This window comes from Tamandua tetradactyla, chromosome 16 (assembly GCF_023851605.1).
Source record: "Tamandua tetradactyla isolate mTamTet1 chromosome 16, mTamTet1.pri, whole genome shotgun sequence".
Taxonomy (NCBI): domain Eukaryota; kingdom Metazoa; phylum Chordata; class Mammalia; order Pilosa; family Myrmecophagidae; genus Tamandua; species Tamandua tetradactyla.
Genome location: NC_135342.1, coordinates 27812155 through 28099195, shown reverse-complemented (window position 1 = coordinate 28099195; position 287041 = coordinate 27812155). Strand labels below are relative to the sequence as shown.

Below are 287041 nucleotides of genomic sequence, written 5' to 3'. Positions count from 1 at the left end.
ATATGTCTCAGGTCACAACCCAGGCACCATTTTTACAATTCAAAGGTTCTGTCTCCATAAAGCAGACAATTCCATAGGACCTAATCGAGCTCTCAACCCTGGCATAAAACTGGCACAGCCCCCCAGACTCATAAATTCCTCTCCCTCCCCTAAGAAACCCCTGCTTGACATGTTAAATTCAGTTTTCCAGTTTATGAATCAAACCAATCCACTTATCACTAAAGACTGTTGGCTTTGCTTAAACCCTGAACCCCCTTATTACATCAGAATAGGAGCTAATATCTCCCTAGGCCCCACAGATACCTCTATCAGAAACTTCTCAGTCCAAGAAGCACAAAGCCAACACCTATGCAAGTGGGGACAGGAACCGAAACTCACCCTAGGAGATCTCCAAGGGCAGGGAACCTGTATTTATTCTGAAAATTTTAATATAGCTAAATCCCCCTATAGTGACTCCTGTGGTCTCATCATATCTCTAAAGGGCATTTTAACTTCAACCCCAGGTGGATAGGACCACCTCCTAGAAGGATGGTACTTGGTTTGCCTGCACATCCGGCATTACCCCCTGTATAACTCATCCACTAAAGACAGTCGAGGAGGAGTTTTGTATTTTGGTTCATATTATCCCCCAAGTATATTATTATTCTGGAAAAGGCGGTAGGGAACATTTAGAACCCACTTACTGGGTCAAGTGAGCCCCAATCTTAGTGCCCCTCCTTGTTGGACTGGGTATTGCAGGATCAACTGCAGTCGGGACTTCAGCCCTTATCACCGGGGACCAAAAATTTAAAACTCTTAGTAAACAAGTTGATCTGGATTTTAGTGAATTAGAAAGCTCCGTCAGCCTTTTGGGAAACTCCCTAAATTCACAGCTGAGGTCGTCCTCCAAAACCGCAGAGGCTTAGACCTCCTATTTCTGAAACAAGGGGGGTTATGCATAGTCCTCAGAGAAACCTGCTGCTTCTATGCCGATCATTCTGGAATAATTAGAAATAGTCTATCCCTAGTCCGTAGCAGGTTACGAGAGCGGGAAGAATGCCGACAAACTGAAACCAACTGATATGAAAACTTATTTTCCTGGTCTCCATGGCTAACCACGCTCTTGTCTGCTGCAGCAGGACCCCTAATTCTCATATCATTAGGCTTAATGTTTGGACCCTGTGTAATCAACTGTCTAACTTCATACGTGCAAAGCAAAATACAAGCTGTTAAACTGTTAGTTCTTGGAACTCAATATCAACAGATTTATAATCAAAATGAAGAAACAATGATTTGATTCTCTCATAAAACCAGTGGGGAATGTGGAGGGCCAGGAACAATTAATCAGGCCCAAGCAGGAGCAATCAATCAGGCCCAAGCAGGGAGAGCCCCCATACCAGTGGGGCAGAATGTCCCTGAGAGTTAAACAATAACCAATGCTAAGAAACTGCGGGAATGGGATAGGTTTTGGCACTGGCTAATGGCATTCTTCTGCTTCTATGAACCACTTGCTTGCTAGCAACTGCAAAAAAAAAAAAACCACAGCATGATTTTAGCCTTTATAAGCACACCTTGAAAACCTCTAGGGGCTGCTCTCTGAATCCTCTTTCTTAGAGGTTTCTGAGGCAGTCACCGGCTGGCTAATAAAGACTCCAAATTGGCTTGCAGTTTTGAATTGTGTGGTCTCTCTTTCAGTGCACCCCACAACAGTTACCTTCACTCAAGAAAGACCAATGAAATTCAGGGTTTCTTACTCAACTGGAAATGCATGTGGTGGATGTTGCAACGTCTACTAGCTCCCTCTCTAGGCCTCTTGCTCCATTACGCTCCCTCAGGGGTGTTTTCCTTCTTCCTCTCCATAGGTCACTGGCTGGTGGACTCTGTGGTTCTCTTGTGTCATGGTCAGCTTCAAGTGTCAACTTGGCTAAGTGGTGGTACCTGTTTGGTTGGGCAAGTGCTGACCTGTCTTTTGCTATGAGGACATTTTATAGAATTAATTTGCTATAAGGACATTTCATAGAGGACATTTCATGATTGTGTCAGCTGCATCCACAGCTGATTCCATTTGTAATCAGCCAAGGGGAGTGTCTTCTTCAATGAATGATGCTCAATCTTATCACAGGAGGCCTTTTAAGGAGGATTAAGAGGAGACAGGCTGTCTTCCTGTTTCGGCCAGCAAGCCTCTCCTGTGGAGTTCGTCCAGACACTCCATCGGAATCGTTGGCTTCACAGCCTGCCCTGCAGATTTTCAACTCTGCGTTCCTGCGGTCATGTGAGACACTTTTATAAATTTTATATTTGTGAGTGTTCCCTGTTGATTCTGTTTCTCTAGAGAACCCTAAATAATACATCTTGTCATTCTGAAGCTTTATCCAAAATGTTTCCTCTTTTAAGGATCCCAGTAAACTAATCAAGACCCACGTGGAATGGATGGAGTCACATCTCCCTTTATTCAAAAGTTAATACCCACAATTGGGTGAGCCACATCTCCATGGAGATAATTTAATCAAGTTTCCAATATACAGTGCTAAATAGGGTTTAAGAGAAATGGTTGCTCTCACAAGATCGGATTAGGATTAAAACATGCTTTTCTAGGGTGCACAAATCCTTTCAAACCAGCACACAAGGTATACATTAATGAAGTCTAATATATATCGAATTGGATTCCTACAAGGAAAGGAGAGAGAGAGGTTTTAGAGGTGCTATTCATAATTCCCAAACTGACATATTGAGCCACACTGTGTGGAAGTAAGTAGAACCCCAAGAAAGTAAAGGAAGACAAAAGCCAAAGGCAGGACCATAAGAGAAAATCTATGGAATGCCAAAAACAAAATCTTTAGATATCAAGAAAAGATAACTTTCAAAGGTTAACAACTGCACTGAGGCCTGTCTTCTCATCCAAATGGTGGAAGCTAGAAGGGCTGTGATAGGGAAACAACAATAACATGAAGAAAAGCAACAAACAGCTCACCTAGAATTGGATATTATTCAAGAATGAAAAATATATTGATGTTTTGGAGATGACAACACTATGGAACCATATTTAAAGAGGTCAAGAATTGCAACAATGGTTGCATCTCATTTTACGTATATGGCAGAGCAGTAGTATTTGGCATGGAAACAAAAAATTTTGTACACAGAAAACATGCAAACACAGAAGTTCATTATAGTAATACTATGTGTCCAATAAGAAACAAATATATTGATAAGTAGAAAATAATTTAAATGATAATACAGAAGTCTGTGACAGTTTAATTTAAGCTTCTCCTTTCTAACATTACAAAACATACACATCTATCAAGGTCATGAAAGAAAAGAAAAGACTGAGCAAATGTTAAGGCTGGAGAGGACTAAAGAATCAAAATAACTCCATGTAAAGTGGATCCTGTATGAGAAAACACATTTGTGGAAAAATTACTCAGTTTCCAAAAATGTGTATGGTTAATAATTTCACCTCAGGTTAATTTCTGCATTTTGGTAGATGACCTACTGTGCTTAGGTCATCTTTTAACATTTGGGGAAGGGGTGGGTAGGCATGAGGAGTGCTGAAAGCACACTGCTGGACCTATTCTTCTTGCGCCTTACCTGTAGGTATAAAGTGAATATACCAAAAGGTTTTTAGGATTTTAAAAAACTTTTTAATTTTATAGTGTAATGTACATACAAAGCAAAAAAAGAAAAATGCAATGGTTTTCAAAGCACTCTTAACAAGTAGTTATAGGACAGATCCCAGAGTTTGTCATGGGCTACCATGCGATCCTCTCAAATTTTTCCTTTTAGCTGCTCCAGAATATAGGAGGCTAGAAAGCTTAAATTTTTTTTATCATCACAGTCAACTTTTTTGCATGTGAAAAATAACAAATATTTAAAAAGCAACAAATTTCAAAGCACAACACCACAATTAGTCATAGAATATATTTTAGAGTTTGACGTAGGTAACAATTCCACAATTTTAGGTTTTTACGTCTAGTTGCTCTAAGATACTGGAGACTAAAAGTTATCTATTTAATGATTCATAATTCATATTCATTTGTTAATCCTATCTTCTCTGTATAACTCCACCGTCACCTTTGATCTTTCTATCAGTCTCTCTAGGCGTGTTTGGGCTATGGCCATTCTAACTTTTTCATGTTGAAAGGGTCTGTCACTAATATAAGATAGGGAGATGGAACTATCTGATGTTCTGGGGAGGCTGGGCCCTCTAGCTTTCAGGACTTATCTGGAGACCCATCTGGAGGTGGTAGCTTTCTGGAAAGTTGCTCTAGTGCATGGAACCCTTGTGGAATCTTATATATTGCCCTAGGTGCTCTTTATGATTGGCTGGAATGGTCCTAGTTGGGGGTTGGCAGGTTATGACACATAGCAATGTCTAACTGAAGCTTTGTTTAAGAGCAACCTCCAGAAGTAGCCTCTTGACTCTATTTGAACTTTCTCTGCCACTGATACTTTATTAGTTACACTTTTGTGTAACTTTTGGTCAGGATGGAATTGTTGATCGCATGGTGCCAGGGCCAGATTCATCCCTGGGGCTCATCTCCCATGTTATCAGGGAGATTTTCACCCCTGGATGCCATGCCCCACGTAGGGGTGAGGGCAATGGCTTCACTTGCAGAGTTGGGCTTAGTGGGAGTGAGACCACATCTGAGCAACAAAAAAGGTTCTCTGGAAATAACTCTTAGTTATACCTATAGTAGTCTAAACTTCTCCGCTACCTATATAAGCTTCAAAAGAGTAAGCCTCAGAATGGATGGCATGGCCTATTGACTTGGGTGTCCCTAAAGTTTGTCACAATATCAGGAGACTCCTGATTGTAAGGTTTAACAGTTCCATATTTTTTCTCCCATTCATCAAGGGACTTTGCCAATACTTTTTGATTATCTGCTTAATATACTCTAGGATGTATCCAGGCATTACATTAACGGGATTAAAGGACATCCTTCTTACCCTGGGCTCCGTGTGTTTCAGTTGTTCAAATGAGCTATACAGATAGGTTGAGTTAGATTATGGGCTACAGAAAATTTCAGTTCCAGACCAAATAAACCTTTATTCCTATGGTTTCAGAGTATGTGTGGTTCTAAAATATAGATGTTGTCTTCCTTACCCCTGTGCTCTGAATTACTTTAACCCCAACCTGATCAGCATCATTCTTATCTCTAAATATCAGGTTATATATATATATATAACAGCCTCTCTAAATCCAGAAATAATAATTAGCACTCCAAACTAAATGTGTCTGCTATAAAAGCTTACAATCTAGGCCCCTCTTTTCTTATAAGCATTTTCTAAAGGCAAGCATACCATTGTTCTTTTTTTTTCTGGCATATTTTGCCTCACCAAATGTCCCACATGTTATTCACATCATTGCATACCTCAGAACTTTGTTCCTTTTTGTAGCAGCACAACTTTCATTCATAAGTATACATGATTGTTTGCCAATTTACTTCTCAGTCAGTGCATCCTTCAGCCATCTGCATTCATTATGCATCATGTAGAGTGCCCAAAGTCCACAGTCCTTCAAAATTCTCAATTAACAGTAATTTCACTGTTTCCAAGAGAAAGAAGACTAATAAACACACCCTCGCTAAATAGGAAATCTAAACCACCTCTTAACTTTTGTCCCTCCCCCCATTATTTACCTCTGCTGTTGCTGTGGCAGTGCTGATGCTTTCTTTTTTAACATAGCCCATAGCATGCAATAGCAGTTTTCCCCCTGTACCCTGGACTTAAAGACTCTTTAAGTCTTATAAAATATATAAATATATTTTACATTTCTAGTTTTAATCAGTTGGACATGTAGGCCTATACAACCCCTTTCGATCTTGTTCATCTTCAATATGGTAATATTACTTATAGACCCCCTACAAAACCTCCTTCACTTCTCTCTATTACCTTACACTGGAGTTTAACTTCATTAGCTAACCATTCAGCCATCTCTAGCTTCTATGTATCTCTAAGTCTCCTGTATCCTGTATTAAAAACCTCTGATTATACCTTTATGATGGTCATAAAAGTGGAATAATAACTTACCTACCATTTTGTATCTGGTTTATTTCACTCAGCATATGTCCTCAAGTCTCATCCATCTTGTCATGTGCTTCAAGATGTCATTTCATCTTACTGCTGCATATTATTCTATCATATGTATATACACAACTTGTTGATCCACTTGTCTGTTGTTGGGCATTTGGTTTGTTTCCATCTTTTGGTGATTGTGAATAATGCTGCTGTGAATATCAGTGTGAAAAATATACCAAGTAGTGCTATTGTTGGGTCATAGGGCAACTCGATATTTAGTTTTCTAAGAAACTGCCAAACTGGCTTCCATAGTGGTTGGACCATTATACATTCCCATCAGCAGTGCATAAGTGCCCCAATTTCTCCACATTCTCTCCAACACTTAGAGATTGCTGGTTGTTTAATATGCCGTTCTTATGGGTGTGAGTTGGTATTTCATTGTATTCTTGATCTGCATTTCCTTTATAGCCAATGAAAATGAACATCTCTTCATGTGCTTTTGAGCTATCTGTATTTGCTTTTCAGAAAAAGCCTATTCATATCTTTAGCCCATTTTGTATTTGGGTTGTTTGTTCTTTTGTTTTTGAGTTGTATGATTTCTTTATGTGTTCAGGATATCAAACCTTTGTCCGATAATGTTATTTCCAAATATTTTCTCCCATTGTGTTGGCTGCCTCTTCAGCTTTTTGACAGTGCAGAAGAATTTGATTTTGAGGAATTCCATTTATTATTTATTCTTTTGTTGCTTGTGCTTTGAGAGTAAAGTTTAGGAAGTTACCTCCTATTACTAGGTCTTGAAAATGTTTCCTTACCTTTTCTTCTAGAAGCTTTATGGTGCTAGGTCTTATATTTAGGTGTTTGATCCACTTTGAGTTAATTTTTGTGTAGTGTGTTATGTAGGGATCCTCTTTCATTCTTTTGGTATTAATATCCATATCTTCCATGCCCAAATATTGGAAAGATTATTTTGTCTCAGTTCAGAGGGTTTGGGGGCCTTGTCAAAAATCAGTTGACCATAGATATGGTGGTCTATCTCTGCACTCTCAATTCAATTCCATTAGTCAATGGTTCTATCTTTGTGCCAGTACCATGCTCTTTTGACCACTGTGACTTTATAATAGGTTTCAAAGTCAGGGATTGTTAATCCTCCCACTTTGTTCTTCCTTTTTAGCATGCTTTAACCTATTTGGGGCCTCCTTCCCTTCCAGATGAATTTGGTAACTAGCTTTTCTAAGTCTTCAAAGTAGTTTTTGGAATTTTGATTGGTACTGTGTTGAATCTGTAGATCAATTTGGGTAAAATTGACATCTTAGCTATATTTAACCTTCCCATCCATGAGCAGGGAATGTCTTTACACCTATTTAGATCTTCTTTTAGTAATGTTATATAGTTTTCTCATGCTCAAGTCCCTTATGTCCCTAGTTAATTCCTAAGTACTTGATTCTTTTAGTTGCTATTTTGAATGGATTGTTTTCCTTAACTGACTCCTCAGTTGGGTTAGTGCTTGTGTATAGCAATGTTACTAATTTTTGCACATTAATTTTTTATCCTGCCCCCTTACTGAATTTGTTTATTAGCTCAAGTAACTTTGCTATAGATTTCTCAGAATCTTCCAAGCATAGTATCATGTCATCTGCAAATAATGAAAGTTTTACTTCTTCCTTTCCAATTTGGATGCCTTTTATTTCTTTGTCCTGTCTGATTGCTCTAGCTAGAACTTCTAGCACAATGTTGAATAATAGTGGTGACAGTGGCCATCCTTGTCTCATTCCTGATCTTAGGGGGAAAGCTTTCATTCTCTCTCCATTTAGTATGATGCAGGCTATCGATTTTTCATATATTCCCTTTATCATATTGAGGTAGTTACCTTTGATTCCTATCTTTGGGGTGTTTTTATCAGAAAAGGATGTTGAATTTTGTCGAATGCTTTTTCAGCATCAATTGAAATGATCAATGTGATTTTTCCCTTTCAATTTGTTAATGTGCTCTATTACATTAATTGATTTTGTTGTATTGAACCATCCTTGCATTCCTGGTATAAACTTCACTTGGTAATGATGTATAATTCTTTTGATGTGTTGTCGGATTTGATTTGCTAATATATTGTTGAGAATTTTTGCATCTATATTCATTATGGAGATTAGCCTGTAGTTTTCCTTTCTTATACCATTTCTACCCGGTTTTGATATTAAAATGATATTAACTCCATAAAATGAGTTAGGTAGGCTTCCTTTTTCCTCGGTTTTTTTTTGAAAAATTTCAGCAGGATTGGTGTTAGTTCTTTTTGGAATGTTTGATAAAATTCCTCTGTGAAACTACCTGGCCCTGTGCTTTTCTTTGTAGGAAGATTTTTGATGACTTATGAATCTCTTTACTTGTGATTGGTTTGTTGAGATCTTCTATTTCTTCCTGAGTTGGTGTAGCTTATTTGTGTGTTTCCAGGAATTTGTCCATTTCATCTAAGTTGTCCAGTTTGTTGGCATATGGTTGTTCATAGTATCCTCTTATGATTTCTTTTATTTCTTCAGGGTCTGTGGTTACACACTCCTTCTCATTTCTGATTTTATTTGCATCCTCTATTTTTTTCTTTTCCAGTCTTGCTAGTGGCCCATCAATTTTATTGATTTTCTTAAACAACCAAGTTTTGGTTTTATTGATTCTTTCTATTGTTCTTTCATTCTCCCATTCATTTAACTCTGCTTTAATCTTTGTTATTTTTCTTCTTCTATTTGCTTTGGGGTTAGTTTGCTTTTCTTCCTCAAATTTCTCCAGATGTGCAGTTAAGTTCTCAATTTTTGCTCTTCCTTGTTTTGTTTTGTTTTTGCATGGGCAGGCACTGGGAATCAAACCCATGTCTTTGGCATGGCCGGTGAGAACTCTGCCTGCTGAGCCACCATGGCCTGCCCTCTTCCTTGTTTTTTAATATAGGCATTTAGGGCAATGAATTTTCTTCTCAGCCTCTGCTGCATCCCATAAGTTCTGATACATTGTATCCTCATTTTCATTCATCTCCAGATAGCTACTGATTTCTTTAGGAATTTATTCTTTGACCCACTGCTTAAGTGTATGTCATTTAATCTTCATATATTTGCAAATGTTCTCATTCTTTGGTGGTTATTGGATCCAGCTTCAATACATTATGATCAGAGAAATTGCTTTGAATGATTTCAGTGTTTTCAGATTCATAAAGATCTGTTTTGTGCCCCAGCATATGATCTATCCTGGAGAATATTCCACGAGCACTAGATAAGAATGCATGTCCTTGTGTTTTGGGGTGCAGTGACCTATATATGTCTGTTAGGTCTTATTCATTTATCAAGTTATTTAACTTCTCTGTTGTCTTGTTGATCTTCTGTCTCATTGTTCTATCTATCGAGGAGAGTGGTGTACTAGGTCTCCTACTATTTTCATTGAAACATCTCTACCTCCCTTCAGTTTTACCAATGTCTGTCTCATGTACTTTGGAGCTCCTTTATTGGAAGCATGAACATTTATGATTGTTATTTCTTCTTGGTGAATTGACCCTTTAATTAGTATATAGTGTCCTTTGTCTCTTATGATGCCTTTACATTTAAAGTCTATTTTTTCCAATATTAATATAGCTACTCCTGCTTTCTTTTAGTTACGACTTGTGTGGAGCATCTTTTTCCATCCTTTCACTTTCAATCTATTTGTATCCTTGCATCTAAGATGAGTCTCTTGTAAGCAGCATATAGCTGGATTATATTTTTAAATCCATTCTGCCAGTCTGTATCGTTTAATTGGTAAGTTTAGTCCGTTAACATTCAAAGTTATTACTGAAAAAGCATTTCTTGAATCCACCATCTTATCTTTTTTATTTTATTTGTCAGATCTATATATTCTTTTCCCTTTTTCTCTTTTTATTCTTTAAGTTACCCTTATTGGTACTTGTGGTAGGTAGATTCAGTTGTCAACTTGGCCAGGTGATGTACCTAGTTATATTGCTGTGGACAAGAGCAGATGGCATGTGAACCTCATCTGTTGCTGATTACATCTGCAGTCAGCTAAGAGGGTTGCCTGCTGCAATGAATGATGTTTGGCTTAATTGGCTGGTGCTTAAATGAGACTCAACATAGCACAGCCAAAGCAGCTCAGCATACTTCATCTCAGCACTCACAGCTCAGCCCAGGCCTTTGGAGATGCAGAAAGAAATCATCCCAGGGAAAGTTGTTGGAACCCAGAAGCCTGGAGAGAAGGCCAGCAGAGATTACCCTGTGCCTTCCCACATAAGAAAGAACCTCAGTTGAAAGTTAGCTACCTTTCCTCTGAAGAACTAATGAAATAAATCCCCTTTTATTAAAAGCCAATCCATCTCTGGTGTGTTGCATTCTGGCAGCTAGCAAACTAGAACAGTACTCTTCATTTCTGTGCCCTCCTCCAGACCTCCCTTTCCTGTCTTTTTTATTTCAGCTGGCATAATTCCCTTTACTATTTCTTATAGGGCCAGTCTCTTGTTGACAAATTCTCTCAGGACTTTTTCTGTGAAAACTTTAATCTCTCCCTCAGTTTTGAAGGATAGTATGGCTGGGTACAGAATTCTTGGCTGTAAGTCTTTCTCTTTCAGGATCTTAAATAATCATATTACTTCCTTTTCACCTCCTTGGTGCTAGTTGAGTAGTCTGAACTCAGTCTTATGTGGTTTTCTTTGTATGTAGTAGATTGTTTTTCTCTTGCTGCTGTCAGAATTTTCTGCTTCTCTTCAACATTTGACAGACTGATTCATACATGTCTTGGGGAAGATCTATTTGGATTTATCCTGTTTAGAGTTCACTGGGCTTCTTTGACTTGTATATTTATGACCTTTATAAGGGTTGGGAAGTTTTCCCCCATTATATCCTCAACTAATCTTCCTAGCCCTTCACACCTCTTTCTCTTTCTGGGATACCAATGTTTCTTATATTTGCATACTTTGTTTTGTCTATCATTTCCCTGGGATCCCATTCAAATTTTTTTTCCATCTTTTTTTGCCATTTGGTATTTTGTGCAATTGAAGTCAGTCATTCTGTATTCTATATTGCTTATTCTTTCTTTTGTCTCTTCAAATCTGCTGTTGTGTGCCTCTAGTATGTCTTTTATTTGGTCAACAGAGTCTGTAATCTCTGTGATGTCTGCTATTTTTCTATTTATTCTTTCAAATTCCTCTTTATCCTCTTCTACTCTCTTCTTGATCTCCTTTATGTCATTTGCCATCCCACGTATTTTATTAAGTAGAGTTATATGAACATGTTTGATTAGTTGTTCCAACCTTTGCATCTCCTCTGGTGTTTTAATTTGGTCATTAGACAGGGCTATATCTGCCTGTGTTATAATATGCTTAGTGATCTTCTGTTGTTTTTGTCACATGTAAATATCTTGATTGATTTACTTTGGAAGTTGATTTCCTTCAGTAGTCTAAAGCCTTGTGTTTGTGGGATGGATGTGCAGCAGGGTGCAGAGTCCAGTGCAGGGCACAACAGCATGGTGATTCACTGCAGGGCAGTTATAGGCACAGGTTGGGGATGTTACACTGGGCATCCAGTGTGAACATGGGCATCCAGTTCCAGGGAGGATGTAGCTGTGTGGATGCACAGGTTTGGGGGGCATAGTCCTGGTGTATGCTGTTCTAGGGCATGGAACCCTTTTTATGCATGCACAGAGCTGTGGCAGCAGGTCAGCATTATACTTTCATGGGTTGGGGGCAAATGTGACCTGGCTACGCAGGTCAGTGCTTTCTCAGAGCTGAGAATCATGACTGAGGTATGTATGCATGCACAGGTCTAGGAGCATCGTAAACTGATGCGCAGAGCTCTGGGGGTTGCGGGGTAAGGCTGTGCGATACTATGGACAGGTGTAGCCTGAGTATAAAGATATGTGCTGGCAGCTTTTATGCGTTGGCAGTAACTTGCAGGGAACAGGGAGGGGGAGTAGTACTCAGGATGGGTGCAGGAGGGGTGGATTGGGCTACACTTGGGGTCGGGGTATGGGGCAGGTATGCACATTGGGGGTTGGTGGGGCGGGGGCACTTGTAGTGCAGGGAGAGGGGGCGGGTGATGCGGTTTGTGTGTGTGGGGGTGTGGGGTGAGTCGTGGGTCACAGGGCTGCACTGGTGAGGATAACGCGTTCAAGGAACATGGCCTGGCTTACTTCCTAGTCCCCGTCTCCCCATCTGTGTACCCCTGCAGGCTCCGCACCTCTGCACCAGGCCCCAGCTTTCTGATTCTCAGTTCCTTGGCCTCTGCAACAGGGCCACCCTATGTGGTGCAGAAGGCTCTTTTAGATCAGTTATACTCTTGAATTGCCATCTCAGTCACCTTCCCATCCCTTCTCTAATTTTTCTGTGGAGCAGGGCTGAACTCGATTTACCCTATTTGGCCCTCTTCCTAGAACGCCTGGTTTTTAGGATTTTATGAGGGTTTGCATCTAAGGATGGGAGGTGGCTTGGATCAGATGATGCTAGCTGTTGCCTCAGAAACTCACAGCCTTTCTTAGAATTCCCCTCTAGTTAGTCCATCAAGTGCAAGCTATGTCAAGGAACAACTAAACACTGAACACATTTGAAAGAAACCACAAAAATCCACATAAGGAAAAAAAAGCAAAGACAGACACACAGACAGGCACAGAATCAGAAATCAAGAGTTCTTCTTCAATGAGAAGTTCATGCATGTCCATTGGCTTGTGTGGTAGCAGAGGAGTTTGGCTCAAAGGGCAGGAGTTTCTGTAGAGAAAGGTCAAGTCAGATATGGGAGACCAAACCAAGGTGAGAGAGCTGGCTGCAGGAGTGGATTTCAAGTGACATGCCTAACTAAGTTGCTTAAGGGAGACAGCCCAAGTTGCTACATGAGAGCTGAAACTGTGATCATGCTACCTGGACCTGTATCTTAACACAGGTATTGACACCTAGGGGTGCTCAGGCCATGGAATTAAATTCTTGTACCATGCTTTTGACATCTTTCCTAGAGTAACAATGATGGTATCATTGTAGTTATTATATGGTACACAGGAAGGGTAAGAAACAGTTTCTTACTCTTTCCTAGAGTAATGATGATGCTATCATTATAGTTATTATATAAGTACACAGGAAGAGTAAGAAACAGTTTTTTCCAAGGCTCTTCTGATTTCTCTCACATTTTCTTTCAAGTCTGTCCAGTTTTTGCCTGATTCCATGTGTGAAATTATGTTATGGCAGTAGCCAGTTTCTGGGTACTTCTGTCAAGTTCCTGTTAGCTCATGCTATCAGTTGGAACATTTCTTTTTATATGTCATGTCACAAAGTAAATCTGACTGGGAAGGTACTCCAGAGGTCCAAAATTAACTATAATTGTGAAAGACCCAAAAGAGAAGATTTCCATCTTGGTAAATAACAGGCCTTCCTGTGAAAGGAAAACAATCCCAAAGAGGTCTTTCATTAGTTTCAAATCCCAGTGAGAAACAAAAGATGTTTGAAGAACAAAGAGATTAGGCCCAGTGGGGGAATATAGGACAGAAATTCCAGAATTGACTCAATTCTGGAAAAGGGGAAAAGATACAAAATCTGAAGAGCAAGTGTAAGCAAAAAGTCTACAGACAACCAGCCAAACCTAGGTGGGACAGAGATTCCAGAGGGAAAGTAGAGAGTGGAAGTATAAGGGGCAACATATGGATATTCCAAAGTGACTGATGACATGAAGGTATGCTGGGAACCATAACTCCAAGGATACTATCAGAAAAGGAAACCATGACTTGGACCAGAAGAGGAGATCTGTAGAAGGCCCAAGACAAAATCACAGACACTTGTAGAAAAATAGAAGTGACTTTCACAGGAGCAACAGTGACAGTGAGGATTGTCTTCTCTATGATGAATAGGGCAAGCCAGAGGAGAAAGAGCAAATGGCAAAACTGAAGTCAGATGTCCTTCAAGATGAAAAGAAAAATTGCCATTTTGCTGATGAAATCACCACACAAGGTGAATGCATCTGCCAATGGTAGCCTAGACTGGATGCATTTTATTGTCAGGACATCCTATTGCAATTCAACATAACATGATGCTGTATTGTATGTAACAAAAAGGATAATAACAGTATGTGTCCAGTGAGAAACAAAGAGTACATGTTGATAAGCAAGAAATAACTTGAATGGTCATAGAGAATTGTATCATAGTAAATTTGAATTGGGGAAAATGTTTTCTTTTTACAAGTTCCAAAAGGTAAATGTGCATATAGGACTTGAAAAGAGGAAATGTTAAAAGTCTGGAAGGGACTTGGGAGAAGTCCCAAGTAAATGCCAAGTGGTTCTTGAATCAGGGTGAGCATTTCTGGGGAAAAATGCCAACCTTCCAAGGTCTGCATTTGAGTTCAAGTGATTCTATGGATGGTTGGCCTCTTCGATCTGATGGAGTATAGGTTTGAAACTGTTGTGTACCCCAGAAAAGCCAGGTTCTTTAATTCTTATTCAATATTTCTGGGTGGGGTCTTTTTGATTAAGTTGTTTCCATGGAGCTGTGATCCACCCACTTGTGGGTGGGATCTTTGATTAGGTAGTTTTGATGGAGTTATGTGTCTGCTATTTCAAGGTGGGTCACATACTAGAATCCTCTGTGAGGAAACCATTTCCAAAAAAGCTTCAAGCCCACACAGACTAGAGACCTTTGGAGATGCAGAAATAAAACACCTCTGGGGAAACCATTTGAAATGAGAAGAGAAGCCAGGAGAGAAAGCTAGCAGACATCACCATGTGCCTTCCCCAAGGACAGAGAAACTTCATTACCCTTTTCTTGAGTCAGGTACCTTTCCATGAATCACTCAGTTTGGACATTTTTATAGCCTTAGAACTGTAAATTTGTAAGGTAATAAACTCCCTTGTTTAAAAGTTGTTACAGGTCAGCGCCGTGAGGGACCCACCATGACACTTCATTGTGGCCATGCAGCCAGTTGTGCACCTGTGTGGCTGAGCCCGCTTCTGTGTCCTCTGGTTGATCTGGGAGGGTCCAGGCACCACCTAGACAGCACCCCACCAGATGTGCAGACTTGGCTGGACCCTGCACCGCAAACGGTTGGCATCATGAAGCACCTACCCTACTTCTGCCACAACCAGATGGTACCAGGCTTTGGTCATGGCTCCAAGCAGCTGGGCATCCCTACTACTAACTTTTCTGAACAAGTAGTCAATAGTCTTCAAACTGATCTTACCACTTGTATTTATTATAGTTGGACCAGTTGGAAGTGAAGTGTCCATAAGATAGTGGTGAGCATAGGATGGAACCCATACTACAAGGATATGAAAAAGTCCATGGAAACTCACATCATACATATCTTCAAAGAGGACTTCTATGGGGAAATGCTCAATGTGGCCATCCTTGGTTACCTCAGACTAGAAAAGAACTTTGATTCTTTAGAATCACTTATTTCAGCAATTCAAGGTGATATTGAAGAAGCTAAGAAATGACTAGAAGTAAAAGAAGACAATTTCTTCCAGGTTCCTAATAGCAAAATAATGAATGGCCACTGCGGAGAAAGCATCTTATTTATTCATTCACTGTTTTCTTGTATTTCACTGCTCATAACTACACAGTCTCATGTTAGTGATATTTTAAAAATCAATCATTTTCCTGTAGCTGTGAATTAATTTAAACAGTACAATGTACAATGTTTCAGCTGTTAAATTAAACCCATCATGTCACACTAATAAAAAGATTTATTTTAAAAATCAAGATTGTTTTTATGTAGTATGTTAATTAAAAACTCTTTCAGAGCATTCTAAAATGTACCACTTAGAAAGGTCTTAAGTTTCTTATGATGGAAATAAAACATACATATAATGGGTAAAAAGTTTGAGATGAGGCATGGTTCTTTTTTTGCCTTTTGCCTTTTTTTTATTGTATAGTAAAACATATATACAAAGCAAAGGAAAAAAACAATAGTTTTCAAAGCACTCTTCAAATAGCAGTTACAGGACAGATCCCAGAGTTTGTCATGGGCTACCATACGATCCTCTCACATTTTTCTTTTTAGCTGCTCCAGAATATAGGAGGCTAGAGGGCTTAAATACTTTTTTATCATCACAATCAACTTTTTTCCTGAACTTTATATGTATATATGCTATAAATTTCAAAGCACAGCACCACAATTAGTTGTAGAACATATTTCAGACTTTGAAATGGGCTACAATTTCACAATTTTAGGTTTTTACTTCTAGCTGCTCTAAAATACTGGAGACTAAAAGAGATCAATTTAATTATTCAGCATTCATATTCATTTGTTAAGTCCTATTTTCTATGTATAATTCCACCATCACCTTTGATATTTCCATACCTCTCTTTGGGGAGGTTTGGGCTATGGCAATTCTAAATTTTTCTTATTGGAAGGGTCTGTCACTAATATGAGATAGGGAGATGGAACTATCTGATGTTCTGAAGAGGCTGGGCTAGGTTTCGGGACTTATCTGGACCAGGGACCCATCTGGAGGTGGTAGGTTTCTGGAAAGTTATTCAAGTGCCTGGAACCCATGTGGAATCTTATATATTGCCCTAGGTATTCTTCAGGATTGGCTGGAATGGTCCAGGTTGGGGGTTGACAGGTTATGATAGGTAGCAAGGTCTACCTGAAGCTTGTGAAAGAGTAACCTCCAAAGTAGCCCCCCGACTCTATTTGAACTCTCTCTGCCACTGATACTTTATTAATTACACTTCTTTTCCCCCTTTTGGTCAGGATATAATTGTTGATCCCATGGTGTCCGGTCTGGGACTCATTCCTGGGAGTCATCTCCCACGTTGCAGGGAGATTTTCACCCCTGGATGTCATGTCCCACATAGGGGGGAGGGCAATAATTTCACTTGGCAGAGTTGGGCTTAAAGAGACTGAGGATGCATGATTCTTAAAATACCAATATGTATATAGGTACTTGTATAGCATGTGCTGCTAAACAGAGAGGCTTGTAGAAGTAAATGCATTAAACACAGCTTTGGTAGTCTATTATAAACCTAAGCGGGAAAAATCCAGATTTTGTATTTTTGATAATTGTGCATTGACTTTTTTACATTAATATAGTTTATTATCGACATGAAGACTTGCAAAATTTCATTTCAGTCAGTTCCTTCATGAGGTGAAATCACTGTAGTCTCAGTTTCATTTTTATATAAACCTGCCTCAATTCTAAATGGTCTTGACATCTTCCTTCCACTATTTTTTTTTTTTTTGTATTTTAAGTCGAAGAAAAATGTGTAGTTCTCATTTGTGTGTTGGGTAACATTTTTCTCCTTAAGAGGAGAAACATTTGATCTTCAGCATTTTTTTTTTGGTGTGTTCTATTTTCTAGTATTTCATTTTGTTTTTTTCCATTTAGATTAGCTTACAACTGTACACTCACAGGAGACTGAATCTACCTTTACCATTCCATCCTTTCACTATATGAACAGCGACGGCCATGCATATCTGCATTGTACTCTTAGAAAAAAAAATTCTGTAAGTTTCTTTAAGATTTAGTTAAACATATAGCAGTTCATTTATATATACCAGTTTCTTAAAGAACACAAAATTCTTGGGACACCTCTCCCCTGAAAATATTTAAGAGCCAGTTCAACTACGAAAGAGCTTGAAAGTTATTTTTCATGTAATTACGTGCCTGAAAAAATCTAAACTCTGTAGTTGTGTATGTTCAATGCCAGACTAAAGAGTGTCTGTAGCTTGGGGGAAAAGCATAAATAATAAATTTCTAGTTAAATAATCTTTATCTCATACATTTTCCTTTCTGCTAACCATGTGATTTTTGGCTGAGTCTTTATTTATGTAGAAAGAAATTTGAAATTTATATTTGAGAAATTAAGGGTACAGATTGCTCTGGTCCTCTGAAATACTATATTGCATCATTTTTCACTTTAACACTGGATTTGCTGGAAAGGAGAAGCAGTATGTAGAAGGTAATTTTAAAGATGAAAACATCTTATAAATCACTTTCTCTAATGTGCATAAATGAATTAGAATAAAGTATATAGAAAACCATCTAAAGTCCGATTGGATTATCAGAAAACATGGATAAGTGTTTTTATGATGCATGACTTTGTGGCAAACAGCAGTATGTGCATTTTAAAATTCTTTATAAAAAATATTTGGAAAATGTAATTTAATGTTAGAAATAAAATACTTGAACAAAAGATGCCTGAATTATTTTATGAAGCAGAGTTAAACAAACATCCAAAGTATAAAGACAGATTTGTGTTTATTTTGTTTGACTAGTTTGCTAATTATGTCCTCATTTAAGTATAAAAAAGTTCTTTGACATTTTATTGTTGCCTTGTGTGTTTTAAATAGCCATTGTTTTGAAAATCTGAGTGTCAACATTTTCAGTTTTTTTATGAAAAGTTTATATTTATGTATTTTTAAAAATCACAGTAGTACCATTTTAATTAGTCTGAATGTTTCCAGGCATTGAAATAAATCTTGACTAAGAGTTTAGAAAAAAAAATTGCTCCATTTCTGGTATATTGCTTACCCGCAGCATTTAAAAAATCAAAACAGATGGTGTGAGGTGTTGCCCAGACACACAATCCCACTCCCAACCTCCTCCTAGGGGCCTCAAGCAATACGTCGTTCGTACACACTTTCACCAAACCAAACAGAAATCACACACTCGCAGCAATCTGGCAAACACACACGTAAAGTCACCAGGAGAAATGTGGCTTTAAAGCCCTGGTCTGGTGCACTGGGTCCCTCCCTAAACCCACAGGCGGGCACCCACCCACCCACTCACTCGGGTTCACACGCACAAGCATCTTTCCTTCTCTGCCACACAGAGGCAGCTCCTCAAGCTAAGGGTTGTCTACCAGGCTCTGAAACCCCCCAGAATGAGCTGCAACCTAAATCGCGCTCATAGCCCCACTATTAGGGTCACTGCGTGCATTCTTCCAAGGACAATCATATACATACCTGACAGCAGGCTTGACCTGGGACACCGCGACCCGCTCTGCCTCTGGGCCCCTCTGAGTGCGCCTGTTGTAGTAGCCTCCTCCAGGCTTCAGGTACCCGCCCCAGCCACCGAAGGTCACAGGCCGGAGCCACAGTTCCCTAGTTGCTCCAGGATACCGCCTTTAGCAATCCTGGTGGCCTCTGCGACGCCAGCCCCAGGCGTGGTTTGCGCATGCGCAGTCTGGGGACCCATAGAAACAGCCACCTGCTTTTGCGGACCTTGGGCGTACTCCCTACCGGACTTCTGGGCAATGCTTCCCTCTTTGTCCTGCCTGTGGAACTTCGTGCCATGTGGCGGGAGAGAAAATGAAGACACTGCAATCCAAGACTGTTGGTGTCAACTGAAAATTCATGGTCGCAAGAACTGCATCCCTTAGATTGGGCCAAGTAGGCCCAACTTCTCAGTGACTGACTGGTGAGTTTGGTTTGTAGATGGATGTCGGGTAGTTCCTGCCGCTTAGAGTTCCTTACTGGAATGGGCTATAAGGCCCCCTCCTGTGTGTGTGTGTGTGTGTAGAAGTGGGAGGGGGACTGTGTGGTCAGTATGCACCTTACTTTAGTGATGGGCTCACGCAACTTCCTAGAAATGTGGGTGAGTCAGGGCCCTATCCCAACTGGGTGAGACCTGAGAGAGTCTAACCCCAGCTGGCAGCGACCCTGACATTTCCTGTGAAAAGCAGAAAAGTTAGGTGGTGTTACTTTCCCTCTGCAGCACCCTTGCTTTCAGGGACAGGGCCACGGAATGACTTGGTCTGAACTGGTTGCAAGCCAGGCCTCTGAGTACTCTCAGTTGTGCAATTTCTCAGAGAAAAAGGGCTTTGATCAGCGAAGACTGGCTTCTGCCTACCTGAAAGTCCAGGGAAAGTGGACTTTCCTCCTGAAGGAAAGAGGAAACTCCTGGTATGCCCTTGCTTTCCAAAGTCTTTCCTTCGTTTGGAGTTGTCATGTGCTTTCCTTGCCTACATGGGTACTTTTTTTTTTTAATTTTTTTTTTATAATCATACCAAAACAACATTCAAACACGAACATTCTTAACATACTAATGTTCCATGCATGGTGTACAATCATTGGCTCACAATATCATCACATGTTAGTATATTCATCACCAGCATCATTTTTTAGAACATTTGCATCACAACGGGTACTTCTTAAGTGGCAGGTCGCAGCCAGTGTTGGACTGGATTGGGTGGGCTAGAGGATGAGGAGGGAGGACCTTGCCTGGTGCCTCCCTCCCTCCTACCTAGTGCTTCCATGTTCATTTTTGCAAATATTTGAACTTCAGCTGAGATGTAGTTAATCCTTTGTCTTGTACTCTACTCAGTTGAGGAACAATGATTCCCAGGTGATATCCAGTATAACAGAGTGGTACAGTTTAATACATGAAAAAGAGTAACACATGTCTAAAAGTTATATACAGTAATGGAGACTTGATGTCCAGACCTAGTTTGAACAGCTCCTTTCCTCTCTACCTACCTACCTACACAAACACTCACACACACCCACACCCACACACCTATGTACACTATTTCCTTATGGTGAAGGCTGTACTCTAAGAACTAAAGCCCTGAGGATACATCAAAGTACAGTCACATGCATACCTTCATGCAAGCTTGAGGTTAGTATTTGTGATCAAACAAGTCTCCTAATCCCACTTCCTTAACTGGTTTTGACCAAATGTCCCTCTTAGAGCCCCAACCTCCCACATTATATACCAGAAGTTCTGGTATCGAGGTACGCAGGTTGGGCTTGTGCAATAGCAGTCAATTTCCAAGGTCTTCAATGCTTCAAGGATCTGGTGCTTAGCAACCCCTGAAGTCATGGTGATGTCATGGCCTGGTCTCATATTTTTCTTGCCTTAAATTAAATAGAGATTTTTGAAGAGAGTAATGTTTTTAAATGCATAAAATTAAAAAATAGGGTTCTACAAAAAAGTAGTTATATTGAGATAGTAGGCAAAATATTAAGTTAACAATAGAGAAATATGTACTTCTTTATTAATACTCTTAAGTTACCAGAGCAGCTGGTCTTACAACATGTAATTTGAAAATAGAGGTATATTTAAAACTGTAACGTAATGTCAAATTGTCATTTCTTTTAGCTATAAAGTCACATACGCTGCTGATACTACTGTTGTTGATGCAGAAAATTTCTGTTAAGAGATTAGTAAAACAAACAATATAATTGCCTCATCCTTTGAATTTTAAACATGGGCCGCCAGTTAAGAACCTCTCCCTGCCTTGCTCCCAGGCAGTGGCATCCAGACCGCTGGTCTCACCATCATGGATACTTTAGCAGAAGCAAATGGCACTTGTGCCTTAAACCTCTTGAAAAAGCTGGGTGAAATCAACTCACACAATGTATTTTTTTTTTTTTTTTTTTGCCCATGAGCATCTCAATAGTCCTGGCCCTGTTCTTCATGGAGGCAAAGGGAAACACCGTGGGTCAAATGGCCCTGGCACTTTCTTTCAGCAGAAGCGGAGTGGAGATGTTCACCAAGGTTTCCAGACCCTTCTCACTGAAGTTAACAAAGCAGGAACTCAATACTTGCTTAGGATAGGCTCTTTGGAGGAAAGTGTTGAGATTTCCTCTCCTCTTTTAAAGATTCCTGCCCCAAATTCTACCAAGCCGTGATGAAAACACTTGACTTTCATGTATTCTACATTGAATCCTGATACTAATTCACATTCTCCTTCGGTGAGGTCAAATGGGGCTCCATTGGTTTCTAATGCTTCAGAGGTGTCAAAAAACACATAAACACCTACGTAGCTTACAAGACAGAAAGTAAAATCAGAGACTTGCTGTCTTCCGATTCCATCAATTCCAACCTTATCCTTGTGAATGCCACCCACTTCAAAGGAAGCTGGGATAAGCGTTCAACAAAGAGCAGACCAAGGAAAGACTGTTTAAAATCAGTAAGGATGAGGAGAAACCTGTGCAAATGATGTTTAAGAAATCTAAGTTTCAAATTACCTATATAGGAGAAATATTCACCCAAATTCTGGAGCTTTTCTATGTCAGAAAGGAGCTGAATGTGATCATCATGCTTCCACATGAAAACACTGATTTGAAAATGGTGGAAAAAGAGCTCATGTACGAGAAGTTCATAGAATAGACAAGGACAGACATGATGGATGAAGAAGAGATGAAGGTTTTCCTTTCCAAGTTTAAACTGGAGGAAAACTATGATATGTAGGATGTCCTTTGCTGCCTGGACATGAGTGACATCTTTGACCAGACCAGGGCAGACTTTTCCAGAATGTCATCCAAGAAAAGCTTATATCTGTCCGAAGTCATGCAGAGATCTTTTGTGAGGTCAGCAAGGAAGGCACCGAGGCAGTGGCAGCCACAGCAGCCAGCATGATGATGCACTGCAGAAGAATCACCCCTAGGTTCTGTGTGGACTGCACCTTCCTTTTCTTCATCCAGTGCAGCAAGACTAATGGCATTCTCTTCTGTGGCTGGGTCTGCTCTCCACAGGGACTCATGGTCTTTGAAGGGAGCCTCCTTTCTCCTCCTAGCCAACTTTGCCTCTGACGTTTAACCAAGTGTCTGCACACAAATGACCTTATTAACGTACTGGTGACAATTCAGAAATAAAGGCCTGGTTTGGCAACTGAATGTTCAGGAAAAAAAAGAACCTATGTTCTACTGGAATGTAGTGCATAATGTGAAATTAAAATGATAGAAAATAAAACTATTAAAGCAGTGTTAGTGAATGAAATCTGTTAATGAAGACAAGAGACAAAGAATGTTTACAGTTAAGTAACAGCAATCAGACTTTGTACTTGTCTTTATGATTTATTAGTATTGCAATAAAAAGAATGCTCATATATTGATATCAAGTACTGTCTCTGACATATTAACTCATTTAATCCTTACAACAACTTGATGAAGGATTGTACTAATTTTCCTCCAAGACAATAAAATAGAGAGGTTCAGTAATTTCCTGAAGGTCACACAGCTCATAAGTGGCAGTGCTAGAATTGAAATCCAGGCAGTGTGATTTCCAAGCATGTTTCTCAACCTCTTTGCTATGCTGCCTCTCTTAAATTTTTAAATAAATTATGTTACTACTTTAAAAAAAAATAAAAGCAGTGACATTAAAAAGAAGAAAAGAGTTGTAAGCCGATTCCATTAGACAAGTCAAGAGGGATAATTCAAGGAACAAACTTCTTGGTTCTTCAAAAATTGAGTTGTATTTGGACAGGATGATTTTCTCATTCTTTGGTATTTAGATGTCCTCAAATTCTGTTAAAGTGAATGTTGTAGGTTCTTGGTGAAACTACTGATGGCTTGTGTAGTAGAAGGAGAGCTCTAACAGAAGTGGTGAGCAGGCCCTCAAGTGCGTGATGCAAGCTGGGATTTTTGTAACCTCAATTTAGTGCACATGGGTACTGTGTTTCTCAAGGCTATCCATAAAATTTAATTTTAAAAACCTCACAAAGTGTTTCTTTATTTGTAGATGACATGATTCTCTATATAGGAAATCCAAAGGACTCCACAAGAAAGCTACTAAAGCTAATAAACAATTCATCAAAGTTGCAGGGTAAAAGGTCAACACACAAATATCTGTTGTTTCTATAAAGTAACAATGAATAATCCAAAAAGAAAATTGAGAAAATTCCATTTATAATGGTGTCTTAAATAACAAAATATCTATCAAGGAATAAATTTAACCAAGGATGTCACACTTGTGCACTGAAAACTACAAAACAGTGTGGAAAAAAATTAAAGATGACCTAGGTAAATCTCAGGACATTACATGTTCATGGATTGGAAGACTTCATATTGTTAAGATGCCAGGTATATCCAAAGTGATCTACAAATTCAGCACAATCCCTATCAAAATTCCAGCAACCTTTTTTGTAGAAATGGAAAAGCTGATGCTCAAATTCATATGGAATGATAAGTGGCTCCAGGCAGCTAAACTGATTTTGAAAAAGAACAAAGTTGGAAGGTTATGAAGGTGTAGTAGTTAGGTTCAGATGTCAATTTGGCCAGATGATGGTACCCATTTAAAAATATGTATTTAAAAAAAAAAAAAAATATATATATATATATATGTTTTTATTGAGTAATCTTCACATACATATAGTTCATCCATAGTAAACAATCAGTGGCTCACAATGTCAGTAGTTTTGTACTCATCACCGTGATCCTTTTTAGTACATTTGCATCACTCCAGAAAAAGAAATAAAATGAAAAAGGGAAAACCTCATATAAATATACCCCATCCCCCTCCCCCTCATTGACCACTAGTATTTCCAACTACCCAATTTTTTTACCCCTTATCCCCGCTATTATTTATTTCACTTTTCCTTATTGTTTTTACTCATCTGTCCATACCCTGGATAAACAGAGCATCAGACACAAGGTTTCACAATCATGCTGTAAAAGCTGTATCATCATACAATCATTTTCAAGAATCAAGGTGCCCAGTTTTTGTTCTGTTGCTGTGGGCTTCAATTATCAGCATGTGGAATTCATCTATGACTGATTCCATCTGTGGTAGGCTAAGGGGCGTGCCTTCTTCAATGAGTGATGTTTAATTTAATTAGCTGGAGCCTTAAAAGGAAGAGTCAGAAGAATGCTCAGCAGTTCAGCACACCTCAGTTCAGTGCTCAGAGCCATCACAGACCCAGACATTTGGAGATGCAGAGAGGAAATGCCCCAGGGAGAGCCAGTTGAACCAAGGAGCTGGGAGAGAGGGCCAGCAGATGTCACCATGTGCCTTCCCATGTGATAGAGAAACCCAGATGAAAGCTAGCTGCCTTTCCTCTGAGGAGCCATAAATTTGTAACTAAATAAATCCGCTTTATAAAAGCTGGTCCACCTCTGTTGTATTGCATTCTGGCAGCCTTAGCAAACTAAAACAAGGGGCTCAGCAAGATGTTTAAAATTTAAAGAGGCATGAAGAAGATGCACAGAGGAAGTAAAGACCTTATTTTCTTTGGGTTTTCCAGTAGGTGTTGAGTATTCTTTTATTATAGCTATGTAAACTGGTGTTAGCCCTCATACTCATATCAGAATCATCTGGATAGCTCGTTAAAACATAGTTTGCTGGGCCCTACCAGCAGTTTCTGATTCAGCAGGTCTGGTGTGGGAACCAAAGAATCTGCATTTCTCACAAGTTCTTAGGTGATGCTGATGGATTTCATGCTCATACAACACTGAGCAACACTGGGCTAAAGAGATCAGTTGTTCATCCAAAGCCACTGTGCTTAATAAAGGTGGAGATGGGAATTGAAGCCAGGAGATGTGAAACTAGAACTTCTTCAAAATTAAAAATCTTTTGTGAGACAGAGCACACTATTTAACACAGTACAAAAAGGCAGCTCACAGAATGAGAGAAAATAGTTGAGTTGCAAACTGCATATCTTAAAAAGGTCTGATAACCAGAACATATAAGGAAAATTTTACAACACAATGACAAAAAGACAAAAACCCAATTAAAAAATGGCAAAGGACTTGAACAGAGATTTTAAATATACACATGACCAATACACAAATGAAAAGATGCTAAACATATTAGCCTCTAAGGTGTTTAGAGTGACTGGTGGGAAGTGTCAAAACTGTTGAGCTGTCTTCCAGTAGTCTTGATTCTTGAAGACGATTGTATAAAATATAACTTTTACAACGTGACTGTGATTGTGAAAACCTTGGGTCTGGTGCTTCTTTTATCCAGGGTATGGACAGATGGGTAAAAAAATATGGAAAGTGCTGCTGGCAGGCCCCCTCACAGCAGTGACCCTGGGAACTGTTGGAGCTTGGATGCCGCCAAAGAAATTCAGTTGTGGCTCTCTAGTCTACGTGTCAATATCCTTTATTGTTTTGATGATTATTTCTTCAGCCTGACTCATATTCTGCTTCATTCAGAAGATCAGGTACACCAATGCCCATGACAAGAACCAGCATCATCTCAGAAATCTAGCCAAGGAAGCCATTAGCAAATTGACAATCAGGACTATAGAAAAGGGTGATAAGGAAACAGACCCAGACTCTGATCACTGTGTGGTCTGCATAGAGAGCTATAAGCAGGATGATGTTGTCCAAATCCTGCCCTGCAAGCATATTTTCCACAAATCTTGCATGGACTCTTGACTTACTGAACACTGTACCTGTCTTGTGTGCGAACTTAATATTTTGAAGCCTCTGGGAATTGTGCCAAACTTGCCATGTACAGGCAGCAAGGCATTTGACATGGAAAGTCTCACCAGAACCCAAGCCAAGAGCCAAAGGTCACCCCCTGATGACCTTGCCAGCAGCCACCGCCTCGGCCTCGAGCTACTTTGAACTTCAGGGATATTGCCTCTTCCTCAGGAAGGGTAGCTGACTCCCAGGATGGGGAAATCAACATGGCAGTGATGAAAGAATGGTTTATTATTTCCAGTTTTGACCTCTTCAATGCTCCCACCCTCTGCTACATGATTATCAGAGCCACAGCTAGCATGAATGCTAATGAGGTTGAATGGTTTTGAAGAAGAAAACAAAATCTCCTTTCTGACTGATTGCCTTGAGGGAAAAAGAATTGTTTTTGTGCATTATTTACCAATAATGCCACATAAGCATTTATTTTTAGTACATTTTATTTTTTCATAAAATTGCTAATGCCAAAGCTTTGTATTAAAATAAATAAATAATGAAATAAAAATATGGATAAAAATAAATAATAGGGGGGAAAAGGGGTAAAATAAGTCGGGTAGATGGAAATACTAGTGGTCAATGAGAGGGAGTGGTAAGGAGTATGGTATATATGAAATTTTTCTTTTTATTTCTTTTTCCAGAGTGATGCAGATATTCTAAAAAAATGGTCATGGTGATAAATACGTAATTATGTGGTGATATTGTGAGCCATTGATTGTATAACATGTATGGGCATATGTGTGTGAAAATTTATTAATACAGATTTTTTTTTTAAAGATGAAGCCTGTGCTCTCAAGTTCTTTCTATATTATTTTTGGGATGATGTATAAGCACAGGAGTATTTCCCAGGAATAATTCAATATTTCTTACAAACAAAAACAGAAGTTGTCATGAAGCAAAAAAGATACGATAAATTTCCTCCAAAAGATAGTAATACTTATCAAATAGGTGTTTTAAAAAAAGTTTTATTGAGATAAATTCACATACCAATAATCCATCTAAAGTGTGTAATTACTGTCTTCTAGCATATTCATATTTTGTCTTCATGCACAAAATTGTGCATGTATCATTACAATCAGTTCTAGAACATTTTCACTGTGAAAAGCATTCACTGTATTACACAGTTCCAAGTTTCATTCTCTGGCTTTACTTCAAGTGACATACATGACCCTAAACCTTGCCTTTCAATCACAGTTGCACCCCTATATCATTGCTGTTACTTAGACTCACTATAATGAGCTCTCACCATTTCCATCCATTTCCAAACATTTCCAATCACCCTTATTACATTTTCTGCACAAATGAAATATCAACTCTCAATTCTCTATCTTCTTTCTATCTTCTGGTGACCTGTGTTCTAGATCTTTTTTTTTTTTTAACGTTCTTAATATGTAATCATTCCATTCTACATATATAATCAGTAATTCACAATATCATCACATAGTTGCATATTCATCATCATGATCATTTCTTAGAACATTTACATCAATTCAGAAAAATAAAAGATAACATAAAAAGAAATAAAATGAAAACAGAAAAAAATTATACATACCATACCCCTTACCCCTCCCTTTCATTGATCACTAGCATTTCAAACTAAATATATTTTAACATTTGTTCCCCTTATTATTTAATTTTATTCCATATGTTCTACTCATCTGTTGACAAGGTAGATAAAAGGAGCATCAGACACAAGGTTTTCACAATCACACAGTCAAATTGTGAAAGCTGTATCATTATACAATCATCATCAAGAAACATGGCTAATGGAACACAGCTCTACATTTTCAGGCAGTTCCTTCCAGCCTCTCCATTACATCTTTTTTTTTTTTTTTTTTTTTTGTCTACATTTGCGTTTTTTTTTTGTTTTTTTTTATTAATTAAAAAAATTAACTAACACAACAATAGAAATCAATCCATTCTACATATGCAATCAGTAATTCTTAATATCATCACATAGGTGTATGGTCATCATTTCTCAGTACATATGCATCGATTTAGAGAAAGAAATAGCACTACAACAGAAAAAGAAATAAAGTGATAACACAGAGAGAAAACACAAATAAAAATAAAAAGTACAAAAATATATAAGAGAAAAAAAAAACAAAACAAACAAACAAAAAAACTATAGATCAGATGCAGCTTCATTCAGCGTTCCAAGATAATTACATTACAATTAGGCAGTATTGTGCTGACCATTTTTTTTTTTTTAGACGTCATACCATTCTACATATGCAATCAGTAATTCTTAACATCATCACATAGATGCATGATCATCGTTTCTTAGTACATTTGCATCGGTTTAGAAGAACTAGCATTATAACAGAAAAAGATATAGAATGTTAATATAGAGAAAAAAATAAAAGTAATAATAATAAGAACAAAACAAACAAAACAAAAAACAAAAACCTATAGCTCGGATGCAGCTTCGTTCAGTATTTTAACATGATTACTTTACAATTGGGTATTATTGTACTGTCCATTTTTGAGTTTTTGTATCTAGTCCTATTGCACCGTCTGTATTCCATCAGCTCCGATTACCCATTATCTTACCCTGTTTCTAACTCCTGCTGAACTCTGTTACCAATGACATATTCCAAGTTTATTCTCGAGTGTCGATTCACATCATTGGGACCATACAGTATTTGTCTTTTAGCTTTTGGCTAGACTCACTCAGCATAATGTTTTCTAGGTCCATTCATGTTATTACATGCTTCATAAGTTTATCCTGTCTTAACGCTGCATAATATTCCATCGTACGTATATACCACAGTTTGTTTAGCCACTCGTCTGTTGATGGACATTTTGGCTGTTTCCATCTCTTTGCAATTGTAAATAACGCTGCTATAAACATTGGTGTGCAAATGTCCGTTTGAGTTTTTGCCCTTAATTCCTTTGAGTAGATTCCCAGCAATGGTATTGCTGGATCGTATGGCAATTCTATATTCAGCTTTTTGAGGAACCGCCAAACTGCTTTCCACAGTGGTTGCACCATTTGACATTCCCACCAACAGTGGATAAGTGTGCCTCTTTCTCCGCATCCTCTCCAGCACTTGTCATTTTCTGTTTTGTTGATAATGGCCATTCTGGTGGGTGTGAGATGATATCTCATTGTGGTTTTGATTTGCATTTCTCTAATGGCCAGGGACATTGAGCATCTCTTCATGTGTCTTTTGGCCATTTGTATTTCCTCCTCTGAGAGGTGTCTATTCAAGTCTTTTTCCCATTTTGTAATTGGGTTGGCTATCTTTTTGTTGTTGAGTTGAACAATCTCATTATAAATTCTGGATACTAGACCTTTATCTGATATGTCGTTTCCAAATATTGATTCCCATTGTGTAGGCTGTCTTTCTACTTTCTTGATGAAGTTCTTTGATGCACAAAAGTGTTTAATTTTGAGGAGTTCCCATTTATTTATTTCCTTCTTCAGTGCTCTTGCTTTAGGTGTAAGGTCCATAAAACCGCCTCCAATTGTAAGATTCATAAGATATCTCCCTACATTTTCCTCTAACTGTTCTATGGTCTTAGACCTAATGTTTAGATCTTTGATCCATTTTGAGTTAACTTTTGTATAGGGTGTGAGATATGGGTCTTCTTTCATTCTTTTGCATATGGATATCCAGTTCTCTAGGCACCATTTATTGAAGAGACTGTTCTGTCCCAGGTGAGTTGGCTTGACTCCCTTATCAAAGATCAAATGACCATAGATGAGAGGGTCTATATCTGAGCACTCTATTCGATTCCATTGGTCGATATATCTATCTTTATGCCAATACCATGCTGTTTTGACCACTGTGGCTTCATAATATGCCTTAAAGTCTGGCAGCGCAAGACCTCCAGCTTCGTTTTTTTTCCTCAAGATGTTTTTAGCAATTCGGGGCACCCTGCCCTTCCAGATAAATTTGCTTATTGGTTTTTCTATTTCTGAAAAATAAGTTGTTGGGATTTTGATTGGTATTGCATTGAATCTGTAAATCAATTTAGGTAGGATTGACATCTTAACTATATTTAGTCTTCCAATCCATGAACACGGTATGCCCTTCCATCTGTTTAGGTCTTCTGTGATTTCTTTTAGCAGTTTTTTGTAGTTTTCTTTGTATAGGTCTTTTGTCTCTTTAGTTAAATTTATTCCTAGGTATTTTATTCTTTTAGTTGCAATTGTAAATGGGATTCGTTTCTTGATTTCCCCCTCTGCTTGTTCATTGCTAGTGTATAGAAATGCTACAGATTTTTGAATGTTGATCTTGTAACCTGCTACTTTGCTGTACTCATTTATTAGCTCTAGTAGTTTTGTTGTGGATTTTTCTGGGTTTTCGACGTATAGTATCATATCGTCTGCAAACAGTGATAGTTTTACTTCTTCCTTTCCAATTTTGATGCCTTGTATTTCTTTTTCTTGTCTAATTGCTCTGGCTAGAACCTCCAACACAATGTTGAATAATAGTGGTGATAGTGGACATCCTTGTCTTGTTCCTGATCTTAGGGGGAACGTTTTCAATTTTTCCCCATTAAGGATGATATTAGCTGTGGGTTTTTCATATATTCCCTCTATCATTTTAAGGAAGTTCCCATGTATTCCTATCCTTTGAAGTGTTTTCAACAGGAAAGGATGTTGAATCTTGTCAAATGCCTTCTCTGCATCAATTGAGATGATCATGTGATTTTTCTGCTTTGATTTGTTGCTATGGTGTATTACATTAATTGATTTTCTTATGTTGAACCATCCTTGCATACCTGGGATGAATCCTACTTGGTCATGATGAATAATTCTTTTAATGTGTTGTTGGATATGATTTGCTAGAATTTTACTGAGGATTTTTGCATCTATATTCATTAGAGAGATCGGCCTGTAGTTTTCTTTTCTTGTAATATCTTTGCCTGGTTTTGGTATGAGGGTAATGTTGGCTTCATAGAATGAGTTAGGTAGTTTTCCCTCCACTTCGATTTTTTTGAAGAGTTTGAGGAGAGTTGGTACTAATTCTTTCTGGAATGTTTGATAGAATTCACATGTGAAGCCGTCTGGTCCTGGACTTTTCTTTTTAGGAAGCTTTTGAATGACTGCTTCGATTTCTTTACTTGTGATTGGTTTGTTGAGATCATCTATCTCTTCTTGAGTCAGAGTTGGTTGTTCATGTCTTTCCAGGAACCCGTCCATTTCCTCTAAATTGTTGTATTTATTAGCGTAAAGTTGTTCATAGTATCCTGTTATTACCTCCTTTATTTCTGTGAGGTCAGTAGTTATGTCTCCTCTTCCATTTCTGATCTTATTTATTTGCATCCTCTCTCTTCTTCTTTTTGTCAATCTTGCTAAGGGCCCATCAATCTTATTGATTTTCTCATAGAACCAACTTCTGGCCTTATTGATTTTCTCTATTGTTTTCATGTTTTCAATTTCATTTATTTGTGCTCTAATCTTTGTTATTTCTTTCCTTTTGCTTGCTTTGGGGTTAGCTTGCTGTTCTTTCTCCAGTTCTTCAAATGGATAGTTAATTCCTGAATTTTTGCCTTTTCTTCTTTTCTGATATAGGCATTTAGAGCAATAAATTTCCCTCTTAGCACTGCCTTTGCTGCGTCCCATAAGTTTTGATATGTTGTGTTTTCATTTTCATTCGCCTCGAGGTATTTGCTAATTTCTCTAGCAATTTCTTCTTTGACCCACTCGTTGTTTAGGAGTGTGTTGTTGAGCCTCCACGTATTTGTGAATTTTCTGGCACTCTGCCTATTATTGATTTCCAACATCATTCCTTTATGGTCCGAGAAAGTGTTGTGTAAGATTTCAATCTTTTTAAATTTGTTAAGACTTGCTTTGTGACCCAGCATATGGTCTATTTTTGAGAATGATCCATGAGCACCTGAGAAAAAGGTGTATCCTGCTGTTGTGGGATGTAATGTCCTATAAATGTCTATTAAGTCTAGTTCATTTATAGTAATATTCAGATTCTCTATTTCTTTGTTGATCTTCTGTCTAGATGTTCTGTCCCTTGATGAGAGTGGTGAGTTGAAGTCTCCAACTATTATAGTATATGAGTCTATTTCCCTTTTCAGTGTTTGCAGTGTATTCCTCACGTATTTTGGGGCATTCTGGTTCGGTGCGTAAATATTTATGATTGTTATGTCTTCTTGTTTAATTGTTTCTCCATTACATCTTGAATAACAAGATGATATCTACTTAATGCATAAGAATAACCTCCAGGATAACCTCTCCACTCTGTTTGGAATCTCTCAGCCATTGATACTTTGTCTCCTTTCACTCTTCCCCCTTTTGGCCAAGAAGGTTTTCTCAATCCCTTCATGCTGAGCTTCCGCTCATTCTAGGATTTCTGTCCCACGTTGCCAGGAAGGTCCACACTCCTGGGAGTCAAGTCCCATGTAGACAGGGGGAGGGTGGTGAGCTTGCTTGTGTTGGTTGGAGAGAGAAGCCACATCCGAGCAACAAAAGAGACTCTCTTGGGGGTGACCCCCAGGCTCAACCCTAAGCAGGCTTGACCTATCCCCTGTGGGGTCAAGCTTCATATGAACAAACTCCAAGACTGGGGGGTCAGCCTACAGCTTTGGTTGTCCACACTGCTTGTGAGAATATCAATAATTCAACTGGGGGGGGTTGAAATTTCCCCCATTCTCACCATTCCCTGAAGGGGACTTTGCAAATACTTTTCCACTCACTGATCAAATCACTGTGGGATTCATCAGGCATCACCCTGGACAAACCAACAAAATCTCATGTCTTACTTAAGGTTTCATGTACTTATGTTGTTCAACCAACTATCTAGATAAGTTATATTAGAACATGCACTAGTCAAAATATAAATTTTGTACCAAATAAACATTTTTGCTTTAGTCTCACACATAAGTTGAAATTTTAAAATATTAATTACCATCAATTTTCAGCACCCTACAGTAATGACATTCCTTTGTTCTTCCTCATGCAAAAACATTTTTTTTAATTTGTACATTTAGTCATTATCATTATACAGGCTAGGCATTCCTAGATTATACCATCTCAATCTCTATCATCTATTTTTCTTTGTGATTTCATTTATGCTTCCAGCCCTCCTCCTTCTATCATTCTCACATTCAGCTTCATTCAGTGTTTTAACATAATTGTATTACAGTTAGATAGTATTGCGCTGACCGTTTCTGAGTTTTTATATTCAGTCCTGTTGCACAATCTGTATCCCTTCAGCTCCAATTACCCAATATCTTACCCTATTTCTATCTCCTGATGGTCTCTGTCACCAACAAAATATTCCAAGTTTGTTCACTAATGTCAGTTCATATCAGTGAGACCATACAGTATTTTTCCTTTTGTTTTTGGCAAATCTCACTCAGCATAATGTCCTTAAGGTCCATCCATGTTGTTACATACTTCATAACTTTATTCTGTCTTAAAGCTGCATAATATTCCATCGTATGTATATGCCACAGTTTGTTTAGCCACCTGTCTGTTGATGGACATTTTGGCTGTCTCTTGGTAATTGTAAATAATGCTGCTTTAAACATTGGTGTGCAAATGTCCATTTGTGTCTTTGCCCGTATGTCCTCTGAGTAGAGACAGCATATAGATGGGTTCTGCTTTTTAATCCATTCAGCCAGTCTATGTCTTTTGATTGGGGAGTTTAATCCATTAACATTTAGTGTTAATTACTGCACAGGTAGTACTTTCTTCTACTATTGTGCCTTCTGGATTTTATATGTCACATCTAATTTTCCTTCTTTTTACCTTTACTCATAGTCTTCCTTTCTACACTCTTCTCCACACCTCTCTCTTCTGTCTTTTTGTATCTGTCTCCAGTGCTCCCTTTAGTATTTCTTGCAGAGCTGGTCTCTTGGTCACAAATTCTCTCAGTGACTTTTTGTCTGAAAATATTTTAATTTCTCCCTCATTTTTGAAGGACAGTTTTGCTGGGTATAGAATTCTTGGTTGGCAGTTTTTCTCTTTTAGTAATTTAAATATATCATCCCACTGTCTTCTCGCCTCCATGGTTTCTGCTGAGAAATCTACACATAGTCTTATTGGGCTTCCCTTGTAGGTGATGGATTGCTTTTCTCTTGTTGCTTTCAAGATCCTCTCTTTCTCTTTGACTTCTGACATTCTGATTAGTAAGTGTATTGGAGTATGTCTATTTACATCTATTCTCTTTGGGGTACACTACACTACTTGGATCAGTAATTTTAAGTCTTTCATAAGAGTTGGGAAATTTTGAGTGATAATTTCCTCCGTTAGTTTTTCTCCTCTTTTTCCTTTCTCTTCTCCTTCTGGGACACCCACAACACATATATTTTTGTGCTTCATATTGTCCTTCAATTCCTTGAGTCCCCGCTCATATTTTTCCATTTTTTCCCTATATATTCTTTTTCTTGTCAGATTTCAGATGTTCCATCCTCCAGTTCACTAATCCTATGTTTGCCTCTCGAAATCTACCATTGTAGGTTTCCATTGTTTTTGTAATCTCTTCTACCTTGCCTTTCATTCTGGTAAGTTCTGTGATTTGTTTTTTCAGACTTTCGATTTCTTCTTTTTGTTCATTCCTTGCCTTCTTTATATCCTCCCTCAATTCATTAATTTGATTTGTGATGAGGTTTTCCATATCTGTTTGTATATTCTGAATTAATTGTTTCAGCTCTTGTAGCTCATTGAACTGTTGGTTTGTTCCTTTGACTGGGCCATATCTTCAATTTTCCTAGTGTGATTTGTAATTTTTTGCTGGCATCTAAGCATTTAATTACCTTAATTAGTTTATTCTGGAGATTGCTTTCACTTCTTTTACCTAAGGTTTTCTTGCTGGATGAATTTGTTGTCTATCTGTTCTTTGACATTCAGTTCAGCTTTATCTGGAACTCTAGCTTAGATTTTGTTTAACAGAGGAGAATTTTTCAGTTCTGGTTTTCTTGTTTCTTGCCCTGCTTATATGGTGCCTTCCCGCCCCCACCCCCCTTAGGAGGGTCTACTTAGATATTATAGACCCCAGCCAGATTTTCCCAGACCAAACTGGCCTCCTATCTGGAGGAAAGAGTCACCTGTGTCGGTTTTCCCTGAGTGTGAGACCCAGCAGGTTGAAAGACTTTCCTGTGAAGTCTCTGGACTCTGTTTTTCTTATCCTGCCCAGTATGTGGTGCTTGTCTGTCTGCAGGTCCCACAAGCATAAGATGATGTGGTACCTTTATCTTTGGCAGGCTCTCCCTTCAGGGGGGCATGGTGGAAACAGAGGAGAGGTTGTAGGCTTGTTTTAATGGCTCCAAATTACCAAGCCCTGGAGTCTGAATTCCTCGAGGGAGGGATTCCATCTGAGTTGGGCTTCACCCCTCCCCTGGGGAAGTCAAAGGCTCCAGACAAGCTCTCAAACAACCTTGTTTCTGCCTATGTCTGAGGCAGAGAAGTTCTGCCGCTGAATCCAGAGGCAGTCAAGCCTTTGTAGAAACACAGCCTCAAAAACCTCTGTTTCCTTTTTTTTTTCTTTTTCTGTCAGCCCTGCCCCCTCGGCTCTGGGTCAAAAATCAGTGACCTCTGCTTTGACCAGGTTCACCTGAGGTGGGGGCCTATTTTTTAGTAGTCAGAACTTGTTAATTAATTCCACAATTGGGCGTTTAGTTGGGCTCAGCCCCTGCTGCTGGTAAAGTCTCTTTCCTTTCCCCTATGGGAAGCAACCTGTGGGGGAGGGGTGCCAGCTGTCACGGCTTGGGGAACTCATGGTCTGGGGGAGCTCACAGCCGGTCCAGCTGGTCCAGACTTGGGTACGCTGTGTGTCCCATCACTGATGTGGCCCCAGGAGCTGTTCTGTACTGTTTCTGGTTATTTAGTAGTTTTTCTGGAGGATGAACTAAAATGTGCACATTGTTAAGCTGCCATCTTGGCCCAGAACTGTGTTCTAGATCTTAACACCATGAGCCTGCTAGTTATATTTAGTTCATATTATTGAGATCAAACAATATTTGTTCTTTTGTGCCTGACTTATTTCATTCAAAATAATGTCCTCAAGGTTCATCCATGTAGTCACATGCATCATGACTTCATTTTCTTTTGCAACTGCATAATATTCCAATGAATGTATATACTACATTTTTTTTGTCCATTTATTGGTTGGTGAACACCTGGGTTGTTTATATCTTTTGGCAATTGTAAATGATGCTATGAACATTATTTACATGTAAATAATGCATGCAAATGTCTGTTCGTGTCCCTGCTCTCAGTTTTTCTGAATATATACTTAGTAGTAGGCTTGCCAGAGCATGTTGGCAGCCATATACTCAGCTTCCTGAGGAACTTCCAAATTGTCTTCCGCAGTGGCTGCACCATTCTATATTCCTACCAATATAAATAAGTATGCCTCTTTCTCTGCATCTGCCCTAACACTTGCAGTTTTCTGTTTTTTAAATAGTGGCCATTTTAGTAGGTGTGAAATGATATGTCATTGTAGTTTTAATTTGAATTTCCCTAATAGCAGATGATGCTGATCATCTTATCTTGTGCTTTTTAACCATTTGCGTATCTTCTTTGGAAACAATGTCTATTCATGTCTTTTGCCCATTTTTAAATTGGGTTGTTTATCTTTTTGTTGTTGTTGTTTTTTCTCTTTTTTGTTTTTTTTTTCTTATTTTATCTTTTTATCATTGTGTTGTAGGATATATTTATATATCCTGAATATTAAACCCTTATCATATATGTGGTGTTTTGGTTTGCTAAAGCTGCCAGAATGCAATATACCATAAATGGAATGTGTTCTAGTTTGCTAGCTGCCAGAATGCAATATACCAGAAATGGAATGGCTTTTAAAAGGGGGAATGTAATAGGTTGCTAGTTTACAGTTCTAAGGCTGAGAAAATGTCCCAGTTAAAGCAAGTCTATAGAAATGTCCAATCTAGGACATCCAGGGAAAGATACCTTGATTCAAGAAGGCTGATGAAGCTCAGGGTTTCTCTCAAGTGGAAGGGCACATGGTAAACACGGTCAGAGTTTCTCTCTCATCTGGAAAGGCACATGGTGAACATGGTCAGGTTCCTCTCTGATCTGAAGGGCAGATGGCAGACACGGCATCATCAGCTAGCTTCTTCTCCTGGCTTCCTGTTTCATGAAGCTCCCCAGAAGGCATTTTCCTTCTTCATCTCCAAAGGTTGCTGACTCGTGAACTCTCTGCTTCATGGTGCTGCAGTATTCTCTGCTCTCTCAGAATCTCTTATTCTCCAAAATGTTTCCTCTTTTATAGGACTCCAGAAGCTTATCAAGACCCACTGCAATGGGTGGAGACATGTTGTCACCTAATGCAGCTTAACAACCACTCTTGACCAAATCACATCTCCAGGGAGATGATCTGATTACAGTTTCAAACATACACTATTGAATAGGGATTATTCTGCCTTTATGAAATGGGATTTTGATTGAAACATGGCTTTTCTAGGGCCCATATATCCTTTCAAACCAGCACAGAATGGCTTTTAAAAGGGAGATTTATTAATCTACAAGTTTAAAGTTCTAAGGCCATGAAAATGTCCAAATTAAGGCACCTACAAGATGTTACCTTCAGTCAAGAAAGGCTGAATGTCTAGAACACCTTTGTTAGCTGAGGAAGCACCTGACTGGCATCAGCTGTGTCCCTTGCTTCTGGGCTCCTTTGCTTTCAACCTCTGTTTCCAGTGATTTCCTCTACTAGCAGCTGTGGGCCTTCACTTAGCTCCTCTGGGACACAATTCTGGGTTCTTGCCTGCTTAATATCTCATGGGAAGGCATATGGGAACGTCTGTTGGGCCCTGCATCTCCTAAGGTCTGGGTCTCATTTTTGGCTCTGAAGCTACTGTTTTCCAAGCATCTGCATCTGAGGTTTCTTCCTTTTAAAGGACTCTAGTAAACTAATCAAGACCCACCTTGAATGGGTGGGGTCACATCTCTATCTAATCAAAAGGTGACACCTACATTTGGGCATGTCACATTTTCATGGAGATGATCTAATCAAAAGTTTCCACCCTACCTATTGAATCAGGATAAAAGAAACAGCTGCCCCCACAAGATTGGGTCAGGATTAAAACAGACTTTTCTGGGGTACATAGTAGTTCCAAACTGCTGCGGATATGTGGTTTCCAAATATTTTCTCCCATTGAGTATGCTGCTTTTGACTCTCTTGAAAAAGTCCTTTGAAGCATGAAAGCATTCAATTTTGAGTAGGTCCCATTTATCTGTTTCCAAATAATACTTTTTATTTGAAGCTCAGAGGGTTTAAGTAACTTGCATGAAATTATACAGTGTGAAGATTTACTTGACCTCATAAGAACTATTCATGATGAACCAAGGGGATCGGCATGTTGGTACTGGATCTAGGAACTGTCACAATCAAGTCTGTCAATTCCAGTAATAATCTCTAAAGGATCTAGAAACAGTTGCTAGCTGACTTTGAGCAGTGGCTCTCAACTTTAGTGTGCGTCAGAATTACAGATTAAAACAAAATTCTGGGTCCCACCTTGGAAATTCTTCTTATGTAGTTTTGGTGTGGGAAAATCCTAGAATTTGCATCTCTAAACAAGTTCCCAGATGATGCTGGTAATGCCAGTCCAGGACCCATTGTCCCAGAAGTTCAGAAATATCAAATGCCCATTGACAGAAAAGGGGATACAGAGCATTTGATATAGTCATGTAATCATGAAGAGAGTCAAGTACAGCTATAAGTATCAAGATAGATGAATCTTAACTCCAATATTAACTGAAAAATTTTACAGAAGTATCCATAAAGTAGGATAACATTTGTATAAAAGTTAATAATATACAGAATATATTATGTAGTGTTAAATATGTAGTAAATCTGTTACAAAAGTTAAGAGAATGATAAACTTCAGAATGAAGGTCAGCCTTGCTATGGGATGATAATGGAAGTGTGCTTGTTTGAAACTGTTATGTGCCACAAAAAAATCCATGCTCTTCTAATCCAGTCTCATGGGGGGCAGACCTATCATTGGGTGAAACCTTTTGATTAGGTTGTTTCAGTGGAGGTATGACCCACCAAATTCAAGGTGGCTCTTCATACTTTTATTGGCATCCTCTATGAAGAGAATTAAAAAAACAGAAAATGTAGAGAGAGCTCAAAGCTGACAGAGAGCAGAGAGATGAAACCAAGTGAAGGATGCAGAAAGAAAGAAAACACCCCAGGATAAACCAGAAGGATCCAAAGGAGCTGAAAGAGACATTTTGAAACAATCCAGGAGAGAAGGGCCAGCAGATTCTGCCACGTGCCTTCCCATGTGAAACCGCAGGGCACAATTGGCCTTTAAAAAAAAAAACACTTTTTAAATTGTATAATATAACATATGTACAAAGCAAAGAAAGAAAAAAGCAATCGTTTTCAAAGCATTCTTCAGTAAGTAGTTACAGGACAGATCCCAGAGTTTGTCATGGGCTACCATATGAATCTTTCAGATGTTTCCTTCTAGCCACCCCAGAATATTGGAGCCTAGAAAGAATAAATATTTTTTTATCATCACAATCGATTTTTTGTGTGAAAAATAATATATATACAAAAACAATATATTTTAAAGCACAGCACCACAATTAGTTGTAGAACATATTTCAGAGTTTGGCATGGGTAACAGTTCCATAATTTTGGGTTTTTACTTCTAGCTGCTCTAGGATACTGGAGACTAAAAGAGATATCAATTTAATGATTCAGCAATCATATTCATTTGTTAAATCCTATCTTTTCTATATAACTCCACCTTCACTTTTGATCTTTCTATCCCTTCTTTAGGAGTATTTGGGCTATGGCCATTCTAATTTTTCATGTGGGAAGGGGCTGTCAATAATATGGGGTAGGGAGTTGGAACTAGCTGATGTTCTGAAGAGGCTGGGCCCTGTAGGTTCAGGACTTATCTGGTCCAGGGAACCATCTAGAGGATGTAGGTTTCTGGAGAGTTAAGTGCATGGAGCTTTGTAGAATCTTATGTATTCCCCTAGGTGTTCTTTAGGATTGGCTGGAGTAGTTTGGTTGGGGGTTAGCAAGCTATGATAAGAATCAGTGTCTAAGTGAGGCTTGTGTAAGAGCAACTTCCAGAGTAGTCTTTTGATTCTATTTGAACTCTCTCTGCCACTGATATTTTATTAGTCACACTTCTTTTTCCCCTTTTGGTCAAGATGGAATTGTTGAGGATTTCACCCCTGGATGTCATGTCCCACATAGGGGTGAGAGCAATGATTTCATTTGCAGAGGTTGGGCTTAGAGAGAGTGAGGCCACATCTGAGCAACAAAAGAGGTTCTCCAGAAGTAACTCTTAGGCATACCTAAGATGTAGGTAGCTTCTTCATATGTATGTAGGTAAGCTTCTCTGCTACCTACATAAGCTTTGAAAGAGTAAGCCTCAAGATCAAGTACTTAGCCTATTGATTTGGGTGTCCCTAAAATTTGACACAGTATCAGGGGAATCCCTGATGATAACGTTTGTCTCCATATTATTTTCCCCCATCCCTCAAGGGACTTTGCCAATACTTTTTGATTATCTGCTTAATATATTCTAGGATGTATCCAGGCCTTACAATAAGCTATACAAGATTAAAGGATCTCTTTCTTATTCTGGGATCCCTGTGTTTTCAGTTGTTCAAATGAGCTATACAGATAGGTTGAGTTAGATTATGTGCTACAGAAAATTTAGGTTCCAGACCAACTAAACCTTTCTTCCTTTGGTCTCAAATAGTATGTGTGGTTCCAAAATATAGACAATGTCCTCCTTAATCCTGTGTTCTGAATTACTTTCACCCTGACCTAATTAACTTCATTCTTATCTCTAAATGCTAGGTTATATTTATTTATACATATATTAAAAACAGCCTCTCAAAACCCAGAAATAATAATTACCACTCTGGACTAAATATATCTGCTATAAAAGAGCTTACAATCTAGGACTGTGTTTTCTTATAAGCATTTTCTAAAGGACCCCACACAATAATTCTTCTTTTGTTTCTGGCTTATTTTGCCTCACCAAATGTCCCACAAGTTCATTCATGTTGCATGCCTCACAACTTTGTTCCTTTTTGTAGCAGAACAGTTTTCCATCATATGTACACACCATCATTCGCCAATCTACTTCTCAGTCAGTGCATCTGTGGTAGTTAGATTCAGTTGTCAACTTAGCCAGGTGAAGGCACCTAGTTCTGTTGCTGTGGACATGAATCAATGGTACGTGAACCTCATCTACTACTGATTACATCTGCCGTCAGCTAAGAGGCATACCTGCTGCAATGAGTGATGTTTGATTTAATTGGCTGGTGCTTAAATGAGAGAGTGCAATGTAGCACAGCCCAAGCAGCTCAGCATACTTCATCCCACCACTCACAGCTCAGCTCAGGCCTTTGGGAATGTAGAAAGAAATCACCCTGGGGAAAGTTGTTGAAACCCAGAGACCTGGAGAGAAGTCCAGCAGAGATCACCTTGTGCTTTCCCATGTAAGAAAGAACTTGAGTTGAAAGTTAGCTGCCTTTCCTCTGAAGAACTAAGGAAATAAATCCCCTTTTATTAAAGACATTCCATCTCTGGTGTGTTGCATTCTGGCAGCTAGCAAAGTAGAACAGCATCCTTCAACCACCAGCATTCATTTAGGCATCGTGTGTAATGCCTAAAGCCCACAGTCCATCAACATTCTCAATTTTAGATAATTTCATTGTTCCCAAGAGAAAGATAACCAATAAACACACCCTCACCAAATAGGAAATCTAACCCCCCTCGCCCCATTATTTACCTCTGCTGTTGCTGTGGTAATGCTGATGTTTTCCTTTTAAACATAGCCCATAGCATGCAATAGGAGTTTCCCCCTGTATTCTGGACTTAAACACTCTTTGTATACAAATCATACCTTTGAAGTAGTTCTTGCAAGAACTGATTTGTATTTCTCATGTTAATTGTGGGACACATAGGTCAATACAATCCCTTTCAATCTTGTTCATCTTCAATGTGATAATATCACTTATAGACCCACCAGAAAACTGCCTTCACTTCTGTCTACTCTCTTACATTGGAGTTCAACCTCATTAGCTAACCATTCACCCATCTCTAGCTTCTATGTATCTCTATGTTCCCTCTACTCCAAATTGCAAGGCTATTCACCTTTAACATGGTATTAAAAGTGGAATCATACAGTATCTGTCCTATTGTGTCTGGCTTATTTCACTCAGCATTGTCCTCAAGGCTCATCTATCTTGTCATGTGCTTCAGGATGTCATTTCATCTTAATGGTGCATAATATTCCATCATATGCATATACCACATTTTATTAATCCTCTCATCCATTAATGTGCATTTGGCTTGGTTCCACCTTTTGGAGATTGTGAATAATGCTGCTATGACCAGCAGCGTGCAAATGTCTGCTTGTGTCATAGCTTTTAGCTCTTCTGTATATATACCAAGTAGTGCTACTGCTGGGTTATAGGGCAACTCGATAGTTTCCTAAGGAACTGCCAAACTGGCTTCCATAGTGGCTACACCATTATACATTCCCACCAGCAGTGCATAAGTTTCCCAATTTCTCCACATCCTCTTCAACATTTATAGTTTCTTGTTTTTTTTTTTAATAGCAGCCATTCTAATAGGGGTGAGGTGGTGTCTCGTTGTAGTCTTGATCTGCCTTTCCTTCATAGTCAATGGAAATAAACATCTCTTCATGTGCTTTTGAGCCATCTGTATTTGCTCTTCAGAAAAAAAGACTATTCATATCTTTAGCCCATTTTATATTTGGATTGTTTGTTCTTTGTTGTTGAGCTGTATGAGTTCTTTATGCATGCAGGATATCAATCCTTTGTCCAATATGTGATTTCCAAATATTTTCTCCCATTGAGTTGGCTACCTCTTCAGCTTTTTGACAAAGTCTTTTGAGGTGCAGAAGCATTTGATTTTGAGGAGTTCCCATTTATCTATTTATTCTTTTGTTTATTCTGCTTTGGGTGTAAAGTTTAAGAAGCTACTTCCTATTACGAGGTCTTGAAGATGTTTCCTTACATTTTCTTCTAGAAGTTTTATGGTGGTAGTTCTTATATTTAGGTGTTTGATCCACTTTGAGTGAATTTGTATATGGGGTGTAAGGTAAAGGTCTTCTTTCATTATTTTGCTTATTGATCTCCAGTTCTTCCATGCCATTTATTGAAAAGACTGTTTTGTCCCAGTTCGTTGGATTTGGGGGCCTTGTCAAAAATCAGTGGACCATGGATTTGATGGTCTATTTCTGCACTCTTGGTTTGCTTCCACTGGTCAATGCTTCTGTCTTTGTGCCAGTACCATGCTCATTTTTTTTAAAAATTTACTTATTTATTTATTAAAAAATTTAACAACAAATGAACAAAAATATTAACATATGATCATTCCATTCTACATACATAATCAGTAATTCACAATATCATCACATAGTTGCATATTCATCATTTCTTAAAACATTTGCATCAATTCAGAAAAAGAAATAAAAGAACAGAAAAAGAAATAAAATGAAAACAGAAAAAAAGATTATACATACCATACCCCTTACCATTCACTTTCATTGATCACTGTTATTTCAAATTAAATTTATTTTAACATTTGTTCCCCCTATTATTTATTTTTATTACATATTTTCTACTCATCTGTTGGCAAGGTAGATAAAAGGAGCATCAGACACAAGGTTTTCTCAACCACACACATTGTGAAAGTTATATCATTATTCAATCATCATCAAGAAACATGGCTAATGGAACACAGTTCTACATTTTCAGGCAGTTCCCTGCAGTCTCTCCATTAAATTTTGTATAACAAGGTGATATCTACTTAATGCATAAGAATAACCTCCAGGATAACCTCTTGACTCTGTTTGGAATCTCTCAGCCATTGACACTTTGTCTCATTTCATTCTTCCCCCATTTGGTCGAGAAGGTTTTCTCAATCCCTTGATGCTGAGTCTCAGCTCATTCTAAGATTTCTGTCCCACGTTGCCAGGAAGGTCCACACCCCTGGGAGTCATGTCCCACATAGACAGGGGGAGGGTGGTGAGTTTGCTTGTTGTGTTGGCTGGAGAGAGAGGCCACATCTGGGCAACAATCAGGCCCTCTTGGCATTGACTCTTAGGCCTAAATTTTAAGTAGGTTTGACATGTCCTTTGTGGGGTTAAGTTTCATATGGACAAACCCCAAGACTGGGGGCTCAGCCTATAGCTTTGGTTTCCACACTGCTTGTGAGAATATCAAAAATTCAACTTGGGGAAGTTGAATTTCTCCCCGTTCTCACCATTCCCTGAAGGGGACTTTGCAAATACTTTTCCACTCACTGATTGAATCACTCTGGGTTTCATTGGGGCATCACTCTGGATAAGCCAACAAAATCTCATGTCCTACGCAAGATTCTGAGTACTTATGGTGTTCAATCAAGCTATCTACATAAGTTATATTAAGAAATGCACTAGTCAAAATATGAATTTTAGTACCATGTTCTTTTGACCATCATGGTTTTATAATAAGTTTTAGACTCAGGGAGTGTTAATTCTCCCACTTCGTTCTTTTTTAGGATGCTTTTAGTTATTCAGGGTCTCTTTTCCTTCCAGATGAATTTGGTACCTAGCTTTTCCAAGTCTTCTAAGTAGGTTGTTGGAATTTTTATTGGTACTGTGTTGAATTTGTAGATCAATTTGGATAGAATTTACATCTTAGCTATATTTAACTTTCCTATCCATGAGCAAAGAATGTCTTTCCACCCATTTTAGATCTTCATTGATTTCTGTTAGCAGTGTTATGCAGTTTTCTGTGTACAAGTCCTTTACATCCTACTTACTTCATTCTTAAGTATTTGAGTTTTTTAGTGGCTGTTTTGAATTGATTGTTTTCCTTAGCTGACTCCTCAGTTTGATCATTGCTTATGTAAAGAAATGTTACTGATTTTTGCACATTAATTTTGCCACCTTGCTGAATTTGTTTATTAGCTCAAGTAACTTTGCTGTATATTTCTCAGAATCTTCCAAGTACAGTATCATGTCATCTGGAAAAAATGAAACTTTTACTTCTTTTCCAATTTGGATGCCTTTTCTTTGTCCTGTCTGATTGCTCTAGCTAGAACCTCTAGCACAATGTTGAAAATAATAGTGGTGACAATGGGCATCCTTGTCTTGTTCCTGATCATAAGGGGAAAGCTTTCAGTCTCTCTCCATTGTGTATGATGCTGGCTATCAGTTTTTCATATATGCCCTTTATAATATTGAAGAAGTTACCTTTAATTCCTATCTTTTGAAGTATTGTTACCATAAAAGGATGTTGAATTTTGTCAAATGCTTTTTCAGCATCAATTGAGATGATCGTATGATTTTTCCCTTTCAATTTATTAATGTGCTGTATTACATTAATCAATTTCTTGTGTTGAGCCGTCCTTGCATTCCTGGTATAAACCCTGCTTGGTGGAGGTGTGTAATTCTTTAAATGTGTTGTTAGATTTCATTTGGTAATATTTTATTGAGAAATTTTGTGTCTATTCATTAGGGAGATTGGCCTGTGGTTTTCCTTTCTTGTGGCATCTGTATTAGTTAGGGTTCTCTAGAGAAACAGAATCAACAGGGAATACTCACAAATATAAAATTTATAAAAGTGTCTCATGTGACCACAGGAATGCAGAGTACAAAATCCGCAGGGCAGGCTGTGAAGCCAATGACTCCGATGGAGGGTCTGGATGAACTCCACAGGAGAGGCTCACCAGCTGAAGCAGGAATGGAACCTGTCTCCTCCAAATCCTCCTTAAAAGGCTTCCCATGATTAGATTAAGCATCACTTATCGTAGAAGACACCCCCTTTGGCTGATTACAAATGGAATCATGTGATCATGATCTAATTCTATGAAATGTCCTCATAGCAAAAGACAGGCCAGCACTTGCTCAACCAGATAAACAGGTACCACAACTTGGCCAAGTTGACACATGTCCCTAACCATGACAGCATCTTTACCCAGTTTTGGTATTAAAATGATATTAGCTTCATAAAATGAGTTAGATAGGATTCCTTTTTCCTCAATTTTTTGGAAAAGTTTGAGCAGGATGGGTGTTAGGTCTTTTTGGAATGTTTGATAAAATTCTCCTGTGAAGCCATCTGGCCCTGGGCTTTTCTTTGTAGGAAGATTTTTTATGACTATTTGAATCTCTTTAATTATGATAGATTTGTTGAGATCTTCTATTTTTTCTTGAGTAGGCTGTCCAGTTCATCTAAGTTGTCTGGTTTTTTGGCATGTAGTTGTTCATAATATCCTCTTTTGATTTTTTTTTATTTCTTCAGGGACTGTGGTTACACACTCCTAATTTCTGATTTTGTTTATTTGCATCTTCTCTTTTTATTCTTTGTCAGTCTTGCTAGTGGCCCATCAATTTTATTGATTTTCTCAAAGAACCAGCTTTTGTTTTTATTGATTCTTTCTGTTGTTATTTTGTTCTCCCATTCATTTAATTCTGCTTTAATCATTTTTATTTCTCTTATTCTGTTTGCTTTAGGGTTAGTTTGCTGTTCTTTCTCACATTCCTCCAGGTGAGCAATTAAGTCCTCGATTTTTTGCTGTTTCTTATTTTTTAAATATAAGCATTTGGGCAATAAATTTTACTCTCAGCACAGCCTTTGCCCCACCCATAAGTTCTGATGTGTTGTGTTCTCTTTTTCTTGAGTCTCCAGATAGCTACTGACTTCTCTAGCAATTTTTATTTGACCCACTAGTTGTTTAAGTGTGTGTTATTTAATCTCCATATATTTGTGAATGTTGTCATTCTTTGGCAGTTATTGAGATCCAACTTCATTCCATTGTGATCAGAGAAAGTGCTTTGAATAATTTCAATATTTTTAAATTTATAAAAGCTTATTTTATGCCCCAGCATATAATCTATCCTGGAGAATGTTCCATGAGCACTAGAGAAGAATGTATATCCTTACATTTTGAGGTGCACTGGCCTATACATGTCTCTTAGGTCTGTTTCATTTATCAAATTGTTTAACTTCTCCATTTCATTGTTGATCTTCTTTCTGGCTGTTCTGTCTATAGAAGAAAGCGGTGTATTGTTTAACTTCTCCATTTCATTGTTGATCTTCTTTCTGGCTGTTCTGTCTATAGAGGAGAGTGGTGTATTGAAGTCCCCTTCTATTATTGTTCAAACAGGTATCACTCCCTCAGTTTTGTCAATGTCTGTCTCATGTACTTTGGAGCTCCTTGATTGAGAGATTAAACATTTATAATTCTTATTTATCCCTGGTGAACCATCCCTTTAATTAATATATAGTGTCCTAATTTGTCTCATGATGTGTTTACATTTAAAGTCTATTTTGTCCAATATTAACATAGATTTATCCTGCTTTCTTTTGGTTACAACTTACATGGAAAATCTTTTTCCATCCTTTCATTTTCAATCTGTTTTATCCTTGTGTCTAAGACAAGTCTCTTCTAAGCAGCATACAGCTGGATTATATTTCTTTTTGTTTTTTTTGCTTTTTTTATTCAGCATAACAACACGCAAATACAAGCATTCTTACCATATGATCATTCCATTCTTTTTAAAAAAATTTTTATTAATAAAAACAATCAACATACAATATGAACATTCTTTTTTCATTACATAGTTCTATATTCATCATCATGATAATTTCTTAGAACACTTGCATCAATTCAGAAAAAGAAATAAAAAGAAAACACAAAAAATGCATACATACCATACCCCTTCCCCTCCCTTTCATTGCTCTCTAGCATTTCAATCTACTAAATTTATTTTAACATTTGTTCCCCATATTATTTATTTATTCTTAATCCATATGTTTTACTCATCCGTTCATAAGATAGATAAAAGAAGCATCATCACATGATTTTCACAATCACACAGTCAAATTGCAAAAGCTATATCATTAAACAATCATGTCAAGGAACATGGCTACTGGAACACAGCTCTACATTTTCAGGCAGTTCCCTCCAGCCTCTCTGTTACTCCTTAACTAAAAAGGTGATATTTAATGCCTAAGAATAACCTCCAGGATAACCTCTTGACCCTGTTTGGAGTCTCTCGGCCATTGACACTTTCTTCTGTCTCATTTCTCTTTTCCCCTTTTTGGTCAAGAAGGTTTTCTCAGTCCCTTAGTGCTGAGTCCCAGCTTATTCTGAGGTTTCTATCCCACATTGCCAGGAAGGTCCACACCCCTCGAGTCATACCTCACATAGAGAAGGGGAGGACAATGAGTTTGCTTGTAATGTTGGCTGAGAGAGAGAGAGGCCACGCCTGAGCAACAAAAGAGGTTCTCTTGGGGTGACTCTTAGTCTAATTTTAAGTAGACTTAGCCTGTCGTTTGTAGGGTTAAGTTTCATGTGAACAAACCCCAAGATTGGAAGCTCAGCCTATTGCTTTGGTTGTCCCCACTGCTTGTGAGAATATCAAGAATTCTCCACTTGGGGAAGTTGAATTTCCCCCCTTTCTCACCGTTTCTGTAAGGGAACTTTGCAAATACTTTTTTAGTCATTGTTTGTATTAAGGTTCTCTAGAGAAACAGAATCAACAAGAAACCCTCAGAAATATAAAATTCATAGAAATATCTCATGTAACCATGGGAATGCAGAGTCTAAAGTCTGCAGGGCAAGCTGTGAAGCTGATAACTCCAATGGAGGGTCTGGATGAACTCCACAGGAGAGGGCTCACTGGCCGAAGCAGGAAGAGAGACTGTCTCTTCTGAATCCTCCAATAAAGGCTTTGAGTGATTAGATTAAGCATCACTTATTAAAGAAGACACTTCCCTTGGCTGATTACAAATGGAATCAGCTGTCGATGCAGCTGACATGTTCATGATTCAATTCTATGAAATGTCCTTATTTCAACAGACAGGCCAGCACTTGCTCAAGCAGACAAACAGGTACCACCACTTGGCCAAGTTGGCAAATGAACCTGACCATGACAATCCACCCCTTGTCAACTTGGCAGCTATACATATCACCTTAAATCATACCTAATTCCTAAATAAAAACCAATAAAAGACATTTTTTTCTTTTACCTAACAATACTGAATTGTCCTGCATGTAATGGGAAACACATTAAATCACTCCAGAATAGAGTGCAAGTCCTTGGGTAATCTTCATTCTTAAACTTGATATCTTACAACTTAAACAGTATAACATGAACAAAACAGCATTAAAGTCCTCATTTCTGTAACTCATCACATGGTCGACATTCATATTTATCACTACCTTCTTCCACTACCCACTTCATGTTCCCTTTACCCTCAGCAAGCACTTCAGCTGGCCATGGTTCTTTGCCTAGTGGGGTGACCCAGATCTTCATTACTGAAGTTTCAATGCCATTGGTAGTCGTGCCTGGATTGGATTGTAGCAGTTTTCCATTGTTTTGATCACAGGGCATGGTACTACTAAAAGACACCCTAGGGAATCTCATATATTCCAAGAAAAGTCTTCTCTACCTCCATTGCATAGTTGCAGTCCTATTTCCCCCTGATAGGGTCAATCACCCCAGCCAATAATATAATCCCTGTCTTGGCTTGTTGATCCAGTGGCATAAGTAGCCCAAAGTGGCCAGGTGGCAGTCTTAGATTCCAGTTCAATAGAATCATTGTAGTTTCTCCTGGTGGAAGCACTCCCCCTTTTGGAACTAAAACCTGCAGACCAGCAGAACTCAGGGTGGCAGGGACAGGAAGCAAAAATTTTCCTAGTGGTCTATTTCCACCCCTTGGTTCCTGGACCCATGAATCCTGGCATGGGAGAAACAGCACCATACAGCAAATGCTGATTCAGAACATATACAGCTTCCTGGAAACATTACCCCAGCCCTTCAAGGTACCACCTAGTTGGCACCATAATTGCATTTCCAAAAGGCCATTCCACCGTTCTATCAATCCAGCTGCTTCTGGATGATGAGGAACATGGTAAGGCCAGAGAATTCCATGAGCATGAGTCCATTCCCACACTTCATTTGCTGTGAAATGTGTTCCTTGATCAGAAGCAATGCTATGTGGAATACCATGATGATGGATAAGGCATTCTGTAAGCCCACAGGTGGTAGTTTTGGCAGAAGCATTGTGTGCAGGGAAAGCAAACCCATATTCAGAGTATGTGTCTATTCCAGTTAGAACAAATTGCTGCCCCTTCCATGAAGGGAGTAGTCCAATGTAATCAACCTGCCACCATGGAGCTGGCTGGTCATCTCAGGGAATGGTGCCATATTGGGGGCTGAATGTGGGTCTCTGCTGCTGGCAGATTGGGCACTCAGCAGTGGCTGTAGCCAAGTCACCCTTGGTGAGTGGAAGTTCATATTGCTGAGCCATACATAACCTCCATCCCTACCACCATGACCACTTTGTTCATGAGCCCGTTGGGCAATGACAGGAGTTGCTGGGGAAAGGGGTTGACTGATATCCACAGAATGGGTCATCTTATCCACTTTATTATTAAAACCTTCTTGTGCTGAATTCCCCCTCTGGTGCACATTCACATGGGACACAAATATCTTCATTTTTTAGCCTACTCAGAAAGGTCTATCCACATACTTCTTCCCCAGCCCTCTTTGTCACCAATTTTCCAATTATGGTCTTTCCAAGTCCCTGACTATCCAGCTAAACCATTAGCAAAGCCCATGAGTCAGTATACAAATGCATCTCTGGTCAGTTCTCCTTCCAAGCAAAATGAACAACCAGGTGCATTGCTCAAAGTTCTGCCCACTGGGAGGATTTTCCCTCACCACTCTCCTTCAAGGACACCCCAGAAAGGAGTTGTAGTGATGCAGCTGTCCACTTTTGGGTGGTACCTGCATATCATGCTGTACCATCTGTAAACCAAGGCTGAGTTTTCTCTTCCTCAGTCAATTCACTGTAAGGAACTCCCCAAGATGTCATAGCTTTGGTCTGGGAAAGAGAAGGTAATGTGGCAGGAGTGGAGACCATGGGTATTTTTGGCCACTTCCTCATGTAACTTACTTCTGCCTTCAGGACCTGCTCTGGCCCTATCTCATATATACCATTTCCATTTTACAATAGAGGCTGCTGTGCATGCCCAACTTTGTGCTTTGGTGGGTCAGACAACACTCAGCTCATGATAGACAACTCAGATCTCATGGTAACTTGGTGGCCCAAGGTTGACCGTTCACTCTCTACTAAGGCCAAGTAGCAGGCCAAAAGCAGTTTCTCAAAAGGAAAGTTGTTATCTGCAGCAGATGGTAGGGCTTTGCTCCAAAATCCTAACAGTCTGCATAGTGATTCTCCTATAGGGGCCTGGCAAAGGCTCCAAACAGTATCTCTATTTGCCACTGACTCTTCCAGCACCATTGGATTTGCTGGATCTTATTGCCCAAGTGGCACAGCAGCTTGTACAGCAGCCTGGACCTGTTGCAAACCTTCCTCTTGTTCAGGCCCCCACTCCAAATTAGCAGCTTTTCTGGTCACTCGATAAATGGGCCAGAGTAGCACATCCAAATGAGGAATATGTTGTTGCCAAAATCCAAAGAGAACAACTAGGCATTTTGCCTCTGTTTTGGTCATAAAAGGATCCAGATGCAGCAACTTATCCTTCACCTTAGAAGGGATATCTCAACATGCCTCACACCACTGGACACCTAGAAATTTCACTGAAGTAGAAGACCCTTGTATTTTTGTTGGATTTATCTCCCATCCTCTGACACACAAGTGCCTTACCAGTAAGTCTAGAGTAGTTGCTACTTCTTTCTCACCAGGTCCAATCAACATGATATAATCAATATAGTGGACCAGTGTGATGTCTTGTGGGAGGGAGAAATGATCAAGTTCCCTGTGGACAAGATTATGACATAGGGCTGGAGAGTTGATATACCCCTGAGGTAGGACAGTGAAAGTATATTGCTGACTTTGCAAGATGAAAGCAAACTGTTTCTGGTGGTCCTTACTAATAGCTATTGAGAAAAAAGCATTTGCCAGATCAATAGCTGCATACCAGGTAGCAGGGGATGTATTGATTTGCTCAAGCAATGATACAGCAGCTGTAATTGGAGTTACCACCTGGTTGAGCTTATGATAATCAACTGTCATCCTCTAAGACCCATCTTTTTTCTGCACAGGCCAAATAAAGTTGAATGGGGATGTGGTGGGAATCACCACCCCTGCATCCTTCAAGTCCTTAAGAGTGGCAGTAATCACTGCAATCCCTCCAGAACCTGTTATTGCTTCTGATTTACTATTTTGCTAGGTAGGGGCAGTCCTAGTGGCTTCATCTTGGTCTTTCCCACCATAATAGCCCTCACTGCATAAGTTACAGAGCCAGTGTGGGTATTCTGCCAGTTGCTCAGTATGTCTATTCCAATTATACGTTCTGGAACTGGGAAAATAACTACAGAATGGGTCTGGACCTGTGAGATGGACCTGAGCTAAAACTCCACTGATCACCTGACTTCCATAAGCTCCCACTCTGACTGATGGACCAGAGTGAGGTTTTGGGTCCCCTGGAATTAATGTCACTTCTGAGTCAGTGTCTAATAATTCATGAAATATCTGATCATATCCTTTTCCCCAGTGCACAGTTCCTCTGGTAAAAGGCCATCAGTCTCCTTTGGGAAGGCTTGGAGGAAAATTGACAGTATAAATTTGTGGTAGTATAACAGGGTTTGCCCCCAAAGGGACCTGACCTCTCCTTCATTCAAGGGGCTCTGGGTCTGTAACCTATCACAAGTCTGGAAATTGATCAAGGGGCAATGACTCTGTGTTTTTGTAATTCAGGTTAGACTTCTGTTCACTTGACCTAGAACACTTTTGTTTATACAGCTTGAACAAGAATTTAGTAGACTGCTCTTCTATTGTATTTCTAGATAACCCATGATATACTAGCCAATGCCACAAATCTCTGCTAGCCATATATTTTTGACTCCTGCTTTGAGTTTGCTATTATAATAACCACATCTATCCTGTCTTTGGCGATTAAGTGCTGCCACCTATCTTCTGCCAACTTGGGATCCTGTCATCCCGTTGTGTTTAAGGATTCCAGTTCAATAACAGCAGCTCCTACAGTAATATTTGACCTACAGAGAAGTGCAACCACAGAGCTCTTTAGGGATGATGGTGCTAGTCTCACAAATTTATTTCTCACTGTTCTGGTAAAAGGTGTATCCTCTGTACATCCTGGGGTGTAACAGCAGACTTTGCATGATAAATCCACTCTAACATTCCAATCTCTTTAAGCCTCTGGATCCCCTCATCTACATTATACCAGGGCAGTTCTGGCATTTCAGCCTCAGGTAATGTTAGCCACCTTTTGATCCATGTTTCAACCAATGATCCGAACAAACTGTTAATGCTTTTTCTAACCCCTCAAAGTATAAAATTGAATGCAGAATCTCTGCTTAGTGGACCCATATCAATAAATTCAGCCTGATCCAGCCTTATATTCCTCCCACCATTATCCCACACCCTTAAAATCCATTGCCATACATATTCCCGTGATTTCTGTCTATATAAATTGGAAAGCTCACACAGTTCTTTTGTAGTATAACCTATCTCCTCATGTGTGACACTTTGTACCTCGCCTTTAGGGGCCTGTTGGGATTTAGTCTAGTTATAGGTCTGGAAGAAATGAAGGGTGGTTTGGATGGATCATGAAAAGAATTAGAAATATCTTCCAAGCCATTTGCTTCAAGGCATTCATTTGCAGTTTCATCTGATGAAACAGGATTAATAACTCTAGGGCTAATCCCTTCAGGAGGAGGTTGGGTGGCCAACTCCTCAAGGCAGGCCGGAGGTGGGGTGGCTATGTCCTCAGGGCAAACTATTACAGGATTATCTAGAGAAGATTCAGCATGACCTAGGGTTTCAACCTCACCCCTGACCTTATTATCAATCCATATGTCACCATCCCATTTTTCAGGGTCCGACTCCTTTCTAATGAATGCCCTCACTTTAATGCCAGACAGCATGCAACATTGGGAATTCAGTTTACATTGTAAAGTTGCAACTCTAACAAGAAAATTCTCAGTCTGATTTTCAGAGATCTCAAGTCTACAGCTACAGGAAACAAGATTTTCCTTCAGGTTACTCAGAAACATCTACATCTGTCAGATGGTGCTTAAGCTTCTCTTTTGAAGCCTTAAGCCCAATCCTTTCACTCCTTAATGTATCCAATGTATCTAACAACAACCAGCCAACATCTCTATAACTCTTATTTCCACAAAACTCTGTAAAGTTGTCAAAAACATTATCCCCCAGAATCTGGCTTCGTACAAGTGAAGCATTCAGAGAATCAAATGATGATGTTTTGACTATCTCTTTTGCCAACTCACTCCATGGATTGGGAGTGTCATTCTGATTATGGGAATCAGAGTCCTTAGTGCTTTTGAGACCAGTCAGAGTAGAAAACCATTAATAAAAACCCAGTTTTAAGATTCTGTTTCTTAAGAACCACTCCTGGTACCAAGTTGTATTAGTTAGGGTTCTCTAGAGAAACAGAATCAACAGAAAACACTAACAAAAAAATGTATTAAAGTGGCTCATGTAACCATGGAATGCAGAGTCCAAAATCTGCAGGGAAGGCTGTGAAGCTGACAACTCCAGTGGAGGGTCTGGACGAACACCACAAGAGAGGGCTCATCAGTTGAAGCAGAAGAGAGTCAGTCACTTCTGAATCCTCCTTAAAAGACTTCCTGTGATTAGACTAAGCATCACTCATTAAAGAAGACACTCCCCTTGACTGACTAAAAATAGAATCAGCTGTGGATGCAGCTGACGTGATCATGATTTAATTCTATGAAGCACCCTCATTGCAATAGACAGGCCAGCACTTGCCCCACCAGACAAACAAGTACCACCACTTGGCCAAGTTTTCACATGATCCTGACCATGATACTCTTCAAATCCTTCTGGAATTTATAGAGGCATCACTCTGGACAAACCTACAAAATCTCATGCCCTACTCAAGGTTCCATATACTTATGATGTTCAATTAAGCTGTCCAAGATAAGTTATATTAGGAAATGCACTAGTCAAAATATAAATTTTGTACCAAATATTTTTTACTTTAGTCTCACACATAAGTTTAAGTTTTAAAATATTGATTAGTATTTTAAACACCCTGCATTATTGACATTCCTTTCTTCTTCCTCATGCAAAACATTTTCAAATTTGTACATTTAGTCACTATCATTACACTCTAGGCATTCCTTGAATATACCATCTCAGTCTTTTTCATATATCTTTCCTTCTGATTTCATTTGTGCCCCCAGGCCTCCTTCCTCTATCATTTCCACATTCACCTTCATTCAAAGTTCTAACATTATTGTGCTACAATCAGGTAGTACTATGCAACATTTCTGAATTTTTACAATCAGTCCCATTGCACAATGTGTATTCCTTCAACTCCAATTACCCAATATCTACCCTATCTCTATCTCATAATGACCTCTGTTCTTAACTGAGATTCTCCTAGTTCATTCATTAATGTTAGTTCGTATCAGTGAGACCATACAGTATTTGTTCCTTTGTTTCTGGATAATCTCACTCAGCACAATGTCCTTAAGGTCCAGCCATGTTGTTACATAGTTCATAATTTATTCTGTCTTACAGCTGTATAATATTCCATTGTATGTGTATACCACAGCTTATCCAGCCACTCATCTGTTGATGGACATTTGGGCTGTTTCCATCTCTTGGTTATAGTGAATAATGATGCTATAAACATTGGTGTGCAAATGTCTATTTGTGTCCTTGCCCTCATGTCCTCTGAGTAGATACCTAGCAATGGCATTGCTGGGCCATATGGCAATTCTATTCTTAGCTTCCTGAGCAGCCAGCAAACTGCCTTCCACAGCAGTTGTACCATTTGACATTCCCACCAACAGTGGATAAGTATGCCTCTTTCTCCACATCCTCTCGAGCACTTGTCATTTTCTGTTTTACTGATAATGGCCATAGTGGTGGGTGTGAGATGATATCTCATTGTGGGTTTGATTTGCATTTCCCTAATAGCCAGGGAAGTTGAGCATCTTTTCCTGTGCCTTTTGACCATTTGTATTTCCTCTTCTGAGAAGTGTCTGTTGAAGTATTTGCCCATTTTGTAATTGGGTTGTCTGTCTTTTTGTTGTTGAGTTGAACAATCTCTTTATATATTCTGGATACTAGACCATTATTTGATATATCATTTCCAAATATTGTCTCCCATTGTGTAGGCCGTCTTGTAACTTTCTTGAAGAAGTTCTTTGATGCAAAAGTGTTTAATTTTGAGGAGTTCTCATTTATTTAGTTGTTTTCGTGCTTTGGGTGTAAGTTCTAAGAAGGCACCTCCACTATAAGATTTATAAGATATTTCCCTACATTTTCTTCTAATAGTGTTATGGTATTAGATTTAATGCTTAGGTCTTTGATCGATTTTGAGTTAATTTTTGTATAGGGTGTGAGACAAGGCTCCTCTTTCATTCTTTTGCATGTGGATATCTAGTTCTCTAAGCACCATTTATTGAAGAGACTGTTTCATCCAGGTGAGTTGGTTTGACTGCCTTATCAAAAATCAATTGTTCATAGACAAGACGGTCAATATCTGAACACTCTATTAGATTCCTTTAGTCAGTATATCTATTTTTATGCCAGTACTATGCTGTTTTGACCACTGTAGCTTCATAATACCCTTTTTTATTAATTAACAGAAAAAAAGAAATTAACCCAACACTTAGAAATCATACAATTCTACATATGCAATCAGTAATTCTTAACATCATCATATAGATGCATGATCATCGTTTCTTAGTACATTTGCATCGGATTAGAAGAACTAGCAACACAACAGAAAAAGATATAGAATGTTAATTTAGAGAAAAAAAATAAAAGTAATAATAATAGTAAAAAAAAACCTATAGCTCAGATGTAGCTTCATTCAGTATTTTAACATGATTACTTTACAATTAGGTATTATTGTGCTGTCCATTTTTGAGTTTTTGTATCTAGTACTGTTGCACAGTCTGTATCCCTTCAGCTCCAATTACCCATTATCTTACCCTGTTTCTAACTCCTGCTGGACTCTGTTACCAATGACATATTTCAAGTTTATTCTCAAATGTCGGTTCACTTCAGTGGGACCATACAGTATTTGTCCTTTAGTTTTTGGCTAGACTCACTCATCATAATGTTCTCTAGGTCCATCCATGTTATTACATGCTTCATAAGTTTATCCTGCCTTAAAGCTGCATAATTTTCCATTGGATGTATATACCACAGTTTGTTTAGCCACTCATCTGTTGATGGACATTTTGGCTGTTTCCATCTCTTTGCAATTGTAAATAATGCTGCTATAAACATTGGTGTGCAAATATCCGTTTGTGTCTTTGCCCTTAAGTCCTTTGAGTAGATACCCAGCAATGGTATTGCTGGGTCCTATGGTAATTCTATATTCAGCTTTTTGAGGAACCGCCAAACTGCCTTCCACAGTGGTTGCACCATTTGACATTCCCACCAACAGTGGATAAGTGTGCCTCTTTCTCTGCATCCTCTCCAGCACTTGTCATTTTCTGTTTTGTTGATAATGGCCATTCTGGTGGGTGTGAGATGACATCTCATTGTGGTTTTGATTTGCATTTCTCTAATGGCCAGGGACATTGAGCATCTCTTCATGTGCCTTTTGGCCATTTGTATTTCCTCTTCTGGTAGGTGTCTGTTCAAGTCTTTTTCCCATTTTGTAATTGGGTTGGCTGTCTTTTTGTTGTTGAGTTGAACAATCTCTTCATAAATTCTGGATACTAGACCTTTATCTGATATATCATTTCCAAATATTGTCCCCCATTGTGTAGGCTGTCTTTCTACTTTCTTGATGAAGTTCTTTGACGCACAAAAGTGTTTAATTTTTGAGGAGCTCCCATTTATTTATTTCCTTCTTCAGTGCTCTTGCTTTAAGTTTAAGGTCCATAAAACCGCCTCCAATTGTAAGTTTCATAAGATATCTCCCTATATTTTCCTCTAATTGTTTTATGGTCTTAGACCTAATGTTTAGATCTTTGATCCATTTTGAGTTAACTTTTGTATAGAGTGTGAGATATGGGTCTTCTTTCATTCTTTTGCATATGGATATCCAGTTCTCTAGGCACCATTTATTGAAGAGACTGTTCTGTCCCCGGTGAGTTGGCTTGATGGCCTTATCAAAGATCAAATGTCCATAGATGAGAGGGTCTATATCTGAGCACTCTATTCGATTCCATTGGTCGATATATCTATCTTTATGCCAATACCATGCTGTTTTGACCACTGTGGCTTCATAATATGCCTTAAAGTCAGGCAGCGTGAGACCTCCAGCTTCGTTTTTTTCCTCAAGATGTTTTTAGCAATTCAGGGCACGCTGCCCTTCCAGATAAATTTGCTTATTGGTTTTTCTATTTCTGAAAAATAAGTTGTTGGGATTTTGATTGGTATTACATTGAATCTGTAAATCAATTTAGGTAGGATTACATCTTAACTATATTTAGTCTTCCAATCCATGAACACGGTATGCCCTTCCATCTATTTAGGTCTTCTGTGATTTCTTTTAGCAGTTTTTTGTAGTTTTCTTTATATAGGTTTTTTGTCTCTTTAGTTAAATTTATTCCTAGGTATTTTATTCTTTTAGTTGCAGTTGTAAATGGGATCTGTTTCTTGATTTCCCCCTCAGCTTGTTCATTACTAGTGTATAGAAATGCTACAGATTTTTGAATGTTGATCTTGTAACCTGCCACTTTGCTGTACTCATTTATTAGCTCTAGTAGTTTTGTTGTGGATTTTTCCGGGTTTTCGATGTATAGTATCATATCGTCTGCAAACAGTGATAGTTTTACTTCTTCCTTTCCAATTTTGATGCTTTGTATTTCTTTTTCTTGTCTATTTGCTCTGGCTTGAACTTCCAACACAATGTTGAATAATAGTGGTGATAGTGGACATCCTTGTCTTGTTCCTGATCTTAGGGGGAAAGTTTTCAATTTTTCCCCATTGAGAATGATATTAGCTGTGGGTTTTTCATATATTCCCTCTATCATTTTAAGGAAGTTCCCTTGTATTCCTATCTTTTGAAGTGTTTTCAACAGGAAAGGATGTTGAATCTTGTCACATACCTTCTCTGCATCAATTGAGATGATCATGTGATTTTTCTGCTTTGATTTGTTGAAATGGTGTATTACATTAATTGATTTTCTTATGTTGAACCATCCTTGCATACCTGGGATGAATCCTACTTGGTCATGATGTATAATTCTTTTAATGTGTTGTTGGATACGATTTGCTAGAATTTTATTGAGGATTTTTGCATCTATATTCATTGGAGAGATTGGTCTGTAGTTTTCTTTTTTTGTAATATCTTTGCCTGGTTTTGGTATGAGGGTGATGTTGGCTTCATAGAATGAATTAGGTAGTTTTCCCTCCACTTCAATTTTTTTGAAGAGTTTGAGGAGAGTTGGTACTAATTCTTTCTGGAATGTTTGATAGAATCCACATGTGAAGCCGTCTGGTCCTGGACTTTTCTTTTTTGGAAGCTTTTGAATGACTGATTCAATTTCTTTACTTGTGATTGGTTTGTTGAGGTCATCTATTTCTTCTTGAGTCAAAGTTGGTTGTTCATGTCTTTCCAGGAACCCGTCCATTTCCTCTAAATTGTTGTATTTATTAGCGTAAAGTTGTTCATAGTATCCTGTTATTACCTCCTTTATTTCTGTGAGGTCAGTAGTTATGTCTCCTCTTCCATTTCTGATCTTATTTATTTGCATCCTCTCTCTTCTTCTTTTTGTCAGTCTTGCTAAGGGCCCATCAATCTTATTGATTTTCTCATAGAACCAACTTCTGGTCTTATTGATTTTCTCTATTGTTTTCATGTTGTCAATTTCATTTATTTCTGCTCTAATCTTTGTTATTTCTTTCCTTTTGCTTGCTTTGGGGTTAGTTTGCTCTTCTTTCTCTAGTTCTTCCAAGTGGACAGTTAATTCCTGCATTTTTGCCTTTTCTTCTTTTCTGATATAGGCATTTAGGGCAATAAATTTCTCTCTTAGCACTGCCTTTGCTGTGTCCCATAGGTTTTGATATGTTGTGTTTTCATTTTCATTTGCCTCAAGGTATTTACTAATTTCTCTTGCAATTTCTTCTTTGACCCACTTGTTGTTTAAGAGTGTGTTGTTGAGCCTCCACATATTTGTGAATTTTCTGCCAATCTGCGTATTGTTGATTTCCAACTTCATTCCTTTATGATCCGAGAAAGTGTTGTGTATGATTTCAATCTTTTTAAATTTGTTAAGACTTGCTTTATGACCCAGCATATGGTCTATCTTTGAGAATGATCCTTGAGCACTTGAGAAAAAGTTGTATCCTGCTGTTGTGGGATGTAATGTCCTATAAATGTCTGTTAAGTCTAGCTCATTTATAGCAATATTCAGATTCTCTATTTCTTTATTGATCCTCTGTCTAGATGTTCTGTCCATTGATGAGAGTGGTGAATTGAAGTCTCCAACTATTATGGTATATGTGTCTATTTCCCTTTTCAGTGTTTGCAGTGTATTCCTCACGTATTTTGGGGCATTCTAGTTCGGTGCATAAATCTTTATGGTTGTTATGTCTTCTTGTTGAATTGTTCCTTTTATTAGTATATAGTGTCCTTCTTTGTCTCTTTTAACTGTTTTACATTTTAAGTCTAATTTGTTGGATATTAGTATAGCTAATCCTGTTCTTTTCTGGTTGTTATTTGCATGAACTATCTTTCCCAACCTTTCACTTTCAACCTATGTTTATCTTTGGGTCTAAGATGTGTTTCCTGTAGACAGCATAGAAGGATCTTTTTTTTAATCCATTCTGCCAGTCTATGTCTTTTGATTGGGGAATTCAGTCCATTAACATTTAGTGTTATTACTGTTTGGATAATATTTTCCTCTACCATTTTGCCTTTTGTATTATGTACAGCATATCCGATTTTCATTATTTCTACACTCTTCTCCATATCTCTCTCTTCTGTCTTTTCATATCTGACTCTAGTGCTCCCTTTAGTATTTCTTGCAGAGCTTGTCTCTTGGTCACAAATTTTCTCAGTGACTTTTTGTCTGAGAATGTTTTAATTTCTCCCTCATTTTTGAAGGACAATTTTGCTGGATGTAGGAGTCTTGGTTGGCAGTTTTTCTCTTTTAGTAATTTGAATATATCATCCCACTGTCTTCTAGCTTCCATGGTTTCTGCTGAGAAATCTACACATAGTCTTATTGGGTTTCCCTTGTATGTGATGGATTGTTTTCCTCTTGCTGCTTTCAAGATCCTCTCTTTCTCTTTGACCTCTGACATTCTAACTAGTAAGTGTCTTGGAGAACGCCTATTTGGGTCTAATCTCTTTGGGGGTGTGCTGCACTTCTTGAGTCTGTAATTTTAGGTCTTTCATAAGAGTTGGGAAATTTTCAGTGATAATTTCTTCCATTAGTTTTTCTCCTTCTTTTCCCTTCACTTCTCCTTCTGGGACACCCACAACACATATATTTGTGTGGTTCATATTGTCCTTGCGTTCCCTGATCCCCTGTTCAAATTTTTCCATTCTTTTCCCGATAGTTTCTGTTTGTTTTTGGAATTCAGATGTTCCATCCTCCAAATCACTAATTCTATCTTCTGTCTGTTTACATCTATCATTGTAGGTATCCATTGTTTTTTTCCATCTTTTCTACTTTATCCTTCACTTCCATAAGTTCTGTGATTTGTTTTTTCAGCTTTTCTATTTCTTCTTTTTGTTCAACCCATGTCTTCTTCGTGTCCTCCCTCAATTTATCGATTTCGTTTTTGAAGAGGTTTTCCATTTCTGTTCGTATATTCAGCATTAGTTGTCTCAGCTCCTGTATCTCATTTGAACTATTGGTTTGTTCCTTTGACTGGACCATATTTTCAATTTTCTGAGCGTGATCCATTATCTTCTGCTGGCATCTGGGCATTTAGTCCGATTTCCCTGGGTGTTGGACCCAACAGGTTGAAAGATTTTTCTATGAAATCACTGGGTTCTGTTTTTCTTATCCTGCCCAGTAGGTGGTGCTCGTGGCACACGTTTGTCTGTGGTTCCCACCAGTAAAAGGTGCTGTGGGTCCTTTAACCTTGGAAAACTCTCGCTGTGGGGGAGGTTCGCCAGCCGAAGCGGCTTGGAATAGTGCAAGCCGGCCTGGGGGTCTGAACGCGGGGAGGGTCGCCGGCCACCGCAGCCCGGGAGAGCGCCCGTCCGAATTTCCTAGTCGGCTTGGGGTGCCAAGCGTGGCAGGAGGACACCAGCCACTGCGACCCGGGAAAGTGCACCATTCCCAGCCGGACCGGGGAGTCACGTGTTTGGAAGGGACCCCTCCGGTCACTGTTCTCCGCAGATTGGGGATTTCCGATCCAATTCTCTCAGTTGGTCCAGTGGGCTGTGTGTGGTGGGGGCGCCAGCTGCCACGGCTTGAGGGGACCGCCTGCCCAATTCTGCCAGCTGGCCCGGGAAGGAGGAGGGGAGGGACTCTGGCCGCTTGCTGCCCCGGCCCGGGGAAGCCCATGCCCCTTGGTGATCTCACCGGAGTAGGTTCTCCCAGCCAGTCAGCCATTCCAGGATGGGGTACACTGTCTTTTTTATGTCTGTCGTGGCTCCGGGAGCTGTTCTGTATCATTTCTACTCCCCTAGTAGCTGTTCTGGAGGAGGAAAGATGAGGATGGCAAGGCTGTCGAGGATGGTGGTGGAGGAGCCGGTGAAGGTGGAAGAGGGCACAGTGGTGGTTGGAGAGCCGCTGGAGTAGGAGGAGAAAGGGAAGGATAAGATGGCGGATGGAATGCCACCGGAACTGAAGGGGAAAGAGAAGGGCAAGATGGCAGTGGGAGCGCCGCCGGCGGAGAAAGAGGAAGAGGAGGGCTAGATGGCAGCGGGAGTGCCGGCGGAGAAAGAGGAAGAGGAGGGCTAGATGGCGGTGGGAGCACCAGCAGAGAAGGGGGAAGAGGCGGGCTAGATGGTGGCGGGAGCGCCGCTGGCAGCGAAAGAGGAAGAGGAGGGCTAGATGGCGGCGGGAGCGCCGCTGGCGGAGAAAGAGGAAGAGGAGGGCTAGATGGCGGCGGGAGCTCCGGCAGAGAAAGAGGAAGAGGGGGGCTAGATGGCGGCGGGAGTGCAGGTGGAGAAAGAGGAAGAGGGGAGCTAGAAGGCAGCGGGAGCACCAGCAGAGAAAGAGGAAGAGGAGGGCTAGATGGTGGCGGAAGAGCCAGCGGAGAAAGAGGAAGAGGGGGGCTAGATGGCGGTGGGAGCGCCGGCAGAGAAAGAGCCATAATACCCTTTATAATCTGGTTGCATGAGACCTCCAACTTCATTTTTCTTTCTCAGGTTATTTTTAGCTATTCAGAGCACCCTGCTCATCTAGATAAATTTGGTTATTGCTTTTTTTATTTTGAAAACTAAGTTTTTGGGACTTTAATTGGTATTGCATTTGATCTGTAAATCAATTTATGTAAAATTGATATCTTAACTATATTAGTCTTACAATCCATGAACACGGTATGCTCTTCCATTTGTTTAGATATATTGTGATTTCTTTTACCAATTTCTTGTAGTTCTCTTTGTATAGGTCTATTGTATCTTTAGTTAAACCTATTCTTAAATATTTTATTCTTTTTGTTGCAATTGTAAATGGAATTCTTTTCTTGATTTCCCCCTCAGAATGTTCATTACTAGTGTATAGAAACTCTACAGATTTTTGAGTGTTGATCTTGTAACCTTCCACTCTGCTGTACTCACTTATTAGTTCTAGTAGTTTTGCTGTGGATTTTTCAGTGTTTTTGACATTATAGCATCATATCATCTGCGAACAGTGAGGGTTTTACTTCTTCCTTTTCAATTTTGATGCTTTGTATTTCTTTTTCTTGTCTAATTGCTCTGGCTAGAATTCCAACACAATGTTGAATAACAGTGGTGATAGTGGACATCGTTGTCTTGTTCCTGATCTTAGGGGGAAAGCTTTCAGTTTTTCCCCATTGGGGATGATGTTAGCTGTGGGTTTTTCATATATTTCCTTTACATATTGAAGAAGTTCCCTTCTATTCTTATCCTTTGCAGTGTTTTCAACAAGAAAAGATGTTGAATTTTGTCGAATGCCTTTTCTGCATCAGTCTAGATGATCATATGGTTTTTCTGCTTTGATTTGTTGATATGGTGTATACATTAATTGATTTTCTTATATTGAACCATCCTTGCATACCTGGGATACATTCTACTTGGTCATGGTGTATTATTCTTTTAATGTACTGCTGTATTCGATTTGCAAGAATTTTGTTGAAGATTTTTGCATCTATATTCATTAGAGAGATTGGTCTGTAGTTTTCTCTTTTTTTGTAATATCTTTTTCTGGCTTTGGGCTGAGGGTGATGTTGGCTTCATAGAATGAGTTAGGTAGCCTTCTCTCCTCTTCAATTTTTTTGAAGTATTTGAGCAGGATTGGTACTAATTCTTTCCTGAATATTTGGTAGAATTCACATGTGAAGCCATCTGGTCCTGGACTTTTCTTTTTGAGGAGCTTCTTAATGACTGATTCAATTTCTTTATTTGTGATTAGTTGGTTGAGGTTGTCTATTTCTTCTTGAGTCAATATTGGTTTTTCATGCCTTTCTAGGAGGTTGTTCATTTCATCTACATTGTTGTATTTATTAGCAAAAAGTTGTTCCTAGAATCCTCTCATTGCCTCTTTATTTCTGCAGGGTCAGTGTTTATGTTTCCTCTTTCATTTCTCATTTTATTTCTTTGCATCCTCTCTCTTCTTCTTTTTGTTAACCTTGCTAAGCATCCATCAATATTATTGATTTTCTCATAGAACCAACTTCTGATTTTGTTGTTTTTTCCAATTGTTTTCATGTTCTCAATTTCATTTACTTCTACTCTAATTTTTGTTACTTCTTTCCTTTTGCTTTCTTTGGGCTTATTTTGCTGTTCTTTCTCTAGTTTTCCAAGTGGACAGTTCCTCCATTTTTTCTTCTTTTTTGATATAGGCATTTAGGGCAATTGCCTAAATGCATTTACTGCATCCCATAAATTTTGATATGTTGTGTTTTCATTTTCATTTGCCTTGAGATATTTCCTGATTTCTCTTACAATTTCTTCCTTGACCCGTTGGTTGTTTAAGACTGTGTTGTTTGAGCCTCTATATATGTATTAGTTAGGGTTCTCTAGAGAAACAGAATCAACAAGGAACATTTGCAAATATAAAATTTATAAAAGTGTCTCATGTGACTGCAGGAACGCAGAGACCAAAATCCACAAGGCAAGCTGTGAAGCCGATGACTCCGATGGAGGGTCTGGATGAACTCCGCAGGAGAGGCTCACCAGCCGAAGCAGGAATGGGCCTGTCTCCTCTGAGTCCTCCTTAAAAGGCTTCCCGTGATTAGATTTAGCATCACTAATTGTAGAAGACACTCCCCTTTGGCTGATTACAAATGGAATCAGCTGTGGATGCAGCTGACTTGATCATGACCTAATCCTATGAAATGTCCTTATTGCAACAGACAGTCTAGTACTTGCCCAATCAGATAAACAGCTACCACAACTTGGCCAAGCAGACATATATCCCTAACCATGACAATATATTTGCGAATTTTCTGGTACTCTTCCAATTGATGTCCACCTTTATTCTTTTATGATCTACGAAAGCATTTTGGATGATTTCAATCTTTTTAAATTCATTGTGACTTGCTTTGTGACCCAGCATATGGTCTATCCTTGAGAATGATCCATGAGCACTTCAGAAAAAGCTGTAGCCTGCTGTTGTGGGGAGTAGTGTTCTGTAAATGTCTGTTAAGTCTAGCTTATTTATTGAATTATTCAAATTGTCTGTTTCCTTATTGATCCTTTGTCTATTTGTTCTTCCCATTGATGAGAGTGGGTAATTGAAGTATCCAACTATTATGGTAGATGTGTCTATTTCTCTTTTCAGTGTTTGCCTCATGTACTTTGGAGCATTTTGGCTTGGTGCATAAATATTTATGACTGTTATGTCTTCTTGTTGAATTGTTCCTTTTATTTATACATAGTGTCCTTCCTTTTCTCTTTTTTTAACATTCTTAAAATATCATCATTCCATTCTACATATATAATCAATAATTTACAATATCATCACATAGTTGCATATTCATCATCATGATCATTTCTTAGAATATTTGCATCAATTCAGAAAAAGAAATAAAAGATAACATAAAAAGAAATAAAATGAAAACAGAAAAAATATACATACCATACCCCTTACCCCACCCTTTCATTGAACACTAGCATTTCAAACTAAATTTATTTTAACATTTGTTCCCCTTATTATTTAATTTTATTCCATATGTTCTACTCATCTGTTGACAAGGTAGATAAAAGGAGCATCAGACACAAGGTTTTCACAATCACACAGTCACATTGTGAAAGCTATATCATTATACAATCATCATCAAGAAACATGGCTACTGGAACACAGCTCTACATTTTCAGGCAATTCCCTCCGGCCACTCCATTACATCTTGAATAATAAGGTGATATCTACTTAATCCATAAGAATAACCTCCAGGATAGCCTCTCGACTCTGTTTGGAATCTCTCAGCCATTGATACTTTGTCTCCTATCACTCTTCCCCCTTTTGGTCCAGAAGGTTTTCTTAATCCCTTGATGCTAAATCTCAGCTCATTCTAGGATTTCTGTCCCACATTGCCAGGAAGGTCCACACTCCTGGGAGTCATATTCCATGCAGACAGGGGGAGGGTGGTGAGTTTCCTTGTTGTGTTGGCTGGAGAGATAGAGACCACATCTGAGCAACAAAAGAGACTATCTTGGGGATGACTCTTAGGCCTAATTTTAGTAGGCTTGACCTATCCTTTGTGGGGTTAAGTTTCATATGAACAAACTCCAAGACTGGGGGCTCAGCCTATAGCTTTGGTTGTCCACACTGCTTGTGAGAATATCAATAATTCAACTGGGAGGGTTGAATTTTCCCCTGTTCTCACCATTCCCCAAAGGGGACTTGGCAAATACTTTTCCACTCACTGAACAAATCACTGTGGGATTCATTGGGGCATCACTCTGGACAAATGAACAAAATCTCATATCCTATTCAAGGTTCCATGTACTTATGTTGTTCAACCAACTATCTACATAAATTATATTAGGACATGCACTAGTTGAAATATAAATTTTGTACCAAATAAGCATTTTTTGCTTTAGTCTCACACATAAGTTGAAATTTTAAAATATTAATTACCTTCAATTTTCAGCACCCTGCAGTAAAGACAGTCCTTTGTACTTCCTCATGTGAAAATATTTTTAAAATTTGTACATTTAGTCACTATCATTATACACTCCAGGCATTCCTAGATTATACCATTTCAATCTCTATCATCTATTTTTCTTTGTGGTTTCATTTATCCCTCCAGCCCTCCTCCCTCTATCGTTCTCACATTCAGCTTCATTCAGTGTTTTAACATAATTTAAAACACTGTAATTACTAACTGTAATACTACAGTTAGATAGTATTGTGCTGTCCATTTCTGAGGTTTTATATTCAGTCCTGTTGCACAATCTGTATCCCTTCAGCTCCAATTACCCGATATCTTACCCTATTTCTATCTCCTGATGGTCTCTGTCACCAATGAAATATTCCAAGTTTGTTCACTAATGTCAGTTCATATCAGTGAGACCATACAGTATTTTTCCTTTTGTTTTTGGCAAATCTCACTCAGCATAATGTCCTTAAGGTCCATCCATGTTGTTACATACTTCATAACTTTATTCTGTCTTAAAGCTGCATAATATTCCATCATAGGTATATGCCACAGTTTGTTTAGCCACCTGTCTGTTGATGGACATTTGGGCTGTTTCCATCTCTTGGTAATTGTAATAAATGCTGCTATAAACATTGGTGTGCAAATGTCCGTTTGTTTCCTTGGCCTCATGTCCTTTAGAGTAGAGACAACATATAGATGGGTGCTGTTTTTTTAATCCATCCAGCCAGTCTATGTCTTTTGATTGGGGAGTTTAATCCATTAGCATTTAGTGTTATTACTGCACGGGTAGTACTTTCTTTTACTATTGTGCCTTCTGGATTTTATATGTCATATCTAATTTTCCTTCTTCTTATCTTTACCCGTAGTCTTCCTTTCAACACTCTTCTCCACACCTCTCTCTTCTGTCTTTTTGTATCTGTCTCCAGTGCTCCCTTTAGTATTTCTTGCAGAGCTGGTCTCTTGGCCACAAATTCTCTCAGTGATTTTTTGTCTGAAAATGTTTTAATTTCTCCCTCATTTTTAAAGGACAATTTTTCTGGATGTAGAATTCTTGGTTGGTAGTTTTTCTCTTTTAATAATTTAAATATATCATCCCACTGTCTTCTTGCCTCCATGGTTTCTGCTGAGAAATCTACACATAGTCTTATTGGGCTTCCCTTGTAGGTGATGGCTTGCTTTTCTCTTGCTGCTTTCAAGATCCTCTCTTTCTCTTTGACCTCTGACATTCTGATTAGTAAATGATTGGAGTACTTCTGTTTGGATCTATTCTCTCTGGGGTATGTTGTACTTCTTGGATCTGTAATTTTAAGTCTTTCATAAGAGTTGGGAAATTTTCAGTGATAATTTCCTCCATTAGTTTTCCCCTCTTTGTCCCTTCTCTTCTCCTTCTGGGACACCCACAACAGGTATATTTGTGCACTTCATATTGTCCTTCAATTCCCTGAGTCCCCACTCGTATTTTTCCATTTTTTCCCTATAGTTTCTGTTTCTTGTCGGATTTCAGATGTTCCTTCCTGCAGTTCACTAATCCTATGTTCTGTCTCTCGAAATCTACCATTGTAGGTTTCCATTGTTTTTTTCATCTCTTCTTCCATGTGTTTCATTTCCATAAGTTCTGTGATTTGTTTTTTCAGATTTTCAATTTCTTCTTTTTGTTCATTCCTTGTCTTCTTTGTTTCCTCCCTCAATTCACTGATTTGGTTTTTGATGAGGTTTTCCATATCTGTTTGTATATTCTGAATTAATTGTTTCAGCTCCTGTAGCTCATTTGAATTGTTGGTTTGTTCCTTTGACTGGGTCATATCTTCAATTTTCCTATTGTGATTTGTTATTTTTTGGTGGTGTCTAGGAATTTAATTACCTTGATTAGTTTATTCTGGGGATGGCTTTCACTTCTTTTACCTAGGGGTTTCTTGCTGGATGAATTTGTTGTCTATCTGTTCTTTGACGTTCAGTTCAGCTTTATCTGGAACTCTAGCTTAGGTTTTGTTTAACAGAGGAAAATTTTTCAGTTCTTGTTTTCTTGTTGCTTGCCCTGCTTGTGTGGTACCTGTTTCCCCCCACACTTTAGGAGGGTCTACTTAGGTGTTATAGACCCCAGCTGGATTTTCTCAGGCCAAGCTGCCCTCCTGTCAGGAGGAAAGAGTCACTCACCTTGGTTTTCCCTGAGGGTGAGACCCACCAATTTGAAAGACTTTCCTGTGAAGTCTCTGGACTCTGCTTTTCGTATCTTGCCCAGTATGTGGTGCTTATCTGCCTGCGGGTCCCACCAGCAGAAGATGATGTAGTACCTTTAGCTTTGGCAGACTCTCCCTGCTGGGAATATGGTGGAGATGGAGGAGATGTTGTAGGCTGGTTTTAATGGCTTCAAATTACCAAGCCCTGGGGTCTGAATTCCTTGAGAGAGGGATTCCACCTGAGTTGGGCTTCACCCCTCCCCTGGGGAAGTCAAAGCCTCCAGACAAGCTCTCAAACAACCTTGTTTCTGCCTATGCCTGTGGCAGTTGCAGCCTGAGAAGTCTTACCACTGAATCCAGAGGCAGTCAAGCCTTTGTAGAAACACAGTCTCAAAAACCTCTGTTTCCTTTTTTTTTTCTTTTCCCGTCAGCCCTGCCTCCTTGGCTCTGGGGCAAAAATCAATGACCTCTGCTTTGACCAGATTTACCTGAGGTGGGGGCCTATTTTTAGTAGTCAGAACTTGCTAATTAATTCCACAATTGGCGTTTAGTTGGGGTCAGCCCCTGCTGCTGGTAAAGTCTCTTTCCTTTCCCCTCTGGGAAGCAGCCTGTGGGGGAGGGGCACTGGCCAAGGCAGCTTTGGAAACTCATGGTTCTGGGAGGGCTCACAGCCCAGCTGGTCCAGACTGGGGTACACTGTGTGTCCCTTCACTGACATGGCCCAGGAGCTGTTCTGTATTGTTTCTGGTTATTTAGTAGTTTTTCTGGAAGATGAACTAAAATGTGCACATTGTTAAGCTCCCATCTTGGCCTGGAAGTCTGCTTCTTTTTCTCTTTTAACTGTTTTACATTCGAAATCTAATTTGTTGGATGTTAATATAGCTATTCCTTCTCTTTTCTGATTGTTATTTGCATGGAATATATTTTCCAAACCTTTCACTTTCAACCTATGTTTATCCTTGGGTCTAAGATATGTTTCCTGTAGACACCATATAGATGGGTCCTGTCTTTTAATCCATTCTGCCAGTTTATGTCTTTTAATTGGGGAGTTTAATCCATTAACATTTAGTGTTGTTACTGTAAGGGCCGTACTTTCTTCTACCATTTTGCCTTTTGTATTTTATATGTCATATCTAATATTTTTCTTTTTACCTTTACTGATAGTCTTCATTTCTACACTCTTCTGCACACTGCTCTCTTCTGTTTTTTCATATCTGTCTCTAGTGCTCCCTTTAGTATTTCTTGCAGAGCCAGTCTTTTGGTCACAAAGTCTCTCAGTGACTTTTTGTCTGAAAATATTTTAACATCCCCCTCATTTTTCAAGGACAATTTTGCTGGATATAGAATTCTTGGTTGGCAGTTTTTCTCTTTCAGTAACTTAAATATATCATGTAAACATAAGACATCCCCACTGTCTTCTTGCCTCCATGGTTTCTGCTGAGCAATCTATACATAGTCTTATTGGGCTTCCCTTTGATGTGATGGATTGCTTTTCTCCTGCTGCTTTCAAGATTCTCTCTTTTTCTTTGACTTCTGACATTCTGATTAGTAAGTGTCTTGGAGTGTGTCTATTTGTATCTATTCTGTTTGGGGTATGCTATACTTGGATCTGTTGTTTTAAGTCTTTCATAAGAGTTGGGAAATTTTCAGTGATGATTTCCTCCATTAGTTTTCTTCTCCTTTTCCCTTCTCTTCTCCTTCTGTGACACCCACAACATGTATATTCATGCACTTCACGTTGTCATTCAGTTCCCTGAGTCCCTGCTCATATTTTTCCATCCTTTTCCCTATTTTGTTTTGCTTGTCGATTTCAGATGTCCCATCCTCCAGTTCACTAATCCTATCTTCTGCCTCTTGAAATCTGACATTGTAGGTTTCCATTGTTTTTTTTCATCTCTTCTACCATGCCTTTCATTCCCATAAGTTCTGTGATTTGTTTTTTAGACTTTTGATTTCTTCTTTTTGTTCATTTTTTACCTTCTTTATATCCTCCCTCAATTCATTGATTTTTGACAAGGTTTTCCATGTCTGTTCAAACATTCTGAATTAATTTTTTCAACTCCTGTATCTCATTTGCATTGTTGGTTTGTTCCTTTGACTGGGTCATATCTTTAATTTTCCTAGTGTGATTTGTTATGTTTTGCTGGCATCTAGGCACTTAATTACCTTAATTAGTTTATTCTGGAGATTGTTTTCACTTCCATTACCTAGAATTTTCTTGCTGCATGACTTTGTTGTCTATCTGTTCTTTGACATTCAGTGCAGCTTATTCTGGACCTCTAGCTTAGGTTCTGTTTTACATATCAGAATTTTTCCATTCTTGTTTTCTTATCTCTTGCTCTGCCTGCATGATGTCTCCCTGCTCTTCCCCCCACCTTAAAAAGGTCTACTTAGGTATTATAAACCCAGTGAGATTTTCCCAGACCAAACTGGCCTCTCCAGAGGAAAGAGTCACCCACATCAGTTTTCCCTGAGGGTGAGACCCAGCAGGTTGAAAGGCTTTCCTATGAAGCCTCTGGACTCTGCATTTTTCCTATCCTACTCAGTATGTGGTGCTTTTCTGCCTACAGGTCCCACCAGCATGAAGTGATACAGTACCTTTAACTTCAGCAGACTCTTCCTGCTGGAGGCATGGTTGAGACAGAGGAATGGTTGTAGGCTGGCTCTAATTGTTTCACTTTTCCAGACCCTGGGGTCTGAATTCCTTGAGGGAGGGATTCCACCTGAGTTGGGCCCTACCCCTCTACTGGGGAAGTCACAGGCTCCAGGCAAATCACTCAAGTTGGCTTAATTCTGTCTATGTTTGGGCAGTTGGAGCCCGGGAAGCCTTGCAGCTGTATCCAAGGAGTAGTCAAGCCATAGAAACACAGCCACAAAAAAAAAAAAAGAAAAGTCCTTTTCAGAGCAGGACTCCCATTCCTCAGTTTTGCCAATCAAGAGCTTAAGTTGGTATGTTGCTCTGTGTATATCCTGGTCCTATGTGCACCCTCCTTCCTTTCCTTCAGGGCCCTGACCTTTTCAAATACAAAAAAAAAAACCTGTTTTTTTTTTCTTTTTCTGTCAGCCCTGCCCCTTCTGCGCTGGGGCAAAAACCAGCAACCTCTGCTTTTACTCGAGGTTCAGCTGAGCTGGGGGCTTGTTTTTAGTAGTCAGAATTTATTAATTCCACAATTGGACCTTGGTTGTGCTCATCCCCTGCTGCTGGTAAAGTCTCTTTCCTTTGCCCTCTGGGAAGCAGCCTGTAGGGGAGGGACACTGGCCACTGCAGTTTAGGGAACTCACAGTTCTGGGTGGGCTTGCATCTGGTCCAGCCTGGGGTACACTGTGTGTCTGGTCACTGACGTGGCCCCAGTAGTTGTTCTGTACTCTTCCTGGCTATTTACTAGCTGCTCTGGAGAATGAACTAAATCCCACTCTTCAGTAAATTGCTGTCTTGGCCCCACCATGAGACTCTGAACTCAGTCTTATATGGTTACCCTTGTATGTAGTAGATTTTTTATCTATTGCTGCTTTCAGGATTTTCTGCTTCTCTTCAACATTTGACAGACTGATTAGTATGCATCTTGGGGAAGGCTTTTTTGGATTTATTCTATTTCGAGTTCATTGAGCTTCTTTGACTTTTATATTCATGTCCTTTATAAGGGTTGGGAAGTTTTCCCCTATTATATCCTCAACTAGTCTTCCTAGCCCTTTACTCCTCTCTTTTCCTTCTGGGACACCAATGATTCTTATATTTGCATGCTTTGTTTTGTCCATCATTTCTCTGAGTTCCACTTCAATTTTTTCCATCTTTTTTTACCATTCACTGTTTTGAGTGTTTGAAATCAGTTGTCCTGTCCTCTAGCTCACTTATTCTTTCTTCTGCCTCTTCAAATCTGTGTGTCTCTAGCATGTTTTTTATCTGGCTTACAGAATCTTTAATCACTGTCATATCTTCTATTTTTCTGTTTGTTTTTTCAAATTCCTTTTTATGCTTTTCTAGTGTCTTCTTGATCTCTTTTATGTCATTAGCCATCCCTAATTTATCTTATTTAGTAGAGTTTTATGAAGATCTTGGTTAGTTGTTCCAGTGTCTGTGTCTCCTCTGGTGTTTTAATTTGGTCATTAGGCTGGGCTATATCTGTCTGCATTGTGATATACTTAGTGATCTTCTGTTGTTTTTACCGCATGTAAATATCTTGATTGATTTACTTTGGAAGTTGTTTACCTTCAGTATTCTAAAGCCTTGTGTTTGCGGAATGGATGTGCAGGGCATGGGGCAGGGCAAAACATTGTGGTAATGTCTTGCATAGTAAGTATAGGCATAGGTTGGGGATGCTACACTGGTACCTGTAAACTTGAGCACCCAGTGGCTGGGTGAGGATGTGCCTGTGCAGGTGCATGGGTCCGAGGGATGTGGCCTTGGTATTTTGTGGTCTAGGGTATGGGGCCCTTTGTGCATAAGTGCAAAACTATGGCAGCAGGTTGGCATTATGCCTGCATGGGCTGCAGGCAGATACGAACTGGCTGTGCAGTTCAGCGTTCTCCCAGAGTTGGGGAGCATGACTGGGGGCCATGCACATGTGGGTCTAGGAGTGCTGTAAAGTGATGTAGCTGTGGACAGAGCCCAGGAAGTTGGGGTGGGGCTGTGTGGCTGTATGAACTGCGGGCAGGTTTAGCCTGGGTATGGAGGTAAGTGCAGCAGCTTTTAACCACTGGAAACAGCCTGCAGGGAGCAGGGTTGGGGGTGGCAGAGGGGGTGAGGTAGTGCTTGGGAGGGATGCAGAAGAGGTGGGTTGGGCTTCACTTGGGGTGGGGTTGTGGGGCGGGTGTGCACACAATGGCTTGGTGGCGGGGGCACCATTACTGGTATATTGCATTCTTGCAGCATTAGCAAGCTGAAACAGGTGGAATGCACAATAAGCACTTAAGCATTTTCTATTTCTTAAACTGGGTGAGGAAGAATGTGGTGTACTTATACCTTGTGTGCACATGTTATGATTTTGAATGTATGATATATTTTGTTATAAAAATCAAGAAAAGCAAAAGAAACCAGATAAAAATGCAAATCACATAGCTTATGGTGTGGTATGGATTCTAGTCCACTGCTGAACTTTTAAGCGTTGGGGAGATGGAAACTGACACCATAAGCTCATGCATGAGAGAGACTGTCTAAGGACAAGGAGAGAGGAGGAGTGTGAGGCATGTAGATTCAGTCTTGGACTTTGGAGGTAGACAATTGATTTCACCTAGAGTCTATTGCAGGAGTTATGGTGAAGTGAGATGGTATGTGCAAAACTTTCAACACAGTATTGGGTATGTAGTGAGGGTTCAGAAGTGGTTGGCTAGGAAGAGAAAATGCTCAAGTTATGATTGTTGTAATGACTCTCTTGCTAAGCCTGGCCAAGCCACTTCTGCAGAAACCTGACTTAAATCTTGTCAGGGATTTGTTCCCACCAAGAAGCAGAGACACCAACAGCAGTCAAAGGGAGAAGCACTCAGAAGCCCTCCTTTGCCATAATATGTTCAGGACACATGCTCCCACACAACTCTGCAACGTTCTGTACCCTATTTGCTCTACCCCTATTAGGCAAAGTATCTTCCAGTAGCCAGAGGCAGATTCCATCACTCTGTCCACATAGCTGCAGCTGTGAACAAGAGGTTCCTTATTCAGGACTCCAGAAACACAAGTTAAGGTTTTCATCCAAGTGCCATTTGGAACCTGAAATCCTCACTATTCCACTAGATCCTCATTTACATTGACATTGGCCACCACCAGAGATGGCAACTTCATAATTCTCTTTGTGCAGTGGAGGGTTAACTTAGCAGACTTGTGTCCAAATCCTATGCATTCCAAAGGTCTTAGGAATAACCTCTAAACTGTGCCCCTCCAGAGACACTCCCAAATCCTTCCACAGCCCCACCCAAATCATTCCTATGGCTAACACACAAAATTCACCATTTTAGTGTGTACAGTTAGATGGGTTTTAGAATATTCATAAAGTTTTACAACCATCACCACTATCTAATTCATTCCAGATCATTTCTATCACTCCAAAAAGAAAGCCCTTATTCACTTCTGATTCTCCCTTCCCCCATGTCCTGAAAACCAATCTACTCGCTCTTTTTATGGATTCACCTTTTCTGGATGCTTGAAATAAATGGAATTATACAATATATGTTCTTTTGTGTCTGGCTTCTTTCACTTAGCATAATGTTTTCAAGGTTCATTCATGTTGTAGCATATATCAGGACTTCATTTTTATGGCTGAATAATATTTCATTGTGTATATATATATATATATATACATACATATATAGATAGACAGATATAGATAGATATATTGCATTTTATTTATACATTCATCTTTTAGTGGACATTTGTGTTATCGTGACTGTTACTGCTATGAACATTTTTATACAAGTTTTTGTGTGAACTTATATTTTTAGTTCTCATGGGTATAACTAGGAGTACAATTGCTGGGTCATATAATAACTCTGTTTATTTGATGAATTGCCAAACTGTTTGCTATAATGGCTGTGCCATTTTGCATTGCAACCAAGAAAGAATGCATGAGGGTTCCAGTTTCTCTACAACCTCTCCAATCCTTGCTTTTTTTCCATTTTTAAATTATAGCCATCTTACTGGGTATGATGTGATATTTCATTGTGGTTTTAATTTGTGTTTACCTGACCTATGATGTCAAAAATCATTTTAATGCTTTTGTTGACCATTTGTATATCTTCTTTGGATAAATATATATTTAAATTATTTGCTACTTTTTTAATTGAGCCATTTGTGTTTTTTGTTGTTGTTATTGTTGTTGTCAATTTGTAAATATTTTTAAAATGTATATTCTGGATACTACTCCCTTAATCTATGATTTGCAATCATTTTCTTCCATTCTGCAGGTTATATTTTCACTTTCTTGATAATGTCCTTTAGCTCACCAAAGTGAGCCCCCTGTCTCCTCAGCATTCATTATAGGACTTTCAGCATTTTGATTTGAGTAATTCTGGGGCTTCCTACTTTTGGTGAGAAAAGCCTCATCAGGATGAGAAATAAAGTGTCCTCTTTTCCCTACAATGGCTAGACCAGCAAATAATTGTTAGTCATGAAACCACCTATTCACATGTTGTACCAACAAAGCAGATTTAGTAAGCATCTGGCCATGACAGTTTGATACTGGTTTTCAGTGTGTGGTCCTCTTAATTTCTGAACAGTCTCTGACCCTGATCTTCCATCCTCTCCTCTCTGCCTCAGGAATGCCTTATCAGTTTCTACCTGCATTTTCTCCAGGGTGTCAATACTGGTGGTTCTCTTTTGTGAAGCAGGAAGGATATCATTAGCTTCTCCCTGTTTTGTACCTGCATGAGGTAAAACAAAGTAAATCAACTCTTCTGAGTTTGTGTATAAGTGAGCTTAAAGAGTCTTTGATCGTTAACATTAGCTGATGTCACCAGAAAATGGCAGCACCAGCTTAAAATGGTTACTCTGCTCCAGACCCCAATGTATTCAGTCAGGAAGACAGGACAAGCTTTCCAAGTCCAAGTCAGGTGCTCTTACTTGAAGCTGTCTCATCTAGCTTTGGAATGATACTGCAGAAGAACAAAAGTGATCGTTCACAGTCTCCAGCTTGGCCAAGAAGAATACTGATTCTTTTGAAGTTGGAGTGAGAATAAGAAGTGGGACATGCCGGGGGAGTCAGGAACCAGGGGCTACACCAAGCTTTCTGACACATGACCTCAATAGTCAGGCTTTTTACCCCTTGATGGTTGTGGTTAATATAACAGATGTTAAAGGGAAGGAGTATCCTTTGGAGGAACTCCTCTTTCTGTTGGCTGCATGGGCCATTAAGTGCTCACATGAATCTCAGGCAAGGCAAGATTTCTAGGTGAAAATAAATGAAGTCAAAAGATCTAAAAATTTAAGTATGGATCACTCTTATTAATAGGTATAGTTATCCTATTATAAGATTGATAATATAATATTATAAGTACATAGAAATAATAATGTACTGTTTCTACAAGAGGAAGAAGTAGGAATAATCAGCCTTCTCAGAGACTAGTATATTCAACATTATATATATATATATCATTAACATTAGCTGATGTCTAACCATCATCATAATGATTATCATAAGAAAATGACTGCAATCATATATTGACAGGGGTGTAGTATGCAGACTATGTATTTTTTAATGGGGGGAGCATTGCATGGGGTTAACATCATGGACCTTGCAGCCAGCTGACCTGTTTTATTTTCTTTTTTCATCTTCCTGTGCTTTGTGACCTTGGGAAAGTTCTTTTACTTCCCTGTGACTCATATTCTCCATCTGTCCATTGGGTAATGTTTGTGCCCATCTCAAAACATTTTTGCATGGTTTAAATGAGTTTATAGATTTAAAGAGGTCAAAACAGGCCGTGATGCACATTATAAACAAATTTGCTGTTAGCAGCAGCAGCAGCAACAGTCCCATGCACTGGGTTCTACATCATTTTAGTTTCATGGAGACTTTGTAAAGCCTCTAGTTTACAATGTCATCATTCCTAATAGTGACATCAATTCTAATGATAATATAAATGAAGATAATCACAATGTCAGTGTGGTATTCAGCCTTCAGATGGCCTTCAATGATTCTTACCTCCTGGTATTTAAACTTCTATGTAGTGCCCTCCCATGATGAATAGCGTTGACCAGTGTATGCAAAAGAATATTCCATAAATGATGGTGTGTGACTTTCAAGGGTAAGCCATAGGGACCGTGAAATTTTCCTCTTGCACACTGTTAGATCAGTGGCTCTGAGGGAAGCCAGCCACCATATTGTGAGTACACTCAGGTAGCCATTTGGTGGGGTCACATGGTGAGGAATTGAAGTCTTCTGTCAATTATCATGTGGTTAAGCTTTTGGTGACCACAACCCTGGCTGATAACTTGACTGTAACCTCATGAGTTCCTGAGCCAAACCACCCAGCTAAACTGTTCCCAGATCCTTACTTGCAGAAGCTGTGTGAGAAAAAAAACATTTATTGTCATTTTAAGCTATTATACTTGGGGGTAATCTGTTACATAGCAATAAATAATGAGTGTAATCAGCAATGTATTATAAATGTGCCTATATCTCAGAGGCTGATGGAGCACATTGGGGGTTCTTAAGAGTGACATAAATTGTAGTCATAACCTGGATATAATTCAAGTGATTATGTTAATGTGGCTCTTACATCACCCCATTTCACAGATGGGAACAGAGAACAGATTTTGTTTTAATAGCATATCCATTATTATAATAAATATTTAAATTAAGAATAACAGTATCACTAAGGAAATAATGTAATTATGGGGCTATTTTGTTAATACAATGCAAATAGCAACCTAAAGGCAGCAGGAACCAGAAGGGACATTGGTATTTCTTAGCATCCAAGTTGATATCTTAAGGTAGCATGCTATCTTAATGAATTAGAAATATTATAATAATGATAAGGATTCTGATATTAGTTATAAATTATTACAATTGTAATAATTATAATTAAATTAATAAGAATCACTACTTAAATATAATTGTGGAATTAAATATAATAGTTGATAACTTACATAACATAATAAAAACATAATAAAATAAATAGAAATAGTAGTTACACCAGCACTGGTAGACACAAATAAGGCTGCAGGTGGATAGCTCAGGGAACAGACATTGTCAAGTGTTCATGACAACCACCTGCTTCCACATTCACTATCTGGGCTGACCATTCTGCATCACATTCATTGCTGACCCTAGGCCAGGAAACCTTGGCCCTTAGCCCAGGCCTACTTGCTAAATGCCCTGTTCCTCTGATGGCATGCCTCATGCTGCAGCACCTCAGATAGAGGGACTGGTGCATATGGCCAGGAAAATGGGGTATGCAATTGAAAGTGAGGGGGTAGATGCTGCTGGGAATGGTCTCCTGACTGAGGGTCCCCCATTATTGTCCCCTTTCTCCTCATAATCCCCCACATGCACCCTGTCTTCCCAGACAAGGAGGAGGCTGAATTAGGAGATAGCACTGACCTTGTGATGCTGATGGAAGGATGTGAATGGGATATTCTGGGGAAGGGTGGGATGGGATGGGGGATAGAGTTAGAGTTGTGGGAACTTAGGGCACCAGGAGGGGTGTTAAATTTTGAATCAGTGAACCTGTAACCACTCCCACCTACCCCATGTATTTAGCTCACTCTGTGCAGGGCACTTGGTCAATCCAGTTGTTATTGCTATTATTCATCTAACAAGTTTGTACTGAGTGCCTACTTTGTGTAAGTGCCATCCTTGGTGCTGTGAACACAACAGGAACAAGACAAAGTGCAGGCTTTGAGGGGCTGACCATGCAGTGGGGATGGGATGATAGCACTTGCAGTGCAAGATAAAGCAAGGGGCTTATTACTTCAGACACAATAGTGGTGGTAGTGAGGCTCCCCAGGGAGATGAGAAGGATTGCAGAGCCAAATGGGCATTGGAGAAGCAGAGTCCTCTCAGAGGCTCAGACCCTGCAAAGGCCCTAAGGCTCAAGCAAGCTTCCTTGATTTTAAGAACATGCAGAATGGGGTTAGTTAATGCATAATAAAAATGTTGACCACCTACCCCTGCAGGCTCTCAGGCCCTATGTTCCCTTTTATTATGGTTATAAGTTTACACTATAAGTACAAAATATAAATATTTTAAAAACTCACATAAAGGAGATAAGTAAAAGTTTGATAAATAAAATATAAAAATCACACAATCCAATGTATAATCATACAATGATACCATGTTACATAAAATAGAAACATTTTAATATAAGGAATATGTAATAGTACATTATATTACAAGGTGTTTTATACCATAAATGCACAATATAACTATAATATATAATGATGTATATTTTTAAATTAGAATATATAAATGATTTAATGTATACTTTCATCAAATATAATTTATACTATCATGTTAAATACAACATACTTTTGAGATTTGTCTATGTCATAGCCCATATCAATAAATTATTCCTTTTGGTAGCTGAGAGTATTCCATCATATGCAATTTGTCCATCTATTCACCCACTGATAGACATTTGGGTTGTTTCCAATTTTGGGCAATTATGAATACAATTGCTGTAAATATTGGAATATTTTGTGTGACTATAACTTTTCATTTCTCTAGGGTAAATACCTAGGAGTGGAATTGTTGAGTCATATGGTAAGTGTATGGTTAACTTTCAAATTCCTTGCCAGCTCTTGGTGTTGTTTTATTTTATGGTAATGTATATGCAACATATATCCCACTTTACATAACCACTTTCAGGTATACATTTTAGTAGTTAATTTCATTCACAATGCTGTAATGGGTAACTTCTGCCTTTTGACTATTGTGAATAATGATGTATAAACATTGGTGTATAGATATCTGTCTGAATCCTTGTTTTCAATTCTTCTGGATATATGTCTAGAATTGGGATTGTCAGTTCACATGGTAATTCTGTATTTAACTTTCTGATGAACTATGAAACTGTTTTCCACAGTGGGGGCACCATTATAATTTCTGCCAACAATACACAAGAGTTCCAATTTCTCTGCATCCTTATGAACACTTAATTTTTTTTAATAATAGCCACCTTTGTTGGTGTGAAGTAGTATCATGTGGTTTTATTAAACAATTGCAAAAATTAGAGTTGTTGGTTTACACAAAAATCATGTAGAAAATACATCCCCATATACACATCCTTACATACAGTTTGCATTAATATGGTATCTTTGTTACAAAAGATGAAAGAATATTATAATTATACTATTATCTTTAGTTCATAGTTTACATTAAGGGTCATTATTTGTGTTGTACAATAATAACATATATACAACTCCAAATTTCCCCTTGTAAACCACATTTGAACATTTAATTCAGTGGTGTTAATTACATACACAATGTCGTGTTCCCATCACCACCATCTATTACTGAAACTTTTCCATTACCCCAAACAGAAATTCTGTACCAATTAGCCATTAACTTCCCATCCCTCCCCCCCTTAACCTATATTTTTGTTTCTGACTCTATGAATATGCTTATTTTAATTATTTCAAATCAGTGAGATCATACATTTGTCCTTTTGTGTCTGGCTTATTTCTTGAAGTGATGTCTTCAGGATTCATCCATATGGTCACGTGTCAGAGCTTCATTCCTTTTTACAACTGAGTGGTACTCCATTGTCTCTATATGCCACTTTTTTAAAACCATCTGTTGATGGGCACTTGGCATTGCTTCCGTACTTGGCAATTGTGCATAATGCTACTATGGACACTAGTGTGCAAATATCTGTCCCTGCTTTCAGTTTGTTTGGTTAGTACCTAGAAGAGGGATCATTAGGTTATATGGTAATCCTATCCTTAATTTTCCAAGGAAACGTTAAACTTTTCCACAGCATCTGCACCAACAGTGAATGAGTGTTCCTATTTCTCTACGACATTTATTTCCCTTTTTAAAGAATAGTGGCCATTTTAATGACTGTGAATGGTATCTCATTCTGATTTTGATTTGCATTTCTCTAGTGACTAATGATGTTGAGCATTTTTCATGTGCTTATTGTCCATTTATATATCTTCTTTGGATATATGTCTACTCAGGTCTTCTTATTTTTTAATTGGGTTATCTTCTTGGTGTTCAGTTGTAATATTTCTTTTAATATTCTGGATAGTAAAGCCTTATAAGATATGTGTTTTCCAAATATTGTCTCCCATTTTGTAGGCTTTTTGTTTTTATGATGAAATCCTTGGAGACACAAAAAGTTTTTTTATTTTGATGAAGTCTCATTTGTATATTTTTTCTCTTGTTGCTCATGCTTTTGGTGTAATATCTTAAGAATTTGTTGCCTAATAAACAAGGTCCTGAAGATATTCACCTATGCTTTCTAGAATCTTATAGTTTTACATCTTATAGTTAGGCCTTTCATCCATTTTGAGTTAATTTTTGTATATGGTATGAGGTAGGGGATCTAACTTCATTCTTTGCATATGTATGACCAGTTTTCCCAGCAACATTTGTTGAAGAGACTATTCTCTCCCCATAAGAACACTGGGGTTGGGAAGAAGCAATGATGGGGAACTCACAGCAGTCCGGGGCCTTATGAAGTGAACTGAACCTGGAATGGAGTCGTTGGTGAAGAAGTAATGAGATTTCCAGGCACTATTCCCTGGAATTTACAGGGTGAGGCACACAATACTGAAGTAGGATGAAATGGGGATAATGGAGTATGTCCAGACATTGTGCTAGCATGATTTAGAAAGGGTAAAGGGTATCTGTGGACAGTCTCCTGGGGAGCCAGCACTGTTCTAAGTTGGGAGATAATGATGGGCCACATGACACCTTCCTAAACTAGATGAGTCATAGTGAAGCTCCAGATACAGTGCTGGATGAGGTAAAGGTGGTTAATACAGGGTCACCAGATATAGGTGAGACCATCCAACTCCAATCATCACTTACGAATTTTACAGATAACCATTCTGTTGGTTCAGGAAGGGCTGCCCAATGGCTAGCATTTTGTTAGAAATCCTGCCTGTATTTGAGGCCACCACACAGTCCATACCCTCGCCCTCTCCAGTCTTGGGACTCTATTGGTTCTCCAGGATTCAGCCCTCCAGGAGCACCACCAATCAGGATTGGATGTGCATATCTTTAGGATGGGTTTTGGGGTGCACAGGACCCTTTCCAACAAATGCAAGTGCAAGGGCAGAGTGAGCAGACTTTTTCCCAATCACTTTGGAGCTGACAGTGGGATTTCAGCATGCTGACAGGGAATCCTGGAACACCCAAGCATCTATGAGAGTTCCTGTCTTTTTCTGTTCTTTAAATGGGTTGGCATCAGGTTCAACAGTTTACAATGTCTTTTCAGCTCTAGGGAAGGGGGCACAGCTGATAAAGACAGGAGATGAAAGAGTCTGGTGTGTTTTAGGCAGTTCTCCCCACTGGAGTCTCTTAGACTACAATATAGAAAAGAGCAGAGAGAGGTCATGGGATAGGTAGAGGTCAAAATCCATTGTAAGCCTGCTGTAATGTCAAATGTGGATTTAGGTTCATGGCAGTCAATAAAATAGTTTTAAAAACATTCTAGTGGAGGAGACAGACAAAAAAGGCTAAATAAACTGCATCAGGGCTGTAAGCACTATGGTGAAGTATAAAGGAGGGGGCATCGAAGTTGAGATTTTAAACCAGGCAAGCAAGGAAGGGTAGAGAAGTCCTCTGTGAGGGCAATTTTGGAAGAGTAATTGAGGAAGTGAACCCCATAGACATAAGGAGGAGCAACACTTCTTGCAAAGGATATGGAAGAGACATGCTTGAGACACATGGAGAAGGTCCTTGTGGAGTGCATGATGTGAAGATGGATACAGAGCAGACAGTGAATATATGCATAGTATGGATGTATAGTATGACAAGATATTATGCTGGGGTATAATATAATACAGGGGTCAGGAGACACTGTCTAGGAGATAATAACAGCAGATATTGTTTAGCACAATGGGCAGTCATGGGTAAGATGGTGAAATAAGAAGCTTCAAGGCTCCACTCCCTTGCATAAGCTATGAACAATCAACAAGAATTAGTAGCAACATCTTTCGCAAAGCTCCAGAAAACAGGGGCGGGCCATGGTGGCGCAGTGGACAGAGCTCTTGCCTGCCATGCCAGAGACCCGGATTTGATTCCCGGTGCCTGCCCATGTTAAAAAAAAAAAAAGAAGAAAAAGAAAAAGAAAAAAAGCCCCAGAAAACAGTTAAAGGATTGCAGCAACAGGGCAAGTGCCAAATCAAGAAAAGGCCATTTTAAATCAGTAAGATTTAGTGCTATCCTTGCTGGTCCCTCCCCAACCCCTCAGAGCCCAGCATGGAGCATATTCATGCTACAAGTCTGGGTCCCTGGTCTCAGGTCTGGAGGAAACAGAGTAACCCTCATACACTTGTATGTCTGATCTCTCTGGTGGTGGCCTGAGTCACAAATCAGGATACTTGTTATGGGCCCACCATCCTAGACCTTGCCCTGCATTTAGAAGCAGTTCACAGAGCTCTATATTGAATGCTGTGGGAAATCGGTCATGTCATGGCTGCCTGGGGCAAGGGATTGGCTGTAGGACATACAGTGCTGTATCCAGGACTGTAAGGAAACTGTTTCCCAGGGAAGAGGGGATATTCAGAATCCTGTAAATGGGGGGATTACTAGGGACACATACACATGCCCAAAAAGAATCAGGGAGGCCCTTATGCTTTGGCCTTGAATCATTGTATCGATAAACCCTGAAGGAGATCACTTGCACAGGTCTGTGTGCAAAGACCAGGAAAAGTGTTTTCCTTTTTTGTTAGCTCCTAGCATTCAAAGAAAGCTCTGTCATAACACTAGCTGGATACAAGCCTCTGAGTCTAAATCCCAGTGATAACATTAAAATATCAAAATGTCCAGGTTTCAACAGAAGATTACTACTGGGCAGTCATCAGGCATTGTACCCAAATTTGGGGTCAGAAGACAATGTGCTAGAGGTTCATGAAGATCAAAAACACTGTACTGGTGGTTAATGCAGGGGATCACAAGTCATGGTGCTAGGGCCAATGTGAGGGGCTCAGCAGACACTGTGAGATGTATGTCTGTATACTTGTTATTTTTTTGTTGTGGTGGTATTTCTTACTTCACAGAAATCTCAATGGGGAATTGGATACACACAACTGTGTTAGATTCAACAGAATTAAAACCACCCACAACTCCATTAGACAATGTGCTCTGCAATAAATACCCCAAAGAACTTAGGGTTTGACCCTATCATATATATTATGTTGCTCTAACATTCAATTTGATGGCACCATACCTATTCTACTGCAAGCAGGATTATCATTAACATGATTTAATATACTTCTCATGAAGAATTTGGTATCAGTGTTTCATCATATTTTTCATGGGAAAGCTTTTCCTAATGCATTAAATTGACTTAGTCCTTCCCTATATGAATGCCCAAGGGCTAATGAGATTAGTGACAATGTGGGAAGGCCCCCATAATTCACTGCCCTCTAGGAGGTCTTCTCCTGAACATGTAATATCTTCATGGAGGCATTTCTATCTATAATAATATACCTAATTTCCTGTTGCATGAATTAAATAATGTATAATCAGCTCTGCCCTCCGTGAGGTTTTCTCAGTTTTTTTCAAGAGTGAATGTTCTGATGCACATTGAGCAATGATTTCTGAATGAAGCCTTTCCCACAGATGACACATTTGAAGGGTCTGTCTCCAATGTGTGTTGTCTGGTGTTTATTCAAATTTGACCTGTCAGTGAAGGACTTCCCACATTCAGCACACACATAAGTCTTCTCTCTTGTGTGAATTAGCTGATGTACCTGGAGCTGTGATTTCTTAGTGAAAGATTTCCCACAGTCACTGCATTCATAAGGTTTCTCTCCAGTATGAAATCTCAGATGGGTAATCAACTCTAAGTTTTTTCTGAAGGATTTCCCACATTCAGAACAGACATAGGGCTTTTCTCCAGTATGAGTTTTCTGGTGTTTACTGAGATTTGACCTGCCACTAAAGGCTTTCCCACATTCAGCACACACATAAGGTTTCTCTCCTGTATGAATTTGTTGATGTACCTGGCACTGTGACTTGGAAGTGAAGGGTTTCCCACAGTCACTGCATTCATACGGTTTCTCTCCAGTATGAATTCTCTGATGGGTAATAAAGTTTGACTTCCGGGTGAAGGCTTTTCCGCACTCAGAGCATACATAGGGTTTTTCTCCTGTATGAATTTTCTGATGCACAATGAGTATTGATTTCTGGTTGAAGGCTTTCCCACATTCATGACATTCATACTGTCTCTCTCCAGTATGAATTTTCTGATGTATATTTAGGTGTGACTTCTGGGTGAAGGCTTTTCCACAGTCAGTGCATTCATAAGGTTTCTCTCCAGTGTGAATTCTCTGATGTGTAATCAACTCTGACCTCTGAGTGAAGGCCTTTCCACATTTAGGACATATATAGGATTTCTCTCCTGTGTGAGTTTTCTGATGAGTAATGAGATTTGATCTGTTGGTGAAGGCCTTCCCACATTTACTGCACATATAAGGTTTTTCTCCTGTGTGAATGCGTTTATGGACATGGAGTTGTGACTTGGAAGTAAAGGATTTCTCACAGTGACCACAATTATAAGGTTTTTCTCCAGTATGAATTATGTGATGTGCAATCAAGTGTGCCTTCTGGATGAAGGCCAACCCACATTTCATGCATATATATGATTTTTCTCCTGTATGAATTCTCTGATGTACTGTGAGTGCTGACTTCTGAGTGAAGGCTTTTCCACAGTCACTGCATTCATAAGGTTTCTCTCCAGTGTGAATTCTCTGATGTGTAATCAACTCTGACCTGTAGGTAAAGGCCTTCCCACATTCAGTACATATGGAAGATTTCTCTCTAATTTGAGTTTTCTTATGTGTAAGGTTAGAACTATTGATGGAGACCTTCCCAAATTCGATACCTATATAAGGTTTCATTCCTTCGTGGATTCGTTGATGTACCTGGAGTTGTGATTTGGAAGTGAAGGATTTCCCACAGTCATTGCATTCATATGGTTTTTCTCCAGTATGAATTCTTCCATGTGCAATCAAATGGGTCTTCTGGATGAAGGCCTGTCCACATTCAATACATATATAGGATCTCTCTCCTGTATGAATTTTCTGATGCATCCTGAGTGTGGACTTTTGTGTGAATGCTTTGCCACAAACACTGCATTCATGTTGTCTCTCTCCAGTATGAATTTTCTGATGTATATTAAGATCAGAGTTGTAAGAGAAGCCTTTCCCACATTCACTGCATTCATAAAGTTTTTCTCCGGTATGAATTCTTTGATGCCTGAAGAGAGAAGATACTTGGAGAAAGGCTTTTCCACATTCATTGCACTTATAGGGTTTCTCTCTAGTATGGGTTTTCTGGTGTGTAATGAATTCTGGCTTCTGTACAAAAGCCTTCCCACATTCAATACATATATAGAGTTTTTCTCCTGTAGGAATTTTCAGATGTACCTTGAATTGTGTCTTCTGGCTGAAGACCTTTCCAAATTTGGTATATTCATAGAGCTTCTCCTCAGTATGAATTTTCTGATGTTGAGGAGGTGCTTGTTTAAATCTGAGGACTTTTTCACACTGATTATGGTTCCATAATTTCTCTCCTGTTGAAGTACTGTCATTATCAATATAGGAAGAAAGGTTACCATAGCCAATATTCTTATTAAAGTTCTTTGATGAGTTTCTCTTATGACTGTGTAAATCTAAATTATGCTTCAAGCCATTTCCAAATAAGTTGTGTTGATAGGGTCTTTTTTGGGAAGGAATAAAGTTTGAGTTCAAATGAATTACTTTTCCATTGTCTGTATATTCATACACCCTCTCTGTATTCAGTGTCTTCTTGATAAAAGTAATATAACTTAAAGATTTCTTTTCTTCTTTCTGATAGCTCTCTAGCTGGTCAACAATCTTCTTCAATCCTTCTAGAAAGAAATACAATGAAACATCACTTGAAATGCAATGTGGAAAGAAGCTTTTCAGAAATTCCCTGCTGTGGGGTTTCAAACTCAAACTTCCCTTCTCAAAGGAGAAAGGGAGGTAATTTAAACTTAAACATTAGCTAACAGAGGCTAGAGAAAAGGTACATATCACTTTAAATTTTACAACAAAATGCATGAATTAAAAAATGTGTTATCTATCACAAACAATTGCCTATGTGGGGGAAGATATGGGTGTGTGGCACAGAAAGAAAAGGGAATAAATCCAGAAACAAAAAAATAGAGATTTCCTCACCCAGATTGATGATAATAGCATATACTAAATTGAGAACTATGATTAAACTCAAACCTCGTCAGGTAATGTAAAGAAATAGAACAGTAATGTTGGAGATGTATTCTGAGGCATCATAACACTGAGAAAGAAAAAATGAAAGGGGCTAGCAGGAGTGGAAGTGTAACACACAATTATTTTGAAAATTGTAGATCCATGAACACCTGAATGTATAAAGAAGTATCTAGGACCATGGGGGAGGCAGAAAGAGAATGTTAGAGAAAAGGAGTGTAACCAAGAAAGCAAGATCATTAGTGAGGCATACTAGCTGACCCAAGATCCAGAATCCAGAAATCCAAAGCAGTGGCTGGAAATGGCAAAAGTCATCCACAGAGAAGGCATTTAGTTATAGGCAAATGTTAAGAGTCTTCAAACAGTACCAAAAATCCAGAACTATCCGAGAACCATTTTTTACAGTTGCCAAACCTCTCTCAGGATAGCTGAGATTTAATCCCGTTTCCCATCTACTTGGGTCATACTCACTCACCTGAACACCTCTGATGTGGGCTCTCACTGTGTAATGCCCATGGCTCTTTTCCTTGCATGAAGAAGACCTCTGGTTTGTGAATTTGATACCCTGTTCATGAGAAATGATAAAGGATTATATCCAGCTAATTTAGTATCAGAGGCTAATGAATACTCTTATTCTTCAATTAAGCTTTGTTCTTCTGAAAAGTAACCATATATTTCTGGGAACAGAGTAACAGAGTACCCCAAAGGATAAGAATCCTGGAAAAATTAATGATGAATCCATCACATATTTCAGATTGTTCCCTACATCCAACAACTGAGACTTCCTCTCAGGTACTCAGGTGACTGCACTTACCTATTGAGAGCAAGTTGCTGTAGGTCTCCAGCATCACATCCCGGTAAAGGATTCTCTGAGCAAGGTCCAGGTGCTGCCACTCCTCTCTGCTGAAATCTACAGCTACATCATTGAAGGACACTGATCCCTGTAATGGCACATTACTATTCAATGTAAACAATCTGCTTGGGGGGGGGGGGGCGACGAAAAACAGTATTTAGTCATAAGGAATGTGGGTTTTGTTTTTGTAATTTATCTCCTATTTTTAAAAAATTCACCCTCTCCATTCCCCTTCATTTTATTATGAAAATTTTCAAGCATACAGAAAATTTTAAAATTGTACCCATAACCTAGAATCTATCAAAACATTTTATTGTACTTGCTTTATCACTCATCTACCCATCCCTTTATTCATCCATCAATGTATTGCTTTTTGGTGCATTTCAAAGTAAATTTCAGATGCCAGTACACATCCCCCTAAATAGTTCAGAATATAAATCACTGTAGTTAGGGTTTAGTATCTGTCCTTTTTTTTTTTTTGCCTTTTGTTTTAGCTAAAATTTACATACAATGAAATGTACAGAACTTTAGTGTACCATTTGAAGTTTTGACATATACATACATATATGTAATCCAAGAAATGTTTTAATAGTATTTCATATGGGGTGCATATTAAATATCTCATTTTACATAGTATTTGTGGGAGAAAGGAATTCTGTGACAATTTGTTTGTTGTATGTGACAGTCAATTTTTTTTTTTCAAAACTGAAAATTAAAATAAGGTTTCTTTAAGTCTTCTAGGAACTAAATGAATGACCTACAATACAGTTTATGGGAAATTCAGGATCAGCAAATGCTATTCCTGGGAAAACAGAAATGAATTATTTATGTTTCTAGACTTATAGCAATTCAAAGACTTGGAAAATACCACCCCCCCTTCCAAAAAAGACAAAAGTTTACTAAGGTGTTTTAAATAGTGGATTTCTATGTGGGGTACAAAGAGGGTCCTAAAGAAAGAAGGGTACATTATCTACATGAGGAATTTACATTCCATATAGCTGAGGAACTTAAAAGTAGGAAGATGAGAAGTGTGATGCAGATGGGCAAGTATTTCCCAGAAAAGACAAGGGCAACAGCAAAGTGATGGGAAAACACACAATGAGTTTGGGGAACAGCAAATAGCTCAATAAAACAGACAGGAGAGCGTATGATGTTAGAAAGGTGGTTATAAGGAAAACTGCTCATAGAACAAGTATGGATTTTTACTTTGAGTAGAGGTAACTAAGGTAATCATATTTGTGTCTAAAAATATTTTTCTGTAAAAACTACATTGCAGAGTAAATGAAGTGAGAATAGAATTGGAAAACTCACAATAAACTAATGGATTCAGGCAATAAACATTAATGGTCATGCAAATGTTTTAGATGGAAGGTCAAAGGAAATTATAATGGATGGATCCGCTGATAAACACTGTATCTCCCAATCAATCTTAACATCACAGAAAGAATAACCAGATAATGTGCTTTCTGACATAATAGTTCATTTCAATACACCACCTTTGTCAAAACAAACAAAAAACCCTCAAGCCTGAATCTCCTCAAGCCTCCAAATTAACCACTCACAAAAAATATGTAGAATACATGAAACATATTGAATGATATCAAGACCAACTGTAAGATTAGCTAAATCCAGAAGGTAGCAAATGACCTATTTCTTCAAAAAATAAACTGAAGAAAAACAATGTGGATGAGAATCATTTCTTTTTTAAAAGTGATTGAGTCATTCTACTGAAATGCAACTTGTGAACCTTGTTTCTTAATTAAAATAAATCAGCATTAAAAAGACAATTATAGGATCAAGATGCTGGAATGATATGCTTCAAGGCTCTGTCCCCCCAGAGAAGTTTTGAATAACCAGCAAAAACTGTCAGAAACATCTTGCTCAAAGCCCCAGAAAACAGTTAAAGGACTGCAGTAACAAGGAGAGCACTCAATCAAGGAAAAGGCTACATAAAAGACGTAGGTTCTAGTGAATGAAAAAGTATTTGCAAAGTCCCCTTAGGGGAATGGTGAGAAAGGGGGAAAATTCAACTTCCCCATTGGAGAATTCTTGATATTCTCACAAGCAGTGGGGACAAACAAAGCAATAGGCAGAGCCCCCAATCTTGGGGTTTGTTCATATGAACTTAACTCTGCAAAGGATAGGTTAAGCCTACTTAAAATTAGGCCTAAGAGTCACTCCCAAGAGAACTTCTTTTGTTGCTCAGATGTGGCCTCTCTCTCAGCCAAAGCAATAAGCAAACTCACTGCCCTCCCCCTCTTTATGTGGGACATGACTCCTGGGGGTGCGGACCTTCCTTGCAATGTGGGACAGAAATCCTATAAATGAGCTGGGGCTGGGACTCAGCACCAATGGACTGAGAAAATCTTCTTGATCAAAAGGGGGAAGAGAGAAATGAGACAAAAGAAAGTGTCAATGGCTTAGAGATTCCAAACAGAGTCCAGAGGTTATCCTGGAGGTTATTCTTAGGCATTAAATAGCTATCACCTTTTTAGTTAAGATGTAACAGAGAGGCTGGAGGGAACTGCCTGAAAATGTAGAGCTGTGTTCCAGGAGCCATGTTTCTTGAAGATGATTGTGTAACGATAGAGGCTTTCACAGTGTGACTGTGTGATTGTGAAAACCTTGTGTCTGATGCTTCTTCTATCTACCTTATGGACAAATGAGTATGACATTTGGATTAAAAATAAATAAATAATAGGGGGAACAAATGTTAAAATAAATTTAGTAGATTGAAATGCTAGTGATCAAGTAAGAGGTATAGTATACATGAATTTTTTCTGTGATAAAGAAAAGAATGTTCATATTGTATGTTGCTTGGTTTTATTAATAAAAATTTTTTTTAAATCTAAAAAATTAAAAAGAGTTAGGTTCTTGTGGCTTGGTGTGGAGCCAGCCAGCACTGTCATAACACTAGCCAGATACAAAATTAAGAAACAATCTTCCATCTAAATTCCAATAGTAACACATCCTTAAAATAATAGAATGTCTAGGTTTCAACAAAAGATTACAAAACATGAAAGAAACAGGAAATGGTAGGCCAGGCAAAGGAGAATATTAAAGCATTAGAAACCATCAGTGAAGAGGACCAGATCTGGGACACACTAGCAAAAATAAAAAAAAAAAAAGTCCTGAATATGCTCAAGAGCCAAAGGAAAACATGGACAAAGAACTAAAACAAATCAGGAAAACAACACAAAAAGAATATCGATCTAGAGATGGAAATTATGAAAAGGAAACAGAGGTGAAGATTACTCTAATGGAAACTAGAAATTCCCTAGAGGAGTTCAATAGCATGATTGGTACTGGCAGAAGAAAGAATCAGTGAACTTGAAGCTAAGACAATCAAAATCAGTCAGTCTGAGAAATAAAAAGAATAAATGAAGAAAAGTGAAGGGACACTGAGAAGCCTGTGGAACACTGTTCTAGTTTGCTAGCTGCCGGAATGCAATATACCAGAAATGGAATCGCTTTTAAAAGGGGAATTTAATAAGTTGCTAGTTTACAGTTCTAAGGCCAAGAAAATGTCCCAATTAAAACAAGTCTATAGAAATGTCCAATTAAAGGCATCCAGGGAAAGATACCTTGGTTTAAGAAGGCCAGTGAAGTTCAGGGCTTCTCTCTCAATTTGAAGGGCACGTGGTGAACACAGTCAGAGTTTCCCTCTCATCTGGAAAGGCACATGGTGAACACAGTCAGGGTTCCTCTCTCATCTGGAAGGGCACATGGCAAACACAGCATCATCTGCTAGCTTCTTCTCCTGGCTTCCTGTTTCATGAAGTTCCCCAGGAGGCATTTTCCTTCTTCATCTTCAAAGGCTGTGGGCTGGTGGACTCTGCTTTTCATGGCTATATCATTCTGCTTTGCTCTCTCTGAATCTCCTCCATTCTGCAAAATGTTTCCTCTTTTATGAAACACCAGAAACTTCTCAAGACCCACCCAAATGGGTGAAGACATCGTTATCACCTAATCCAGTTTAACAATCACTCTTGATTACATCACATCTCCAGGGAGATGATCTGATCATAGTTTCAAACATACAATACTGAATAGGGGTTAGAAGAAGCAGCTGCCTTTACAAAATGGAATTAGGATTAAAACATGGCTTTTCTAGGGTCCATACATCCTTTCAAACTAGCACGAACACGATCAAGTATACCAATATATACATTGTGGGATTCCCAGGAGATGAGGCAAAGAGAATATTCAAAGAAATAATGGCTGAAAACTTCCCAAATTTAACAAAAGACATGAATAGACACATCCAAGATGCCCAAAGAACTCCACACAGGATAAAACCAAAAAGACCTATGTTGTAGCACATTATAATCACTGTGGAATGCTGAAAATAAGAGAGTTCTGAAAGCCAAGAGAAAAGCAACGAGTCATGTACAAAGCATCCTCAATAAGATGAAGATCCAGTTTTTCATCAGAAACTGTGGAGGCAAGAAAGCAGTGGTATGACATATTTAAAGAGCTGAAAACAAAAAAGCTGCCAGCCAAGGATCTTATGGCTGTGAAAACTGTCTTTCAAAAATGAGGAAGAAATTAAGACATTCCCAGATAAATAAAAGCTACCCCAACCCTACAAGAGATGCTAAATGAAGTTCTGTAGGTTGAAAGGAAAGGACAATAAACAATAGATAAAAGCATCATACAGAAATAAAGATCTCTAGTACAGCTAACAACAGGGATAAATATAAATGGAGTGCTATTGTATTTTTGGTTTGTAATTACACTTTTTTATTTCCTACAGGATCTAACAGGTGAATGCATAAAATGTAACAATAAATCAATGTTTGGGACTAATAATGTATAAAAGTGTAATTTGTGATGAGAACTACATAAAAGTGGCAAGCCAAGGGTGTAAGGAGTATACTTTGTATGTATTGTTGAGGTTGAGCTGATGTCAAGCAGTTGAGATTGTTGTGGATTTAGGGTGTTGAATTTGGGCTCTATGGTAACTACAGAGAGGTGTTGTAGAGTGTGGGAGTTCATGAGGATGGAGACTGGGGTGCAGGTTGCCAGTGGCAATGACCAAGGGGAATGGGAGTTGATGCAGGACGGGTTTAGGGTTTCTGTTTGGGGAGATGGGAGAGTTTTGGTGATGGAGGTTGGTGAAGATTCCAGAGTATGGTGGGTATGATTGATCCCACTGGATGGGGTGCTTTGGGGTAGTTGTGATGGGAAAATATTCACAACACATATTTTCCCACAAGGAAAGGAAGAGGAAGGAGTGAGCAATTGGGGAGACAATGGCAGTTGAAGGCAGTACATGGTCCTTGATGGGATGTGGAGGGAGACAAGGAAGGCTCAGGAGGATACATCCTTGATGGAATGTATGGGAAGATTGGAATGTGGACTGTAGGCTTTATGTCAGAGCTGGGTTTCTTGAATTTGATGACTGTTTTTGGGAAATGTGCCTGGCAGTGTTGGGTGTTTGAAGGCTTGATGTGTATGGCCTGCACTTAGGGGTTCAGAGGATGGACTGATAGATGGGCAGACAAAGAGACAGATGGACAGATGGATGTATAGATATATGGGAAGGTGACGTGGTTGATGAAATGATGTGACAAATGTGTCAGGATGGATGGAATACTGTGACAAATGTGTCAGGGTGCTGAATCTGGGTATCTCCAGTGATGGGGATGTGTTAAGAGTTCTCTTGTAGGTTGTATATATTATTTTTGTGACTGTCCACAAAACTGGGTTCGAGAGTTTTTCAAAATTAAAAGTTTGAAATTAAAAAAAAAACCTATTTTATTGCACCTTTAAAGAAAATCAGTGACTTGTTATTAGATGATACTAAAGAATTACAGTTTTATTTGTGTCAGGGGGAGAGAAGGAGGGGAAAAGGGAGAGGGAGAGGAAATAGCCTACTGGTTATATTAACCACAAAGAAAGAGAGAGAGAAAAAGAAAAAAAAGATTCTCATCTCTTGAAGAAACATAGCAAACTATTTATGGATAAAATATGGTATCTGGGATTTACTTTAAAAGGTTACATGCTATATGATTCTATTTATGTAACATTCTTGAAATGACAAAATTATAGGGAGGAAGAACAGATTAGTGGTTAGCAGACATTAAAAGGGAGTGAGTGAGTTGAATATGGTAATAAAAGGGTAGCACGAGGAATCTCTGTAGTGATAACACAGAGTTCTGTATTTTGACTGTGGTGGTGGTCATATGAGTTAACGTGATAAAACTGCACAGAACTAATACACACACACGAATGCATGTAAGACTGGTGAAATCTGAATCATATCTGTGAATTGTAACAATGTCAATTTCCTGGTTTTGATATTATACCACTGGGAGAAACTGGGTGAAGAAGGGTCAGTGGTCAAGGGGGGGAACTTTCTGTACCATTTTTTTGCAACTCTTTGTGAATCTATAGTTATTTCAAAATGAAAAGTTAAAAATTTATATTATTTAAAAAAGATTATTTGTAAAACAGTATATTTTGGAATGGGCAATAAATAATAAGAGACCATCAGGTGACCCACTTCAAACAATTCATGAGAGAACTTGAATCTTAAAGTAAGGCTACAGCAGTAAAAGAGACATCAAAGGAGTAGTATTATATTTCAAGGAGACAGATGGATTTTGATCATGAAATTAAGACAAAGAGACTCAGAATTAATAGTCAGTTATTAGTTTTGTATAACTGAGTAGATTCTGGTACCACAGAGGGATTTAAGAGGAGGAGGACACTGGGGCAAGGAGACAAGAAATGATTTAAAATTTTGCACATTCTGAGATTTAGGTGACAGAACATAGGATCTATACTAGGCAGGTGGATTGAGAGATTGGGTACAAGTTTCAGAAGTCATAAGTACAGAGCAGGTCACTGAATTCAGGTGAGGCAATTAGTATGCAGGAAGGACAATGGATAGAAAAAGAATATTAAAGATACTTGTATTTTTTAATTTCTAAAATTATGATGCCTAAAAACTATCTTTTTCTGTTTCTTCATTTAATTGTGTTCAGAGATTATAGTTTGCTTCTTTGTGATGTATTGATTCTGTTTCTGTGGCTTACAATATTGCCATTATTTGAAAAATGTTCTCTATATTTGAAAATAATACATGTGCTTCTAACTTATCTTTCAGACAACTGCATATGCACACCACACACTGACCACCTCCCCCCCAACAAAAATCCATATCGTCGATAATTTAATAGGGATTGAGGAAGATGTCATATCAGCCTGGAACACAACTTTGACTCCTCACCAAATGAACACCCACAGTTTATCCAGGGAGAAATCTCCTCACTTCGAGATGATAATAAATATCTCCTAAGCTATAAAGATACAATAAGCAAAAAGAATGAAAGAAGAAAAGGAGACTAAGAAATCACACTAGAAGTATATTGCCACACAATAGAAGAAAACATATCTACCAAGAATTCAAGGAATTCACAAAAACAATCAAGTCCTTAAATTAAAAAGGGATATAAGAGTTCAAAGAAGAAATAATGGGAAAACAGATGAGGTGAGGAGATAGTTATTTTGATTTGTATAAAAGCAAATTGAGGACGGGCCACGGTAGCTCAGCAGGCAGAGTTCTTGCCTGCCATGCCAGAGACCTGGGTTCGATTCCTCGTGCCTGCCCATGCAAAAAAAGAAAAGAAAAGAAAAAAAAAAAACAAATTGACAGACATCAGTGAATAAGAAAAAAAAGCAATAAAGAAATGGTCTCCTGGAAAGACACTGCCAAAACAAAAAAGGCAAAGAGCAGATGAAGACAAGTAAGTCACACAAAAAGGAAATAAGGACATTTAAAGGGTAATATAAAAAAAAGATAAATTGAGTTCAATCAAAAGGTCCAACAAATAAAAGAATCCTTAAGATGTTAGTTTTGGACTTTTATCATTATTCATGGTGTAAATTTAATAGATATTAAGAGCTTAGAAGATTTAGTTCATAAAGTTAATGTTATAAAGGTGACACTAAAAGAATCCCAAACTTCCAAATTACCAGAAGAACACAGAACAAAGCAAAAATAGAGTATACAGTGACATGTAAAAAAAGAAGCATCCAAATCAGAAGCACAATATAAAATGCATCTTTTCACTGCTGTACAGAAGAAATGCACAAGTATGCCTTTCTATTAAATTTACACCATGAATAATGATAAAAGTCCAAAACTAACATCTTAAGGATTCTTTTATTTGTTGGACCTTTTGATTGAACTCAATTTATCTTTTTTTTATGTCAGTAAAAGCTTGAGCTTTTTTTTGAGCATATGTGGGAATGGCAACAGAAAGGAAGCAAGGGTTTCCATCTTAATACCAGATAGAGCTGAATTCTGGGGAAAAATAATCAAACGACAAAAACTCAACCAAAAATGAATTTCAGATGTCATGACTATCACTGTACCAAACTGCATTAACATCAATATTTATAAATGGAAATTATAGGAAAATAGATAGGAATACATTTTTGATGGAAGACTGTAAATATTATTTCTCAGCTACATGAGATAAAGTAGAAAAAATTATAAACACTGTAGAAACCTCATAATTATATAAGATATAACTTATTGACATCTATCAGATTCTATATCCTGGAAACAGAGATTTTCAAGTACCATGGAATGCTCAGAAATATTAAACATAAAATTTGCCAAAATATGAATATTTCAAAAAACAGAATCAATGCAGACAAATCTCTCCAACTGTGCAATACGAATTTTATTAGAAGTAGAATTTTAAAAATGAAAATCTTAACCCTAGCAATGAAAATATGGTAAATAGTAACTAAAGATTTGGTGGGAAATTTAATAATGTGCCTAGAATATTTCAAAAAACAGAATCAATGCAGACAAATCTCTCCGACTGTGCAATACCAATTTTATTAGAAGTAGAATTTTAAAAATGAAAATCTTAACCCTAGCAATGAAAATATGGTAAATAGTAACTAAAGATTTGGTGGGAAATTTAATAATGTGCCTAGAAATTTACTCATTTCATCTGGATTTTTAAATTTATTTGCATGGAAATAAATTAGTCTTCTGAATTCTTGAGCACTGTTTTTGTTTGCTATGTATCATAGCTTCTGATATATAATATTTTATTATGTTTTTCTAGATATTTTGCTATTTAAACTTCTTTGACTCGAGGGTAGACTGCTGAATGAGGAACCTATCTATATTACGTTTCCCTGTAATAAACTCACTATTTGGCTATTGTTTTCATCTAGTCTTGGATGCAATTAGTTAATATATTAATTTGATTTCTGAATCTATGTTGATAATTTCCAGTTCTTTTACCGTCCTTGATGGATTTGGACATCAAGATAAACATTAGAAAAAAGAAACACCAAAACCCAAGACTGGGAATAATGTAAGATAGAGATTATCTTTTACTTGAAACTATATGGCCTTTTCCACCATTTGTGACTGCACTGGATGTTTCTGATTGACATTTTAATTTCTTCAAGGACTTTTGGACCTTTTGTTTCTTGCCAATTTTTGCATTTTTTTTTTAAATAAAACTTTATCCCTTTTGTATAGTGTGCCCATTTGAAACTGTTATGTACCCCAGAAAAGCCATGTTGTTTAATCCAGTTTCAATATTGCTGGGTGGGAGTTTTTGAATAAGTTGTTTCCTTGGAGATGTGACTCATCCAGTTGTGGGTGGGACCTGTTGATTAGGTGGTTTCTATGGAGATGCATCACCACCCGTTCAAGGTGGGGCTGCTTACTGGAGTCCTTTAAGAGGGAATGGTTTTGGAAAAAGCTTAAGAGCCCACACTGTCAGAGACCTTTGGAGATGAAGAGAGAAAATGCCCCTGGGGTAGCTGATTGAAATGAGATGGTCAAGACCCCAGGAGATGCCAGCCATGTGCCTTCCCAGCTGACAAGGGTGTTCTCCAGACCCATTGGCTTTTCTCGAATCAAGGTGTCTTTCCCTAGATGCCTTAGTTTGGACATTTTTATAGCCTTAGAACTGCAAACTTGCAACTTAATTGAATCCCAGATTCGATTCCAGGAGCCAGCCCATGCCAAAAAATAAATAAATAAATAAGCATATCTAGTATGCCACTTTTTGTGAAATGGCAAAAAAATTCTTGTTTTTACTTGCATAAAGAAACTAAGCAAAGAAAATTACTAAAATTGCTTATCTGTCCTGGAAAGGTATGGGCAAATGCGTACAAAAATCAGTACACCACAATATTCTCCCTCCCCTGAATTTCTTTCACTATAATACTTATCACATGTATCGTCATTTATATTTTTAAAAAGTTTTGAACTAAGTATATGTATAATATATTTAAAAATTAAAGGAAATTATCACAATATTTTCAGAGGGATGTTAAGTAACATTAGATTCATTTATTAAGAATGGGGTGTTAATAAAAAGAAATATTTTGAAAACAAAGCTGAGGTTTTGAAAATTAAAACTTTGAATTAAAATGTTGATAGCAGTAATGAGAGACTCAATAGAAGGGCTAGAAGATAAAGTTGACAAAGTTTCCCAGAACAGAGAGCAGCAAAGAAAAAGGTAGGGGGTAAAAAAAAAGATTTCTGAGAAACAGAGATTTCAGAAAGAGAGCAGAGAAAATGTTTGCATGTAGGAAAGCAGTATAGGAAGAAATACTTTAAAAATCCTAGACAAAAGCAATTTCTAATCAAGAATTCTTTTCTTAGCCAAAAGGTTAATATAGTGTGAGGGCAAAATAAATGACATTTTCCTTGACATCCACCTCTCCACTGTCATACAGTTGGATTCTAGATGTGGAGACAGTCACATACTGCTCATTCTTGGCAGGAGGATCTAAATTTGTTTCAGGGGGAGCAGGTCTGAGTCTGGCTGCTTACCATGGCTCATCTGTTTCTGCCCTAACGCTCTGCTAAAAGATAAAAGAGGTATCTCCTTCCAGCATGAATTCCCACCTCTGGGATACCTCCTCCTCACCTCACATGAGCTGCCAAGTTCCTCTGGAGCCAGGGCCAGGGATTTCTGGGGCAAGATCCAATTAGCTGGCATGTCCATGCTGGGCCTCAAACCTTGTTCTCTCAGGAGCCTGAAACTTGGTGGATATCTGTGAACTCAACCAGAGCTGCTGGGGAAAGGTGGGCTGGAGCTGAGAAAGATCTGGTCCAGGGGCTCCCCAGAGACACCAAGAAAACTGGAAAGACAACATCCATTTGGTCAGTCATTCAACATTCACCACACAAACATTGCCTGGGGACACCAAGGTGCGAGTCCCTGAGCTAGAAAACATAGACTTGTGGTACAAGCTTGAATGTGCATTCAAGTCACCTGTTGTACTTATTAAAACACAGTTACAAATTCTCAGGCCTCACCTCCATATTTTTTGATTCAGTAGGTCTAAGGTAGGGCCCAAGATTTTGTATTTTTAAACTAGTTCACAGGTGATGCTGAGCTTCTGGCCCAGGGATCACACTTAAGAACCAGTGCTGTAGAGAATATGAAGCTTAACAGAAGTTGCCCTTAGTATTAGTCATGATAAAATATGGGAAAAACCATGAAATGTGGAATAACATCACTGAACATTTAAGTTGTAGCTCTGCTACTTTTCAGCTGTGAAAATAGGAAGAAGTTACTCAGTTTTAGTTTAAAAAACAGAGGACAAAAGTGCCTATCTCACAGAATAATGAAATGAGATGATATTTGTAAAGTACTCAACAATTTCCTGGTATGAGAGAACCACAAAATACACAGCAATTATCATGCAAGATGCAACGATGGTTTTCAGACACTTTGTTTAATTTTCACAAACATCCTCTCAGCTTAATGTTATTACAATTATTCCAACCATTTGCCTAGCAAGCAGAGGCTTAAAGATGTAAGTAATTGGTCCAAGGACACACTGAGTAAGTGGACATCAGGGATTCCAACTCCACCTCCAAGGCCTTAAGCTACAGACCCTAAGTCACTCTGCCACTCTGAGCTCTCTTAATGGTAGAGCCAAAATGTTTTTGCTGTTTTCCACTGACTTAAAAATGCTCAGGTTATGGGTGTCCAGTACTGACTCCATGTTTATCCAGGGACAACCTATACAGCCTACCCTCTTCTGAAAATAACTCAAAGTTAAACTCAAACTTTTCAGCTCTACCTTGGCCCTGAAATCCAGGACATCTATCAGAGCATCTAGTCACAGATCAGTCCTGGCCTGTTCTTGTCACACCAGGGCTACTGCCTGCCAATCCCTGATCATCTATCTTGTTCATTATATTACTATATCAAACTACTGCAATTCCAATTTTTTCCAACTTGGTAAAATGATTTCACAGTTCATATCAAAGTAAGAATTGTGCAAGAATAGCCAAGAAAAATGATACAAATTAATACTGAAGAGGTATTTGTACTATTATAAATTAAAACTCATTAAAAATGTATTAAAACTCAGAAACTATAAAAGAAAAGGGCGTTTCTGATAAGATGGTATTTCCTAATTACATGTTAAAATACATCTTAAAAAACAAAGTGAAAATATAAACACTTACAATGTGATGTTATTCTTACTTTTAAAAATACTGAACAATAAGGGAGAAAAACAGGTAAAGGATGTGAAAATTTACTGAAAAGAATAAATGTCAATTAACCGAAAAGATGCTAACTCTGCTAACAGAAAAATGCATTAGAACATTAGATACAATTTCCCCTCAGAATCCTAAAAATTGAGAACAACAATATCTTGTGCTGGAAAACATTTGGGAAAATGAGCTCTTTTACACATTGTTGGTGGGAGCTTGAACTGCTCTTCTGAATCATCTGGTCATATTACTAAAAATATACATAACTTTCTAATAATAAATACAGCTTCAAATATATAAAGTAGAAACTGACAGAAGGAAAGACAGTAGACACATCACCTTTCCAGTGTGAGTTTACACCTTCTGTAACTAGTCAAGCAGAGAAAACTCAGTGAGGATATATTTATGTACATAGTATATATGGAGAGGACAGCACAATTAGAGAATACACTTCTCATGTAATAGATGTGCCATTTATTAAAACTGACTAGGAACTAGGCCATAAAGCAATTTTTCAACTCATCAAAGAACGAACATTACACAAAAGTATTATTTGAAATAGAAAATGCACTCCTAAACAATTTGGGTCAAAAAAAAAAAGATCTGAAACAAGAAAAAAGAACACTTACTTTTGAATACGCTTGAAAATGCTACATACCAGGGGTTACAGTTTTTGTGTTAAAGAAAGATTGTAAAAATTAATGACCTGAACTTTCAACTCAATTTCAAAAGTAAACTCGTCACACGTCGCTGAACCTCCCTCATCACTAACTGTACAGATCCCAGTCACTCAAAGAACACCATCACTGACGGCAGAAATCCTTATCATTAACCTCCCAGAAACCCATCAACGACGCCACAGACCCTCTTTCCCCATCAGGGAATCCAGCGGACCACCATCACTAAGTCCACTGACATCCCCCATCACTGATCTCACAGAATACCAAATTACGACCAACCCAAATCACCTGAGACCTTCTAGCTTTATTTAACCCGTGAAGACGCCGACAGGAGTAATTCGAGGCCGACACCGCTTCCGGTCTGTCCTCTAGGACCTTCCTTTACGGCTTTTGGGATTCCGCATGCTCAGAATCATCTTGGAAGCTGCATTGTGCCAACAGTTAACATGGCAGATTTGTGACAGGGTATTTGTTCGATTTCCGTAAGAGACGCTAGCGGGCAGGGAACTTGGCCGCGTCCAGGGGGTGCTTCTACGGGAGAGACTCCATTTTTGAGGCACGTCTATTCTGTATAGTGGAGGAACCGGCCTTCCGCTGGATTTCAAAAAGCAGGGCAGTCGGACTGTTAAATGTGTGGCCCCTTTCTAGGTAGGCTTCCGGGAGGAGAAACGTATTAGAGATGAGGTCCAGCGACGTATATAATATTTAAAAAAATGTAATGCTTAGAAAAAAACTAAATTGTCCATCGTCATGGAGTGGAGAGCGTTTATCTCCTGGGAGAAACCTCCAACAAAACAGGAAGCCGAGGAGGCAGGGAGGAAAAATAACCGAGAAGACTACTGTCTTACATACTACAGCCGGATCCTGGGAGAAACAACCGGGAGTGAGGGGGTTAAAATCAAGAGGTTACAATACGCTCTTTGGAGAAATTACTTAGAGGGTGGAGAGATCGGCATTGGCGTTGTCCGCTCCTGCGAAAAACCACCCGGCAAGACCCGGAGACCTCAGAATAGACAATTCCCTATGGAAGCATTGTACAACTGTTATTGGAAGAAACCACCCCGGGGAAATAGGTAGTGCGATCCTCTCCTGGGGGATACCATTTGGGGAAGGGGCAGGAGTCAAGGTGTGCTCTTGTGAGGGGCTGGTGGGGGAAATGAAAGCTTGAATTCCCATTAATCTAGTTTAGCCTCCAACCTGACCATCTAAACTAAAATTCATAGGCAGCAATAACAATAACAATAGTGGTCTTTAATATAGTCAGATATCAGAAAACAAACCTTAACATACAAAATAGACTCTGTGATATGGAGGCCCCTTCAGTTTCTCTCCCTCAGCAGCTCTTCTGACTAGACCTGATGTGACAGCAAGATAGTGAGCACAAATGTGCCAACACCCCACCCGCCAGAGGCCAGACCAGATAACCTTGAAACGTGAAGTCATGATCTGCACCAGCCTGATATTTCCTGGATGCTTGTGGCCACACGTTACTCCCACCCCTGTTGGTGCGGTTTTTCCTTTAAAACCACAAGCTGTCAAAAAGAGAGTTGGAGCCATTTTTCCTTTCCTTTTGCTGGCTCCCACCTGCCTGCTCTACCTTTGCTTTCTGTTTCTTTCTAGCAATAAACTCCTTAAGCTGTCTCGTGTGGAATCCTTTAGTGACTCCGTGCCTAACAAATATGGCCAATTTATTTCTTCTCAACGTGAGAATAAAAGCATCTAAAGAAAACTATGCTATTATTATTTACGTGTAAATTAAAATCTAAGTAATAACAGTCTTCTTACTACGTAAATGAAGACTTAAATGCATTCTCTGCTCTAGAAGGAAATTCTGGAGCAGCTAACTCTCTTCTCTCCCTCCACTTTGGGTGATGGGGTAGTGAAGGCATAATTCCTATCTCCTTCAAAACCCAGCTTAAATATTTCTTGGACCAGGAAGTCCTATTAACAGTGATGGGATATTCTGTGCCATACTGAAACTGTTACTTCAGTCCCAACAGGTGGGGAAGGTTTTTGAAGCAACTGGAACTAGGCTCAGAGGTGGGCATCCTGAGTATCCTCATACTAGTCAATTCACTTTTTGAGATCCAACCGAAAAACAGGATCAAAAAGAGAATTGGTTTCTGCTTATTCCAGCTTCTCTTTCTTCTCTCAAAGCCTGGTTTATGGAAAAATCTGGGGAAGTCTTTTACAGCCCACACAGTTTTACCAGATGGCTACAAATTACTATCAATTTTATTGTTAATGTGGTTATGTTAAAAAGACTTTATTGTTTAGAGATTTATATGAAAGTATATGTAGGCAAAATATTAACTTTAAAAACTCCTCTGAGAAGGGGTGAATGGATAGAACAATAGTAGAATGTTGATAAATGTCAAAGCAGGGTTATGGTTATATAGTGTACAATACAATAGTTTCTCCTTTTTACTATTTGTGTGAAATTTTCATAGTAAAATTTTAAAAAGAAATGAATTATAAAATGATTTACAAGGAAATTGTTATAAATAAGAAGTAGGTGTCATTACTGGACAAAGTGGTGGATTCTTTTGCCGGATGTGCTCAAATGACCAATTCCTGAAATACTGGGGCTTCAAACAGATGAAAATTTATTTCTAGGCATGAAGCAGGAGGAGATCAGATGGCCTATTGGCTCCAAAGTCTGTCTCCCCAAACTGCAGTAATTTTGATAGTTTTATAGTATTAAAAGATGGGCTGGTTTTAAGATAATGAGCACAATGGCCCCAGATGATGTAATTAGAGGTATGCTAATTATGAGCATGTGCAGATTGATTACATGCTTAGTCACAAAACATATATAAGAAAATGGTGGCCTTAATATAATGATGGGTGTGATTTTTAGTATTATAATGAGGTATAGGTGACTATAGATTAAATTCTTAGCTACTGCGCATGTCAGGTGGGCCCATTTTGGTTTGATCCAGCTTCAGTTACTGTGCTGGTTTGAAACTGTTGTGTACTCCAGAAAAGCCATGTTCTTTAATCCTTATTCAATGTTATTGAGTGGAATATTTTTTATTACATTGTTTCCATGGAGATATCACTCACCCAATTGTGGGTGGGACCTTTTGATTAGATGGTGTTCTAGTTTGCTAGCTGCCAGACTGCAATATACCAGAAAAGGAATGACTTTTAAAAAGGGGAATTTATTAAGTTATAAATTTACAGTTGTAACACCATGAAAATCTCCAAATTAAAGCAAGTTTATAAAAATGTCCAAACCCAGGCACCGTCAAGAGATTACCTTCACTCAAGAAAAGCTGATGAATTCAATGTTTCTCTTTCAACTGGGAAGGCACATGGCGAAACTGGCAATAGTCTGCTAGCTTTATCTCCCAGTTTCTTGCTTCATGAAGATCCACAGGAGGCATTTTCCTTCTTCAGCTCCGAAGGTCACTGGGTGGTGGACCCTGTTTCTCATGGCCATGTCATTCTGAAGCTTTCTCCAAAGATGCTTCCTCTTTTAAAGGATTCCAGTAAACTAATCAAGACCCACGTAGAAGGGGTGGAAACATGTCTCCATTTAATCATACTTGATCATAATCAACAATTGATTGAGCCACCTATCCATGGAAATAACCTAATCAAGTTTCCGGCCTACTGAGTAGGAATTAGAAGAAACTGTTGCTTCCAGCCTACTGAATAGCGATTGGAAAAACCGTTGCTCCCACAAGATTGATTAGGGTTAAAACATGGCTTTTTTAGGGTACATAAATCCTTCCCAACTGGCACAGATGGTTTCCATGGAGATGTGTCTCCACCCATTCAAGGTGGGGTTTCTTACCAGAGTCCTTTAAGAAGGAACCATTTTTGGAAAAAGCTTTAGAGCCCACATAGCCACAGATATTTGGAGATGCAGAAAGAAAATGCCTCCAGGGAAGCCACTTGAAGAAATAGAGAGAAAGCTATCAGATATTTCCATGTACCTTCCCAGCTGAGAGAGAAACCTTGAACATCATCAGCCCTTTCCTGAATCAAGGTATCTTTTTCTGGATGCCTTAGTTCAGACATTTTTATAGTCTTAGAACTGTAAACTTGCAACTTAATAAATTCCCTTTTTAAAAGCCTTTCCATTTCTGATATATTGTATTCTGGCAGCTTTAACAAACTAAAACAGTTATCAAGATAACTTAGGACTTGTAGTGGGTTAGTTCTGGACTGACCCAAGGCCCTTCATGAATAATCTTAAGTGATCACAAGACTCCAAAGTGAAAAAAAAACATAAAATAAGTACAAGTGAGAATCACTCATAAGGTTTTTACAGTCACAAGGGCACATGATAAAGGCTATGCAGTAATTATCAGAGATCAAGGCAGTTGGATTACAGTTCAAATATTTCAGGTATTTCCCTTTATCTACTGCAGTAAAACAGAAAGCAAAAAGGAAAACTGTATAATGATTCAGACACCATAATCATCCCTTAAATCCTAATTTCTTGGTCACAACTCCTTCCTCTCATTTGATAATTGTCTCTCAAGCTTGAAGGATATCCGGGTAATGACTATTCTAATGTGTAGAGAGCCGCTTTCCGGGTTTGGCCTAGTGGACACGCTGCAGCCTGCTCTAGAGTTCCCCCCGCCCATCGAGTGAGCCAAGATGGCGCTCACATCCTGCTTCCGCAAATGACGCACACGCCCACCAACCCTATCTTCCAATCACCTCTGTATACGTGGCACTAACCTATTGGGTTTGGGCACAGTATATAAGAGGTTACCCGGACGGGGTGGGTGGAGACGACCCACAGGGAGCCGTGCCTGACGGCCGCATAGAGGTTGTTCCCCCGCGGGGTATCTTGTCCCGCGCGGAACCTGTAACAGAGAATGCAAGCTTAACTCCAGTAAAGGTCTGTGCTTACAACTGCTACGTGTCTTGGATCTGTGTTTCTCACCAGCGCGGATTTGTCTGCGTCTCTCTGTCTCTCCTCATTGTCTCACCCGCCGGCCGGGGGCTTGACGCTGAGCGAGAAGTCGCGGACACTAATGTATTCATGTTGAAAAAAAGTATGTGAACATTATGGGACAGAGAATGAAACTGGTTGTTGTTCTTGGGGAGACTGGGTTTCAACTTATCTGGCACTGGATTAATCCAGAGGCTTTAAGTCTCTGAAAAACAAACTTAATATGTAAAATTTCAATAGAATCCAGGATATCTTTTAGATTTCCCAAGTATACTGTTGGTGGGGGCTTGTCATTCTGTGCAGTTTGCAATACTGTGGCTGAAACTTGCATAAAAATAACTTCCAGAATGACCTTTCAACACGATTTGAAATATCTTAGCCATTGACCTCAGTTGTTTTTTCCCCTTTAGGTTAATCAATCCCACAATGCCAGGGCCAGGCTCATCCCTGAGAGCCATGTCCCACATTGTCAGGGCCAGTCTTATCCCTGAGAGTAATGTCCCATGTTGCCAGGGAAACTTACAACTCTGGAACTTACAGCCCACATTGGAGGGGAGGGGATGTTGTTGGTCAGAGTTTGACTTAGAGAGAGAGAGATCACATCTTGAACAACAGAAGAGGTTTTCTGGGGATGACTCTTAGGTATTAATTATAAGTAGGCTCAGCTTTTCCATTAAAGAAATGTTTTATAAGGGCAAGCCTCAAGATAGAAGGTTTGGCTTATTAAACTGGGGGCCCTTATTGCTTAAGAGAGTTACAGGAATTCCCCAGGTGGGGAAGTTTAGTAGTTAAATTTTTTCTTTGCAAATATTTTTCATTTTTTTTGCCCCAGTTTGAAATGCATCAATGTTAACATTAACTTGTACAGAATATCAAGATTTTATTCTTTATTAGGCTGTTTAAATAAACTGACTGAACAGGTTAAATTAGATAGTGTACTACAAAAAAATTTGAATTTTGGACCAAATAAACTTCTCTTCTTTTGGTCTCACACAGAAGTTAAAGCCTTAAAATATAGACAATATAATCTTTTACCCTTGTCATGGTCAGGTTCATGTGTCAACTTGGCCAGATAGTGGTGCCTGGTTGTTGGTCAGACAAGCGCTGGCCCGTCTGTTGCTATGAGGATATTTCATGGACTTAAATCATGATCACACTGGCTGCATTACAGCTGATTTCATTTGTAATTGGCTAAGGGGTGTGTCTTCTATAATGAGTGATGCTTAATCAGATCACCAGAAGGCTTTTAAGGAGGATTCAGAAGAGACAGTCACTCTTCCTGCTTCAGCCAGTGAGCCTCTCCTGTGAGTTCATCCAGACCCTTCATCAGAGCTGCCAGCTTCACAGCCTACCTTCAGAATTTTGAACTCTTCCATTCCCATGGTTGTCCAGCCAGCCTCTCCTGAGAGTTCACTGAGGGCCTTCACCAGAGTTGCCAGCTTCTGGTCTATAGACCTTGGACCCTTACATTCCCACAGTTATGTAAGATGCTTTTATAAATTATATCTATGGATATCTCCTGCTGATTGTTTCTTTAGAGAACCTTAGCTAATACAACCCTTTATTTTAAGAAAACATAAATGTATTTTTATATAGATACATAAGTAAATATATAAATCTATTCTGGTTTACCTTAGTCTTAACAGATCAGCTTCATTCATACTTTAATCAAGGCCTGATTTCTTTTTAACTTTTGAACACTTGCTGTGTGGAGTAAAGTTGACTTTCAAAGTAAGAATACTCTAAAAGTGAGTCTCAGGTGTCACACAGGTATTTAAAGTGCCAGGGAACTACCAGGTTACACAAAGAGCAAAACATCTCAGATTTTAGAAATAATCTTAAGCTGAAGCTTAAGAGTAAATGTAACTGCTATAAGTACTTACAAACCAAGCTCTAATCTTATAAACATTTTTAATGAGGCTGCCTTCAGAAATAAAAACATTTGACAGTTGTCTTATATTGCCAAACCATAGCAGAGGTTTTTACTGTTTCACCTTTATGCATTTACCAGAGTTATGTTAATTAACAGATGAAATATAATTTATATATTTGTCTTGTTTCTTTTTTAAAGTCCTTTTTTTGTTGCAGATGAAATTCTGACTTATAGCTGACCACATATACTTTGAGAGGCAATAGAGCAAAGTAGAATGACTGACAAATTTTGTTGTTTCTATGATCTGTAGCTTTTTATAAGAATAACTAACACCATGACTAAGAACATCATACCACTGCCTAATATACAGATCTGTATCAGGATGTAACATGGGCAGTGAGAATATTGTCAAGTCTTTAGGCATTTTTATACAATCTTGAAATATGTGAATAACATTTTGCCCATAAAAATTTCACTAAAAAAGGGACAGAAAATCCATTTTAATTATTGTTATCTTCCCAAACACCTCCTATGTAATATGTTAAACTACTTTAGCTCCTCACTTTTACAAGGTGAAAGAACAAATCTTTTGTTAACAGTTCTCTTTTAAAAATAGAAGACTTGTCTTCTGAAATAAAGGATGATAAGGAGCACCTAAAAATTAATAAGCATATTTCTCTTCAGTGTGATTTTATTGAGATATATTATATATTCATATACCATATAATCATCCAAAATGTACAATCAATGGTTCACAGTATCATCATATACCTGTGCATTTATCATCACAGTAGATTTTTGAACATTTTCATTACTCCAAAAAAGTAAAAATAAGAGTAAAAACAAAAGTAAGAAAGAACACCCAGAACATCCCATCCCCCACCCTCTAATATTTATTTATTTTTGTCTTTATTTTCTTACTCATCTGTCCATACACTGGATAAAGGGAAAGTCAATAACAAGGTTTTCACAATCACATGGTCACACCATAAAAGCTATTTAGTTATACTATCAAATTTAAGAAAAGGATATTATTCTGATGTTAAAATCTTTGGCTTATAGACTCTGATGGATAAGAAAAACTTAAAAAAATCTTTTCTTAAGAACAGACTAACAATCCACATAACTTAAGAGCAGACTAACAATCCACAGAGAGCAAACTAAACTTTAGTTTTTCATGAATACACAGTTTGACACAAAAATTAAAAAAAAAAATTATAAACAGGCTTAACAAATTTTTGGTTGGCATTGACTATGAAAGAATTCACTTTTATAAACCTTCTATAACTTTCCATATCAATTCAGGGCTTGTAGTTGGATACAAACAAAATTCACCTTAACTAGAAAATGTGATCATTTTAGTGTGGAAAATAATAAAAATACTATCCATCTCACTTATAGTTTTATTCAGACTGCATATAATCAGAAATAAACTTGATAACAAATTCACAAAGCTCTTTGAGATAAATACTTAGTTCCAATGACAATATTCATGAAGGGGAGAAGAGAGAGATATGACAAGATAATGTAAGAAGGAATAAATTTATGCTTGGGTTTGAAACACAGCTTGGAATTTATATACTTTATACTCACAACACAAAAATGATTACTTTACAATATGCCTAAAATCTCTCAGTCCAATCCAACACTACCTTCAAAGTTCAGAAGAGTCCAAGTTTGAAATATAATTAGCCTTTCAAAAAGAGATTGATTTCTAAAAAAAAAAAAAAAACCTCTAAATTTTCTTAGCATTATTCTCAAATATTGAGTAATACTAAGCATATGTTGGTTTACAAAATTAAGTATGGCCTTAAAAAACTAGTTCAGAGCTCGATTTATTCAAATGTTACTTTCTTATTTGAAGGTCTTACAGGTGTTATCTTTTCTATGAGGTCTTCTTAGGTAATTCTTTATCTGCCTGCTTTTTAAATTCCTCCATAATTTTTATTTCTTTATTACTACTAGTTTATACTATGCCCTAGTACAAGTAGGTTCTAACTAGAATATAAATTCTTTGAAGCTAAGAATTATGTTTTCCCTATTCATAACAGCACTTCCTCACCTGATTATGCAATATACTCACAAAACATACTGCCTGACACTAACAAAACCACTACACTGAGTCCCCAATCTTGGGGCTTGATCATGTGAAGCTTGACCCCACAATGGATAGGTCAAGCTTACTTAAAATTAGGCCTAAAATTCACCCCCAAGAGAACCTCTTTTGTTGCTCACATGTGGTTTCTCTCTCCAGCCAACACAATAAGGAAACTCACTGCCTTCCCCCTGTTTATGTGGGACATGACTCCCAGGAATGTGGACCTTCTTGGCAATGTGGGACATAAATCCTAGAATGAGTTGGGACTCAGCATCAAGGGACTGAGAAAACCTTCTTGATCAAAAGGGTGAAGAGAGAAATGGGACAAAATAAAGTGTCAATGACTGAGAGATTCCAAACAGAGTTGAGAGGTTATCCTGGATGTTATTCTTATGCATTAAATAGATATCATCTTGTTAGTCAAGATGTAATGGAGAGGCTGGAGGGAACTGCCTGAAAATGTAGAGCTGTGTTCCAGTAGCCATATTTCTTGAAGATGATTGTATAATGATATAACTGTCACAATGTGACTGTGTGATTGTGAAAACTTTGTGTCTGATGCTCCTTTTATCTGCCTTGTCAACAGAAGAGTAAAACATATGGCATTAAAAATAAATAATAGGGGGAACAAATGTTAAAATAAACTTAGTAGATTGAAATGCTAGTGATCAATGAAAGGGAGGGGTAAGGGGTATAGTATGTATGAATATTTTTCTCTTGTCTTTTTATTTCTTTTTTCTGAATTGGTGCAAATGTTCTAAGAAATTATCATGACGATGAATATGCAACTATGTGATGAAATTGTGAATGATTATATATGTAGAATGGAATGATCATTTGTTAAGAATGTTTGAGTTTATTTGTTATTATATATTTTTTAAAAATTAAAAATTAATAATAAAAAAACACTACAAATCCAAATTCTTCCACACACTGGCAAATAGCAAAGTAATTAAAAAGCCAGATTCTTTGAAGTCCAGGTAATCAAGATTACAAAAAATCTCATTTATATTTTTAATAAGCTTAATGAATTTCTTAAATAAGATATATTTGAAGTATCATTATATATTTATTTTTATTATATTTTATGTGTGTCATCACCTAACCTGTCTAGTTAGGCTATTTTAAGAGGAATTTTGAGAATGTACTTATAAAACTAGCTTATTATATCAGTAAGCTTGTATAAATTTAGGGAGAACATGCCCAAGCACAATAAATATGCAGTTGTTCAATTCTAAAATTCATCATAAAATTCCTTCGACTAGAGATTAAAAAATACCCCTTGCTTTCATAATATCTAAAATTATGAACAATTTTAAAAGTACATTGGCTATCAAGTTCTGGAAAACATACTGCAATTGTTTAATTTGTCCTAAGCCTAAATCCATGCTATTATCATACTGCAATATGAGAATACACATTGAACAAGCAGACAGACACAAAATAAAAGTCACAAGAAACAGAAATATTTTAAAACTTTTTTATTGTATAATATAACATATGTACAAAGCAAAAGCAATAGTTTTCAAAACACTCTTCAACAGGTAGTTACAGGACAGATCCCAGTTTGTCATTAGCTACCAAACCATTATATCAGATTTTTCCTTCTAGCTGCTCCAAAATATAGGAGGCTAGAAGGAATAAATATTTCTTTATCATCACAATCGAATTTTTAACTTTTTTTGTGAAAAATAACCTATATACAAAAAAGCAATACATTTCAAAGCACAGCACCACAATTAGTTGGAAAACACATTTCAGAGTTTGGTATGGGTTACAATTCCACAATTCTAGGTTTTTACTTCTAGCTGCTCTAAGATACTGGACACTAAAAGAAATATCAATTTAGTGATTCAGTAATCATATTTGTTTGTTAAACCCTACCTTCTCTGTAAAATTCCACCATCACCTTTGATCCTTCTATCCCACTCTTTAGGGGTATTTGGACTATGTCCATTCTAACTTTTTCATGTTGGAAGGGTCTGTCAATAATCTGGGGTAGGGAGATGGTACTAGCTGATGTTCTGGAGAGGCTGGGCCCTCTAGGTTTCAAGACTTCTTTGGTCCAGGGACCCATCTGGAGATTGTAGGTTTCTGGAAAGTTACCCTAGTGTATGGAACCTTTGTAGAATCTTATATATTGCCCTAGATGTTCTTTAGGATTGGCTGAAATGGTTTTGGTTGAGGTTTGGGAAGTTATGATAGGTAGCAATATCTAGTTGAAGCTTGCGTAAAAGCAACCTCCAGAGTAGACTTTCATCTCTATTTGAACTCTCTGTCACAGATACTTTATCAGTGACACTTCTTTTCCCCCTTTTGGTCAGGATGGGATTGTTGATACCCCCACAGTGCCAGGGCCAGGCTCATCCCTGGGAGTCATCTCCCATGAGAAATACTTTTGAGAGGGACAAATAAAGGATTGACTATACATTATCTGAACTCATTTCTGCTCCTGTATAATTTATAGAGCCATTTGCAGGCCATTTCTCCCTTGATCTGAAATCATGTTGAGACCAGATTGTGTTACAGAAATATACCTTTTTTTCTCATAGGCTCATAACTAAAATCTTTTTAATTTTCAATACAGTCCAAAGGTTTCCATTTTAAAAGACTTTTTGTTTTGCAATCAGTAACCAATTAGGAACATTTGAGTGATACAAATGAATAAGAAACCAACTGCGCTGGTTTGAAAGGATTTGTGCACCCTAGAAAAGTCATGCCCTAACCCTAATCCAATCTTGTAGAAGCAACCATTTCTCTTAAACCCTTATTCAACACTGTGAGTTAGAAACTTGATTAGATTATCTCCATACAGTTATGACTTGCCCAATTGTGGGTATTAACTTTTAAATAGAAGGACATGTGACTCCACCCATTCCATGTGGGTCTTAATTAGTTTACTGGAATCTTTTAAAAGAAAGCATTTTGAAGAAAGGTTCATATGATGAGAGAGAGCCACAAAGCAGAGAGACCACACTGCCAGAGACCTTTGGAGATGAAGAAGGAATATGTTCCCTGGGGAGCTTCATGAAACAAGAAGCTGAAAGAGAAAGCTATTAAACTTCAACCATGTGCCCTTCCAGCCAAGAGAGAAACCCTGAACGTCATTGACCTTCTTGAACTAAGGTATCTTTCCCTGGATCCTTTAGATTGGACATTTCTACAGCCTTGCTTTAATTTGGACATTTTCATGACCTTAGAACTGAAAACTTGCAACTTATTAAATTCCCCTTTTTAAAAGCTGTTCCATTTTTGGTATATCATATTCCTATCTTAACCCATTTCTGCTCCTTTACAGAACAATTATAGAGCCATTTTCAGGGTACTGCTCCCCTGGTCTTAAATCACATTGAGACCAGATTGCATTACAGAAATATACCTTTTTCTCATAGGCTCATAACTAAAATCTTTTTAATTTTCAAAACAGTCCAAAGGTTCCCATTAAAAAAATTTTTTTTTTGCAATCAGTAACCAATTAGTAACACCTGACTGATACAAATGAGTAAGACAGCAAATAACAACTTCGAAGACGTTTAGCCCTTACTATACATTTAAGTAGTACACCTATTAATAACTAGATCAAACATGCCAATTAACAATTAAACAGGCATTAAATGCTTAATGCACCAATTAACAATAAAACAAGTGTTAAATACTTACTATACCTAGGTAACACACCAGCTAACAGTTAAATAGGCTTACTTAATTTCATTATGTGCCAATTAATTGTTGAATGACTCAGGTTAGGGCTTTATGGGGATCCAGGGAACAAGATTTCCCTCCATTTTGAGAGCATTCCCCTCAATATTGAGTATGGTCATTGCACATAGCCACCTACATGACCAGGACAGACATCAAAGTCATCAAATCTCCTTGGTGGTGTGTGTGGGGAGGGGTGGGGGTGGCATAAAAATGTGTAAATGGTATCATAAACAAAGCATTAAACTCTCCTCCCTTGATCACTGTTAATAACAAAATGCCAAATCCCTGTGTCATGAGACCCTGCTAAAATTCTGTTTTGTCCTAAACCCTGGTAAGTCCTTGCACTCCCCTACCCACTTTGTGGAGCATTAACTTCCATTTTCCACAGTCGGCCATCACCATGGAATCCTCTCCTGTTCCTAAGTCCTAAATAAATTCATGCCTAACTCCATGCCTAATGTGTCTTTTGGTCTTCAGGCTGCCTTGACCCAAGGCCCCCAAGAGCTGGATTGGAACAATTGGTGAGCCAGCCAGGAGACTAAAGAGCCACTATCCATAACAGGTATGAATCTTGAGATGGGAGAATTTGTGGGGGGAGATCCCAACTTGGCCTCTAGGGTCCACATGGGGAGGGGTTGCTGTCCTATCAGATAAATAGAGAACACCAACAGAGTATGGGGGTGCCCAGAACTCCACAGTTGGACTGTTAACGCTTCTATGGCAGGTGGCAGGACAGTTAGGATTCCATAATGAAAGGAAAGCCACCAGGCTGTCATGGCTGTTGCCTGGCCTTTTTAAGGAGCCACTTGTTTGGCTACAGAGGAAGCTCTGGCGGCCAGAACTGCAGTGTGCCTCCTAGAAGAGGAAGTTAAGTTAGAAAGTGATATGCAGATAACCTAAGTAGGCTTGAAAGATGCATTAAATGAAAGGCTATGCCACTTTAATTAGAATTCAAAAGAACTAGCTTGCTGGTATGCTAGAGCAAGAGGATATTAAAGGTATCCGACTCTCATTCAAAAAAATTCTTAATAGCAGGACTTCTCATCATTTTCTAGGCCTCTGGTAATACCCCCATGCTGCTTTGAGATGCCAACCTGATCTGTATCCCATCAGCCATGGGAGTATTCCCGGATCCCTTAGTTTCATGCCTAGCAGCTTCCTGGGGATTTCCCTGGAGGACTGAAGCTTGGGATTCTACTGTAAATGGAGACTAGGTGCATTTGTGTGGTAGTCATTTTAAAGCTAAGACTTTCCCTATGCTAAGAAAGTGTATGATATTTTCTCTTCTAATCTGTGATTCCTTTCATTTTGTCAGTCTGTTTACTTTGTCAGTCATACTGCTTACTCTGAAAACCTACTGATTTTGAAAAACTCCTATCTTTATGTTTTGCCTGTGATTTTTGTTAGTTTTGTCATAGGAGACTCTTAAGATGTGCTGGCCATGCCCCCTTTAGATTGCATTTTAAGTAATTGGTCTAAATTTGGAGTGGGTGCCCTTAAGAAATAAAAATTGACTTACTATTGTAATGCTGCCTGGCAATGGTATAAATTAAATGACAATGAAAAGTAGGCTAAGAATGAGACTTTAAATGTCAATATAATCTTGCAATTATATTTATTTTGTTAAAAAAGTTGCAAATGAAATGAGGTGATTACTTTCAAAAATGCATTGACTAATCTTTTTTTAAGTACCTAGCATTATTCTGACAAGTTTAATTTTGATGGTAATTGTATGTTGTGAAACATGTTGAAGACGGGTTCCCAAAATTACCTTGGTAACTTAAGTAGAAAAGTTTTAAAGGATGTGTTCTTTATTAAAAGGAAAGAGAAAATGTAGGACAAAACCTGAATAAAGTAACACTACCTTTGTATGCAGTGGTTCCAAATGTCGTCTGCTAAAAGGAATTAGCACTCAATTATATCACTCAATTAAAAGGAATTAGTAGTCAATTATGTCATTATCACTTTGTTTTGAGTTTAACTAATATTTACTTTAGTATGCCCTTATCTAAGGCCAGTCAACCTGTGCGCTGGCTTGAAAGGATTTATGTACCCTAGAAAAGCCATGTTTTAATCCTAATCAATCTTGTGGGAGCAATGGTTTCTTCTAATCCTTATTCAGCACTAAAGGTTGGGAATTTGATTAAGCCATATCCATAGAGGTGTGACTAAATCAATTGTGGGTATTAAGCTGATTAGATGGAGACCTGTCTCCACCCATTCTACATGGGTCTTGATTAGTTTACCGGAATCCTATAAAAAAGGAGACCTTTTGGAGAGAGTGCTTTTTGAGAATGACAAGAAGGCTACAGAAGAGCCAAGCAGAGCCAGAGGCCAAGAACCATGGAGACCACCAGCCAGTGACCTTTGAACATGAAGAAGGAGAATGACCCTGGAGGACCTCCATAAAGCAAGAAGCTGGGAGAGAAGGCTAGCAGACTGTCGCCATGTTTGCCATGTGCCTTCCCAATTGAGAGAGAAATGCTGAGCTCATCGGCCTTTCTTAAGTGAAGGTAACCTCTTGATGGTGCCTTGGTTTGGTAATTTTTATAGACTTGCTTTAATTTGGAGATTTTCATGATGTTAGAACTGTAAACTTGTAACATTAAATTTCCCTCTTTAAAAGCCATTCTGTTTCTGGTATATTGCATTCTAGCAGCTAGCAAACTAGAGCAACCTGCTTTCACCTTCACCTGGGAAAGAGAACAAAGGACTTTCACATTGCTCTTACAAGGCTATTTACCTATTCTGATCATCTGCTATAACCATCTGGCAAAGGATTTGCCCAAGTAGAAAAGTTTAGTTCACTATATTGATGATGCCATGTTAACCAGTAACCCACTTTCAGAACTAAAAGAAGCCTCTGGCTCATTGTTATCTCACATTGAGAGTCAGGGAAGGGCAAATAATTGTGACAAACTGCAATGCCTTGACTGCCCTGTCAAACTTTTTGGTGTTGTATGATTGGGTAAGACAAAATTTATTCCTTCTGTGGTAATTTATAAGGTAAAATGTTTTACTATGCCACATATGCCAAAACAATTAATGGCTTTCTTAGGGTTGTAGAGATATTGGAAACTTTTGTTCTTCACTTAATCCAAATGTTAAGACCTTTGTATATGCCAATTTTAAAAGATCATACTTGGATATGGGAGGACCTTCAGCAGGCTGCTTTAGAAAAACAAAACAGGGTTAGCACAAGCACAAGCACTGAGGGGTGTAGATCCAGACCCACCATGTCAATTGGATGTAGTCAGCATTAATATTAGTGTTGGGTGGAGTCTGTGGCAGAGGCACCATACTAGATGAATGTCCCTTGGCTTTTGGTCACAATTATGGAAAGGGGAAGAACTGAGATACAGCTCCCTGAAAAGCAACTGTGTGTTGACTATAATGTCTTATTGAAAGTAGAGGAAATGATGCAAAGATATTCAGACACTTTGAAAATAGTCATTCCTATTCAGGGGTGGATAACTGACATGGCTTCTAAGCCATGCTCCCCAGTGCTCAATTAAGCACACCAACTAAATGGAAAGCCTATCTGCTACAGTGCAACATTTTCAATACCAGCTTTCTGAGTATAGAAATACACAAAATCTTGGATCAGTGTCTTATATAGAAGATTCAACAGCTAAAGTCACTGCACCAGAAAGAGCTGTTGAAATGCCCATTATAGAAAGCACAGATACTATTCCCAAGTCTTTTTGGTTCACTGCTTGATCCACTAGCAGGCAGCCTCCCATATGGTCAGCTGTGGCACTACAGCCAAGTACTGACACTATATGGTGGGACACTTGTGTTATGCAAAGTAGCCAATGGGCTGAGTTAAAAGCATTATGGATTGTAATAGTACATGAGCCAGGAGATGTGCTAACTACCCATACCAACAGCTGGGTTGTCTTATGACCTGGATGGCAACCTGGAAGCAGGAACAATGGGCTGTCATGAATTGTCTCCTCTGGGGACAAAAATTGTGGAAATATATCTGGGACACTGGCCAATGATAAGAGTTCCAGCAACCAATCATGTGCCAGCAGCCAGTGGACATCACTAGAGAGTGCCCTTCATGATCCCTGCATTGACCACGTAAGCTACCATACTAGATGAAGTGCATTGGCTGGTCACAAATCCCAGTGACGCAGTGGCAAGTGGATTACCTCAGTCCCCTTCCACTCCTGGAGGGGTCAATATATGCTTTTATTATTGTGGTCATGGCTACAAGACAGCTTTTTTGGTAGGGAAGGAAAACCAGAGGGCCACAATAGATGTGTGGAGAAAGTGAGAACTTTGTATAGAGTATCTACACATTTTGGCAGTGATTAGGGGCCCCTTTTCACTGGGAAGATAGTCCTATCCAGAGCCATTTATAAGACATTATGTTGATGTTCTGTGGGCCCTAAAATCCCACCGGTGCAAGCCTAATTGAAAGAAAGAATGGTTTGTTAAGAGAACAGCTAAAAGCTGGGAAGAGGTCCTCACAATAGCGATTAAGAAACTCTATCAAGCCTTAATACACTTGAATGCAATGTCACAGGCTGTGGCCCCAGTTCCTATTGAAATGCTAAAAGGAGGACTGCTGCAGTTTCTGAAAATACAAATTAAAGGGCCAGTACATTTACAGCCTAAAAGGGGGAATGATACTATTTTGTTGTTGCCTATGCCTCAGACAATATAAATGGGGGAAAATGAGGTCCTTTGGTCTTATTGCTGGTCTACACAGCTACATGGTTGGGAATCTTAAGCTCAAGGGGAAAAGGAGTCACCCAAAATATTGTCAACAATCTGAGGCAACCTATTCCCATGGGAACATTATGCATAATTATGTGGACCCTTCTTATGCTTGGACTAATGTTTAACGTCATGGCAAAGAACTCTCAAAATTTGCAGGAGGAAAATATCTGGTATTTAAAATCTCCCCATAATGGTCTTTTGCCTGATACCTTGTTTACAACCAATGGAATTCTAGCACATATACTGTTAGGCCCCTTATTTTTCCCTATAAACTTCTTTCTTTTTGTCTAGCACCCTAGCAAACACCTCCTATAGAGGGTTTCAGTGGTAACTCATGCCCACAGTTGAACACAATATTGGGTCAGTATGGACTTGCCATCTTCAGGTACTACTGGCCTTCCTCAAACTGTGAACCCTGAAAATTGAACTGCTTGGAATACCCTGCTGGCCTAGCAGAATTCAATACATTGGGAATTCTGAAAATGAATCTTCTCATTTACAGGATGTTATATGTGGGGGCAGTCCTTTGTCCCTGATACCTTATGTAACTCTTTTACCCATACTTGTAGTAATTAGGAAATGGTTTAATTCCCTTCCATGGCCATGGTGACATCTATCTATAGGATTATTATCTATGTGTGTGTGGCTCCCAGTGTTCTATTGTCTTTATAATTGTGCTGATTTGAATCTGTTGTGATCCCAGAAAAGTCAAGATTTTAAATCTTCATTCAATATTGCTCAGTGGAAGCTTTTTTATTGTTTCCATGGAGAACTGACCCACCCAATTGTGGATGGTAACTTGTCAAAAGACATAGTTCAGTGGTAGAATGCTTGCCTTACATGTGACCCAGGTTCAAGTCCCAGACAATGCACCCTCTCCCAAAACAAAAAAAGGCATATATTATCAGAATGGATTAAAAAACAGGATCCACATATATGCTATCTACAAGAGGTTCACTTTAGACCCAATTGCAAAAAATAATTGAAAGCAAAAGGTTGTAAAAAGATATTTAATGTAAACAACAATCAGAAAAGAATGGAGGTTGCTATACTACTACCTGAAAAGTTAGACTTAAAATGTAAAACAATTAAAAGAGACAAAGTAGGACACTATGTATTTACAAAAGGAACAGTTCATCAAGAGGACATGACAACCACAAATATTTATGCACAGTGCCCCAAAATACATGAGGCAAAAACTGACCACACTGAAGGGAAGAATAGACACCTTTGCAATAATAACTGGAGAATTCAATTCACTACTCTCATCAATGGATAGAACATCTAGTAAAGGCTCAATAAGGAAATAGAGATTTCAAATAATAAGATAAATAAACTAGACTTAACAGACATTTACAGAACATTACACCTCACAACAGCAGGATATACACTTTTCTCAAGTGCTCCTGGATCATTCTCAAGGATAGACCATATGCTGGGTCACAAAGCAAGTCTCAATAAATTTAAAAAGATTGAAATTACAAAACACTTTCTTGGATCATAATTGAATGAAATTGGAAATTGTTCTACTTTGCTAGCTGCTGGAGTTCAATATACCAGAAATGGAGTGGCTTTTAAAAAGAGGAATTTATTAAGTTGCATACAGTTCTAAGTCAATGAAAATGTCCCAATTAAAGCAAGTCTATAAAAATGTCCAAATTAAGACACCAACAAGCGGTTACCTTCACTCAAGAAAGGCCAATGAAGTTCAGGGTTTCTCTCTTGTTCTAGTTTGCTAGCTGCCAGAATACAATATACCACAAACAGAACAGCTTTTAAAAAGGGGAATTCAAGCCCTGCTCAGGACCTGGACACACCATGGCACAAAACCTGTACAGGCCGCGTGTCTGGATGGGGAACTGGAACGAGGACCTGTACCTGGAGGAGGAGCACATGAAAGATTTCTTAGAGAAGAGGGATAAAGGGGAACTTCTCATACAGAGAAACCGCAGACTAAAAGAGAATCTTTTGAGACAGATGCAGCTTTCCATATCTGAAGATGGCTATATCTGCTATGGCGACAGCATGCTGCTGGTGAATCTTGACCATCCGGACAGAGATGCTGATCTGTTTCTGGGTGGGGACCTGAGCCTCTGCATGACTCCTGACAACATCACAGCCCACCTGAGTGATGAAGTGGAGGTACCCTGTGGCCTGAGCACAGCGCAGACCAACATCCCCATTGGCAGGAACACTTCTATCATTTTGAGTGTAGATGGAAATGCCATTGGTCAAGTTCTTCAATATGGGCAGAACTTTTGCCTTGGGATACAAGAAAGATTTGCAGACAAAATGTACCTATATTGGAAAGGAAGTGGAGGTTGCTGCTGACACGTATTTGGATTCCCACAGAGTTGAAAAACTGAAGAATCACTGGATGCTTGTTACTGGAAGTCCCTGGAAGGACTCATCTACCATGCTGGACCTGTCCAGACTGCCGGCCGAGGATGCCTGAGACCCGGAGCTGGCCGTGGGGCCAGCAGGCCCTAATATGCCAGGCTTTAAAAGCAATTAGCAATCTTGGTCATGCCTCAGGCTGTTTTTAAGGAGATTGTAGAACTTTGTGAAGGCCATATTAATTATTGAAATGGTGATAGGGATCCAGGATGCAGGAGGAAACTCTGGGGCCCACCTCACAAGCAGATGTGAACCTGACAGTGATGATCCTTGCCTGACATCCCAAATCTGAAGGACTCAGCTTCTTTTACTTAAATTCTACATAGCAGCATCTTCTCCTTTTCGAAAGTGGTGTCTGTCATAATAAGCTATCAGAACTGTCTTGAGCTTTTGGCACTGCTCTTCTCATTTTGACTCACAGTGTACTAAATATCACAGTGCTTAGCTGTTAGGTATGGCCTTGTTTTTGGAGCTAAAAAATCACTCCTCATAGAAGTCCTGTTTTTGTTTCTACCACTGTCTTAGGGGTCAGAACCTCTACCTGACCAGTTGCTTACCATTTTGTAATGCTTTTCAAGCTGCAGAATCTTTCTTTCTCTGTCTTTGAAGCTGGCATATCAGTTGTGTTACCCAATGTAATCAGTTACAGGATAAAATAAACATAAATCCTTCCCAAAAAAGGGGGGGGAGGAATTCAATAAGTTGCTAGTTTACAGTTCTAAGTCGAGAAAATGTCCCAATTAAAACAAGTCTATAGAAATGTCCCAATTAAAACAAGTCTATAGAAATCCAGGTATCCAGGGAAAGATACCTCAGTTTAAGAAGGCCAATAAAGTTCAGAATTTCTCTCTCAAGTGGAAGGGCACATGGAAAACATAGTCAGAGTTTTTCTCTCATCTGGAAAGGCACATGGTGAACATGGTCAGGGTTCATCTCTCATCTGGAAGGGCACACGGCAAACACAGCATCATCTGCTAGCCTCTTCTCCTGGATTCCTGTTTCATGAAGCTTTCTGGGAGGCATTTTCCTTCTTCATCTACAAAGCGCTGGCTAATGGACTCTCTGCTTCATGGTGCTGCAGCATTCTCTGCTCTCTCCAAATCTCTTTCGTTCTCCAAAATGTTTCCTCTTTTATAGGGCTCCAGAAACTTATCAAGATCCACCCAAATGGGTGGAGACATGTCATCACCAAATCCAGTTTAACAAGAGTTTAGCAACCACTCTTGGTTAAATCACATCTTCAGGGAGATGATCTGATTACAGTTTCAAACAGACAGTATTGAATAGGTATTATTCTGCCTTTATGACATGGGATTTATATTAAAACATGGCTTTTCTAGGGGATATACATTCTTTCAAACCAGCACATCTCTCAACTGGAAAGGCAAATGGAGAACATGCCAACATCTGCTAGTTTTCTCTCTAGGCCTCTTGTTTCATGATGCTCCCCTGAGGGTGTATTCTTTCATCTCCAAAGCTCTCTGGTTGCAGGGGCTCTCCTGGTTCTCATGGCTCTCTCCCTCATGGCTCTGTTTTCTCTCTCATCATTCTCCCCAAAATGCCTCCTCTTTTTTAGAATTCCAGTAAACTAGTCAAGACCCACCTGGAATGGGTGGAGTCACATCTCCATCTAATCAAGGCTAATAGCCACATTTGGGCAAGTTAAATCTCTGTGGAGATAATCAACCAATAGTGCTGATAGGGATTAAAAGAAATGATTGTTCCCACAAGATTGAATCAGGATTAAAACATGGCTTTTCTAGGGCACATAATCCTTTCAAACCAGCACAGAAATCAATAACAGGCAGAGGGCCAGAAAATTCAGAGATATGGAGGCTAAACAACACATTCAAACAACCAGTGCATCAAGGAAGAAATTATAAGAGAAATCAGTAAGTATCTCAAGGCAAATGAAAATGAAAACAACATATCAAAACTTATGGGATGTAGCAAAGGCAGTGCTGAGAGGCATTGTCCATACAGCAACTACCTGGTGCAACAGCTGGACCCCAGCTGGCATTGCAAATTTCACAAGCAGATCAGCAGTGCTGAGCTGCACCAGCAAGCCTGCAAGTATATCTACATGCACTTTGGGGAGGTTGTCATATTGTTAGAGCAAGCCTGTAACATTCAGTTTTGGGCATGTCTCTTTATGTGCAAGTGTGAATATTTCTCTAGGTGGATACTCAGGTGGAACTTACTAGTTCAGAGGGTGGGCACAGTTTCAGTTATATGGATCTTGCCAAATCACCCTCCAGAATGGCTGTAACAAATTCTATTCCTGCTGTTTTCTAGTTCCTTGCAAATTTAAACACTGTTGCATTTATCTTGTTTTTCCTTGCTGTTTTTTTCCCTTTTGTATCATATTAAAGAAGGACTTTTGATTCTTGTGATTTTCTGCAGCTGTTTTTTTTAACTTTCTCATCCATTTGTAAGGTTATTAAGTTTTTTGTTCATAAATTAATTATGTCTCTGCCTGGGTTAACTATATTTGCTATCCATTGTCTGATTAGTAATCAAGACTTTTTTAAAAAAACATATTTTCTTCAAATGAATTTTAAAAGCTGCAAGTTTTGTTTTGGCACAATTTATAAATCATCTGGAATTCGTTGGTGTACTTATATTTCAAACCATTTTTATATAGTTATTCCTTACCCATTGTTTTGAAATGCCATGCTTATTATATACCAAATTCTCTTATGAGCATTGATCTCTCTATTCTGTTTTATTGACTTCACTTTTCATTTTTGCACCAATTTCATTTTTAAATTTATATAGTCTATGTCTTAATATCAGATAGAATGAGTCCCCCTCACCCATTTTTCTTTCTTTCTTCAAAATAGTCTTGAACATTATTGCATATTTATTCTTCCCTATGAAGGATGAAATTCTACAAAAATATCTTGACATTTTGATTGGTTTGATTAGTTTGATAGCTCCTAGAATGCAATAGACCAGGAATGGAAAGGCTTTTAAATGGGGAATTTATTAAATTGCAAGTTTACAGTCCTAAGGTCATGAAATTGTCCCAGTTAAAGTAAATCTATACAAAATGTCCAAATTAAGACACCAAGAAAAGGTTACCTTCACTCAAGAGAGGCCGATGATGTTCAGAGTTTCTCCCTCAACTGGAAAGCCACATAGAGAACATGGAGGCATCTTCTTGCTTTCTCTCCAGGCTTCTTGTTTCATGAAGCTCCCCCATGGGCATTTTCCTTCTTTATCTCCAAAGGTCTCTGGCTGCATGGGCTCTCATGGTTTTTGTGGCTCTCAAAAGGACTCTCTCCAATGTTTACTCTCTTAAAGGATTCCAGCAAACCAATTAAGACCCACCTGGAATGGGGGGAGTCACATCTCCCTCTAATGAAAGTTTAATACCCACAATCGGGTGGGTCACATCTCCATGGAGATAACCTAATCAAGTTTCCAATCTACAGTACTGAATAGAGCTTAACAGAAATGGTTTCTCCCACAAGACTGGATGAGGATTAAACCATGGCTTTTCTAGGGTACATAATCCTTTCAAAGCAGCACAATTGGGTTGCATTAAAGTGATCAAGTTGGAGAAAATGATACTTTTATGATAGCAAATCTCTCTCTCCAGGAACTTGAAATCTCTCTCTATTTAGTGAATTCTTTTACATCCTCAGGAAATCTATAATTTCTTCACAAAGGGCTTTCACATGGGTTTATTCATGGTCCCTTTTTAGGTCCTATTGCTATTGCCAGTGGGATTTTTATTCTTTGACTTTTAAAAATTGGTGTTGCTGGTAAATAGGAAAGCTATTGATATACATATGTTGATCTCCCACCAGCCTCTTTGATTAAATTTCTTATTGGTTTGACTAGTTTAGTTTTTTCAGCTAATGGTCAATTCACCTGCCAATATATTGCTCGAATAACTATAGCATTCATTTCTTTTACTTGTTTTATTGAATGAACTAGGCTCTCCTGAGCAATGTTGATTTGCAGTAGTAATAGTTAGCATAGTTTTCTTATTCCTAATATAAGATGATTGCTTCACTATCTCACCAGTAAGTGTGATGTTTGTGAAAAGATTTTCTGTAATCTGTGCCATAAATTTTTCTTCAATAATTTAAAAATTGTGATATAATTTTATCACAATTGTGTGATTGTCCAAAGGGTACAATCAGTGGTTCACAGTGTCATCATGAAGCTGTGAATTCATCATTACAATCAATTTTTGAACATTTTCATTACTCCCAAAACAACATAAATATAAATAAAAATAAAAGTAAAAAAGAACACCTAAAATATCCCAAATTCCCACATGCTCCTATTGTTTATTTATTTATTTATTTTGTCTTTTTTTCTTACTCACTAAATAAATAAAGGGAGCATCAGTTACAAGGTTTTCACAATCACTTTCAGACCTTAAAAGCTCTATAGTTTTTTGTTAGTTTTTAAGAATCAAGGTTATTGGATTGCAGTTCAACAGTTTCAGTTATTCCCTCTGGTTACTCCAATATATCAAAAACTGAAAAGGGATATCGGTATATACTGCATAAAGTAACCTCCAGAAAGACCTCTTGATTCTGTTTGAAATATCTCAGCCACTTAAACTTTATTTTGTTTCATTTCTCTTCCTCCTTTTGGTCAAGAAGGCTTTCTCAATCCCATAATACCAGGGCCAATTTCACCCCTGGAGTCATGTCCCACATTTCCAGGGAGATTTACAATCCTGAGAGTCATGTGCCATGTAGAGGGGTGGGGTAGGGTGGTAAATTCACCTGCAGAGTTGGCTTAGAGAGTGTGTGCCATAAATTTTGCTAGACTCTTTATCAAGTTCAGGAAGTTCTCCTCTGTTCTTAGTTGGCTATGTCTTTGTTGCTGTTGTTGTTTTTAATCATAAATAGGCATTGAATTTTTCCAGCTCTCACTCTGTGGGTAAGTCCCAAGACATTGTATCTCTACCAAGTTCCCAGGTGGTGCTGATGCTGCTGGTCTAGGGACCAGCTTTAATGCACACAGGCATAGAATAAGAACAATAAGTTAAAAGAAAAATCCAAGAAACAATATTTAAGGAATGAATGGGACTCAGAGAAACCCCAATCAAAAGATATAAGCAGTTGAGGAAAACTACAAAAAATATAGTGACTCAGAAGACAAGTGGAGAAAAAATGGAGCATAGAGAAATCTTAAGGAACACTATTAAATGGTATGAGGTTGAGAAAGATAGAGATCTTCAAGTGCCCACTATATCTGGCATTGGGAGGTAATCCTTTGGTGAACCATTTCAGCAGAATTATAAGAGTAAAGCAATAGATTACTTTGATAAATATTCATTGTGTGCTCCCTTAGAAGATTCTATTGCTCAGGAGATGACACTGAGTCAGTGAAGGAAGTTTAGGAAGGTGTGCTGGTTTGAAAGTATTATGTAACCCAGAAAAACTATGTTTTAATCCTGATCCAATCTTGTGGTAGCAGCTGTTTCTTTTAATCCTGGTTCAATACTATTGGTTGGAAACTTTTGAAAAGATTACCTCCATGGAGTTGTGACACACCCAATTGTGGGTGTAATCTTTAGATTAGATGGATATGTGACCCCATCCATTCTAGGTGGGTCTTGATTAGATTATTAGAGTCCTCAAAAGGGGAAACAGAGGTTGGTGCAAGATGGTGGATTAGTGAGTTGAGGAATTTAGTTCATCCTCCAGAGTAACTAGTAAATAGCCAGGAACTACAGAAAAACTGCTAGGGGCACATCACTGACTGGACACAAAGTGTTCGCCGGCTGGATGAGCTGGACTGGCTAAGATGTTACACAGAATGGTAAGCCTCCCAAGCTGTGGAGGCTGGCACCCTTCCCCACAGGCACAGCTGCCTGGTTCCCTGAGGGGAAAGGAAACAGACTTTGCTAGCAGCAAGGGCTTAGCTCAACTGAGCTCCAATTGCAGAATTTATTAACAAATTCTGACTACTGAAATTAGGCCCCCAGCTCAGATAAACCTGGAATAAGAGTTGATGGTACTAGGAGTTTTTGCCCTGGCAGGGAGGGGGCAAGGCTGACAGAAAAAAAAAGAGGATTTTTTAGTCAGACAGCAAAAATACTTGAAAAGGGCTGGGCCCTAAAAAAGGGGGGCACACAGAGCCTGGAGATACATAGAGAGATGTACAAACTAAAGTTCTTGATAAACAAACCTGAGGAATTGGGGGAGGGGTACTGCTCTGAAAGGATTTTTTTGCTTTGTTTCTACTACTCAACAGCTCATTAGATAGAACTGCAAGGCTTCTCAGTCTCCAACTACCCCAGGCAAGGGCACAATTAAGCTTGTCTGAGGACAAAGTAATTAGTTAGGTGAAAGGAGTTAATTCCCTAAAATTCGTACCTTCCCCAAGAGAAAGGTTGGGCCCAGCTCAAGTGGAATCTCTCCCTCAAGGAATTCAAGCCCCAGGAACTGGAAAATTGAAGCAATTAATACCAACCTACCACATTACCTGTTTCAACTGTGCCCCCAGCAGGAAGAGTCTGCTGAAGTTAAAGGCACTGCATGAATTTATGCTGGTGGGAAGCCATTGGCAGACAAGCACCACACAGAGACAAGACTCTAGAGGCTTCATAGGAAAATCTGTCAACATGTTGGGTCTCACCCTTGGGGAAGACTGATAAAGTTGACTCTTTCCTTCTCAAAGGAGGCCAGTCTGGTCTGGAAAAATCTGACTGGGATCTATTATATCTCAGTTGATCCTCCTCAAAAGAAAAAAAAAGACTCCATATAGGCAGGGCTAGAAACAGAAAAACAAGAACTGAAAAATTTTGATCAGTTAAGCAGAAACTATGGTAGAGGTCTAGAATAAGCCAATCTGAATGTTAAAGAACAGATAGAGAACAAAGCCATCCAGCAAGAAAATCCTAGGTAAAAGAGTGAAAACAATCTCTAAAATAAACTAATTAATGAAGTCACACACCTAGATATCAGTGAAAAATAATGAGTCCTAGTAGGAAAATTGAAAATATGGCCCCAGACAAAGTAATAAACCAACATTCAAATGTGTACAGAAACTGAAACAACTAATTCAGGATGTTCAAACAGATATGGAAAATCTCATCAAAAATCAAATTAATGAGTTGTGGGAGGCAATGGATGAACAAAAAGAAGAACTCAAGAGTTTGTAAAAACAAATTGCAGAACTTATGGGAATGAAAGGCACAGTAGAAGAGTTGAAAAACAAAACAATGGAAACCTACAACAATAGATTTGAAAAAGCAGAAGAAAGGATTACTGACCTAGAGGACTGGACATTTGAAATCTGACACATGCAAAAAACATAGGGAAAAGAATGGAAAAATATGAGCAGGGTCTCAGGGAGTTGAATGACAACATGAAGAGCATACTGTGTTCATAGCTTGGAGGACTAAATATACTTAAGATGTCAACTCTACCTAAATTGACATAGATTCAATGCAATACCAATTAAAATCTCAAAAACTTGTTTTGCAGAAATAGAAAAACCAATAGCCAAATTTTATTTGGAAGGGCAGAGTACCCTAAGTAGTTAAAAAATATCTTAAGAAAGAAAAATGGAGTGGGAGGTCTCACACTACCTGACTTTAGAGCATATTATGAAGCTTCAGTGGTCAAAACAGCATGGTACAGGCATAAAGATAGATATACTGACCAATGGAATCAAATAGTGTTCAGATATAGACCCTCTCATCCATGGACAATTGATCTTTGATAAGGTGGTCAAGCCAACTCACCTGGGACAGAGCAGCCTCTCCAATGGTGGCTGGAGAACTGGGTATCCATATGCAAAAGAATGAAAGAGGATCCATATCTCACATCTTATACAAAAATTAAATCAAAATGGATCAAGACCTAAACATTAGAGCTAAAACCATAAAACTTTTAGAAGAAAATGTAGGGAAATATCTTATAAAACTTGCAATAGGAGGTGATTTCCTAGATCTTACACCCAAAGCATGGGCACTGAAGAAAGAAATAGATAAATGGGAACTCCTCAAAATTAAACACCTTTGTGCATCAAAGACCTTTGTCAAGAAAGTAAAAAAGGCAGTCTATGCAATGGGAGACAATATTTGGAAACCATATATCAGATAAGGGCTTAGTATCCAGGATATATAAAGAGATTCTTCAACTTAACAACAAATGACAAACAACCCAATTACAAAATGGGCAAAAGAAATGGACAGACAGTTTTCAGAAAAGGCAATACAAATGGCTAAAGGGCATATGAAAAATACCTAACTTCACTGGCCATTAGGGAAATGCAAATGAAAACGACAATGAGATATCATCTCACACCCATCAGAATGGCCATTATCAAAAAAAACAGAAAATGACAAGTGCTGGAGAGGATGTGGAGAAAGAGGCACTCTTATCCAGTGTTGGTAGGAATGTAAAAGGGGTACAACCACTGTAGAAGGCAGTTTGGTGGTTCCTCAGGAAGCTAAGTATAGAATTGCCATATAATTCAGTAATCCCATTGTTAGGTATCTATTCAGAGGGCATGAGGGCAAGGACACAAATGGACATTTGCACACCAATGTTTATAGCAGCATTATTTACAATTGCCAAGAGATGTAAACCACCCAAATTTCCATCAATGGATGAGTGCCTAAACAAGCTGTGGCATATATATATGAAGGAATATTACACAGCTGTAAGATGGAATAAAGTCATGAAACATGTAACAACATGGATGGATCTTGTGGATTTGTGCTGAGTGAAATTAGCCAGAAAAAAGAACAAATACTGAATGGTCTCATTAATAAGAACTAACATTAATAAGTGGACTTGGAGAATTTCAGTTAAGAACACAGGTTATCAGGAGACAAAAATAGGGTAGAGATTGGGTAATTGGTGCTGAAGGGATACAGATTGTGCAAAGGGACTGATTGTAAAAATTCAGAAATGAATAGCACAATACTACCTGATTGTAGCACAATAATATAAGTACACTGAATGAAGCTGAATGTGAGTATGATAGAGGGAGAAGGACTGGGGGCATGTATGAAACCAGAAGGAAAGATAAAGAATAAAGACTAAGATGGTATAATTTAGAATGCCTAGAATGTACAATGATGGTGATTAAATGTACAAATTAAAATGTGTTTTTGCAAGAGGAAGAACAAAGTAATGTCAGTATTGAAGGGTGCTGAAAATATATTATATATGGGGAAAAGTAAAATCAATGCAAGCTAGGGTCTATAGTCAATGGTAACATTGTAATATGCTTCCACGGAATGTAACAAAGGCATTATCCCAAAGCTAAATGTCAACAGGTGGGGTGGGGGGTGGGTGTTGGGAAATGGGTATGGATTCTTTGTGGGAGAAAAGGAAATGTTTTCAGATACAGTATGTTGGTGAAGGCATGTCTATACACATAGGCTGGATTGTATGATGTATGACTACAATTATTTAAAAACAGAGAGGGGTGGGCCACGGTGGCTCGGCAGGCAAGAATGCTTGCCTGCTATGCCAGAGGACCCAGGTTTGATTCCCGGTGCCTGCCCATTATAAAAAAATAATAATAAAATAAATAAATAAATAAATAAAAAAACAGAGAGAAACAAGTGCTAGAGAAAATGTGGAGAAAGAGATATACTTACTCATTGTTAGTAGGGAAATGAGAGGTGCAACACCTTGGAGGTCAGTGTGGTGGTTCCACAGGAAGCCAGGGGTGGTTTTGCCATATGATCCTGAAACCTCTAGGCATATACTGAGCATATACTCCTCAGTATATGCCTAGAGGAGCTGAGTGTGGGGACAGGAAAGGACATTTGCCCACTGGTGTCTCTGGTGGCAGTGTTCGTGATTCACAAGGTATGGCAGTGGCCTAAGGGTACAAAGACTGAGGAACAGAGGGGGGAGCTATGATGTATACATACAATGGACTACTGAGTGACCACAGGAAAGAATGAAGTTGTGAGGCTTGCAAGTAGACGAATGAGCCTTAAGAGCTGTATGTTGAATGAAAATGCCAGAAACAAAAAGACAAATATTATCATACCTCAATTATATGGATGAAATATAATATAAAAATTCTGTGTACTAAAGTTGAGAGCATGGAATGTCAGGTTGGAGCATACTGTAAAGGGTCCTAGATTGTAAGCTCTTACAGCAGCCACATATATTCAGAAAGTGTAACTGCTAATTCTAAATTATCAGATACTGAGCTGATTGTATGTAACATGGTCTTTCCCAGAAACTTTGGGTATTTATGTGACACCAGAGACTCAGAGTTAGAGCTCTGAAGCTATAAAAGTCAGAAGTACCTCATACAGGAACTGTTTAAAAAGTTGAAAATTGATCAGACATCGAGTAGAGAGATGAATGAAGCTGATCTGGATGGAAGTAAGGTATATCAGGAGATTGGGTTAAGGATGATATCATCCATATTTTCAAGCTTCAACTTCTGTATGAGACTAAAGGGAGAGATGCTTATTTGATGCAAAATTTATGTTTTGGGTAGTGAATTTCTTAATTTAACTTGTATGGTCAGTTTACTTGAACACCATAAGTACATGGAATCTTGAATTCAGCATGAGATTTTTAAAATTTTTGTTCAGGTTAGTGTGATGGCCCAATAAATCCCAGAGTGATATGGACAGTGAATAAAGCAGTATTTACAAAGTCCCTGTGGGGGAATGGGGAAAAGGAGGGAAATATTCTACTTCCCCATTTGAAGAATTTCTGATATTCTTGCAAACAGTGGGGACAACCAAATTAATAGGCTAAGCCCTCGATCTTGGTGTTCACCCTTATGAATCTTATCCCAGAAAGGATAGGCTAAGTCTGCTTAAAATTAGGCTGTCACCCCCAGAGGACTTCTTTTGTTGCTCAGATGTGGCCTCTCTCTCTCCAAGTTGACAATACAAGTCAATCACTGCCTTCCCCCATATGTGGGACATGATTCCCAGGGGTGTAAATCTCCCTAGCAATATGGAACAGAAATTCCAGGATGAGCCAGGACCTGGTATCAAGTGATTGAGAAAACTTTCTTGACCAGAAGGGGAAGGAGAGAAATGAGACAAAATTAAGTGTCAGTGGCTGAGACATTTCAAATAGAGTGGAGAGGTTATCATGGAGGTTATTTTTATGCCTTATATAGATATCTCCTTTTTAGTTTATGGTATATTAGAGTGGCTAGAGGGAAGTATCAGAAACTGTAGAGCTGTGTTCCACTAGTCTTTTTTTCTTGAAGATGACTGTATAATGATATAGCTTTACAAAGTGACTGTGTGATTGTGAAAACCTTGTGTCTGATGCTCCTTTTATCTGGGATATGGACAGATGAGTAAAAAATATGGATAAGAAATAAACAAATAATGGGGGGGACAAAGGTTAAAATAAATGAAATAGATTGAAACACTAGTGTTCTATGAGAAAGGGGTAAGGGGCATGGTATGTAGAGTTTTTTTTTTACTTCTTTTGCTGAAATGATGCAAATGTTCAAAAAAAATGATCATGGTGATGAATACCCAACTATGTGATGATATTGTGAGCCACTGATTGTATACCATGTATGGAATGTTTGTATGTCAAGAATGTCTATATGTATATATGTTAAGCTTTTAAAATAAAAATATTAAAATAGGAAAAATTTCAGCTCTAAAAAAAGGGGGTAACATTTGGGAGAAACAAGAGAAATGACAGCACCAACAGAAATGACAGAAGCCTCCGATCTGGCAGAAAATTCACAGCAGAGATGACACAGATGTGGACATGTAGAGAACAGAGACATGGATGTTTGGAGATACTTGGAACCCAGAAGCTATTGCCATGAGATGTTAAGTAAGCCAGATTCTGGAGAGAGTCAAGGGAAGCCAAGAGATGAAAGCCAGCACTGGTGAAGTAAAGTGAGGAACCCTCACAGGAATAGAGGTTGAAAGAAGTGGAGCCCAGGGTCAATACCAGCAGATGCCAGCAATGTGACTACCAGCTGACAGAGGTGATCCTGACCCATCAGTGTTTCTTGAAGGAAGGTAACGGTGCCTTAATTTGGACACTTTCACTTCCTTAGAACTGTAAACTTGTAACTTATGAAGTTCTCCTATGTAAAAGCTGTTTGATTTCTGGTATAGTCCATTCTGCCAGCTTTCTACTTAACACAGAAGGTTACATCTCCTTTTGAGACATATTAGCAAGAAGGGATTGGGTACTAGGTGCAGAGGAATGAAGGGTTCAGGGAGGGTTCAGAATTTTGCTTTAAAGTTTTGGAAGATTGAGCCTGTTTATAAGAGGAGGGTAAATTTCTGAATAGAAAGTAGTATCAAATCTGAAGGTAAAAGAGGATGTGGTTTCATGGTAACCACAAACAGGTAACTTCCCTCTCTTAGTTAACTGGTCAATGTCTAAGGAAACTTTTGGCTCTGTAAAGGGCTCTTTAGGACAGGATGTTTATTTTTGTGAAATGTGACATGTCTTCAAAATTACTATCTTCTCCCTGAACAGAATGTATTCTGAGAATGTATTCTGGTTTTAAAATGTAAATACTATTGGAAATATCTACTGAAGAAGATAGAATTTAAGAATTTTTTTAAGGGGGCCTTGGAATAAATACTAGAAAATCAGTTAGGAGTGAAGGCTCGAGATCCATCTCTGGCATTTACTTGGTGTACAGCCTTGGGTAATCCTCTTTGTGACTCACTTCACTAGTCTGTAAAATGGGATAAAGCACTCAGCTCCTGGCACACAGTAAATATAATACATATTAGTGTTATTGACTAGGAATGGGGTGATAGTGCTCTGAACTATTGGAGTTATTAAAGTCAGAACAATTACAGTGGCATTGAATATCACAGTCCTTTCCCTGTGTGACTTATTTAAAATTTCACCCTGGCTCTCATCACCTATGAAAAGTCAGTGTTTCCTATACTCTGGATTTGTGATGTTTTATTGCTCCCTGATAGCCCCAGAGCTGATGCAGGAAGTGTAGGCTAGAAGGAGTGGATCGCCCTCTTGTGGGCGTCTGGGTGAAAACAGGAACTATTTCCAGAGAAGGAAAGAAAGGGAAAAAGAATGGATGAATGTACAATGTCCTGACTTTTGCTAATTCCTACCTCCTGCCCCCAACTGAGGCCAAAGTTTATGTAGGCAACTTTCAAATGGTAGAAAGAAAAATTCAATATATACCTATCTATGCAGTACATTTTTAGAAAAGCTGAATTCCCAGATACAGCTATATTACGTTGTTGGTCTTGGGGTTTCCTTATCTTTAGTCCATCCCAACATGCAAGATATGCATTCTCTGCATTTCTTTTCAGAAATGAGTGGGTAACACATTGAACTAGGTTTTAAAGAATCATTAAACTCCAGTGTTCTAGTTTGCTAGCTGCCAGAATGCAACACACCAGAGATGAATTGGTTTTTAATAAAAGGGGATTTATTTTGTTAGTTCTTCAGGGGAAAGGCAGCTAACTTTCCACTGAGATTCTTTCTTACACGGTCTCTGCTGGCCTTTTCTCCAGGCCTCTGGGTTCCAACAACTTTCTCCAGGGTGATTTCTTCCTGCACCTCCAAAGCCCTGGGCTGAGCTGTGAATGCTGAGATGAGATATGCTGAGCTGCTCGGGCTGTGCTATGTTGAACTCTCTTATTTAAGCACCAGCCAATTAAATCAAACACCATTCATTACAGCAGGCATGCCTCTTAGCTGACTGCAGATGTAATGAGCAACAGATGAGGTTCATGTACCATTGGCTCAAGTTCACAGCAACAGAACTAGGCATGTTCACCTGGCCAAGTTGACAACTGAATCTAACTACCACATCCAGTATAAATTTGAAAAAAAAAAAAAAGTATGGGATGCAGCAAAGGCAGTGCAAAACGGGAAATTTATTGTCCAAAATATCTATATCAAAAAAGAAGAAAAGCGCTTCTGGGAAGATGGCTAAATAGAGCAGTTCAAGACTAGTCCTGCACCATGGGGAAGTTAGGGAAGGGTCAGGAGGTGACTAAGCCAGTGATTTGGGAGTGCAGCTGACCTAGGAAAGCCCTCTGTACCATATAAGGCAGATCTAGTTGCAGAGGCCAAGGAACTGAGGGGCAGAAAGCTGGAGCCTGGCACAGAGGCATGGAGGTGCAGAGGCATGGAACCTGCAGGAATGCACGGATGGGAGCTGGGGACTAGGAAGTAAGCCAGGCCACATTCCTTGGGCATGCTACCCTCACCAGTGCAGTCCCATGACCGGTGACTCACCCCACACCCCATGCACCTGAACCCCATCACCTACTCCCATTACCCACACTCCAGGTGCCCCCACCCCACCAGCCCCCAGTGCACATACTTGCCCCACACAACTACTCCAAGTGCAGCCCAACTCACCTCTCCTGCACCCCTCCTGAGCACTATCTCCTCCTCCCTGTTCCCTGCAGGGTGTTGCCAGCACATAAAGGCTGTGGGCACTAACCTCCATACCCAGGCTACCACCACCCCCTGCCCATAGTGTTGCACAGCCGTGTCCCCCCCAAGCTTTGTGCATCAGATTATGGCACCCCTAGGCCCACACATGTGCATGGGCCCCAATCATATCATTCAGCTCTGGGAACTGTACTTTACAGCAGTCCTAGAACCGTGCATGTGCACAGCCCTCAGCCACATTTCCCAGCTCTAAGAAAGTACTGAAGTGCGAAGTCGGATCACATCTGCCCCCAATCCATGAAGGTATAATGCTGACCTGCTGCCACAGCTTTATGCATGTGCACAAAGGGACCTGTGCCTTAGACCAGCGTACACCAGGGTTATGCCCCCCAGACTGGTGCACTCACTCATCTATATCCTCCCTGTCCACTGGGCACCCACACTCACAAGCATCAGTGTAACATCCCCAACCTATGCCTATACCTGCACTGAAACAAATCATCACATGGAGTGCCCCACCCCATGCCCTGCTCCCTGTTATACAACCATCCCACAAACACAAGGCATAAGACTACTGAAAGAAATCAACTCCCAAGGTAAATCAATCAAAGTATTTACATGCCATGAAGACAGCAGAAGATCATTAAGCAAATCACAATGCAGACAGATATAGACCTGCCTAATGACCAAATTAAAACATCAGAGGAGACACAGACATTGGAACAACTAATCAAAGATGTTCATACAACTGTACTTAATAAAATAAGTGGTATAGCAAATGACATAAAGAAGACAAAAAAAGACACTAGAAGAGCATAAAGAGGAATTAGAAAGAATAAAAAGAAAAATAGTAGATATCACAGAGATTAAAGACTCTGTTGATCAAATAAAAAACATACTAGAGGCACACAACACCAGATTAGAAGAGACAGAAGAAAGAATAAGTGATATAGAGGACAAGATAACTGACTTTGAAGACTCAAAACAGCAAATGGAAAAAAGATGGAAAAAAATTGAATTGAATCTCAGGGAAATGATAGACAAAATAAAGTATGCAAATGTAAGAATCATTGATGTCCCAGAAGGAGAAGAGAGGATTAAAGGGCTAGGAAGAGTAGTTGAGGACAAAATGGGGGAAAACTTCCCAAACCTCATAAAGGACATAAACATAAAAATCAAAGAAGCCCAATGAACTCTGTAAGCAATAAATCCAAATAGGCCTTCCCAAGACACATAATTAATCAGTTTGTCAAATGTTGAAGAGAAAATCCTGAAAGTGGTAAGAGAAAAATTATCTACTACATACAAGAGAAACCAAATAAGACTGAGTTCAGACTACTCAACAAGCACCTTGGATGTGAGAAGGCAGTGGTATGATGTATTAAGGATCCTGAAAGAGAGGGACTTCCAGCCAAGAATTCTGTACCCAGCCAAATTGTCTTTCAAAACTAAGGGAGAGATTAAAGTTTTCACAGACAAAGTAGTTCTGAAAGAATTTGTCAACAAGAGACCAGCCCTAAAAGAAATGCTAAAAGGAGTTCTGTTGGCTGAGAAAAAAACGACAGGAGAGGGAGGTCTGGAGGAGGGCACAAAACTGAAGCATAGCACTAATGGTAATTTAAAGAACACAAAGAGAAAGAGGGAAAAGAATATATAGGTCTGGAAAATAAAATAAAAAGATATGATGGTGGGTTCAATAAACGCCTTTTCAGTAATAACATTGAATGTTAATGGACTAAACTTACCAATTAAAAGATAAAGATTGGCAGATGGATTAAGAAACATAATACAGCTACATGATGCTTATGAAAGACTCATCTTAAACACAAGGATACAAATAGATTGAAAGTGAAAGGATGGAAAAAGGTTTTCTATGCAAGTCGTAACCAAAAGAAAGCAGGAAGAAATAGAAGATCTCAACAAACCAATCACAAGTAAAGAGATTCAGTTAGTCATCAAAAATCTTCCTACAAAGAAAAGCCCAGGACCAGAAGCCTTCACAACATTCCAAAAAGAACTAACACCAACCCTGCTCAAACTTTTCCAAAAAATTGAGGAAAAAGGAACTCTACCTAACTCATTTTATGAAGCTAATGCCATTTTAATACCAAAACTGAGTAAAGATGCTATTGGAAAGGAAAACTACAGGTCAATCTCCCTAATGAACATAGACACAAAAATTCTCAATATAATATTAACAAATAGAATCCAACAGCACATTAAAAGAATTATACACCATGACCAAGTGGGGTTTATACCAGGAATTCAAGGATGGTTCAACACAAGAAATCAATTAACGTAATACAGCACATTAACAAATTAAAAATGAAAAATCACAAGATCATCTTGATTGATGCTGAAAAAGCATTTGACAAAACTCAGCATCCTTTTCTGATAAAAATACTCCAAAAGATAGGCATCAAAGGTAACTACCTCAATATGATAAAGGGAATATATGAAAACCCAATTGCTAGCATTGTATTCAATGGAGAAAGACTGAAAGCTTTCCCCCTAAGATCCGGTATAAGACAAGGATCCCCACTGTCACCACTATTATTCAACATTGTGCTAGAAGTTCTAGCTAGAGCAATCAGGCAGGACAAAGAAATAAAATGTATCCAAACTGGTAAAGAAGAAATCAACAAAATTCTCATTATTTGCAGATGATATGATACTATACTTGGAAGATCCTGAGAAGTCTATAGTAAAGTTACTTGAGCTAATAAACAAATTCAGCAAGGTGGTGGGATATAAAATTAATGTACAAAACATGGTAATATTTTTATACACAAGCAATGACCTAGCTGAGGAGTCAGTTAAGGAAAAAATTCCACTCAAATAGCAACTAAAAGAATCAAGTACTTAGGAATGAACTTAACTAGGGACATAAAGGACTTGTACACAGAAAACCACATAACATTGTTAAAATAAATCAAAGGGGATCTAAATAGGTGGAAAGATGTTTGCTGCTCATGGATAGGAAAGCTAAATATAGTTAAGATGTCAATTCTCCCCAAATTGATCTACAGATTCAACACAGTAACACCAATAAGTCATATCATTTATGCTTACTTGAGGTATTATTTTTTCAGTACCTGAAAATTGAAGGTATTTATGTCATATTGTAAATTTTTCATAAATGTGTTTAAATATATTCTGAGTACTTTTATTTGCATGTATTTTATGCCCTGAAAATGTGAAGGCTAATTTTAAATGGCATCGTGTAGAATACAGAAAGAGAAAAATGGAAAAAAAAAAGATGTAAGAAAAAATTGAGGAATTAACTGTTTACCTAGAAGAACAGCAAACTAACCCCAAAGCAAACAGAAGGAAATAATGAAGATTAGAGCAGAAATAAATGAAAGTGAAAATATGAAAACAATAGAGAAAACAAACAAAGCCAGAAGTTGGTTCTTTGAGAAAATCAACAAAATTGATGGGCCATTAGCCAGGCTGACCAAAAGAGGGAGAGGGAAAAAGAGAGAGAAAGACAGAGGGAAAGAGGGAGAGGGGGAGGGGAGAGAGAGAGAGAGAACAGATGTAAATGAATAAAATCAGAAGTGTAGAGGGGATATTAACCACTGACCCTGCAGAAACAAAAGAGGTAATGAGAATATAACTTGAGCAACTATATGGCATAAATTCAACAACACAGATGAAATGAACAACTTCCTATAAAAGCATAAACAACCAACATTGACTTGAGAAGAAATAGATTACCTCAACAAACCAATCACAAGTAAAGAGATTGAATCTAGTCATCAAGAAGCTCTTAAAAAAAAAGGAAAAAGTCTAGGACCAGAGGGCTGTACATGTGAATTCTAGAAAGAATTTAAGAAGGAATTAGTACCAATCCTACTCAAATGCTTCAAAAAAAATGGAAGAGGAGGAAAGGCTACCTAATCACCCTAGTACCAAAGCCAGACAAAGATACTACAAGAAAAGAAAATTACAGACCAATCTTTTCAATAAATGTAGATGCAAAAATCTTCAACTAAATACTTGCAAATCAAATCAAGTGGCACATTAAAATAATTATACACCATGGCCAAGTGGGATTTATCCAGGTATGTAAGGCTAGTTCAACACAAGTAAATCAATTAATGTAATACATCATAGTAATAAATCAAAGTGGAAAAACCACATGATCATCTTGATTAATGCAGAAAGGCATTTGACAAAAGTCAACACCCTTTTTTGATGAAAATAGCTCAAAGGATAGGAATGGAAGGGAAATATGGAAATATTTCACATTTCATAGGTGAAATACCCACAGCTAACATCATCATCAATGTGGAAAGACTGGAAGCTTTCTCTCTAAGATCAGGAACAAGACAAGGATGTCCTCTGTCACCATTGTTTCTCAACATTATACTGGAAGTTCTAGCTAGAGCACTAGACAAGAAAAAGAAATATAAGTAATCCAAATTGGAAAGAAAATAGTAAAACTCTGTTTGTAGATGATATGAGACTATATCTCAAAAATCCCCCAAACCTACAACAAAGCTACTAGAGCTAATAAATGAATAAAGAAAAGTGGCAGGGTACAAGATCAACACCCAAAGATCAATAGCATTTCTATACATTAGTAATGAGCAATCTGAGGAAGAAACCAGGAAAAAATTCCAGTTACAATAGCAATCAAAAGTATAAGTATTTAGGAATAAATTTAATGAGGACACAAAAGACCTATACACATAAAACTACAAGGAATTGACAAAAGAAATCATTGAAGACCTAAATAAATAGAAATGTGTACTGTGTTCATGGATTGGAAGACTAAATATAGTTAAGACATTAATTCTACCCAAATTGTTTTATAGATTCAATGCAATACAAATTAAAATCCCAACAATTTATTTTGAAGAAATAGAAAAACCAATAACTAAATTTATTTCAAAAGGCAGGGTGCTGCAAATAGCTAAAAATATCTTGAGAAAGAAAAAAGTGGGAGATCTCACACTACCTGACTTTAAAACATATTTCAAAGCTACAGTGTTCAAAACAGCATTGCACTGGAAAAAAGATACATATACTGACTAATACAATGTGATTAATGTGCAGAAATAGACCCTCTCATCTATGGACAATTGATCTTTGATAAGGTGATCAAGCTAACCCAAGTGGGACAGAGCAGTTGAGAGCATGGGTTATCAGGTTGGGGTCTATTGTAAACATTCCTAGATTGTAAACTCTTACACTAGTCACATCTATTGTGTAATTGTAACTATTATTTCTAAATTCTGAGTTGCTGAGTTATTTGCATATAACATGGTCATTCCTTGGAACTTCAGGTGTTTGTGTGACACTTCAGACTCAGAGTTAGAGCTTTGAAGCCATGAAAGTCAGCATTACCCCCATACAGCAACTCTTAAAAAATCTGAAAAGATGATCAAACTTTGACTAGAGATATGACAGAAGCTGTTCTGGATAGGACTAAGGTAAATCAAAATACAGGGTAAAGGATGATATGTTTCATATTTTAAAACATCAATTTCTGTTTGAGAACAAAGGAGGAGATGTTTATTTGGTGCAAAATTTATATTTTAGGTTGTATATTATCTAATTTAACTTGTATGGTCAGTTTATTTGAACACCATAATTACATGGAACACCATAATTACATGGATTCTTGAATAGGGCACGAGATCTTGTTGGTTTGTACAGGTTAGTGTGATGCCCTGTTGGAGCCAGAGTAATTTTAGCTGAGAATAAAAAAGTATTTGCAAAAGTCCTCTTGGGGAACTGGGGAGAAAGGAGGAAACATTTAACTTCGCCATCTAGGGAATTCCTGATATTCTCACAAGCAATGGGGTCAACCAATTCACTAGGCTGAGCCCTTGATCAAGGGGCTCATCCTTATGAAACTTACTCCTGCAAAGTACTTATGCCTGAGTCATCCCAGAGAACCTCTTTTGTTGCTCAAATGAGACCTCTCTCTCTAAGCCAACTTAGCAGGTGAACTCACTGCTCTCCCCCCTACAATGGGATATGAATCCCAGAGATGTAAATCTCCCTGGTAATGTGGGACATGGATTCCAAGTATGAGCATGGACCCAGCATCATGGGATTGAGAAAGCCTTCTTGACCAAAAGGGGGAAGAGAGAAGAGACTAAATAAATTTCAGTGGCTGAGAGATTTCAGAGTTGAGAGATTATCCTGGACATTATTATTACGCATTATATAGATATCCCTTTTTAGCATATGGTGTATTGGAGTGGCTAGGGTGTAGTATCTGAAACTGTTTCCAGTAGACTTGCTTCTTGAAGTCAATTGAAAATTCTATATCTTTTACTATGTGACTATGTGATTGTGAAAACTTTGTGTGTGATGTTCTCTTTATCCAGGGTATGGGCAGATGAGTTAAAAAATAAGGATAAAAAATAAATAAATTATAGGGGGTATATGGGGGAAAATTGAGTAGATGCAATACTGATGGTCAATGAGAGGGAGGGGTAAGGAGTATGGGATGTAAGAGTTTTTTAATTTTTATTTCTTTTTCTGAAGTAATGAAAATATTTTTAAAAATTATCATGTTGATGAATACAGAACTATTGATGATATGCGTGATTGATATTGATATTGATGATATGTACTTTGTATGGACTATATGTGTGTGAAGATATCTCAATAAAATAATAAATACAATATATATTTAAAAATATTTACTATAAAGCTACAGTGATCAAGACAGTGTGATATTGGTGAAGGAATAGATGGATAGATGAATGGAACAGAAATAAACCCACACAAATATAATCAACTCATTTTATAGAAAGGAGCAAAGGCAATTCAATGAAGAAAGGGTAGTCTTTTCATGAATGGTGCTGGAACAACTGGACATCCACATGCAAAAAACAAACACAAAAGCCAGATGCAAGTATTTCACCTTTGCAAAAATTAACTCAGAATGGATCATAGATCTAAATGTAAAATGCAGAAATATAGAGTTCAAGAAGATAACATAAGAGAAAATCTAAATAATGCTGGGTTTGTCAATATTTTTTTGCTACAACACCAAAAATACAATCCATAAGAAAAGTTATGTTTGACTTCATAAAAATAAAAAGCTTCTGTCTTGAAAGATAGGCAGATAGGCAAATGGATAGATAGGTAGGTTGACAGGTGGATGCATAGAGAGAATGATACAGCAAATGTGGCAAAACATTAAAATTGGTGGATCTGGTATGGTGGGTGTTGGAATTTTCTCTCTGTATTTTGAATTATTTTTTCAATGTCATGTAAGGTTGAAATTATTTAAATTTATGAGATAAACGTATGCTCTGTTTTCTCACTGTAAAAAGAATGAAAATACAAGTCACAAACTGAAAGAAAATATTTCTAGTATTGTAACTACCTGATAATGAACTTTTATCTAAAATATACAAGAATGCTTAAAACTGAACCTTAGGAAATGAATAACCCTGTTATAAAATGAGCAAAAGCTCTAAGCAGACATCTCACCAGAGAAGATGTACAGATGGCAAATAAACATATAAGAAAAGATTCTCAACATTGTCTCAGTTTGCTAAAACTGATGAAATCCAATATGGCAGAAATGGGTTGTCTTTTACAATGGGGATTTATTAACTTACTGTTTACAGTTCTTTGGCCATGAAAATGTTAACTCAAGGCATCAACAGGAGGATACCTGGACTCTGAAGTTAGGCTGCCAGCATCTGGGACACTTCTGTCATATTGGAAAGCACATGGCCAATGTCTGCTAGTCTTTTCTCCTGGGTTTCATTGCTTTCATCTCCTGGCTTCAGTGGCTTCCTTTCTGTTTTCTGTGTGTTCTGTCTTAGCTTCTCTGGGGCTTTTGTCTAAACTTCTCTGGGCTTTTTCTGATTTAGCTTCTGTATCTCTTTTATCCCCTTATAAAGGACTCCAGTAAGAGGATTAAGACCCATGTTGAATGAATGAGGTGGGTCACATCTCAATTGAAATAATGTAATTAAAATGTCCCACCTACAATAGGTCTACCCCCACAGGAATGGATTAAAATAACATCTTTTCTGGGGTACATAACAGCTTCAAACCAACACAAACATCGTAGGTCATTAGGGAATTGCAAATTAAAACAATGATATACCACTGCATACCTATTGGAATGATTAAAATCTGCAATATTGACAATGCCAATTACTAGTAGCCTGTGGAGCAACAGGAAGTATGTATTCTTCCTGGCTTGTTCGATTGATTGTACTTGGATTTGTGGTTTCTTTTTCATTCACACCCATCCCTTCTACCTGGTACACTCTATCCATAATAGCTTCATAATTCAATCCTTTGTGTAAGTCAGATCTTTTTTCTCTTCATCAGAATTGTTTCCCTTTGGTTAATCATCAGTTAAGAACACTTTTATCTGCTACAAACTACATAGCAGTGTAACTTATCTCATATAACAAAAAATCTAGAGCTGGACACTACAGAATGCCACATCATGACCACAATGTCATCTGTGCCCCAGGTTCTGATTTTTCTGCTCTGCCATATTTAGTAGATAAAATTTATTAAAGTATCGTTAAATTAATTTCACCAGGTTATCTTTTTATAATGTGAGTTCTAAATTTTAAGTCACCTATGTGCTTTACATTATACTGCTATTGGACAGCACTCTTTTAGAGATTAACATCTTGGAGAAGGTGTTCAGAGGGTTAAGGCATGCTGAAGTACTTAACGTCTTTCTTTGGGAGGAGATGTGGTGGTTTAGAGCTGTATATACCTTAGAAAAACATGTTCTTGAATTGAATGCGTTCTTGTGGGTGTGAACCCATTGTAACTGGGATCTTTTGATGAGGTTACTTCAGTTGAGGTGTGGCCCACCTCATGAGGATGAGTCTTAATCCTATTACTGCTGTCCTTTATAAGTGGAGTGAAATCCAGACAGAAAAAGCCATGAGAAGCAGCCAGAATCTGAAATTAAGCAGAACCAGAAGAGAATAGAGAGGCTTTGGGAGGCCACCATGTGTGCTGTCATGCGATGAAGGAGGCAAGGAGCAAGGATGCAGCCAGCCCAGAACGCCACAGTCTTTGGGGAGAAAACATCACTTAGATGATACCCTGATTAGGACATTTTCCTAGCCTCGAAATCATGAGCTAATAAATTCTCATTGTTTATCCCAACCCATTTCATGGTATTTGCTTTGAACAGCCAAAGAAACTAAAACAGGATAGGAACACTGAATATCTCTAGAATTTTGTTAGAACATTTTATAGTTAAATATGCAGGTCAGAAATATAAGGGCGTTCATGAAAATTTCTACGAGAAATTCTACCTGATAGAGGGTATTTTGGAAATTTGTAGGATATCTATGGTTGTAACAAAGAATTGGGAGTACAATTGGCATTTTATGGGAAGGCACTAGTCATGCTAGATGTATGCTAAACATGGAAGGATTACCCATGTCCTGCATATCTTTGGAATGTCCCTGAATATTCATAAAGGCTAGGGATTCTCAATGGGGGTGAAACCACTCTATGGGGTGAGGAGTTGGACATTTGTGGGACAACTGCCAGAATTAAGTGGTGGAGGTCAGGGATGTCAATATCCTGTAATGCAAAGAACGGTCCTGTACAATGAGTAATTGCCTCACGACACCACAACTTTTAAATGAACTGTCCAACATTCATTTAAAAATTGTGGTGTTGTGAGGCAATATGATACATTCATATCAGTGAAAAGTATCCTAATAACCATCTGACGCTATAACCTATTATATATATAAACCCCAAATACTTTTTACATTGTTATCATATGAAACAAATTTTCCAGGTATGCAACTACCATGGAAATTGAGGGACATAATTGCCCTTTATGTTCAGAACTGTTTTTTATTTTGGAAAACTCACCAGCAGCAACACTAGTCACAGTATCTGCATCACCAACACAGTGCTTATGGTGGCTATATATAGATAGATATAAGAATATAAGTTAGTTGTTACAAGATTTTCATGATGAGATACATTTTGTATTATAGTGTTATTTTATATTGTTAGAACATTATTTGATTTTTAAAAAAGATTTATGCATGTTAAAGTTTTATATTATCTGTGAACCTAACTTTCAGCAAAGCAAAGGTGTTCTATTAAAGTATTGTTGCAAAAAAGGTTCTTTCTGCTTGATATGATTGAGAATCTGGCCACTTAAAAGATATACAATCCATAACTTGCAAATGAGTAGGTTTTTTAAAAGATACAAAATAATATATCATCCACCCATAGAAAGCAGAAGAGAAAGAAAAAAACAAGAAATGTTATTGGGAAAATACAAAGCAAGATGACAGAAATAAATGTAAATATCAGTAATATAATAAATAAAGAAAGATTAATCTCATTCACTAAAAGACGGACTAAAGAATGGCAATCAAAACAAAATCTAGGTCTATGGTACTTAAAGGAGAAAACTTTAAAAAGTATTGAAAAGAAAATTAAGGAAAGAATGTTCCATGCAAACTTTAACCAAAGCAAAATATAACAATGTTAATATCACTTAAAATAACATTTAAGTCCAAAAATACAAATAGAGATGGTGAATTGAGGGTAAACAACAAAAAGAAATAATTTATCATGAAGATGTAACAACCTGTATGGCCCTAATATTACAGTCTCAAACCATGTAAGGTAAAAAAACTTGAGGGAACTAAAAGGACAAATCCACAATTGTAAGAGATTTTTTATTTATTTTTTTATTTTTTAAATTAATTAACAGAAAAAAAGAAATTAACCCAACATTTAGAAATCATACCATTCTACATATGCAATCAGTAATTCTTAACATCATCACATAGATGCATGATCATCATTTCTTAGTACATTTGCATCGGTTTAGAAGAACTAGCAACACAACCGAACAAGATATAGAATGTTAATATAGAGGAAAAAATAAAAGTAATAATAGTAAAAAAAACAAAACAAAAAACAAAACAAAACAAAACAAAAACCTATAGCTCAGATGCAGCTTCATTCAGTGTTTTAACATGATTACTTTACAATTAGGTATTATTGTGCTGTCCATTTTTGAGTTTTTGTATCTAGTCCTGTTGCAAAGTCTGTATCCCTTCAGCTCCAATTACCCATTATCTTACCCTGTTTCTAACTCCTGCTGGACTCTGATACCAATGACATATTCCAAGTTTATTCTCGAATGTCGATTCACATCATTAGGACCATACAGTATTTGTCTTTTAGTTTTTGGCTAGACTCACTCAGCATAATGTTCTCTAGGTCCATCCATGTCATTACATGCTTCATAAGTTTATCCTGTCTTAAAGCTGCATAATATTCCATCGTATGTATATACCACAGTTTGTTTAGCCACTCTTCTGTTGATGGACATTTTGGCTGTTTCCATCTCTTTGCAATTGTAAATAACGCTGCTATAAACATTGGTGTGCAAATGTCCGTTTGAGTTTTTGCCCTTAATTCCTTTGAGTAGATTCCCAGCAATCGTATTGCTGGGTCGTATGGCAATTCTATATTCAGCTTTTTGAGGAACCGCCAAACTGCCTTCCACAGTGGTTGCACCATTTGACGTTCCCACCAACAGTGGATAAGTGTGCCTCTTTCACCGCATCCTCTCCAGCACTTGTCATTTTCTGCTCTGTTGATAATGGCCATTCTGGTGGGTGTGAGATGATATCTCATTGTGGTTTTGATTTGCATTTCTCTAATGGCCAGGGACATTGAGCATCTCTTCATGTGCCTTTTGGCCATTTGTATTTCCTCCTCTGAGAGGTGTCTATTCAAGTCTTTTTCCCATTTTGTAATTGGGTTGGCTGTCTTTTTGTTGTTGAGTTGAACAATCTCATTATAAATTCTGGATACTAGACCTTTATCTGATATGTCGTTTCCAAATATTGATTCCCATTGTGTAGGCTGTCTTTCTACTTTCTTGATGAAGTTCTTTGATGCACAAAAGTGTTTAATTTTGAGGAGTTCCCATTTATTTATTTCCTTCTTCAGTGCTCTTGCTTTAGGTTTAAGGTCCATAAAACTGCCTCCAATTGTAAGATTCATAAGATATCTCCCTACATTTTCCTCTAACTGTTTTATGGTCTTAGACCTAATGTTTAGATCTTTGATCCATTTTGAGTTAACTTTTGTATAGGGTGTGAGATATGGGTCTTCTTTCATTCTTTTGCATATGGATATCCAGTTCTCTAGGCACCATTTATTGAAGAGACTGTTCTGTCCCAGGTGACTTGGCTTGACTGCCTTATCAAAGATCAAATGTCCACAGATGAGAAGGTCTATATCTGAGCACTCTATTCGATTCCATTGGTCGATATATCTATCTTTATGCCAATACCATGCTGTTTTGACCACTGTGGCTTCATAATATGCCTTAAAGTCAGGTAGCGCAAGACCTCCAGCTTCGTTTTTTTCCCTCAAGATGTTTTTAGCAATTCGGGGCAACCTGCCCTTCCAGATAAATTTGCTTATTGGTTTTCCTATTTCTGAAAAATAAGTTGTTGAGATTTTGATTGGTATTGCATTGAATCTGTAGATCAATTTAGGTAGGATTGACATCTTAACTATATTTAGTCTTCCAATCCATGAACACAGTATGCCCTTCCATCTATTTAGGTCTTCTGTGATTTCTTTTAACAGTTTTTTGTAGTTTTCTTTATATATGTTTTTTGTCTCTTTAGTTAAATTTATTCCTAGGTATTTCATTCTTTTAGTTGCAATTGTAAATGGGATTCGTTTCTTTATTTACCCCTCAGCTTGTTCATTACTAGTGTATAGAAATGCTACAGATTTTTGAATGTTGATCTTGTAAGCTGCTACTTTGCTGTACTCATTTATTAGCTCTAGTAGTTTTGTTGTGGATTTTTCTGGCTTTTTGATGTATAATCATATCGTCTGCAAACAGTCATAGTTTTACTTCTTCCTTTCCAATTTTGATGCCTTGTATTTCTTTTTCTTGTCTAATTGCTCTGGCTAGAACCTCCAACACAATGTTGAATAATAGTGGTGATAGTGGACATCCTTGTCTTGTTCCTGATCTTAGGGGGAAAGTTTTCAATTTTTCCCCATTGAGGATGATATTAGCTGTGGGTTTTTCATATATTCCCTCTGTCATTTTAAGGAAGTTCCCTTGTATTCCTATCTTTTGAAGTGTTTTCAACAGGAAAGGATGTTGAATCTTGTCAAATGCCTTCTCTGCATCAATTGAGATGATCATGTGATTTTTCTGCTTTGATTTGTTGATATGGTGTATTACATTAATTGATTTTCTTATGTTGAACCATCCTTGCATACCTGGGATGAATCCTACTTGGTCATGATGTATAATTCTTTTAATGTGTTGTTGGATACGATTTGCTAGAATTTTATTGAGGATTTTTGCATCTATATTCATTAGAGAGATTGGTCTGTAGTTTTCTTTTTTTGTAATATCTTTGCCTGGTTTTGGTATGAGGGTAATGTTGGCTTCATAGAATGAATTAGGTAGCTTTCCCTCCACTTCTATTTTTTTGAAGACTTTGAGCAGAGTTGGTACTAATTCTTTCTGGAATGTTGGTAGAATTCACATGTGAAGCCATCTGGTCCTGGACTTTTCTTTTTGGGAAGCTTTTGAATGACTGATTCAATTTCTTTCCTTGTGATTAGTTTGTTGAGGTCATCTATTTCTTCTTGAGTCAAAGTTAGTTGTGCATGCCTTTCCAGGAATCCATCCATTTCATCTAAATTGTTGTATTTATTAGCGAAAAGTTGTTCATAGTATCCTGTTATTACCTCCTTTATTTCTGTGAGGTCAGTGGTTATGTCTCCTCTTCCATATCTGATCTTATTTATTTGCGTCCTCTCTCTTCTTCTTTTTGTCAGTCTTGCTAAGGGCCCATCAATCTTATTGATTTTCTCATAGAACCAACTTCTGGCCTTATTGATTTTCTCTATTGTTTTCATGTTTTCAATTTCATTTATTTCTGCTCTAATCTTTGTTATTTCTTTCCTTTTGCTTGCTTTGGGATTAGTTTGCTGTTCTTTCTCCAGTTCTTCCAAGTGGACAGTTAATTCCCGAATTTTTGCCCTTTCTTCTTTTCTGATATAGGCATTTAGGGCAATAAATTTTCCTCTTAGCACTGCCTTTGCTGCGTCCCATAAGTTTTGATATGTTGTGTTTTCATTTTCATTCGCCTCGAGGTATTTGCTAATTTCTCTTGCAATTTCTTCTTTGACCCACTCATTGTTTAAGAGTGTGTTGTTGAGCCACCACGTATTTGTGAATTTTCTGACACTCCGCCTATTATTGATTTCCAACTTCATTCCTTTATGATCCGGGAAAGTGTTGTGTATGACTTCAATCTTTTTAAATTTGTTAAGACTTGCTTTGTGACCCAGCATATCGTCTATCTTTGAGAATGATCCATGAGCACTTGAGAAAAAGGTGTATCCTGCTGTTGTGGAATGTAATGTCCTATAAATGTCTGTTAAGTCTAGCTCATTTATAGTAATATTCAGATTCTCTATTTCTTTGTTGATCCTCTGTCTAGATGTTCTGTCCATTGATGAGAGTGGGGAAATGAAGTCTCCAACTATTATGGTATTTGTGTCTATTTCCCTTTTCAGTGTTTGCAGTGTATTCCTCACGTATTTTGGGGCATTCTGGTTCGGTGCGTAAATATTTATGATTGTTATGTCTTCTTATTTAATTGTTCCTTTTAGTAGTATATAGTGTCCTTCTTTGTCTCTTTTAACTGTTTTACATTTGAAGTCTAACTTGTTGGATATTAGTATAGCCACTCCTGCTATTTTCTGGTTGTTATTTCATGAAATATCTTTTCCCAACCTTTCACTTTCAACCTATGTTTATCTTTGGGTCTAAGATGTGTTTCCTGTAGACAGCATATGGAAGGATCCTGTTTTTTAATCCATTCTGCCAGTCTATGTCTTTTGATTGGGGAATTCAGTCCATTAACATTTAGTATTATTACTGTTTGGATAATATTTTCCTCTACCATTTTGCCTTTTGTATTATATATATCATATCTGACTTTCCTTCTTTCTACACTCTTCTCCATACCTCTCTCTTCTGTCTTTTTGTATCTGACTCTAGTGCTCCCTTTAGTATTTCTTGCAGAGCTGGTTTCTTGGTCACAAATTCTCTCAGTGACTTTTTGTCTGAGAATGTTTTAATTTCTCCCTCATTTTTGAAGGATAATTTTGCTGGATATAGGAGTCTTGGTTGGCAGTTTTTCTCTTTTAGTAATTTAAATATATCATCCCACTGTCTTCTAGCTTCCATGGTTTCTGCTGAGAAATCTACACATAGTCTTATTGGGTTTCCCTTGTATGTGATGGATTGTTTTTCTCTTGCTGCTTTCAAGATCCTCTCTTTCTCTTTGACCTCTGACATTCTAACTAGTAAATGTCTTGGAGAACGCCTATTTGGGTCTAATCTCTTTGGGGTGTGCTGCACTTCTTGGATCTGTAATTTTAGGTCTTTAATAAGGGTTGGGAAATTTTCAGTGATAATTTCTTCCATTAGTTTTTCTCCTCCTTTTCCCTTCTCTTCTCCTTCTGGGACACCCACAACACGTATGTTTGTGCAGTTCATATTTTCCTTGAGTTCCCTGATACTCTGCTCAAATTTTTCCATTCTTTTCCCGATAGTTTCTGTTTCTTTTTGGAATTCAGATGTTCCGTCCTCCAAGTCACTAATTCTATCTTCTGTCTCTTTGAATCTATCATTGTAGGTATCCATTATTTTTTCCATCTTTTCTACTTTGTCCTTCACTTCCATAAGTTCTGTGATTTGTTTTTTCAGTTTTTCTATTTCTTCTTTTTGTTCAGCCCATATCTTCTTCATGTCCTAGCTCAATTTATCGATTTCATTTTTGAAGAGGTTTTCCATTTCTGTTCGTATATTCAGCATTAGTTGTCTCAGCTCCTGTATCTCATTTGAACTATTGGTTTGTTCCTTTGACTGGGCCATATTCTCAATCTTCTGAGCGTGGACTGTTATCTTCTGCTGGCGTCTGGGCATTTAGTCAGATTTCCCTGGGTGTCGGACCCAACAAGGTTGTAAGATTTTTATGTGAAATCTCTGGGTTCTGTTTTTCTTATCCTGCCCAGCAGGTGGCGCTCGTGGCACACGTTTGTCTCACTTGTTTGGAAGGGATCCCCCTGGTCACCGTTCGTGGCCTGGGGGTTTCCGACAATTCTCTCAGTTGGTCCGGGGGGCCGTGCGTGGTGGGGTCGTCAGCCGCCACGGCTTGAGGGGACACTGTGGCTCCTTTATAAATGCCCCTGTTGGTGTTTTGTTGGACCCAGTCCCTGCCACTGTCGGATTTCCCTCCTCTCCCTGGAGGGGTGTCGGTCACCGGCCGCCGCAGCCCTGGGATCTCGCCACCGGACCAGGAAGCTGCCTGCGGGGGAGGGGCGTCGGTCGCTGGCCGCCGCGGCCTGGGGAACTCGCCACCGGACCAGGAAGCCGCCCGTGGGGGAGGGGCGCCGGTTCCCGGCCACTGCGGCTTGGGTAGCCCTCTGATCCGAGACTCATAGCCGGTCCAGGAAGCCACCCGCAAAAGAGGGGTGCTGGCCACCGTGGCTTGGGAAACTTGCCTCTCTGAGACTCTTAGCCAGCCCAGGAAGGAGGGAGGGAGGTCCTCCGGCCGCCAGCTGCCGCTGCTCGGGGAATCGCGTGCCGCTCGGGGATCTCACCTCAGCAGAGTCTTACAGTCAGTCTAGCCAGTCCAGACTGGGGTACGCTGTGTGTCCATTCCCTGCCGTGGCCCCGGGAGGTGTTCTGCACAGTTTCTGTTCACCTAGTAGTTGCTCTGGAGGATGAACTAAGACGCGCGTACCTTACTAAGCCGCCATCTTGGTCCCCTCCTCCTGTAAGAGATTTTTAACATAAAACTACCACAAACTGGTAGATCAGTTCCTAAAAATACTGGTGGAATTATACGACACTTTAACAACACAATAATCTTGATTTACAAGTTATATTTTGAAAACTACTCCCTGCAGTTAGACAATACAGTCATATATAGAATATTTACAAGAAATTGACCATATTTAAAAGATTCATTATTGTACAGCCCACCTGCTTGACTCCAAGGTAATTACAGTAGAAGTCAGAAAATACATATATATTTATATACATATAAATATGAATATTTAAGTTTGTATTATATATATAATATAAAATGAAAGTCCATATGTTTGGGTACCCAATACATGGTCTTAAATTATTCCTGAGTTAAAATAGAATTATACTGAAAGTCAAAAACATTTCAAATAAAAGAGAAACAACTTCATATCAAAATGAGGATCTAAAATTGCAGTTTTAAATGTTTCCCCTACATTTAAGAAGAAAAGATAAAAATGAAAGAGTTCTAGGAGGGGCCAAGATGGTGGCTTAGCAATGTGTGCATTTTAGTTTGTCCTCCAGAACAACTACTAAATAACTAGAAACAGTACAGAATAGCTCCTGGATCCACAATAGTGACTGGACACACAGTGTACCCCAGTCTGGACCAGCTGGACCGGTTGTGAGTCTCCAGAAATGTGAGTTCCCCAAGCCGTGGTGGCTGGAACCTGGCACCCATCCCCACAGGCAGCTTCCCAGAGGGAAACGAAAGACACTCTAACAGTAGCAGGGACTGAGTCCAACCAAACACCAATTGTGGCATTAATAAACAAATTCTGACTACTAAAAATAGGCCCCCAGCTCAGGTGAAACTGGTCAAGGTGGAGGTTGCTTATTGGGCTAACCGAAAAAGAGGAAAGGGGACAAAACAGAAGTTTTTGTGGCTATTTCTATGGAGGCTTGCTGCCTCTGGATTCAGCGGTGGGACTACTCAGGTTGCAACTGCCCCAGACATAGGCAGAAACAGACTGCTTTCTGGGCTGTCTCCCACCTGTGCCTTCCAAAGGAGGGGTAAAGCCAAACTTAGGTGGAATCCCTCTCTCAAGGAATTCAGACCCCAAGGCTTGGCAATTGGAAACCATTAAAACCAGCCTATAACCTCTCCTCTGTCTCCACCATACCCCCAGCAGGGAAAACCTTCCAAAGTCAAAGGAGCCAAAACATCTTTTGCTGGTGGGACCCTCAGGCAGACAAGCGCCACATACTGGGCAGGATAAGAAAAACAGAGCCCAGAGACTTCACAGCAAAGTCTTTCAACCTGCTGGGTCTCACCCTCAGGGAAAACTGATGCAGGTGACTTCTCCCCTCTAATAGAAGGCCAGTTTAGTCCGAGAAAATCCGGTTGGAGTCTGTAATACCTATGTAGACCCTCCTAAGGGTGGGGAGTGAAAAGGCACCTGACAAGCAGGACAAGAAACAAGAAAACAAGAACTGAAAAATTACCCTCTGTTAAACAAAACTTAAGCTAGAGACCTAGAAAAAGCTCAACTGAAGGTCAAAGAACAGACAATAAACTCATCTGGCAAGAAAACCCTAGGTAAGATAAGTGAAAGCAATCTCCAGAATAAACTAATTAAGGTAATTAAATGTCTAGACGCCAGCAAAAAAATAACAAATCACACCAGGAAAACTGAAGATATGACTCAGTCAAAGGAACAAACCAATAGTTCAAATGACATACAGAAGCTGAAACAATTAATTCAGAACATATGAACAGAAATGGAAAATCTCATCAAAAACCAAATCAATGAATTGAGGGAGGACATGAAGAAGGCAAGGAATGAACAAAAAGATTAAATGGAAAGTCTGAAAAAACAAATCACAGAACTTATGGGAATGAAAGATACAGTAGAAGAGATGAAAAAAACAATGGAAACATACAACGGTAGATTTCAAGAGACAGAGGTGAGGATTAGTGAACTGGAGGATGGAACATCAGAAATTCAAAAAGAAACAGAAACTATAAGGAAAAGAATGGAAAAATATGAGTAGGGACTTAGGGAATTGAATGATAATATGAAGTACACAAATATACATGTTGTGGGTGTCCCGGAAGGAAAAGAGAAGGGAAAAGGAGGAGAAAAACTAATGGAAGAAATTATCACTGAAAATTTGCCAACTCTTATGAAAGACCTAAAGTTACAGATCCAAGAAGTGCAGCACACCCCAAAGAGAATAGATCCAAATAGACATTCTCCAAGACACTTACTAGTCAGAATGTCAGAGGTCAAAGAGAAAGAGAGGATCTTGAAAGCAGCAAGAGAAAAGCAATCCATCACATACAAGGGAAACCCAGTAAGACTATGTGTAGATTTCTCAGCAGAAACCATGGAAGCTAGAAGACAGTGGGATGATATATTTAAATTACTAAAACAGAAAAACTGCCAACCAAGAATTCTATACCCAGAAAAATTGTCCTTCAAAAATGAGGGAGAAATTAAAACATTTTCAGACAAAAAGTCACTGAGAAAATTTGTGACCAAGAGACCAGCTCTGCAAGCAATACTAAAGGGAGCACTAGAGACAGATATGAAAAGACAGAAGAGAAAGGTGTGGAGAAGAGTGTAGAAAGAAGAAAAATTAGATATAACATATAAAATACAAAAGGCAAATGGTAAAGTACTATCCAAACAGTAATAACACTAAATGTTAATGGATTGAACTCCCAAATCAAAAGACATAGACTGGCAGAATGGATTAAAAAACAGGATCCTTCTATATGCTGTCTACAGGAAACACATCTTAGACCCAAAGATAAACATAGGTTGAAAGTGAAAGGCTGGGAAAAGATATTTCATGCAAATAACAACCAGAAAAGAGCAGGAGTAGCTATACTAATATCCAACAAATTAGACTTCAAATGTAAAACAGTTAAAAGAGACAAAGAAAGATACTATCTACTAATAAAAAGAACAATTAAACAAGAAGACATAACAATCATAAACATTTATGCACCGAAATACGTGCATGCCCCAAATACAGACTGCCCCAAAATATGTGAGGCAAACACTGCAAACACTGAAAAGGGAAATAGAAACATCCACCACAATTGTTGGAGACTTCAATTCCCCACTTTCATCACTGGACAGATATCGAGACAGAGGATCAATAAAGAAACAGAGAAGTTGAATATTACAATAAATGAGCTAGACTTCAGAGACATTTATAGAACATTGCACCCCACAACAGGATACACCTTTTTCTCAAGTGCTTATGGATCATTCTCAAAGATAGTCCATATGCTGCATCACAAAGCAAGTCTTAACAAATTTAAAAAGATTGAAATCATACACAACACTTTCTCAGATTATAAAGAAATGAAGTTGGAAATCAATAATAGGCAGAGTGCCAGAAAATTCACAAATACATGGAGGCTCAACAACACACTCTTAAACAACCAGTGGGTCAAGGAAGAAATTACAAGAGAAATCAGTAAATATCTCGAGGCAAATGAAAATGAAAACAAAACATATCAAAACTAATGGGATGCAGGACAGGCAGTGCTAAGAGGGAAATTTATTGCCCTAAATGCATATATCAAAAAAAGAAGAAAGGGCAAAAATTCGGGAATTAACTGTCCACTTGGAAGAACTGGAGAAAGAACAGCAAACTAACCCCAAAGCAAGCAAAAGGAAACAGACAACAAAGATTACAGCAGAAATAAATGAAATTGAGAACATGAAAACAATTGAGAAAATCGATAAAACCAGAAATTGGTTCTATGAGAAAATCAATAAGATTGATGGGCCCTTAGCAAGATTGACAAAAAGAAGAAGAGAGAGGACACAAATAAATAAGATCAGAAATGGAAGAGGAGACATAACCACTGACCTCACAGAAATAAAGGAGGTAATAACAGGATACTATGAACAACTTTATGCCAATAAATACAACAATGTAGATGAAATGGACAACTTCCTAGAAACGCATGAACAACCAACTTTGACTCAAGAATAAATAGATGACCTCAACAAACCAATCACAAGGAAAGATATTGAATCAGTCATTCAAAAGCTTCCCAAAAAGAAAAGTCCAGGATCAGATGGCTTCACATGTGAATTCTGCCAAACATTACAGAAAGAATTAGTAGCAACCCTGCTCAAACTCTTCAAAAAAATTGAAGTGGAGGGAAAGCTACCTAATTCATTCTATGAAGCCAACATCACCCTCATACCAAAACCAGGCAAAGATATTACAAAAAAAAAGAAAACTACAGACCAATCTCTCTAATGAATATAGATGCAAAAATCCTCAACAAAATTCTAGCAAATCGAATCCAGCAACACATTAAAAGAATTACACATCATGACCAAGTAGGATTCATCCCAGGTACGCAAGGATGGTTCAACATAAGAAAATCAATTAATGTAATACACCATAGCAACAAATCAAAGCAGAAAAATCACATGATCATCTCAATTGATGCAGAGAAGGCATTTGACAAGATTCAACATCCTTTCCTGTTGAAAACACTTCAAAGAATAGGAATACAAGGGAACTTCCTTAAAATGATAAAGGGGATATATGAAAAACCCACAGCTAATATCATCCTCAATGGGGAAAAACTGAAAACTTTCCCCCTAAGATCAGGAACAAGACAAGGATGTCCATTATCACCACTGTTATTCAACATCGTGTTGGAAGTTCTAGCCAGAGCAATTAGACAAGAAAAAGAAATACAAGGCATCAAAATTGGAAAGGAAGAAGTAAAACTATCACTGTTTGCAGATGATATGATACTATATGTTGAAAACCCCAAAAAATCCACAGCAAAACTACTAGAGCTAATAAACGAGTACAGCAAAGTGGCAGGGTACAAAATCAGCATTCGAAAATCTGGAGCATTTCTATACACTAGTAATGAACAATCTGAGGGAGAAGTCAAGAAACGACTTCCATTTACAGTTGCAACTAAAAGAATAAAATACTTAGGAATAAATTTACCTGAAGAGACAAAAGACCTATACAAAGAAAACTACAAGAAACTGTTAAAAGAAATCACAGAAGACCTAAATAGATGGAAGGGCATACCATGTTCATGGATTGGAAGACTAAATATAGTTAAGATGTCAATTCTACCTAAATTGATTTACAGATTCAACGCAATACCAATAAAAATCCCAACAACTTACTTTTCAGAAATAGAAAAACCAATAAACAAATTTATCTGGAAGGGCAGGGTGCCCCGAATTGCTAAAAGTATCTTGAGGAAAAAAAACGAAGCTGCAGATCTCACGCTGCCTGACTTTAAGGCATATTATGAAGCCACAGTGGTCAAAACAGCATGGTACTGGCATAAAGATAGATATATTGACCAATGGAATCGAATAGAGTGCTCATATATAGACCCTCTCATCTATGGACATTTGATCTTTGATAAGGCAGTCAAGCCCACTCATTTGGGACAGAACAGTCTTTCCAATAAATGGTGCCTAGAGAACTGGATATCCATATGCAAAAGAATGAAAGAGGACCCGTATCTCACACCCTACACAAAAGTTAACTCAAAATGGATCAAAGATCTAAACGTTAGGTCTAAGGTCATACAACAGTTAGAGGAAAATGTAGGGAGATATCTTATAAATCTTACAATTGGAGGTGGTTTTATGGACCTTAAACCTAAAGCAAGAGCACTAAAGAAAGAAAGAAATAAATGGGAGCTCCTCAAAATTAAACACTTTTGTGCATCAAAGAACTTCATCAAGAAAGTAAAAAGACAGCCTACACAATGTGAGACAATATTTGGAAACGACATATCAGATAAAGGTCTAGTATCCAGAATTTATAAAGAGATTGTTCAACTCAACAACAAAAAGACAACCAACCCAATTACAAAATGGGAAAAAGACTTGAACAGACACCTCTCAGAAGAGGAAATACAAATGGCCAAAAGGCACATGACGAGATGCTCAATGTCCCTGGCCATTAGAGAAATGCAAATCAAAACCACAATGAGATATCATCTCACACCCACCAGAATGGCCATTATCAACAGAGCAGAAAATGACAAGTGCTGGAGATGATGCGGTGAAAGAGGCACACTTATCCACTGTTGGTGGGAATGTCAAATGGTGCAACCACTGTGGAAGGCAGCTTGGCGGTTCCTCAAAAAACTGAATATAGAATTGCCATATGACCCAGCAATACCATTGCTAGGTATCTACTCAAAGGACTTAAGGGCAAAGACACAAACAGACATTTGCACACCAATGTTTATAGCACCATTATTTACAATTGCAAAGAGATGGAAACAGCCAAAATGTCCATCAACAGACGAGTGGCTAAACAAACTGTGGTATATACATACAATGGAATATTAGGCAGCTTTAAGACAGAATAAACTTATGAAGCATGTAATAACATGGATGGACCTAGAGAACATTATACTGAGTGAGTCTAGCCAAAAACTAAAGGACAAATCCTGTATGGTCCCACTGATGTGAACCGACATTCGAGAATAAACTTGGAATATGTCATTGGTAACAGAGACTATCAGGAGTTAGAAACAGGGTAAGACAATGGGTAATTGGAGCTGAAGGGTTACAGACTGTGCAACAGAACTAGATACAAAAACTCAAAAATGGACAGCACAATACTATCTAATTGTAATGTAAATATGTTAAAACACTGAAATGAAGCTGCATCTGAGCTGTGGTTTTTTTGTTTGTTTGTTTCTGTTTTTTGTTTTTTCCTTTTCTTATATATTTTTTTATTTTTTATTTTTATTATTATTTTTATTTTTTTCTCTGTATTATCATGCTATATCTTTTTCTGTTGTTTTGCTAGTTCTTTTCCTAAATCGATGCAAATGTACTAAGAAATGATCACACATCTATGTGATGATATTAAGAATTACTGATTGCATATGTAGAATGGAATGATTTCTAAATGTTGTGTTAGTTAATTTTTTTAATTAATAAAATAAAAAGAGAAGTCCTGTAGTTTTATTTATTCAGCATCCTTTATCAATGAATTCACGCTGTGTTAACTACTTTTCCTTTATTCTGTGCCTTTAAATACAAATTTCAGTTCTGCACAAGTAAAACATTAAACATTGCCAAAAGAAAACATTTTCAAAAGCTAAAGCTGTCGCAATGCAACATACAAGAATTGGAATGGTTCTAAAAAGGGAATTCACTGCATTAAAAGTTTAAAATGCCCAAACTTAAATTGTCCTTAAAAATATGCAAACTGAGAAAGGAGAAAATAAATTCAACTCCCCTATTTGGAGAATCAATAGACTAAGCCCTTGATCTTGGGGTTGGTCCCACCCCTGCAAAGGATAGTCTAAACCTACTTATTATTAGGCCTAACAGTCACACTGAGAGAACCTCTTTTGTTGCTCAGATGTGGCCTCTCTCTCTAAGCCAACTCAGCAGGTGAACTCATTGCCCTCCCTCCTATGTGGGACCTGACTCCCAGGGATGTGAATCTCCCTGGCAACATGGGACAGAAAGCCCAGGATAAGCCAGGACCCAGCATCAAGGGACTGAGAAAGACTTCTTGACTAGCAGGGGAAAGAGAGAAGTGAGACAAAATAAAGTTTCAGTGGCTGAGAGATTTCAAACAGAGTTGAGAGGTGATCCTGGAGGTTATTCTTATGCATTATATAGATATCCCTTTTTAGTTTATGGTATATTGGAGTGGCTAAAGGGAAGTACCTGAAATTGTTCAGTCCCCCAATAGCTTAGATTCTTGAAAACAATTGTATAAAGATAAAATATTGACAACGTGATTGTAAAAACTTAAGCAAGCTGGCTTGCTTAGCATCTCATGGGAAGGCACATGGTGATGTTTGCTGAACTCCCTGTTTAGGAATCTCTGTCAGCTCTGAAGCAACTATTCTCCAAGCATTTGCATCTGAAGTTTCTCCCAAATGTTTCCCTTTTTAAAGGACTCCAGTAAACTAATCAAGACCCACTCTGAATGAGTGGAGCAACATCCCCATCTAATAAAAAAGTCACAATCACAATTGGGCATACCATATGTCCAAGGAAATAATATAGTCACAAGGTTAACAAGGTTGCACCAAATTCAGCAATTTTGGATTCTATTTATTCACAGAGGAGCCATAAATACAATAAACTGACTAGTGATTTAAATCCATGAACTACACCCACAATATCAATCAGGCCAGTGCTTGCTTGACTAAATAAGTGGATGCCATAACCTAGCCAACATGAAATTAAGCATCACATGGTTAATTTACCATGAAATTAACCATCACATTAGGTTTGATGCTGATGAAACTTTAGGGCTTTATAAACTTCCTTTGCAAAGCCTTTATTGCACATATCATCAGGAAACAGCAGGTTGGGGAAATTTAAAAGTGGAATCCTTAAAAAAATACATTTGCCAAAATTTGTGAAGAAATCAGACTCATATGGCCTGACCCACTGTCCACAACTCTCACAAATGTGAGGTGTGTAGCAAACAGCAGCCCAAGACTCTTTTCATGTGCACCATTAATGGGCAGGCTATCAGTGGCATCCCACTGCAGAACCTTCATGTGCTAAATTAAGTAAGATTTGATTACTATAAAGCCTATTGTGATGCCGAACCATTGTGAAGCCCTACCAACTAACCCAGTTAGTATTGTCAACATGGAAATCCCATAATTGGGTTCACATCAACCTTCACCATCATACCTTAGACATTGTAGAAAGGGGTCTTATCAAGTCCTTCCATCTATTAACATGGGTGTCAAAAGCCAAGGCCTTGTCTCTCAGTTTCATGCTTCCTAGTATTGTTCCATCAAGTTAACAGCTTATTTTAATCTGATTTTTTTCTTAGAGCATCCAGCTTACATTTTCTCACTTGTGGCCCAGACCCATGGTGTAACTCACAGCAAGTACTTGACAATGTCCTGAGACTTCTTGACAATGAATAGACTTTCTAATTTAACCATGGCTCTGCTTTTCGTGAAGCTTAACCCATTCAGTATCAAGGTATTCAACAACCTGCTACACTCAAGTTCCTTTAATTCAGCAGGAACCCTGTTCCAGGTTGGGGAAGCAGCAGCAAACAATAAACTAAAAATCCCTACCCTCTTTCCCTGCAAGATCCTTATTAACTACAAAGGGAAATAAAGTAACTTTTCAGAGGAGAAACCTGGCAGACACCATCTTAACCATAAGATCAAGGTTAATATAACTAGTAATAAGACACAGAGACATCACATCCCCACTGCTATGATGTTCTGAGAAAGACACAACATCACTCCTGTGGCAAAATGCTTAACTTCAATATAAGCATGAGAAAACAACTGATCAAATCCAAGTTGAAGGATATGTACAAAGTCACTGATCAGTCCTCTACAAAAGTGTCAAGATCATAAAAGTCAAGGAAGGAAATTGGAAGAGACTAAGATGACATAACAACTAAATGCAGTGTGGATCCTGGAAATTAATGGGAAAACTGGTAAAATTCAAATAAGTTCTGTGGTTTAATTACTAGTACATCAAGGTCAATTCTCTGGGTTGAGTAACTGCAGTATGGTTATGTAGGACAACATTAGGGGAAACCTACTACAAAAGGCATATGAAAGCCTATGTGCAATTTTGTAACTTTTCTGTAAGTCTAAAATTATTTTAAAATACTTTTTAAAACCTGTCTTTCTGAAGCTTATGTTCTATTGGAGAATAATATATAGAGAAATAACACACAGTATTTTAGATGATGGTAAGTGCTAAGAAGAAAAGTAAGGCAAGGAAGAAGGACTAGAAGATAGGGGAAACCATTTTAGATGGGGTGGCAAGGGAAAGCCATCTGTGTAAGGGCATTTTGAGTAGAAACCTGAAGTACTAAGTGGTCCTCAAAGGGAAGACTCTTTCAGGTAGAGGAAACATTAAGTGCCGAGGTCTTGAGGCAAGACTTGTGGGGAGACTGGCATGTAAGAGAGGTCTAAAGAAAGGAAGCGATAGTAAATGAGATTAGAGAAGTAATGGGGGATGAGGAGCAGACCAGGTATGACTTTATAGGTCATGGTAAGAACTTCGGTCTTTATGCTGTGTGAGGCAGTGTACTGTTGCAGGAATTTGAGCAGAGGGGTGATATGATCTAACTCAGGTTTCTATAGGTACTCTGACTACTATGTTGAGAATAGACTAGACAGGCAAGGGTAGAAAAAAAAAGATGGTTAGGAGGTTGAGAGATGAAGACTTGGATGAAGGTGTTGGCAGAGGATGATGAGAAGTAGTAGGATATATTTTGGATATATTTTGAAGTTCTGTTTTCCCCAAGTGGGGAGGCTCAAGAAAACCTCCACAAGGAAAGCAGTCAACCTCACTTCCAATTTGCATTATTTATTCTAAGCTAGATTTTAATTTGTTTCAGTAAGGTTCAGATTTAGCTTTGTCCTCATGCATTGAGTTTCAGCTTTGTGAACCTCTGACACAAGTCAAAAAACTAGAAAAAACCTTTAAGGCAGAACAATTGAGCTGGTTTTTCAATAGGAAGTCCTTACTTGAAACTGTCCACACAATGCCATGATGGAGTTATCTCTCTCTTCTATCAAAAAAGATTGACCTAACAGCCAAGGGAGGATCTTGATGGCTACCCAAGTATAGAATTTCTAAAATAGACTCCCAAAGATGTACTGCTCCAATTGCTGAAACAGTGAATATAATAAATATCATTCTTGTGATTGTGTTGCATAATGCACAGTTGACCTTAAGAAAAGGAGAAAATTCAGGTAAGCCTGATCTAATTACACAGACCCTTAAAAGCAGTAGACCCTTAAAGATATCTTTCTGGCTGATATCAGAAGGGGAAAACAGACTTGAGGCCTGAGAAGGATTCAACAAACTGTTCCTTTGAAATTGAAGGACCCATGTGAGAATGAAGGCAGGAGGCCTCTGGGAGCAAAGAGAGTCCCCCCTGCTGGCAGCCAAGGAGGAAAAAGATCTTCAGCTTCAAGAAAGTGGATTTGGCCAACAAACTGACTGAGCCAGGAAGAGGCCTCTTCCCCTGAGCTTACAGATAAGAGCACAACCTGGGGCAGGCCACGGTGGCTCCACAGGCAAGAATGCTTGCCTGCCATGCCAGAGGACCTGGGTTCGATTCCCGGTGCCTGCCCATGTAAAAAAAAAAAAGAGCACAACCTGACCTACATCTTGATTTTGGCCTCATAACCCAGGCAAGCCTGCCTGGATTTCTAACCCACAGAACTCTGAGCTAATGAATGAAAAGCTGCTAAATTTGCTAAGCAGTAACAGAAACTGTGGTAGGTTGAATTATTTTTATCCCAACAAACACATGTTCTTAATCTCAATCTGCATGTGTTAATCCATAGCTAATAGAACCTCCTAAAGATGCTATTTTTCATTAAACTGTGGCCCAATTGATTGAGGACGGGTCTTAGTCCACATTACTGGAGGCCTTGGAGAGGACATTGCCATGAAATGGGAAAGCCAAGGAGTCACAAGGATGGCTGGTAACAAGCACTAGAATGCTATAGTCTTTAGGAAGAGAACAAGCCTTGCTGATATCTACTTCTTTTAGCCTCAAAACAATGAGCCAGTTAGGGAAATGCAAATCAAAACACAACATGCTGGGAGCACATATAACACCAGAATGAAGCATAGAGGATAAAGACTGAGATGGTATAATTTGGGAATGCCTAGAATGGACAATGATGGTGATTAAATGTACAAAAATAAAAACATTTTTGTGTAGGGGAGAGCAAATGACTGTCAACATTGCAAGATGTTAAAAATGGGATAGTATACAGGAAAAATACAATCACTGTGCTAGGGTCTACAGTCAACAGTTACATTGTAATATGTTTCCACTGAATGTAACAAAGAAATTATGCCAAAACTAAATGTCAATAAGTAGGGGATATAGTAGAGGGGTATGGATTCTTTGCAGAAGGAAAGGAAATGTCTTCATATAGATTCTGTTGACAATGGCATGGCTATTTACTCAGGTTTGATTGTATGATGTGCAAATAAAACTCTTTAAAAGTGAACAGAGCTTTCATCAATTGTAACAATACCAATGTTGTCAATAATAGGGTAATATAAAGTGCAGGAGATTTTTCTTTTTGGAGCAATGCGAATATTCTCAAATTGATTGTGGTGATTAAAGTATAACTCTGTGATTATACTGAAAGCCATTGATTGTACATGTTGGATGGATTGTACGGTGTGTGAATAAAACTTTTAAAAAAAGTGAACAGAGCATGGATATTTCAGTGGTAGAATGCTTGCCTTCCATGAAGGAGATTCGGGTTTAATTCCCAGACCATGTACTGCCCCCACCCTCCAAAAAAGTGAACAGAGAGAAACAAGTACTAGTGAAAATGTGGAGTCTAAAAGAGATGTACCTATTCACTGTTGGAAAGGAAGTTCAGAAGTGCAGCCCCTCCGGAAGGCAGTGTGGTGGTTCCACATGAGGTAAGGGGTGGGGTTGCCACATGATCCTGCAACCCTGCTGCTAGGTATATAACTGGAGGAACTGAGTGTGGGAACATGAGCAGACATTTGCATTTTGGTGTGTCTGGCAGTAGTGTTTGGGATTCACAAAGGTTGGAGGTGGCCTAAGGGTATCACGACTGAGGAATGGAAGGTGGAAAAGTGGTGTATACATACAATGGACTACTGAGCAGCTGCAAGAAAGAATGAAGTTGTGAGGCATGCAAGTAGGGGAATGAACCTTGAGGACTGTATGTTGAATGAAATGTCAGAAACAAAAAGACAAATATCATGCCTTACTCATATGGACTAACTATAATAAACACACTCGGAGAACTGAAGTTGAGAGCATAAGTTATTAGGTTGGGGCCTATTGTAAAGGGTCCTAGACTGTAAGCTCTTACAGCAGTCACATCTATTCTGGACTTGTAACTGTTATTTCTAAATTCTGAGATACTGAGCTATTTGTGTATAACCTGGTTGTTCCCAGAAACTTTGGGTATTTATGTGACACCTGAGACTCTGAGTTAGAGCACTGAAGCCATGAAAGTCAGCATTACCCCATATAGCAACTGTTCAAAAAGTTGAAAAAGTGAAACTTATTCCTGCAAAGAAGAAGCTAAGCCTACTTATAATTATGCCTGAATCACCCCCAGGAAACCTCTTTTGTTGCTCAGATGTGGCTACTCTCTGTGAGCCAACTTTCCAGGTGAACTCACTACCCTCCTTCCTACATGGGACATGACTCCCAGCAGTGCAGATCTCCCTGTCAATGTGGGACAGGACTCCCAGGATGACCACAACCTGACATAATGGATTGAGAAAGCTTTCTTAACCAAACAGGTGAAGAGAGAAGTCAGACTAAAGTTTCAGTGGCCAAGTGATTTCAATCACAGTTGAGAGGTTATTCTCATGCATTATATAGATATCCCTATTTGAGGCCTGAGAAGGGAAGTTCAGAGGTGCAGCCCCTCTGGAAGGTGCATTGGAGTGGTTAGAGGGAAGTACTTGAAACTGTGAACTGCAATCAGTAGACTTGATTCTTGAAGATGATTGTATAACTATATAGCTTTTACAATACGACCATTTGTTCTAGTTTGCAAGCTGCTGGAATATGATGTACCAGAAACAGAATGGCTTTTAAAAAGGGGGATTTATTAAGTTGCAAGTTTACCATTCTCAGGCCATGAAAATGTCCAAATTAAGGCAAGGCTATAAAATTGTCCAGATTAAGAATCAATGGATGTTACCTTTACTCAAGAAAGGCTGATGAAGTTCAGGGCTTCTCTCTCAGATGGAAGAGCACATGGCAAAGTCTGCTAGTTTTCTCTCCCAGCTTCTGCTTTCATGAAGCTCCCCTGGGGATGTTTTCCTTCTTCATTCCCAAAGGACTCTGGCTGTGTGGGCTTTAAAGCTGTTTCTAAAATGATTCCCTCTTAAGGAGTCCAGTAAGCAAACTCCATCCTGAATGGATGGAGACACAGCTCCACTAAAACCATCCCATCAAAAGTTACCACCCACAGTTGGGTGGGTCACATCTCCATGGAAACAATCAAAAGCTCCCATCCAGAAATACTGAATGAGGATTAAAGGACATGGTTTTTCTGGGGTACACAACAGATTCAAACCAGCACACCATGTGATTGTGAAACCTTGTGTCTGATGCTCATTTTATCGAAGGTATGGACTGATGAGTAAAAAAATAAGGAAAAATAAATAAATAATTGGTAGGGGGTAAGGGGTAAAGAAAATTGGGTAGATTGAAATATTAGTGGTCAATGAGTAGGAGGGGTAAGTGGTATGAGATCTATGAATTTTTAATTTTTATTCCTTTTTCTGGAGTGATACAAATGTTAAAAAATGATCATGGTGATGAGTACACAATTATGTGATGATATTGTGAGCCACTGATTGTATACTGTGGATGGACTGTATATGTGCGTGAAGATTTCTCAATAAAAATGTTTTTTAAAAAAAGCAAAACCAAATACATGGAGAGTAGACTCTTGGAACAACATGCAACATACCTTCATTATTTATCACAATTGCAAATTTAAATTTGAGTAATGATTTGATAATTATCTATCAGCTGGGCCACAAGCTCTCTGAACGTCTATTTTGTTCCACCATTGTTTCCCTAGCACCTAGTTCTGTACTTGGCTCACAGCTGATTCCCTGAATTATTTGTTGAATAAATGTTGAATGACTTGAATAAGTAAAAACAAAAACAAACTATGAGGCAATAAATTCCCATTGCTTTTTTTGTGGTACTTGTGATAGCATAGCAGTACAGGCAAACTAAGATGAAAAACTCATACAAAATTGTTATATAGATTGTAGCAATGACTCCTACTGTGAGGATTCCTGACACTACCCTCCTGGCAAGCTGTGGTTCTTGTCCTGTCATTCTGTCTAGACTGGGGCCAAGTGCAGTCTCTGGTAATCTTATGTGTGAATGTTTAGTTGAACCTAAGAAGACTCTCATCCCTCACCCTTGCTGATGGGCAAGGCATCTTCATTACTGGACCTAAGGTAACCACTATCCCAGTTTGCCCAGGACTGAGGAGTTTCAGTTTTAAAACTGAAAAAATCCTGGACAAACTAGGATGAATTTGTCACCTTAGTTGGACATCATCTCTCCACTGTGGCCATTAAATCTCAATTGTAAACTGCTGAGTGTTGGCTAAACAAGACCGAGTAAGATAACATTCCAAAAATGATGAGCCTGTACCTACTATTATTGAACACTTTCCCACAGAAGCTAACATGTAAATAAGAACACAGTTCTCTGACTTTCATATCAATGTGTAAAAGACATAAATGTTTCAAAGGGCTGTATCTGCACTCACTACATAATACTGAGGAAGAAATTACTAAGAAAGAAGGAATACTAGTGCCTTTCACTGATGGGAACAATATGATTAAAGCTGGACAGTTGACATCTAAATTTCCTTAACATTTGAAGTATGATAGTATGACACTGTCATAATTAAGGGCTTAGTATTTTTCTCTTTCTCTCTCATGGGAAAATACAGAGGTAACTGCCTGGCATTTAGAAACCCTTGTCCTTGGATTGTTCTCTAAGAGAGCAAATGCCACTTTGTTACTGGGAACCAGGGTTTTTAACATAACTGAACCTTGTAGAATATACTGCCACTCTGTTTCTGGATAAAGTTTGAAATTTTCCTTCTGAAAGTGGGTTCACCTCATTCTCTTGTGGATGTGATGGGGGCAGTATATAAAGCATGACTGAATTTCCCTGCTGTATCCTGTAGGCAGCCTTGGTCACTCTACCAACAATGGCTGAGATGTATATATCTATCACAACCTTCAGCAACATCATAAGCAAAGCCCAATTCTTGCCTCTGGAGTCATATTTGCCGAAGCACGCACAATTCTATTTTAGAGAAACCCTTTGCCTTATGTCCCACCAGAGCCCTGCTTATTGGTTACATCCCAGCACACTTTCTATCTCATTAATTCAGCTCTCCTCCTTTATCCCCTGAGTTTTCAGCCTGTCTTTCTGAAACTCTGGTCCACTAAAGAGTCAAGTAATGTATAGTCTGACATCTTCCCAGAGCCCTCTTGAGGTTGGCATGCTGAAGATGAACCAAATGGGTAGGGTTGCGATATCCAATCTGGCTTAAAACTCAATAACCAGGAGAATGGAAGAAGCCTAGAGGCAGAAGCTGGTTTCTGAAGACCAGACTTTGCCATTAAAAAAAAATACAACACAGTTTTACCGGGTGAACTAAAGATGTATCAGAATTTTCTGGTCCTTGAGTAGCTCTGAAGAAATCACAATTAACCTTATTAAGAAAGGGGCAAACTAGTATCAGGTGCCTTCTGACATGATATGCTGAGAAGGACATAACATTGTGAATATTCTTGCCAAAAATGCACGATATATATATAATTAGGAAGACAGTTCAGACTGACTATATTGAGAATTATATCTCAAATAAATATAAAAGCTCATTGAAGAACATTCTACAAAATAAGTGGTCTATAATCTTCAAAAATGTCAACGCCATGGAAGACAAAGAAAAGCTGAGGAACTGTAAAGGAAGCTAAAGAAATATGACAAAGAAATTCAGTTTTTCATCCCAGATTCAATAAGATACCATGAACAAAATAGGTATAAAGGACATTGTTAGGAAAAATGAAAAACATTTGATATGGACTTTGGTTGATTAGATAATACTTTATCAATGCTGAATTTCCTGATTTTGATAATAAATTATAGTTATGTCGATAATGTCCTTACTCTTAGGAAATAAAGAGTGAAATATTTAGGGGTAAAGGGGATGGTATCTGCAGCTTACTTTCATATGGTTAAAATTATATATATTATACACAATAATATATACACATGCATACATGCATACATACAAATATACTATTGAGGGACAAAATGACAGCCCAAATGTGGCAACTCAGAAACATGGGTAAAGGATATGAGGGAGTTCTTCATAGTATTTTGCAGCTTTTTGTTGCAAAATAAAAAGTCGCAAGAAAAAAAGTATAAAAGCAACATTATTAAAAGCCTATAAATGTGGGAAAAGAGAGGCAGAGAAATTAAAAGTATTATGAGGCCCAGCATCTCTTTGACCCTTCTGTAGTCATATCTCCCTTTGACCACAGCCAGGCAAGATTCTCAGTTTTTAAATAGTCATGTAATTAAATTGAGCTCCCCCAGATAATCCACAATAATCTTCTCAACGGCAGCTGATTAGCAACTTTAATTCCATCTGCAAACTTATTTCCCCTTTTCCAGGTAACATAACATATTCACAGTACCCAGGGATTAAGACCTGAATATCTTGGGGGTGGGTGGGTCATTAATCTGCCTACCACATCTAGATTATTTGCTTTACTGTTACTTTATTGTACAATAAATTATGGCAATGTGGAAGTAATACATAGTAATGTATTACTATGTTATAGTAAAAGTAATGTTCATAAATGCTATATATGTTAGGGGTGCATGGGTAGTTCAGTGGTAGAATTCTCACCTGCCATGCAGGAACCCCAGGTTCAATTCCCAGTCCATGCACTTCCCCCCAAAAACCAAACAAACAAGCAAAACAAACAAAAACAGACAAACAAAAAATTCAACAAATGGTGCTGCAATAATGGGATACTTACATGGAAAAATAGTGAAATGTGACCCCGCCATATAGTATACTAAAAAAAAAAAAAAAGATCCTATATATGTTTCAGCTTCAAAGGAATCAGCACCAATATTCTCACTGAGATATTATATAAAATCACCCTAGAAAGAGGAATTTGAAGAACAAGCAGGTCATCTCAAATCTAAAATAAGGTGTCCTTTAAACAGTAACAACGTTACATATCCCTATTTCTTTACTAAAAAGCCTTTTCTGCTTTTATTACTCTATGCTTTTTGAGCTTTTCCTCCTTTCATTTGTGTTCACTAATGGAATTCAAATTCTTAGCCCTTGAAACCTACAGAACTTTATAAGTGTGGATGAAAGAACTCTCAGCAACATGAGGGGCAAATGTCTCTTTTTCCTTCCATATGCAGAAAAGAGCAGCTGGAATTCAACATCATAAAATTGACCTGTAAATGGCCTTACAAAGACATCCAACTTCAGACTGTGGCTATATCTTGAGAAAGTAACACGTACTTGTATGTAATCTATGATTCTGCTTGGTTAGCTTATGTATGTATTGTTCTGGTAATGTTTATATCGACATCTCTGCTTTCTCAGATGTAATAATTGTCAATATGCTTTAAGCAAAAAGAATATCACTCATATTTCCTTCCTCTCCTACATGTATGAAGCTTATAAAACGGCTGCTCAATTTCTTATTCTAACAAAGCATTTAAGAATCTGTTTCATTTAATGCCACAATGCAAAATTGTACATGCATATATGATTAGAATAATTTGAAGTATGCATTTGAAATCTCAAAAATCTTATAAATAAAAGTAGCTCCTTCCCCATTCCTCACATTTCAAATGAATTATAACTTGTTGACTTATCTTTGTTATTGCATTTCTGCTCTTTGAAACCTGAAGGTCTCTAAGAACTGTGTATCAAATGCCAAAGACCTTGCTTGTTTTTTATCCTCCTCTCTTTCTCACAAATATGTGTCCCTCCTGACCATTTTGATGGTCAGGTCTTTGTTTCCTGACCCAGCAGTCTCCCAATCCTAGGGCTTCATTGCTAAACTACTTCCTTACCTCCTCTTCCTTAGTGTGCACCCAAAGCCTTATTTTAGTACCAGATGGTTTCATTACCCCTCTGCTCCACCTACCAACTTCACTTGGATGAATTCCATGGCTACGTCTTTAGGCCTGACTTTCTTTTGAGCTCTCTGTCTGGACTTACAGATTCTATTTTTTGGAAATTATTTATGACAGCTCTCTTTGATATAAAATTACTTTGCAAGATTTATGCTTTAAAAAATACTTATGTACTTTATATACTTAAAAAAATTCCCAATCATCTAGTAAAATGTACTGATCAGTAAACACTGACAGAAAAGAGGCTTGCAAAGAGGACATAGTAAGGAGTTGGATGAGTGGGATACTTTCTAACTTTTCTATCTAATTCTTTAGTTTGCTATACCTGCATCTGACAAATTTTTGGCCCTTTAAATTAAAGGCAAAAGCAGGCTTGCAAAAATGGGTAAAAAAGATGATGAGTCAAACAGAAACTAATAAAGAAATGGGAACATCTTTATTGGAAAGTAGCTAAAATAATAATATTTAGGAAAAATACATATGTTAGGAGATAAAAAAAAAACTATATGCATTCAAAAGCAAAAGAGGAAGAATGGAAGAATTGGAATCCCATAATAGGAAACACTTGTCACTGGGAGGGAAAAAAAAGACATCTCCTTTGAAGAACATTCTGACAGTATCACTTAAGGCATATCATCTCTATTCCTGAAATAGTTTCCCTCCGTCTGAATTTCCCTCAGTCACCTGGGTATAGGCCTAGTATGTCTCTCTCAACAATCCAGGACTCTTTACCTTGTCCCAAAAAGGAAATCAAAGCTGGTTTATAAACAGACAGTCCTGTTAACAAAAAACAAAATACAACCAAAAAACAGAACTTAGTTATTCCATGGATGTCCAAAATTCAGACCTAGTCCCTTGGTGAAGAAAGAAAATAATTTAGAGAAATGCATCAAGATTGTTTGAAGGATGGAGAAGATGAAGCTTTAGAAGAGTTACCTATTTCCAACATTACAAAGCTTGAATTTTTCAGTTCAGAACCAGAAGAAGAAATTCAGAAAGTTATAGTGACATTCCAGGTAGCCGATTTCTTAATGATGGGGAACAGACATCCTTACCCAATGTAACCACATTGCTACAGTTCTCCAACATCACAGCTCTGTACATGTTCCTCTCCTTCAAGTCCAGATATTCCCACTGCTCTTGAAAGAAGTCTACAGTCACATCCCCAAACATCACCAATCCCTGAAAAGAAAAAGCCATGTACCAGCGCACCTTCTTTTATTGTACTTTGCTTTATTGTGTTTCACTGATATTGTGTTTTGTTTTGTTTTGTTTTATAAATTTAAGATTTGGATTGACCAAGCCTATCTGCACCATTTTTTCCAACAGCATTTGCACACTTTGTGTTTCTTTGCCACATTTTAATTAAGGTATGTACAAAGATTTTTTTTATACATAATGCTATTGGACACTTAATAGATTATAGTATAGTATAAACATAACTTTTATTTGCTCTGGGAAATCAAAATTGTGTGACTCACTTTACTGTGATATTCACTTTATGGCAGTGGTCTGGATCTGAACCTACAATATCTCTTGGGTATGCCTATACTATTTATGAAATCCATTACATATCTCCACTCATTAAACCACAATTCTGAGGAGGGATGGCCTCATAGTTTCTTGAGGAAAATGCTACTGTTAAGCTCATGGGTGTGCTAAGTGATTTATTGCATGAATCTGTGAATCCTGGTATAAGAAAGGAGTGGTATGGAAGGAGGCACTCCACCAAGAGTCCTTACCATGGCTGAAAAGGGTGGAGCACAGTACCTGGCTCCTGGATGGGGCTCAGTTAGGCAGAAAGTTTAAGGATAAGGAAAACAAATACTTGTGGCTTGGGAAAAATGACTGTAATCCTGTAAGAAGAGAGAAAACATGAATCACCCTGGCCATGACTTAGCATTACAAATGTTTATCAGTTTCACCATTGACCCTCTTCTCCTAGAGGTGGGCTAGGTCCAAAGAAGTTAAAAAAAAATGGCAGTGAGAAATCAGACTTGCTAACACCTCTTGGAATCATGAATTTAAAAATTTATTGTCTTCACTACATAGGGTATTTGACTTACAATCATTGATCAAACTGTACAACTATATTATGCAGTTTTGTGAATCTGTTATATTTTGCAATAAATGTGTTAGAAAATAAACTGGTTGACCTTTTTATCTCCCCTTTGTATTCCAACCTCCCTTCCCCATGCATGCCACTCACATACATAAAAACAAAGGAGATGAAAGAGATTCCAGAACCTAATGTTTTTCAGCCACACCAGGAACCATAGGTTTTGGCTGCCATAGGACAGACAGGACTTTGGTGCTCCTCTCCCCCTCCTACATGCCCAAGAAGATTTAAGTTATACCATCCTTCCCTGTGATGCTGATCTCATCTGAGACACACTGATTTGACACACCCTGAGTAGATCTTCAGTAGCTGTGTAAATCTTATGTGAATCTTAGGCAAACTATCCCCCACAGTTTCCCAGGGACAATGACAATCATGCTGAGGAACAGAGCACAGTCAGTGTCCTACATAGGCTCAGCCTCTCCTACACCATGCAGTGGCTTTTAGAGTTCTGAGAAGTTGCATTACCTCCTCCTTTAAGACTTAAATATAATTCTTGGAAGCAGTTATTATTCTCATCCAACTAAGACTCAAGTAAGTAATCAGTGGCCAAACTCCTATCATTAGCAAGTGGCAGTGTTGGGATTTTATTTGTTATTATTTCTTATGTTTTAGTTTGGAAATTTTCAAATATATGCAAAAGTAGGAAGAATATTATCAACCCTCAGTCTGTATCCATCACCCAGCCTCAAAACTTACCAAATGGGCAGGCCACAGTGGCTCAACAGGCAGAATTCTCACCTGCCACACCAGAGACCTGGGTTCGGTTCCTGGTGCCCGCCCAGGCAAAAAAAAACAAACAAAACAAAACAAAAAAAAACTTTCCAAGCATGTTTAATATGCAATCCCCTATTTTTCCCCATTTCTCACTGAATTATTTTAAAGCAAATCTCAGATGGCTTATCATTCAGATATACTTCAGTATGTATCCTTAAAACTCAAGAACTTAAAAAAACACACCATCACAATACTATTTGATACCAAGAAATCAAATAACAATACTTTCTTAATATCATTAAAATTCCCCCAACTGTATCATAAATAAATTTTCCTACTTAGTCTTTTTTCAAGTAAGAATCCAAATTCCACACATTGCCTTGGGTTAATATGTGCTTTCCATCTCTTTTTATCTATAACAGTTTCCTCTTCCTCTTTGTCTTCCACCCTGCCGCCTGAATTTATTTGCTAAAAACATAATCTGATATTTGTTCTTCAGAATTTTTCACATTTTGGACTTTTCTCACTGTATTCCCATGGTGGTGCTTAAAATGTCCCTCTGTCCCATGTACAGACCTTAATGACAGGATTGAACTTAGGCTTTTATGAGTCTAAAGCCAAACCTTTCTGCTCTGGCTTGTTGCCTCTAGACACTTGTTGCATCCAAAAAGCAGAGAATGCCATGGGGTTTTTGTTTGTTTCTTTTGGCCATGTTCTGCTGAGAACAGGGAAAGGTAAGGAAAAAATGAATCTATGTTTTTATCAAAATATGCTTGGCAGAGGAATCACTATTGGTAAAAGAAGGCAAGAGGGAACAATGGTGAGTCTGGTAGAAAGCCAGTGATTCATAACAACTGGAGAAAGAGTAAGGAGTTGTGAGACTGGAGCAGAAGGCAGGATCAAAGCATGACTTGCCTGAAATGACATCCTGAGTTTGAATGTTATCTCACAGGTGACAAGAAGCAATCATGGGACATTGTAACTGTTAAGCTGTGTTCCAGTAGCCTTGATTCTTGAAAACGAATGTATAAAGATATAACTTTTACAATGTGACTGTGGGATAATGAAAACCTTGTGTCTGTTGCTCCTTTTATCCAAGGTACAGACAGATGAGTAAAGAAATATGGATAAAGAATAAATAAATAGGGGGGACAAAGGGTAAAATAAATTGGGTAGATGGAAATCCTAGTGGTCAATGAGAGGGAGGGGTAAGGGGCATGGTATGTATGAGTTTTCTTTTTCTTTTTTTTATTTTTTATTTTTATTTTATTTTTTAAAATACCAAAAAACCCAAAGCACATTTCGATCATTCCATTCTACATATATAATCAGTAATTCACAATATCATCACATAATTGCATATTCAACATCAAAATCATTTCTTGGAACATTTGCATCTATTCAGAAAAAGAAATAAAATGAAAACAGAAAAAGAAATGTATACATATATACCCCTTATACTCCCTTTTATTGATCACTAGCATTTCAAACTAAATTTATTTTAACATTTGTTCCCCCTATTATTTATTTTTATTCCATATGTTCTATTCGTCTGTTGGCAAGGTAGATAAAAGGTGCATCAGACACAAGGTTTCCACAATCACACAGTCACATTGTCAAAGCTATATCATTATTCAATCATCATCAAGAAACATGGCTACTGGAACACAGCTCCACATTTTCAGGTAGTTCCCTCCAGCCTCTCCATTACATCTTGAATAACAAGGTGATATCTACTTAATGCATAAGAATAACCTCCAGGATAACCTCTCTACTCTGTTTGGAATCTCTCAGCCATTGACACTTTTGTCTCATTTCACTCTTCCCCCTTTTGGTCGAGAGGGTTTTCTCAATCCCTTGATGCTGGGTCTCAGCTCATTTTAGGATTTCTGTCCCACGTTGCCAGGAACGTCCACACCCCTCGGAGTCACGTCCCACATAGATAGGGGGAGGGTGGTGAGTTCGCTTGTTGTGTTGGCTGGAGAGAGAGGCCATATCTAAGCAGGAAAAGAGGCTCTCTTGGGGGTGACTCTTAGGCTTAATTTTAAGTAGGCTTGACCTATTCTTTGTGGGGTTAAGCTTCATATGAACAAACCCCAAGAATGGGGGCTCAGCCTATAGCTTTGGTTGTCCACACTGCTTGTGAGAATATCAAGAATTCAACTTGGGGAAGTTGAATCTCTCCCCGTTTTCACCATTCCCCAAAGGGGACTTTGCAAATACTTTTCTACTCACTGATCAAATCACTCTGGGATTCATCGAGGCATCACTCTGGACAAACCAACAAAACCTCATGTCCTACCCAAAGTTCCAAGTACTTATGGTGTTAATCAAGCTATCTACATACATTAGATTAGGAAATGCACTAGTCAAAATATAGATTTTGTACCAAATAAACATTTTTTGCTTTAGTCTCACACATAAGTTGAAATTTTAAAATATTAATTATCATCTATTTTCAGCACCCTGCAGTAATGACATTCCTTTGTTCTTCCGCACACAAAAACATTTTTAAAATTTGTACATTTCATCACTATTATTATACACTCTAGGTATTCCTAGATTATACCATCTCAATATTTATCATCTATCTTTCTGATTTCATTTATGCCCCCAGTCCTCCTCCCTCAATCATTTTCACATTCAGCTTCATTCAGTGTTTTAACATAACTGTATTACAGTTAGGTAGTATTGTGCTGTCCGTTTCTGAGTTTTTACATTCAGACTTGTTGCATAATCTTTATCCCTTCAGCTCCAATTACCCAATATCTTACCCTATTTCTATCTCCTGATGGTCTCTGTTACCAATGAAATATCTAATTTTCCTTCTTTTTACCTTTACTCACAGTCTTCCTTTCTACATTCTTTTCCACACCTCTCTCTTCTGTCTTTATGTATATGCCTCTAGTGCTCCCTTTAGTATTTCTTGCAGAGCTGGTCTCTTGGTCACAAAAACTCTCAGTGATTTTTTGTTGGAAGATGTTAAAATTTCTCCCTCCTTTTTGAAGGACAATTTTGCTGGATATAGAATTCTTGGTTGGCAGTTTTTCTCTTTTAGCAATTTAAATATATCATCCCACTGTCTTCTCACCTCCATGGTTTCTGCTGAAAAATCTACAATTAGTCTATTGGGCTTACCTTGTATGTGATGGATTGCTTTTCTCTTGATGCTTTCAAGATTTTCTCTTTCTCTTTGACTTCTGACACTCTGATTAATAAGTGTCTTGGAGTACGTCTATTTGGATCTATTCTCTTTGGGGTATGCTGTACTTCTTGGATCTGTAATTTTAAGTCTTTCATAAGAGTTGGGAAATTTTCAGTGATAATTTCCTCCATTAGGTTTTCTCCTCCTTTTTCCTTCTCTTCTCCTTCTGGGACACCCACAACACATATATTCGTGCACTTCATATTGTCATTCAATTCCTGAGTCCCTGCTTATATTTTTCCATTTTTTCCTATATATTTTCTTTTTCTTGTCAGATGTTCCATCCTCCAGTTCACTAATCGTATTGTTTGACTCTCGAAATCCATTATTTTTTTCATCTCTTCTACTGTGCCTTTCATTTCCATAAGTTCTGTGATTTGTTTTTTCAGACTTTTGGTTTCTTCTTTTTGTTCATTCCTTGCCTTCATTATATCCTCCCTCAATTCATTGATTTGATTTTTGATGAGGTTTTCCATGTCTGTTCGTATATTCTGAATTAATTGTTTCAGCTCCTGTAGCTCATTTGAATTGTTGCTTTGTTCCTTTGAATGGGCCATATCTTCAATTTTCCTAGTGTGATTTGTTATTTTTTGCTGGCGTCCAGGCATTTAATTACCTTAATTAGTTTATTCTGGAGATTGTTTTCACTTCTTTTACCTAGAGTTTTCTTGCTGCATGAATTTGTTGTCTATCTGTTCTTTGACATTCAGTTCAGCTTTTTCTGGACCTCTAGCTTAGATTTTGTTTAACAAAGGAGAATTTTTCAGTTCTTGTTTTCTTGTTGCTTGCCCTGTTTGCATGGTGCCTCCCCCACCACCACCACCTCTTAGGAGAGCCTACATAGGTATTATGGTCTCCAGCCAGATTTTCCCAGACCAAACTGGCCTCCTATCAGGAGGAAAGATTCACCTGCATTGGTTTTCCCTGAAGGTGAGATCCAGAAGGTTGACTTTCCTGTGAAGTCTCTGGGCTCTGTTTTTCTTATCCTGCCCAGTATGTGGTGCTTGTCTGCCTGTGGGTCCCACCAGCATAAGGTGATGCGGTACCTGTAACTGGCAAACTCTCCCTGCTGGTGTCATGGTAGAGACAGAGGAGAGGTTGTAGGCTGGTTTTAATGGCTTCAAATTACCAAGCCCTGGGGTCTGAATTCCTTAAGGGAGGGATTCCACCTGAGTTGGGCTTCATCCCTCCCCTGGGGAAGGCACAGGCTCCAGACAAGCTCTTAAACGAGCTTGTTTCTGCCTATGCCTGGGGCAGTTGCAGCCTGAGAAGTCCTGCCACTGTATCCAAAGGCAGTCAAGCCTTTGTAGACACAGGTACAAAAACCTGTTTCTTTTTTTATTTTCTTTTTCCATTAGCCCTGCCCCCTTGGCACAGGGCACAAATAAGCAACCTCCACTTTGACCAGGTTCACCTGAGCTGGGGCCTATTTTTAGTAGTTACAATTTGTTAATTAATTCCATAATTGGCGTTTGGTTGGGCTCAGCCCCTGCTGCTGGTAAAGTCTCTTTCCTTTCCCCTCTGGGAAGCAGCCTGTGGAGGAAGGGGGCCAGCCGCCATGGCTTGGGGAACTCACAGTTCTCAGGGGGCTCGGAGCCAGTCCAACTGGTCCAGACTAGGGTATGCTGTGTGTCTGGTCACTGATGTGACCCCAGGAGCTGTTCTGTACTGTTTCTGTTTTTTTAGTAATTGTTCTGGAGGATGAACTAAAATGCGCACATTGTTAAGCCCCCATCTTGTCAGTCTTTTCCTTTTTTTATTTCTTTTTCCGGAATGATGCAAATGTTTTAAAAAATTATCATGGTGATGAATACACAACTATGTGATGATATTGTGAGCCACAGATTGTATACCATGTACAGAATGTATGTGTGTGAAGATTTATCAGTAAAAATATTCTTTAAAAAAGAAGTAATCATAGGCTATTGTGGAGGACAGAAAAGAAGATTCTGATGAGAAAAACTAAGAAATATTCTTTGGAAGGCTTGAGATCATACTGTTCATGCAGTAGGTGAGGGATTAGGGAAACCTCATTTATGATGGAGGTTTGAGAGAGGAGTAGAATTTTGACAGGCAGAATATGGACAGAAGGGAATTCTGATAAAAGTCAGAAGCAGGAGAGAAAAAAAACTTAGGAAAATGGATCAAGAATATGAACAAGCCTTCCTTCCAAATGCAAGCACAAAATCATTCAGCATTCAAAGAAGTAGAAAATCCTCAACTTGCAAGGGAAAAAGCAATCAAAAGACCCCAACACTGACAAAACATAGATGTTAAAATTATCAAAGACTTTAAAGCATCTATTATTACCCTGCACCAAGAATCAAGACTGAACAGCCTTGAAATGAATGAACAGATAGAAGGCCTCAGTGCAGAAACAAAGACATGAGTCCTAGAAGGAGAGAACAAAGAGCACAGAGCAGAAAAAATATCTTAAGGAATAATGGCAGAAAACTTCAAACATTTTCAAAAGACAGACTTAGAAGTTGAAGAAGTTCAGCTAATCCCAAAAGGATAAACTCAAAGTACAGGTACAGATACATTATAATCAAACTGCTGAAAACTAAAGAAAGAAAAATTCTGAAAACAGTGAGATAAAAACAATGTAATAACCAAAACATTCTGTATAAATAAAAATGATTCAAATGAAGATGTCTCATCAAAAATCATGGAAGGGGTACATGGGTAGTTCAGGCCAATGCACCAAAACAAACAAAACTTAGTCAACAAAATCTCCTATGATATATACATCACATATCTCTCTCTCTCTCTGTCTCTATCTCTGTCTCTGTCTCTGTCTCTCTCTCTTTCTCTCTCTCTCTCTGTATACAGATGTCATGGTCAGGTTCATGTGTCAACTTGGCTAAGTTGTGGTACCTGTTTGTCTGGTTGGGCAAGTGCTGGCCTGTGTGTTGCAATGAGGACATTTCATAGAATTAGATCATATCACATCATCTGCATCCACAGCTGATTCCATTTGTAATCAGTCAAAGGGGAGTGTCTTCTGCACTGAGTGATGCTTAATCTAATCACAGGAAGCCTTTTAAGGAGGATTCCTGTTTCGGCTGGAGAGCCTCTCCTTTAGAGTTCATCCAGACCCTCCATCAGAATCGTTGGCTTCACAGCCTGCCCTGTGGATTTTGGACTCCACATTCCTGCAGTCATGTGAGACACTTTTATAAATTTTATATTTGCGAGTGTTCCCTGTTGATTCTGTTTCTCCAGAGAACCCTAGCTAATACAACAGATATAGAAAATACATATATGTAGGGAAACACATCAAAAAACAAACAAGCTTAGAGGCCAGAATACTTGAGGCCCTGCCCCAAGAAAAATGGTGGTGCAACCCCCAAGAGAGTCTCTTTTGTTGCTCAGATGTGGCCCCTCTCTCCAGCCAACATGACGAGCAGTCTCACCACCCTCCCCCTCTCTGCATGGGACATGACTCCCAGGGGTGTGGACCTTCCTGGCAATGTGGGACAGAGATCCTGGAATGAGCTGAGACTCAGCATCAAGGGACTGAGAAAAACCCTAGAATGAGCTGAGAATTAACATCAAGGGATTGAGAGAAACTTCTCGACCAAAAGGGTAAGAGTAAAATGAGACAAAGTGTCAATGGCTGAGAGATTCCAAACAGAGTCGAGAGGTTATCCTGGAGGTTATTCCTACGCATTAAGTAGATATCACCTTGTTGTTCAAGATGTAGTGGAGAGGCTGGAGGGAATTGCCTGAAAATGTAGTGCTGTGTTCCAGTAGCCATGTTTCTTGACGATGATTGAACAATGATATAGCTTTCACAATGAGACTCTGTGAATGTGAAAACCTTATGCCTGATGCTCCCTTTAGCTACTATATCAACAGAAGAGTAGAACATATGGAATAAAAATAAATAATATGGGGAACAAATGTTAAAATAAATTCTATTTGAAATAGTGGTAAGTGAAAGTGAGGGGGAAGGGGTATGGTATGTATAGTCTTTTTTTCTCTATTATCATTTTATTTATTTTTCTGTTGTCTTTTTATTTCTTTTTCTAAATCGATGCAAATGTACTAAGAAACAATTAATATGCAACTATGTGATGATATTAAGAATTACTGATTGTATATGTAGAATGGAATGATATCTAAATGTTTTGTTTGTTAATTTTTTTTAATTAATAAAAAAAGTTTAAAAAAAATGGTGGTGCAAGATACTTGGGGCTCCATTCTCCTGAAGGAGCTTTGAGCAACCAGCCAGAACTGGGCAGAAACAGCTTCAAAAAACAATTAAAGGACTGTAATAACAGGGTGAATGCCAACTCAAGAAAAAGACTACTTAAAACTTCAAGTTTTAAGGCACCCTTGCTGCCACCCCTGCCATCATTCATTGGCATAGTGTGGAGCCAGCAGTGCTCCCAAAGCAGATACTAGGAGCATGAATGCCTGGCCCAGTTTGTCTGGTTTGAGGGACTCGCTGTCCTGGCAGAAAATAAAAATGGTAAAACTGACTGGGGGGGTTTCAATGTTTGACAATTACAAGATAAATGGGGGGTGGGGGAGAGGTGGTAAAGGAACACACAATGTGGCAAGTTTTCTGCATTCTACTTGAAGGGAAAAATATTAATTCTAAGTTAATTGTGAAAAGGTAACTATGCATATTTAATGCTTAGTCTGACCATTGGGAAAAAGCTATAATTTAAACCTCATTAATAAATTAAAATGAAACACTTAAAAATTTTCAAACAAACATAAAGAGGGGAGGAAAGGGGAAACAGAGGAACAAAAATCAGAATGTAAGAATAAAATTAAATTTAGTTTTCCAAAAAATGGTGTGAAGTGGGGGGGAAATGAAACTTACTAAACAAAGGCTGCAAAACCAGCCCAGACCAGTTCCATGGCTGGGGAGGGAGGGAATAAGGAGGGGAGGGAGGGAATAAGGAGGGGAGGGGGGAGGAGGAACCTCCTTTGTAAGCTTGGGGATTGACACCATTTCCTTATATGGGAAAAAATGTGAATTAGACCTCTCAAGTAGGCTGTAACCTCTGGAGTACCCCAGCCAATGGGGAAACAGGGGAGGGTTTTGTGTGTTAGGCTTAGGATATAAATGTTGCTGCCTCCTGCTGTTTGGTGCACCAGCCATCACATTTTGGTTGTGTACCCATTCTTGCAAGGTTGTTAATAAATTATTTTCTCCTTCAGAACTGGGTGAGTGTTATTCTCTTTCGGGTACAGCTTTCTTTCTGACAACTTTGGGGTCTTGTCCAGGATCCAAGGCTTTGGAGGAAGACCCCTGGGGAGGGTGAAGGAAAGGCACACCCTGCTGATTGCACAGTCTTGGTCTCCACCACTGGGGGCCCACTTCCAACAGCCAGAAGGACCTGAGACTGGACACGTAGATCCACTGATTGTGAACAAGAAAGGGGAAGGGAAAACCTGCCTCACAGTGACCAGGTAACTCTGTGCATGGACCAAGGTAAGAAAAAAATGACTACTAAATATTGTCTTTGAAGTCCCCTGAAAGGGGGGAGAATGAAAATGGAATAATAAACTTTACCATCAGGGAATCCCTTGATACTGTGTCAAACTTTAGGGACACCCAAAACAATAGGCCATGTCTTTGATCAGGAAGATTACTCTTGTGAAACATGTAGGTAGCAGAGAAGCTTAGACTTCTCTGGAAGTCTAAGTCCAAGTTACTTCTGGAGGACTTCTGTTGCTGCTCAGATGTGGCCTCAGTCTCTCTAAGCCCAAATCTGCAAGTGAAATCAGTGCCCTCCCCCTGCATGGGACATGACATCCAGTGGTGAAAGTCTCCCTGGCAACATGGGAGATGACTCCCACCAATGAATCCAGATCTGGCACCATGGGATCAACAAAGCCATCCTGACCAAAAGGGAGAAAAGATGTATAATCAATAAAGTATCAGTGGGAGAGAGAGCTCAAATAGAGTCAAGAGGCTACTCTGGAGGTTGTTCTTATGCAAGCTTCAGGTAGACCTTGGTACCTATCATAACCTGCCAACCCCCAACCTGAACCATTCCAGCCAAACCTAAGAACGCCTAGGGTAATACATAAGATTCCACAAGGGTTCTATGCGGTTTGGCCCAACCGCTAAACTATCGGGGACCCTCTACTCCTCAGCTTCTCACTGCTTGCTAGACGACACTGCCGCACGCAGAAAAGGGGCTCGAGCCGGGGGTCTGGGTCCAAGGGGCGCACGCAGGAGACCTCGCTGCGGGTCTAAAGGACTGGAGGCCGAGCCAATCAAGGCATGAAGCGAGGTAGCTTTATTGTTGGTAGACGCTTATGCCAGGGCCGCCAGTAGCTAAAGACCAAGAGGCTCGGTGAGCCCTGGATTATATACAGTTTGAGGAGAGGCGGAGTTAGGGCGTGGCCTCCAGGGGAGGGTAGTCAATCACACAGGGAGGACGGATGAGTGACTGTGACCATAGAGATGCTGTTCCTGAGTGTACTTGTAGCAGTGGATGTTGGGCAGGTGGAGGACTAAGGAGAAGGCCAATAGGGTTAAAGAGACAAGACTGCATCATCACTAGTCGCCGGTGAGGCTTGTAATTCAGAGGCTTAGAAGAACCGGACGTGCCAAAATGGCAAGGGAGGGAGAGAAAGAGACTAAGCCACCAGGCCAAGAATAAAATTATGCCACAGTTCTAGGCACTAGAGTAACTTTCCAGAAACCTACAACCTCCAGATGGGTTCCTGGTCCAGATACCTTGAATCCTGAAACCTAGCCCAGCCTCTCCAGAACATCAGGTAGTTCCTTCTTCCTACCCCATATTAGTGATAGACCCTTCCAATAGCAAAAATTTCAAATTTCCACAGCTCAAACAACCCTAAAGAAGGGATGGAAAGATCAAAGGTGATGGTGGAATTATATATAGAAGATAGGACTTAACAAATTAATATGAATGCTGAATCATTAAATTGATATCTCTTTTAGTCTCCAGTATTTTAGAGCACTAGAAGTAAAAACCTAAAATTGTGAAATTGTAACCCATGTCAAAGTCTGAAATATGTTCTACAACTAATTGTGGTGCTGTGCTTGGAAATTTATAGTTTTGTGTATATGTTATTTTTCACAAAAAAAAAAATAGGAAAAAAAGTCTCTTGTGATGATAAAAAAGTATTTAAGCCCTGTTGCCTCCTATATTCTGGAGCAGCTAGAAGGAAAAATATGAAAGGATCATATGGTAGCCCATGACAAAGTTTGGGATCTGTCCTCCCCCAGGGTAGGGACTGTAACCACTTGTTAAAGAGTGCTTTGAAAACTATTGTTTTTTATTTCTTTGCTGTGTGTAGATGTTATACTATACAATAAAAAGTAAAAAAATATTTAAAGGATTAAAAAATATATTTCCTTGTTGGTCGGGAAAATTCTGATGAGCCTAAGGTTGAATGTATGTGTATGAGACACATGACACAATGTGCAAAGTGAGCATGGAGTCCTAATCTGTGCTTCCCTTCTCTTGTAAGGTAAAGGGCTAGAGATGGATGAAGCAAAATTGTGCTTGAGAGAACAAAACCCAGGCAAGACTCAGAATGGGTAATAAAGGCAGTTGGCTGGCTAGAGAAAAAGTGAAGGGGGTACCTATAGAGTCCCCAGGAACATTCTCCTGGATAGTCCATTAGGGAGTATGTTAAAACATTGGACTGATAGTGGACCAAGGGAAAGGACAAAAAGAAAATGATTAAATATTGTTGTTATATTTGGACCAGGGAAAGCATTTTGCCACTCGACGTACTCTGGCCAAAATACAGGGCAGATGAGGATTGGCTTTGTGCTGACTTCATGCTTTATGCTAATGAAAAAAAGCCCTTCCCCAAAGAAGAGTCTGATTATGCCATGTGTTGGCTAAACAGAAGGGGGACCACTCTCTATCCCATGAAAGTTAAAACCTTGGACCAAATCTTTAGAAACCAAAGCCTGGGATCCTTTATTGAGCATTTCCTGGCCCTATGCTTCTCCTCCCCCAGGGTGGAGACTGCTGGACTCTGAAGGCCCAATGGAACTAACCCACAGGGAAACAGGGGCCAATCAGGGCCAACTGCTCCACCTGTCACAACCCACCAACAATTGAGGAAGGAGTTGGAAAATTATGAGAACGATACAAAATTTTCCATTTCCAGGGCTCCTGAAAGAAAAAGGGTGAGAGAAAATAATACCTATACCCTCTGAGAGAAGTCCCTATTGGACCAGGGGAAATTGGTTATGTAAATGCCCCATTGACAAGTACAGAAGTAAGGAAATTTAAGAAAGAGATGAAATCATTAATAGATGATCCAGCAGGGCTAGCCAGATAACTGGATCAAATTTTAGGCCCCAGTTTATGTGCCTGGTCTAAACTTAAGTCCAAGCAGGGGAGGAAAGGGGAATAGTGAGGAGGGCAGTTATGAAAGAATGGGAGAGACAGTACCCATTTGGACAAGGGGTAATGTCAGCAGAGCAAAAATTCCCCAATGTAGACTCCAATTGGGATAATAATGATCAAGAAGGCAGAGCACAAATGAAGGATCTTAGAGCCTCATTACACAAGGGATAAAACTGGCTCTTCCCAAATTTCAGAACCTAAATAGGGCCTTTGATGTAACTCAAGGAAAAGATGAGACTCTCCCTCTGCTTAAGGGACCAAGTAAGGAAATACTCAGGAATGGACCTTGATAGTCATGTGGCCCAAGGAATGCTAAAGGTCAGTTATGTAAAGGAGTCTTAGCCTGACATTCAGAAAAAGATCCAGAAAATGGATGGGTGAATGGATAAACCACTGGAAGAGTTATTGAGAGAGTCTCAGAAAGTATTTGTAAGAAGGGAAGAAGAAAGGCAGAAGCAAAAAGCTAGACTTATGATAAGCACGGTTGACCACATGTTGAGAAGAGATTGGAGATAAAGCAGAGAGAAGACAGGGAGAGGCAAGACAGAGAAACAGTTTGAGCCAGATGGGATAAAGCAGCAAGGAGGGAACAGAACTTGAGAGAGTCCTGTGGGAAACCTGGTCTTTCAACAGGGAGTGCTCAAATTTAAAGGAAGAAGGTTGGGTGATATCCCTGATGAGTTTTGAGGACTAGGGACATTAGAGACTCCTCGTCCCAAGAGCCCAATGGGAGCCTTTAATAAACCTGAGGTTGGGCCCATATCAGGAGTAAATTATATTTTGTATAATTTTGTAGACACTGGGGCAGCTCAATCTTCTGTGAACCACATCCTAAAGGAGATTGGATTATCTGGTAGCTTCCTCACAGTTTCAGGTATAAAAGGGGAGGGATTTAAAATCCCCATTCTCAAGCCTACTAACACCTGTTGGAAAGATAACCAAGTTATAAGGCCCCTGCTGCACATCCCATAAGGTGGGAGTAACTTGTTGGGAAGAGACCTGATACTAGTCATGACGCTGGACATGGAGGTAAGAGATGGCCAAATAGAAGTTGTCATGTAAATGGGCACCAGAAAAGCCATACCCTTGAGGCAAAGGACAACAGGTTGGCAGATGAAAAGGCTAAGGAGGCATCCCTTTGTTCCCCATCCAGGTCAATAGTTTTAATACCCTTCATTCCCAGGGAATTTGAGGTCCCTGTATTCTCTGAGAAGGAAGTAAAGGAATGAGAACAATTGGGAGCAAACAGATGGTCAGGGGAATTGGGTCCTCCCAGATGGCAGACAGATATTGAATAAGCAAGTATATGAGGGAAATATTAGCAGTCCTACATCAGGGAAGTCACTGGTGAATACAGGCCATGTGTGGTCAGCTTCTTAAACATTTTGGGTGTGTGGGCCTCCACACCATAGCCAAACTGATATATGCATGATATATAATTTGCCAAAAAGTTGTAAGGAAAAGGTGCAAGGGGGGAAGGGAACCAGGCCATTTAGAGCATTCAAGTTGATTACACCGAGATGCCTCCAGTAGGACAATTAAAATATATTCTGGTTCTTCTGGACCATCTAACAGGATATGTGGAGGCATATCCTTTATCCTCAGCTACAGCATTGGGAACTTCCAAGATTATCCTTGAACAAATTGTTCCCCACCATGTGTTGGTACAAAATATCAACTCAGACAATGGTAGCCACTTAACCTCCTTTGTGCTGCGGGATGTCATGTAAAGCTTAAGTATTGCATGGGATTTCCATACACCCTGGCATCTGCCATTCTCAGGAAAGGTAGAATGAATGAATCAGACCTTAAAGAAGCATCTTTATAAACTAGTTTTGGAAACCACGTTACCTTGGACTAAAGTGTGTCTACCCATAGCTCTGCTAAGAATTAAACTGCCCCTAGAAATGAGTTAAGGATCCACCCCTATGAAATGCTCTCTGGTTTGCCTTTTCCTGGGAAAACTAAAGATCTCCCTTCCTTAGATTCAAAGGACCTCTTCCTTAAGGATTATATTCTTGCTTTGTCTTTTGTTCTGTCATCCCTCAGGCACTGTGGTTTGCTGGCCCAGATTCCACCTCTTGAATTTGCTGTCAAACCTGGCAGTTTGGTTCTTATCAAATCTTGGAAAGAGTCCATACTCCAACTGGCCTGGGAAGGACCTTATCAAGTTTTTTTGACAACTGAAACAGCAGTCCAGATGGTAGAAAAAGATTGGACTCACTACACCTGAGTAAAAAGACCAGTACCTGAGCTGGACAATAATTACCCAACAACACAGTCTGATTCCTGGGAAATAACTCCAACATTGGATCCACTAAAGATTACTTTAAAGAGAGAATACTTGGGAAGGAAAGAAATGAGGGGGCTGGATTCTGTATTTTAACAAGACAGGTGAGGAATCTGAAGTCTGATCTAAAAATGAGAATAATTATATTGGCTATGATATTCCAAATTTGGGATGCAATGCGCCCCGCCAAACTGGTGGTAAATGTAACTGAAGGTTTAGAGGCCCAAATGTACAGTTTGATTCTTGCCAGACAGTGGAAACTTATGGAATCAATGGCAATTGAGTGTGCAAAATAAGTATCTATGCCCAGAACCAATAAGTAATCCCCAATACCCCCTTGGCCACATGGGCCTTGCCCCTTCTGGGCTTTTGTATGGTGGACTATCCAATATAAGGGGTAGACTGCTGATGTAGACAATCCATTACAAAATAAGATAACCTTCTATAAAGACAACACCCTGCCAGACTGTAAGAACCTCCAGTGCAATCATGTAGTAATAACTATTAAAATGCCAATAGACAAACAAATAAGGCGGCACCAGAAATCAAGCCATTGACAGAATATATGGAATGGGGGCAGTCATTGTTGGTAGAGATCCTCTGGGAAGGTTCCATATACAGGTCCTTCCCCCACATCAAGCACTTCCCTGACAAAGTCCTTTCTGGCTAGCTCTCCAGTAGTACCCAAGGAGACCCAATTGGGGGCTAATTCCCCAATTCAAAATGACCCCACAGTTGTCAGGATGGTCAAGTCAGAAGATTTGAAAAAAGCCATAAAGAGACTTCCGGAGAAGATGGCGGCTTAGTAAGACGTGCGGACCTTAGTTCCTCCTCCAGAACAGCTACTAGGGGAGTAGAAACGATACAGAACAGCTCCCAGAGCCACGACAGAGATAAAAAAGACAGCGTACCCCATCCTGGAAAGGCTGACTGGCTGAGAGAACCCGCTCCGGTGAGATTGCTGAGGGGCGCGGGCTTCACCGGGCGGGGCAGCAAGCGGCCGGAGTTCCTCCCTTCCCTCTTCCCGGGCCAGCTGGGAGAATTGGACAGGCGGTCCCCTCAAGCCGCGGTGGCTGGCGCCCACACCATGCGCGGCCCCCAGGACCAACCGAGAGAATTGGATCGGAAATCCCCAGGCCGCGGAGAATGGTGACGGGGGGCCCCTTCCAAACACGTGACTCCCCAGGAACGGTGCACTCTCCTGGGCGGGCCGCGGCGGCTGGCGCCCTCCCGCCACGCTTGGCGCCCCGGGCCAACTAGGAAATTCGGATGGACGCCCTCCCGGGCTGCAGCGGCCAGTGACCCTGCCTGCGTACGGACCCTGGGCCAGCTGGCACTCTTCCAAGCCGCTTCGGCTGGCGAACCTCCCAGACAGCGAGAGTTTTCCAAAGTTAAAGGACCCACAGCACCTTTTACTGGTGGGACCTGCAGACAAACGTGTGCCACGAGTGCCACCTACTGGGCAGGATAAGAAAAACAGATCCCAGAGATTTCACAGAAAAATCTTCCAAATTGTTGGGTCCAGCACCCAGGGAAATCTGACTAAATGCCCAGATGCCAGCAGAAGATAACGGATCACGCTCAAAAAACTGAAAATATGGCCCAGTCAAAGGAACAAAGCAATAGTTCAAATGAGATACAGGAGCTGAGACAACTAATGCTGAATATACGAACAGAAATGGAAAACCTCTTCAAAAACGAAATTGATAAATTGAGGGAGGACATGAAGAAGACATGGGCTGAACAAAAAGAAGAAATAGAAAAACTGAAAAAACAAATCACAGAACTTATGGAAGTGAAGGATAAAGTAGAAAAGATGGAAAAAACAATGGATACCTACAATGATAGATTTAAAGAGACAGAAGATAGAATTAGTGATTTGGAGGATGGAATATCTGAATTCCAAAAAGAAACAGAAACTACCAGGAAAAGAATGGAAAAATTTGAACAGGGGATCAGGAAACTGAATGACAATATGAAGTGCACAAATATACATGTTGTGGGTGTCCCAGAAGGAGAAGAGAAGGGAAAAGGAGGAGAAAAACTAATGGAAGAAATTATCACTGAAAATTTCCCAACTCTTATGAAAGACCTAAAATTACAGATCCAAGAAGTGCAGCGCACCCGAAAGAGATTAGACCCAAATAGGCGTTTTCAAAGACACTTACTAGTTAGAATGTCAGAGGTCAAAGAGAAAGAGAGGATCTTGAAAGCAGCAAGAGAAAAACAATCCATCACATAAAGGGAAACCCAATAAGACTATGTGTAGATTTCTCAGTAGAAACCATGGAGGCTAGAAGACAGTGGGATGATATATTTAATTTACTAAAAGAGAAAAACTGCCAACCAAGACTCCTATATCCAGCAAAATTGTCCTTCAAAAATGAGGGAGAAATTAAAACATTCTCAGACAAAAAGTCACTGAGAGAATTTGTGACGAAGAGACCAGCTCTGCATGAAATAATAAAGGGAGCGCTAGAGTCAGATACAAAAAGACAGAAGAGAGAGGTATGGAGAAGAGTGTAGAAAGAAGGAAAGTCAGATATGATATATATAATACAAAAGGCAAAATGGTAGAGGAAAATATTATCCAAACAGTAATAACACTAAATGTTAATGGACTGAATTCCCCAATGAAAAGACATAGATTGGCAGAATGGATTAAAAAACAGGATCCTTCTATATGCTGTCTACAGGAAACACATCTTAGACCCAAAGATAAACATAGGTTGAAAGTGAAAGGTTGGGAAAAGATATTTCATGCAAATAACAACGAGAAAAGAGCAAGAGTGGCTATACCAATATCCAACAAATTAGACCTCAAATGTAAAATAGTTAAAAGAGAAAAAGAAGGACACTATCTACTAATAAAAGGAACAATTCAACAAGAAGACATGACAATCATAAATACTTATGCACCGAACCAGAATGCCCCAAAATACATAAGGAATACACTGCAATCACTGAAAAGGGAAATAGACACATATACCATAATAGTTGGAGACTTCAATTCACCACTCTCATCAAAGGACAGAACATCTAGACAGAGGATCAATAAAGAAATAGAGAATCTGAATATTACTATAAATGAGCTAGACTTAACAGACATTTATAGGACATTACATCCCACAACAGCAGGATACACCTTTTTCTCAAGTGCTCATGGATCATTTTCAAAGACAGACCATATGCTGGGTCACAAAGCAAGTCTTAACAAATTTTAAAAGATTGAAATCATACACAACACTTTCTCGGATCATAAAGGAATGAAGTTGGAAATCAATAATAGGCAGAGTGCCAGAAAATCTACAAATACGTGGAGGCTCAAAAACACACTCTTAAACAATGAGTGGGTCAAAGAAGAAATTGCAAGAGAAATTAGTAAATACCTCGAGGCGAATGAAAATGAAAACACAACATATCAAAACTTATGGGACAGAGCAAAGGCAGTGCTAAGAGGGAAATTTTTGCCCTAAATGCCTATATCAGAAAAGAAGAAAAGACAAAAATGCAGGAATTAACTGTCCACTTGGAAGAACTGGAGAAAGAACAGCAAACTAATCCCAAAGCAAGAAAAAGGAAAGAAATAACAAAGATCAGAGCAGAAATAAATGAAATTGAAAACATGAAAACAATAGAGAAAATCAATAAGGCCAGAAGTTGGTTCTATGAGAAAATCAATGATTGATGGGCCCTTAGCAAGATTGACAAAAAGAAGAAGAGAGAGGACGCAAATAAATAAGATCAGAAATGGAAGAGGAGACATAACTACTGACCTCACAGAAATAAAGGAGGTAATAACAGGATACTACGAACAACTTTACGCTAATAAATACAACAATTTAGATGAAATGGACGGGTTCCTGGACAGACATGAACAACCAACTTTGACTTAAGAAGAAATAGATGACCTCAACAAACCAATCACAAGTAAAGAAATTGAATTGGTCATCCAAAAGCTTCCTAAAAAGAAAAGTCCAGGACCAGACGGCTTCACATGTGAATTCTACCAAACATTCCAGAAAGAATTAGTACCAACTCTCCTCAAACTCTTCAAAAAAATTGAAGTGGAGGGAAAACTACCTAATTCATTCTATGAAGCCAACATCACCCTCATACCAAAACCAGGCAAAGATATTACAAAAAAAGAAAACTACAGGCCAATCTCTCTAATGAATATAGATGCAAAAATCCTCAATAAAATTCTAGCAAATCGTATCCAACAACACATTAAAAGAATTATACATCATGACCAAGTAGGATTCATCCCAGGTATGCAAGGATGGTTCAACATAAGAAAATCAATTAATGTAATACATCATTTCAACAAATCAAAGCAGAAAAATCACATGACCATCTCAATTGATGCAGAGGAGGCATCTGACAAGATTCAACATCCTTTCCTGTTGAAAACACTTCAAAAGATAGGAATACAAGGGAACTTCCTTAAAATGATAGAGGGAATATATGAAAAACCCACAGCTAATATCATCCTCAATGGGGAAAAATTGAAAACTTTCCCCCTAAGATCAGGAACAAGACAAGGATGTCCACTATCACCACTATTATTCAACATTGTGTTGGAGGTTCTAGCTAAAGCAATTAGACAAGAAAAAGAAATACAAGGCATCAAAATTGGAAAGGAAGAAGTAAAACTATCACTGTTTGCAGACGATGTGATACTATACATCGAAAACCCGGAAAAATCCACAACAAAACTACTAGAGCTAATAAATGAGTACAGCAAAGTAGCAGCTTACAAGATCAACATTCAAAAATCTGTAGCAGTTTTATACACTAGTAATGAACAAGCTGAGGGGGAATCAAGAAATGAATCCCATTTACAATTGCAACTAAAAGAATAAAATATCTAGGAATAAAATTAACTAAAGAGACAAAAAACCTATATAAAGAAAACTACAAAAAACTGTTAAAAGAAATCACAGAAGACCTAAATAGATGGAAGGGCATACCATGTTCATGGATTGGAAGACTAAATATAGTTAAGATGTCAATCCTACCTAAATTGATTTACAGATTCAATGCAATACCAATCAAAATCCCAACAACTTATTTTTCGGAAATAGAAAAACCAATAAGCAAATTTATCTGGAAGGGCAGGGTGCCCCGAATTGCTAAAAACATCTTGAGAAAAAAAAACGAAGCTGGAGGTCTCACGCTGCCTGACTTTAAGGCATATTATGAAGCCACAGTGGTCAAAACAGCATGGTATTGGCATAAAGATAGATATATCGACCAATGGAATCGAATAGAGTGCTCAGATATAGACCCTCTCATCTATGGACATTTGATCTTTGATAAGGCAGTCAAGCCAACTCACCTGGGACAGAACAGTCTCTTCAATAAATGGTGCCTAGAGAACTGGATATCCATATGCAAAAGAATGAAAGAAGACCCATCTCTCACACCCTATACAAAAGTTAACTCAAAATGGATCAAAGATCTAAACATTAGGTCTAAGACCATAAAACAGTTAGAGGAAAATGTTGGGCGATATCTTATGAATCTTACAACTGGAGGCGGTTTTATGGACCTTAAACCTAAAGCAAGAGCACTGAAGAAGGAAATAAATAAATGGGAGCTCCTCAAAATTAAACACTTTTGTGCATCAAAGAACTTCATCAGGAAAGTAGAAAGACAGCCTACACAATGGGAGACAATATTTGGAAATGACATATCAGATAAAGGTCTAGTATCCAGAATTTATAAAGAGATTGTTCAACTCAACAACAAAAAGACAGCCAACCCAATTACAAAATGGGAAAAAGACTTGAACAGACACCTATCAGAAGAGGAAATACAAATGGCCACAAGGAACATGAAGAGATGCTCAATGTCCCTGGCCATTAGAGAAATGCAAATCAAAACCACAATGAGATATCATCTCACACCCACCAGAATGGCCATTATCAACAAAACAGAAAATGACAAGTGCTGGAGAGGATGCGGAAGAAGAGGCACACTTATCCACTGTTGGTGGGAATGTCAAATGGTGCAACCACTGTGGAAGGCAGTTTGGCGGTTCCTCAAAAAGCTGAATATAGAATTGCCATATGACCCAGCAATACCATTGCTGGGAATCTACTCAAAGGAATTAAGGGCAAAGACACAAACAGACATTTGCACACCAATGTTTATAGCAGCGTTATTTACAATTGCAAAGAGATGGAAACAGCCAAAATGTCCATCAACAGACGAGTGGCTAAACAAACTGTGGTATATACATACGATGGAATATTATGCAGCTTTAAGACAGGATAAACTTATGAAGCATGTAATAACATGGATGGACCTAGAGAACATTATGCTGAGTGAGTCTAGCCAAAAACTAAAAGACAAATACTGTATGGTCCCACTGATGTGAACCGACATTCGAGAGTAAATTTCGAATATGTCATTGGTAACAGAGTCCAGCAGGAGTTAGAAACAGGGTAAGATAATGGGTATTTGGAGCTGAAGGGATACAGACTCTGCAGCAGGACTAGATACAAAAACTCTAAAATGGACAACACAATAATACCTAATTGTAAAGTAATCATGTTAAAACACTGAATGAAGCTGCATCTGAGCTATAGGTTTTTTTGTTGTTGTTCTTTTGTTTTTTGTTCGTTTTTGTCTGTTTGTTTTTTTGTTTTTTGTTTTTACTATTATTATTACTTTTATTTTTTTCTCTATATTAACATTCTATATCTTTTTCTGTTGTGTTGCTAGTTCTTCTAAACCGATGCAAATGTACTAAGAAACGATGATCATGCATCTATGTGATGATGTTAAGAATTACTGATTGCATATGTAGAATGGTATGATTTCTAAATGTTGGGTTAATTTCTTTTTTTTCTTTTTTCCGTTAAGTAATAAAAAAAAAAAGCCATAGAGATCTAGACAGGGCATGGAGATACAAATGCCTGGGTAGAGTGGATTAAATATACAGTCCAGAATCTAAACAAAAGCAACCATTATTCTTGTGCAACAGGCTGACCAACTGCTCTTATAGTGTGTTTTCTGACAGGCATGTAAAAACACGAAGAGAAGTTCAGGTATATGGTACTCCTTTTTCAGAATACTACTTCTGGTTGAAAATGGTAGTGCACTGTCCTCTCTTTTCCCTCCAGTCAGGAGTGGAAAGGTCAAAGCTATACCAGCTTCCTGCTCAGTCCAGGAAACCACTCTGTCTCACTAGATAGAGAGAAGGGGTCCAGGACCATGGCCTCATGTGCCCATGTATGAGATGTGACTGAGGATGGTACTGGCAATTTCTCCAGTTTACCCATATCCTGAGCAGACCTTTCATGATATTGTGGAAAGGGCATCCTCTGACCAGTATTACCTGAGAACTGGAAAGGGACCTGTGTTCTGGTTCAAATGGCCATTCAATTCATCCTGGCATTTAAAAAGGAGGAGAAAATTCAAACCCAGGGAAAAAGAAAGAAAAGCTTCCTTTGATAACCAAATTTATTTGGACAGTATAGGGATACCATGGGGAATCCCAGATGAGTTTAAGGCTAGAAATCAAGTAGCTGCAGGGTTTGAATCATTCTTATTCTGGTGGGTCATCATTAATAAAAATGTGGACTAGATTAATTACATATATTATAACCAACAAAGATTTATCAACTACACCCAAGATGCAGTGACAGTCATCACAGGACAGCTAGATGCTACTAGTCAGATGACACGGGAAAACAGGATAGCCCTAGATATGATGTCAGCTGAAAAGGGAGGTGTTTGTGTTATGACTGGAGGTAGTTGTTGTAATTCATCCCCAATAATACGGCCCCAGATGGAACCATCACCAAAGCTTTACAAGGCTTAATGGCCTTATTTGAAGAATTGGCAGAGAATTCAGGCATTAATAACCCCCTCAAGGAATGGTTAGCAAGTTGTTTCAGAAAATGGAAAGGGGTGATACTATCCATTTCAACTTCTTTAATCATTGTAGCTGGGATATTGACAGCTTCCCATGTGCCTGGGGTTAACTCAGAGACTTATTGAGACTGCCCTAACCAAACAAACACCTGTTTAGTACTGACAAAACAATTTGTACCTCCTTACAGAGGAAGATCCCTATGATGAAGAATGTGAAAAAGTTTCAAAACTTATCAGGTTTGAAAAAAAAGTAGAATGTTAAAACTAAAACAGTTCAAAAGAAAGTGGGGGAATTTGTAAGAATAAAATTAAGTTTAGTTTTCACACAAAATGGCATGGAGTGTGGGGGGGGAAGAAACTTACTAAACAAAGATGGCAAAACCAACCCAGACCAGTTCTGTGGTTCAGGATGGAGGGAGGGAGGGAAGAGGGGAGCCTCTGATGTAAGCTTGGGGATTGGCACCCTTTCCTTTCATGGGAAAAATTGTGAGTTAGACCTCTCAGATAGGCTGTAACCTCTGGAATACCTCAGCCAATGGGGAAATGGGGGAGAGATTTGCAGGTTAGGATTAGGATATAAATGTTGCTGCCTCCTGTTTTTAGGCACACCTAGCCACCACATTTTGGGCCAGTTCTTGCAAGACAATTAATAAATTATCTTCTCCTCCACAATCAGGTGAGCATTTATTCTCTTTCAGGTAATGGCTTTCTTTCCAACAAGAACAAACAGAAAACAATTAATAAAGTGATAGGTATATATCTGAACATAACCAGTAACTACATTAAATGTACATGATGTAAACGCAACAATTAAGTCAGGGATTGTCACATAAGATTTAAAAATTCCCACTATATACTCTCTATAAGAAACCCCTTTAAATATAAGTAAGTTAAGAGTAAAATATCAGAAGAAGAAGAGATACCATGCAAACAGTAGTCAAAAGAAAGCTGGAGTGGCTACATGAATATCAGACAAAGTAGATTTCAGAGAGAAGGAAATTACCAGGGATAAAAAAGGACATTACATAACCAAAAAAAGGCGAATTCACCAAAAAAGACATAGTGATGTTAATGTGTCTGCATCTAAACATAGAGCTTCAAAAACAATGAAGCAAAAGCTGACAGACCTGAAAGGAGAAATAGGAAAATAAACACTTTTACACCCCTCTCTCTACTGAGAACTAGTGGATAGACAACAATAAGGATATAGAAAAACTAACAACAATTGGATATAATTGACATTTATAGAACTCTCCCCACAATGAAAGAATACATTCAATTGTACTTGGAACATTCTGAAGACAGACCAGGATTTCTCAATCTTAGCACTATTGACACTTTACACTGGACAGCTCTTTGTTATTGCAGGGGAGGGGGGTGAGGAAGCTCTCCTGTGCTTCGTAGGATATTTAGCAACCTCCTAGGTCCGTACCTATAGATGCCAGTTATCACCCTCTTCCTCAGTTGTGACAACCCAAAATATTTTTAGATGCCCTTAGTGGAGACAGAACATCCCTTGAGTCATGAACCAAACCCTAACAAATTTAAAAGGGTTGAAATTATATGAAGTATACTCTCTGATCGTAATGGAATTAAACTAAAAATCAATAACCAAAAGATAACTGGAAATCTCAACTTAGCAGTCAAAGGATGTTCTAAATAACCTACAGGAAATTTAAAAATATTTTACACTTAACAAAAATGTAAATATATTTCAAAAGTTGTCAGATACAGAAGTATTTAGAGGAAAATTTATGCATTTTATTTAATGCTTATGTTAAAAAAGAGAAATGTTTCAATAATCTAAGCTCCAACAAAGGGAAACTATAAAGAGGGGAGCAAAAATAAATCCAAAGCAAGAAGAAAGAAAAATAAATTTAAAAAAGGATATAAATAAATTTTTAAAAAGAATAGATAATACCAGTGAACCCTAATCTGGTTCTTTGAAAGGATCAATAAAATTGAAAAATCTCTTGCAACACTGAGAAACAAGAAAGGAGATAAAATAGAAATTATTAACGTCAATGATGAAAGACAGGATATCACTACAGAGCTGACAGACATTAAAAGGATAATAAGAGAGAGGGCCAAGATGGTGGCTTAGTGAGGTGTAGGATTTAGCTCGGACGAGCAACTAATAGCAACTAATTAGCAACTAATTAGTTCCAGAGCAACTAATAAATAGCCAGGAACAGTGCAGAACAACTGCTGGGGCCACATCAGTGACAGAATACACAGGGTACACCAATCAGGACCAGCTGGACCAGCTGCAAGCCCCCCAGAACCGTGAGTTCCCCAAGCCGCAGTGGCCAGCGCCCCTCCCCAACAGGTTGCTTCCCAGAAGGGAAAGGAAAGAGAGTTTACCAGCAGCAGGGGCTGAGCACACAAACCCCAATTGTGGAATTAATTTTAAAATTCTGACTACTAAAAATAGGCCCCCAGCTCAGCTGAACCTCGAGTAAAAGTGGAGGTTGCTGGTTTTTGCCCGGGTGCAGAGGTGACAGGGCTGACAGAAAAATAAAAATAAAAAAAGAGTTTTTTTGGATTTGAAGAGGTCTGAGGCCTGAAGGAAAGGAGGGGGCACAGAGGACCTGGAGATACACACAGCAACATACCAATTCAGCTCTTGATCGGCAAAACTGAGGAATGGGGTCCTGCTCTGAAAAGGATTTTTCTCTTTTGTTTTGGTGGCTGTGTTTCTATGGCTTGACTGCTCTTTGGAAACAGCTGCAAGGCTTCCTGGGCTCCAGTGCCCCAGGCATAGGCAGAATTAAGCTTTTTTGAGTGTTTATCTGGAGCCTGTGCCTTCCCCAGGAGAGGGGTGGGGCCCAGCTCAGGTGGAATCCCTCACGCTAGGAGTCCAGACCCCAGGGTCTGGAAAAGTGAAGTGATTAAACCCAGACTACAACCTCTCCTCTGTTTCCACCAGGACCCCAGCAGGGAGAGTTTGCCAAAGTTAAAGGTACTGCATCACCTTATGCTGGTGGGACCTGCAGGCAGTCAAGCACCACATACTGGGAAGATAGGAAAAACAGAGAGGCCAGAGGCTACATAAGAAAGCTTTTCAATCTGCTGGGTCTAACATTCAGGGAAAACTGATGCAGGTGAGTCTTTCCTCCTGACAGGAGGCCAATTTGGTCTAGGAAAATCTGGCTGGGGTCTATAATACCTAAGTAGACCCTCCTAAGGGGGTAAAAAAGGCACCATACAGGCAGGGCAAGAAACAAGAAAAAAAGAACTGAAAAATTATGATCTGTTAAACAAAACCTAAGCTAGAGGTCTAGAATAAGCTGAACTGAATGTCAAAGAATAGATTAGACAACAAAGTCATCCAGCAAGAAAATCCTGGGTAAAAAAAAAAGTGAAAATAATCTCCAGAATAAACTAATTAAGGTAACTAAGTGCCTGTACACCAGCAAAAAAATAATGACTCATACTAGGAAAACTGAAGATATGGCCCAATCAAAGGAACAAACCAACAATTCAAATGAGATACAGGAGCTGAAACAATTAATTCAGAATGTTCAAACAGACATGGAAAACCTCATCAAAAATCAAATCAGTGAATTGAGGGAGGATATGAAGAAGGCAAGGAATGAACAAAGAGAAGAAATTGAAAGTCTGAAAAAACAAATCACAGAACTTATGGGAATGAAAGGCACAGTAGAGGAGATGAAAAAAAAACAATGGAAACCTACAATGTCAGATTTCAAGAGGCAGAAGATAAGATTAGTGAACTGGAGGATGGGACATCTGAAATCCAACAAGCAAAAGAAAATATAGGGAAAAGAATGGGAAAATATGAGCAGGGACTCAGAGAATTGAACGACAACATGAAGCACATGAATAAATGTGTTGTGGGTGTCCCAGAAGGAGAAAAGAAGGGAAAAGGAGGAGAAAAACTAATGGAGGAAATTATCACTGAAAATTCCCCAACTCTTATGAAAGACTTAAAACAACAGATCCAAGAAGTGCAGCATACCCCAAACAGAATAGATCCAAATAGACGTACTCCAAGACACTTACTAATCAGAATGTCAGATGTCAAAGAGAAAGAGAGAATCTTGAAAGCAGCAAGAGAATAACAATCCATCACATACCAGGGAAGCCCAATAAGACTATGCATATATTTTTCAGCAGAAACCATGGAGGTGAGAAGACAGTGGGAGGATATATTTAAATTACTAAAACAGAAAAAACTGCCAACCAAGAATTCTATATCCAGCAAAATTGTCCTTCAAAAATGAGAGAGAAATTAAAATATTTTCAGACAAAAAAATCACAGAGACTTTGTGACCATGAGACTGGCTCTGCAAGAAATAATAAAGGGAGCACTAGAGACAGATATGAAAAGATAGGAGAGAGAGGTATGGAGAAGAGTGTAGAAATGAAGACTATCAGTAAGGGTAAAAAAAAAAATTAGATGTGACATAAAATCCAAAAGGCAAAGGAGTAGAAGAAAGTACTACCCATACAGTAATAACACTAAATGTTAATGGATTAAACTCCCCAATCAAAAGACATAGATGGCAGAATGGATTAAAAAATCCATTGTATATGCTATCTACAGGAAATGCATCTTAGACCCAAGGATAAACATAGGTTGAAAGTGAAAGGTTGGGAAAAGATATTTCATGCAAATAACAATGAGAAAAGAGCAGGAGTAGCTATACTAATATTCAACAAATCAGACTTCAAATGTAAAACAAAAGACAAAGAAGGGCACTATGTATTAATAAAAGGAACAATTCAACAAGAAGACATAGCGATCATAAATATTTATGCACTGAGCCAGAATGCTCCAAATTACATGAGACAAACACTAAAAACACTAAAAAGAGAAAAAGACACATCTACCATAATAGTCAGAGACGTCAATTCCCCACTCTCATCAATGGACAGAACAACTAGACAGAGGATCAATAAAGAAACAGAGAATTTGAATAATACACTAAATGAGCTAGACTTAACAGACATTTATAGAGCATTACACCCCACAATAGCAGGATACATCTTTTTCTCGAGTGCTCATGGATCATTCTCAAGGACAGACCATATGCTGGGTCACAAAGTGAGTCTCAATAAATTTAAAAAGATTGAAATCATACAAAATACTTTCTCAGATTATAAAGGAATGAAGCTGGATATCAATAACAGGCAGAGTGCCAGAAAATTCAGAAAGATATGGAAGCTCAACAACACATTGTTAAAGAACCAGTGGATCAAGGAAGAAATTACAAGAGAAATCAGTAAATATCTCGAGGCAAATGAAAATGAAAACACAACATATCAAAATTTATGGGATGCATCAAAGGCAGTGCTAAAAGGGAAATTTATTGCCCTAAATGCCTATCAAAAAGAAGAAAGAGCAAAAGTCGAGGAATTTACTGTCCACTTGGAAGAACTAGAGAAAGAACAGCAAACTAACCCTACAGCAAGCAAAAGGAAAGAAATAATGAAGATTAGAGCAGAAATAAGTGAAATTGAGAATATGAAAACAATTGAGAAAATCAACAGAACTGGAAGTTGGTTCCATGAGAAAATCAATAAGATTGATGGACCCTTAGTAAAGTTGACAAAAAGAAGAGAGAGGATGCAAACAAATAAAATCAGAAATGGAAGAGGAGACATAACCACTGACCCCACAGAAATAAAGGAAGTAATGAGAGAATACCATGAACAACTTTATGCTAATAAACTCGACAATGTAGATGAATGGACAACATCCTAGAAAGGCATGAACAAGCAACATTGACTCGAGAAGAAATAGACTACCTGAGCAAACCAATCATAAGAAAAGAAACTGAATCAGTCATGAAGAAGTTCCCCAATACGAAAAGACCAGGACCAGATGGAATCACATGTGAATTCTACCAAACATTCCAGAAAGAATTAGTACCAATCCTGCTCAAACTCTTCAAAAAAATTGAAGAGGAGGGAAAGCTACCTAACTCATTTTGGTATCACCTTCATACCAAAACCAGACAAAGATATTACAAAAAAAGAAAACTACAGACCAATCTCTTGTATGAATATAGATGCAAAAATCCTCAATAAAATTCTTGCAAATCGAATACATCAGCATATTAAAAGAATTATACACTATGACCAAGGAGGATTCATCCCAAGTATGCAAAGATGGTTCAACATAAGAAAATCAATCAATGTAATACACTATATCAACAAATCAATGCAGAAAAGGCATTTGACAAATTCAACATCCTTTCCTGTTGAAAACACCTCAAAGGATAGGAATAGAAGGGAACTTCCTCAACATAATAAAGGTAATATATGAAAAATCCACAGCTAACATCATCCTCAATGGGAAAAAACTGAAAAATTTCCCCTGAAGATCAGGAACAAGACAAAGATGTCCACAATCACCATTGTTATTCAACATTGTGTTGGAAGTTCTAGCCAGAGCAATTAGACAAGAAAAAGAAATACAAGGCATCAAAATTGGAAATAAAGAAGTAAACCTCTCATGGTTTGCAGATGATATGATACTATATGATAAAAAACCTGAAAAATCTACAGCAAAACTACTAGAGCTAATAAATGAGTACAGCAAAGTGGTAGGTTATAAGATCAACACTCAAAAATCTATAGTGTTTCTATACACTAGTAATGAACAATCTGAGGGGAAAATCAAGAAAAAAAATTCCATTTACAACTGCTACCAAAAGAATAAAATATTTAGAAATAAATTTAACTAAAGAGACAAAAGACCTGTACAGAGAAAACCATAAGAAATTGTTAAAAGAAATCACCCAGGACCTAAATAAATGAAAGGGGATACTGTGTTCACAGATTGGAAGACTAAATATAGTTAAGATGTCAATTCTGCCTAAATTAATTTACAGATTCAATGCAATACCAATTAAAATCCCAAAAACTTACTTTTCAGAAACAGAAAAAATAACCAAATTTATCTGTCAGGACAGGATACCTGAATAGCTAAAAGTATCCTGAGAAAGAAAAACGAAGTCGGAGGTCTCACGCTACCTGTCTTTAAGGTGTATTATGAAGCTACAGTCGTCAAAACAGCATGGTACTGGCATAAAGATAGATATACTGACCAATGGAATAGAATAGAGTGTTCAGATATAGACCCTCTCATCTATGGACAATTGATCTTTGATAAGGCAGTCAAGCCAACTCATCTGGGATAAAACAGTCTCTTCAATAAATGGTGCCTAGAGAAATGGATATCTACATGCAAAGGAATGAAAGAGGATCCGTATCTCACAACCTACACAAAAATTAACTGAAAATGGATCAAAGACCTAAACATTAGATCTAAGACCATAAAACTGTTAAAAGAAAATGTAGCAAAATATCTTATAAATCTTGTAATAGGAGGCAGTTTCCTAGACTTTACACCCAAAGCATGAGCATTGAAGAAAGAAAGAAAGAAATGGGAACTCCTCAAAATTAAACCATTTTTGTGCATCAAAGAACACAAAGAGGCTAAAGAACTGCATCAAGAAAGTAAGACGACAGCCTACACAATGGGAGACAATATTTGGAAATGATATATCAGATAAAGGTCTAGCATCCACAATACATAAAGAGATTGTTCAACTCATCAACAAAAAGACAACTACAAAATGGGCAAAAGACTAGAACAGACACTTCTCAGAAGAGGAAATACAAATGGCCAAAAGGCACATGGAAAGATGCTCAACTTCCCTGGCTATTCAGGAAATGTAAATTGAAACCACAATGAGCTATCATCTCATACCCACCAGAATGGCCATTATCTATAAAATAAAAAATGACAAATGCTGGAGAGGATGTGGAGAAAGAGGCACACTTATCCACTGTTGGTGGGAATGTCAAATGGTACAACTGCTCTGGAGAGCAGTTTGGTGGTTCCTCAAAAAGCTAAATATAGAATTGCCATATGACCCGGCAATACCATTGCTAGGTATCTACTCAGAGGACATGAGGGCAAGGACACAAACAGACATTTGCACACCAATGTTTATAGCAGCATTATTTACAATTGCCAAGAGATGGAAACAGCCAAAATGTCCATCAACAGATGAGAGGCTAAACAAACTGTGGTATATACATACGATGGAATATTATGCAGCTGTAAGACAGAATAAATTTATGAAGCATGTAACAACATGGATGAACCTTGAGGACATTATGCTGAGTGAGATTAGCCAGAAACAAAAGGACAAATACTGTATGGTCTCACTGATATGAACTGACATTAATGAATAAACTTGGAGAATTTCATTGGTAACGAAGGCCATCAGGCAGTAGAAATAGGGTAAGATATTGGGTAATTGGTGCTGAAGGGATAAAGATTGTGGAACAGGATTGAATGTAAAAACTCAGAAATGGACAGCACAATACTACCTAACTGTAATACAATTATGTTAAAACTGAAAGAAGCTGAATGTGAGAATGAGAGAGGGAGGGGGGCTGGGGACACAAATGAAATCAGAAAGAAAGACAATAAAGACCAAGATGGTATACTATAGGAATGTCTAGAGTGTATAATAATAGTGAATAAATATACAAATTAAAAAAATGTTTTTGCGTGAGGAAGAATAAAGGAATGTCATCACTGCAGGATGCTGAAAATAGATGGCAATTAATATTTTAAAACTTTAAGTTATGTGTGAGACTAAAGCAAAAAATGTTTATTTGGTATAAAATCTATATTTTGACTAGTGCATTTCCTAATGTAACTTATGTAGATAGCTTGATTGAACATCATAAGTACTTGGAACCTTGGGTAGGACATGAGATTTTGTTGGTTTGTCCAGAGTGATGCCTCGATGAATCCCAGAGTGATTTGATCAGTGAGTGGAAAAGTATTTGCAAAGTCCCCTTTGGGGAATAGTGAAAACGGGGAGAGATTCAACTTCCCCAAGTTGAATTCTTGATATTCTCACAAGCAGTATGGACAACCAAAGCTATAGGTTGAGCTCCCAGTCTTGGGTTTTGTTCATATGAAACTTAACCCCACAAAAGATAGGTCAAGCCTACTTAAAATTAGGCCTGAGAGTCACCCCCAAGAGAACCTCTTTTGTTGCTCAGATGTGGCCTCTCCAGCCAACACAACAAGCAAATTCACCACCCTCCCCCTGTCTACATGGGACATGACTTTCGGGGTGTGGACCTTCCTGTCAACGTGGGATAGAAATCCTTGAATGAGCTGAGACTCAGCATCAAGGGATTGAGAAAAACCTTAGAATGAGCTGAGACTCAGCATCAGGGGATTGAGAAAACCTTCTTGACCAAAAGGGGGAAGAGTCAAATGAGACAAAATAAAGTGTCAATGGCTGAGAGATTCCAAACAGAGCTGAGCAGTTATCCTGGAGGTTATTCTTATGCATTAAATAGATATCACCTTGTTAGTCAAGATGTAGTGGAGAGGCTGGAGGGAACTGCCTGTAAATGTGAAGCTGTGTTCCAGTAGCCATGTTTCCTGAAGACAATTGTATAATGATATAGCTTTCACATTGTGACTGTGTGATTGTGAAAACCTTGTGTCTGCTGCTCCCTTTATCTACCTTATCAATAGACAAGTAAAACATTTGAATAAAGATGAATAATAGGAGGAACAAAAGTTAAAATAAATTTAGAGTGAAATGCTCGTGATCGGTGAGGGGGAGGGGTGGGGGCTATCGTATGTATGAATTTTTTTCTTTTTTCTTTTTATTTCTTTTTCTGAATAGATGCAAATGTTCCAAGAAATGATCATGAGGATGAATATGCAACTGTGATGATATTGTGAATTACTGATTACAGATATAGAATGGAATAATCAATAGTTATGATTGTTTGTGTTTATTTGGTATTTAAAAAATTAAAAATTAATAAATATAATAAAATAAAGTGCCAATGGCTGAGAGATTCCAAACAGAGTCAAGATGTTATATCGGAGGTTATTCTTATGCATTAAATAGATATCACCTCTTTAATTAAGGTGTAATGGAGAGGCTGGAGGGAAGTGCCTGAAAATGTAGAGCTGTGTTCCAGTAGCCATGTTTCTTGAAGATGATTGTATAATGAAATAGCTTTTGCACTGTGACTGTGTGATTGTGAAAACCTTGTGTATGATGCTTCTTTTATCTACCTTATGGACAGATGAGTAAGACATATGGATTAAAAATAAATAAAAAATAGGGGGAACAAATGTTAAGTTTAGTAGATTGAAATGCTGGTGATCAATGAAAGGGAGGAGTAAGGGATGTGGTATGTATGAATTTTTTTCTGTTTTCTTTTTATTTCTTTTTCTGGATTGATGCAAATGTTCTAAGAAATGATCATGATGATGAATATACAACTATGTGATGATATTGTGAGTTACTGATTATATAACAAGAATGGAACGATCATACGGTAAGAATGTTTGTGTTTGTATGTTGTTATGTTTCATAAATAAATAAAAAAAATTTCAAAACAGAATAGCCTATCATTAAAAATGTTTGGTAAATTCTGAAAGAAAAAAAAAGAACCAGTATTATAAAGCTCCTAGAAGAAACTGTAGGGAAACTTCTTTAAGACCTAGTAATAGGAAGTAGCGTCCTAAACTTCCTAAATTTTACACCCAAAGCACAAGCAACAAAATTTAAAAAAATAGATAAATGGGAACTCCTTAAAATCAAATGCTTTTGAGCTTCAAAAGACTTTCTCAAAATGGTGAAGAGGCAGCCAACTCAATGGGAGAAAATATTTGGAAATCACACATTGGATAAAGGTTTGCTATTTTGTATACATAAAGAAATCATACAACTCAACAACGAAAGAACAAACAATCCAATTATAAAGTGGCTAAAGATATGAATAGGAACTTTCTGAAGAGCAAATACAGATGGCTAAAAAGCATACGAGGAAATGTTATTTTCATTAGCTATAAGGGAAATGCAGATCAAGACTACAATGAAATACCGCCTTACACCTATAAGAATGGCTGTCATTAAGCAAACAGGAAACTACAGATGTTGGGGAGGATCTGGAGAAATTGGGACACTTATGCACTGTTGGTAGGAATGTATAATGGTACAGCCACTATGGAAGACAGGGTAACTTCTCAGAAAACTAAATACAGAGTTGCCCTATGACCTGGCAATAGCATTACTTGGTATATACCCAGAAGTGCTGAGAGCAGTGACACAGACATTTGCACACCGATGTTCATAGCAGCATTATTCACAATCACCAAAAGATGCCCATCAACAGACAAGTGGATTAACAAAATATGGTATATACATAACATGGAATATTATATATACTTTCACTGTCCTACCTCAGGGGTATATGAATTCTTGAAGCCCTATATCATAATCTTGCCCAAAGAGACCTAAATTATTTCTCTGTCCCACTAGACACTGTACTTGTACATTTTAATGATGATATCATGTTGATTGGATGTAGTGAACAAGAAGTAGCAACTACTCTGGACTTACTGGTAAGGCATTTGTGTGTCAGAGGATGGGAGATAAATCCCACAAAAATACAGGGGCCTTCCACCTCAGTGAAATTTCTAGGTGTCCAGTGGTGTGGGGTATGTTGAGGTATCCCTTCTAAGGTGAAGGATAAGTTGCTGCATCTGGCTCCTCCTACAACCAAAACAGAGGCACAATGCCTAGTTGGTCTCTTTGGATTTTGGTGATAACATATTCCTCATTTGAGTATGCTACTCTGGCCCATTTATCGAGTGATCAGAAAAACTGCTAACAGGTTCAGGCTGCTGGACAAGCTGCTCTGCCACTTGGACCATATGATTCAGTAGATCCAGTAGTGCTGAAAGTGTCAGTGGCAAATAGAGATGCTGGTTAGAGCCTTTGCCAGGCCCCTACAGGAGAATCACAACACAGACACTTAGGATTCTGGAGCAAAGCCTTACCATCTGCTGCAGGTAAGTACTCTCCTTTTGAGAAACAGCTTTTGGCCTGCTACTGGGCCTTAGTAGAGACTGAATGCTTAACCTTGGTCCACCAAGTTACCATGAGACCTGAGTTGCCTATCATGAGCTGGGTATTGTCTGACCGAACAAGCCATAAAGTTGGGCATGTGCAGCATGGTATATACGAGATAGGGCCAGAGCAGGTCCTGAATGCAGAAGAAAGTTACATGAGGAAATGGCCCAAATGGCATGGTCTCCCCTAATGCCACATTACCTTCTCTTTCATACACCAGAGCTATGGCCTCTTGGGGAGTTCCTTACAGTGAACTGACTGAGGAAGAGAAAACTTGGGCCTGGTTTACAGATGATTCAGCATGAAGTGCAGGTACCACCTGAAAGTGGACAGCTGTAGCACTATAGACCCTTTCTGGGGTGTCCTTGAAGGACAGTGGTGAGGGGAAATCCTCCCAGTGGGCAGAACTTCGAGCAGTGCACCTGGTCATTCATTTTGCTTGGAAGGAGAACTGGCCAGAGGTGTGTTTGTATATTGATTCATGGGCTGTTGCTAATGGTTTGGCTGGATGTCAGGGACTTGGAAAGACCATAATTGGAAAATTGGTGACAAAGAGGTCTGGGGAAAAGGTATGTGGAAAGACATTTCTGAGTGGGCTAAAAACATGAAGACATTTGTGTCCCATGTGAATGCACACCAGAGGGTGACTTCAGCAGAGGAATATTTTAATAATCAAGTGGATAAGATGACCTATTCTGTGGATACCAGTCAGCCTCTTTCCCCAGCAACTCCTGTCATTGCCCAACGGGCTCATGAACAAAGTGGCCATGGTGGTAAGCATGGAGGTTATGCATGGGCCCAGCAACATGGACTTCCACTCACCAAGGATGACCTGGCTACAGCCACTGCTGAGTGCCAAATCTGCCAGCAGCAGAGACCCACACTCAGCCCCTGGTATGGCACCATTCCCTGAGGTGGCCCTTCAAGGTGGCAAGTTGATTACATTAGACCACTCCCTTCATGGAAGGGGCAGCGATTTGCTCTAACTGGAATAGACACATACTCTGGATATGGATTTGCTTTCCCTGCACACAATGCTTCTGCCAAAACTATCATCTGTGGGCTTACAGAATGCCTTATCCATCGTCATGGTATTCTACACAGCATTACTTCTGATCAGGGCACATACTTCACAGCAAATGAAGTGTGGGAATGGGCACATGCTCATGGAATTCTCTGGTTTTACCACATTCCCCATCATCCAGAAGCAGCTGGATTGATATAATGGTGGAATGGCCTTTTGAAAACTCAATTATGGTGCCAACTAAGGGCTAATACCTTGAAGGGCTGGGGTAATGTTCTCCAGGAAGCTGTGTATGCTCTGAAACAGCTTCCACTATATGGTGCTATTTCTCCCATAGCCAAGATCCATGGGTCCAGGAACCAAGAGGTGGAAATGAGAGTAGCACCGCTCACTATTACCCCTAGTGATACACTAGGAAATTTTTTGCTGTCCCTGTGACCCTTAGCTCTGCTGGTCTACAGGTTTTAGTTCCTAAAGGGGGAGTGCTTCCACCAGGAGAAACAACACTGATTCCATTGGACTGGAATCTAAGACTGCCACCTGGTCACTTTGGGCTACTCATGCCCCTGGACCAACAAGCCAAGAACGGGATTACATTAATGGTTGGGGCGACTGACCCTGACTATCAGGGGGAAATAGGACTGCAACTACACAGGGAGGTAAAGAAGAGTTTTCCTGGAATATAGGAGATCCCCTAGGGGGTGTCTTTTAGAACTACCATGCCCTGTGATTAAAATCAATGGAAAACTGCTAACAACCCAATCCAATGGCTCTGAAACTTCAGGAATGAAGGTTTGGGTCACTCCACCAGGCAAAGAACTATGGCCAGCTGAAATGCTTGCTGAGGCTAAAGGGAACATGGAATGGGTAGTGGAAGAAAGTAGTGACAAATATGAACTATGACCACATGATCAGTTACAGAAACAAGGACTGTAATGCTGTTTTGTTCATTTATACTATTTAAGTTGTAAGATTATATGCAGGACAGTTGAGTATTGTTAGGTGAGAAAAAATGTGTCTTTTATTGTTTTCTATTTAGAAATTAGCTATGGTTTAAGGTGATGAGTATAGCTGTCAAGTTGACAAGGGGTGGACTGTCTTGGTCAGGTTCATGTGTCAACTTGGCCAGATACTGGTAACTGTCTGGTTGGGCAAGTGCTGGCCTGTCTTTTGCTATGAGGACATTTCATAGAATTAAATCATGATCATGTTTGCTACATCCATAGCTGATTCCATCTGTAATCAGCCAAGGGGAGTGTCTTCTTTAATGAGTGATGCTTAATCTAATCACTGGAAGCCTTTTAAGGATTCAGAAGAGACAGTCTCTCTTCCTGCTTTGGCCAGCAAGCCTCCTCTGTGGAGTTCATCCAGACCCTCCATCGGAATTGTCAACTTCATAGCCTGCCCTACTGATTTTGGACTCTACGTTCCCACAGTTATGTGAGACACTTTTATAAATTTTATATTTATGAATATTTCCTGTTGATTCTGTTTCTCCAGAGAACCCTAACTATTATAACTGTAACAAATAAGGTATCTTGGCTGAGAGAGTTCAAATAGAGTCGAGAGGCTACTCTGGAGGTCACTCTTATACAAGCTTCAGTTAGACATTTCTACTGATCATAGCTTCCCAAACTCCAACCAAAACCAGTCCTGCCAATCCTAAAGAACACCTAGGGCATTGTGCAAGATTCTACAAATGTTTCATGCACTATGGTAACTTTCCAGAAACCGACAACCTCCAGATACGTCCTTGGACCAGATAAATCCTGAAATACAGAGGGGCTAGCCTTTCCAGGGCATCAGCTAATTCCATCCCCCATCCCATATTATCAACAGCCCCTAGAATGGGCATAGCCCAAATACTCTTAAAGAGTGAGAGAATGATCAAAGGTGATGGTGGAGTTATACCGATAATGTAGGTTTTCAGAAATGAGTATGATTGCTGAATCATTATATTGATATTTCATTTATCTCCAATATTTTAGGATAGACAGAAGTGAAAGCCTAAAATTGTGGAATTGTAATCCATACCAAACTCTGAAATCTGTTCTACAACTAATTACTGTGATGTGCTTTGAAATTTATTACTTTTTGTGTATATATGTTATTTTTCACAGAAAAGAATAAAAAAGTCAATTGTGATAAATGCACAGCTATATGATGATATTGTGAAACTTTGATTACATGCTTTTTATGACTACATGGTATACAAATATATATCAATTAAAACAGCAGAATGCAGATTTTTCCCAAGTTCACATGGCTGTCTATGGCCCCCGAGGTAGACTTCCATTACTCTTCTGTGCCATGCTCTCATTGGCCTCAGCCATAAGCTGGGCCCTGAGCACCATGCAGAGTGCAGGGATGTGGTGCAGAACTGAGTCTCAAGATTCTGCCGTCTCCAAAAATCTTGTCATGATTGGATAGGACCCCCAGATGAATATTCACACCTTTGACTTGTTCCATTTTTACATCCCGGGAAATGAATCTCCACTGGGACAAAAGCTGTGAGAATTAAGAAGAGAAACCTATGAATTGAATTGACAATTCTGGATAAACCAGAACTGACTTTTAGTAAGGAAAAAGAAGAGTTTACTCACTCAAGACTAAACGCTAAAGGCCTGGGATTAATCCCAAAAAGCAACACTGAATGCAGAGGAAATGGCTGGCTTTAAAAGGAATTTTCAAATAAAAGTTTTCTGAAGTACATGTATTATAACAGAGATTGGTTCAAGTGTAATTTTGCCATCACCTTCTTCATGCGGAAAGTTGACCTTGGGAGAATTTGGAAGATGCCTGAACTGAAACAGAAGACCAGCAACTAGGAGCCCTGCTTGGCCCACATCCCTTGAGAAGTAGATTGTGAAACTCATTTTGAGGTTCTGAAAAACTATAAGTCATCCCAAGACCCTAGTTCTTTCTTCTGGGACCCTTTGTTTGTGTTCCAGCACCCTGAGGGCCCTGTGTAGCTAAGCTAACATGGGGCAGGGTGGACCTGGAGAGCACAGGTCCCAGCCTGCCTTAGGCCTTGGAGCCCTTTCTGACTGTGCTCTCCATGACAGCTTGTGATGACTCACAATGAAGATGACTGATTTTGAAGGAGCTGCCAAACTGAGACGTCTGCGGTGTTCCCAGAGTGGCCCCGTGGCTGGTGAACACAAGTTGTGTCACCCTCGTGCAGTTAGGGGAGCCTGGAGTCATGGGAGGCCTGCTGGAGCACACACCCTGAGTAAAATGCAGTTCTGCTGAAACACCGAAGGTACAGACTTTAAAAGCAGCTGCAGTTCCTCTTCAAGAAACCTAGCGATGGTGGAGGCACCCTCCAAGGCTTTTCTCAGTTGATTCCAGTGAGGACAGAGACTCAGTTAGCCAAGTTTTCCTGAACAACTAGCTAATGGGTCATGTCACTTTGCATCAGAGAGGACTGTAGAGAGAGAAAGGACTCAGTGGGATTGTTGGCAGGAGTCCTCTTGATTCTCCCGGCTTTAGAAGCAGAAACTTCAGCTCCAGTGATAATGTCTAAGCTGCCACATAGGGGCTGGAAAGTGTGAGTGTATGCAGGTGCCAGGGCAGCAGTTATATGGAGGCATTATGGTAAACAATGGGGACAAACTGCATCACCTGAAATAGGGTCATGTGATTACAGAAGGATGAGGCTCTCTGTGCCTGCCCGGACTGTGGGCTGCAGGGAGAGCTCCCCAGGGGATCCTGCCCCCTGCAGAAAGCACCTTCAGAGCTGGTGCACATCATCATATGCTCTAAGAGGCCAGCTATTTGGAATTAACCAAAAGCCATTTGGTGGAGAAAACTGAGGAGAGTTTTATCTAAGAATGAGGTGTTTCATAAAGTAGTAAGGTTGGACCTCTTCTGTGACCTATAAATTGTTGACATTAATATGATTCCAAAGAGTAATTTCAGAAGCACAAGAGAGAGCATACCAAGCCTCAGAGTCTTTTGGTGCCTCAGTGGGATGTGTGAAACTGAGGGTCAGACCCTCCTCAACCTGGTGTGTCTGAAGGAAAAAGCCTCAGCCAACAGAAGCCAGCAAGGCCACAGTGCTGGGCAGCTGCCCTTGGTTCCATGGGAGCAGGGGGCAGAGGGTCCAAACTGTGTTCTGGCCTTTAATTCTTTTACCCAATAAAAATTACTGACTTTAAGGTCATTAAAAGACTGTCTTCTTCCTGGATACTGTGGTATTGGGATGGGTAGACAGTTTCTAGTTCTTTCAGTAAATCAGTTCTTAGAGATTTTGAGGGTAACTTTTCATAATAAATCAGAAAAAGACAAGTGGATCATCTGAATGGAAATTTATTTTTTAGGAAAGCGAATCCCAGGATGGGTAGTAAAGCTGTGGACTCATCAATGTCTTCCAGGAATTATGCATGTGTGCATGTTCTTGCTGCAGCATTACAAACTTAGACATGTGGGGAAAAATAAGTAATACTTCTGCAGGCATAAAGGGAGAATATGGAAAGTGGGGATGTATTTTGTGACCTGTGGGACTATTGAATGACTACTTGAGATGTGCTCTCGAGAAAGGGCTTTTTCAAGCACAAGTGCGTCCTGATCCCCCTCACACCTGTTTAAATCATTTTGTCTAAAAAACTGCCAGCTTCATCTCTAGATAACTTATTTACCTGAGTATCAAGCAGGTGGGCTTTGCCTTCAGCTGGTGGTTTGGTGATCAAAGACTCTGTTTACTTTGTACAGGAGCTTTTAGCAATGCAACATTTAAAAAAATCACATTTCATAATTTGCCTCTCTAAGATCTTCAGGGCTCCTTCAGTCAAGCTTCATTGAAGTTTCAAGGAACAGAAATTTACTCAGGTGTGCTCTGGTTAAGGGTGTGGGTGGGTGACTGAAGAGATCTTGGGCACAGACCAGTGGGGGCCCTTGAGATGAGAACCAGGGTCCTCGAGTCCCCCAATAAGAGTAAGGGCAGTGGACCTCTGTCCGCTGGGGCTGGCTGTTCCCATTTCTACCCAGCCAGCCTCGGTGGGAACACACTGGCAACCAGATTCCGGTGGGAGGTCCATGGTCTGGTCGGTGAGACCACGAGCACCAGCCTGGTCAGGGCAAATAACAAAAGAACTGTTGAGAGATTCAAGACCAGTGTCCCCACCAGAGCCCCTTGGACCTCAGACCAGGGAGACACGGCAGTCTTTCTTTCAAGAGTGACAAAAATGAGCAAAGAGCAAGCAATTACATATTTCATGTTCAGAAAGAGGAGAGCACAAGTGGCTCTTTGACTTTGTAAAGTAAAAAATTGTGAAAATTCTCTTTTCTTTGGACAGCTTTTTCAAAAAGGAGCAGTGAACAAAGTTAGTCCTTTACTGCAGTGAAGGAGTTGGGTGGACAAATCACTGCTATGCCTATATGGGAGAACGAAGGAAGTGCCCTGAGTCCACCCAGCACCTGCACACTGGGTGGCTGGTGAAGAACCCCTGTGGAGGGCATCCAGACGTCTGCATTCTGTATGCAGTGCAGTTCTAAAACTGTGTCCACTCTACATACTAATGTGCCAGTAGATTTGGGGGACTGGCAGCATTTTTTTAGAAGTAAAGAGAGAAATGTAATTGAAATCTCAGTAATCTATATGGAATCCTTTTTGTAATAATGATTTTATTTAATACCAAAAAGTTTAGCTTGCTTCTTATGTTAACTTTTTCTGGATTCTTACGTGCTCTAAGTGAATTAATAAGAAACCTACAGAGCTGCTTTCCTTTTTCTTGAGTTCTAAACATTTGAGATAAATATTATTTTAGGTCATAAATAAATGCAGGTAAATTGTATCTAAGGTTCTTTTCCTTTTTTTTTCATTTGCATGGGCAGGCACCCGTAACTGAATCCAGGTTTCTGGCATGGCAGGTGAGAACTCTGCCACTGAGCAACGGTGGCCACCCACTAAGGTTCTTTTACATAAAAAAAAAAAATTAGGTTATTTTAAGATGATTCTTTGTCAGAGCCTTATTCAAATAAAATATTTTTGTGGGCTGTTAACTTTTAAATTACAGTTACACAATAGAGACTATCTCAGTGATATATTTTATACTGCCTTTCCCAAAAAACATATCTGTTTGATACAATTCTGAATGTTCTTAATGCCTGTTTTATGAATTGAAAAGACTAAAAAAAAAAGTTCATATGGATCATTCACCAAAATAGACCATATTATGGGCCAGCAAATATCCCTTAACAAACTAAAAAAAAAAAAAAAAAGAATTCATACAATGTATGCTGTCAGATTACCTAGGATCAAACTAAAAATCAATAACAGAAAGATATCAGGAAAATCTGAAAATACTCAGTGATTAAACAAACACTCCTCAATAATACATAGGTCAAAGAAGAACTCTCAGGAGAAAATTTTAAGGTATTTTGAACAAAATGAAAATGAAATATAACATCAAAATTTGTTGGATGCAACAAAAATAGTACTTAGAGGGAAATTTATAGCTTTTTTTTTTGATATGGGCAGGTACCAGGAATCGAACCCAGGTCTCTGGCATGGCAGGTGAGAACTTTGCCACTGAGCCACCATTGCCCACCTGGAAATTTATAGCTTTGAACGCATATTATTAGAAAAGAAGAAACTTATCAGTTCAATAATCTAAGCTTCTACATTAGGAAATTACAAAAAAGAAGACAAATTATAATGAAAAGAAGACAAAATATAAATAAGCAGAAGGAGATAGATAAAACCAAAACCCAGCTCCCTTAAAATATCAAATTGTTAAACCCCTAAGCCAGGTTGGCTAATAAGAAAGGAGAGAAGACACAATTTTCCAATGTTAGAAATGAAGAGGAGCCATCACCACTGATACAACAGGCAATAAAAGGATAATATAGTATATTATGACAACTCTATGCTCATAATTTTGTTAACATAGATGAAATGGATCAATTTCTTGAATGACACAATATAAGAAGAAATAATCTTACTAAACCTATATCTATTATAGAAATTGAATCATGAATTCACTGGTGAATGCTACCAAACATCTAGAGAAGAAATGATACCAATTCTCTACAAACTCTTCCATAAAATAGAAGCAAAGGGAACACCTCTTAGCTCATTCTATGAGGTCAGCATTGTCTTTACAGAAAACCTAGACAAAGACATCAAGAGCAAGGAAAATTATATGCCAGTATCTCTCATAAACATAGATGCATAAATCCTGAACAAAATATTAGCAAATTGAATCCAACAATGTGTGAAAAGAATTATAAACTTCAACCAAGTGGTATTTGTTCCAAGAATGTAAGGCTGGTTCAACCCTGAAAATCAGCTAATGTAATTCATCACATCACCTGGCTAAAGAAGAAAAATCAAATGATCATATAAAAAGATGCAGAAAAAAAAGTATTTGACATATCCAACACCCACTAAAAACAAAAATTCTCAACAAACTAGGAATAGAAGAGAAGTTTCTCAACTTGATAAAGAACATCTACAAAAATCCTATAGCTGATATCAAATTTAATCATGAGAAACTAGATAATTTTCACTTAACCTTAGGAACAAAATAGGGATGCTTCCTCACACCAATCCTATTTGACAATACAGTGGGAGTCCTAGGTAATGCAATAAAACAGAGAAGGAAATAAAAGTTATAAGCACTGGGGAAAGAAATAAAACTGTCATTGTTCACAAATGATGGTTTTCTATGTGGAATTTACTTCGTCATAATAAATTGACAAAAATTCTAATTGATTTTTAAAAGATTATAGGATACAAGGTTGTGTAATAGTGGCTTAGTGACAGAATTCTCGCCTGCCATGTCAGAGACCTGGGTTCGATTCCCAGAGCCTGCCTATGCCCCACCCTCCCCCCCAAAAAAATTATAGGATACAAAGTTAATATAGAAAAGTTAATTGCTTTCCTATTTACCAGTAATGAAAATTTGAAATTTGAAATTAAAACTACAACATCACTTTCATTTAGTAACCCTTAAAATGAAATACTTAAATATAAAGCTAAGGAAATATGTACATGATCTATAAGAAGAAAGCTACAAAACTCTGATAAGAAGGAAATAAAAGAATATCCAAGTAAATGGAGAGACGTTTCACATTCATGGATAGGAAGACTCAATATTGCTGGGATGTCAGTTATTTTCAACTTGATCTATAGAATTAATGCAATCCCAGTAAGTTATTTTGTGGTTATTGACAAACTGATTTTAAAGTTTATAGGGAAAGGCAAAAAGCAAAATAGCTAACATAGTATTGAAGAAAAAGAACAAAGTCAGGGGCTTAACACTACCCAACTTCAGGACTTAGTATAAAACTACAGTGATCATGAAAATATGGTATTGGTGAAAGAATAGATAAATACATCAATGGATCATAATAGAGAGACCAGAAATAGACCCACAGATATATAGTGAACTGATCTTTAACAAAGGAGCAAAGGCAATTCAATTGAGAAGGGATAGCTTTGTCAACAAATGTTGCTTGAACAACTGGACATCCATGTGCAAGTAAAAAAGAATCTAGACACAGATCTTTCACTTTTCACAAAAATTAGCATGACTTTTAGATACAACACTAAAAGCATGATCCATGAAAGAAAAAATAAGTTCAGTTACATCAAAATTAAAAACTTCTGCTCTGCCAAAGACACTAAGAGATTAAAAAGAAATGCCACAGAATGGAAGAAAATATTTGCAAAATATATATCTAATAAAGGACACTGATCCAAAATATACAAAGAAATCTTAAGACTTAATAAGAAAATAACTCAATTACAAAATACGTAAAAGAAAGGAACAGTCACCCCCCAAAAGAAAATAGAGAGATGGCAAATAAGCATATATAAAAAGATACTCAATGTCATGTTATTAGAGAAGTGAAAATTAAAACAATGAGATACTCGTGCATATCTATTAGAGTGGCTTAAACCCTAAATACTGACAACACCAAATGCTGACGAGAATGTCGAGCAACAGGAACGTTCATTCACTGGAGGTGGGAATGCAAAATGGTGCAGCTACTTTGGAAGACAGTTTGGCAGTTTCTCACAAAGCTAAACATAGACTTACCATATAGTCCAACAGCTGTGCTCCAAATGAATTGAAAACTTACAGCCATACAAAAATCCACACATGAACAGTAATAGCAGCTTTATTTATATATGCCAAAAATTAAAAATCAATAAAAATATTCTTCAATATGGGAAAGGCTAAAGAAACTTTTGTATATTTGTGCAAGGGAAAATTATGCAATGATGAAGAGAAATGAGCAATTAAGCCTTGAAAGAACATGGAGGAACTATAAATGTCTTTTGCTAAGTGAAAGAAGCCAGTAAAAGGATATGTAGGGTATGATTCCAACTAAATGACATGCTGGAAAAGACAAAACTATAGAGAAGGTAAAAAAAATCAGATTATCAAGGGTTCAGAGGGAGGGAGAGAGGGATGAAAGGATGATATACAACGGATTTGAGGGTGGTGAAACTATTCTATATGAAAATGTAATGGTGGATACATGACATTATGCATTTGTCAAAACCCATAGAAATGTACAACATAAAGGGTGAACCATAATGTAAATGATAGACTTTTGTTAATAATAATATATCAATATTGATTTATCAACTGGACCACACTAATGCAAGATGTTAATTACAGAAGAAACAGGGGTGGGGAAGAGGGAGTATATATGAGCTCTCTATTTTTGTTTAGTTTTCCTGTAAACATAAACCTGCTCTAAAAAATATAGTCTATTAAAAACTAGGCCACTCGGGAAGCGCCGGGGAGCGCGAGGGCCAGCACGGCTCCACCAGGTCAACCCGGGCGTTGGGCTGCGTGCTCCTCCATCCGCACCGGTGCGCGGCCGGGACGTGGGTAAAAGATTGGTGCCGGACTTAGGGATAGCTGTCCTTGCCAGAAACTGACCATCTCCGTAAGCAAAGGATTGACGCCAAGTTGTACACGTAGCGACTCTTGTTTAGTTCCAGCTCTTCTGCCCGTTTGCGTTTGAGCTCCTTTAAAATGTGGAAAATAGCATTTGGAATATGAAGTGTGAGGCTGTTGACTAGATAAATTCTGGATGTATCTCAAAGAGGAGTTTCTTACCATCTGTGGAAATTTGCCTTTAATTCATTTTTCCTCACTCAGTATTATATTAAGAATTATATCAAATCAAAAATATATGGAGCCGTCCACAGTGGCTCACCAGGCAGAGTTCTCACCTGCCATGCCTGAGACCCAGGCTCAATTCCTGGTACCAGTCCTTGCAAATAAACAAAGATGATAGATAGATAGATATAGATAGATAGATAGATAGATAGATAGATAGATAGATAGATAGATAGATAGATAGATAGATAGATAGAGATATAAATGACTATCCTAAAAAAAGAAAAAGGAAGACTTTACACCCTTCTCATTATTCAGATTCATCTGGAATAAGCAGAATTGCAGATGGATTCAAAGGAATTTTTTCTGATCACTGTTAAAGCATCCATTCTCTGAGACAGCCAGACTTAAAATATTCTGACAACGAAGATAATGATTCTGATACGGGGACATCAAACGACTTGCCAAAATTTACAGATGGACTCAAAGCCAGAAACAGAAATCAGAACTACCTAGATCCCAATCCTGTTCTTAGAATTCTAGACCACACTTCCTTTTCTACTGAAAAAGTGCAGATACTGAAATTTGTGATGAAGCGTGACTCACCTGAATAAGTCAACCAACAAGCTCTAAGAGGAGAGTCCTATAGAAGTTCATCCTGCTGAAGATGTTTCGATGTTGCTGCAGAAGTGCATGCAATTTCCAAAGATTATGATATAGAGACAGAAAACAATTCTTCTGAGAGTCTCCAAGACCAAACTGATGAATAGCCACCAGCTAAGCTTTGTAAAGTTCTTGACAAGAGTTAAGCTTTAAAATGTGACTGCCCAGCAGAAACGGCTCTTACAGAGATCTAATAGCAGTGGCCTCTATAAATGTGAACTTGTGAGTTGAATAGCAAATATTTTTCTGATTTAAAGCAACTTAAGATCCTGAAGCAAAAACGTACTGATTTCAATGTGTGTCGAGTATGCAAGGAAAGTTTCTCTACCAACATGCTTCTGACTGAACATGCCAAACTGCATGAGGAGGATCCCTACATTTGAAAATACTGCAATTATCAGACAGTAATTTTTGAGAACCTTAGCCAGCACACTGCAGATCCCCATTTCAGTGGCCAACTCTATTGGTGTGAGCAGTGTGATGTACAGTTCTCCTCCAGGAGTGAGCTCTACCTGCATTTCCAAGAGCACAGCTGTGATGAACAGTTCTTGTGTCAGTTCTGTGAACATGAAACAAATGACCCAGAAGACGTGCATAGCCATGTGGTGAATGAGCACGTATACAAATTAATAGAGTTGAATGATAAATATAAGAATGGAGAATATGGACAGTACAGCCTCTTAAGCAAAATTACCTTTGACAAATGTAAAAGCTTCTTTGTATGTCAAGTGTGTGGTTTTTGGAGTAGACTTCATACAAATGTTAAGAGACATGTTGCTATTGAACATACTAAAATTTTTCTCCACGTTTGTGATGACTGTGAAAAAGGCTTTTCAAGTATGCTGGAATATTGCAAGCATTTAAATTCACATTTACCTGAAGGGATTTTTGTCAATACCATGAATATTCAACAGGGCAAATTGAAGATCTTAAGATTCATCTAGATTTCAAACATTCAACTGACTTACCTCATAAATGTAGCAATTGTTAGATGAGATTTAGAAATGAAAGGGAATTAATAAGTCATCTTCCAGCCCATGAGATAACTTGATTGTTTTCTTTCTTTAACTTGCATTATGTCGAATGTAAAATAATAAATTCAACTTAGTTTGGAAGATGTTAAACAACAACATAAAAAAAAATAGCCAAGACTTCTCATAATTAAAAATTTAAAATATGATTTTCAAAGAAATAGATAAGAAGATGCCCACTCCCAGACAAATTATGGGGAAGATTTGGTAAACTAATGCAAATATTTTAATGTAAGAAGAAAGGAAAATTAATAATCAAGTTCATATCAGATGCAAGTAAGTGGTAAATGAGGAATGGAACCCTATCGAGGAAATGTGCTCTAAACCTTCTAGCCCAACTCTCATTTATATAGCAGGGCAGCATTAAAGATATTTTTAGACATATGTGGTCCCAGAAATTATACCATTCATAGACTTTCTCTGGAAAAACTTTTTAAGTATTTTTCTGACAAAGAAGGGGAATTAATCCAGAAGCAAACTAATAATATACGAAAATTAAATGTGTTAAATTTTAGTTTTTACTACCTCAAAGTATATTTAAAAATAACATTCAGTAGGCTCAAATCTGAAATCTCTGAAGAATATAGTCTGAGAATTGCCTTTTAGACAACATATGAGGAATCTGAGGAAAACTCTCAGTACTTCATTCACTTATAAAACAGTGCTTCACGTCTCCTGTGACAAAGAAACACCATCCTCATTAAATGGGAAGGTTATTCAGATGATAATTCAGTAATGTCAGCATCAACTTCAACATATTTAGGTATGAGTTTCCTTTGCTGACCTGGGCGTACATTTCAAAAGAGGATGATGGGTTTTGAGAATGAACTATATGGTATACGAATTATATATACAATAAAGCAGTTACATATATTTTTTAAAAGAAAGGAAAAGATCATGAGTGTTAGCCCAAAACTGGGCAGACAGGACATTATGGAACTCTAATGAGTTGAGCTGGCCCTCTGGTTAAGTATCTTTTGAAAAGACAAAAGCAGTCACCTGGTGCCTTCTAATCAAATGTTCTGTAAAATTTTGAACTCGTACCTGGAGACAATATTGTATGATCTCACTGATATAAAATAATTACAATAAGCAAATTCATAGAGTCAAAAACTAGAATACAGTTTATCAGAGGCTAGAGTGGGGGTAAGGGATGGGAATTAATGCTTACATTGTGTGGTTTCTATTTGGAGTGATGAGAAGTTCTGGTAATGGATAGTGCTGTTAGTTTGACAACATTGTGAGCACAATTAACAGCACTAAATTATATATTTGAATGTGGTTAAAAGGGGAAAGCTTAGATTTTATGTTATGTTACCAGGATAAAAGTTTAAAAGAAACACATAGGACTGTACAACACAAATGGAGAATGCTAATGTAAACCATAGACTAAAGTTAATAATACAATTACAATAATATTCTGTCATCATTTGTAACAAATGCAGCACACCAATGCAAGGTGTTAATAATGGGGGTATGGGTATTTGGTAATTCTGTATTTTCTGCATGATTGTAACTCAGAAGTTAGGATTTAAGGGATGATTATGATTACTGTATCATTATATAGCTATTTCTTTTTACTTTCTGGTATAATAGAGTAGACAGAGGGAAATACCTGAAATCTCTGAACTATACTTCAGCTGCCTTGATCTCTGAAAATGTCTGTGTAGCCTTTACTTCTGCCCTTGTGATTTTTTTTTTTTGCAGCTTCATTCAGTGTTTTAACATAATTACATTACAATTAGGTATTATTGTGCTGTCCATTTTTGAGTTTTTGTATCTAGTCCTGTTGCACAGTCTGTATCCCTTCAGCTCCAATTACCCATTATCTTACCCTGTTTCTAACTCCTGCTGGTCTCTGTTACCAATGACATATTCCAAGTTTGCCCTTGTGATTTTAAAACCTTGTGACTAACCCTCTTTTTTACTGCTTAGCGACTTTTATAAAAATGGTTTTTTTAATTGTAAAATATAACACATATACAAAGCAAAGAAAAGAAAAGCAATAATTTTCAAAGCACACTTCAACAAATAGTTATAGAACAGATCCCAGAGTCTGTCATGGGCTATCATTCCACCATCTCAGATTTTTCCTTCTAGCTGCTCCAAAACACTGGTGGCTAGGAGTATTAATACAGTGATCCAGCAGCCATACTCTTTTGTTAAATCCCATTTTCTCTGTTATCCCTTCTTCTTCTCCTTTAACCTTCTCCGAAGCTATAGGAATTGTTGGCAAACACTTATCTGTAACCACTTAATCAACTATAATCTATTGCCCTGATTTTTGATGATTGTATAACTTTTATCTTGTACCCTTGTGATTCTAAAAACCTTGTGACTGACCCTTACTAGTCCCCATTTTTTCCAGTTTTTCGACTTTAGGGTCTTATGATCACCAAAGACAACCCCTAGTGTTTATCAGTGAAGGGTCTTGGATCAGCCATGAACCAAACCACCTCAAGTCCAAAGTTATCTTGATAACAGAAGCTGGATCTAACCAAATTGGGCCTGCCTGACATGCACAGTCACTTAGACTTTAACCTAAAAGTGACTTATACCTCATTATACTACTAAAAATCTTGCCCATCATCATATTAAGGCTTCTGTTTTCTTAATATATTTTGTGACTAAGCATGTAGTCAATCTGCACATGCTCAATAACTAAATCACCTATAATTACATCATCTGGAACCATTGTACTCATTATCCTAAAATCTGCCCATATTTGATACTATAAAACTATCAGAATTACTGCAGTTCAGGTAGACAGATTTTGGAGCCAATAGGCCATCTGATCTCCTGCTTCACGCCTAGCAATAAACTCTTTCTTTGAAATCTCAGTGTCTCAGGAATTGGTCATTGAAAGCATCAGGCAAAAAATCCACTGCCTTTGTCTGGTAATGTGATTTTTCTGTAAACCTATATATAACTTCTCTAATAAAAAGTTGGTTCCTTCAAAAGATCAAAGAAATTAACAAACCTTTAGCTAAACTGACCAAGGGGGAAAGCACACACACACACACACACACACACACACACACACATATTACTAAAATTATGAATGCAAGAGAGGACATTAATCCCAACTTTACAGAAATAAAAAGGATTATAAATAAAAGAATACTATAAAAATCATGTCAGTATTATTAGATTACCTGGACTATAGTATCAGATCATTAGATTAGATTACCTGGATAAAAAGGCAAATTTCAAAGACACAACCTACCAAAACTGACTGAAAAAGAAATAGAAAATCTGAATAGACCCGTACATGTGATATGTTGAAGACCTAACACCTGGTAAGGTGAATGTGATCTTATTGAAAAATAGTCTTTGCATATGTAATCAAGTTAAGATGAAGTCATAGTGGATTGGGGTGGGCCCCGATTCCAATAACTTGTGTTCTTATAAGAAGGTCATGTGAAGACCCAGGGAGACAGGGACATAAATCCTTTCTATTACTGCCCCTGGTTTTCAAGTGATCCTAGTCCAGATCCTCATTTTACTGGCTGGCCCTAGTCATCTCTGAACTCCCCAAATCCCTTTTGTCATAATTACACTAGCCTTTACTTACTGAATAAATTCATGCCAGCCTGGGGAAAAGGTAGATTTTAGTGTTTTTATCTGTATGGCAACTTGGTTGGGGACCAAAACAATATTTGAGTCTCACACTCTTTCTTGGGCTCTTTTGTTCTGTTTTGTTTTTGCCTCTGTTCCACTAATCTCTCATGGTAAATAATATTGTGGAGAAATTTTACACTATTATAAGACAATAATATTGATCAAAACTGAGAAAAAGTTTTTTGGAGAGAGTCCCTTTTTAGAGCCACAAGAAAGACACAGCAGAGCAGAACAGAGCCACAAAGCTGAGAGAACTACAGAGTCCACCAGTTAGTGACCTTTGGAGATGGAGAACGCCCAGCCCCAGGGCATGAAACAAGAAGTCGAGAGAGAAAGCTAGCTGACTATCCCCAAGCTTGCCACGCGCCTTCTCAGTTGAGAGAGAAAAGCTGAATCCATTGGTCTTTCTTGGTAACATTTTCTTGGTGCCTTAATTTGGACATTTTTATAGCCTTGCTTTAATTGGGCCATTTTCTTGGCCTTAGAACTGTAAACTACACCTTATTAAATTCCCCTTTTTAAAAGCCATTCTGTCACATTGCATTCTGGCAGCTAGCAAACTAGAACAGGGGAGTTAGTTATCAACCCAGGGAGGGCTGGAAAGGAATAAAGTGCAACTCCAAATACTACAGAAGGAGGTTGTAAATGTAAAAACAATGTCTGTAAGACAGTGAAGGGTGTGGGATCCACAGACACATCTCAAAGAATTGAGATCGTATTTTATAAAAATCATGTTTTAAAACATGTATCAGACTTATTGGTTTGCTTCTTGCTTTTCCAAATAGTCGAATAAAAATGATGATCCCAAGAAATGCACCTACTAGTATTATCGTTTTCCAAATGAAGAGAGACTAAGTAACTAACCCATTTCACCTACCGTCTTACACGCATTGGTATCCACACACACACACACACACACACACACACACACACACACACACACACACACACACACACACACACACACACACAGCTGGACGCGGTTCTTCAGTTTCCGTGGTGCGGTTACGGTGTGAGACTCCCAAGTTTCACTTCCCAGCGCCGCGCTGGTCCCGTGTCACTCTCACCCATGCGCTCTAGTTAGTCACTAAGACTCCTAGAAGATTCGGGGCGCGGTAGCACGCTTTACTGTGGACATTCGCAAGCTGAGAGAAGAAAGTCAGTTAAGACTACTTACCACATTCTCTCCCTTGAGCCTGAGCACCTTTTCCGGTTCGGGACTACATTTCCCAGAAGTTCTTGTTGCCCGAATCAACACCCTATGCGAATATGGCGTCCTTTCCTTGTTTTTAGGAAAACATGCTGCGTCCTGAGGAAAGAGGAGGCCGGGTACGTGGAAGTTTATACTCAAGATGTGGTGGTGACCTCGAGTGGGACCCTAACTGCGAGTCTGCTTCTGAATCTCGGAGAAACCCTGGGGCGAAATTCTAGGCGGGCAGCAGAGGTAGCAAGCAGCCTGGCTCAGGCCGGGAACTAGCTGGAACACGGGGGCCAGAGGCCGTCATGTTTGCTCGGGTCCGACTCGGGACTACGTTTCCCGGAGGCCTGCGCGGGAGAAGAGCAGCTGCTTCCGTCACCGAAGGACCCGCAGTCCCCCTTGAAGGGGAGGTGCGCGGTGATCGGCCTGTGTTGCTGGGGCTCGACTAGGCTTCGCAGGTGCGTCTTCCCGGGACTGAAGTGGCTGGCGGGCGGGTCCAGGCCCTCGGGCGGAGTGAGCGGGTCAGACTGGAGTAGGGGCGCGAGGTATGGGATGTCGTGTGTGATGGTGACTTTGTGTGCTTATGCCTGTGTGTGTGTGAGGTCGGACTTCTGCGACTCTGAGGAGGGTGAATCCTGATTCTGTCGTGCGTGGAGCTGTATGTGCAACTGTACCTGTGTCCTCATGGTGGAACAATGATTGAGATCATGTAACTGTGTGATATTGTTGGGTGTGCAAGTGTGTGCAGAGAATCTGTGATTAAGCAGCTATGATTGTGTGTTTTCCAGTGTAGTGTGTGATTGTGTTTGTGTGTAAGTAAGCACTACTAAATATAACAGGATGTCTGTGACTATGTGAGAGTATGTGCGAGTGTGATTCTGTAACTGCGGTTGGGGATGCCAATAAAGTTGTGCCAAAGTGACATTGTGTATGCCTTAATGATGCGGATGTGTTATATTGTGTGTGTGTGTGTGTGTGTGTAGGAGTGAGTTGTAACTATGTGACCTGTAGTGTGTGGTATTGTAACTACATGTAGTGTTATATGATTGTATGTGGTGCTGAGTTTGAGGAGTCTAGCTGTGTGGGTGTGACTGTGTGTGACACGACTCTCTCCCCTCCCAATATACCCTCCCAGGGTTGGGTGTGAGATTATGGCTGTGTGACAATGTATAATGCCATTGAATGGGTGAGATGTACCTGTGATTTTATGTGTTTGACTATCTGGGTCCCCATGGTTGGGTGAATGATTGTTCGGTACAGTATTGGGTATGTGGGTATTGGGTGCTTGTGACTGCTCTTGTGACTTCAGTGCCCTGTCCCAAGAGATACCTGTGAGATTATTACAGATTCTGGGCTTGGACAGCACAGACTTCACCCCTTCTCCGTGACACTAGGAATAATCAGGATGGCCCAGATGGCTCTGCTCTAACTTGCCTTTCTCCATAGGGGTGGGTCCTGACTGACCTCTTCTCTGGTTAGTCTGAGAGGCAAAATAGGCCTGGTGTCTCATAATTCCGTTCTCCTTCCTCAGCTCTGTTCTTAGAGAGGTCCCCAGAGGAGGAAGGAAGAATGGCTGTTGACCAAGCCATGTACCAGGTGCGCTAAGGTTTCCTTTTTGCTTTCCTTCTTCTGGACCATCTTGTGTAGCACAGAGCATCAAATGACTTGGTTCCTACTCATTTCCATTCAAGAAAATGATGGGAAGCCGTTGGGTTGGACACACAGATCCCAGGATCCTCTCCGACTTTCCTCTACATAATGTTCATAACTTAATTTGGAAAATATCAGTTTTTCCTGTGTACTACATTTTTGTTTCTTGTTTTTACGTTATTTTAAAGAACTTGAAAAATAGGAAGTTAGAACAAAAGTAAAACTCTATCACTCAGACCACTGTTTGAACTATTTCCTTCCAATAAGTTTCCTATGAATGCATAGTATACATTATTTTCAAGATTGGAATATTACTGTATTAACATTTATTTTCTTGTATTTTCACTAAAAATTATATGTAACTATTATGTAGTTTTCTTTTTTTATTCTTGAATAAAACGTACAGAATAAAACATACAGAAAAGTGCTTAAAATATAGACATATAGTTTTAAAAGTGATTATGAAGGGAACCTATATATAACAAAACTTAAACTTCATTAGCAATCCAGAAGCCCCCTATTTATCTTTACCTAGAATAAGCCTATTTTCCCCACCTCTTTAGATAACCCTTACCCTGATGTTAGTGATAATTATCTTCTTTCTTAAAAATACAATTTACCACATCCTAAACAATATAATTTAGTTTTGCTTTAAAAAAAACAGTATGTATACAAATAAATTGTGCTGTGTAATCTTTTTTTTTCTCTTGGGTACATGGTCCACATGGAAGGTGAACATTCTACCACTGAATGCACCCTGTAATGTTCTTTTAAGTTCTGTTTTTCCTACCCAGTATTATGTTTGTAAGGTTCACCCTTGTTTTTCAAAATATACTTGTAGTTCAGACAGTTGGTTGTCTCTAATTTTTGATTACTTATAGCTACTCGTAGACAGTTGGTTGTTTCCAGTTTGGGGCTATTATAAAAGTGCTGTTCTGAACATTTTTGTACAAGTTCTCTGGTGCACACAGGCATGTTTTAGTGGTGTATAAACATAAAAATGAAGTTGCTGGGGAGCAATTCATTTAACCAGAGCTCAAATCAGATCAGAAAATAGAACACTGCCAGCACTCCAGAAGCATTTAGGTTGTTTCCAGTTGGGAACTACTATGAACAATGCTGCTATGAAAATTCTCGTACCTGCCTTTTTGTGCATATGCTAATGCACTTCTGTTGGGTATCTTCCTGGGAGTGAAATTGCTGGGTCACAGGTTATATTTATATTCAGCTTTAGTTGATATTGACAAATAGTTTTCTAAAATGGTTGTACTAATTTATACTCCTAACTTGCAGCATATGAGAATAAAGTTTTGGACAAGATTTACTAGAAATTACGCAAGATATTTCATAATAAAATGGTCAATCCATCAAGAAGACATACAGTTCTAAATGTAAATGCCCTCATATAAAAGCTTTAAATGTTTTTAACAGATCTAAAAGTAGACAAATCACAATCATAATGGGAGATTTTAGCATTACCTGATACAACAATCAGTATAAAATTAGTAAAGATATAGAAGTTCTGCATGACGTGATTGACAGACTTAACCTAATTGACATATATAGAACTGTACCTTAAACTACAGAATGCATGTTATTTTCAAATCCATATGAAACATGATCCACATTGTTCATATGTTGGACCATAAGGCAAGTCTCAACAAGTTTCAAAGGACTGAATTAATACTGTATGTTTTCTAAGCACAGTGGAATTAAGCTGGAAGTCAGAAGCAAAAGATACCCAAATCCAGTATTTGGGATTTAAGCAGTGTATTTCTAAATAGCCAAAGAATCAAAGAAGAAATTGCAGTGGAAATTAAAATTATTTTTAACTGAATGATAATGAAAATGTAACATGTCAAAATTTGTGGGGTGCTGTAAAGCAGAAGAAAAAATTACAGTAAATTAAAAGAAAAAGGGAATAAGCTCATTCTTATATACATGAAATATATATATTGAATGTATCTATATCCATTAAAATATCCAATGAATATGTAATAGGGAAAATCAATAAAAATTTTTTTAAAAAAGAGTTTTTTTTTCAGGGGGGGAATTAATAAAATGACAAATTCCTAGCAAAGCTTAAAGAATAAAAAAGATAAGACATACCAGATGTGAAAGAAATAGACAAAAGAAAAACCAACCACAGACTAGCTTTAAGGCTGAATCTCAATTGATTAATTCGTAGTTGGTACTTACTTGCACAATATAAGATGGCTGGAAACTGAGCTGAGCAGCTTTTTTTAGATATTCAATTTTGTTTTTATTTTTGTAATTCAGTTTCTTTACTGGACATAAGTGTTTTAAGTTTTGGATGGGCTGCAATTTTATTACAACTCATTTCTGTCATGAAAATATATTGACCTGAGCTATTTGTGTTTTAAAAATTTTAAATCTACCTCTAATTACAATTACAATTATTAGGGGGTTAATATTGTTAGTAGAGTTTGCATTTCTTAGGTGATAATGGATTAAGTATGCAGTTAGATCTCATTTGGAACGTTCAGCTGATTTATTATTTTCTTGAACCCTATTTCTACTTGGTTTTTGTGTGTCCAGAAGTACTGATAAACTGTGGAATCCTCTTTCTATCTTGGGTTATTGCGTGAGACCACACATAAAATGGTACCTTCCTGTTTTTGGTGCAGGTTTTCCTTTTTCTAGGGCAAACTGACTTTTTCAAAGTTCCTGAGTTTATTCTTTCTAGCTTGTGCAGATAGAAACAAGTATTTTATACCCGAAATAAAATAATACGATGAGAAAAAAAATCCATATGTAATAACTCCCTAATTAGTACAACTGAAAGCAAAGCAAAACTATTCATCTTCCTCTTTTGTGCACTTATTAAAATTTTTCTGTAGTTTACCATTATGGATTTACAGCCTTTCGCAGAGCATGTTTCAGTTAACTGGTAGTAGAGGCAGACTTTACCATGGTACAAGGAAGAGCAGCAGAAATATTCATAGTATATGGTTACACAAACTTTTCACTGCTTGTGTGCTTCCCTGATGACTACTCACTACTAATGCATGATCTGTAAATCCACAGCTTCTCTAATAAAGAAAAAAATATATTTTAATTCAAAGTGAAAAAATCTTCAGCTGGAGTTCATCTTAGAAATACAAGCCAGGGGAATATCTCCAACAAGTATGCTTTACCACGCAATTCAAACATGAATTCTGAATTTTTACCAATGACCTATTATTGAAAAAAATTAAGGTAAAAAATGTAGGATTATAAGGTGATCTGGAAATGCTGAACACAGAGTTTTTTATAACAAGTGTTAGGCAAGAATATTAAGGTTTTTTTCATTAAATTAGTGCTTGCAAATAAATGTAAGGTAAACTCTTTTGCTGAAATTAAAAAAAAACAAATTCTTTAGAATCACTTTCTAATGTAATTTCCACTCTCATCAGTTGCTTCCCTCAAAAGCATTCCCATTAGTGTTAGAATAGGCAATAACCCTGTATTCCTATTATGGAAAGGAAACTGAGGGTGGAATGAACATTTTGAGTGTCTAATGGATGAGAACCAAAGCATTGTTACATGGTTTTGGTCAGGCAAATGAATTGGGGAATAAATTAAAATAGAAAAGATTTAATCCCAGCAAAACTCGAGAGACTGATTCTCATCCTGATTTTCTCTTGTAGGAAACTCCAGGCTTTCAGCTAATGTTTTTCATCTGCACAATTCAAATAACTTTAATTCAGAGAATTCAAAACTTTCTCATATTTGGATAGATTACTGGGGACAAGGGCTTAGGAATTAATTGAAGAAGTTATTAAATCTGAGACAGTTCCACAATAAAAAGTATATTATGTAATAATAAGCAAAATTGACGTTTTAAAAACTTAAAGAAAATTTTTACATTTCAAGTGGGCACCTCATTCCATAGGAGATGGACTGTGGGCATGACAGGTATCTGCAGCTATTCAGAATTCTTTCTGAATTCAAAGATCGTATTCCCAAATAGAGTCACATTTTTTGGACCAGGGTTAAGACTTGAGCATGTCTTTTTGTGGGACAAAACTCAACCTGTACCAGACATCAAAACATGTTTTTAAATTATAATAAATACTGAGTCTGATACTGGCAAATGAATAGACAGATGGATCACTGAGCTAAAATAGAAGAACCACGAGTAGATCCAAATATGTGTTATCTATGATTAATGGTCATATTTAAATCAATAGGATATGCTCCTTAGTTACCTGCTCTAAGGCTCAATTTTTTTTTTGTTCTCATTTTAATATACAGTGACCTTGTTTTACATGAATTCAACACACGTGAGTTCAGGTATATGTGATTGGCAATCAAAAAATAAAGGCAGAGAGAATTACAGTTTTTTAAAATTATTTCTATGATTAATTTTGTTTACTTATTGTTGCTAGAGTGTTTATTTGCCTTATTTATAAAAAAATGTGTGATAAATGTTTGTATAAGAAATATTGATTAAGTATGGGGTTTGCTCTTATGCACAACTTTCAACTTATGTGAAGGGTCTTGGAACGTATTGGTCATGTAAAAGGAGGTCCTATTGTATCTGAAGTCAGTAACTTTTTTTTTCCTTCATGGTATATAAAATACATTTTAGGTTTGCTGAAATACTGTATTATTGCTATGTGACTTTGGAACACCTGGGTAGCCCTCCAGGGGAAAAATTATGTTAGCTTCTTAACTTATATCAAAATAAAGTTCAAATTGGAGATTTAAGTGTATCAAATGAAACCCTAAGAAATTATAGAAGAAAGAAATTTATGTAAATATAAATATGGATAGGATAGGGTGAGAAAGTACTTACCTAGAAGCTATAAAAAGAAAAGTTGATAGTTTTGATTTTTTGCATGGTAAAAACACATATGCAAAGTTAATTTTTTTAAAAAAACAGAACAGAGCTAGAAGGGTGAGAATGAGTAGTGCTATGTGCGTGGTGGGGGAGATTGCCTGATTGTCTTGCACTTGGGAAGTGATAATATGTGATTTGGGAAGTTTTTAGTCCTGCTGGTCTCAGGGCACTGTGTTTCAAGCCCAAGGGCACCAGGTTGGTGTCTAGCCTAGGGATCTGAGGGCTGCTAAGAAGGGAGGTCATAGCAGCTCTTTCTTGTATCCAGGCCAATATCCTCATTGAGGTAGGCCAAGTCTGATCTGCGTCCCTGGGCTGAGGCAGGAACCTGGGTTGTTTGGGTGTCTAGGGAAAATCTGAGTCCTTATCATCACTCAGATCCAGCTACCTAGTACTTATTTTGTTTTAGCTAGAGCCAGGGGTTTCTAAGGTTGGGAAAAGGTAGGATTTATTCCATGCTCCCACTCACTAGAGTTATGGCATAAGAAAGTGGAGTTAGTTTTATCTGGTCAGTCTGAGAACTATTAGGCCAGTGTGGTTTTAGTATATTTCTTTGCTTCCCCAGTCCTGCCTTCTCAGAACACTCCTTTTTCTCAGAAGGGCCCTGAGGAAAACTGATCATTTCCTGCAATAGAATAGCCATGGACCAGGTGAGATGATGCTTTTTCTTGTCTTTATGACATTCAGTTGTCATCTTCTTTAAAAAAAACAAAAAAGCGTACAAACATTTGCCATTCTTATTCTAGCATTTCTGGCTAACTGGATCTCCCTGAAGGATTCTGGTCCTCATTTCCTTTCACTCTAGCCAGATAGTACCATAAAACATCCCTGAGTGCTCCCTCATCTTTTCCACTAGCTTTACTATTTTCATTCAATAAAACATTTAGCATCTCCTTCCTTCGCCCTCTGCCAGGGATCAGGATGGAGAAGAAATGCATTCTCTTAAAGGAAACAAAAACAAATCTGTAAAATGTACTTGTCCTGTATAGACAGTGATTTGTTGAGGTGGAGGTATGAGTTGTCTAGCTGGCAAGAAAAGTGAAAAAGCCAAGATTCTCTTGGTTTGTGATTGTTTGGGAATTATGGGTTATATTGGTGGCTGATACAGAGCTCTGCTACTCTGCTAGGGCATCCAGTGGAAAAGTCTAATTTGTGGTTCAACAGGAAGTGTGGATCATGAGGAATTTCTCTATGAATCAGCGATACTGATTTTCTTTACCTCATATATAAGGGTAGGAATCATGGATTGAGTTCAGCTCAGTGTATATGTTGTTGAGATCATACTGTGAGAGCTCAAAGGAACTTTATAAATCTTACCCAGTAATATCTATGTTGCAGAAAATTCTATACCAATAAAATGATAATTATTAAATAATTTGTAGTAATAGGAAATAATTCTTTTAACAGTATGTCAGAAGAGTGAACTAGAATTTATGAGAAAGTAATTATTTTTCAGAGATAGAGCTGTTTTAACTTTTTTTGTCAAATATTATATGTTAAAAATTAAAGGAGTGTTAAAAGAGTAGGGCCCTGCCCCATGAAATGACAACCATGAAAGGAAATGAGTCCTCCTCCAGAATGGCAGATACCATCAACTCTTTTTAGCTGATGCCAATGGAATTTATCCCATGTTTCTAATTTATATTCCTATATTTCTCTTTCTTGATAATCAATTTTCAGCAATTTTTAGTAATGTACTTGCAGGCTCTGTGTGTATATATATATATATATATATATATATATATATATATATATATATATGTCTACTTCCTTTCCTGACAGCAGGGTCGTTATCACCTTTTTTGTTTAAATCATGATCAGGACTTTGCAAATTTTCTATTGTAAATATTGCTGCGCTTTATGTAAAAACTCATTATGGGAAATATCAGACATATTAAAAAGAAAGTAGACTAGTCATATGAAATCTTCCAACTTCAATAATTATCAACTCAGAGTAAATGTTATTTCATCTATAGCCCCACTTTTTTGATCCATGGGCTTTTCTCCTACCCCCATTCTCACCTCAGATTAATTTGAAACAAATACAAATTGTTATGTATTTCTTAAACATAAGGATTATTTTAAAAATATAACCCTTATGCCACTACTGCCTCTAAAAAAAATAACAATAATCTTGTTAATATCATCAGTATCTAGTCTGTGTTCAAATTTCTATTATTGTCTCATTTCTCTTAAACTATTTGTTTGAATTAGGCCTGTACATTGCAATTGGTTAATGGCCTTTCTGTACTTTCTTTCTGGGGAGTTTTTGTTGTTGTGAAAGAAAAAATAAACTCGTTCAGTTGTCCACTGTCTAAATTTTGCTGATTGCATCCTGCTATCGTTTAAGTATTTCCTATAAATTGATAGTTAGTTGTAGAAGCTTGATTGGATTCAGTTGGGAGTTTTGATAAGACTATTTCATAGGTAATGATGTTTAATTCCAGTAAGAGGCACATTATATCTGGTTATCTCTCTTCTTGTGATAGTAGCCATTGGCAACCATTATCTAGATCCATTAATTTATTAGCAGTTGCAAAATGATATTTTAATTGTCTGTCTCATATATTAGACATAATGCTTCTATCTGTAAATTAAAACTTCTCATCAACTATTTAGTTATGCTGAAGGACAGTTCATGTAGGAAAGATTCTTTCCCTTTATTAACCAGTTTTCAAAATAATGTGTTGGCTTCTTAGCATCCTCCAAAGGTGACCACGGAATTTTTCTAATATCATTGTGAATTTATGATTTAAGCATTCTATGATCTAAACATTTTTGATGGGAGCAATCGATTGCATCTATTATCTTTATAATTTGGTGCTCAGTTTGCCCAATTTCTGGCCCAAGGGAGCATCTTTAAGGCTTCTGAATCTTTTAGACATACTTCTAATTGTTTTTGGTAGCTTCCTTGCTTTCTGGCATGCTCATCCTGTGCATTTCCAACTCAATCCTGAAATGCGTTCTTTCTACAAAGAACCTGATTGCTTTGGTTTGAAAATAGTATTTAGAGACCAAAATCTAGCCACTAGAGTGCTCATTGCTTCTGGGTTGGTCATTGTTTCATATATTCCTGAGATCTAAAGATATTGGTTCCCAGTGACACCAATATAGTTACTATTTATTTTTATCCATAATAAAAACACAATAGTCTCAGAAGTATTTATTTTATTACTTAAGTCATATATATACTTATTGTTTCAGGAATCATTGATGTTCAGTGATGTGTCCATAGACTTCTCTCAGGAGGAGTGGGGATTCCTGGACCCTAGTCAGAAGGACTTGTACAGAGATGTGATGTTGGAGAACTACAGCAATTTGGTTTCAATCGGTAAGGGAAACTATACCAGTAATTCGTAGTCCTCTCTCTGGAATGTCAGCTTCTTCCACAGTGAATTTCTCAGCTACTTTTCAAATTACCAATTGAATTTCTGCCTCCTGTTTCCAAATAAATGGTTTGAGTTGGAATAAGAAGAAAGAGCAGGAAATGCAACCCAAATAGGCTATACTGGAGCTTCATCTTCAACTTTTCTTGGTTGACCTTGTAGTGGCATCTCACCCTTGATCATCAAGGGACTAGATCTGATTTCTGGGATACCCACAGCATAACCATGTTCTAAATCTTTTCTTGTGAGCAGGACTTTACATTCCTAAGCCTCAAGTGATTTCCTTATTGGAACAAGGGAAAGAACCCTGGATGGTTGGCAAAGAGCTGACAAGAGGCCTGTGTTCAGGTAAGTGAGAGATGATTGAATAGAAGCAAGACTGTATAGATATTAACTCAGCTGGTTATTGAGGACATAGCATCTTTGATAAGTTATCTTGGAAGATCCCATTAAGACCCTAGGCCTGTGGAGAAAAGTAATTCTTTTTAACCTGAGCTTTCAGATGACCTATTTTATCCCTTCCCCCACTTAGCACACTTTCTTCTTAAATACTGCTTCTTCAGTATTTTTTCTTCAATACTGCTCTGAATTTCAGTCAGAAGATTCCTTTCACTTCCTCTCAAACTTTTAACCTTTTTTAGATACATTAGACTTATATAAATTTTTCTGTTACCACCTCCAAAATAATGTACGTGTGTCTGTGTGTGTGTGTTGCTATGTGTGTTTGATTATGTCTGTACCTCCCCTGTCCCAGTGTGATAATTTTTATGGCTGCCTACCAATGATTCATTTCATCAACTTGTTTTGGAGTTTTCCTTTAACAGTTATGATTTCCTAATTTGGGCAAAGGTATCTTCCAGGTGCTGCAGTTTACTAATTATGTCATGTATTAAGAATTCAGAGTCTAGAAGTGGTGCTAAAATGTATCCATAAAGTAGACTCCAGTAAAAGAGAAAGTCAATTAGGGAGCATGGCAGAAATATGTAGAAGTGGAATTAATCCATTTTGAAGTTGTGGTTGGGTCCTTGGAGGTGATTGCAGTCATGATATATAGAGACAATGTTGGGGTAAAAAGTTCTGTGCCTGTATTGAAAAGGAAGTGGTGGCAGAGAAGAAGAGATTTGGAATGAAGGAGTAGAATTTGAAGAGTACTTATTGAAAACTGCTATTTACCAATCATTGATCCATGTGCTGGGGATATAGTATTGAGTAAAAGATTCAAGCTCTGCACTTCTAGAGCCTACTTTCTAGAAGGTAAGAAAGAAAATAAACATGTATCAAACATACATATTTAGTATGTCATATGGCAATAGATGCTACAGGAGGCTAGAAGAGGCCTTTCTGATGATGAGATATTTCAATAGAGACTAAAGAAAGTGAGGAAACAGATGATGTGAATATTTGATGAAAGAGCAAAGTCACTGAGGTAGGAGCTTGTTGGTACCCACCACTGTGACTGGAGCAGAGGGAGGGAAGAGGGAAATGTATAAGAGAAGACCATCAAAATGGCAGGGAGTATCTGTGTTTCTGTGCTGAGTGTGGGAAGGATGGTGCATGCAGATTTTGGGGGGTCTTATGGGACTTGGTATAGGCTTTGAATTTTATTTTGAATGAGATGAAAAGTGATTGGATGATTTAAACAGAGGAGTGACATGATCATGTTTTTAAGGATCACTCTAGCTCAGAGGTTCCTAACCTTGGACTGTTCTGGATAGAATTTAGGGGGTTCATGAATCTGAATGAAAAGAAAAAAAAAGATATTTCTTTTTAATAACCTCTAATTTAAATTTACTATTTCCTCCTATTATGATGTATGCAACAAATCATAGTAGTAGTAGCAGTTCCTGTGACTTTGACATGAGTGGAAATCACAGATATTTTCATATCATTTCATATGAAAACATTTTGAAATATCATTTATGCTCATTACTGTTTCATAATTACTGTAGTACTAGGTTCACTGCTAGATCTTGTTTGTTCTTTTTTTGTTTCTTATGTATTAAGCAAACTTTTATTAAAGCATAAATTGTGGTACAGAAATACATTTCAACTGATTTAAATCCAGCATTATGAGGAGAGAATTTATGGCACTAAAATCTGCTACATTAAGAATTAGATTACTATCCAGTCTACTGTTTTCCTTTTCCTAGGCTTTCTTCAGTTGAATTTTATATACTTTATCATTAGGCAGAATTCTGCTTTTTAAAACAATTCAGATCTCAAGCCAACGATATCATCAGATCTACTAGGATACTGTTAAAGAACAAAATCCACTTCGAGTGTTGGTCCTCAAGAAACAAAAGCACCAAAACATTGTATGCTATACTACTTACAGAATCAAACTGATTACACATTGACTTTATGCTTTTTTGATGAAACTTTTAATAATATGCTCAAAATCAGTCAGAACAGTGTTTCAAACACCTGATTTCAAATCAAGCTGGGTTTTTTTAGGAACAGTGATACAAGAACGTATTTCGTCTGTAAGTAACTGAAGGAACAGAACACTGTGGGACCAATCCAGATTGAACTTAAAATATATATTGAGGATAAGAATGCAGAATTTAGTTAGCTTCACTGTTCTCTCAGCTGCTTAAATTCCACAGAATTTATTTAAAAGATGCCTGCTCTTGACAGCCTGTATTTCTTATCATTTCCCACTTTTTTGGAATTTTGTGTTGTTTTATGACTAGCATTCTGCTTCACTGTGAAGGCCTGAATAACCTAGAAAACTGTCATTCTGAGCATTCACTTCATTTATTCTACCAAATCATGATGAAAGGAACACCACTGAGAAGAACAGATGCAGTCAGAATACTGTTATACACATCACAAAGTCACAAAACTTTAAGTCACAGCGTAGAAAAGGCACTGATTCTGCTTTGAACCAAAGCTTCCAATGTATCATTAATGGGAATTAGTGGAAATGTTTGCTAAAGTAAAAGTTAAAGTGAGTGATCTAAACTGACTTGACTTACTGAATCCAGTACAATCCTTAAGCTAAATCTTCCTGCTAGTAAATTTTGTGACAAACGTCATTTATAATAAAAGCATGGTGCTGGTGATGAGCTAATCTCATTTATGATTCACTGAGGAACAGGGCATGTTTAAGATTTCCATACAGTTCTGCCCATGCACCCTAATCTCAAGCTGCAATACTCTAATGTTTATTTTTGTCACCATCTGCCAATAAAATTACTTGGTCTTAAAAGAAAATTGGGACCAGGGTCCCCTCCCCTGTCCCAATAGTGTAACAGTGTATTGCTTTATTTGGGGGTCTGAGGGGAAGAGACTCCATGGTGAAGGCTACAGAGAGAGGGGGCAATAGTGTTAAAATTGTTCACAAAATGAATAACTGCAATCATTTTCTTAAGAGGATTTGACTCATGGAAGAAAAACTTTAATTGCTATTGCAAAAAACATCTATATGAAGTAGGAAGTTGTTTCAGTAACATTAGCAGAGAATATGTTCTAGAAACCAGAGGTAACTCAATATAAAATACAGGCAGCAACATAATACAGCAGTCCCAGATGGTTAGGCTCAGGCCACATGTACTGAGGCTACCAGTCTTGTCTGTGGGGGAATTTTGGTTAGTACCTGGAGAAATGTTGCACTATTTATAAAACAAATTATTTGCACAAGTGTTACAAAATTTCATACAGTAAAAGGGTTTTTCTGCATGTACTTCCGTTTCACAGCAAGGGTGGTATAGAATACCTAAACAGAAGAGAGCGTTTATGCAAAATATCTAATTCCTTGATATATAATTCATACAAGTCAAAATGATTACACTGTGTTTACAACTAGGGCTTCCTGCAATTGCAAGGTGGTGGTTATGGAAAGCATGGCCCCTGGTATAAATATCTAGAAAGCAGCCACCACCTTCTTCTATGTATGTCTTCTTTTTTTTTTTATTTTTCTTAACTCTGCTGTTGTTGCTCATTCTTAGCAAAGCTGGTAAAAACAAAGTTGTAATCATTGAACATAGCACTTGGACAATCCAGACATTTAAAATCTTCAGTCTCCTGGGGTGAAGAAAGCACTGTGTAATATTTGGAACTCTGATTTACAAAGAAGGTGGTCATGAATTTTCCTGGCTTGATTTGGAACTCTGATTTACAAAGGTGGTCATGAGTTTTCCTGGCTTGAAGACTTCACAACTTCCCTGATAAGGTTATCATAGGAGGTCTGACTTAAGTTTGTTTCAAAGCTAACATAAGAAAATTCTGGTTCTGGAGTGATGGAAATAGTCCAATAAATTCCATCTGATTTCATTCCATTTATTGACTATCCACAAGGATTGAACAGTGTGGCATCAATGACAACCTGGTGTCGGTTATGAATACCACTCTTGTGAGTGACATACTTTGTGGTTACACCATCTTTCAGGTAGAACTGGTCCATAACTACTGGGTCAAGCTCAGCCATCAGAATTTCCAGGGTTTCATCTGGCTGACTGATTACACAACTCTCTGGGAAATCCAGAGTATACAAGTACCAAAAGTCAAACATCACCCGTCCCATACAATGTGCTGCTCCATTTAGGAAAATTGCATTAAGAAACCCTTTTTCTTCCTAGAAGAAAGATGGGTACCTTGGTGAAAAGGCTTCATGAAATTCTTATGAGAATAAAAGAAGCTTTGAATTAAGTCAAATCCACTGTATTGCCTAGCAAACTTCAACAGGGTTACCTATGCTTTAAAGTAAGAGAGTGGTACCACATGTGTTCACAATGAAATGTCTTGTGGAGACAAACATGCTACCCTACTGAGTACATGAGCTTCCTGTTTATGTTTTTTCACACTTATGATTGAACACTGCACATCTTTCAAAAGTATGTCCTGCTCAGATCTGAGATGGTGCAAAGATCCCCAGAGCCTTGGTTTGCATTGGGCTGTTGCTGGGAGAACCAAACCTCCAGCAGCTTCTTGGTCCCTCTGAAAAAATGTGCAACTTCCATCACTGTGAGACTAGTGAACAACCAATAACCACAGAAAATCAACTAAATTAAGTTTTTTCACCCTCTGCTGCAGATTGTTCCAGCTGTGTTCTAAAGTTCAGTTTCCTTTTATTTATTTTTGCTGTAATTTTATATTAACTTTTTTTTAAAGGCTTAATAAAATTTTCCTGGCTTTTTTTGTGTATGTGTGAGCAAAGGTTGAACATGTGTCTGCTGGAAACAAGAGACAAATACAGTTCAATCCCTTGTAATTTGCTCTTTCCCTGTTACAGAGAGTAGGGTGAGCAGTAGCTAATGTCGCTGGCCATGCTATATAAGCTTAGATCTGGTTATTTGATGTATTAATAAAGACAAAGATCCAGGCAGAGGGATGAAGCCTTGTGACTTCCCTGATAGGGAAGAAGAACTTCCTATGTGTAATGAACTGAAAGGCAGCGAGTGTTGTCAGGCTTATAATCAAGTAGGAGTATAGGGAGAGAGGAGGTTAGAGAGGCAGATAGGACCCACATCATTCAGCCTTTGTGATTTTGAGAAATTTGGAATTTGAGCAGGGGAGGGCCAGGCCAAACATTGTTTAGGTGCCTGAATAGATCAGTGGGTGTGAAAACTTAATTGAAAGACTGGGGTAGGAGACTATTTAATGCATTTCATTATTCATGTTTAGAAGGGGGCATTTGCAGTGGATATGGAAGAGGGCAGTTTTAAGTGTTACTTAAGAGCTGAATTAGATGATATTTATTGCAAGATTATTATGCATATAGGAGAAAAGAATCATGCTGATATGAATTCCCTGTTTTTGACTTGAGATGTTCCAACAGTCTCCACTTTGATATCCTAAAACCATTAATTTCCTCATATTCCTACTTTTGGTAAGAAATTCTTCCATAATAACAATCCAGGACTGAGCACTTTGAGTCATTTACGTACATTTTTCCTTATCCTCTCAGTAATCATGAGTGAAGGATTCTTTCACTTTTATAGATGAAAGACACTCAGAGGGGTTAAATAATTACCTTAGAAATTAGAGCTTAGAGCTGGGGCTTAGCAGTCATCAGTGTGCTTATGATTCCAATTATTTTCCCATGGCAGTAAATTACACCATCTTATTTTCTTTCCTTCTGACTTAAATTCTAGCTGCCTCCCTCTTCAGTCACTGATGTGAAACATCTGCAGTGCTCTCCTCTCTCCTACCAAGATTAACATCACAGAATTTCAAGGCAAATGAATTTTCACTGAATCTCCAATACAGAGTCATAGAAGAGTTTTCCCTATTTGCTACTATCAGCAAATTAGTTGAATACCATAGAATTGTCTCAGGCTATTACCCAATGTCAGTGATTCTCTAATACTTCTTCATATTTTATCCCATATATCCTTTAAAAGAGCCTAAGAATCTTCTATATGCATTTATTCTTCTTCAGAGACCTTTAATGGAGGTCAGAAAATAATCCATGTTTTGTAATACATATTGTACGATGACACACTCTCCTTATTTACATATACATGCATGCATATATCTGTCTATATACATATTTATTGTTTTATATATATAATCATCTTTTACTATGGAAGATGACCCAAGTTTTCCAGATGGCTCTGATTCACACCAGTGTTTGAGAATCATTGTGGTAATTTATTTCCATAATGTCTTCCCTATACTTCCAGTATTATATCTCATTATTTTCTATGCATTTCTTAACCATTTTTCAGATTACACAGGCATATGAGAACTGTGTCATTTATGACTAGATATTATTTTACTTTAATTTTTCCATTGCTGTTATGAAAGTTTAACTTTTTGAAAATAGGAATAAAGTTTAACATTTTATTTCTTTCAGATCTGGAATCAATGTGTGAAACCAAGTTATTATCTCTAAAGAAGGAAGTTTATGAAATAGAATCATGCCAAAGGGAGATAATGGGACTAACAAGACATGGCTTTGAGTACTCCAGTTTCAGAGATGTTTCGGAATATAGGAGCCATTTTGAAGGGCAGTTGGAATATCAAAATGGGCATTTCAGTCAAGACATATTCTCTCATGAATACATGCCCACGTACATTCAACATACTTTCCTTACTCTACAACAAATAATTAATAATGAAGAGAAACACTATGAATGTAAGAAATGTGGAAAGGCTTTTAGTCAGAACTCACAATTTATTCAACATCAGAAAATTCATATTGGTGAAAAATCTTATGAATGTAAGGAGTGTGGGAAATTCTTTAGTTGTGGGTCACATGTTACTCGACATCTCAAAATTCATACTGGGGAAAAACCCTTTGAATGTAAAGAATGTGGAAAGGCCTTCAGTTGTAGTTCGTACCTTTCTCAACATCAAAGAATTCATACTGGTAAGAAACCCTACGAATGTAAGGAATGTGGGAAAGCATTTAGTTATTGCTCAAATCTCGTTGACCATCAAAGAATTCACACCGGTGAAAAACCCTATGAATGTAAAGTATGTGGGAAAGCCTTTACTAAGAGCTCACAACTGTTTCAACATGTGAGAATTCATACAGGTGAGAAACCCTATGAATGTAAGGAATGTGGGAAGGCCTTTACTCAGAGCTCAAAGCTTGTTCAGCATCAGAGAATTCATACTGGTGAGAAACCCTATGAATGCAAAGAATGTGGCAAAGCCTTTAGTAGTGGCTCAGCACTTACTAATCATCAGAGAATTCACACTGGTGAGAAACCTTATGATTGTAAGGAATGTGGGAAGGCTTTTACTCAGAGCTCACAACTTCGTCAACATCAGAGGATTCATGCTGGTGAGAAACCCTTTGAATGTCTTGAATGTGGGAAGGCCTTTACTCAGAATTCACAGCTTTTTCAACATCAGAGAATTCATACAGATGAAAAACCATATGAATGTTATGAATGTGGAAAGGCCTTTAATAAATGCTCAAACCTTACTCGACATCTTAGAATTCATACTGGTGAAAAACCATATAACTGTAAGGAATGTGGGAAGGCATTTAGTAGTGGCTCAGACCTCATTCGTCATCAGGGAATTCATACTGATAAATAGTAAAAATTGAAACTCTTGTCATTTTCCAAATATTTTGAATACAATATTCATGTTTGATAGTTACCCTTTTCAATATTGTTAAAATTGCTTCACAGTTTATTTTATATTTAAGTTTTTTGTGTTTTTTTATTTTTATTTTTTTTGCATGGGCAGGCACTGGAAATTGAACCCGGATCTCTGGCATGGCAGGTGAGAACTCTGCCACTGTGCCATTGCCTGCCCTATATTTACGTTTTGATACAAATGTATTTCACTTTAAGATATGAATCAGGGTCTAAATGAACAGTTTCCTTCTTCCCCACTCCCTTCCCCCAAAGTCTTATCTCAACATGTTATTCCATAACTCTTTCCTTCCACATTATTTTATTCAACCTTCTTGATGATATGTTATATTCTTGTTTATATTTGATTGTGATTTAGTGCTGTGTTTTCTGATCTATATATTTGTGCTTGCACTAATACCATACTGCTTAAATCATGTTACCTTTAATATTTTTAAATTCCTAATGGAATTAGAACTTTGTTTTATAGGCCAATGGCAATCCTTTTGTTTCATGTCAAAAATTTATACTTTCTTATTGTAAAACAGGAAATGAGAACATGTTAAAAAGAAAGTAAAGCTTACTTGTAATTATGCAACTGGAAATGAGGACTCTGAAATTGGCAAATCCTACCAGACTTTGTTTTATAAAGTGTAATCATGATCCACATGTTATACTTTCACTTACTTTTGCCATACCAAAATGTATCATGATTGCCACCTCAGTAAATGTAGATTTTTATAATTTAATGATATCATTATTCTTACTGATGAATTACAATTTCTGCAATTATAAAAGCTGCCTGATTAATATGACCCAAAATTCACCTTGGAAGGCTCATTTTTTCTTTTAAAAAATCTATTTTAAGTGCTGATATTATCCAGATTTTGTCCTTGTAAAATGTTCCTTTTCATTGATAGCCCTAATCTCAATTCCATACTAAAAGGTAACAATTTTTGTCAAAGAGTTGTTTAGCATACCAGATTTTTTCTATTTTTTACTAACATACCCATTGTTTGTATTTATTTCTTATCTATAAGTATATATAGTCATGTTGTATGTATTGGTTTGCTGTGAGGATTCAATGACTAAATAAATGTTTAAAGTACTTAATATTTCTATCACATAGTTAATATTTAGTAAAGGTTATTCCATACTATCACTGATACATTCATTTTCATAATTGTCAGTATTATTTATGGAAAGCACTTTTAACCATGTTGTCGATACCGTGTCAAAATCAGAATTCATAGTGGAAAAAAGAAATGAATGTAATTAGTTTAGGAAAGCCTTTTCCCATCACTCATTATTATTTAGCGTGGAAGTAAAAAGAATGGAAAAGTATATGTGAATAGTCTTCATTGAGATCTCATATTTTATGCTGCATAAAGATTAATAATAGTCTGAAAACCTTTGGCTATATTGGAGGATTGTTGAAAGTGCAGCTGTCAGAAAAGCAAGGAGAGATAAGAATATTTTTCCAAATTATTAGTTCTAGAAAAAGCAGAAACATTCAGGCCCCATTGTTTGGTCAGAATGGTTGAAACTAACATAGGATAATCATCAAGTATCTGAATATAATTTAATGTCACCTCCATTAACAAGCATTAAAGAATTAAATTCTTAGAATACGCATTAAGTGAGAATGAAAATTAGAACACTATAAAGTCCACAAGTGGTAATCAAACTGCATTCAGATATAGTTTTAAAGCCTAACATGCATGGATATATTAAAATACTAGAAAGATTATTAAAATCAGTATAGAATGCAAGGAGCTAAAACAACAGCAAAAATAAATCCAAAATGTGGAAGGAAGAATGTACTATTGGGTATAAAAGGTAGAAATAATTTAAAGAAAAATTAATTTTTTTAATCTAGACATTTTTTTGACATTAAATAAAAAACAAAACAAACCACCAAGCATGTAGATAAATCTTAGTGATTCTGATGAGGAAGTAAAGATGACAAATAAATGGTGTGAATGAGAAATGGAACTGACTTTTAAAAATGACTCTATTTTCCTGGGTGATTAAATTGTTCTGAACCTGTGGTGAGGTTGCATAATTCTGCGAACATACTAAAAACCATCAAACTCTACATTTTAATAGGGTCAGGATTATGGTATGTGAGTTATATCTCAATTTTAAAATCTTTAAAAGTCAGTACTAGATATTTATAATATTTGGAAATCTAGACAAAAATGTGACTTTTATAAGAATTGACTTGAGAAGAAGTATAAAATATTAAGATTCCGTTCCAAAAATGAAATATAAAAATTATATATATATACATATATATATAAAGAAGTCCGTAAAGTAAATACTTTTATATGTGAAATTGATGAAATGTGCAAGGAACTCTTCCAGGATACAGACTGAGCTAGCAAGTTATATTTTTTTAGGAATTCTTCATAATGTTGATGCTAAAACTTTGTTAGGAGAACACAAAAAGATAACATATCAAAATCAGTTATGAGAATATGCAGCATAATAAATTAGAAAATCATACCTATAATTTATGGAAAGAAAATTTAGGAAAAAATTTCCAAAACTAGGAAAAAAGATTCTGATAAATCCTTAAATAAACTTACTATTCCCTTTCTGAAATTTGGAAGTCAGGTTAATTTAAATTATATAATATTCCTTAGTATCTGAACTTGGAATCCAAATTGATGTGGATGGCAAGAAATTATTTTGTTGTTGTTATTCTTTTTTTTCTGATTTTTTTTTAAACATAACATACAAACACAAACATTCTTACCATATGGTCATTCCATTCTTGATATATAACCAATAACTCACAATATCATCACATGGTTGTATATTATCACCGTGATTATTTCTTAGAGCATTGCATCGATTCAGAAAAAAAAATAAAGTGAAAAGAACTCATGCATACCATACCCCTTACCCCTCCCTCTCATTAATTGCTTGTATTTCCATCTACCCAACATATTTTAGCCTTTGTTTCCTTTACTTTTTTTTCTATACCCCTTATTATTCCCTTTCATTGATCACTAGGATTTCAATCTACTAAATTTATTTTAACATTTGTTCTCCCTATTATTTATTTTTAATCCATATGCTTTACTCATCTATCCATACCATAGATAAAAGGAGCATCAGACACAAGATTTTTACAATCACACAGTCACAATGCAAAAGCTGTATCATTATACAATCATCTTCATGAAACATGGTTACTGGAACACAGCTCTACATTTTCAGACACTTTCCTCCAGCCTCTCCAATATTCTTTAACTAAAAAAGTGATATCTATATAATGCATAAGAATAACCTCCAGGATAACCTCTTGACTCTGTTTGAAATCTCTCTGCCATTGACACTTCATCTCATTTCTCTCTTCTCCCTTTTGGTCTAGAGGGTTTCCTCAATCCCTTGAAGCTGAGTCCCAGCTCATTCTAGAATTTCTGTCCCATGATGCCAGGAAGGTTTACACCCCTGAGAGTCATGTCTCACATAGGGAAGGGAAGGGCAGTGAGTTTGCTTGTCATGTTGGCTGAGAGAGAGAGGCCACACCTGAGCAAACCAAAAGAGGTTCTCTGGGGGTGACTCTTAGGCCTAATTTTAACTAGGCTTAGCCATATCCTTTGTGGGGATAAGTTTCTTATGAACAAACCCCAAGATTGAGGCAGTCAGCCAATTCTTTGGTTGTCCCCACTGCTTGTGAGAATATCAGGAATTTTCCACATGGGGAAGTTGAATTTTTCCTTTCTCATCATCCCCCCCAAGGGGACTTTGCAAATACTTTTTTATGATAGTGAGGAATTCTTGAAATACAATACAAGACAATTCACTTGGGATTTCTAGAATTCAACTAACTAAATATATTAAACGAAAATATATTTTCACTCCTCAAATTTCCCAGATGCACCCTTCTCATATTTTTCTTAGCAGTATTTGACAGTGGGATGTATTTTATAAATTTAGGAATTGTCCTACATGCTGCAATATCACCATGTTCATCCATTTCTATCGTGTCTGTTTCCCACTTGAACAATCTTGAAAGCAATAAATCCAATTATTGCCATACATTTTGGCATTGGAGAGGGAGGAGGTTGTTATAAACAAGCACAAAACTTCAACTTTCATTGCAATTTGAATGTAGAAGTATATGAAAAGACCTAATTCACATTATAAAAAGAAAAATCTTGACCAGATAAAAATCATACCTTCATATGGGAAATGTGATGAAAGCAAGGAAGCCTTGATTAACTGAACTCCTAACAGAAATAAGCCATCCAAAATGGAACAGTTGGCTATGGGGCTTTGCATAACTAGGCACAGATGCATGATCAAGGGACATGTGGAGAGTAGGTTTTTTCCCTCAACTTTTTAATTGTATAGTATATGTTATATAAAGAAATAAAAAAGCAATAGTTTTCAAAGCACTCTTCAAAAAGTGGTTACCGGATAGATCCCAGAATTTGTCATGGGCTACTAAAGGATCCTCATATTTTTCCCTCTTGCTGTTCCAGAATATAGGAGGCTAGTGGGCTTAAATACTTTTTATCATCACAATTGACTTTTTTCCTTTCTTTTTTTGTAAACAATAGCATATATACAAAAAAGCTACAAATTTCAAAGCACAGCACCACAATTAGTTGTAGAACATATTTCAGTCTTTGATATGGGTTACAATTTCACAATTCTAGGTTTTTACTTCTAGCTGCTCTAAAATACTGGAGACTAAAAGAGATATCAATTTAATGATTCAGCATTCATGTTCATTTGTTAAGTCCTATCTTCTGTGTATAATTCCTCCATCACCTTTGATCTTTCCATACATCTCCTTGGGGTTATTTGAGCTATGGCAATTCTAAATTTTTTATATTGGAAGGGTCTGTCACTAATATGGGGTAGGGAGATGGAACTATCTGATGTTCTGGAGAGGCTGGGCTAGGTTTCAGGACTTATCTTGACCAGGGACCCATCTGGAGGTTGTAGGTTTCTGGAAAGTTACTCTAGTGCCTGGAACCCTTGTGGAATCTTATATATTACCCTAGGTGTTCTTTAGGATTGGCTGGAATGGTCTTGGTTGGAGGGTGGCGGGTTATAACAGGTAGCGAGGTCTACCTGAAGCTTGCATAAAAGTGACCTCCAGAGTAGCCTCTCTACTCTATTTGAACTCTGAATAGGGAGTAGTTTTGCCACATATGAAGAGATGATGACAAATTAGTGAAGCCTAAAATGATAGAACTTTCAGGGTGCATTAAAATATGGAAAAGACCCAGGTTCAAAAGCAAATCTCTTGACTGAAGAATCTCCACACCTTGCCCCTAGATATGGTGAGAAAGTTAGTTTTCAGGTTAATGAAGTGATAGCATTAGTGTAGGGTTGTGGGTTAGGGTTAGGCTTAGGCTAGGGTTTAGATTTGGATTATGCTTAGGGTGGAATTAAGGTTGGTGTGAAGATTCGGGTTGGTTTGGGTTTGTTCTTGGTTTTGAGGTTGTTTAGGTTTAGGGGTAGTATTAATGTTAGGTTTATGTTAGGTTTAGGTAAAGGATACTCTTCTCAGAAGAAAGTACTTTCCGCCCAAATAGTGCATGTAAATGAATGGATCCATTAAACCTCTTAGCCTTTAAAACAGTATTAGGTAAGGGATTTGCATAGCAATTGTTGAGTTTCCTATGAAAATGCCAGTTTTAACACAAGGCATGCATCAAAATGAATGGAGCCAGTTTGTCACTCAGTTCTCAAAACACATTCACAGACTTTTTTCAACTAGACTTAGGTGAGATTTGTTTGACAATGCTGTTTTATGCTAAAAATATGTATGGACGTGTATGAACCAACTACATTACTTATTTTCTGAAACAATTCATGTTAAGGCTAGGCTCAGTGTTAGGATTAGGGTTAGGATTAGGGTTAGGGTTACGGTTAGGGTTGGGTTTAAATTTGGTGGTGGGGTTGGTGTTAGGACTAGGGTTAGGGTTTTGATAAGGTTTGGGCCTAGGGTTAGGGTTAGGATTAGGGTTGGGGTTGGGATTAGGGTTAGGTTTATGGTTGGGTTGGTTGTAGGGTCTGGTTAAAGTTAGGTTTAGGTTAAGGGTTGATGTTGGGGTTTGGGTATGGGTTAGGGTGAGATTTGGGCTTAGGGTTGGGGAGAGTGATAGGGTTAGGTTTAGGATTATGGTTAGGGTCAGAATTTGGGTTGATGTTAGGCTTGGGATTAATTTGTGGATTGGACTTGGAGGTTGGGAATTGTGCTGGTATTGGTTCTTTGGGGGTTTGGCTTGTAATTTGTGTTTGTGGTTGCGTTAGTGTTAAGGGGTCACTGAAATATTGCTGTTTTAGTAAAAAATCTTATGCCAGTTAATGGAACCAGGACAATTCTAGGTTTTCAAAATAGGTTTCAGTAATGGTTCACAAAGCTATAGTTGAGAGCTCTGCAGAAAACCTGTTTTTCCCCAACAAAATTGCCAGAAAAAGGGAGTGGAGCTGGTAAGTCAATGAGCTCTTTATGACGTGATTCTCCAAGAATTATACAAACACTTTGGAAATTTTTTCAGCTATAAGGCAAATATTTTTTCTAAACCATTTTCTCTTTCCCCACCTACCAGGCCTCTAATTACATTTTCATTAAATCACATATTATCCCACAGTCACCAGAAAAAGAAACCTTTTCTGGATAACTTATTTTGGCCTTGTATCACCAGGTCCTCACCCTTTCTTCTGCAGTGTCCAATCTGCTGTCAGGTTTACCCAAAGGATTTCTTGCACATTTTTTAGTGCAAGAATTTCCATTCTTTATTGGCTTTTCATTTATTCCTTTATTATTATATTCATTTCATGCATTAAATTCTTTAACATATTTATATTTCTTTTAAAGTACTTCCCTGCTAATTCCAACAATGGAGTTATCTTTAAGTCTGCTTCTACTAACTGTATTTTCTCTTAAAAAATGGTTTATTTTTTCCTGCTCTTCTGCATATCTCAAATTTTGTATTAAATTCCAGATATCAAGAGTAAAAGAACAGTGGAAAAATATTTCCTAGCAATCTTTGTAAATCATTTAAGGTTTTTATGGTATCTGGCCATAATTGAACTTTTTGACGATGAATAATCAATTGTTATATTGAAGAACCTAAATAATTTACTGGCATTTACCACTGAACTTTATCTTTCACTATTGTTAAACCAGCTAGAGCGAGGGATTGTTATAAGTCCTCAAATAGAGAATTAAGCTGGTCTTCAGTAGGGACAGCACATATTAACAAATGGTTGGCAAATAGAAGGAGACTTATTATTTATAGAAAGTAACATGAAAGCAAATTTTTCTTCATCTGAATCTGCTAGAGGAATAGAGAAGAAACAGTCTTGTATATCTATAACTATTAAAGTCCAATTGGCTGGAAACATATTAGGAGATGGAAGACGCAGCTGTAAAAGGCCCATAGGTTGTATAACAGCATTAATGGCTCATAAATCAGTTAACATTTGTCAGTTTCCTGATTTCTTTTTTATTGTAAATACTGGAGAAGTCCAAGGACTAAAAGATTCTTCAAGATGTCCTAAACTGAGTTGCTCCTGAACTAAAGAATGTAGAGCCTGTAATTTTTTTTTTAAGTCAAAAGCCACTGCTCAATCCATACAGACTTGCTGGTAAGCCATTTTAAAGGCACTGGTGAATGTGGTTGTGCTTGAACAGTGGCCACTAGTGAAAATGTTGATATCCTAATCCAGTTTTATTTAATTTTGGAGAAATGTGTGCTATTCTTTATTACCCTGCTGTTTAATGCCTAAACCCCTTTTTGGATCATATCCCATTTGTTGCATTATATTTTGACTTTGTACACTATATATTCCTTGTGTCAGTTTTGGAATTGTTATCATAGATACCCACTGTTCTAATAAATCTCTTCCCCATAAATTAAGAGGAATTGGTGCTATCAATGGCTGAATTTGTAGCCTTTTGTCCTTCTGGACCTTCACAGGGTAATATATGGGCAATTTGCATTAAATATTGTGAGTTCCCAGTCCAACCACAATGGTGTCAGCTGGTTGTAGGAGCCATTTTGTAAGCCAATGCTGATGGCTAATAATTGTTACATCAGCTCCGGTATCAATTAAGCCAATAAATTAATGTCCTTGAATGATAATTTCACACATAGGACATGACTCTTTAAGACATTCTGTGAGAAAAATTCCAGTTTGTCCTGTACTACCAAATTCAGCAGTTCCTCTAACACATTTAGGATTTCCTATGGCAACATATGGTAATAGTAATAGTTGAGCAATTCTGTCACCTTTATGGGCAGTCCACGGCACTGTGGAGAACATAACTACTTGTATTTTGTCTTCATAATCAGAATCTATTACTCCAGTATGAACCCAAACACCAATTAAATTTAAACTACTATGTCCTAATAAAAGACCTATAGTAGTTTAAGAAAGAAGACCAAATAAACCTGTTGGAATTTTTTATAAGGGTTGTGTTGGGTTGCAAATAAATTTCCACAGCCGAGGTAATGTCTACAGCTGCACTGCCATTAGTAGATGGGGAAAGATCTAATATGGAACGTCTGAGGGGGGTGGAGGAGGTACAGCTAGGTAAGACTGAGTTTTTATGAGATATGTTCCCTTTTTTGTTGGGGCTAAGAGCTTGCCCAATGCCATCTTTTTTAACATTTTGGGCAAAATCCTGGTTATTTGGTAACAGAGCATGTAGGAATCATTTTATTATATTCTTTTTCAGTATGTCCTGGCTTTCCACAGGAATAACATTTTCTAAGAAAACAAGAATGAACTTGCAGCCCTGCCTTAGCTTTATATCCTTCAGTACCAATATCCTGAAACAGTCTGATATACCCAGAAAGATCTGTTCTTCCTTTAAATGGAGCTATAGCTCACTGACAATCTTTATTGGCATTTTCATAAGCCAGTAATTATAATAAAGTATCAGAGGCATTTGGACTACTAACCTGTCTTTTAATAGCATCTTGTAAATGAGCTATGAAATCAGGATATGGCTCTTTAGGTCCTCATGAGATTTTTTGAAAAGATTGTTTCAATTCTCCTTTACTTTCAATTTGTTCCCAAGCTTGAAGACAACATCTTTGTAATTGATCAATGACTTGGTCATTCATGGTAGATTGATTAATAACAGAGGAAAAAGGACCACTACCCATTAAGTTGTTCATAAGGAATATTAACACACTCTTGCCTATTTTTATGAGTCTGAATCTCAGCATGCTCCATCCACCAAGTATGAAACTGTAAATGTTCTCCTAGTCCTAATACCATCCAAATTAGTGTAGTCCAATCAATAGGAATTAATCTCCAAGTCCTTGTACAATCCCCCGAGTAAAAGGAGAATGTATCCCATAAGATTGAATAGATTTTTAAAGTTTCTATATTATATTAAATGGTATTGCTTCATGAGTATAAGTATATACTCCATTTGGGTAAGCAGCATCCTGCCCAGGAGGTAATTCCTCCTTTACAATTACTGGGAAAGCAAAAGGAACATCAATCACTTCAAGATCTCCTTGCTGTCTAGCTTTTGCGATTCCTTGCTGCAGTCCTGACAGGGGAACAGACTGGGCCATTTGTATATCTTTCAATAACAAATTTGTATTACGATTTGGTAAAGGAGGAGCTGACGTTTTACTGATGAAGTCACAACAGTGTTGTGGGGAGCACCGAAAGAGAGACTGCACAATTTAAATTGCAAGCCAATTGGGAGTCTTTATTAGCCGGTCAGCGACTGCCTCAGAAACCTCTGAGAAGAGATTCAGAGAGCAGCCCTGATGGATTCTCAGAGTTAGCTTATAAAGGCTAAAAGCACATCCTAGTTCATAGCTGAGAGCAAGCAAGCTTGACCACAGAAGCAGAAAAAATGCTGTTAGCTCATGCCAAACTACATCCTGTTCCTTCTGGTTCCTACCCTTTGTTTTATTTTTTTGGTAAGTTGAGTCAGTTTTAACTTTTGGAAAGTTTCCATCCTAGTTGTTTTGGGGACTTGACCTTGTGTTGGGGCCTGATTTATAGCTCCTGTTTCTGTTGTGGTTGGCCTGATTTATAGTTCCTGTTTCTAACCCCCCACAATAGGAGCCTTGGAAAAGAAAGTTTTTTCTTCAAATTGAAATTCATTATTTTCTGGTATTGAAAATTTATCATTAGGGAACTCCTCTTTTTCTTCATATTGTTCATTATTAGAATCATCCATTTGTAAAAGTTCAAGAACAGATTTTATCAACATCCACGTGGACCAAATAGTAACAGTTAAAGAAACCCCTTTCAAATGTAATTGTTTTAATTCTTTCCCTACTCTGCCCCAATACTGCAATTCTAATGATCCTAAAGTAAGAAACCATGAACAATGTTGATCAATGGTTTTTAAAAGTTCTAAAATTTTTGATTCATCCACTTTAGCTCCCCCGACTCTCAATAGTTGTCAAAGGAGACTAATATAAAGTTTATATTTATCTGTACCTTTTGTATTACCCATGTAACCCTGCTTATATTCCTCGAGGTTGTTTCATACAGAAACCACTTACTCACTGGCGGGACTTTCCCCCTTGAGTCCCGGCGATGCTGGAAATTCCTTTTACTTCCTTCAAGTGACTCTTCTGTCAGAAACTGAAGCAGCAGCTCTTCGATCCCCATGTTGGGCACCAAATGTTGCTGACAGGGCGAGGCGAGAATTAAGACAGACACAGATTTCTGAAAATGGGAGCAGAGGACTCTTGAACTTCTAGAGCCAAAAGCCCTTCGCTAGTTTTGCTCCAGCTATTTATTAGTGTTTACTTCCAAAGGCAGGAAGAAATAAGATCAAGTTAATCTTTAATGTTAATTACAATTACGCCAATATGTAAAATACAAGAAAATGCAAAACCTTTTAAGCTAAGTTGTTTATCTGTGAAATCTCTTCAAAGAATAGCACACTCCAACCCCCAGCCCTTTTATCCTTCAAAGCTTCCTTGTAGGAGATGAGCCACCTGTGGTGTTTGGCAACAGCTATGTGACCCAGTGTTCTGGGTCACTGTCTCAAGGTTTATCCTGAAGGTCAAAAGATCTGTTTCCCACACAAAAAGAATGAAGAAAACCCATCTATCCAAGAAACAGAATAAATAAAACCACACCTGAGAACTCTATAATAAAGTTGCTGAGAAATCAATGATAAAGAGAAATTCTTAAGGACAACCACAGGAAAAGCACACATCCTGTGGAGAGGAACAAATGTGGGAATTATCCTGATTTTTTTTTTTTACCAGAAATAGTGCAAGCTATAAAACAGTGGTTAGGATCTTTAAGATTCTGAAAGGAAAAAAACTCAACCAGATTTCTATATTCTGTTGAAATATCTTTCTAAAATAAAGGTCAAATAGACATTTTAGGGGAAACATATTTTGCTATCAGCAGATCTGCACTACTAAAAATGTTAAAGGGAATTCCTCACACTGAAGGAAAATGTCCCACATGGGAACTTGTATCCTTATAAAGTAATGAGGAGTGCTGGACATGGTAAATAGATGAGTAAATATATGGATATCTTTCCTTGTTATATCTTTTAAAGATAATTTATTGTTGAAAGTAAAAAGAATATATCATAGAGTTTATAATATATATATGTAAAATGTATAAATAATACAGCAAAGGACAAGAGAGGTAAATGGAAATATTTTGTAAGTTGGTTATAATTGAAATGTTATAATATTTATTTGTTGAGGTACACTGAGATATATTAAGGTCCAAAGAGAAATTAAGTAAATAAATAATCAATAGAGAAGATACAATATAATCCTTAAAAAAAGTATCAATCCAAAAGAAGGCAAAAGTAGGACAAAACAAATATGTGAGACAATGATGCTAGACAGATACTATCATATCAATAATTATATTAAATGTATGTGGACTAAAATCTTCACTTAAAAGGTAGAGATTTTCTAGCAATAAAAAAGCAAGATCCAACAAATGCTGTTTACCAGACATGCACTTTAAACATGAAGACAGAGATGAGTTAAAAGGAAAATGAAGAACACAGATGTGCTATGCAAGCAGTAATAAAAAGAAAGCTCATGTAACATTTTAATAACAAAGTACACTTTCATATGAGAAGTAACCCAGAGATAAAGAGGGACATTTCACAATGATAAAAGAATCAATTAGCTGAAGAAGATACAACAGTCTTAAGTTTGTACCAGTAAACATGAAGCAACTTGATTGAAGTAAAGGGAGGAAAAACAAATCTGTAATTACAATAAGATATTTTAACACTTTTCTCTATTAGTAATTTATTGGACCTGTAGAAAAATATAAAATCAGTAAGGATAAAGATTAAAAAGTACTGTCCACAAGCTTAATCTAATTGACATTTATGCAATGGTATGCTCAATAACTGCACAATACCTTTGTTTTCAATTATACATGAAACTTTCACTAAGACCACATGTCGGTGCAAAACAATTCTCAATAACTTGCAGAGGACTGATTCTTGGTGTGTGTTCTGTATTACAGAACAAAATGAGAGCTCAAAGATCTGTAGGAAATCTTGATTTCTTCAGAAGGCTGGATATATTTAGCTTTCACTTTTATGTGTATGATTGCTTAGAATTAATTTTTGTATATGGTTTGAAGTAGGAGTTGAGAGTCATTTTTCCTCCAACATAGATATCAAGTTTTCCCAGTGCAATTTGAATATGTAAATACTTTCATTTCTTTCACTGAGTTGCTTTGTCACCTTTGTCAAAAATCAATTGGCCAGAATGTTTCTTGAAGATGACTGTATAATGATATAGCTTTTGCAATGTGGCTGTGTGATTGTGAAAACCTTGTATCTGATGCTCCTTTTATCTACCTTATCAACAGATGAGTAAAACATATGGATTAAAAATAAATAAATAATAGGGGAAACAAACATTAAAATAAATTTAGTAGATTGAAATGCTAGTTATCAATGAAAGGGAGGGGTAAGGGGTATGGCATGTATGAATTCTTTTTCTATTTTCTTTTTATTTATTTTTCTGAATTGATGCAAATGTTCTAAGATATGATCATGATGATGAATATATAGCTATGATGATATTGTGAACTGATTATATATGTAAAATGGAATGATCATATGGTAAGAATGTTTGTGTTTGTATGTTGATATGTTTAATAAATAAAATAAATTAATAAAATAAATAAATAAATGTCAAAAAAATCAATTGGCCAGAACTGATTTTTGACAAGGGTGAAGAGTCCATTCAATGGGAAAAGAATATTCTCTTCAACAAATGGTTTTGTAAGAACTGGATAGCCGTGTGCAGAAATTAACTCAAAATAAATCAAAGACCTAAATGTAAGAACTAAATCTATAAAACTCCTAGAAAAAAACAGGGAAAGACCTTTATGATGTTGTATCAGGCAGTGGTTTTCTTAGACTTTACACCCAAAGCATGAGCAACAAAAGAAAATTAACATAAATGGGACTTCATTAATATTAAAAACTTTTGTGCAGCAAAAAAAGCAAAGAACTTTATCAAGAAAGTAAAGAGACAATCTGTAGAATGAGAAAATTTGGAAACCAAGTATCTGATAAGGATTTAATATCTCAAATATGTAACAACAACAAAGACAGTACCTAATTTAAAAATAGTTCTCCAATGAAGATACACAAATGGCCAATAAGCATGTGAAGAGATGCTCAAATTATTAGCCATCAGGGAAATGCAAGCCAAACCACAGTGAAATACCATCTCATATGCACAAGAATGGCTACTATTTAAAAAAGAGAAAATAAAAAGTGATGGTCAAGGTGTGGAGAAATAGGAACACTCACATTGTTGGTGGCAACATAAAATGGTGCAGCCAGTGTGGAAAACAGAATGGCAGTTCCTCAAGAAATAGAAAATAAATTTCTATTTATGTATAGAAATACCATATGATCCAGCAAGACCACGTCTAGGTATATCCCCATAAGAACTGAAAGCAAGGAGTCGACTGGACATTTGCATACCAGTGTTGGTGGTGGCATTATTCACAATTAACAAAAGGTGGCAGGAACCTAATGGTCCATCAACAGATGAGTGAATAAACAAAATGTGGCATGTACCTACAATGGAATATTATTCAACTGTAAAAAGGAATGAAGTCCTGTTGTATGGTGCAACATGAATGAACTGTGAAGACATCATGTTGAGTGAAATAAGCCAGATACAAAAGGACAAATTATGAAATGAGCAGAATACACATATTCATAAAGTCAGAAACTAGAATACAGGTTACCAGCGACCAAGTGGAGAAGGGGAGAGTGGAGTTAGCTTAATTGGTATGGAATTTTTGTTTAGGGTGATGTAAAAGTTTTGGTAATGGATGGTGGGGATAGAACAACTTTGTATATATAATTAACACCACTGAATTGTATATTCTAAAAAGGTAAAAGTATGTAAGTCACAGAAACATATATATACACACATTCACAAACCCATAGAACTGCACAGCACAATGACTGAACTGTAATATAAATAATGCATTGCAGTTAATAGCATAATTATAATAATATTGTTTCATGAATTTTAACAAAGGTACCATCCTAAGGCTATATGTTAATAATAGGGAAAACTGCATGTAAAAGGGGGTGTGCTGGTTTGAGAGGATTATGTACCCTAGAAAAGTCATGTTTTAATCCTGATCCATCTTGTGGAGGCAGCCATTTCTTTTAATCCCTATTCAGCATTGTAGATTGGAAACTTGATTAGATTATCTTCACAAAAGATGTGACACATCAAATTGTGGGTATCATCCTTTGATTAGAAGAAGATGTGGCTCCACCCATTCCAGGTGGGTCTTGATTTGTTTACTGGAATCTTTTAAAAGAAGAAACATTTTGAGAAATCTTCAGAGCCATGAGAACCACAAGAGCCAATGCTGCCTTTGGAGATGAAGAAAGAAAATGCCCCCAGGGGAGCTTCGTGATACATCAAGCCTGGAAAGAAAGCTAGCAGATGTTGCCATGTTCACCATATGCCCTCACAGTTGAGAGAGAAACCCTGAATGTTATCGGCCTTCCTGAACCAAGGTATCTTTCCCTGGATGCCTTAGGTAGGATGCTTCTACATCCTTGCATTAATTTGGACATTTTCACAGCTTTAGAACCATACACTTGCAACCTAATAAATTTCCCTTTGTAAAAGCTATTCTGTTTCTGGTATATCACATCCAGAAGCTAGCAAACTAGAACAAGGGGGATGAAATTATTTTCTGGTGAAATTATAAAGTTCAAAATGTCCAGTTTCAACAAAAAATTATGAGTCATGCAAAGAAACAAGATGGTATGGCCCATTCAGAGAAGTTAATAGAAACTATCCCTGAGTATGCAAAGACTTCTTAGACAACGACTTCAAGTAAACTCTCCTAAGAGTGCTCAAAGAGCTAAAGGAAACCACAGTCAGTGAGCAAAAAGAAACCACAAGAATGGTGTCTAACAAGTAGAAAATATCAATGAAGAGACAGAAAATATAAAAAGTACCAAAGAAACCCTGGGGCTGAAAAGTATAATAGCCAATATGAAAAACTCACTAGATGAGGAAAAAGAAGGAACATGAGGCAGGTGTCAAGGATGCTTAAATCCAGCTGTTCATTCAGCATAAAGTTGAATGAGAGAAGAAGAAACCAGAAAGTATGTGCTGCCTGATTCTATTTAGATGATGTTCTAGAATAGGCATCAAGGATGTGATAAACATGGTGCTTATCTTAGAGGGGAGTGATTGGGAAATGGGTAGAAGAAGATTGTGAATGCTGGTAATATATTAGTTTATATTTGGCAACTGGTTGTACTCAGATGTTTTCTCTTCATGACAATTCATTCCACTGCCCACTAAGGATTTGTGCATATTTCAGCATGTATGTTTATACTTCAATGAAAATTATACTGCATATTAGAGAAATGTTTAATGCCACAAAGGGATGTTTGTGATTAATTATTAACAATGTAATTTACAAAACAATATTTATGACAGATTTCTCCACTTAAGTAAATATATAAACACAGAAAAAGTGTTGAAATATTCTGCACTAAAGTTTTGATTGTATCACTATGGTTCAGAATGTTTACATTCTTTTTTCTTATCCATATGTTAAGAAATAATCCATAGGTAGTTTTTGTATTATTCTCACAACTTTTCTATAAGTTTGAAATTATTTCCAAATAAAAATATTTAAAAAAATTACTTGGAAGCATATCAACCAAATGCAATGAGGTCCTTTTTGGATTCTGATTTTTTTTTCTCATAAAATTTTTATTAGAAGCACTCAGAATGTCAACAAAACAGCTGCAACTTTTTTTTCAATTACAGAATGGTACTCAGTTAACAAAACAATTATTTTGGATAAGCTGCATCAGAGACAAATGAAGATGAAAAAAACTACCATCCCCATATATAAATTATTTGTGCTGTGCACCAACAAAAACCTACTTTAAACTTCCAAGCCAATTTACAACTCCCATACTGTACCAGGCCTGTACCACTTTTTAGTGACTACTGAGAAGACCACAGGACAGGGCTATCTAAGGATACTGGGTAGTGTGTTAACTATGCAGAAAAAGACACTGTACAGTTTAAAAGCAAATCTTACACAGCCTTACATTTCAATTTTTTTCTTTAGAAGGAGTGAGTTGTGTATAGAGGGGTTAAATCTTTATAGATAAGAAAAAACCTGCTAGAACCAACTTATTCATCCTCATCATCTTCATCTTCATCTTCATCTTCCTCCTTCTCTTCAATTTCCTCATCTTCACCTTCCTCCTCCTCCTCCTTCTTCTTTTTCTTTTCTCAGCCTTGATGGCTGCCTTTTTTTTTTTTTTTTTTTTTTGCCACATCAAGCTTTCCTTTAGCTGGGTATGCAGCAGTATTCTTTTCATATTTCTCCTTCAGCTTAGCAGCCTTCTTTACATAAGGCTGCATGTCATCTGCAGTGGTATTATTCCACATCTCTCCTAGTTTCTTTGCAACATGGCCAATGGATAGGCCAGGTGTTCGCCTTTGATTTTTGGACAATACTCAGAATAAAACAAGAAAAAGGCTAAAGGAGGCCTCTTGGGTGTATTGGGATCCTTGAATTTCTTTTTTGTTTCCCCTCGAGGAGGGATACAGGTTTTCATTTACTCTTTTATAACGGGTCTTGTCCGCCTTCGCCATGTTTTCAAATTTTTCTTTCTCTTTAGCAGACTTGGTCTTCCACCTCTCTGAGCACTTCTTAGAAAATTCCAAAGCTTTCCGGGTACTTCTTCTTGTGCTCCTCCTGGCAAGTCTGCACGAAGAAGGCATACGGTGACATTTTGCCTCTCGGCTTCTTAGGGTCTCCTTTGCCCATGTCTAGTTATTATATTCCGTCTGCGAGGCTCAGAGTCACCCAGCGCTTTCTTGGCCTGCACTTGTCCCAGTGCTGTCTCTATGGAGCTCAATATGCTGCAGTTGCTGTGAGAGAAGGAGCCAGATGCCGCCTCCTCACTCTCTCCTCTCTTTAACATTTGATTTTTTAAAAATTTATTGTAAAAAGTATTTAGTCACAATCAGGAAAATATGTTCTAAATATTAAATAAGATTAAGGAATTATTTTCAATTTTATTATATGTAATAATTGCGTTGTGGCTATTTTTCAAGGACCTTTACTGTTAGAAAAATATTCCGACTTATTAATAAGTATAATGGCACTATAGCTGGAATTTGCTAAAGGTTTTAGAGGAAAAAGGTGAAACAAGAATGGCAAATATTAATAACTGATAAAACTAGGCAATAGATATATGAGGGTTCATTATATTATTTTCTCTATTTTTGTATACTTTAAAATTCTGTGATAAAACTACTTAAAATTATTTTTGACAAATGTGTACTGCTTTGGTATTAAGCAAAAATTATGTTTTACTTAAAAACACACCCACTTTGAATTGGTAATTTCACTTTTTGGAATTTATTCTAAGGAAATAGTACTGAATGCATGCAACTGGTTACTAGATTGGAACTCACAATTGAGATATTGTTAGGTCTGGGGAATGGGGAAAGGCACTGCAGCTGGAGCTGCAGAGGCTGTGTCACCCTTCCCAACCTGACTTCCAGAACTAATGAACCGCCCCTTCTGGATGTTACCTGACCCCCATCCTTAAAAGCTGCCCACACTGAAGCCCACGTGCGGACTCACCTCTCTCCATCTTGGATGCGGTAAGTTCTACCCGGGAGCGCAGAAATAAACTCGCTCACTTTAAATTTCCTGGTCTACTTTTCTTCTTTTTCACCCTTTTGCCTCCTAAACCTTTCATCTGGTGCCGAAACCCGGGAGAGGAGCATAGGTGCCACCTGCCTGGCCAAGGGTGCCATGACTTCCTCTCTCCTCCTTCCTCCACATAGCCAGTGACAAGGGATCCTTCGGCCCACCACTGCATCCACCACGGATTGGGTAAGTCCCTTCCCTCCTAGCCCTGCTGCCAGGTCTCATGGTTCCGAGAGAGCCTGTCTGTTAATTACTCTCCGAAAATCGTGAATTCACGTCAGGTTCTCTTCAGAGGGCTGAGGTAAACGGGGATGCCTGCAAGCCTCACACCCTTTTTCTGGGACTCGAAAAGCTGTGGGGATGCCCTGCTTCTCATTTCCCTCCCAAATTCAGGTCCAGGATCTGAAAGGGCCTCAAACCAGGGTGAGATGTCCCCTGGGGAGATGAGCCCCCGCTCATAAGAGCTCTGAGGACTCTCTCAGGGCGTTGGGATGCCAACACCCTCTGGGCCAGTCCTTTCTCTTTTGAGACCCATCAGTATGGGCAATAAATCCTCAAAAACCAAACCTTATACTCCTCTGGGTTATCTCCTGACTAACCTATCCACACTGGATTTATTTCCAGACATCCGGCCAAAATGCCTCACTTACTTTTGTAAAAAGGCTTGGCCCCAATATCAATTGGATAATGATTCTCATTGGCCTGAGGATGGGACTTTCGATTTTAATATCCTTACAAACCTCCACAACTTTTGCCAGAGGAACAACAAGTGGGCCGAAATTCCTTATGTCCAGGCTTTTTTCCTTCTGAACTCCCGCCGTTCCCTTTGTACCTCCTGCTCTACAGCTCAGGTTCTCCTAGCCAAGGAAATTCCCAAATCCCCACTTCCCTCTGAAGAAACTTCCTCCTTTTCTGACCCCCTTGATTCATCTTCCTTTAAAAGACCAGGGCCACCACCGCATCTTGCAAAACTAACCTCCTCTCCCTCGCTCTACCCTCCCCTCCCTCCAGCAGTGCTCCAGTCGCCATCTTGCCTTTCCCTCCCCGCTTCTGCTTCAGTGACAGCTCAGTCACCATCTTCTCCTTCTGTTCCTCCTTCTGTTCCGGTGACATCCCAGCCACCATCTTGCCCTCCTCTCTCCCTTTCCACACCAGCGGCACTCCCGCTGCCATCTTGCCTTTGTCTTCCTCCTCCACCAGTGGTGCTCCAGCCACCATCTTACCCCCCTCTTCCTACCCCTGCTCCAGCAGCATTCCAGCCACTATCCTATCCTTCCCTTCCTCCTTCTACTCCACAGTCTCTCCCATTACCGGCATCCCCCCCCCCCCCGCTTCGGCTCTTCTGCCACCAGCTAGTTCCCTGCTACCTTCACCCGTAAGCTCCCATACCCGCTCACAGAGTACTTTACTCTGTCCCCTCTGGGAGGTTGCAGGACCTGAAGGATTAATTGAGGTACACACTCCTTTCTCTCTGGCCAATCTTTCACACATTGAAAAACAGTTGGGCTCCTTCTCCAACGATCCAACTACCTATACTAAAGAGTTCCAGTATCTAGCTAATGCTTATGACCTCACTTGGCATGACATTCATGTAATCTGCTCTTCTTCCCTCACTACAGATGAAATGGACCACATTTTCAATGCAGCCAGGGCCCATGCTAACCAGGTGCATATAACCGACCACACCATGCTGGTAGGGGCCGAGGCTGTGCCAGACCAGGAGCCAGGGTGGGAATATCAGGTTGACACTCCATCGGGGAGGAACGGGCAGACTAGATGGGACAAAATGCTTACATGCCTCATAGCCGGCATGCAGAAAGCTTCACATAAAGTAGTAAACTTCCATAAGCTAAGGGAAATTACGCAGGGTCCTGAGGAAAACCTGGCCACTTTTCTACACCGGCTCACAGAAGCCCTCTCCCAATATACCCACCTAGACCCCGACTCGGAGGCTGGTAAAACTGTTTAAGCCATGCACTTTATATCCCAATCGGCTCCAGATATAAGATGTAAACTTAGAAAAATTGAGGAAGGCCCTCAGGCCCCTATCCGTGACCTGGTAAATACGGCCTTTAAAATTTTTAATACTCATGATGAACTAGAGAGGGCAGAAAAGGAATCCCGGGACCACCAAAAGGTGAATTTACAAACCCAATCCCTGATTGTGGCTCTGCGGCCCACTTCAATGGAGAAGAAGCCGGCTATGACTAATCCACCACCAGGAAAGTGCTTCAAATGTGGCCTTGATGGACACTGGTCCCGCCAGTGCCCCAATCCTTGACTGCCCAAGGGACCATGCCCTCTCTGTGGTAAAAAGGGACATTGGAAAAGTGACTGCCCCTCAGCGTCTAGCCATGGAGGGCTGTCCTTCCAACCCCTAACCCACTGCTAGCAGTCCTGGGCCTGGCCACCGACGACTGATGATGCCCAGCCTCAGCGACCCCAATCACCCTCGTCGAGCCCGGGTTACCTGCTCGAGGGTAACAATCAAGGTGGCAGGTAAGTCCACCTCCATTTTAGTGGACACAGGGGTTACCTTTTCCATCCTCTCCTCTTACTCAGGTCAACTCCTTCCTTCCCAGGTCACGGTTATGGGCATAGACGGCCGTCCTTCGCGCCCCTTAACTACTGGGCCGCTTACATGTTTAATAGAAGGGTACCCCATTACACACTCTTTCTTAGTAATGCCTTCTTGCCCTAACCCACTAATGGGGTGAGATCTTCTTGCAAAATTAGGAGCCTCACTACACTGGATAAAAAATCCTCAAGCAAATTTACTATTACCCTTATGTGTGGCCTCCCCCTCTACTCAGGGTTCCACCCTTCCCACTCCTCCCCTACCACCTCACCTAGTAAACCCAGAAGTGTGGAATACCTCCATCCCCCTTATAGCTTCCCATCATAAACCAGTTCTCATACCATTAAAAGATCCATCCTCATTCCCATCTCGGCCACAATTTCCTATCTCCATAACCCATTGGAAAGAGCTACAGCCCATCATTAACCGGCTCAAGGGAAAAGGACTCCTCATACTCACTAATTCACCATGTAACACCCCTATTTTACCTGTCAGGAAACCTGGCGGTTCTTACCGTTTAGTCCAAGACCTCAGACTAATTAATGAGGCTGTCATCCCCATCCACCCAGTAGTTCCCAATCCATATACTCTTCTCTCACACATACCTCCTCACACTACTCATTATTCAGTTCTGGACCTCAAAGATGCCTTTTTTACCATCCCCCTAGACCCTGCCTGTTACAATCTATTTGCTTTTACCTGGGAAGATCCAGACTCTTCGGCTGCCCAGCAACTTACATGAACAGTATTACCTCAGGGGTTTCATGATAGCCCCCGTATCTTTGGCCAAGCCCTAGCCAGGGACCTAATAGAGTGCAATCTAACTCCCAGTATTGTTCTCCAATATGTAGATGACTTATTAATTTGCAGCCCTTCTAAAAAGGCTTCTGTAGAGGCTACAGCCACCCTACTAAATTTTTTAGCTGATAAAGGATATTGAGTTTCACCAGCCAAAGCTCAACTTTCTTCCTCCACCATCACTTATCTGGGTCTCTGCCTCACTCCTACCTCCTGGCATCTCACAGTAGACAGACAACAAGCACTCCATGAACTCCAACCTCCAGAAAATGCTGAACAAATTTTGTCCTTTCTAGGTTTCGTGGGGGTTCTTCCGGCATTGGGTCCCTAATTTTTCTCTCCTAGCAAAGCCTCTCTATGAAGCAGCCAAGGCAATGCCCACAGGACCACCAGACGACCCCTTCACTATATCCAAAGCTTTCTCAGTCCTCCATAATGCCTTACTTCAATCACCTCCTCTCACTCTTCCAAATCCTAACAAACCCTTCTTCCTATTCACAGATGAAAAGCAAGGAATAGCGGTGGGAGTCTTAACCCAACCTCTGGGACCAACTTATAATCCAGTAGCCTATCTCTCTAAACAGATGGACCCCACCACCCATGGATGGCTTCCCTGGCTTCGAGCGCTGGCTGCGGCTGCTACCCTAATGCGTGAAGCTCTTAAACTTACTTTGGGTAGGCCTCTCCAAGTCCTGTCGACACATCGTCTACAAGACCTCTTGTCTCATAAGCCCCTCTCTCTGCTCACTCCTTCTCATCTCCAGGAGTTTCATTTACTCTTCCTAGAAAACCAGGATATCACCCTCTCTGTCTCACCTAGCCTCAACCCTGCAACTCTTCTCCCTCAGGGTCCCTTATCAAACTTCTCTCCGCAGCCCACACATCTTTGCACAGAAATCATGGAGGAGCTCGCCTATCCATGCCAGGGCCTCTCGGACATGCCACTGTTGCAGGCAGACCTTACCCTCTTTGTTGATGGTAGCTCAGTAATAGACCAACAGGGAAAGCACAGGGCTTCATATGCTATAGTTTCATCCACCAAAATACTTGAGGCTGCACGGCTCCCAGAGGGAACCACCTCTCAAAAGGCTGAACTGGTTGCTCTCACTAGGGCCTTACACCTAGCTGAAAATAAATCTGTTAATATATACACGGACTCCAAATATGCTTTTCTGGTAGCCCACTGTCACTCAGCCATCTGGAAGGAGCGAGGATTCCTTACCACAAAAGGCTCACCTGTTATTAATGCTAAGCTCATTCAATGCCTGCTCCAAGAACTTCCATTGCCCTCACAGGTGGCCATCATCCATCGCAAAGGGCACCAAACAGACAACTCTGACATCACCCGCGGAAATAACTGGGCTGATGCTGTTGCACACGAGCTGACTAAAGAGCCCTCTTCTTTAAACCCTCCAGCACAGGTTCTTTTCTTTACTCTTCCTTCCCTCCAACCTGCTTACTCTTCCAGGGAACGTGAAAACCTCCTTGCACAGGGAGGCTCAACTACACCGGAAGGCTGGATTTTCCTCAATAACAAGGTGGCTCTCCCAACCAAACAGGCCCCTGATATTCTTTCTCAGGTACATTCGTCACTCCATATTGGACCCAGGGCCCTCACAAGGTTCCTCCAGCCCTTATTCCATCACCCATCTCTAGCTCACCTCATACCGTCAGTCTGCTCCTCCTGCCCTACTTGCCAGGTAACAAGCTCACAAGGAGGGTTGTGCCCCACTTTCCCAACTCATCAACTGAGGGGCCACCTTCCAGGTCAGGACTGGCAAATCAACTTTACACACATGTCCACCCACAAAAATTACGATACCTGCTAACTATAATTGACACCTTAACAGGCTGGATAGAAGCTTTCCCTACTACACAGGAAACTGCTGACGTGGTGGCTGACGTCCTTCTGAAGCAGATCATTCCCCGCTTCGGACTACCTACCTCCATCCAATCCGATAATGGCCCAGCTTTTATTTCTCAGGTGGTCCAGCAAACCTCATTGGCCTTGGGAGTTGTATTAGTTAGGGTTCTCTAGAGAAACAGAGCCAACAAGGAACACTTGCAAATATAAAATTTATGAAAGTGTATCACATGACCGTAGGAATGCAGAGTCCAAAATCCACAGGGCAGGCTGCGAAGCCGATGACTCCAATGGATGGCCTGGACGAACTCCACAGGAGAGGCTCACCAGCCAAAGCAGGAATGGAACCTATCTCCTCTGAGTCCTCCTTAAAAGGCTTCCCATGATTGGATTTAGCATCACTAATTGCAGAAGACACTCCCCTTTGGCTGATTACAAATGGAATCAGCTGTGGATGTAGCTGACGTGATCATGACCTAATCCTATGAAATGTCCTCATTGCAACAGACAGGCCAGCGCTTGCCCAATCAGATGAACAGGTACCACAACCTGGCCAAGTTGACACCTGTCCCTAACCATGACAGTCCACCCCTTGTCAACTTGGCACCTATATATATATATCACCTTAGACCATACTTAATTTCCAAATAAAAACAAATAAGCACACATTTTTTTTCTTTTACCTGACAATACTCAACTGTCCTGCATATAACTGGAAACACATTGAATCTCTCCATAATAGGGTGCAAATCCTTGGGGGCAACATTCATTCTTAAACTTGATATCTTACAACTTAAATAGTATAACACGAACAAAACAGCATTACAGTCATCGTTTCTGTAACTGATCACGTGGTCGAAGTTCATATTTATCACTACCTTCTTCCACTACCCATTCCATGTTCCCTTTCCCCTCAGCAAGCACTTCAGCTGGCCGTGGTTCTTTGCCTGGTGGGGTGACCCAAACCTTCATTCCTGAAGTCTCAGAGCCATTAGTGGTCCTGCCTGGATTGTGTTGTTGCAGTTTTCCATTGATTTTAATCACAGGGCATGGTAGTACTAATAGACGCCCCAGGGGATCTCCTATATTCCAAGAAAACTCTTCTTTACTTCCATTCTGTAGTTGCAGTCCTACTTCCTTCTGATAGTCAGGGTCAATTACCCCAGACAATAATGTAATCCCCTTCTTGGTGTGTTGATCCAGAGGCATAAGTAGCCCAAAGTAGCCAGGTGGCAATCTTAACTTCTAGTTCAGTGGTATCACTGTTGTTTCTCCTGGAGAAAGCACACCCCGTTTTGGAACTAAAACCTGTAGACCAGCAGAACTCAGGGTAGCAGGGACAGGAAGCAAAAATTTTCCTAGTGGATCACTAGGAGTAATAGTGAGTGGCACCACACCCATTTCCACCCCTTGATCCCTGGACCTATGGATCCTGGCTATGGGAGAAACAGCACCATACACCGGACGCTGATTCAGAGCATACACAGCTTCCTGGAGAACATTACCCCAGCCTTTCAAGTTTTTGCCACCTAGTTGGCACCGTAATTGAGTTTTCAAAAGGCCATTCCACCGTTCTATCAATCCAGCTGCTTCTGGATGATGGGGAACATGGTAAGACCAGAGAATTCCATGAGCATGCGCCCATTCCCGCACTTCATTTGCTGTGAAGTGTGTTCCTTGATCCGAAGCAATGCTATGTGGAATACCATGACGATGGATAAGGCATTCTGTAAGCCCATGGATAGTAGTTTTGGCAGAAGCATTGTGTGCAGGGAAAGCAAACCCATATCCAGAGTATGTGTCTATTCCAGTTAGAACAAATCGCTGCCCCTTCCATGAAGGGAGTGGTCCAATGTAATCAACCTGCCACCATGTAGCTAGCTGGTCACCTCGGGGAATGGTGCCATATCGGGGGCTGAGTGTGGGTCTCTGCTGCTGGCAGATTGGGCACTCAGCAGTGGCTGTAGCCAGGTCAGCCTTGGTGAGTGGAAGTCCATGTTGCTGAGCCCATACATAACCTCCATCCCTACCACCATGACCACTTTGTTCATGAGCCCATTGGGCAATAACAGGAGTTGCTGGGGAAAGAGGCTGACTGGTATCCATAGAACGGGTCATCTTATCCACTTGATTATTAAAATCTTCCTCTGCTGAAGTCACCCCTTGGTGTGCACTCACATGGGACACCAATATCTTCATGTTTTTAGCCCACGCAGAAAGGTCTATCCACATACTTCTTCCCCAGACCTCTTTGTCACCAATTTTCCAATTATGGTCTTTCCAAGTCCCTGACCATCCAGCCAAACCATTAGCAACAGCCCATGAGTCAGTATACAAACGCACCTCTGGCCAGTTTTCCTTCCAAGCAAAATGAACAACCAGGTGCACTGCTCGAAGTTCTGCCCACTGGGAGGATTTCCCCTCACCACTGTCCTTCAAGGACACCCCAGAAAGGGGTTGTAATGCTGCAGCTGTCCACTTTCAGGTGGTACCTGCATATCGTGCTGAACCATCTGTAAACCAGGCCCGAGTTTTCTCTTCCTCAGTCAATTCACTGTAAGGAACTCCCCAAGAGGCCATAGCTCTGGTCTGGGAAAGAGAAGGTAATGTGGCAGCAGGAGTGGAAACCATGGGCATTTGTGCCACTTCTTCATGTAACTTACTTGTGCCTTCAGGACCTGCTCTGGCTCTATCTCGTATATACCATTTCCACTTTACAATAGAGTGCTGCTGTGCACGCCCAACTTTATGGCTTGGTGGGTCAGACAACACCCAACTCATGATAGGCAACTCAGGTCTCATGGTAACTTGGTGGCCCATGGTTAAGCGTTCAGTCTCTACTAAGGCCCAGTAGCAGGCCAAAAGCTGTTTCTCAAAAGGAGAGTAGTTATCTGCAGCAGATGGTAAGGCTTTGCTCCAAAATCCTAAGGGTCTGCGTTGTGATTCTCCTATAGGGGCCTGCCAAAGGCTCCAGACAGCATCTCTATTTGCCACTGACACTTCCAGCACCATTGGATCTGCTGGATCATATGGCCCAAGTGGCAGGGCAGCTTGCACAGCAGCCTGGACCTGTCGCAGAGCCTCCTCTTGTTCAGGTCCCCACTCAAAATTAGCAGCTTTCCTGGTCACTCGATAAATGGGCCAGAGTAGCACACCCAAATGAGGAATATGTTGTCACCAAAATCCAAAAAGACCAACTAGGCATTGTGCGTCTTTTTTGGTTGTGGGAGGGTCCAGATGCAGCAATTTATCCTTCACCTTAGAAGGGATATCTTGACATGCCCCACACCACTGGACACTTAGAAATTTTACTGAGGTGGGAGGCCCCTGTATTTTTGTTGGATTTATCTCCCATCCCCTGACATGCAAATGCCTTACCAGTAAATCTAGAGTAGTTGCTACTTCTTGCTCACTAGGTCCAATCAACATGATATCATCAATATAATGGACCAGTGTGATGTCTTGTGGGAGGGAGAAACGATCAAGTTCTCTGCGAACAAGATTATGACATAGGGCTGGAGAGTTGATATACCCCTGAGGTAGGACAGTGAAAGTATATTGCTGACCTTGCCAGCTGAAAGCAAACTGTTTCTGGTGGTCCTTACTAATAGCTATTGAGAAAAAAGCATTTGCCAGATCAATAGCTGCATACCAGGTAGCAGGGGATGTATTGATTTGCTCAAGCAATGATACTACATCTGGAACAGCAGCTGCAATTGGAGTTACCACCTGGTTGAGTTTACGATAATCCACTGTCATTCTCCAAGACCCATCTGTTTTCTGCACAGGCCAAATAGGAGAGTTGAATGGGGATGTGGTGGGAATCACCACCCCCTGCATCTTTGAAGTCCTTAAGAGTGGCAGTAATCTCTGCAATCCCTCCAGGAATACGGTATTGCTTTTGATTTACTATTTTGCTTGATAGGGGCAGTTCTAGTGGCTTCCACTTGGCCTTTCCCACCATAATAGCCCTCACTGCACGAGTTAGAGAACCAACATGGGGATTCTGCCAGTTGCTCAGTATGTCTATGCCAATTATACATTCTGGAACTGGGGAAATAACTACAGGATGGGTCCGGGGGCCCACTGGACCCACTGTGAGATGGACCTGAGCTAAAACTCCATTGATCACCTGGCCTCCATAAGCCCCCACTCTGACTGGTGGTCCAGAGTGACGTTTTGGGTCCCCTGGAATTAATGTCACTTCTGAACCAGTGTCTAATAATCCCCGAAATATCTGATCATTTCCTTTTCCCCAGTGCACAGTTGCCGTCGGTCTCCTTGGGGAAGACTTAGAGGAAGGTTAACAGTATAAATTTGTGGCAGTGTAACAGGTTTCTTCCTCATAGGGACCTGGCCTCCCCTTCATTCAAGGGGCTCAGGGTCTGTAAACTGTTTCAAGTCTGGAAATTGGTTAAGGGGCCGTGACTCTGTGTTTTTGTAATTCAGGTTAGACTTCTGGTCCCTTGACCTAGAACTCTTTTGTTTATACAGCTCCAATAAGAATTTAGTAGGCTGCCTTTCTATTGTATTTCTAGGCACCCCATGATTTACTAGCCAATGCCACAAATCTCTGCGTGTCATATAATTTTGATGCCTCCTTTGAGTTTGTTGTCTATTATAATACCCGCGTCTACCCTGTCTTTGGTGATTAAGTGCTGCCACCTGGCTTCTGCCAACTCGGGATCCTGTCATCCCCATTGTGTTTAAGGATTTCAGCTCAGTGACAGCAGTTCCTACAGTAATATCTGACCTACAGAGAAGTGCAACCACAGAGCTCTTGAGGGATGATGGTGCTAGTCTCACAAATTTATTTCTCACTGTTCTGGTAAAAGGTGCATCCTCTGGACATTCCTGGGGTGTAAGAGCAGGCTTTGCATGATAAATCCACTCTAACATCCCAATCTCTCTAAGCCTCTGGATCCCCTCATCTACATTATACCAGGGTAGTTCTGGCATTTCAACCTCAGGTAATGTTGGCCACCTTTTGATCCATGTTTCAACCAACCACCCAAACAAGCTGTTAACACCTTTTCTAACTGCTCTAGCTATAACATTGAATGCAGAATCTCTGCTTAGTGGGCCCATATCAATAAATTCAGCCTGATCCAGCCTTATATTCCTCCCACCATTATCCCACACTCTTAAAATCCATTGCCACGAGAAAAAGCTTTCAACCAGCTGGGTCCCACACCCAGGGAAATCTGATCAAATGCCCAGACACCAGCAGAAAATAATGGATGACGCTCAGAAAATTGAAGATATGGCCCAGTCAAAGGAACAAACCAATAGTTCAAATGAGATACAGGAGCTGAGACAACTAATGCTGAATATACGAACAGAAATGGAAAAACTCTTCAAAAACCAAATCAATAAATTGAGGGAGGACATGAAGAAGACATGGGCTGAACAAAAAGAAGAAATAGAAAATCTGAAAAAACAAATCACAGAACTTATGGGAGTGAAGGACAAAGAAGAAAAAATGGAAAAAACAATGGATACCTACAATGGTAGATCTAAAGAGACAGAAGCTACAATTAGTGAACTGGAGGATGGAACATCTGAATTCCAAAAAGAAACAGAAACTATAGGGAAAAGAATGGAAAAACTTGAGCAGGGGATCAGGGAACTGAATGACAATATGAAGCACACAAATATACGTGTTGTGGGTGTCCCAGAAGGAGAAGAGAAGGGAAAAGGAGGAGAAAAACTAATGGAAGAAATTATCACTGAAAATTTCCCAACTCTTATGAAAGACCTAAATTTACAGATCCAAGAAGTGCAGCGCACCCCAAAGAGAATAGACCCAAATAGGCATTCTCCAAGACACTTACTAGTTAGAATGTCAGAGGTCAAAGAGAAAGAGAGGATCTTGAAAGCAGCAAGAATAAAACAATCTGTCACATACAAGGGAAACCCAATAAGACTATGTGTAGATTTCTCAGCAGAAACCATGGAAGCTAGAAGACAGTGGGATGATATATTTAAATTACTAAAAGAGAAAAACTGCCAACCAAGACTCCTATATCCAGCAAAATTGTCCTTCAAAAATGAAGGAGAAATTAAAACATTTATAGACAAAAAGTCACTGAGAGAATTTGTGACCAAGAGACCAGCTCTGCAAGAAATACTAAAGGGAGCACTAGAGTCAGATACGAAAAGACAGAAGAGAGAGGTATGGAGTAAAGTGTAGAAAGAAGGAAAATCAGATATGATATATATAATACAAAAGCCAAAATGGTAGAGGAAAATATTATCCAAACAGTAATAATACTAAAAGTTAATGGACTGAATTTCCCAATCAAAAGACATAGAATGGCAGAATGGATTACGACCCAGCAATACCACTGCTAGGTATCTACTCAAGGGACTTAAGGGCAACGACACAGACAGACATTTGCACACCAGTGTTTATAGCAGCATTATCTACAATTGCAAAGAGATGGAAACAGCCAAAATGTTCATCAACAGACGAGTGGCTAAACAAACTGTGGCGTATACCTACGATGGAATATTATGCCGCTTTAAGACAGACTAAACTTATGAAGCATGTAATAACATGGATGGACCTAGAGAACATTATGCTGAGTGAGTCTAGCCAAAAACTAAAGGACAAATACTGTAAGGTCCCACTGATGTGAACCGACATTCGAGAATCAGCTTGGAATATATCATTGGTAACAGAGACCAGCAGGAGTTAGAAACAGGGTAAGATAATGGGTAATTGGAGCTGAAGGGATACAGACTGTGCAACAGGACTAGATACAAAAACTCAAAAATGGACAGCACAATAATACCTAAGTGTAATGTAACTAGGTTGGAACACTGAATGAAGCTGCACCTGAAATATGGTTTTTTGTTTGTTTGTTTGTGTGTTTGTATCTTTTGTTTTTGTTTTTTTTCTTTTTCCTTTATATATATATATATATTATTAGTATTATTATTTTAATTCTCTTCTCTATATTAACATTCTATATCTTTTTCTGCTGTTTTGCTAGTTCTTTTCCTAAATCGATGCAAATGTACTAAGAAATGATGATCATACATCTATGTGATGATACTAAGAATTACTGAGTGCATTTGTAGAATGGAATGATTTCTAAATGTTGTGTTAATTTCTTTTCTTTTTTTGATTAATAAAAAAATTTAAAAAAAAATCCATTGCCACACATATTCCCCTGATTTCTGTCTATATAAATTGGAAAACTCACACAGTTCTTTTGGAGTATAGCGTACCTCCTCATTTGTGATACTTTGTACCTCACCTTTAGGGGCCTGTTGGGACTTTAGTCTAGTTATAGGTCTAGAAGAAATGAGGGGTGGTGGGGGTGGGTCATGAAAAGAATTAGAAATATCTTCTAAGCCATTTGCTTCAGGGCTTTCATTTGCAGTTTCATCTGGTGAAACAGGATTAATAACTCTAGGGCTAATCCCTTCAGGAGGAGGTTGGGTGGCCAATTCTTCAAGGCAGGCTGGAGGTGGGGCAGCTATGTCCTCAGGGCAGACTATTACAGGGTTATCTAAAGAAGGCTCAGCATGGTCTAGGGTTTCAACCTCACCCCCAACATCATTATCAATCCATATGTCACCATCCCATTTTTCAGGGTCCCACTCCTTTCCAATCAATGCCCTCACTTTAACGGCAGACACCATGCAAGACTGAGATTTCAGTTTATGTTGTAAAGTTGCTACTCTAACAATAAGATTCTGAGTCTGATTTTCAGAGATCTCAAGTCTACGGCTACAGGAAATAAAATTTTCCTTCAGGATACTCATAGAAACCTCTACATCTTTCAGACGGCACTTAAGCTTCTTGTTTGAAGCCTTAAGCCCATCCCTTTCACCCTTTAATGTAGACAGTGTATCTAACAGCAACCAACCAACATCTCTATAACTCTTATTTCTACAAAACTCTGTAAAGGTGTCAAAAACATTATCCCCCAGAGTCTGGCTTCGCACAAGCGAAGCATTAGGAGAATTGAATGATGATATTTTGACTATCTCCTTTACCAACTCAGTCCATGGATTGGGAGTGTCATTCTGATTACGGAAATCAGAGTCCTTAGTGTCTCTGAGCCCAGTCAGAGTAGAAAACCATTCATAAAAACCCATCTTTAAGATTCTGTTCCTTAAGAACCACTCCTGGTACCAAGATGTATTAGTTAGGGTTCTCTAGAGAAACAGAATCAACAGGGAACACTTGCAAATATAAAATTTATGAAAGTGTCTCACGTGACCGTAGGAATGTAGAGTCCAAAATCCACAGAGCAGGCTGCGAAGCCGATGACTCCAATGGATGGCCTGGACGAACTCCACAGGAGAGGCTCACCAGCCAAAGCAGGAATGGAACCTGTCTCCTCTGAATCCTCCTTAAAAGGCTTCCCATGATTGCATTTAGCATCACTAATTGCAGAAGACACTCCCCTTTGGCTGATTACAAATGGAATCAGCTGTGGATGTAGCTGACGTGATCATGACCTAATCCTATGAAATGTCTTCATTGCAACAGACAGGCCAGCGCTTGCCCAATCAGATGAACAGGTACCACAACTTGGCCAAGTTGACACCTGTCCCTAACCATGACAACCTCCATCCATTTGGCATCATGTATAATGTCCAATGTCAACAGTCCATCAACACTCTCAATTTTAGGCAATTCCATTATTCCCAAGAGAAAAATAACTGATAAACAGACCCTCACCAAATAGAAAATCCAAGCCCTCCCTTAACTCTTGTCCCTCCTCATATTACTTACCCCTAATATTGCTATGGTATTGTTGATGTTTTCCTGTTAAACATAGCCCACAGCATGCAATAGCAGTTTTCCCCCATATCCTGAACTTAGGCACTCTTTGTACATAATTCGTACCTTTGAAGTAGTTCATGCAAGAACTTATTTAGATTTGTAGTTAATTGCATATTCATTACTTTTTGCTTATCTTCAAGATTTGACGTTCTGATATATATATGTCTTGGAGTAAGCTTATTTTGATTTATTCTATTTGGGATTCATTGGGCTTGTTTGGTTTGGATATGTATACCTTTTATAAGGTTTGGGAAATTTCCTCTTATTATATCTTTAACTAGCTGATCCCTTTTTCATTCTCTTCTACCTTTGAGACACCAATAATTCTTATATTTCGATGCTTCATGTTAACTGTCATTTCCCTGAACTTAAGTTGCATTTTTCCACTGTACTTGCCATTTGTTCTTTTGAATGTCCAAGTTCATTTGTCATGTCTTCTAATTTTAATGCATTCTTGATATCCTATAGGTCATAAGCCAACCCATTTAATTTGTTGAGGAGATTTCTATTAACATCTTTGATTAGTTGTTCCAAATTCTGTGTCTCCTCCAGTGTTTTGTCATTTGGTTGGGCCATATCTCCCTCTATCTTCATATACTATGTGATTTTCTGTAAGCTTTAAGGTATTTGATTATGGCAATATAGTTATTTTGAAAGTTGATTTCCCTCCCTTGCCTAAGGTTTGTATTTTCTAGGGTTTGTGTTGAGGGTCTTCTTTTGCACATGCTTTGCCTGTAATTCCCTGCCAAACCTAAGCACAGACCCCATGCGGAGAGTGCAACTCTACTTGAGGATCTGTTTAAAGCTATACAGATAAGCAGTTTGCCAGACTGCACTTTCCACTTCTTTCCAGCAGATGGGCCTCTTCTCCTCTGACCCACCTTTTGCAGAATGTGGCATTGAGCTGAGTTGGATGGAGACCTGGTGCAATTCCAGCCAGATCCACTGGTCCTGGTTCACATTGAAAGCTACCAATCCCAGAACTGGGTGGGAAGGCAGTGTGCACCTTGATGGAGATTCCATTTTTAGGCCTGATGGGTCTGGTGGCCCACATGCTCTTGTCTGGAATGGTCTTAGGCTGTGTGACTGGTATTTCAACTGCCTTTGCCCACAGCTGACCTGGTAATGCCTGCCAGCTTAGTGTGGAGTGTAGTATAGGGCTTGACATGGATTGGGGCATGTAGTGTGGGGCATGGGGCATGGTGCAGGATGAGCATTGGGGTGTGTAATGTGGGGTGGGGCATGGGGCATGGCATGGGGCTCAGGGACATGGGACATGGCAACGGGTAGCTCATTTCTTCTGTGCATTTTGTCTGTGCACTCCTGAGGGCTCTGGGCCTCCATAAGGAAAGGGGAGTGGTAGGCAGTGTGCACTAGCTGGATGGTCACTGTGCAGAGAAAGCAAGTTTCCTGTCTTCTGGGTTCCTCACAGGAGCTCCTGGTTGTGGAGCTGAGTGTGCAGATCTCCCAAGGTAGCTGTGGGGGCAGGCAGGAGTATGAGAATACTCTGCTCCTTCAGAACCCACACTTCCCTGAATGCCATCTCTTGTCCCTGGTGGAGTCATGACCAAACACATACCCATTCTTTCCATTCTAATTCCTCTATCTTTTCATTCAGGACCTCTCTATATAGTGTGGAAGAACCCTGTGGTCACTCACATCCTGGAACTGATGTCCTGGTCAGTTTTATCTCACGTCTCCGGTCATTCCATAGAGCAGGGCTGAACTCAGCCTATCCTATCCTGCCATTTTACCAGAAGTCCTGTTTTATTCTTTTTGATGCTATTGTAAATGGAGTTGTTTCCTTAATTTCATTTTCAGATTATTCACTTGTAGTGTGTGGAAATACAACTTGTTTTTGGTATGGGCAGCCTCCGGGAATTGAACCCAGTTCTCCAACTCAGCAGGCGAGAATTCTTGCCACTGAACCACTGTTGCACCACAGACAACTTATTTTTTAATAACAAGGAACACTTTATTCAAAATCTGTCACAAATGGGTAGTTTGGGTCTTTAACAAAACATTCATCATTTTGAAAAATTAATAATGGTAAATGATAGTACACTACTGCCTAAAAATTAATCAGGCCACAACTTTTAAATTTTATTTAAAAAAAAGCTTCCTTGCATAAGCAAGCAACTTTGTAATAGTTTAACTTTGTAATATCCTCACCCTCTCCTTCAACATAATTCACACCAACCTCTTCATAGTCCTCTAATGCAGCCATGTTCTCCTAGCCTTCAGAAAACTCTTCTTCCTCTATTTCCAGATCATAGGTTCCAGAGAAGAAAGGCATGCTTGTCATATATCTGGTCAAACTTGTGTTCCAGGAGAACCCAGGCATCAGCAATGGCTGTGGTGTTTCTCAGCATGCACACAACTTTCATGCTTATCACAAGGTACTTCAATGGGATGTGGTGATTAATGCAAACCTTGAAGCCAGTGGATAGCAATCCACAAACTGGATGGTACACTTGGTCTTGATGGCGTGAAACATAGCAATGATGTCTTTGAGAACCACAATGCCACAGTACAACAGCCAGCAAGCCATGTCTTCACCTTGGCAAGGATCATACTTCATCATCTGGTTTGCTGGCTCAAAGCAAGCATTGGTTATCTCTGCTACAGAAAGTTGTCAATGGTAGGCTTTCTCAGCAAAGGTAATGGGAGTAAATGTGACCAGAGGAAGATGGATGTAGGGATAGGGTCAAATCTGAAGGAAGCAGTAATGGAGAACACAACCTGATCTGTAAACTTATTCATGATAGGAAACATTGGGTGCTGGATATCAAAGTTTCTAATACTGATGTCATAGACGACCTCATAGTCTACCATGAAGGTATGGTATTAATGCTCCAGGGTTGGGTGAGTGGTGGAGATGGAGTTGTAGGCTCAACTACAACTGTGGAAACCTGGAGGAGCTAGGTAAATGGGGAAATCCAACTCAGACTTCTTGCCATAATCAACAGAGATATCCCTGCAGCAGGGAGTGAAACCAAGACCAGTTTTCCCAACAAAGCTGTGGAAAAGCAAGAAGTCTTGAAGACCTCTACAGTTTCCAAATTCTGTCCAGAATGGTCAATGATCTACTTGTCAATGGTGTAGTGCCTATGGGCATAGTTACTGGTAACATCTTCCTTGCCTATGATGAGCTGCTCATGATGGAAGAGCTGGCTGTGTGTGATGAAATAAGAACTTCATCAATGATAGTACATTTCATGTCTACAAACCCTGCCCTGGGAGTGTAATTGCTGGTTTCCATCTCGCTAAAGAAGGTATTGGATGAGTTACCTACTTCCCCTTGTCATGTCTCTTGGTGTCTGTCCTTTGGGGTGGATACTGTGTTCCAAGCAACAGAGCCACCAGAAGGCATTGCCAGTCTGGACATCAATATTGCCTACATGGATGTAGATACACTCTCATCAGATTGCTACTGAGCAGCTGCTGAGCAGATAACAGAGAAGAGAGGTTGTTCCTTCTTATAGCACAACTCTTAGGCTGTCAATATATGGGAACCTACTATAACTGATTTTAATTGTGAAATATATGTACAAGAAAGTAATAAATTTTCAAGTACCTTTTAACAAGTAGTTATAGAACAGATTTTAGAGTATGGATTACAGTTCCATGATTTTTGTTCTTTCTTCTAGTGGTTCCAAGACACTGGAGACCAACATAAATATCAATATACTTTTTCAGCAGTCATACTCATTTGTTAAAGTCTATCTTCTCTGTTATATTCCTCCTTCACTCTTCTTTTTTGTGTGAAAATAACATATAAAAAAGCCGTAAATTTCAAAGTACACCACAACAATTAGTTGTAGAACAGATTTCAAAGTTTAGTATGGTTTACAATTTCACTGTTTTAGGTTTTTACTTCTAGCTGCTCTAAGGTACTGGAGACTAAAGAAATATCAGTATAGTGATTCAGCACTTACACTCATTTGTTAATGAGTATAAACTTGAACTTCTCTGTATAACTCTACCATCACCTTTGATCATTCTCTCACTCTTTTTTTCTTGACTTTTAAAATACTGCATAATGTAACATATATACAAAACAAAGAAATAAAAAAGCAATGGCTTTCAGAGCACTCTTCAACAAGTAGTCACAGGGATAGATCTCAGAGTTTGTCATGGGTTACATATGATCCTCTCATATTTTACCTTTAGCTGCTCCAGAATATAAGTGGTTAGAGAGTTTAAATACCTTTTTATCATCACAATCAACTTCTTTTTTTTTGAACAAATAGCATAATACAAAAAAAGCTATAAATTTCAAAGCACAGCACCACAATTAGTTGTGTAACATATTTCAGACTTTGACATGGGTTGCAATTTCACAATTTTAGATTTTTATTTCTAGCTGCTTTAAAATACCAGAGACTAAAAGAGATATCAATTTAATGATTCAGCATTCATATTCATTTGTTAAGTCCTATCTTCTATGTTTAATTCCACCACCACCTTTGATCTTCCCATACCTCTCTTTGGGGTTGTTTGGGTTATGGAAATTCTAAATTTTTGATATCAGAAGAGTCTGTCACTAATATGGGGTAGGGAGATGGAACTATCTGATGTTCTGGAAGGGCTGGCTAGGTTTCAAGGACTTATCTGGACCTGGGACCCATCTGGAGGTTGCAGATTTCTGGAAAGTTACTCTAGTGCATGGAATCTTATATATTGCCCTAGGTGTTCTTTAGAATTGGCTGTAATGGTCCTGGTTGGGGGGGTGGCAGGTTATAATAGGTAGGAAGATCTACCTGAAGCTTGCATAAGAGCAACTTCCCAAGTAGCCTCTCGACTCTATTTGAACTGTCTCTCTGTCACTGTTATTTTATTAGTTGTACTTCTTTCCCTCCTTTTGGTCAGGATGTAATTGTTGATCCCTCAGTGCCAGGTCTGGATTCATCCCTAGGAGACCTCTCCTATGTCACCAGGGAGACTTTCACCCCTGGATGTCATGTCCCATGTAGGGGGGGGGGGAAGGCAATGATTTCACCTGCAGAGTTGAGCTTAGAAAGACTGAGGCCAAATCTTAGCAACAACAGATGTCCTCCAGAAGTAACAGAATATAAGCATGCCTATAGGTAGTCTAAGCTTCTCTGTTACCTACATAAGCTTCACAGGAGTAAGTCTCATAATCAAGGGCATAACCTATTGATTTGGATGTCCCTAAAGTTTGACACAGTATCACAGGGTTCCCTGATGCTAAGGTTTAATAGTTCCATAGTCTTTCTCTCCTCCCTCAGGGGACTATGCCAATACATTTTGATTATCTGCTTAATATACTCTAGGATGTTTCCAGATGTTACAATATAGTCCTCTTTCTTATTCTGTGCTTCCTGTGTTCAGTTGTTCAAATGAGCTATACAGATAGGTTGAAGTAGATTATGCACTACGGAAAATTTCATTTCCAGATCAAATAAACCTTTCTTCCATTGGTCTCAAAGAGTATGTGTGGTTCTAAAATAGAGACACTGTCTTCCTTACCCCTTATAATTGATTTTTATAAGTTAATCCTGTATCCAGCAAATTTGCTGAACTCATTTATTAGCCCTAATTGTTTTGGGGGGTGTTCTAATTTGCTACCTGGCAGAATGCAATGTATCAGAAATGGAATGGCTTTTAAAAAGGGGAATTTAATAAACTGCTAGTTTACAGTTCTAAGGCTGAGATAATGTACCAATTAAAGCAAGTCTATAGAAATATCCAATCAAAGGCATCCAGGGAAAGATACCTTGGTTCAAGAAGGCCGATGAAGTTCAGGGTCTCTCTCTCATGTGAGAAGGCACATGGTGAACAGGGTCAGGGTTTCTCTCTCATCTGAAAAGACATGTGGTGAACACAGCATCATCTGCTAGCTTTCTCTCCTGGCTTCCCTTCATGAAGGTCCCCGGAAGGCATTTTCTTTCTTCATTTCCAAAGGTCGCTGCCTGATGGACTCTCTGCTTCTCATGGCTGTATCCTATTCTCTCTGAATCTTCCACTTTCTCCAAAATGTTTCCTCTTTTATAGGATCCCAGTAAACTAATCAAGACCCACCCAAGTGGATGAAGACATGCCCCCACTTAATCCAGTTTAACAACCACTCTTGATTAAATCACATCTCCAGGGAGATGATCTAATTACAGTTTCAAACATACAATACTGAATAGAAGAAATGGCTGCCTTTACAAAATGGGGTTAGGATTAAAACATGGCTTTTCTAGGGTACATACATCATTTCAAACCAGCACTGGGGGATTCTTTAAGGATTTCTATATATAAGATCATGCCATCTGCAAAGAGAGATAGTTTTACTTCTCTCTTTCCAATGGATGACCTTTGTTTCTTTTTCTTGCCTCATTTTCCTGGCTAGAACTTCCACTACAATATTGAATAGAAGTGTGGAAAGCAATTATCCTTGTCTTGTTCCTAGTTTTGGCAGAGGTGGCGGGGGGTGTTTTACCATTATGATGGTAGTTGTTTGTTTTTCAAGAAGCCCCTTTTCCTTCATTTTATTAATGTATCTTATTACGCTCATTTATTTGCTTATGTTGAAACATATAAGCAATGAAACACATTTGATCCCTTGATCATAGAAAAAATCCTTTTTTTCTAAGCTGCTGGATTCAATTTCCTAATTTCTTGATGATGATTTTTTCATCTATATTCATAAAGAATATTGCTTTGTAGCTTTCTGTGGTGTCCTCTCTGACTTTGGTATCAGGTTAATACTGGTCTCATAAAATGAGTAAAGGTGTGTATGTCTCTGTTTTATTTTTGGAAGAATTTGAAAAGTGCTGGTGTTATGAATTTACCAATAAAGCCATATGACCTTGAGTTTGCTTTGCTGGAAGTTATTTGATTATGGATTTAATTTTTTTATCTTTCAAGGGTCTATTCTGATTTTTATTTCTTCTTGAGTCACTTTTGATAATTTATATGTTTCTAGGAATTTATCCATTTCATCTAGCTCATCTAATTTGTTAGCATGCAGGTGTTCATAATATTATAATACTGTTTAAATCCTTTTCATTTCTGTAAGGTCTGTAGTAATTTACCTGCTTTCATTCTTGATTTTGGTAATTTGAGTCTTTTCTCTTTTCTTCCCTCGGTTAATTTAACTAAAGGCTTATCAATTTTGAAGATATTCTCAAAGACTGACCCTTTGTTTTGCTGATTCTCCTTATTGTTTTCTAGCCCCCTTCCATTATTTTCCTCTAATGTTTTTTAAAGCATTTTTATTATGAAATATATATAAATATATTTTTTATTATGAAAAATCAGTGAATTTCAAGGTACTTTGTAACAAGTAATTATAGAGCAAATTTCAGAATTTGGTATGGGTTACAGTTTTGTAATTCTAGATTTTTCTTTTAGCTGCTCCAAGACATGGGAGACTAAAAGAAGTGCCAATATAATGATGCAGAAATCATACTCATTTTGTTAAGCCTTATCTTCTCTGTTATAACTCTTCCTTCTCTTTTATCCTTCTCTTAATCTTTAGGGGTATTTGGGCTATGCCCATTCTAAATTTTTCATGTTCGAAAGGGTTATTGATAATAGGGGATAGGAGGATAGAAATAGTTGATGTTCTTGGAGAGGCTGAACCCTCTGGATTTCACTACTTATCTGGCCTAGGAAACATTCAGGAGGTTATAGACTTTTGGAAAGTAATCTTAGTGAGTTAAGATTTTGTAGAATCTCAGATAAGGCCCTAGGTATTCTACAGCATTGACAGGAATGGTTTTTTCTTTATTATTTTATTTTATTTTTAACTTTTGTATTGTAAAATATAACACATATACAAAACAAAGAAATAAAAAAGCAAAAGTTTTCAAAACACTCTTCAACAAGTAGTAACAGAACAGATCCCAGAGTTTGTCATGGGCTATCATATGATCCTCTCATAGTTTTCCTTCTAGCTGCTCCAGAATATAGGAGGGTACAGGGCTTAAATACTTTTTCTTTATTAATTAAAAAAAAATTAACTAACACAACATTTAGATATCATTCCATTCTACATAAGCAATCAGCAATTCTTAATATCATCACATAGATGTATGATCATCATTTCTTAGTACATTTGCATCGATTTAGGAAAAGAACTAGCAAAACAACAGAAAAAGATATAGAATGATAATATAGAGAAAAAATAAAAATAATAATAAAAATAAAAAATACAAAAAATATATAAAAAAGAAAAAAAACAAAAACCCAAACAAACAAACAAACAAACAAAAACATAGCTCAGATGCAGCTTCATTCAGTGTTTTAACATAATTACATTACAATTAGGTAGCATTGTTGTGGTAGTTAGATTCAGTTGTCAACTTGGCCAGGTGAAAGCACCTAGTTCTGTTGCTGTGGACATGAGCCAATGGTAGGTGAATCTCATCTGTTGCTAATTACATCCGCAGTCGGCTAGGAGGCGTGTCTGCTGCAGTGAGTGACATTTAACTTAATTGGCTTGTGCTTAAATGAGAGAACGCAATGTAGCACAGTCTAGCAGCTTGGCATTCCTCATCTCAGCACTTGCAGCTCAGCCCGGGCCCTTGGAGGTGGAGAAAGAAATCACCCCGGGGAAAGTTGTTGGAACCCAGGGGCCTGGAGAGAAGACCAGCAGAGACCATCCTGTGCCTTCCACGTAAGAAAAGAGCCTCAGTGGAAAGTTAGCTGCCTTTCCTCTGAAGAACCAACAAAATAAATCCCCTTTTATTAAAAGCAAATCCGTCTCTGGTGTGTTGCATTCCGGCAGCTAGCAAACTAGAACAATTGTGCTGTCCATTTTTGAGTTTTTGTATCTAGTCCTGTTGCACAGTCTGTATCCCTTCAGCTCCAATTACCCATTATCTTACCCTGTTTCTAACTCCTGATGGTCTTTGTTACCAATGACATATTCCAAGTTTATTCTCTAATGTCAGTTCACATCAGTGGGACCATACAGTATTTGTCCTTTAGTTTCTGGCTAGACTCACTCAGCATAATGTTCTCTAGGTCCATCCATGTTATTACATGCTTCATAAGTTTATCCTGTCTTAAAGCTGCATAATATTCTATCGTATACATATACCACAGTTTGTTTAGCCACTCGTCTGTTGATAGACATTTTGGCTGTTTCCATCTCTTTGCAATTGTAAATAATGCTGCTATAAACATTGGTGTGCAAATGTCCGTTTGTGTCTTTGCCCTTAAGTCCTTTGAGTAGATACCTAGCAATGGAATTGCTGGGTCGTATGGCAATTCTATATTCAGTTTTTTGAGGAACCGCCAAACTGCCTTCCACAGTGGATGTATAATTCTTTTAATGTGTTGTTGGATTCGATTTGCTAGAATTTTGTTGAGGATTTTTGCATCTATACTCATTAGAGAGATTGGTCTGTAGTTTTCTTTTTTTGTAATATCTTTGCCTGGTTTTGGTATGAGGGTGATGTTGGCTTCATAGAATGAATTAGGTAACTTTCCCTCCACTTTGATTTTTTTGAAGAGTTTGAAGAGAGTTGGTACTAATTCTTTCTGGAATGTTTGATAGAATTCACATGTGAAGCCATCTGGTTGGGGGGTTCGCCAGCCGCTGCGGCTTCAGGGGAATGCCTGTCCAGTTCTCCCAGCCGGCCCAGAAAGGAGGGAGGGAGGGACTCCAGCCGCCTTCTGCCCCGGCCCAGGGAAGCCCGCAACCCTCAGCGATCTCACCGGAGCGGGTTCTCCCAGCCGGTCAGCCATTCCAGAATGGGGTACGCTGTCTTCTTGGTCTCTGTCGTGGTTCCGCGAGCTGTTCTGTATCGTTCCTACTTCCCTAGTAGCTATTCTGGAGGAGGAACTAAGACCCGCACATCTTACTAAGCCACCATCTTCTCCCTCAAAACCTTGATTTGGTTTTTGAAGAGGTTTTCCATTTATGTTCGTATATTCAGAATTAGTTGTCTCACCTCCTGTATCTCATTTGAACTATTGGTTTGTTCCTTTGACTGAGCCATATCTTCAATTTTCCTGGTGTGATCCATTATTTTTTGCTGGCATCTGCACATTTAATCAGATTTCCCTGGGTGTGGGACCCAGCAGGTTGAAAGATTTTCCTGTGAAATCTCTGGGCTCTGTTTTTCTTATCCTGCCCAGTATGTGGCGCTCATCTGTCTGCGGGTCCCACCAGTAAAGGATGCTGTGGCTCCTTTAACTTTGGAAGACTCTCGCTGTGGGGGAGGGCCACCAGCTGAAGCAGCTTGGGGGAGTGCCGCTCCAAATCTCCCAGCCGGCCTGGGAATCTGCGCGTTGGGGGGCGCCGGCCACCGCAGCTTGAGGGGACCGCCTTTCCAAATCTCCCAGCCAGCCTGGGAATCCGCATGTGGGGGGAGCGCCAGCCACCACAGCTTGAGGGGACTGCCTGTCCAAATCTCCCAGATGGCCCAGGAATGAGGGAGGGAGGGGCTCCGGCCGCCAGTCGCCACGGCCCGGGGAAGCATGTGCCCTTCGGGGATTTCATCGCAGTGATTCTCCCAGCCGGTTCAGCCATTTCAGAATGGGGTATGCTGTCTTTTTGGTCTCTGTCATGGCTCTGGCAGCTGTTATGTACCATTTCTGTTTCTTTAGTAGCTGTTCTGGAGGAGGAACTAAGACCCACACGTCTTACTAAGCCACCATCTTCTCCAGAAGTCGTGATGTTGTTTTCTTAAATACTTTTTTATCATCACAATTGACTTTTTTCCTTCTTTTTTTGTGAAAAACAGTATATATACAAAAAGCTATACATTTCAAAGCACACATCATAATTATTTATAGAACATATTTCAGAGTTTGACATGGGTTACAATT

At 38.5% G+C, this 287041-nt stretch overlaps 2 protein-coding genes and 7 pseudogenes across 10 annotated transcripts; 6 read left to right on the top strand and 3 right to left on the bottom strand.

Annotated features, from left to right (window-relative positions):
* The first annotated feature begins 15030 nt into the window (after positions 1-15030).
* On the top strand, positions 15031-15594 carry LOC143658377 (riboflavin kinase pseudogene; annotated as a pseudogene).
* Positions 15595-21208: 5614 nt separating this feature from the next.
* LOC143658376 (serpin B6 pseudogene) lies at positions 21209-22463 on the top strand (annotated as a pseudogene).
* A 3162-nt stretch (positions 22464-25625) lies between these two features.
* On the top strand, positions 25626-26407 carry LOC143658375 (E3 ubiquitin-protein ligase RNF130 pseudogene; annotated as a pseudogene).
* A 57671-nt stretch (positions 26408-84078) lies between these two features.
* On the bottom strand, positions 84079-226442 carry LOC143660037 (uncharacterized). 6 transcript variants are annotated; one of them, XM_077133380.1, is made up of 5 exons: positions 226050-226442; positions 100015-100228; positions 89051-89177; positions 88712-88801; positions 84079-87878 (listed from the first exon to the last, which is right to left on the bottom strand). In XM_077133380.1, the coding sequence occupies exons 2-5, from the start codon at positions 100090-100092 to the stop codon at positions 85546-85548; spliced, it is 2628 nt and encodes an 875-aa protein (XP_076989495.1). In that variant the 5' UTR covers positions 100093-100228; positions 226050-226442; the 3' UTR covers positions 84079-85545. The 6 variants fall into 6 exon arrangements, with proteins under 6 accessions (XP_076989495.1, XP_076989497.1, XP_076989494.1 ...); XM_077133382.1 differs by lacking the exon at positions 226050-226442 and adding an exon at positions 102569-103353 and having other exon boundaries at positions 84079-87875; XM_077133379.1 differs by lacking the exon at positions 226050-226442 and adding an exon at positions 102569-103352.
* LOC143660085 (cilia- and flagella-associated protein 161 pseudogene) lies at positions 121418-122004 on the top strand (annotated as a pseudogene).
* Positions 212554-221271, top strand: LOC143658374 (zinc finger protein 639 pseudogene; annotated as a pseudogene).
* Positions 225935-245098, top strand: LOC143660064 (uncharacterized). Of its 4 annotated transcripts, XM_077133463.1 has the most exons (5): positions 225936-226528; positions 227602-227666; positions 235768-235894; positions 236202-236297; positions 242749-245098. In XM_077133463.1, the coding sequence occupies exons 2-5, from the start codon at positions 227640-227642 to the stop codon at positions 243942-243944; spliced, it is 1446 nt and encodes a 481-aa protein (XP_076989578.1). In that variant the 5' UTR covers positions 225936-226528; positions 227602-227639; the 3' UTR covers positions 243945-245098. The 4 variants fall into 4 exon arrangements, with proteins under 4 accessions (XP_076989580.1, XP_076989578.1, XP_076989577.1 ...); XM_077133462.1 differs by lacking the exon at positions 227602-227666 and having other exon boundaries at positions 225936-226201; XM_077133464.1 differs by lacking the exon at positions 227602-227666.
* Positions 239871-240910, bottom strand: LOC143660091 (S-adenosylmethionine decarboxylase proenzyme-like; annotated as a pseudogene).
* A 15566-nt stretch (positions 245099-260664) lies between the features above and the next one.
* LOC143660083 (high mobility group protein B1 pseudogene) lies at positions 260665-261307 on the bottom strand (annotated as a pseudogene).
* Positions 261308-287041: the final 25734 nt, after the last annotated feature.

Excerpts from the sequence above, each read along its gene's own strand:
- LOC143660064 (XM_077133462.1), top strand. The coding sequence starts at position 226,172 with ATGCTGCGTCCTGAGGAAAGAGGAGGCCGG. Across the intron at positions 235,895-236,201 it reads CAGCAATTTGGTTTCAATCG|GACTTTACATTCCTAAGCCT; the intron begins GTAAGGGAAACT and ends TCTTGTGAGCAG. Across the intron at positions 236,298-242,748 it reads GACAAGAGGCCTGTGTTCAG|ATCTGGAATCAATGTGTGAA; the intron begins GTAAGTGAGAGA and ends TATTTCTTTCAG.
- LOC143660037 (XM_077133380.1), bottom strand. The coding sequence starts at position 100,092 with ATGGACATGCCAGCTAATTGGATCTTGCCCCAGAAATCCCTGGCCCTG. Across the intron at positions 89,178-100,014 it reads AACTTGGCAGCTCATGTGAG|GGATCAGTGTCCTTCAATGA; the intron begins GTGAGGAGGAGG and ends GTGCCATTACAG. Across the intron at positions 88,802-89,050 it reads CAGCAACTTGCTCTCAATAG|GGTATCAAATTCACAAACCA; the intron begins GTAAGTGCAGTC and ends TCTCATGAACAG.